The following is a 267935-nucleotide window of genomic DNA, read 5'->3' on the forward strand; positions in this document are numbered from 1 at the left end:
TCAACCATGCTCCATTAGTAACTATGGTTGCCTTTTGAGTGTCTTCCAGAAAAGGCTTTCCCTGCCGAGAGAGAAAATTGATCATGTCTGCCCAGCCCTGAAAGCTGACATTGTAGGCTGTCACAAAACCATCCTGTGCAGCAGGCAGCGAAGGAGAAAGCGAGAAGGAGAAACACAGGACCCAGGCCTGTGGTCCCTTTCTGCGTGTACCCTCTGGGGCCAGGAAGTTGTGGTGTGGTTCCTGCCTGCTGCTTTTGAATGAAGGTCTTTGCTTCCTCACTGGCTTGATGCAACAAGCAGAAGCCACTTTGAAAATGGCTCGCCCCAACGGGGCCCAGATATTTACATAGTGGCCTTTTGTTCTCTGAACCGAGTGTGTGCCTCTGCAAATATTTTAGGCCTGCCTGCATGCTTGCAGGCCCCTAAGTGCCATTCACCAGCTTTTAAGTTTGTTTTGCAGGCAGCGAGCCACCGAGAGGGAGGCCTGACTCAGAGCACAGGGGCCTGGCCGTCTGCTGCCGCCGCCACCTCCTACCACTGCAGACTTGGCGAGGAAGGAAGCAGTGGGTTTTACAGCTGGTGTTTTTGGTTTAGAAAAAAAAAGGAGCGAGAGAGAGAAGAATTTTTTTAAAAATACCTTGCACATGTAAAATGACACTAAATGTAAGTCTACATGCAGTATTTTGGGACGAGAGAAATTGTGTGTGTGCATGATTCATCATTCCTCTTCACGGCAGCAAAGGAGGTTTGCACTGGCAACTGGTATTTGGGGAGTTGCTCCAAATGTTCTGAAAAGAGAGGGAGAAGGCCCAGCTTCCTCGCCCCTCCTCAGAAGGAGGGTCGCGTCTGGACTAGATTAGGGAACCGTGGTGTTGCTTCCTCTCCTCCGACTGTGAAGATTCCCATTTTTCTATCACAAACTGGGTCAACTGCTTCATGGATGCAGGGGGACCAGGGTGTGGGGAGGGGAGAAGGCCATGCTTTCCTGAGTCTGACTTGAGTCTAGAAATATGTGTTGACAGAGCTAGATGGGAGGGCCCTGCCTGAGGCTGTCTCCCAGCAGGTGCGTTGGGCTCCCTGGAGGCGGGGCGAGCATCGCCAAGGTTGGGCGGCCAGCAGCCAGGAACACGCAGTCTTTCTAGGATTTGTCCTTTGCAAGTTACCAAAACATGGTGTGCTTCTTCGAGGCTGACACATACCTTGGCAGGGGTGATGGGGCTTCTGCCCAGAGCTGGGAGTCCTCAGGGTCAGGCTGACCTCCAGGCTGCAGCTTGGCCTGGAGGAAGGGCCCCACAGTGGGTGTGGTGGCCTCTCAGGGTGGAGGCATTCCACAAGCAGCCGGCTGACCCCGGGACCTAATGCACAGTTAGGGCACATGGGGAGAGATTGGCAGATGCTGGCCGGTCTGCCCGAGGCACCCCGCATTCCTTCCCTTACACTCATTGTGAGATGGGAGGACTGCCTCGCACCCTCCGTCACAGGCATACTGCAAGTTCACTGTCAAGATCAGACAGCCCTCAGTACAAAAGTGGAGTATTGTACTCTGAAATTCAAAATTTCACTTTTCCAAAGCTGTGTTAGACTCAAGTTTGGTAAAATAGAGCACTGAGTCCAAAAATTAAAACAAGGAATTCTACTGTTCTGTTTCTTACCTCGGGAAGCAGTTTCAAATTTGCCTGGGGGCTGGCCCCGTGGCTGCAAGGTTAGGTTCACACGCTCAACTTGGGCAGCCCAGGGTTTCGCTGGTTCGGATCCTGGGCGTGGACATGGCACCGCTCATCAGGCCTTGCTGAGGCGGCGTCCCACATAGCACAACCAGAAGCACTCACAACTAGAATATACAAATATATACTGGGGGTCCTGGGGAGAAGAAGGAAAAATAAAAAATAAATAAAATCTTAAAAAAAAAGAACAGCCACCTGTTAAAAAGAAAAAAACACCGAGTCAGCCCCGTGGTGCAGCAGTTAAATGCACACGTTCCACTTCAGCAGCCCAGGGTTGGCTGGTTTGGATCCCGGGTGTGGACCTACATACTGCTTGGCACACCATGCTGTGGCAGGCGTCCCACATATAAAGTAGAGGAAGATGGGCACGGATGTTAGCTCAGGGCCAGTCTTCCTCAGCAAAAAGAGGAGGATTGGCAGCAGATGTTAGCTCAGGGCTAATCTTCCTCATAAAAAAAAAAAACCACGAATGTTTGCCTGATAATAATTTACTAAGCTTCAGCTATGCATTTGTTGTGTGGGTTTTTCTGTATGTATGTTTTATTTGACAATAAGATAGTTAAGAAAAATAAAAGTCCTCTGCAGATGAATTAGCAATTGAGTAGCACCTAAAAGCTAACATTTGTCCCCAAATCTACTATTATTGACAAAAGCCCCCACAGGCCTGTGGTCACTGCCCTGCTTAGTGCAGCCCATATTCACCCAGCCCCACTAGTCTGTGGGCTCGGCAGAGACATGTATCACACAGAATCATCCACGTGACCACACACACACACACTCCGCCCAGTCCCTTGCAATTAGGTGTGGCTATGTGCCTAGTTCTGGCCAGGGAGCCCTGTGTGTGGAAGTGACCTGGGGAGACTTGTGAGAGTCAGTGTGTGACCCTCCTGCATTCTCCCCAGAGCTGCACCCCTCCCCCAGGGCAATCACGGAGGCCACCCACGGAGGTGGTGAGCCACCGGATGCAAGCAGCTTGGGTGACTGAGTCACTACAGGGAAGACAGCTGACATGGGGAGTGGCCTGAGTCAGGGAGTGAATGAGTAAGTAAAAAATAACTCTTGGTATTAAGCCAGTAGGATTTGGGGTTGGTTTGTTACCACAAAAGACTGTCCTGACTGATACAAAGATGGCAGCCGTTTCTATAAGAAATATCAACCTGATGAGGCAGAAACCCAGCTTCAGCCTAGTGATGGGAAGGCCAGAAGGTGACAAGAAGATGACCCCCTGTCCCCCAGGCCCAGAGTGGCTTCAGAATCTTCTCAAGCCTTAGTACTAACTGGGGAAGAGGCAAACCTCTGTGGAGCGGACATTCTTGAACCAAGCGGGGGCAGTGGAAGGAGCAGCGCACAGGGAGGCAGAAGACCCCGCTCCAGCCCGCCCCACTGTCCTCCCCACCAACTGTTTACCGTGTGGCCTTGGGCAAGCTGCTTCAACCCTCTGGACTTCGGACTGTACCTCCTTAGGTGAACCAGGCATGACATGACCAGGCTCCGCCTGCCTGGGGCGGCAGGCTTGACAGACGACCTTTACAGCTCCTGGCTGCCCTAAGGGGAACCTGATGGGATGGCAGCTGGAGAGAGGAACCTCTGCTATCAACACTCATGCTTTCATTCAGAAATGTCCCGGGGGGCACCGGGCGTGCTGAGATCTATCAAACCTGGAGGGTTGTACGTATGGGATGTCCGAAAGCCAAGAGCCTGCACGGCCCCCTTGGTGCCAGAATGTTGCTCACATACATGCTCAGGGGCGTGTCCCTGAAGATGCTTACTGCAATGTTGTTAGTGATGGCAGAAATCTAGAAAGGCTGAAGAAAGTCTGAAAGTCCTAAATATCCCTAAGGAGTAGACTGGTTAAGTTCCAATAAATCCATCCTATGAACTGCTATGTAGCATTCAAAAGTCAGGCAGCTCTCTTTGCACTGATCCTGGAAACTTCCAAGGCATTAAATGAAGAGAGCAAGGTGCAGATAGTATGGACAGCACATAACCATTTGTATACATAGAATTGTAAACACACACACATACAGGCATTTGTGTGTGTATTCTCCATAGCTGGAAAGCAACACAAGAAATCAGTAATGGTGGTTGCCTCTGGACTGGGATCCGGTGAGACAGGGAATTAATTTTCGCTGTAAACTCTTTTGTACTATGTTTCATCACACATGGCTGTATTCTTTTTTCCTTTCAAGTTTTTTATCAAAGAAGAAAGGAAATGCTGGCTTTGGATTCCCTATCCTAGATTTCAAGCAGAACTTCTCTACGTCATAACTGTGATCTCGGGCAAGCCTCAGTTTCCTCATCTGTAAAATGGGATAATAATCATGCCTACCTCGCTGGATTGTTGTGAGGATTAAATGAGATAATGTGTAAGAGTTTAGCACGGGGCCTGGCACCCATTAAGCATTCTTGGCATCCATTCATGGCACCCATTAAGCTATTTTTGATAACACCCAACACTCACTGTCCATTTGACCACAGGGCCCAGCTCTCTGACAGAATCATTAAGACCATTCCTTGAAGAGCGAGCGTTGGTATTGGTTTTAATATTTTATCACCTGGCAGTATCTTGTGGAAAACACTCCTTTGTAGCCTCTTCCTGTGCCCTGCCCAGCCTGCTATTAACAGTCCCCAAAGCCTTCTTAAAATGTGTGCTTCTCTGTACGGTTTCCCAAAACTCCCGCTCAATAGACAGGGTTGATGTATAGCTGGGTGAACAGCCTTTTCTCCTTGAGCTTTTACGGAGGATGTGAGGGAAAGGGCTCTTCTTACCAAATGAGGGAGAAAAGACTCTCAAAGCCATTATGTGTCTGACACCAATTCAATTACCCCATCCGTGCCCTTTTCAGCCAAGCACTTCCTCAACTTCATTAGTGCTGCTGCCAGCAGATGTCCGACTCTTCACGGAGAGTGTGGTACCCAGGAAAGGACAAACCTCTGCTGCAGCAGGGCACTGCGGCTCTCCTGGGTCCCCAACGAGGGGGACCTGGGGGCCTCCCAGCTGAGTGGAGGGTCCAGGGGAGGTTGTGGGGCCCGCTGCAAGCCTATCCCAGCCTGATTCCTCTCACCCAGAGTTTCAAGTGATTTTAAAAAAAAAAGCAACAAAACTTGGTGATCGCAGGTTGGTGAGGGCATCCACATGCGGGAGGGTGGGACACCCCACTTCCACAGGGACAGAAGCTGCCACGCTTGGGACCCTTCTAGACCAGCCCCTATGTTCCTCTTCATCCAGCTCTTCCTCTGTCTCCTTTATCATATCATTTATACTAAACTAGCAAACAAATAAAATGGGGATAGAGAAAGAAAGGAGGGCCAGAGAGTAAGGAGAGAGTTGAAGGAGAGGAATCTTCCTTGAGTAACTAGAGAATGAAACAAAAGCGGAACATACAAGAACAGACCAAGAAAATTCTATTCAGCCGGGTATTGTCTCTAGTAAAACACTGCCTGTGACATTTGATAAATATTCTCTAGAGTAGAAAACAAAGAGATGAGGAAATGGAGGCCTGGAGAGGTCAAGAGACGTGTCAAAGTTCAGGGACGAACCCAGTTTTCTCATCTCGTCTAGATGATCGCTCCTTCTACCTCCAAGAAGAAGTGAAAAAATGTACCTCTGTTTCTATTCTACCACCGTGATCAATTTAGCATCTTTCACCAGAACAGAAGCAGCCTGTTGAGAACCGCTCCTTGTTGCACAAAACTGAAACTGAATGAATAATTTTTGTATCATATTAAAAACTGAAGCTTATACTAAAAAACCCAACACCTTGAGAACATGGGTTGTAGAACCTACTTTGGCTCATTCTTTCTACAGAAAATAGCCCCAGAGGCTATCCTGCTGCCCTGACAGAGCCAGCCACACCTCCCATTAACGCTGGCTTACTTGTCTGTCAGACCAAAGGCTCTGAGAGGCTTGAGGGAAGGCGACTGTGCCTTATGCATCTGTGCAGCATCCCTAATGACCCGACTGCTGAGAGTGGTAAGCAGACACCAGGAAGACTGAGTTCTTTAAACGCCGTGATCCTGGAACCAAGGGAAGGACCTTGGGAGCCCCGGGTGGTCCGAGGGATAGAGCTACTTGCCTTGGAAGACACCATTGGGCTTGGACCACAAGCATCTTGGCATCATTCACAACAGACTGGAGACCAGAGACCCATCCTTTCCCAGCCACCTGTGAGTTCCTGGATTCCCGTGGAACCACAGAGGAAGGGGAGGACATGCACCTCCTGAAATATGACTGAGATGGAACTCCTGGCCACCACGGCAAGGGGGGTTTGGGGTCCTATTTAATCAGGGGGGTGAAGTAATTGTGATGTTTTTGTATCAAAAGTGGAACTAAAAGTCACCTCAACTACATTTGTATCCCTGGTGCCTAGCCCAGAACTTCACACATAGAAGATGCTCAGTAAGTGTAGAACGAATGAATGACCGATCCTGAGGCCTTGCGGGATCTTCAGTCATCCAAGGAAAATGCAATTACTTTTCATAAGTTCTCTTCTTTTCTTTTCTTTTTTAAGATGGTGTCTTTATTTTTCATTTTATTTTATTTATTTATTTATTGAGGAAGATTAGCCCTGAGCTAACTGCTGCCAATCGTCCTCTTTTTGCTGAGGAAGACTGGCCCTGAGCTAACATCCGTGCCCATCTTCCTCCACTTTATATGCGGGACGCCTACCACAGCATGGCGTGCCAAGCGGTGCCATGTCCGCACCCAGGATCCGAACCGGGGAACCCCAGGCTGTCGAAGCAGAACGTGCAAACCTAACCACTGCGTCACCAGGCCGGCCCCAGCTCTCTTATTTTCAAAGGCGGAAAGTGGGCTCTAACCATTTAGAAGATTGCTCATCCCCGTTAGCAGGCAGAAACTCTCCCTTGTATCACATATCACTCCCCTGCCGAATTCCTCCAGTGGCTTCCCATCTCACTCTGAATAAAATAAAAAATTCTTACCACAACCTTCACAGCCCTACAAGATCTGGCCCCATCTGTCTGATCTCATCGCCTAACACTCTCCCCTTCCTTTACTCCCTTAAGCCACACTGGCCTCCTTATTGCTCCTCAAACACGGTTCTGCCTCAGCACCTTTGCACTTGCTGTTCCCTCCACCTGAAATGCTCTGCCCTGAGTCTCTGCAGGGCTTCATCCTTGCTTCCTTCAGGTCTCTGCTGAGATGTCACCCCTTTAGGAAAGCCTTCCCAAATCACTTAGTCTAATATTGCCTCCCTTCTCAGTCTCCCCATCCCACACTCTGTGGTTCCACTACTTTATTTCTTCTCATAGCCCTTAGATGACATATACATGATACGATTATTTGTTTATAGTCTGTTTCCCCATTACAGCAATAAGAGAATAGGTCTGATCTTATTCTCTCCTGTGAATAGATGCCTAGAACAGTACCTGGCGCACTGTAGGAACTCAAGAAATATTTGTTGAGTAAATGACTGAATTTAACTAGCAAATTTGACTGCCTAGGCCACCACACCCGCTAGGTATTCTCTTGAAGTGAGATTTGATTGGCAGGAATTTCAGAAACAGAAATAGAACGTTGGAACTGGAGGAGATCTTGGGATCACAGACTCCCACCCTTACAGGGCCCTGCGGGGCCGAGCTGGGGCACCTGACACCTGCGAGGCCTGGGGCTTTCCACTGACTGTAAGGAAGCCGCCCGGATGAGGGGAGACTCCCAGGCCAGTGGCTCTGCCGTGTCTTCTCCAGCATCACTGGGCTTGGAGCAAGAGGGAAATTCCGTGCATGGTAAGAGCTGTTCTGAGAAAAGACAACTGGGAAACCCTGGGGTAAGCAGATCCCCCTGCCTCTCTGCCTCTCAGGCCGCAGGTAAGCTTCTGTGCGTTGTGATTCTCCAAGGTGGGGTGACTGTGGAGCGCAGTGCTCAAACTATTTTTTAACTCTTGTTCTGGAGAACACTTTTGTGGGATTTGTGTTCCCTGGGACGCATCTTGGAAAACATGCTTTTTTTCCTGGCTAAAGTGCCTTCTGAATAGGTGTGTGGGAAGCTGCAGGAAAGTCGGTTGCTTTGGTTCCCTAAAGAACCCAGAGATGGTGCTTTTCCCTTCCACAAAGCCAGGCTTGCCAGCTCCTTCCATCTCTCGCAAGGGTACGAAGCACATTCCTTTCTACATTCTGCCGCGGCCGCTGGCCCCTGGACCTGAACCAGCTCGCTTCAGCATCCGCAAGTCCTACCAACACAGCACAACTCGCCAGGCTCATCCTTCCTCCTCCAGGTGTCACCTTCACCTACCTACCTCCTATCTACCTCCTGAGGCCCTGCTGGGACGGCTTCCTCCCTCCTGGAGCCCAAGGCTGCCTGCAGGGGAGAGGAACCCTGGGAACAGTGCCCTTTTCCTGCCCTCGGGCAGCCCTCCCCGCCCATTTCAATAGCTGGCATGCGCCTAAAGGAGACAAGCAGGTTCCAGATTAGTGTGTGAGTGAACCAACTTTGTAAAATAAGAACACGCTGTTGACACGTTCACGGACATCTGCATAAAGAAAGAGAAAGCTGGGAGGGTGATGGTGGTTCTCTCTGGGCGGTGGGATTTGGGTGGTTTTTCCTTTTACGCTTAGCTGTATTTTTAAAATTTTCCACGTGTTTAAAAAAAAAAAAAGAACTCGCGTAAGTATCACAGAATCTGCAGCTGTCATTCGGTTCCTCACTAGCTGTGTGACCTCAGAGTACTCGACCTCTCGGGTTCCTCATCTCAGAGATGCCCCACCTTGTTCCTTCTCAGAGGTTCTCCGGGAACCATGTCTGTTCTGCAGCCGGATTGCAAGCAGCTAGAGAGCAAGCGAGCATCTTCTGCGGGCCGCGGTCCTCTGCGTCTTCCCCGTGCCCACGCGGTGCCTTGCACGCTGCGGCGTTATTTTTTATTACTGCAGGTGCTAAATAAATTCTCGGTGACTGAGGCCGGAGCCAAACGCATTTATCCTTGTCATCGCTCCAATTCTGCGCGGCTGGGATGGAGCCCAAGGCGCTGGAGACACAATAAATCTGCTCTCGGGGCCCCACCCATTTCTCCACCAAGCAGATGTGGTCGCCGGGAGCCAAGGCTTGGGGGGCCCGGCCCGGGCTGAGAGCAGGAGCGAGCGGGAGGCCCGGGAGCCGGGAGTCCCTGGGAAGGGCGGGCCGGCCTCACAGACCTCCCCTCCCAGGAAGCGTGTGAGTCGGCTTTTGGCAGTGATTTCCCCAAAGGAAGGGGCCAGGCCCTGACCAGGTGCATAGGCAGCGGGTAAAAGCCACGCCCGAGCTCAGTCCTGCCGGCCCCATAGCCTCTGCCCCGGCGGCGAGCCTGGGCCTCCCTTTCCTCGGCCACTAAAAGGGACAAAGCACCTATATTTTGGATTATCATGAGAATAAAATGAGATTATGCATGTATAATCTGACACGTAGACAGTGCTCATAATGACCAATGGTACCTCTTAAGATGGTTTGTGGGGTCCAAAGCCAGTCCCTAACTGAGTAACTGGCCCCCAGGTGGCTTAAAGTTCAGGGCTGGCTTAATGCCTAGGACCCTTTCCCGGTGCTAACCAAGCTGCCCTGGGTGGAACTCATTGAAAGCAAGCCACAGCTTTGACGTGGGTGGGCCCTTTCCTCTGTACGGTACAGCCCTGAGCGGATTTATGAAGCCAGAGCAGCTCGTTGTGCATCCTCTGTGCGCCAGCCGTCTGCTGGGTGCTTCCATCCCGTCTACAGAGAGGACCTCCGTCCGGGTGCAGACGAACGAGGGTGTGGCCAACGCCGTGCCGCGCGATAAAAGGTGGAACCAGAGTCCAAATGCTGCCAAGTCACTGCACCAGAAGAGAATAAGATCTCCAAAGTCTGCTCGCCCCTATTTTGTTTTACAGACTCTGGAATTTTCCACTCCATTTGTTTACCGCCATTTGTAGTGAAGGCTTCCTAATGCAACTTGGGAAAGAATGTGCCCAATGGTACTATATACAAACTGGCTTCTCCCACCTATTAGCCACAGTGAGAGCCACACCATTAAATAGTTCTGAGACGTTCCTCTCAGGACATTCGTGGCGCGGGGAGGAAGCCTTACTGCCTCCTCGCAGCTGTGTGCCCCTCGGTTAGGAGTTGTGATGGACACCCAGAGCTGGGTGCTGACTGACACGGAAGTGTTTCTCCCAGATCCTGTGCGTGACTTAGACCCTCTCAAGTGTTCCCTAAAAAGTCCTTGTCAGAAGGGGAGGGGCAAAGCCTGTGGATTCACCAGGTGCTGAACAAATGTTTCCTGAAATGAGGGTGCTCGGTGGCGGCCGTTGGAGAAATACAGCTGGAAGGATGGATGCTCAGTGAGTTAGATGCGCTGGCGTTTCACATTTGACCTTTGGCGTCCACGTGAGATTAAGGGACAGAAGACTTTTTCAAAGTCATTTTCTATTTACATAACTAGTTTAAGGGCTGTGGTGGAAGTGGGGAATCCAAAGGCCACTCAGACTACTTCCTATTATTTTGATTTATGCGGGTGGTTTATAGCTTGTTTGTACAATCAATATTTTATAAACTCCTTTTAATATCCCTAATTAAATTCATGGATTATAGAAGCTATCTATACACATTGTTTGAAAAAATTAATGTAACCCTCTAATTCTAACACGGGATGTTTTAGCCTGTGACATGGGGCCACATACCTCTTGAGGGGCTGTGCTGTCAGCTGTAGGATGGTGAGCAACATCTCAGGCCTCTACCTGCTAGATGCCGGCAGCACCTCACCCCCAATCGTGACGAGCAAAAATGTCTCCAGATATTGCCAAGTGTCCCTTCAAGGGCAAAATCATGCCCCATCGAGAACCACTCCTCTAACATTAAGGCTAAAAAGATGATCATGTATAATAAAGTAAGATGTATTTCAAAATGTAACGGCTCGAGCATGGCCTCCCTGGAGGACTCAGGGAAGCCGCCGGCTGCCTGCGCCCACCAACAAGGAAGGGGTTTGGATTTAAGAGAAGATCAGAAGCTGTTTATGCAAGAAGAACAGAAAAACGAAAGGCAGAGGTACAGATGGACCTTGGAATAAAAACTAGTGTTAGGCTAAGTAATAACAGAGAACATTTACCCATGTATATGAGAAAGAATAAAGTAACCGTAATTAAAACAGAGATAGTATACCAAGACGAGCTACAGACTCAAAGTCATCAGTGAGCTGGGATTCATTTATAAGGACAGCATGAGGGTGGTTCCCTACTTTATGACTCAGGGTATCGCTTTAATGATAGAGTCTCTAGGGCTTAAAAAGAACTGGGGGCTGTGTCTTGCGAGAGGATGGATTGAAAGACGCCCAGTGGTGAGGAAGACCTCTAGCGAAGGAATCAGAACAATGCTGAAAAAGAACAGGCCAACTGAAAAATAATTTGAAAATGTAATTCTCACAACCTAGACTTCTTATCATTGTGCTACAAAAAAAAAAACAAAACATATATATATGTATGTATATAGATGGCAATATTATCACAATATTTTTTAAAACAACAGTAATGAAATTCAGTGAAATCCTTGTATTTCATGACTCTGCTAATTTATACCTGGTTCAAGGTATGTTCAAAGAAATCTCAAATCTCTGTTAATATTTTCAGTTGGTTTCACTGCACAGTGACTGCCCTATGGCACTGAAACCCTTTTGAGGAAAATTTGTAGTTAGAAATGCTTAATGCATAGAGCCGGCAACCTACACAGCGTGAGTAAATTACACAATAATTTTCAGATGAGATCTTTCTTCCATTTAAGCTTCTCTCCTTGGAAAGGTCTTCTAAATCACTGGGTTTTCCAAGTAACTTTTTAGAACTGATTTTCAGAATTATGATGTTCTAAGTATTGCTGCTTTACATTTGCAGTGAGTTTAGTCTGGGAGAACATTCGAAAGTCACCTGGGACATGCAACGATTCTTCATTGTATGGGACTCTTGCAAACATTGCAGGACATCTTGCTTCCCCCCCATCGCTGATGCCAATGGGGGTGTCAACCAAAAATCACACCCACTAATTTCCAAAATGCCCCCTCTGGGGCACCTCAGCTCCTCTTGATGACCCCATGATCACGTGAGCACATCCCAGATGTGGGCACTGCCACCCAAGACCACACTGACACGCGTCAACTTTGGACGGACACAGATTCACTTGTCCCTGCCACCAGCTGGTGTTTGGGGCTCAATATAGGTATTTCTATTATCTCCACTACCTCTAACACTCTATACAATTTTGATTAATCATAACTCACTTCATGAATGAATGATATTAACAAGGTAAATAGGTAACACTTGTTGAGAGTTCCCTGCATGCCAGACCCTGGGTGTTAGGTCTATTATTTCATTCAAACTTCACAATAACTCTATGAGATAGATACTCTTATTAGCCACATTTTTTTAAAAGACATTTTATTTATTTATTTATTTTGGTGAGGAAGATTGGCCCTGAGCTAACATCTATTGCCAAGCTTCCCCATCTGTGCCAATCTTCCTTTATTTTGCATGTGGGACACTTCCACAGCATGGCTTGATGAGCGGTGTGTAGGTCCACACCCAGGATCCGAAGCGGAGCGTGTGAACTTCATCACAATGCCACCAGGCCAGCCTGTGTTAGCCACATTTTATAGAGGAGAAATGGGTAACTTGTCCAAAGTGACCCAACTAGTGAGTGGCAGACTCAGAATTTGAACCCTGGCCTTAATCTATTTGCCATACTATTTCCCCAGAACTGACTTCTCTGCATTCAATTTAAGTAAAAGAAGCAAACGGCAGTAAAGCATACTTTTATAAAAACGTGTATGTTTTTCACACGCAACGCTCATCCGGACTCTGTTAACATTCAGCATAGCCCCTCCATCGCCTGTTCTCTTGTCCTGTGCATTTGCGGGACTTGGGGTGGAGGAATCTTGCCTTCAAGGCCTGCAAGCTACGCCATTATGAAAGAAATATGGAGCTGAACCCAGCACACCTGGAATGGCAAACAGGTTTCATCTCAGGTGTCAGCTGAGTGTTGGGTCAGGGCTGCTGAAGGTGAAGACGGACTTTTGAGGCTAGTTGGAGGTCAGTGTCCACCTCAGCAGACATGTCTGCCCTGGCTCGGGAGAGGGCAAGTCGTGGCTTCCACGTTAATGCAGTTACTATCCCTAGGCAGGAAATTTACACTTTAGAAAAGTTTTTAAAAATAGGAATAAAAACAAAAAGGAATTTTGGGTGGAATTCTAAATTAACCAGAAAACCCCAGTTCCTCAGAATATCCTTCTCATGTAGTTATGGTAGCATTAAGGTAGGGAGGACCTTCAAGATTATTTACACTTAATCACTGGAAAAATGTTTTCAAAAATAGGAATAGAAACAAGAAGGAATTTCTGGTGGTGAATTCTAAGTTCCCCCAGAAAACTCAGTTCCTCCGAATATTCCATTTGTGGACTCGTAGAAACTCAAGGCTAAGAAGGGCGTTTGAGATTACTTAGGCCTGTGGTTCTGAAATTTGGCTTACAGGAGCATCAGCGGGGGAACTTTGGAAACATTCCGATGGCTGGCTTCTCATTTCATTGGCCCGGGGGTGGGCCCATGAATTAGCATTTTCTTAAAATTCCCCTACTGGTTCGAATGCCCAGCCTGGACTGAGAACTCAGATTTGGTCAAAAGCTCTCATGTTACAGACAAGCAAATGAAGGCTTAGAGAAGATTGGTGGTCTTCCTGGGGCCACACCATGGGCCGCGCAGAGCAATTCTGCCCTGTGCACTTGGCCTCTGGCCTGGGTGTAGGGTGAACCCCTGGGGACCTTGATGTCATGGAGCTGGCGTCCTGGAGCCCTACTCAGTCTCCTAATCTAAGTCCCATTGGGCATTTCCTTACAGCTGACTCTCAAACTGAGCAAGACCATGCCCCTCAAGATGGCCATTTTGTTGCTACCATCACCCCCTGCTCCTGGCATTTCCAAAGAGGATCCAAACTTCCCCCGCTGGGCTGCTGTTGCATATCCAGTTTTTCATGCCTCTTGCCATAGGTGTTGCATTGTATGACTTGCTTGTCCTCGATGTCCCTTCATAGCACTGGAAACAATAGTAGGAGTATAAATAGTATATTCTTATATACGGTTATATACTGTAGTAGTATATAAACCATAGAGTATAAAAATTTACTTTTAAAGTAACTTTAAAAAGGTGGAGGAAGAGAATGAGAAGCTCACTAACCCTTGTGGAATGCCTCCTGTGCACCAAGCACCTTACCTATTCATTTATCCTCTCAACAACATTGCAAGAGAAATATTATTATCCCATTTTACAGATGAGGAAAGGTGGATCTGACATGTTAGGTAACTTGCCCAAGGTCACACAGCTAGTGAATGGCATATAGTCAGGATTCAAGCCAGTTCTTACCATTGCCCTCTGCAGCCCCCTCCATTATTATTATAATATTATTATTAAAGGTCTGTCCCAGTCCCTTAAAAGACAGGGTGTGTCGCCCCACAGATTGATCATTAGTTACCAGGAGAAAATGGTAGCTGCAGTGGAGACCACACATTGACCAGGTGATCAAAATGAACAGAAGCAGGTGGACATCCCCCAGCGTCTCCTGTGTGGTCCTCTGGCCAGGACTAGCCATGAGGAAACATCCCAGGAAACCCAAATTGAGGAGCATTGTATGAAATAACTGGCTCCTGTTCTTCAAATGTTTCAATGTCACAAAAGACAAAGAAAGCCTGAGGAGCTGTTCCTGAGGAAAGGAAACCAGAGACAGGACATCTAAACGTCACGTGTTGTGCTGGATTCGACTCTGCACCAAGTAGGGAAGTGCTCAGAGGCGCTATTGGCCCACTGACAAACTTGGAATATGGAGTGTAGACTAGAAAAGACTACTGTAACAGGGTTACATTTCCTGAATTCGGTACCAGTGCTGCTGCGATGTCAGAGAAAATCCTGTACTTAGGAAGTCAGTCCACCCTGAGGCGTTAGGAGATGGAGCACGGCGTCTGAAGCTACTCACAAACAGTTCAGAAAAAGGAAATGTTGCTGTAATATTCCTTACAGCCGCCAGCAGAGAGCTAAGCCCATGGCAGAAAGTGACTTAAAAATCTTTGTTTTTACTTGATTGAACAATCCCATAGGACCGGCCCGGGGACGCAGCAGTTAAGTGTGTATGTTCTGCTTCTCAGCGGCCCGGGGTTCACCGGTTTGGATCCCGGGTGCAGACATGGCACCACTTGTCAAGCCATGCTGTGGTAAGCGTCCCACATATAAAGTAGAGGAAGATGGGCACAGATGTTAGCTCAGGGCCAGTCTTCCTCAGCAAAAAGAGGAGGATTGGCAGTAGTTAGCTCAGGGCTGATCTTCCTCAAAAAACAAAAACAAAAACAAAAAATCCCCGAATCCCACAGTTTCCTGACATCAAGGAAAATACTTTTCCAAGTGGCTTTCTTGGCTTCTCACACTTCTGCTTGATTTCAGAGAAGGCAGAAATAAATTCTGACCCTTCACCAACCCACTCTCACTCTACCCCCAGCTCCTCTGAGAAAGGGGGAAACCCTACTGCAAATTGTCTTACTTCATCATCATTCACAAATTCCTTCATATTTCCTGGAAACTTATTGGGGATTTTATTACTCTTACCGTGTTCCTAGGGTGAAAAAACACACTCAGCAGGATGAGGCTGAGTACATTGTCTGCTCTTCTTCTGACCTGCTGCTCCTATGAAAATCTTAAGCCAGATTCTCGCTCTACCAGGTGGAAGGGACTGAGCGGGGCCTCTTGCTTGAAAGAGAAAGTTGTCTTTAATTTGAGACATACTGAGCCAGCCTCTGCTTGGTGTGGCATGCAGAGAGCTCTTATCCCAGACATTGGAGGGAATAAACACACTCGATATTGCCGAACTAAACGTTTTGGAACTGCCTCCAGTGTCCTTCGTTGCTAGGCCCCACTTTCATTAAGACAGAATCGCATCTTAGTTGGCAGGATGTACCGGTGAGTCAAGGTCTCAGCTGCAAACAACATAACCTGCCCTGGACGGTTTAAGCAGAAAACACGTTCCTCAGGGCTACTTGGGAGCCCACAGAATCCCTCGGAAGGCCGGAGCCCAGGCGGAGACCATCCAGGCGGGAGCCAGGCCTTCAGCGGGCCAAGTTAGTGACCTGTCTATCTTGGGGAGGCTGGACTTACAATGTTGAAAAGCCCCTAAATATAGGAAGAGAGTTCAAAAGATGCTTGGTGGCTGCAAGCATCATGACCAATGTCCAATAACATGGCACCCATGTGGGAACAGCCAAGCCAGGGAACACTCCGGGTTTCTAGGTTTTCTTTGCATTCATTAGTCCACTGTGTTTGTGTCTTCAGTCACTGTCTTCTCTCTCCCGATCTGCTGTTGTTCTGGCCGTCTAAGGCTTACTCTGAATATGAAAAAAAGGCTGTAAACTCCTCAAATCTTAGCTCTAAAGTGAAACTTTGAGGAAGAGACTGAAGTAGTAACTATTCCAAGCACCTTGAAACCTGTTGTTTACAGATGAGGAAAAGGGGCCCCAAAATGTGGCATTTGGCCACAGCTAGTGTTGTCTATGCCACTGGCTAGGAGCCGGACTTTCCAGAATGTGCTTTGCACCGTATTAACAGTTGATGGCCAGAGAGAGGAAGGGAGGGAGGGAAGGAGGCAATGAGTGAGAGAGAGACTCCGCACTGGATAAAGTCCCCCGGTTTCCTTCCTTCAGGACCTCTCCGAGACTAACCTGCTGCAAGGGAGATGGAGGCAGCATTTCCGTGACTCACTGGACCGCAGAGCCCACTCGGGCTGTACGGGGTCTTTGCTGGGCCGTGGGGTTCACAGAATCCCCTTGGGGAAATGCCGCATCACCCCATGCTGCCTCTTACCCAGGTTAGCGCTCCGCAGACGGAACACTTCACTTCTTCAAATTCAAAACTCAGAGACTTTCATGCAAATACAAGAGATTTTTAAATGTCACTGGTTTCAGACCAATTTTGAGGGCTACTTTCAAAAGGGAAGGAAGGAACAGCACGCTGCAGACGTTCAGTCCCTTTCAAGCTCTCTTGAGTGTCTGGGAAGTCGCTTTTCCTCTGCCACCATTTGACTTCGGAAATGCAGCTCGAGATCTTTAAACAATGGGACCCCTGGCCTTACTGCAAGCTTCACACTTGAATGATTGTAACTAACACAGGATAAAATAATGGTATCCAGGGAGGGAAGAAAGATTTGTTTCCTACAAAGTCAATTTAATACACATGAAATTTCAAATGTGCTTATTTTGCACAAACTGAAACTAACCTTGTCACGAGTTGGTTTTTGTTTTGTTATTTTTTTGTTTTGTTTTTTGGTTCACTGTCAAGTTCAACCTGACAGATTATCCTCAAATTAATTTAACACATCTACATGTACAAAACTTACAAAAACTTTGGCTCCCACAAGAGCTGGGCCTCAAGCCCCTCACCAGAACAGCTGCACAGGGCTGACACTTCCAACGGCGGCATACCATTTGGCTTAGTAATCCTTGGCGCACTTTATATTGAGATAATTCCACACCCTGTTAAAATGCCCACCAATCCTACTTTTTAAAGGTGTTTGTTTGGTTCTATTCCAAGGGCCATTAAGATGCTGAAAAAACCCCGTCTCTGAGGTGTGGCCACAGCAGCAGCCCCACGGATCCCTGCTTTGACCCGGTCAAAGCGCCCAGTGGCGAGGGTCAGCAGGCGCCAGCCTGGTTCCTCTGTCTGCCGGAGATCCCCTCGTTTGGAATGGGTTCTGAGTAACTCAAGAGATCATTTCATTCGTTTTATCAGTATATTCACTTCCTTTAAAGCGCAGTTTTAAAAAAGTGATGAATTATTTTCAACAAGATCATAAAACCTATTTAATCCCGTCATGAAAACCTAAAGGCAAATTGGCAACGTGGATGGCCTTATGGCCAAACTTGCTGGACGTATTTTTAAACAATTTACGTATAGGCCTTAATGTGTCTAAACCTCCAGAAACCTAAGAGGGATCTGTTTCCAAGCTCTTTAGACCGAGCCAGGCACTCCACCCGCTCAGTTGTTTTTCTTGGTATCCTCATCGCATGTGAAAACATTTAATCCAGGTCCTAACCCTCAACTATCCCATGAGTATGTGAATTACAGATTCTTGCACATCTGAAGTACTTTCTTGTGGCTTTTTTTGGTTTTGCTTTGTTTTGTTTATCCTACACAACTTCCTTCCTTCCTTCCTCCCCTGTGCTCCCCAGGGCATTCAGAGATAGGCTGACCACTAATCATGTCCTTCTGCAGCAGCCGCCGGGACAGGACACCCAGATCCAGGCTCCTCCCTCTGTCCTGGCCAACGGGGGATGTGAGCAATAATGGCATCTTAAACAACACTGCTGTTCACGGCATGGAGATCTGGGAAAACATCCTCGAATTCACATAGCAAACTTAGCTGCCGCTTAAGTGGCACACAGCGGCTCTGCATGGGAGCAGTTACCGTCCCCCAGAGGCCACACCCTTTGCAGGTTTAGCCTCTGCAGCCGGCCTTCCATTAGGTTGTCCTCGGCGGGACAGTCACTCTGAGAGCTCGCTCACGCACTCGCACCTCTCAGAGCATCCCACTCGGGGCAAATTCTTAGGAGATTTAAGCAATTCGCATGTTTCCCCTCCCCGAGTGTTCTTTCCAAGGGCCATTTGGATTCCAAGGGCCAGTGAGAACCTTAATAACTGACATTCTTTCCATTTCTTGCCTTCCTGTGGAGTGGAGATTTTGAAAACTCCATTGACTAATTTGTCAAGTTCTGATCTAAATTCAGGGCCTTGGACCAGAATGAACACCTGCTAGGCAAAAACGAAGCCTAAAAAAAAAAAAGCCCAAACTTGATCAATCCTAAGTGTGACAAGCTCCTCTGGATTTAAATGCCTGCGGCCAACAGGCCATTCATTTGTTCACGCCCAGAGCTTCCACTTAATTTTCTTCACAGGAATGGCTGGCTATAAACAGAAGAGCAAGCTCTTATGGGGCACTTCATATCAAAGCACTTTTCCAGTGGTACTGAGGATGTCAACCACTCCAGGCTGGGGGCCCTCCATTCATCTGCCTGAGTTAAATTAAGGCCCACAAAAGACAAGGACTTTTCCAACAGCCGCTGAGTGAGGGGTGGAGCCAGGACAGGGTCCTGTGCTGATCAAAGCTTTGAGAGACAGAGAAAGACTCGGATGACCCTCCCACAGAAACATCGAAGGGTGTTCTGGAGAGATGCTTGAGTTCAACGCCACCTCTACAACTAGCTCTGGGTCCTCGCTCCTGTAACTTTAGCTCTGCAGTCTCTGTTTTCTCATCTATAAAGGGAAGATGATAACTCCCACTTGAATTACATGAGAACGCTGGGAAAGTGCTTAAGGTGCAGCTCCTGGTACTGATGGGGTGCTCAGGCAATGGAGACCGTGACAGCTTTCTGTGGTGTCATCATCGTTCTTGTTGCTTCCTCTGTGACTCCTTGAATTCATGCAGGGCCTGATGACCCCTGCTGGCTTAGCTCACAGAAAGTTAAGGGACTTTAACAGTTCAATAAACACTTGTTTAAGACGCCTTCTTGTTCTCTGAGAGGCAGTAAACCAAGGCAGGAACATGCACTCCTTTTCCAAAAGGGATCTGAAATAAAGGCCCTTTGACACAGATGAGACAGGCAACACTTTCCTTCGTGAGGAACATTACGGCGACAGTCGAGGAGGCCAGGCCGATTTTCTCAAGGCCCACGGGAGGACCCCTCGAGGGAGAAACCCAGAGTCCGAGTCCCTGGTGGCTAAATTCTAGGCGGGAAAGCCTTTGTCTTCATTCTCTTAGAAAACACTAATTAAGTGAAAGCTTTGGAAAAATATACCCAGATTTTTGTCATTTAGGCTGTAGCTTAATCCTGTACGAAATTCCCCTGGTTTCTGATTCATGTTTTTCCAAGTGCAAAGGAACCCTTCTAAGAACGTCACCTCGATTTCTGGAAGTGGGGCCTGGTATCTGCGTCCCAATTAGCCCCCCAAGGGATGACTCACAGGCACCCCAAAGGCGGAGAACCACCAGCCTGAGGGCTGCTGGAAATGCGGGGGGAGGGGTGCAGGCGAGGGAGGGGGACACCTCCGAGACTCGGAATTCTCTCTCGGTCTAAATGGAAATAGTCTACACCAATCTTGTCACAAATCCAAGCTATCTGGGACAACAGTTTCCTCACTTCTCCTCCATAAATCAGTGTGGCTGTTTTTGGCCAGCTCTGCTCCTTGCAGGGTGGGCAGCCGCGAGTCAAGCGAGGGGTTTATCTCCTCTTCTCCTGACCTTGTCCTGCCTTTTGCAGATGCAGTTCCTTCCCTGTCTGCCTCGCAGCTAATTGTTTTAACAGACAAGCTCTGAGCCTGAAGAAAACGGGGTACATTCTTGAAAGTAATAACTGTACCGAAGTTTAGTGGGAGGAGCCCCTCCTGTGGTCCCAGCTTCTGCATAAAATCAGCTAGCGGAGTGAACTACCATTTGGTTCAGTTTGCCACCTAGCAAATCTTGCCTTCTAAGAGTTTAAGATGCTCTTTAGTAAACTTAATTTTATCCTGTCATTTCAGGGAACTTGGGAACAGCAAAGGTTTTTGTGATCTGGGCCATATTCACAGGTTTTCCAGTCTCACTGATTCAACGACGGGGGTGGAGGTGGGAGTGCCATAAATCCAAACCTCTTTAAACTCTTAAAACACGGGAATTTCAGCACATAAATCTTTCCCCTCACATATTTGTTCCAAAGACCCACAAATGCAACAAAACAAAGAAAACTTTCATTGAGAATGTTCAAGGAAGCCTTTCTTATTGTTTTTTTAAACCTCGGAGAGGATTTTTGTTGCTCACACCACAAATCTTAGCTTCTTTTCAATGGTAAGAACAGAGAAAATGTTTAAGGCATAAAAGAGTGCTACGTATATGAAATGGAAAAAAGATAATTTTCAGCCCACTCTTTTCTGAGATTGGTAGAATTAACCAAAACTAAATAAACAAACATGAGATTGTCACACCATTTAAAAATAACAGTAGCTTAAAGTCAGAAGGTCGTTTTCCTGGCACCACCTCCACCTGTGTGTTTGAGAAAAGGCAAATAGCAAACACTGATACTCCCAAAATTCACAGTATGAACAGCAATCTGCTTTAGGGGCCCTCAGGACGTGAAAACTGACTGAAAAATCACAAGAGATTTATTTATAGCAGTTATTAAAATGACTGTTGTTCATTAGGAACAATTAAACACTTCCGCAGCGGGACAAATTTCAGGCCAAGCTTCAGCACTAAAGAGGCCACCAAACATCAGATGCGTAGTTACAGCCGACTGTGCTGTCGGAGGGGCTTAACCCGGCTGGAGGGTATTTGCTGTGTGCTCTAGAGAGAAAGGGAAAATTTAAGAGAAGCCTTCACAGTGGAAAAGCGGGAATGAAATATTCAGGCAAACAAACAGGAAGAAAAGGCATCCAGCATCAAGTACCCACAGTCCACCTGGAGCCCTTGAACGCTTTCTTGTCTGGGCTGTAGAAGGAGGTTCAGAAGATAAACGTTACTTCCTACTCACCCAGAGGATCCAGCAACCTCCTTCTTAAAGAGGGTTCCTGTCCTGGAATCTAACCTCCTCACCTGCAGCCAGTTACTTGTTCAATATATAGTGGCCACATGCCCGCCTCTCTCCTCCTCGCCTTCAAATCTCTGGCTAAAGTTATCCTTGCCTGAAAGCGCCAAGTGCAGGGGTAAGCTTTTTTTCCTCTTCTCTCTCTAGCAGCTATCAACTAAAATAGTAAAATTCCACAAACTTCCAAATTTTGGAACCAACTGGGTTTAGACTGAAAACAAATCGACCCTTGAAAGAACTACATACAGGTGGTCTCCAAGTTGCATCCAAAAATTTGTTTCTATGTCAGTTGCATGGAACTTGAAATGCAGATATTTCCTCTCCAGAAGTAAAGCCACATCTGGCCACATCCTTGGCCAGGCTACAAATCACTCTGATCCTTTAGGTGGCTGGCTTGTAGCACTAGCCATACTAGCTTGAGCTCAGGGAGCTGGGAACCATGCAAGTCACAGGAGAAAACATCTCTGAAAGCAATTTTGAAATAAGCAGTTTGCTCTGCTTCTTTCTCCACTTCCAGCATCCAGCTCCCATCTACACAGCCCTAAAGAGTGAGCTTGCCCTAATCACACTTCTTTAGGTTTCCTCAGAGGTGGCCCGTTTCCTCCAATGCATACCTTAGGCCAAACTTACATATCTTCCCTTCACTTAAATCACAAAGAGCTGCTAATCTTCACTAGGTGTCCGTTTGAGTGGCTGGACTTCTTTTAAAAGTTCAGACAACTGAGTAAATAACTGATGGTGCTTTAACCTTCCCAGAGGAATTGGCATTTTGGCTAAGGGATGTTATCACCCACCTGAACTGAAGATTTGTTTGGGGGAGGAGGGGTGGTCAGCACACTGCCGACCGACCAACATCCCTCAGAGGTGGTTTCCAGTCCTTGTACCCATTTCACTTCCTATTTGGTGAAAGCTCCAGTTTTCAGAAGAGAGAGGCAAGGGCACGCAGGCGTGGGCCCAGGGGAGCAGTTCATACTTTGGAGCCTGCGTGTCCTGTTACTATCCTACAGCAGGGGAGGGGGAGCTCTGGGGGGATCAGGACCAGCAGCACAGCTGGAAAACAGGCAAACCAACCCTCAGGCCCCAGAGAGAGGGATTCGGTAGGTCCAAAGTACAGCTCGGGTAACCGCGCTTTGAAACACCCCATGTGATTCTGACTTCGTATTGAGAAATACATCGAGGGGCAAATCATTTGACTATATTTTAAATTTAGGTAATTAGACTCTAGTTACATCATTTCTTATAGAATACTTAACATATTCAATTACACCTAAACCACCAAGTAAAAACAAAACAAGCGAGCAAAATGGCCTCCCTAATTGGTCATCAAGGTCCTTCAAATTGTATCTCATCATCATAGTTCTGGTTCCAAAAACTGCGTTCCTCTTCAATAGTTCTTAAATTTAGTGTCAGAAGCTTTCAAATGTAGATCTAAGAAAGAAAACACACCCACACACATTTGGAGGTAGATTGAAGGTTTCAAATCATGGGGTCAAATGTATATTATCACTTAGTTTTGACATTTGAGCCTCAGTTAAGGCCCAAATTTCTTACTCTTCAAACACTAAGTTGGCATGAAATATGAAAATCTGTGTAAGACCAGTTAATCGAAGTATTTCCCACTCAGGAAATCCTTAGATTTCGTTTCCTACAGTCAGATAGGCCTGGCAATTTTCTTGTGCATATTTTATGATCTGCCTAAAAAAAGGTACTGACTCCTGCACAATATCCAGGTGCTCATTAAACAAAAAGATCAAATTAATATTGTGGCATGGCTTAACTTCAGAACTTCCGGAACCAATTGCTTAAAATGTCAACTTTTGATATTAATGCATTTGCATTCAAATATTTATAATCATTCTTTTTTTTTATGCATAGAGTTCTTATTCTTGAGAATTGGGGCCCTCTTTTTCAAACCCCTATTCAAGGAGGACAAAGAAGCTCACAGGAGTTTTCTTTTTACTAATCTTTAAGGACAAAAGCATTCACCAGGCAAACGCGCAACTCGACGTTACCGGCAGGCAGAAGGTACTGTTCTTGGAGCGTCCCTTGGGTTAGAAATCTAGACAGCATTATCCTTGGGACTGGTTCCCGCACTTCCCAAACGCAAACCTTTCAAGTGGTCCACAGGAGCATAGTTACAATACTCTCTAATTCTTCTTTTTCAAAGAAAATTATTTGTGGAGTCCTTTCCAGTCTTTCCTTTTTCCTCTAGAGGGTGGAAGGAACTGATATGAGAGAGACAAGAACTCTGTTCTGTCAAAGGGAAGCAAGAAATCATTTGGACTCCCCCTACCTAGTTATTTTACATCTGCACATAACACAAATTGAGATACTTACAATAGGTACGAGACTTATTTTAGTCACTGCCACAGTGCAGATGATTTAAACAAATGTACCTATAGTTTAATAGCGTCTTTCTCCCTAACTTCAGATGTTTGTTATTTAAACAATGCAGAACAAGATGCATTAGGGTGTTTTTTTTTTTAAAGATTGGCGCCTGGGCTAACAACTGTTGCCAATCTTTTTTTTTCTTCCTGCTTTTATCTCCCCACCCCCACCCCTGCCGTACACAGTTGTATATCCTAGTTGCAGGTCCTTCTAGTTGTGGCATGTGGGACACCACCTCAACGTGGCCTGACGAGCGGTGCCATGTCCGCACCCAGGATCCGAACCCTGGGCTGCCGCAGCGGAGCTCATGAACTTAACCACTTGGCCACAGAGCCAGCCCCTAGGGTGCTTTTAAAATGTTAAGTTTAATGTGAAAATCACTGGAATTTATATAATAGCTGCCTTCTTTACATCCCCCTAACTGAAGTTTATTTCTATTCTATGGCTAAGGTTACTTGCAAGATAGCAATCAAAGTCAGTAATTTGGCCTCACACTTGCAAATAAATATGCCCTCCCAGGTCCTTCCTGCTACCTCCTCCTCTTACCTCGAGTTTCTAGTTCACTTTGGCTGGATATCCTCTTTGATGGTTCTAAAACTAGTACACTTAATAAACTCACTCAACTGTACAGGGGCCAGAGTTCGTGGGTGGGGAAAAACAACAAAGAGCGCTGAGACAGTCATTCTATCGACAAGGACAACTTATGCAGGGCCCGTATTTCCTTCCTCTAGCATAGGGAGATCGCTGTCACAGTGTTCTTCTGGCAACTAGGAAGAGACCAGATGAAAAGCCCTCAGGAAGCAACCTGAGGAAGTCCTGGGGGACCCTGGCCATGAAGGGAGCAATGAGGTTCAAGCGTAAAGTTCAAGAAGAAGGAAACACAGAAATACTCAGTTGACTCCCTAGCCCCCATCCTCAAAGGCTAGTATAAAAGCAAGAAAGGATCAGTTCAATAAATTTTCATCCTTCTTTAGTTGTTTTGTTAAAACTAATACGCCTAAGAGTCTGAAGATGAGCTAAAATGTCCTTGAAAAGAGCATGTTACATACAGGCCTGCCAAGCATTCCTGACACTGCAAAGCCACTTTACGTCTTCCAGGAACAAGAAGGTCTGCTCAAGGAAAAAATCTCCAAGGTTGCCGTAATTTGCTCTTATTTCCAGGTTGTTTTTTCCTTATGTATTTAAAATCATACCAGAAATAAAGAGGTTTTCTGGTCACAAAATAGAACACTGAACTAAAGTTGGCCTAACAACTAGCATAAAGTTGTCAATCTATCCTGCATTAGCAAAACTGAAAATACAAATAAAGTTAAGGAAATGAAACTAAAGAGAAAAACTATTAAGAGGAAAAACAAAGACAAAATTCAAATTGAGTCTGAGAAATCTGGCTTTATTTTCTGAATCAAAAAGAAGAATATCCATGTTAAATTTCAAATGCTTAACTTTCCATTGATCTCTTAAAATACTTTCCACGTATTGTTAACAGTGCTCAGAACTGTGTAAAAGTTAACATCCAATACCAAGCTTCAGAGAAAAAAGTTTAACTATCAGATTGATTTCTAAGAAATCCTTCTCAAAGATCAAGGGATTGGCAGTTTTAATTTAAAAAGAAAAGATTTTTAATCATTATTGGAAATTCAAACGACAATGGTTTTCAAGAGCTAAAAATGAGATCTCTTTTAAAACAGAAAAAATTGTAATTTCTGAGGGTCTCACACCTGACAACTCCAGTTAAACATAATACTTCCCCCACTCCCAAAATTACTAAATGCATTATTTCACCTTGGAACAGGAAAATTATAAAATGAAAATTTTAAATTATACTATATATATATTAATACACCATTTAAACTGTTATGTTTGCAAGCAGAATTATGAAATTGAAACCAAATTCTACATTCAAGGGACAAATGATAAAATGCTTTCTTTATTTTAAGAGTCCATCCCGTTCTTGGTTGTTTTCTAGCCCCATATTTTAAAATCATAACCGAAGGCCAAGAGTCAATCCATTTACCTGAAATGAACGGCTAGTAGGTCCTGGTCCTACATTTGTGTCCTTTAACAAGTCCAGTACTCAAAAGGCAGAGGGAATTTACAAGAACATGATTTAGGAACACTTCAGAATACCACAGGGACTCTGACGTCCACATCCCTAACATCTAGTAGACGGCATTTGTAGGCTATTCATGTGTACTGAAGCATGTCCAGCATGCAGGCCAACTTGTTTTATTTGTTCAAATTGAGGTAAAACAGACAAAAAAATAGTTAATATTAACAGAAGCTGCATAATTTAAACTAACCTTTTTTTGTTGCTTATTTCATATAGACTGATTTTTAAGTTTTCTCACAAAAGAGACTCTAATGCCAATAATTTCTCCAATTTCAGTCAACCCCCCCCAAAACCTTTATCTTTCAAAGCCATTATTAAGTAAAGAATGTTTCGAAATGAAGGAAAACATTTTTCTTCAGAATCTGAATTCTGCACTTAGCGTGATACAATTTCTTGCTACTATACTTTTCAAATTTAGAAAGAATTCAAGTCTGAGTACTATCTGATATTTTTTCAGTCACCAAGTAATACCAACAGGATTCATCAATATGATTTTCTGATACAGGCAGGCAAGTCTGCTAACATTTACAAATACTAACAACCCTTCTTTCAAAGGTAAAATGGCTGAGATCTTAGTAGTTACGATTAGTTTTTCAGTACAATACAAACTTAAATCTTGATTTTTTTTTTGCCATCATTTTAAATAGTCAAATTTTATTCCACTTCCAGGTTGCAAGCTGAAACAAACAAAACTAATGACAATTACCCAACTGGCAACAAATCCCATATTTCAATATTATTTTTAACCCAACAATTATAACCTACTGCCAGTAACTACTTATATGTATCTACTTGTTAGTAAGCTCTGGTCAGTCACATAGAAGAATAATTTGCGAGAATGGTACCTTGGTACTGGGCTACCTTAATGCTTCTGGTATAAACAGAAGCACTTAGAAAATATCAGCTCTTAAGCACTTTTTTATCTGTAATTTGAATTTCCAAAAGCATGTTTAAATGTTACTTTTCCATTGATAGATTCTAGGGAGTCCAGTCTCAGCCAACAAGGTTCATTTTAAAAAACCACTAAATCCCTAAACTACATGGTCCTGGAATACTACAGTTGGTGTTTATATCAGATGGAAACAATTACAGGCAGACCAAAAGGAGAAGAAAACCTGCCAAATCAAAGTACTGTACGTAAAGCTCATCTTACATACCCCAGAGCAGAAAAGCTCAAAAATCAAAAAACCAGAATCAAAAGACCCCCTCCCCACTCAAAAACCCACCCAAAACACTTTAGTTCTGCGCCTAACGTGTCCCTAAAATGTTATCACTCGAAGCTTTGCGGTACTTAAAGCTGTAGAGTCACTAGAAGGCCCAGGCTAGAGAGGCAATGCCAGGAGGGGTTCAGCAGCGCCCACCCATCCCTTACCACCCCCACCCCAACAGAATGCAAAAGCTCCCGCACAGGTCCTTTTTCTTATGCTAATAAAGGCATACCACCTAGTGTGCTAAAGACGAAAACTAGCAGCATTAGAGCAGTAAAGGGAAACAGGAAGCCGACAGGTGCGGTCTAAATGCCTACTTAGAAGAAACAAAGCAGCAGACAGGACCCTTTGCCCTCTCCCTGTGTTTGTAGGGAAGTGGTTGAACTAAACAGTCAGATTTACCCACATTAACAAAATTTAACAAAGCTTCCCCAAGACACCAGAATAAAACCTGACCTTTCCAGTCAAAGGGCACAGAGAGGCCTCTTCCATGTCCTGGAGTCGAATGAGTTCAAAGATTGGCAATAAAGGAAAAAGAAAGCATTAGGGGTGTGATGGAGCAAGCTTTGCAGTTTATCGAACAGTCACACCAAGTTTCTCCAGCACACGGACACCCTTTTCTTGGTATTCCTGTCGGGTCATCCAGAAGTTGTCTTTGTCTTTCATGATGTCTGCTAGGACTGCACCACCCAGGAATACCATGTGCTTTCTGCGGGGTGGGTCTTCGATGCGGATCTTAAATTTCTAGGGAAAGAGGAGATGATAAAATGTCACACATACATAGTGCTTTCTGCTTTAGGAAAATGACTTTTCCATATATTCTCGTGTTGAATTCTCAGAAGAGTCCTGTGATGTAAGCAGGACAGCAGGGTGTGGTATCTGAGGTACAGACACTCTGTAATTTGCCCAAAGCTAACAGCTAGGAGATCACACAGCCATCCCAGTGTGCTCAGAACAGTCCTGATTTACACCTGTTGCCCAATCATTAACAGCACCTCTTGTCACTCTCAAGTGTTCTGATCCGAACGAGAAATTCCAGGATCACCCTACTGAGTACCAGAGTCCTGATGCAGCAGGCTTCCCCATCAGCTGGTGGATGACCACAGGGGCAAATCACCCAGCGAGCTGTGAGACCAAGAGTTTGGATATGAGGACTTGGATGCTTTCTTCAAGGTCTAACGCTGTTATGATTCTAGTCCTATGCAATAGGGTAAGACTGAAGTTCTTTTCTTACAAGCAAAGCTCACTGATTATTGTCTCAAATTCAAATGAAATGTTCTCAAAATAAACAAAGCCAAATACGGTCAAAATAAATCATGGGGATGTTGGAAAAAATGAACACAGTAACCAAAATTAAAGACAAGTGGGAAAAGTTTTATACTCTGTAGCCAGTATTAGTTGTCTAGCAAAGACACACCTCAATCTGTTTGGTCAGCCAACCCCTGGAAGAGAAACCTTAAAATGATGTAGCAGTTTTATTTACAGTCACAAATCCTGCAAAATGACTCAAAGTAACTATGTCATTCTAAATTGTCTTTATGTCACATAAACGAATGGTAGACTGACAATACACCAGAAAGAACAGCTAACTTATTAATCAATTCTGAGACTAACCTACTGTTTTAACTGTTCTAATTACTTTCTAGCTCTTAGGCAGGGGTCAGCAAACTTCTGTAAAGGGCCAGATAGTAATCCTTGAGGCTTTGTGGGTCTCTCTGGCAGCTACCTAAGGAAGGCAGCCATAGACGATATGTGAAAATAGGTAACACTATGTAAAAGAATGAGCCTGGCCATGTTCCAATAAAGCTTTATTTATAAAACCAGCTGGTCTCGCACCGGGCTGTAGTCTGGCCACCCCTGCTCTAGGGGAAACATGGCAAGCCCCTGAAGACACTGCTGCCCCTGCAGCTTTCTCAACTGTCTGCTGATTCTCTCGCGCTCTCCCTTCCTGACCCTGGAGGTCTGGGAACAGGGATTTTCTTCTTCTTCATTGCTGCTTCTCTCTCCCTCCTCCACACAACTCCATGGCCCCTCCAAAACTCATTTCATCAGACTATTCCATCTGCCTCCTTGCCTAAGTCATCTATAGACCCCCAGGTTATTTCTTCTCATATCTGCTTTTATTGCATGAGTGTGCGTGCTCACTCCATCATTTCCTGACATTATCCTGACTTTGTCCTTCTCTCCCTCTCACACTCCAAACACCAACTCCAGTGATCAACTCTCTACTTTGCACCTGCCCTCCAGGAACTAAAGACTATCGGAGAGAAACTCGACATCCTGCTTTCAATATATCACTTACCTCCATCAAGCCCCTTAGTGGTGCTGGCAATCCCATTACATTTCTCTTCTCTCTCTTCCACTGTCCAAGAGAACCATTTCACACCTCCTCTTCTATCTTAAACCTCCACCACCCCACCCCTCCCTCCTGTCAGAGCTTCCTAATTGGTCTTTCTACATCTGCTTTTCTTCCTCCCTCCCTCAACAGCCTATTCACCACACTAGACTTAATGACTCTTTAAAAACAAGTCAGATCCTATCATTTCTCTGCACAAAATCCTCCCAAGACTTTCCATCTCTCTAGGAGTAAGCCAAACTCTACCGTGGCTGAACAAGACCCTCGTCCCGACTCCTTTCTGACCTCACCTCCAACCCTCTCCCTTGCTTACTCTGCTCCAGCCACACCCGTACAATCCCACCAACTTGGGGCTTTGGCACTTGCTGTTTCTGCCTGGAAGATTCTCCCCCAGATAGTCATGTAGCTCACCTGCTCATTCCCTCACTCCACTCAGGTCTCTGCTCAAAAGTTCTCTCATCTGAGATGCCTTGCCCGATCACGCTGCATGAAGGAGCACACCATCTCCCCAACCACTTCCCTTCCTAGCCCCTAACTCACTTCACTTCTCTTCATAGTGCTTATTAATACTGATTTATTATTCATAGACTAAAAGCAGGGATTCGTTTTTGTTCACCACTGTTTTGTTTGTCCCAGCACCCAGATCAGTGTTTGGCACCCAGAAGGAGTTCAAGAACTATTTGCTGAATAAATAAATGATCACCTGAGACTGATTTTAAATTAGAGATATAACCCAATAAAATCAGACAAATGAGTGAAGTACTTAGACAACATGGCTCCTTTTGAGTCTTTTAATTTGTTTAATGTATGTGAGTCCATTCTCAATTTAATTTCAACAATCTGAGTCACATATGAAAGATGTAACATTAAGTCTCCAATACATACACTCCTCTGTAATATGTAATCTCATTATCTAAAACAGTCGATCAAAGTCGAGACAAAGCTCAGAGATTAACTCAGAATTACTCAACTCTTCGTTGAGTGCATAGTATATATAGCAAACTTTACACAGTCCAGAGTTTGTAGAAAGAAAAAAACCAATGCCAAATAACCATCAACTATTACATACTAGTTTAAAAATTTCCTTCTACTCTACACATCAACTACCAATTGAAGTCTGTTTCAAAAACTCTGATAGCTGATGGGGATGTTAAAGAAGTGAAGAAATGATATTTTACAATCTGTTTGGGGAGGTAAGAAACATGCAAGCAAGAGCCAGAAAATAACCTAGAAGCAGAAATATAAGATAGTCCAAGAGTAGCACTGAAGGCTGATTTCATATCCAAAAAGTAAGTTTAAAAAACCCCACAAAAACTCAAGTGGGGCCTTTGTCTCTCTGTAGTGTACCAGGTTCTTCCCACGCACTTAGAGGCACCTGGATCTCAGGCTGTTCCTTACAGGGGAACCAGAACATTTGGCCCTGCACCTCGTCACCTCCCTCCACTGCGTACCGAGGCGACCAGGCAGTCTTCCGAGTATTCTGGGACAGAGCTTACCTTGAACCATTTACTTCTTTTCTCTCCAAGGCTGCACTTGACTGCATTAGGAATGTGTTTAGGAAGACTTCTTGCTCCCTCTAGTGGTTGTCAAGATTCACAAGCTACTTTACAAGGTTTTAAAAGTATGTTAACAGATTATTAATACTTACAGAAAGTTTTTCCACATCTCCCTTTAAAACCCGTTCTAAGTAAAGCTGTTTAAGTTCTCGTTCCAACCGTGATGGGAGTCCAGGGTACATAGTAGACCCTCCGGATAGTACAATATGCTTATAGAATTCAGATCTAGAAAGACACAATAGGTATTCATTTGGTGTTTCAGATTAGGAAAACAATATATCTCAGAGTTCCTGCTACTTAAGTCAGCCTCAGAGGGTTGCTGGGAGAATGAAATCCAACATGTAAGTCACAGGGCTGAATGTTTGCTACCACTACTGTTATTAGGTAACAAATCCTCTTTACATATAAAATATTTATTATAATCTTGATGAAAATACTTCTAAAGTACATGACACACTTTCTTGCAAATGTAACTGTCTTAATAATGACCACAGTTGCCATCGGTCAACTTCCAGTATTTGGCCCGTGTTGTCACAGTGCTCCCCTGGAGGCACTGAGATGTGGGTGTTAATTAACCACGTTCTACTGTGATTCCCGTTCTTGCTTTTCAATTCCTCCATTTGCCTCGTGCAGCTCTCCCTTTTGTTCCTCTGCCTTGAGGCTGTCCCGTGTTATTTTTTGTTAGACTGATGTGTTTGCTTCGTATAGCAGTCCTCTCTTTCTTCCTTAAATATGCTGTTGGTTATGACACCAGATAATCACATCTGAAATAACTGCACATGTAGTAAAAGTACTATAATCTGAGTAAGGGTCTGAGGAACTCTTCTCACAGTAAAGTTCAGGAACTGAGTCACATCCATTTTGACCTCATTCAAACTGGCTTCCAGGCTTTTACTTACTCCCAGGTTCTCAATGGCTCAGGCTACTTTAATTCTAGCCTCTGGAAGAGCAATGCTTTGTATTTAATTGCAGAAGTGTGCACGTGAGTGTAGCACAGGCCAAGCAGCTGAGTTATAGCTACATGAGATATGTACCCACGAGCATTTACATGTAGGTCTCAACATGCGGAACACATAAAACAAAACTGGAGTTGTGCTACCTTCCTAAGCTAGCTCCGTGGAGAGGGTCCCGACCCTGACTCCAGTGCTTGAGGAATGCCAAAACGTTAATCCCTACCAGGAGGCATGCTCTTTTAAATACGACTTTGCTATTAATGATCATTAAATCAAGGGACAAAAGCATCTACCTAACCCAACTCTGAAAAGTCACCATAATTACAAAGTCTAGATTAGATTTTTGATCTTCTTCCACTAGACCTGCAGCTTGTTATGAGTCATTGCTATTTTTAGTAATTTCCATTTATTCTCCTGCTCCCAGCCATCCCACCAGAAGGAGTTAGGTGGTTATTTAATTCAGAGTTAAACAAACGCTTGTTTTACAAAATGCTTCTGAGTGAATTCCTCAATTACCTGGGTGTAAAGGGAGGGTTTCTAACTATGACTCAAATTCTAGATGCAATAAAAGAAAGATTATAAACGTTTTTATATGATTAAATAAAAACAAATTTTTGTATAGCCAAAAACACCATAAGCAAGAGATAAAGGGCTAAGTAGGAGAAAATATCTGCAAGAGATATCAGAGTTAATATTAAAAAAACCTTTAAAAATTGAGGGGAAAAAATACAAAAATTCTACAGAAGAACAGACAAAAGCCGTGAACAGATAATTCACCAGAAAAAGACATAAAAGTGACCATAAACAGAGAAAAATATGTTCAATTTCACTCTTAAGAGAAATGCATATTGAGATATCATTTCTCACTCATTAGACTGGCATAAAAGTAAAAAAGCTGACAAACTGTGAACAAGCTGTGGGGACACAGGTGCCCTCATATATGACTAGCGGGAATGAGAAATGGTACAACATCCATAGAGGGGAATTGAGCAATAATAAAACTACATGCATTTACCCTTTGACCCAACAATTCCCCCTCTAGAAATTTTTTCAGAATATACATGTCCAATAATGCAAAAATACAGTCTGCACAAGGTTATTAATTGCAATATTATTTATCAGCACAAATATTGGAATCTACCTAAATAACCAAGATTCACTGAATAAACTATGATATGTACACACAGTGGAATACTATGCAACTGGAAAGAAGAATGAGGACAATCCCCAGAAAATGGTATAGGACTGTTTAGGATATATTAAGTGAAAAAAAACCAAAGTGCAAAAGAGTATTTACAGTATGTTACCTTTTGAATAAAAGGAAGTAAGAAACACAGAAAGGATAAATCTCAAACTAATGAGATAATGAGACTATTTACCTACAAGAGGGAGGAGGACTCGGGTGGAAGACAAGGGGTGGGGAGAGTAATACTTCTAAGAATACTTTCGTGTACAGTTTTGACTATACTGTTAATGTTCTACCTATTCAAAAAACAAAATTAAAGATGAGCTGGAAATATCATGTGCCACAAAATAGAAAGTGCTCAAAAAAAGATGGGGGCATGTCAAAGGACACAGGAGCCTGCTAGAAAGGGCTCTCACTGGCCAAATCAGGAACAATTTCAGCATCAAAATAAATAAAGACAGTAATAAATTATAATCCACTGAATTTGGAATCATGAGTCTGATAATAAACAAACAGATAAAAAAAGGGAGATGGAAAAGCACCTCCTTATGCTAGAATGCCAACTAATAAATATAGAAGGAATGATGGAATTAGAAGATCACTTTTTGACAACCATCACAATGAAAATGGATTTAGGCAAGAATCACCAATAGATGCTAAAAGGGGTAGGGGGCAGATATGATGAAGAACAGGAGATTTACACAGTCCCAAAGTACTTTCTTACAAATTACTTATAAACTAAGAAATAAAAATAGAAAAACAAACAGTGGAGAAAACAGGAAATGTCATTAATAGCTTAACACTAACATCACCAATAAGGAGCAAACATCACCTCTGATGTGATACCCTGAGAAGAACACATCACTTATATAGTAGTATAGCCCAAAATTCACAACCTGAACCTAATCACAAGAAAACATTCAAACCCAAATTGAGAAAAATTCTCTAAAATAATTGGCCTGCACTCTGCAAAGACGTCAATGTCATGAAAGACTGAAGAACTGTAACAGATAAAGGTGACCAGGAAACATGACAACTAAATACAATGTGTGATCCTAGATTTGATCCTTTACCAGAGAAAAGAAAAACTGGATAAAGGACATTCCTGGGACAATGGATGAGACTGAAATATGGTAGATAAAAACTACAGCAATAACCTCAACTCGCTAACAGTACTGTGGCTATATAAGAGAATACCTTCATTAGGAAATACAGACTGAGTATTAAGGAGTAAAGAGCATTTATCCATTCAACCTACTCTCAAATGGCTCAAGAAAAGGAGAGAGGATGACAAAACAAGCATGCAGAACGTTAAAATCAGTAAAATGGGAAACTGGATAAAGAGTATACGTGAGTATATGTATACAGGAGTATAGATATTCTTGCAACTTTCAAGTTTTAAATTATTTGAAAATAAAAAGTTTGAAATGGCTTCTGAGACACAATGATACGTTGTCCAACATCCAGTGCCACCCTATCAAAAAATTATTTTGCCTTATCTATTTAAAGACATAAGTGAGAAAACAGACAACTTGGTCATTCTAACTGTTTATAGTCCATCTATTTCTGATAAATAACTTTGAAACCACCATTTCTAACGTACCTGGTATCAATGTCAGCTGCCTGGATTGTGTTAAAAAGCAATTCAGCAACACCCACTCCCTCGACATTGATCAAGTGAGGCTGAAATAAAGCTTCCGGTGCTTCAAATCTCTCCCCACCGACTTTGATAATGCGGCCATCTGGGAGCTAGAAACCAAAAATAACCAGGTATTAGTCAGCAAAAGATTAACAACCTTCCCAGTGTTCTCTAGAACACTAGATAGTACTTTTAAACACATCTGTTCTATAACCAAAATCATTATCAGCAACACATTTCTCCTAAAATACATTTTTGAAAAAAGAAAAACAAGGTAAAATAAAATACATTTAGATAATTGATTTTATTATTAGGCTTTTTTTTTAAAATGGTATGCCATCCCCCAAACATCAGAAATTTCTTGCAGAAACCACCAGTGCATGAGTGCGCGATGGGCCACTGGTGTGCGCAACAAACGTAAACAGGCAGCACTGATCGACCACTGCATTTGGATGATTAATGGTATCAATGCTGCTCCTCTTATCATTTTAATACATTTGTGACTTTATGGATATTTTTACCATGTAGCACAGACAATCAATGAAAAAGTCTAAATAATTTCTTTCACCAAACAATTACTCTGTGAAACTTTGTTATTTTGCCATCAAAATACTTTATATCTTGTGAAACTTCCGTCAAATCATTTAATCTGAAAACTGTTTTACGATCAAGAATGTTTAAGGAACATCGATCTAGAGTACTTCATCAGGCAATTCTGCTTAGCCTCTACTAGCTCCTATTAAATTCTAAATGATAACAGATGAATAGAATTTTAACTTGAGCAAATACAATTGAAACAACGGGTCAGATGTCGTTATGACATGACCTTGCAGGGAACACTCTTAAGTCACATCATGTTCATACTTAATTAAATGAGAAACGATAGATAAAAACTCCCTCTCTTAACCGACCTCACCATTCACTGGACCGACTGGACTAAGAAACGAGCGCGTTTGCGGACGCTGCATCTGACGCTTTCCATCCGAGATACCACAGTTAGTTTGACATTAACATTTCTAACAGTGTATTTATTTGTAATAATAGAATTACAATAATTATACCAAGACTCCAAAATTGACTTTCCAACATAACAAGGGGCCACAAAGCAAGTTTAAAACATTTACTCCGTGTGTGTGCCGTGATTGCTTAGATATACCTGCAAAGCAATCACATTTTTCAAAAATGCCAGAATTATCGTTTTATAAATTCTATCAAATTTCTAAAAAAAAAAGACACTGATCCAAACATTTACCCTTAAAATATAAAACCATTAGGTGAGTTAAAAAACCACATGAAATCACCTAAATATCCAGATAAACCTCCCAGGGCAGACCATTACCAGCAAAGCCTCTTCCCCTCGCACTGCCAGCCTGGCGGATGGCGCGGCTTCTCTCAGTGCTCTGGCTCCTGCCCAGCATGGGCCACCCAGCCTAGGAACCACCTACCTCTAGAACTGTTGAGACGGTATGGTTCTCATTTCTTTGCACCAAATCTTAACCTGTCCTTTATTTCTCCGTCCTTATCCCTCTTCACTTACTCATCAGTTTACTGTTTCTTATTTGTTGTATATATTTTTGTAACATACTCAAACTCTTTGAGAAAGGAGGGAAGAAATAAATAAAATGTGCCTTACATTTCTAGTTCCCTCATCCTTTGCTTCAAGCCACTTTCTTCCAAATGAGTCAGGTAGATGAAAAATTATAAATCTAGAGGAACTGTCAAGAAGGCTTCAGGAAAGAATCTCCAGGGCAAAGCTGGAGATCATTAAGTTGCAACATATTGGCTTACTGACTATTTGGGTCAGTATCTTTTAAAACTAAAACAATATAATTTATAAAATTTTTTTAAATGACTATTTTGTACATACTTGTGATATGTAGAGCTTACACGAATCAAATGGTTTAAGAATACTTGCTTTTATTGCCCATTACTCAATTTCATTTTAGCAATAACTAGATTGAAGATGAGATATGGAAGTACTTTATACTCAGATGAATATAATAGACTTACGATAGCAATACATTAAAAATTCAGATAGGATCAACTCCCCTGGTGTAAGCTATAACTAGATTCTAAGTCTCGTTAGTTACAATTTCAAGTTAACATTTGTTCTGAACATCCCATTAAAAAAATACTACGCCAGGAAAAGACTGCCACCTACTGAATTATTAAAGCAATATTCTAGGCTGACCACCTCCCAAAGCACGGTTCTTAGAACACTGGTCCCATGAAATGCTGAAGAGTCCTGTAGTCTAATACGGCCGAGAAACACACGTGCTACATTCTCACAGTCAGGCACATGTTAGCGTATCAAAGGCTCTGAGACGGCCTGTAGTAAAGTAAATCCAACTCTCCCCCAAACTTATTTGACAATGCAACCCCCATTTTAATTTTTGTGAAATACCTATTAACATCTCAGGGAAATGCCATTCTGTAAAACACATGCTGAAATATGCTATTTCAGATACCAGAATCTCAAAGTAACATTTCACATCTGATTATATCCTAAGGTAGAAAAACAATTTATGTGCTTTATTTTACATTATATGGTGTCCTAAAATAATTAAGTCATAGAATCTTAATGTAGAAAGACATTAAAGGTCACACATATACATATTTCAACAACCCAAAACAAAAATACTGGATTCCAAGAAAACCTCCTTAAACACACACCAACAATCATGGTTGTCCATTTTAAAACCACATATATATTACATACGGGAAATACTTACTGTGTAAGATTCAACTAATACTGTGGTTTCTAAGGCCAGTTTCTGCTCTTGCTCAATATTATACCCCACATAACACAATTTTTCTTTAATCATGCGAACCGTTTCAAAATCAGCAGAATGGTTGAAGGCATATCCTCGCAACAGAAGCAGCTGGTACCAAAAAATAGCAGTAAATTCACAATTAATCTGAATGAGTTCGACTCTGCAAAAGCTCTTATTTTTCACTAAATATGTCATATCAATAACAAATGCAATAGACTGGATCCTTAGCTCTTACTGAATACTTCAGAAAGGGAAATACTACTCGCCACAGAAGGATTTCTATTTCAGTTTCACAGAGTAACAGAATTAACAGTTCATGAACAATAAATCGGGAAAATGAGGTAGAGAGCTAATTTTTAAAAAGAGTACTGTTTGAGTGCTAATGTTTACACAGTTTTGATAAACAATCAAAAGTCTGTTAATAAATAATATTTTAGTACTAGACTGCTACAATCTGCACTTTCCTCAATCAATGCCATATTCATGAAATACCCCTGGGTCTTAGAAAGTTTTATCCCTAGCTTCCAGCATCATGTCTGACACACACTATATGGACAACAGCACTTGTTAAACAAATGAATGACACGAGAATTCAACTTGCTGACAGGAAAAAAAACTAAAACCATAATATGCATCATAAACACAATCGGACTTCTCACATAAAAACGTTAAAAAATAAATCCCCTAATTTTTGTGTGTATGTTCAAAAGAAAACCCTGGGAAACTCCTTTGGTAGTTAACCTCAGACAGAATTGTAGCCTAGAATGAGAATATTAAAATTCTCATTGACTTAATCTCACTGTTACCCTAAATGAGACTAGAGGAACCCCATGTCAAGAGGACTTAATGCAACCCACTTTGTCACAGAGATGTCCCCTAGGACAGTGTCCCAACAGCAGCGCCAATCATTTTGGACCTTATAATTCTTTGCTGTGGGCGCTGCCCTGTTCATTATAGGATGGTTAGTAGCATTCCTGCAGTTTTAACAACCAAAAAATGTCTCCAGACATTGCAAAAGGTCCCTAGGGGGCAGCATCGTCCCTGGTTGAGAGCCACTGACCTGGAGAGGATACACTAACTAGAGAATTCTAGTACAGACAATACTCTAAACCATTTTTTTGACATTAAAAAAATACACGTCTCCAAATAGTAGCTTTATAGACTTTCCCCAGCAATGTTTTTAAAGAAAATTCTAACTAACTATATTCAGAAGTATACTTTAAAACAGTAAAAATTGGATATATTCCATGAAAACTACTAAATATTAAAGTCTGGCACATCTGGGCTCTGTATTTAATCAAATATCAATAATTTGGTATCACTGTATTTGGTGGCAAAGGACACGAAATGGTGACCCAACCAAGACGATGGCTTTGACGTATACCTGTTCAAAGAAAGGCTATATGGCAGGAAAGGCTACTTAAGCTGTTCAAGGACGTTTTCGGGTCTCTTCCATCTTACCTCTCTACCCATTCCTCAGGAATAGCAAATACAATTATGTAATGAAATAATGTATCTTCATTAGTATTCCAGAGATCACGTGTGTAAATCTTATATGGATTTTTACATGAATAATCGAGTAACTGGGCCATTTCTCTAGTGGTGCAGAAGATTTGCTAGAATCCTGCGATGATACGTTCAGTTTTGTGTTAAGCTGGTAAACACAAACTACAAAATCTAATTTCTGTGAGCTGCTCTTGCTTACCTTGATAAGGTATCTAGTAATATCCCTCCCAGCAATATCTAGTCTCCTGGTAAGGTGAGGGAGAGAAAAGCCTTCATACACCGGGCAAATGTGAGTTACACCGTCTCCGGAATCCACCACTACTCCAGTCAACAAACCTGTGGACAGAATCATGAGGTTTTAAATAAAAAGCCAAATCAGAAAACTCAAAGCCAGCAAATTTCAAATACTACAGAAGCCAAACTAGAAACCTCACCAATCAGAATTGGTCTAGAAGCCAGCATTTATTATTTGCTTATTTTGACGTTTGTTTCTGATATACAGACACTAAAATCAGTGTTTTCTCACATCTCTTGTGAGACTCTTAGTCTAATCACGTGCCAACCCAGGAGATGGGAGAAACAGACCCCGAGACCTAGGCCTGAAAAGCACAACATGTTCTTAAAGCTCGTACAATTCTTTATTTCTCTTTCCAACTTAATCTTGTGACCCCTGAATTCCCTTGAAGCGAAATTTTCTAAAGCATCATGGATAACTTCTATGAAAACCATTGCAAAAGGTAAATAGTACACAAGCTGATAATGAATTTGCTGAAATAATCTAGTTTTTTAATATTATTTTTGCCATATATTTTCAAAACTGTTTTGTGTTGGAAAAATTCCTGTTGATACTAGATAGCTAGAAATCTGAGAACAATTAGTCTTGGCTAGCCAAAGGATCACCTCAATTATTCACTAGAAACCAGAAAGACAATGTCAATTAAACCTTATAATAAACAAACAGCAAAGAAGCCACCTTGTTTCCCAGACGTGCTATTTAAAGCTATAAATGGCTGTGGACATTAGTTTTCCACCTTTTGCACCAGGGTTAATCCAGGGGTGGGGGGGAATAGGGGATGACATTCGGGGGGACAGGACATAACCTTTTTCCAACTCATGTTTTCTAATAGAATGTTTTTAACCAATGTGTATTTTTACAAGGTGATTTTTACTAATCCATGTGTAGAATCAGATGGATCCCCATATTAAAGTTTGTTTCCTAAGTACTACATCATACACGCTGCTTAAGTACTAAGGCTTGAGACTTGGTGCTAGTGTCACCTCTTTCACAAACCTCTGACATGCCGAATCAAAACGGTCTGGTTCCGTATCATTTCCCATTAGACTCCAAGTTCCTTGAGGGCATCTTTACATTTCAACTGCCTAACAGACCCCGTGCACATATCTGACAGCCCGATAAGTTCTCAATCAGACCACCAGACTATAAAGAGCTCTCCCAGGGCCGGCTGGATGGTGCAGCGGTTAAGTGCGCACGTTCCGCTCCGGTGGCCCGGGGTTCGCTGGTTCGGATCCTGGGTGCGGACATGGCACCGCTTGGTAAGCCATGCTGTGGTAGGCGTCCCACATATAAAGTAGAGGAAGATGGGCACAGATGTTAGCTCAGGGCCAGTCTTCCTCAGCAAAAAGAGGAGGATTGGCAGTAGTTAGCTCAGGCTAATCTTCCTCAAAAAGAAAAAAAAGAAGAGCACTCCCCACATGGCCAATATTTTATTCTCAATAGACAGGGAGGCAGCTGGCAATGGCAGTATCAAGAAAATATAGTAGTCCCCTCCATTAAACACACCCCCAAAACTAGGGTGCACTCCCAAATCTCTACTCTCCTTTGTTTTTACTCTGTTATGTATTTGACAAGTAGAATTTTAAACTAACCTTTCTGGATCTCTGTGTACTTTTTTTTTAGCTCTGTCAAATGCCATGTTCATTCTCCACAGCTATTAAAATAGCCTAAAAGAGGGAACTTCCTACTTTAAAAAAAATTGAGAAGTCTCTTTTTTACCTTAAATCCTTCATTGTTTAATAAAGGAAATAAAAACATATATTTTATTTGAAACATTTTAGAAGTGGTGAAAATATTTGAATAAATATATAAATACTATGCTTTTCTGGGACTTAAAACTTAAGGAAAAATCAAATTCCTGTGACATAAAATGTACTGAATAAACGTTTGCTGAACTGACTCTTCTGCAAGTTAAGCTTCACCTACCTTGAGCATACAGCGTCAGAACTGCCTGGATGGCTACATACACACCAGAGAACTGGTACGTTTCAAACATGACCTGGAAATGCAAAAGGAAAGAAAAATATACGGGTGTTTACAAGGTATATAATACATATTTATATGCTTTCTTGATGGTTACAGAGTGGATTAGTTGCCCAAAATAGAAGCAAAGGGACCTAAAAGAGTCCTCCATTCTCTTCAGCTCCTCTTGCCTCTATTACAGTCCTGCTGTCACAGACCTCCAATCTGGGGGACCGAGTTTTGCATAACTACTGAGTCCCTACGCATTTCATAAGTGCTATAAAGCAAAGATTTCTGCGCGTTTTAGTTAATGGCTAATTAGAGCGAAAGACAGCTTTCTGCATTTGAACGAGCCTTTCTATTAAGACAAAGTACAGAAATTGCTTCACTGCTGACCCTCCCATGCCTCTCCCTCAACCTGGGCCACGACTGTGGCTCTACCTCCAGAAGTTAAACAAAAAGAAAAAAGTAGTAGTAAAATGGTAGGGCAGGAAGACAAAAATAAACGCAGTTAAATCCTGATTGTTCGCAGATACAGCAACTGCCTAGCCGCTGGGCCCGCCTCCCGACTTGAGCCCAGGAGGTCGCCCCACTCCTGGCTGAACCACACTGGAGGGAGGCGTCCTTTCCTTGTGCCCTGCCTGGTCACAATCATGCTCATTCTTGGCAGTCCAGGGTGGCTGGGAACATCCTGCAGGATTTCTCCTGTCATCTATAGTGAAGACTCCTTGACCAGCAGGGCTGACTACCACTCTGAATACCTAGATACCCAGAAATTTACAACTGACCACAATGAAAATTGCACAGAATTCAAATTTTAAAACTCTGAAACAAATACTCATTAATTAAGCAACTAGATATTCTGACTAGCATTGTATTCCATCATCTTTATTCCCCCTCCACAGGGATGAAAATGGAAGAGTGATGCTATATTTGCATTTGTCAACTTGAAGGTCTGTTAGAATGGTTTTCATTTATAAGACCATTAAAAAGTATTTGTAGTGCTAAAACCACCTTCTGGATGAGATTAAAGAAGGGCATTATCAGTCATAGCCAAACTTGCACTCAGAAGAGTATTAAAATAACATGAGACGTCACTGCGCAGTGAGAACAACTCTTGTCATTTTTGCAGATTGAAAAAAAATACCTGTCCTAGTTTTAATACTCAGTGGACGAGGCATCCAGGTATAATGTCATTTCCCTAGCTTTTTAGCTGAAAGAAAACATGTTTTTCAGTCTCACATGTTTCTCTCCTAAAGGTTTCCATGAGTAGGAACCTTTTGGTTTAACACAAAAAATCTCTCTACACTCTGATTTTGTAATGCGTTGCTAAAAATAAATAGCAATTACAAATGACTACTAATTAACCACAAAGTATTAGTGGTTGTAAATAATTTATAAAGTATAAAATGCAATTAAAATATGAACTAATACAGGGGCCGGCCCGGTGGCACAGTGGTTAAGTTCGCGCACTCCGCTTCAGCAGCCTGGGGTTCACAGGTTCGGATCCCAGGCATGGACCCAGACACCGCTAAGCCACACTGCAGCAGCATCCCATATACAAAATAGAGGAAGACTGGCACAGGTGTTAGCTCAGGGACAATCTTCCTCAAGCAAAAAGAGGAAGATTGGCAACAGATGTTACTTAGGGCCAATCTTTCTCACCAAAAAAAAAAAAAAGAACTAATACAATAAAGCCCATCTTTCACAGTTTTAGGGGTGGCTGGGAGGAAAAGAATGTATTAAAATGAGAACCATAAAGAATGATATGGCTTCTGTAACTAAAACCATGATCTCAAATTTTTAAAACACAATACAAAAATTGAGGTTTTTTTTTTTTTTTTTAAAGATTTTATTTTTTTTCCTTTTTCTCCCCAAAGCCCCCTGGTACATAGTTGCATATTCTTCGTTGTGGGTCCTTCTAGTTGTGTCATGTGGGACGCTGCCTCAGCGTGGTTTGATGAGCAGTGCCATGTCTGAACCCAGGATTCCAACCAATGAAACACTGGGCCGCCTGCAGCGGAGCGCGCGAACTTAACCACTCGGCCACGGGGCCAGCCCCCAAAAATTGAGTTTTAATCCAGACTTTTAAAATATTGTCTAACGATCTCTTCTAACCCTTCCAAAATTTCCACAACATCTAAACACGGTCACAGAGTAAAACAAAATATTTACATTAAGTAGTAACTGGAAAGCTGATACAGACAAAAAGTAATTAAAAGTTTCTATCTCATATATAAGATAATGAAAGACAACCTTGAAAAAGTACTCATCTAAACCATTAAGAATGGAGATTTCTTGCTCTCTGTAACTGCTTACCTCATTAGCCCTTTCAGTCTCCTTTCACTAGCTCCTCCTATCTCCCTGGTCCTTAGCCTTCTCACCACTATTTACTCTCACTTCTTTGGTGAACCATAGTATCTATATTCTGATGACTCCCAATTTTATATCTGCAGCCCCAAACTTTTCTCCTGAACTTGATCTTAGGTGTACATAACTATCTACTTGACATTTCTGTTTGGATGTCTAATGAGGACCTCAAACTTGACTGAACTGCTCATGCAGTCCCCCCAAATCTCGTTCTACTTATCTCGGTCTTTCCTCACCTCAGTAACCCCATCCTCCAGTTGCTCAGGTCAAAACCTTTGGAGTCATCCCTGATGCCCCCTCTATTATCCACATCTAATGCATCAAAAAATTCTTTGGCCCTACCTTCAAAATAGATCCAGAGTTGGCCACTTCTCATTACTTCCACTGCTATTACCCCAATCCTAATCTTTTACTTAGACAATTGAAAAAAATCTCCAAACTGGTCTCTCTTCCACCCTTGCCTCCTTATGGTCTAGCACAGCAGCTACAGAAACCTAAACCTGACTATGTCCCATCCCCATAAGAGCCCTTCATTTCCCTCAGAGTAAGAGTCTAATTCCCTCTAAGAGACGACAAGGCCCGAGATGACCTGGCCCATTACTCTTCCGACCTCATCACCTGTTGCTCTCCCACACTGGCTTCCTTGCTGACTCTCTAATATGCCAGGCTTCTTATGTTAGGACCTTCACACTGGCTACTCCCTTTGCCTGGAATGCTCTTCCCCCATATATCCCAGCTTACTCCCTTACTCTGTCTTTGTTTAAACATGGCCTTCTCACAGAGACCTTCTGCTACACCCTATGTACAAATGCAAGCTCCTCCACGCCCCATTCCCCCTTAACCTGCTTTTTCCTTTTTTCCTTTATCATCTATCATCTTCCAACAAACTATTCAACTAACTCACTTTTTCTCTTTTCTGGCCTGGTTTCCTCTGCTAGAATGTAAGCTCCACGGCAGCAGGATTTTGTTCTGTTTACTGATACATTGTACTTAGAAATAATAACTAGCATATAGTTAGGTGTTCAATAAATAGGATCTGGGGGAAAACAACAATTACTTTTATGCCTTTTATCCTTAACAACAACAGTAAAAGAAAGAATATTTGCTTCAACATCACATCCCAGAACACATGTATACACATTCTATCGGAAAACTTACCTCTACAATCTTCTCTCTGTTTTTGGTTGGGTTCATAGGAGGTTCTGTGAGTAAGATTTTACAATTTCTGGTATCTATGTTAAGTTTTTCTGGTCCAAATGTATAGTCCCACAGGTGTTTCATGTCATCCCAATTTCGTACTATGCCATTTTCCATAGGGTAGTTAACTTCTAACATTGAGCGTAATTCACTTGCCTCATCACCAACCATAAGATCCTAGAAAATCATAATATCAAAGCTTTAGACCAGTCACATTTTTGCATAAAATACCTTCAGAAAATCAAACTCCTATATTTCGGGAAACTTGGGAGTAATTAATCTTAATCTTTCTGGCACTTTCAGATAAAGTTCTTCATTCCACAAGTTAAAAAAGTCTTTTCTTTCAAGAACAATGCCGTTCAAAATTTAATCATGGATAATAAATTTTTATGTACAACATGGTTTAAATCAATAAATTGACCTTACCTTTAATACATATGTTTCCAAAAGAAGAGCATTAGCACAAATAAACCCCACATTTTCATATTTTGGAGGGTTTTGTATGAGATTTCATCTGTTTCTTTTGCTCAAATGTTCAAAAAATAAGGCCTGTGATATGTGAAATAGCACATCAGGGGAAAAAAAAAACGTGTAGAAAAATGCTCAATGCATGCAGCACATCTTTGTCCTAAACATCAAAATGATAAGTGTAAGTTCTATAAAGCATAATGAAAGCAGCAAAAATTGATTCTTTATTACACTATGATAACGCATATATGCACCACATAATTTGTAAATTTTACAAACTTCTACCTACGTATGCCTGAATTAGAATTAAAAATTAAGTTTCTACTTATGCTTCACCAAGGTGAATGAGCATTTGTAGAGATACAAAAAATTAAAACACAGGGAAACAACTCTTTAAAATTATCTCATGAGCAACATTTTCAACCTTGAAGTGTAATACTAGAAAACCACACTATCACACATGAAGCAAAATACTCACAAGTCTTGTCTCCAATGACAGCATACTTAAGATGACCCACATTTGAAAAGTCAAGTTTTATATGTATAATAAGGCTACCGATGTCCAAGAACTTAAACTTATTTTAGAAATCAGCTAGTTAAGATATTAAATAATCTTGATTTCTACTTGAACTGATGAATTAAAAAAAAAACAACTAGGATCAGAAATAGCTACTATTTGCTACAATACCTTAAATTTAAAACATAGGGAAATGAAAAGAAACAGCAAAATTAACATAAGACGTCTTAAAATAGAGGTTTAAATATATGTAAGTTTAAAACGTTTAAAAATAATTTTAAAAAGATCAGAGGTAAAACCAGGGCGAAGACTCTACTAAAAAAACAAAAGCAAAAAAAAAAACAAAAAAACAAAAAAACAGATTTCTGGAAAATCCACTGAAAGCAACAATAAAAAGGGAAAACAAAGTTAAAGCAGATGATAGAAATGTTCACTGAAAGTTTTCTGTTGCAACGAATTTCTTATATAATTTACCATAACTTCATACTCAAATTTCTCAAATATTAACTGTTTAAATCATCTGATAGAAAAATGCAAAACAAAGTCTATGTCGGTGAACTCTAATAACATGCATATGTTGAATTATTTAGGGAGAGGTACAATGATACTTTGAAACACATCAAAAAACAAGATAGATGGATGGATAGATGGATATGTGATACAAATATTAATGTCAGAATCTAGGTGATGGGTATATGGGTTTCACTGTAAAATTCCTTCAACTTTGTTGTATATTCTAAACACTTCTTAATATAATGTTAGGGGGGAAATCTATACTGGTAAGGACATATATTACTTTTGGCCATTAACAAATATAATATAACACACAATTGTTACTTATTTTCCTCTAGAATATATTTTCTTTGTGTTGTACAATGTAACAGATTAGATAATTAGATGGTTTATACAATCAATATGCATTCACAACTATATTTCAACTAATTTAGAATAAGTCTGATCTGATTTCATCAGAATATTTACTTTTTATTCCACGCAAGAATAGGGGCTTACATATGTATGACCCAATGCCAACTAAAAATAAAAGCTCACAAATCTACTTCTAGGACATACACGCTACAAAGGATCAACTGAAAGAAACATCTGGCATTGAGTATCTTACCATCCCTCTGAACAAAGAGGACATTTAAAATGGAAGAAAACGAGCATTAACTTATTAGATTAGTGCAAAATCTCTTGAGTAGCTCAAGTTACCTAAATTTACCCATATCTAAAATTTTAATTAAAAATTCCTAAAACCATATCTTCCCCAGAACATTTCACCTTCCCAAAACCAAAAACGCTGAGAGCTTTCCTAACTAGCCCTCGTACCTCAGAACCAAGTTATAAGCGATGAGATCAGGCCTTAGATTTTTACCAGCCGCCTCATCACCGGACCTCAAGCCTAAGCCATCATCTATTATCTGAAAAAATGAAAAATTACAGTAACTGTCTGAGACGCTGTTTCAAAGGCGTTTATATTTTATGAAAAGCAGGCAGTGTAGACTATATTTGCTAAGAATCATTTTGAACAATGTCACCTCGAATTGGAAAATAGAACAAACACACTTTAAAACCAAAATGAAATCCCTAGAAGGAAATTCCATAAAAAACATTTGTTAAATTAAGCCTACACTGTTCTCTACAAGAACACTTCTCTTAATCTCCTCAGGATTTTAAGACAAAGGCACAATCTTTTATTACGATAAATATAGGAATTTCCACTTTTAAATCTTTCTGTTTATTCAAAACTCCACAAAGTTACTGTTATTAGTTAAGGTATGTATCACTAGAAATGCCTGATATTCATCTTTGTCAAAGCTGCTCACAAATAAATATTAAAAACAGACTTGAAAATACCTATTATAGAAGCACTCAGATTATTGCAGAAAAATATAATAAAAGACTCAGCGGTGTGGGATGTACCCCGTAAGCTTCTAGTTCAAAAGAAAAAGGTACCACACAATAGTCCTTATTCTGGGGGAAAATCTATTATTTATGGGAAAGTCTTACAAGACTTTCAGCTTTTTCTTATTTGTCCTCAGATAATGTTGTAAAAGCTGCTCATGAATAAGGATGTTATAGGAAACAAGTCCTTCTCTTTTCCTCCCCTTTTACTATCTATAGTTCATCACATATTAAAATTTTACTCAGTTCATTAAAAACACATATGATACCATACTGGATGCAAATATACATACAGCTATGATAGGAAATGTTCAGTTTAACATTGGTCAATACAACGGATTTATCCAAAAATAACACCTTCACCCCAATTTCCCGGATCACACACATCCTAAATAAAGCCACTTGGTTTCTAATATTATACACACCACACTCCATTTTAATCACAACATTCATCTACAAGAAACACAAGGAAAACAATTCAAAACTATGTTAGTAATTAGTTCTGGTTTGGTCCATTCTATACAATCAGAAAAGTATAGGACTTAATTAGTTGCTACCAAATTGAAGCAATGAAAAAGGTTAAAAATCAAAGTATTTAAAATTAAAATATGGAATCACCCCCCTCCCCAATACTAAAGGGACACAAAACAACAACTACTGTCCCACCAAGCAAAAGTGGAAAACACACAGAGAGCATGTGTGTAACCTCACTTACCATCTTTTTGTTATTCTACTTCAACAGGTCAAGAAAGGTGAAGAGAGAGAAGGTAGAAGTAAGAGTCAGAAAAGGCCTAAATAAAATCCTCACTGAAATTTTTAAACATACAAGCAATAGAGACAAATTAGGTCGAGGTCAGAGGCAGTACTACTATATTTTACGGAGTTAATAATTAGGGCCAAATTAACACGGACAGTTATTACTCCTGAATGAAAATTAAGTCATTAAACAATTTAAATTTCCAGTTTTTTTAGTCTACCATCACATTTTAGCTAAGAAGACACAAAAAAGTATAAGTCAATCCACTAGGCATAGGAATTCCAAAAAGTTAAATTTCTTTAATTCATTACTGAATTTAAGAACCTTAATTAAGGAAAATAAATGATAACAGAAAAGGTCTAGCTGAATAGGTAGAGGGTAAGTTTCGGGTTGTTTTTCTAAGCTTTCGTAGTCAAGTTAAATTTGACACAGGTCTCTTTTACTGTTTTCTACTAGAAAAGCAACTTAACTTGAAAGACTTAAAAGACTGAGCAGATTGAACAGAACTGAGCCAACAGAACACAGAATGACAAACCATACAGGCAAATGCTATTGGGCAATCCTTAAGCAAATCATCTTATTAGAATATCGACTAGTTTCATTTCTATCACTTGGCCTTAAAAAGCAAGAAAGTGGAAGTGAAAAGATATGTAATTATTTGTGCCTATGCTGGTGAACAAAAATGGCTGTATGTGATGTATCTTAATACCTCAAAAATGTTATCGATAAAGTATATAAAAACGCCATTCTTCTTTAAAAGTGCGATACTGAATAAAAAGTTTGACTTTCAACTTAAAATTTTAAAAGTTTATCCTTATCACTACTATTAGCTAAATTTTAAGTCAAAGTTCATTTAAGATTGAATTCAATCAGAATGAAAGGAGTTCACAAAAAGAGAGTAAAGAATCTCACAAATTTCCACAAAGAAAAGACCCTAAAAAGAAACACTCTCATATTGAGTGTCCCATTTGACTGTTTATAACATAACGGAGGCCAGAATAATTCGCTATTTTAAGTCTTTAAAAAATTATCACAGACCCTAAGTTTTAGTTCATATTTTCATTCACTGTGTAACTCAATGTTCTAGTCCCAGGAGCAGAGAGCTACCAAGTAGCAAATCTCTACCACCTATTACCACCTTCCTAAAATATCTCAAACAAATGTCCCAAAGGGGTACACTCCAACTCATTTATTCCAAATGACTCATAATCTAACAGTTCACTGAAATCCTGCCAAAGACTGTCCAGATAAGACCAACAATGCTAGCTTGTTCACAAATAATTCAGTTAAAGAGCCCCTACATTCTACTGCATTTTGTAAAACCTGATCCCCAGGCCACCTGAAGAATGTAAGTCAACTGGTGACCACAGTCCTTTTGATTCTATTTCTTTTTTCTTCTAAAATATCATAATGCCCACTTGATTTCCAATCCCTTTAATATGGGAGAAAAACCTATCTTTCTTCATGCTGAGTCTCTCATGTTAAGCACAGTGAGTAGGCACTGACAACCTTCCCTCTGCTCTCCTTGCGGCAAGATATTAAATAATGCAAGGCCAAATAACGACTTGCAGCTTTTGTCCTGCACAGTATGGAAATCAGTTATTACATTAGTGAAAGGAAGAAACAATAAGATTTACATCCTGTGTTTTCCTGGCTAGCTATATAAAAAAGTAGGGGGATCAGGCCACGAGAACATGGAAAGCAGAAGTCTAAGGTCCCAAAGAGACACTAACATTTAATGACAAATATATGGAATTGAAAAACATAAAAATACCAGGCTGATTTCTTTTAAAAACTATATTATGTAATAGGACTTTAAGTCACTAATACAGTATTCACATCAATATAAAAATCTTAAGTATTTTACTCCATTCAGAGAGTAATAGCATGAAGCGATACTTAAAGTCAGATGAAGTTAACTTCAGTTTTTGTGCCTTTCTTCAGGTGTTGATACAAATTAAAAATATAAGCAATTCTGCCCTCCCCCTTTGCTTTGCATGGCATCATTTTTAAAACTACTTCATTTAGAGAAGACCTCACAGATTTTGATCCTCATTTATCAATAAATAAAATATTACCTTGATTTCAATGTTTCCCACTTTGGTGGTTGATCTGATAATAGGTCTTCCAACCAAAGCTGGGAAGATGTGTTCTGGAAAGTTAGAGCCTGCATATCCACACTTCACAAACTGGAAGAGAATAGTAAAAGTGGGTTAGTGTCAAGGTATTTACTATATCCATTTAAAAACAGTACCTGAAAAATACCACTTTGCCCTTATAAATATTTTAAACTTTTGGTGCTCTCAAATTACCCAAAGCAGTCACCCAATCTATCATATCTCCTTCTATTTCCTTTATGGAATTGACTACTACTGGAGTTCATGTTTATTTACGGGTTAACTGCTTATTTAGTGCCTAAGTCCCCCCACCCAGAGAAAGCCTCCAGAGGGCAGGGAGCTAAAGCTGAGCAGCTCATGCTGGAGCCAATGCCTCCAAGAGGTCTTGGCACACAGCAGTCACACAAGAAGTATTTAGGAATGGACAAATTCACTCAACAAATGCTAAGTATTTTTAAAAGAGAAATGTGAGAAAATGAACAAAACTAAAGCTTCAATTCTAAAGCAGGCTTTCACTCATCCCTGGCAATTCACTTAAGCAATCTCATTTCCAAAATGGGAAAAAACAAATGGTTTGTGGACTAACATTATGTTAAAATAAACATTTATTAGGCTTTTTTGGCTATTTACATTTTTATATTTAGATAAATGTATTTAGTAAAACCAGGTAACATAATTTCCTATTCAGATAGGGCACCTCTCCAACAAGGGCATGTCACTAATTCCAACAACACTTGCATTTTATGCATAAGAAACTAATGTACTAGGAGATTGAACAACCACAGTAAAACTGAAAATAGAACCAAGGGTTTTTTAATTCTTATACCAATAATACAGACTGTTTAGTCTTATTTTGAAGAGCAGACATTCCAAGGAAAAGGCAATTAAAAACGTCAGGGTGGGAGGAGGAAGCTATGTAAGAAAGGAAATGTAATCATGGTCTCTGCCCTCCCCCTTAACAAGTCTTTATTCAATGCGAGCCACACTGTGCAAGGATTTTTGTGTCTACTGATGAGTCTCAAGTGCCTAGACAGTGTCTGACACGAAGTAAGTGCATATTAAATAACTGATCAATAAATATCAAAAGTTTTGCTGTTGACTTGAGAGCATGATACTACGACTATTTTGATATAAAGAATGTTTAATATTGAGAAAAAGTCTATTGTTCCATGGCTCCAGGCACCCTACATTCTCTTAGAAGAATTAAGGAGAACAACAGTATCTTGACTGTGATGCATGACAGTAATAACACAAAGATGGACAGACTCTATTAAACTAACCCTTGACAGATGCTACTACGTACAAGGAACTGTTTTGTTTGATGATGGTAAAACTTAGCACCAATCTTAAACTCACTGACTTTTAACTAACCCTCCAAAATATAAAATTTTTATATTTCAAAGATATCTACAACAACTTTGTTGGAAATGACATTGATGAACCACATTTAATTATAAATAGCCTAGAACATTCTGCTATCCAGAATTTCGTCTTATAAATAGAGCTTTTAAAATGTTAGTCATGACTTAAGCAGATTAAAGCTACTTTTACAAAAAAATCTGTCTGAAATTAGGCAGTTTCATATTCCCAGTACCAAATGAACTCCTATCCTCTCAGTTCGTGTTTATATTTTAGAACTTACATAAAACATACTATTCAGGTATGTTTTCTTCCAAACCCACAAAACCCAGTCTTGGTCAGTTTATCATTGGGCCACCAAGGCTAGGCCATTTTTCAGGTATAGCTACCCATTTCTAAAACTATAATACAATTTTTATTGGATTACCTTTCAAGGCAGACGTCAGTGTGACACAATGGCATATGCAGTAGATAACCTGCTTGTTCATACCTACCTCTCCATCTCAATGGTGGTTTATAAGAACTACAATATACTTCCCACCCTAAGAGTGTGAAAATAAACAGAATTTCAGAAGCACTAGTCCTTTTTTTCACAATGTCTTCTGAATTTATCAACGTGAGCCCAGAGTTGGAGAAACAATTACCACAGAGGAAAAGAAAAACACCTAGTATTTTCTAATAGATTCAAACTAAAAAAAACCAAAACTACTCACACGCTTCTCTTCTAAATCATAAACTCTCTTTTGTCCTTAAGTCAAAATCCAGCTCACTTGATAGGAACTGAAATGATACGGAAGAGTAGAGAATCTAATTTTTATCCCAACCATACCCATATTTCTACATAGATAGAATTTGTCATGATCACCAGCCTAATATCAGCATTAGTCATACTTCACACATATATTCCAAATACAGAAAGTAAATACTATGTGGATATTAAATTCTTATGTTTATCTCAAAGTAGTGAACACATATGGACACTGGGGGGGGGGGGGGTCAAAAGTGTCCATTCACCAGGCTGAAAATGCTCATTTATGTGAGTATAAATGTTCTTAAAGAAAATTATAGAAAGAATCACTGAAAAAGTCTACAATACTGTTGTTTGAAAAAAGAAAAGATAAGGATCTACAAGTTTGGAAGGGCCATTTTCAGTAGATTAAACAGAAACTAATGACTTAGTGAGAAATCATAACAGAAGTTGAAGGTGGGAGGCCGAGCCTGGGATGGACACGCCTCCCTCTCATTCTGAGCCACACACACTAGGAAACATGCAACAAGGCAAATCCGGAAATAATCACATCACTCAATGTTTTCTGATTATAACTGTTCAGATGGGTGGTTCGAATCTTAAAATTGTTAGTCTATTTGAAGGGATAAAACACTTGCCAAGTGCCTGAAGTAGGAAGACAAAAATTGAGATGCCCTCCGAGACTACAAGACAGTTTTAAACCTACTATTCCTGTGCTTTACAAAAAAAGGAAATTTGGCTTTTAATTCAAATTAAAGATATCAATCACTTACTAATGAAATTATTTATTCTGCTCATGTAGCAGCTTACTGGAAGCAGATGCTGCCACAGTAATCCACTGCTGGCATGCCTACAGGGTATTAGATATATGGTCAAAGTGGCAGGAAACCCAGTATTTCACATTCTTTCAACTGTGAAAGCATTAACAGCTATAATAACAAGGACATAATTAAAATAATCTATTTCTCAGTAATATAAAACTAAAAGATAACCTGGCATTTCCTTTCTTGCAAAAAAAAAGTATTTTTAAAAATCTAAACCATGATGTGATGAAATACTTTAAAAAAAAATTCTTTTCTAAACTACTCATGTGGTATCATTTTAATCCTTGAAATCCTCCCCCACTGCCATCCTTTGAAGAGTGGTGACTTAGTTCTCTCCCTGTATGCAACGAGGCTGCGTTTAAGAAATAGATTTGACCATATATAGTTTCCTCTTTACAGCACTGTGGTGTAAACTGGCTCTCACTTCCTACTGAGTCATCGAATGGTGAGAACATGAACAGCCTAACGTGCTCTCAGGGAAAAATGAAGAAAACGTCCATCTACATTTGCTCTAAAAGGACCTTTCTCCCCTCAGAAAATAAAAGATTTATAAAGCCTCATTTAGGCTTATTTAATTTGTATGTTTCATTTACTAATTTTATCTGATGGTATCGATATATTAATTTAATCGCATGGTGATTATTCTGATCTTACACCACCAAAATAATTATTCTATTTATTCCAAAGCATCTTACAGGGTAAAACCAAACTTGTTTTTGGTTTATTTCTATTTCAAACACTCCTAAATTCAACATATAAATTAGCATAAGCCTAACAAAGCAGGCCATAATCCACTACAGGTGTGAATTATAAATGAAAATATAATTATCCTAGCACTATAAGCTACTTTGCATCACTAGACCCTAAAAACTGTACCAGTCACACAGGAGGCACGTGTCTTCATTGTTGCTGAACTCACTCCCTGCTGATGAAATCACCCAAGTTTGGTCTAAGAGTATACAACACCAGGGTCCTGGGTCCAACTCTTGAAAGGCACCTCAACTTCTGCGATCTCCAGATTTTCACCTACTTGGCTCTACTTTAGGCAGTAGGTTCGAACGGTTCTGAGGATGAAGCACATAGCAACTTCTCAAACCGCAAGCAAATTTTAAAACATTGAAGAGGCAAATTGCTTTAGGGTAACAACTACTCCCACAAGTTCTTAGAAATTAAATTTGAACACCTTCTTTAATATTTAATTGTAGAGGAAACGCTCGCTATACCTTTGAGTACCTAAATAAAATCAAGATGACCACGAAGCGTAAGCAGTAAGAAATAGGATATAGACTCTAAGCAGTTCCTAATCCTCTAAATTTTCAGAAATATCACAGCCTCCCTGATTACGTATTGTAGCAGAGCTCTTTCTTCATTTGAAGTCAATCGTGTTTATAGAAAATCTGGGTAAAATAAATTGAAAAATAACTAGAAATATAACACCAAATAAATAAATTTTTGTTTGAATTACCTAAACTTTTTCTGTTTATTTCATAGTAACTGATGTTTTGTCTTAAGGAACAAGATTCTTAAATTATGGATTAGACATAAGACTAATCAATAATAAACTATCAGCTCTCTAACATAGCTAAACTAATGAAATAGTACCATAAAAATGAGCTCGTGGTTGGGGCCAGTCCAGTGGCATAGTGGGAACTCTAGTTCCGCTTCAGTGGCCCAGGTTTGCAGGTTCGGATCCCAGGCACGGACCTAGCACCACTGGTCAAGCAATGCTATGGCGGCATCCCACATAAAATAGAGGAAGATCAGTCTGGATGTTAGCTCAGTGACCATCTTCCTCAAGCAAAAAGAGGAAGATTGGCAACAGATGTTAGCTCAGGGTCAATCTTCCTCACCAAAAAAAAAGGGAGCTCATAGTTAACATTCCTATTCTAACTGATTATCAAAAAGCTCACATATTTTACAAGTACAGGGTTCACGACCCTTTAAAAAGGAAGAATCCTATAAAACCTAACCGGTTCAGATTTCTAAAGGGAATATCTAACAAACAACAAATACTCGCAAAACAGAAGATTTTAAATTGATTTTTTTTTTTAAAGATTTTTATTTTTTTCCTTTTTCTCCCCAAAGCCCCCCGGCACATAGTTGTACATTCTCCGCTGTGGGTCCATCCAGTTGTGGCATGTGGGACGCTGCCCCAGCGCGGCCCAATGAGCAGTGCCATGTCCGCGCCCAGGACCCGAACCAACGAAACACTGGGCCGCCTGCAGCGGAGCGCGCGAACCCAACCACTCGGCCACGGGGCCAGCCCCTAAATTGAATTTTTAAAGCTTTAAATTTATTTAGAGGTCAATTTGAGACTAATATTTTTTTAAAAGCACCTTTAACTGAGTTTTAACTGCAAAAGTAATACATGTTTATAGTTTCTTTAGTTTAAAGACAGTTTAACAATACATGTTTTGTTAAAAAACAAAACAAAAAACAGTTTTCCAATAATTCAGAAGAGTCACCAAGTCCTTCCTATCTTCCCTCACTTCCTATCCCTGGTCTCACAGGTAACCACAATGAACATTTCTTACCTGTTCCTCCAAAACTTTCACATACAGATACAAGTGCGTGGGACATATAAATATCTTTAATAAAGAACACACACATAAATGGGATCATTCTAAAACTTTTTTTTAACTTAATAAATCTTAAGACATGTTTCAATAGCAGTGGATCTGCCTCTTTTTTCCCCCCCAAAGTATTCTATTTTGTAGGGATGTCCCATTATGCGATAACACTCTTTTCTTCTTACTCTCATCCATTTTTAACTCAGATCAGATAAAGCTAGTATAATTATTGATTGTAAAAGTCTGTAACAAATTCAATCAAGGGAAGTACTATGGTAGTGAATATTAGCTCTTTTTTTCCCCTCAACAATCCAGTTTCCAAAGTGTTTTAAAGTTCAAGTAAAATATATTTTAACTCCTATGTCACATTCACGGAAGGAAGAGGAAAATAGTCACAAAATATGCAACTCCAGAATGGTTGGACATCACTGTAACATAGGGGAAATGCTCATTACAGGACTCATCCAAAATAAGTAACATTTCTGTCTTCTAACTTGCTGACTTTGCTGCCCAAAATAGATTTTTTTAAAAAGGAGTGGGCGTTTGAAATAACTTTCAAATCATTTCCAAAAGAGTGTTTTACTCAGATTTTTACAATTATTTGCATTTTAGAACCTTAAAAACTAACATTATCTGTACCTAAGGGAGAAAAAGGAAGGGCGAGGGAACCAAAACTGATTACCTTCCCCCAAAGTCAGCGGAATTAACCCTTGGGCCTTGAGGGGTCCTGGATCTCCCAAGATCATTCAACGGAACATGTTGGTCTCTGCAGGGCTGCACCTGGGCCAAATTCCCAGCGTGCAGAAGAAAAATTAAATGATGTGCTGCCGATCTGGCCTCCCCTTCCCTCAAAAAAGGGAAAACCTCAAACACTGAGAAAAGGCCGAGGCTCGTTGCATGACAGCACTTCCCTTTTTTTTCTCTAAACCCGTTTCCTGCCTCCCGTTCGCTATCTTCAGCGATACAGGAAGAGGAAGGCCTCTAGGTCTTTCTCCTTTCTACACCCCGGAGACCCCGGGGAACGGAGCCCTTCTCCGAAGACACACACCCAGCCTGTTACCCCTGCAGCCCTTTAGCCTAATTGGCCCCCTGGAGCGCGGAGCCGGCCCTGCCGGGCGCAGGTGAGATGCCCATCCGCCGCCGGCCTCGCCCGCCGCCCTGACCCGGAAGGCAGCGGAGGGGCAGGCTCCGAGAGACCGGGGCCGGCCCTGGCCCGCTGGCTGCCCACGCCCAGGGAGGCGGGAAGCGCTGCCCCGCGCCCCTTCGTCCCGCCGGTCCGAGGCCAAGGGGTGCAGCCTCGGGCGCCGAGGGCCCGCGCGGCCCCCGCACATCCCTGCCCGGGCCCGCGGCCGCCGCGGCCTCCCCGCTGGGCGCTTACCCCAGTGCCGTTGTCGCACACCACCACCTTCCTGCCCTGGCTGTCCATCGTCCGCCGGGAAGAGAGCCGCCGCTGCCGCCCAACAACCTACAGCCACCGCCGCCCGGCCCTTTCCTCTTCCTCCTCCTCCCTCCTCGCGGCCCCTCCTTCGTCCCAACTTTCTTCCCGCAACCGGAAGTCGCCGCCTGGCCCCGCCCGCCATTTAACTGAAAGCCTGTGCGGAAGAAGTGGGGACGGGCGGGAGGAGGCCGAGACTGGCAGCGGTGAGCTCCAATAAGAAACGGAGGAGCGCCGGGACCCCGCCCACATCCCCGGTTCCGGTTGCCGCCCCGCGGTCGCCCGAGCCGCCACCCGGGTTTACCTTTTCGGCTCCTAGTTTCCCGGTTGTCGCTGGGCGTTGATGGCAGCCGACCTGGACGGTTCTCCTCCTCCCCGAGGCGTCTCTGGAGTTGAGGGCGCCGCTCACTCGGCTGCAGAAGGCGCAGGCAGGTGAAGGACGCTGGGTCTGTCGCGAGATGGCAGTGGAATGTGGCGGAGAAACCAGCCGGGAGGGGAAGCAAACCTGGAGGTATTTGAATGGAGGTCCCACCATTCAACATGGCTTGGTGTGCCTTTGCTTCTAGGCCTTTTCAGTGGACAGAGCTGGAATGGATACACCCCCACACACATATTTGAAATCATGTTTATGCCGATACCTCCAATTCCAGCCCAACCGTTCTTTGCCCAAATTGCCCTTAGTCCAGTGAATGAGAGTGGGTGCCTACATTTCCAGCCTCATGGCTCACCACTTCCCTCTTCCAGCAGCACCATGTTGCTTCATACTTCTTAAGTATATGTACCTCTTTGAACCCAGAGCCTGAGCTTTGAAATCAGACAACCCCAGTTTCAAATCTGGCCCTGCTACTCAAGAGTCTCGTGATTCGGGCATACCCTTGTCTGTGCATGGGGATAATAACCTCTACTTCCGTGGGTGATTGTGAGGATAAAGTTCTGTGCCTAAGGTAAGCATCCATTCAGTGGTAGCTATTTATTATTCCATACTTTTAAATGTGCGGTTCCATCTATAACGCCCCTGCTTTATCCTTTTTAATCCATTGGGAGACTTCTACTCATCCTCTAAGACCCAGTTGTCAGAGCTATGAAGACTTTGCTGATAACCCTCAAGATGCTCTTTACTCTTTCTTTGCTATTACTTTACCATGTACTTATTATACTCAACAAATATTTATCGGATGAGTTACATTAAAATTCATCTAGAAAAAAATGCCATCATTTTTGAGAAGTGAGAACTAGAATTGTGCCTTCCACATGGCTGTACATGTACAATGACTAGAATAAAACTTGGATCATGAACCCCCCATTTCAGTGTTATAATACTAGGCTGCTTCTCAGTTTTCACTTTGTTTTTGTATTAAACCAGTGGTTTTCAAATCTTTATAAAGGCATAGAATGCCATATTCAAATTTAATCTTATTTGGAGCCCCAACAGATAAAATAGATGAAAGTAAAGCTGCCATCACGGTAGTTGGAAGTTTGAGAAGTTAGGATGGGAAGGAGGCTCGGGACTGCTTCACTAGTGGTTGGGGTACTTCAGAAGCCTGCTGGACAGTGCATTAGTTCGTAAATTCCATATCTTACTTTTGTGGCCCCAGTGCCTAGCTCTGTGCAGTTTTCCCGGAAGGACATTTAACTGGTCACAGCAATTGAACTCAAGCATTTCCATGTCCTTTTACTTTTCCTCTTTGTGAAATTAAATGGATTACTAATTTTTACTTTTTTAAGAAATAGCGTTTGTTATTTTCTTTTCTTATTTTTATTTTTTTAATTTTTTTTAAAGACTGGCATCTGAGCTAACAACTGTTGCCAATCTTTTTTTTTCTTCTGCTTTTTCTCCCCAACCCCCCCCCCAGTACATAGTTGTGTATTTTTATTTGTGGGTCCTTCTAGCTGTGGCATGTGAGATGCCGCCTCAACATGGCCTGGTGAGCGGTGCCATGTCCACGCCCAGGATCCGAACTGGTGAAACCCTGGGCCACCGAAGCAGGAGTGTGCGAACTTAACCACTAGGCCACAGGGCCAGCCCACATTTGTTATTTTCTTCTGATTATAAAAACCATACATGCAGATGACAGAAAATATCAATGAACATCTATTCACTGTACTAATGAAAATGCAGCAAATCCCTTGGATTATGCAAATTCACGTATAATACCATTGATGACTGGTTCCTGCCTTTACACCACGTGAATCCTGGTCATTTCACTTTCCTCAAAATATTTAGACCCCCCCCCCATTTTAGACAATTGAATTTTTCTCGGGGGGGGTTTTCATTTCCAGCCTTTGGTTGAGATTTTTTGTCTATTACTCCACAAAAAGTCTTGCCAGGTAGATATTCCCCATTTTATGCATAAGAAATGGGGGCTTTAAAAAAAAAATTAAGTCTAGCAAGGTCGTGGGGTATAAGATCTACATAGAGAAATCAATATATTTATATATGCCATCAGTGAACAATCTCAAAATGAAATTAGGAAAACAATTCCCTTCACAAGAACATCAGAAAAATCTGAATAAATTTAGTGAAAGTAATATAAGACCTATACACTAAAAACTATAAAACATTGCTGAGAGAAATCAAAGAAGATGTAGGTAAATAAGCATACCATGTTCATGGATTTAACACTTATTGTTAAGATGATATAGTTCCTTCCAAATTTACCTATACATTCAGTGTAATCTCTATCAAAATTCCAGCAGCCTTTCTTTTTAGAAAGTGACAAGTTTGATCCTAAAATTCATATGGAAATGCAAAGGAACCAGAATAGCCAAAACAATTTTGAAAAAGAAAAGCAAAGGTGGTGGGCTTCTACTACCTGGTTTCAGAACTTACTGTAAAGCTACAGTAATGAAGACAGTGTGGTATTGGTATAAAGATAGACATGTAGATCAATGGAATGGAAAAGATAACCTAAAAATACACCCTTACATTTATGGTCAATTGATTTTCAACAAATAGGCTAAAACAATTCAATGGGAAAAGGGTAATCTTTTTAACAAACAGTGCTGGGACAATTAGATATCCATGTATGTGGGGAAAAAGAAGAACTTTGACCCTTACTTCACACCATACACAAAGATTAATTCAAATGGATCATAGGCCTAAATGTAAAAGAGCTAAAACTATAAATTCTGGAAGAAAACAGAAAAATCTTTTTTTTTTTTTTTCCCAAGGAAGATTAGCCCTGAGCTAACTACTGCCAGTCCTCCTCTTTTTGCTGAGGAAGCCTGTCCCTGAGCTAACATCGTGCCCATCTTCCTCTACTTTATATGTGGGACACCTACCACAGCATGGCGTGCCAAGCAGTGCCATGTCCACACCCGGGATCTGAACCGGCAAACCCTGGGCCGCCAAGAAGCGGAATGTGTGAACTTAACCGCAGCGCCACCAGGCCGGCCCCAGAAAAATCTTTTGATGTTAAGCAAAGCATGCTTAGTTATGACACAAATCATTTAATCATGATCCATTAAAAAAATTGATAAATTGGACTTAGTAGAAATTTAAAACTTAATTTATGTATTAAGAAAACAAAAAGATAAGCCACAGACTTGAAGAAAATATTTGCAAATCGTGTATCCAACAAAGGACTTGTACCCAGAATAAATTAAGAACACATAATAATAATGAGACAAATTACCTAATTTAAAAGTAGGCAAAATATCTGAATAGACATTTTACCAAAGAAGATTTATGAATGGCTAATAAGCACATGAAAAGATGCTCAACATCACTAATCACTAGGGAAATGCAAATTAAAACCATAATGAGACACTTCATACTCATTAGAATGGCTATAATCAAAAAAGACAGGAAATAACACATTTTGGTGAAGATGTGGAGAAACTGGAACTCATACATTGCTGGTGGGAATGTACAATGAGGCAGCCACTTTGGGAAATAGTTTGGCAGTTTTTCAAAAAGTAAAACATAAAGCTACCATACCCACCAATACCACTCCTAGGTACATACCCAAGAGAAATGTATTTTGCCAAATACTGTTCCATTGTATGGATATACCACATAGTTTACTCCTTCACAAATTGACGGACATTTGGATTGTTTTCACTTTTTGCCTATTATGAGTAATGCTGCTATGAACTTTCATATACAAGCCTGTGGATATATGTTTTCATTTCTCTTGGGTATGTACCTAGGAGTGGTTTGAGTCTTCTCTTCAGAGGCCTCATTTTCTAGTTTCCAACACTTGGGAAACTGAATGAGTGATCAGAAAATGGACACATGAGTGTAGGCTGTGAGCAGAGAGAACTGAGGAACTATCCCATGCAGAGAGAGCCTAGAGATTGCTCCCTGCTTCCCTTGTACCAGTAGGGCTCAGACCCGACCCGCGTCATTATTCACTCAACAAATATGTTTGGAACCCACCATATGCCATGTCCCATCCTGGGGCCTCCATGAAGCTTACATTCTACTGGGAGAGATGAACGCTAAGCAAGTGAACTTAAAAACATGATAAATTTAGCTAACAAGAAGTGTTATAAGGAAATTAATGGATAATGACTTGGGATGGGGGATACCCCTCTGAGGAGACAGCATGTAACCAGAGCATTCGTGTCCATTAGGATTAGACATTGCTGTGACAGAACCTAGAATAAAAATGGCTTTAAAAATTCGTGTTTATTTCTCTGCTACATGAATGAGCGTTCTAGAGCTGAATAACGCTCCACAGCAACAGGGATCTAGCCTCCTGTGTCTTGTTGCTCCCCCATGGAAGGAGGAATTTTTTAAAAATACTGTTTGCTTCCCCTAATGAGCTCATTCACGGTATCTGATGGTTTGTGCTACGGCTATCATTTCCACATGCCAGGAAGGAGGGAGTGGGGTAGGGGTATGGAGATGTGAAGAAGGGGAAGCGTCTTCCTTTTAAGGACTCTTCTTGAGAGTTGCATATACTATTTCCAGTTCCGCCTCACTGGCCAGAACTTGCCTAGCCATATCTAGCTATCAGAGAAGCTGGAAAATGCAGTCTGGATGGCCACATTCCAAGCCAAAAATTGGAAGTTCTATTTCCAGGGAAGAAAAGAGAAGAGATATTGGGGAATACCTAGCAATCTTTGCCTTAAATTATGAGAGGGTCCCACCTATGTGAATAACCTGGGAGAAGATCTTTACAGGTGAAGGGAACTGAAGGTACAAAGACCGTATGGCAGAAAGAAAGAGAGGAAGGAAGGAGGGAGGAAAGGAAGGAAAGAAGGAAAATGAGCTTGGTGTGTTGACTGAAGGAACAGAAGGCCGATGTGACTGGAGCATAGTGAATAAAGGGACGAATCATACATGTAGGGCTTCCAGGACCACAGTAAAAAGATTAGATTTTATTCCAGTCACAGTGGCACACCTTTGGAAGGTTTTGAGCAGTTGTAGAGGGTTTTGTTTTAAAACTAGACTTGGAGACATGGTAAGGACATCAGTTAAGCATGACAGTTTTTCTCCACTCTCTCCCTAATTCCAATAAAATGACACAAAATCTTTTGTTTGTTTGTCTATTAACCATAAAACCAACAAGCTAAAGAGATGTGGAAAAGAGATAAAAGAATGATATCAACAAATATTTGTACACTAGAGAGCAGGTGGAGGAATGAGTTACTAAGCAAAGCTTAGAAAGCTAAAAACTTAATGCCTGAGGTTGACATGGGAAAAATGAAATAAACCTATTCATGAGGCAGAAACCTGAAAAGGAATTGATTGAAAATATGTTAGAAATCAGTTGCACTCCTAAATACCCTCCTTCAGCCCTTGTAGCCAGATGAAACTCTGGCCTGCCGGCCCCCTTCTGTCATGGAATGGAGTGGCTTTACTTTAGCATGAGTTAAAGGCAAAGAGTCTCTGTTCTCAGGGACTGGCACAGCTGAGGAAAACAGGGAGATTAATGGGAAGTCTATATCCAAAAGGGTGAGACACCCAGCCTCTTTCCTACGGGGTAGCCAATAAGCTGGTAACGACTTTTCCACCTCCATCTACTCACTGCTCCCCCTTCCCCCACTCTCTTTCCTCTCTTGGGGAAAACAAACAAAACCTATCTAGAGACAAGACTTACAGATACTGACAGCTGGGGTTCCCCTAACAAAAATAGTCAAATCTTTGCTAGAGCACACTGCAATAACAACCACTAGTCAACAACACTCAACACACACAGCTTCCAATCAGGTTTTTAGTGTTCACTCTTAAATATCATTGGACAGCCTAGGATCATCAGATACTCGAGGAAAATCTCTAACGCGTGAGACAAAGATCAAAACAGTGACAATGATAGAAACAGAAGAAAACTTTTTAAAAAGAGTCATTAATATCTTCATATCCTCAGAGGGATAAGAAAATTTTAAATATGATAGAAGAAAAAATTCAATAGAAAGGTATCAAGTTTTGTTTCCATTGAAATAAAGAGTGAGTAAAGGTTAATTAAAGGAGTTTCTTTGATAATCAAAGTGAGGAAATCAAATCCCAGGAAACAGCGCAACAGAGTATTCTGAGAAACTGCTTCGACATCTACGGATCTGAGTGTAGTTTATATACTTTTTAACAACGCAGTGTATGTGCAGGAAAGAGCTTACACGTCTAATAGTCATCTGCTTCAAGGGTAACAAGAACTTTTTGGTCATACATCAAACAAGGCTTGGAGTGAAGGTGTTATCTATGTGTGGAGGGAGGCAAGGACCAGGGTCATCACTTTTTTCCTTAATCTCTAAGAAATGCATCTGGGAAATGTGAGCGTAACATACCCATTATCTCTTTCTGTTGCTGATTCATCCTGTTGGCGTCATTTAGACACAGGCTATGAGGGCCACGTGGCTGCTTCACAGAACAGCATGGATTTTTATTGTACTGACTGTAAGTTTATGCAGTTCACTTGCTAGATCTGCCTTTTGGACCAGAGAGAGGGTCCCAGTTTCGTTCACAGTTAGAATACAAAGTTCAAGAAGTTTTCCAGAAAGTAGAGTGAAAAAACAACAAAATGGAAAAAGAGAGAAAAGACTTAAAAATTAGAGGATCAGGTCAGGAAGTTCAATATCAGAATAATAGAATTTCCAGAAAGAAAGGACAGAATATGGAGGGAAAAAATTATTTGAGAAATAATACAAGATTATTTCCGAGAATTGAGAAACAGTTTTCTAGACATGCTCCATTTCTCAGAAAGTTACTGAAGAATGTACTCCTGGAAAATGAGAGACTTATTCAATAAATATGAAATCATGGGAACTAGGAGACCAGGGATTCAAGAAAGAGAGAGGTAAGAATTGCATGAATGATGGTGGGACAAAAATCCCAAGGATCAGCTATGCATCAGTCTAGGGTCCAAAGCAGGGCAGAGTACTGTAGGAAGGAAATCAATCTCTTTTTCTCCCTCGCTCTGTCACACGTATACACACACATGCATGCACACCCACACATAAGCACAATAGATTTTCTGATGTATTTTAAGACGGAAAGATATATATTTCTAGTGGAAAATTCGGTGGTGAATTAGTAATAGCTTCTTATAGGAAAAATGAAGCAATGATTAATTCCAGGAAAAATTTAAAATTGTAATGCAAATACTACAAAGCTACGGTAATCAAAACAGCATTGTACTGGTACAAAAACAGGTGCACAGATCAATGGAACAGAACTGAAAGCCCAAAAATAAAACCACATATCTATGGACAGCTAATCTTCGACAAAGGAGCTGAGGGCCTACAATGGAGAAAAGAAAGTCTCTTCAACAAATGGTGCTGGGAAAACTGGACAGCCACATGTAAAAGAATGAAAATTGACCATTCTTTTTCACCATTCACAAAAATAAACTCAAAATGGACCAAAGACCGAAAGATTAGACCTGAAAGAATAAGTCTCCTAGAAGAGAATATAGGCAGTACACTCTTTGACATCAGTATCAATAGGATCTTTTTGGACACGAGAAAGAGTAAACAAACGGGACTTCATCAGACTAAAGACCTTCTTCAAGGCAAAGGAAAACAGGATTGAAACAAAAAAACAACTCACTAGGGGGCTGGCCCCGTGGCCGAGTGGTTAAGTTCACGCGCTCCGCTGCAGGCGGCCCAGTGTTTCGTCGGTTCGAATCCTGGGCGCGGACATGGCACTGCTCGTCAGACCACGCTGAGGTGGCGTCCCACATGCCACAGCTAGAGGAACCCACAACGAAGAATACACAACTATGTACCGGGGGGCTTTGGGGAGAAAAAGGAAAAAATAAAATCTTTAAAAAAAAAAAACAAAAAAAAAAAAACTCACTAGTTGGGAAAAAATATTTACAAGTCATATATCTGACAAAGGGTTAATCTCCATAATATATAGAGAATTCACACAGCTCAACAACAAAAAATCAAACAACCTGATCAAAAAATGGGCAGGGGACATGACAGACATTTCTCCAAAGAAGATATACGGATGGCCAATAGACACATGAAAAGATGCTCATCATCACTAATCATTAGGGAAATGCAAATCCAAACTACTCTAAGATATAACCTTACACCTGTTAGAATGGCAAAAATAAACAAAAGAAAAGTGACAAATGTTGGAGAGGTTGTGGAGAAAAAGGAACCCTCATACCCTGTTGGTGGGAATGCAAACTGGTGCAGCCACTATGGAAACAGTATGGAGATTTCTCAAAAAATTAAAAATAGAAATACCTTATGACCCAGCCATCTCACTACTGGGTATCTATCCAAAGAACTTGAAATCAGCAATTCCAAAAGTCCCATGCACCCCTATGTTCATCGCAGCATTATTTACAATAGCCAAGACGTGGAAGCAACCTAAGTGCCCATCAAGTGATGACTGGGTAAAGAAGATATGGTATATATATATATATGTATATATATATATATGCAATGGAATACTACTCAGTCATAAAAACAGATAAAATAGTCCCATTCACAGCAACATGGATGGACCTTGAGTATATTATGTTAAGTGAAATAAGCCAGATGGAGAAAGACAATCTCTGTATGACTCCACTCATAGGTGGAAGTTAAACATATGGACAAAGAGAACTGATTGGTGGTTACCAGGGGAAAGGAGGGGTGAGGGGAGGGCACAAAGGGTGAAGTGGTGCACCTACAACAGGACTAACAATAAGGTACAACTGAATTTTCACAAGGTTGTAAACTATCATAATCTTAATAAAAAGTTAAAAAAATTGTAATGCAAAGGAAATGTCATTATATATACTACATGGCTCAGTATGAATGTAAATATTAAATAACGATCTATTCAAATATCCTGATATGTTGATGTTAGGAGGATGAGGGGGAGGAAAGTATATGTGGGTGGGGAAGGAGTTGTAAGAGAGTTAAATGATCTTTCATAGTAGATGGTTAATAGTAGATGTCTAAACCGAAAAAGATCAATAAATAGCTGAAAAAACATGTTCAGAAATATGGAGTTAAATATCAGAAGAAACTACAGAAAGAGCTGAAGGTAGTTGCCTTGGGGAAGCAGAAATTGAGAGTAAAGAGGGTGGGACAGGGGTCAGATGTTCATTATTATAAGCTTTGTTAAACCATTTGACTTTTTAACCTGTGTGTGTGTGCGTGTGTGTGTGTGTGTGTGTTTAGAGTGCAGCTGGAACACTCAGGTTAAATCAGCAATGGCTGATGTTTTGCTCTTTCTTTTTATCAAGGCTTCATCACCCTATGCAATATCAATCGCAAAGCCATAGTATATCCTGCTTAAATTAAATTTTAATCCAGGATTTGGGAGCTCCCTTAGGCTTCTAGACAAAATATAGAAGACATCCTAGCATAACCTCATCAGCAGCACTGTCACAAACTTTTGCAACTTTATTATATATCTTGTTATCTAAACTCAGCCACTGACTGTTGATTCTTTTTATTTTACTTTGTGGTTTTTAAAATTTTATTAAGGTCGTATTGCTTTATGACGTTATATAAATTTCAAGTGTACGTCACTATATTTCAACTTCTATATAGACTACGTCATGTTCATCACCAAAAGTCTAGCTTCCGTTCATCACCATACATATAGGCCCCTTTATCCCTTTGTCCTCTTCCTGCCTGCTTCCCCCCGGTAACCACCAGTCTGTTCTCTGTATTTATGTGTTTGTTTGTTTATTTGCCACATATGAGTGAAGGTATACAGTAATTGTCTTTCTCTGTCTGACTTATTTCATTCAGCAACATATTCTTAAGTTCCATCCATGTTGTCACATATGGTACTATTTTGTCTTTTTTATGGCTGAGTAGTATTCCATTGTATATATATACCACATCTTTATCCATTTATCCATTGATGGACACATAGGTTGCTTCCAAGACTTGGCTATTGTGAATAATGCTGCAGTGAGCATCGGGGTGAGTATATCTTCTAGAATTAGTGTTTTCATGTTCTTTGGATAAATACCCAGAAGTGGAATAGCTAGATTATATGGTATTTCTATTTTTAATTTTTTGAGAAACCTCCATACCGTTTTCCATAGTGATTGCACCAATTTACATTCACACCAGCAGTGTATGAGGGTTCCCTGTCCCCCACATCCTCTCCAACACTTGTTCTTTATTGTGTTTTTAATAATAGCCATTCTGATGGGTGTGAGGTGATATCTCACTGTAGTTTTGATTTGCATTTCCCTAATGATTAGTGACGTTGAACCTTGTTTCGTGTGCCTCTTGGCTATCTGTATATCTTCTTTAGAAAAATGTTCATATCCTCTGCCCATTTTTTCATCGAGTGTTCTGTTTTTTTGTTGTTGAGTTGTATGAGTTCTTTATATATTTTGGACATTAACCGCTTGTTGGATATATGATTTGCAAATATTTTCTCCCAATGGATAAGTCGTCTTTTCATTTTGTTAGTGATTTCCTCTGGAATGCAGAAGCTCTTTAGTCTGATGAAGTCCCATTTGTGTACTTTTTCTTTTGTTTCCCTTGCCTGAGTAGACATGGTATTGGAAAAGATGCTGCTAGGACCAATGTTAAAGAGTGTACTGCCTATAGTTTCTTCTAGGAGTTTTATGGTTTCACATCTTACCTTCAAGTCTTTAATCCATTTTGAGTTAGTTTTTGTGCATGGTGAAAGATAGTGGTCTACTTTCATTCTTTTGCATGTGGCTGTCCAGTTTTCCCAACACCATGTATTGAAGAGACTTTCCTTTCTCCATTGTATGTTATTAGCTCCTTTGTCAAAGATTAGCTGTCCACAAAGGCATGGTTTTATTTCTGGGCTTTCAATTCTGTTTCATTGATCTGTGTGTCTGGTTTTGTACCAGTACCATGCTGTTTTGGTTACTATAGCTTTGTAGTATGTTTTGAAGTCAGAGATTGTGATGCCTCCAGGCATCTTTGTTCTTTTTTCTCAGGATTGCTTAGCTATTCGGGGTCTTTTGCTGCCCCATATGAATTTTAGGATTCTTTGTTCTTTTCCATGAAGAATGTCTTTGGGATTCCAATTGGGATTACATTGAATCTGTAGATTGCTTTAGGTAGTATGGACATTTTAACTATGTTTATTCTTCCAATCCATGTGCATGAAATATCTTTCCATTTCTTTATGTCATCATCAATTTCTTTCAGTAATGTCTTATAGTTTTCATTGTATGGGTCTTTCACCTCCTTGACTAAATTTATTCCTAGACATTTTATTCTTTTTGATGCAATTGTAAATAGGATTGTATTCTTGAGTTCTTGTTCTGTTAGTTCGTTATTAGAGTATAGAAATGCAACTGATCTTCATAAGTTGATTTTGTACCCTGCAACGTTGCTATAGTTGTTGATTATTTCTAATAGTTTTCTAATGGATCCTTTAGGATTTTCTATATATAGAATCATGTCATCTGCAAACAGCAAGAGTTTCACTTCTTCTTTGCCAATTTGGATACATTTATTTCTTTTTCTTGCCTAATTGCTCTGGCTAAAACCTCTAGTACTATGTTGAATAAGAGCAGCAAGAGTGGGCATCTTTGTCTTGCTCCTGTTATCAGAGAGATGGCTTTCAGTTTTTCCCCGTTGAGTACAATGTTGGCTGTGGATTTGTCATATATGGCCTTTATTATATTGAGGTACTTTCCTTTTATACCCATTTTATCAGAGATTTTATTATAAATGGATGTTGGATCTTGTCAAATGCCTTCTCTGTGTCTTTTGAGATGACCATGTGGTTTTTATTCCTCATTTTGTTAATGTGGTGTATCACATTGATTAATTTGTAGACATTGACCCATTCCTGCGTCCCTGGTATAAACCCCACTTGATCATGGTGTATGATCCTTTTAACGTATTGTTGTATTTGGTTTGCCAATATTTTGTTGAGGATTTTTGCATCTATGTTCATCAGTGATATTGGCCTGTAATTTTCCTTCTTTGTTTTATCCTTGTCTGGCTTTGGGATCAGGGTGATGTTGACCTTGTAAAATGTGTTAGGAAGTGTTCTGTCTTCTTCAATTTTTTGGACTAGTTTGAGAAGGATAGGTACTAAATCTTCTTTGAATGTTTGGTAGAATTCTCCAGAGAAGTCATCGGGTCCTGGACTTTTATTTTTTGGGAGGCTTTTGATTACTGTTTCAATCTCTTTACGTGTGATTGGTCTATTCAGATTCTCTGTTTCTTCTTGATTCAGTTTTGGGAGGTTGTATGAGTCTAAGAATTTATCCATTTATTCTAAATTGTCCAATTTGTTGGCATATAGTTTTTCATAGTATTCTCTTATAATCCTTTGTATTTCTGTGACATCCATTGTAATTTCTTCTCTTTCATTTCTAATTTTATTAATTCGAAGCTTCTCTGTTTTTTTCTTAGTGAGTCTGGCTAAGGGTTTGTCAATTTTGTTTATCTTCTCAAGGAACCAGCTCTTAGTTTTGTTGATCCTTTCTACTGTTTTGTTGTTGTTGTTGTTTCAATTTCATTTATTTCTGCTCTAATTTTTATAGTTTCCCTCCTTCTGCTGACTTTGGGCTTTGTTTGTTCTTCTTTTTCTAATTCTGTTAGGTGTAGTTTAAGATTGCTTATTTGAGATTTTTCTTGTTTGTTAAGGTAGGCCTGTATTGCTATAAATTTCCCTCTTAGGACTGCTTTTGCTGCATCCCATATGAGTTGGTATGGTGTATTTTCATTTTCATTTGTCTCCAGATATTTTTTTATTTCTCTTTTAATTTCTTCAATGATCCATTAGTTGTTCAGCAGCATGTTGTTTAGTCTCCACATATTTGTGACCTTCCCAGCTTTTTTCTTTTAGTTGATTTCTAGTTTCATAGCGTTATGGTCAGAAAAGATGCACTTGAGAAGAATGTGTATTCTGCTCTTTTTGGATGGAGTATTCCATATATATATATCTATTAAGTCCATCTGGTATAGGTTTTCATTTAATTCCACTATTTCATTACTGATTTTCTGTCTGGATGATCTATCCATTGATGTAAGTGGGTGTTAAGGTCTGCTACTACTACTGTGTTGCTATTAATATCTCCCTTTAGGTCTGTTAATAATTGCTTTATGTACTTTGGTGCTCCTGTGTTAGGTGCATATATATTTATGTGTTATGTCCTCTAGGTGGAGTATCCCTTTATCATTATATACTGCCCCTCTTTGTCTCTCATTGCCTTTTTTATCTTGAAGTCTACTTTGTCTGATCTAAGTATGGCAACACCTGCTTTCTTTTGTTTGCCATTAGCCTGGAGTATTCTCTTCCATCCCTTCACTCTGAGCCTGTGTTGGTGTTAAGAGCTAAGATATATTTCCTGGAGGCAGCTTATTGTTGGGTCTTATTTTTTAATCCATCCAGCCACTCTGTATCTTCTGATTGGAGAATTCAATCCATTTACATTTAGAGTGGTTATTTACATATGAGAGCTTAGTGCTGCTATTTTATTACTTGTTTTCCAGTTGTTCTGTATTTCCCTTGTTTCTCATCTAGTGTATTTCAGACTGCCAGTTCAGTTTGGTGGTTCTCCATGATGGTTTTCTCAGTTTTCTATTTATTTATCATTTGTTTCTCTGTTCAAATTTTTTTTAGTGATTACTGAGGTTTGTATAAAAGATCTCATAGATGAGATAGTCCATTTTCTGATAGCCTCTTATCTCTTTAGTCTAAGCAGTTTCCATCCCTCTCCTCTTCCCCAACTAAGTTATTGTTGTCACTATTTATTGTTTTGTTTTATGAGTTTGTGGTTAAAATTAAGTAATTTTATTTATTTTTGATGCTTTCCTTCCCTTTATCTTTATTGTTATAATTAAGTGTTTGCTAATCTGTTCTGATAGAGAGCTGCAGTTTTCTCATTTTGTCTGCTTATTTATCTCCTTGCTCAAGGCTTTGTAAACTTTTTTTTTTTTTTGAGGAAGATTAGCCCTGAGCTAACATCTGCCACCAATCCTCCTCTTTTCGCTGAGGAAGACTGGCCCTGAGCTAACATCTGTGCCCATCTTTCTCTACTTTATGTGTGGGACGCCTACCACAGCATGGTTTGCCAAGCAGTGCTCTGTCCACACCTAGGATCTGAACTGGAAAACCCTAGGCCGCTGAAGCAGTACGTGTGCACTTAACTGCTGCACCACTGGGCCAGACCTCCTTTCTTTCTTTTGTTTTTTGTTTTTTTTTTCATGCATGAGGGGCTTCTTGAACGTTTCTTGTAGGGAGGAGATCTTGTCATGATGAACTCTCTCAGCTTTTGCTTATCTGGGAATGATTTTATTTCTCCTTCATATCTGAAGGATATTTTAGCTGGATTGAGTATTCTTGGCAGAAAGATTTTGTCTTTCAAAAGTTTGAGGGGCCAGCCCCATGGCCGAGTGTTTAAGTTCACTCACTCTGCTTCGGCAGCCCAGGGTTTCGCCAGTCCGGATCCTGGATGCAGACATGGCACCACTTGTCAGGCCACATTGAGGCAGCATCCCACATAGCACAACTAGAGGGACCCACAACTAAAATATGCAACTATGTACTGGGGGGTATTTGGGGAGAAAAAGCAGGAAAAAAAAAGTTTGAATATATCATTCTACTCTCTCCTAGCCTGTAGTGTTTCTTCTGAGAAATCTGCTGAAATCCTAATAGGCATTCTTTTGTAGGTTATTTTCTTCTGTCTTGCTGACCTTAATATTATTTGTCATTGATTTTTGCGAGTTTTACTGTTGTATGCCCTGGAGAAGGTCTTTTTACATCAATGTGATTAGGAGTTCTGTTAGCTTCTTTTACTTGTAATTCCAGCTCCTTCCCCAGGATTGGGAAGTTCTCAGCTATTATTTCTTTGAACAAGCTCTCTGCTCCTTTCTCCCTCTGGAACATCTATAATCCTTATGTTCCAATTCCTAATTGAGTCAGATACTTCTTGGAGAATTTATTAATTTCTTTTCAGTTTTAGTTCTCTCTCTTCCATCTGAAGCATTTCTATATTTCTATCCTCTAAATTGCTAATTTTGCCGTCTATACTATCAACTCTGTTATTCAGGGATTTCAGATTTTTCTTTATCTCATTCATTGTGTTTTTCATCTCCAACATTTCTGATTGGTTTTTCTTTACAGTTTCAATCTCTTTTGTGAAGAATTCCCCCTGTTCATTAATTTTATTGCTGATTTCACTGAACTGTGTTTCTGAGTTTTCTTGTAGCTCATTGAGTTTTTTTTATGATAGCTGTTTTGAATTCTCTGTCATTTAGAGCATAAATTTCTGTGCCTTCAGGATTGATCTGGGTGCTTGTCATTTTCCTTCTGGTCTGGAGTATTAATATACCTCTTCATACCATTTGATGGAGTGAATTTGTGCCTCCCATAGTGGTAGTATCCAGTTGCAGATTTCACCTGCTGCCACTGGGGTAGGGGGAGGGGGCTGGAGCTGTGTATTCTGAGCCCCCCTGTAGTCTCTGGAAGCTGTGCCAGTGCTTTGGAAGCTATGCTGACAAGGCCCATCTGCATTTGCCCACTTGCCACCGCTGCTTTACAAGCATATGCACAGTCACTCTGGCGGGGGTATTCTGCTCAGTCCATCAGAAAAAGCTGGTGTGCCAGGCAAGGGGAAGGGGGCGCTTTCTTTCATGTGCGTGATCCTGCATGCTCCAGCTCTGCACTCACTCTCTGCCCACCTTGGTGCAGACACCCCCATGACTGCTTAGCTGCCTCAGTGTGGGGTGTTCCCACAGGCTGGGCGGTAACTCTGAGAGCACAAGCATTCCTGCGGAAGGCTGCCTTCTCTTCCTTCTCCTTTCATGGCTGTGCACCAGCTGCTGCAAGGTCTCACCCTTGGGTCACTGCTGCACAGGAGGGAGAGGAAATCCCCTTACCTCCTTCCACTGCCTCCTGGGGGGGTTGAGCACCCCCACCTTCAGATGTATGGCTGTGTGGATCTCTCAGATGTCTATTGTTTTGTGTGGATGTCCTCTGTTGGTTTATGAATGTCCTTTTTGTTGTATCTTAAGGGGGAGAGATTAAGGGAAGAGCTCACTCTGCCACGATGCTGACGTTACTCTAGTCTCCTCTTTTGTGTTTTGTTTTGTGACTCTGCTCTGATTTTTTTGTTTTGTGCTTACCATGAGGTTTGTATAAAAGATCTTATAAGTGAGATAGCTCTTTTTCTGCTGATAGCATCTTATCTTATTAGGCTACACAGGTTCCATCCTTCTCCTCTTGTCTTTCTATGCTTTTGTTGTCACAAATTATCCTTTTTTGTATTGTGAGCTTGTTATCAAATTGAAGTGGTTACAGTTATTTTTTATTCTTTCTTTCTGTTTAAGCTTTGTGTTACCATTAAGTGTTTACTAATGTATTCTAATATAGAGTTGCAATTTTCTGATTCTGTCTGTCTTGTTATCGCCTTGCTCAAAGCTTTGTATACCTTTGCTTTTTTGTTGAAGGAGAGCACCCTTCAACATTTCTTGTAAGGAAGGTCTAGTGGCAATGAACTCCCTCAGCTTTTGTTTGTCTGGGAAAGCCTTTATTTCTCCTTCATATCTGAAGGATAACTTTGCTAGATAAAGTATTCTTAGTTGATACTATTTGTCTTTCAATATTTTGAATATATCATTCCATTCTCTCTTAGCCTGTTGAGATTCTGCTGAGAAATCCACTGATAGCCTGATGGGGGTTTCTTTGTAAGTTGTTTTCTCTCTGATTGCCCTTAATATTCTTTCTTTGTCATTGAGTTTTGACAGTTTTAGTATAACGTGTCTTGGACAAGGTCTTTTTGCGTTGAGAGAATTAGGAGTTGTATTAGTTTCATATACTTGTATATCCAGTTCCTTCCCCAGGTTTGGGAAGTTTTCAGCTAGTATTTCTTTAAATAAGCTCTCTGCTCCTTTCTCCCTCGCTTCTCCTTCTTGGACACCCATTATCTTTATGTTGCTTTTCCTAAATGATTCAGATATTTCTTGTAGAATTTCTTCATTTTTAAAAAATCTTATTTCTCTCTCCTCTTCCATCTGAATCATTTCTAGATGTCGATCTTCAAGTTTGCTAATTCTCTTTTCCATATAGTCTGGTCTATTTCCAATGCTTTCTACTTTATTTTTCATCTCATTAATTATGTTCTTCATCTCCAGAATTTCTGTTTGTTTTTTTTTTTCTTTTTTAGAGTTTCAATGTCTTTGGTAAAATATTCCTTCTGTGTATTCATTTTATTCCTGAGCTCATTGAACTGTCTTTCTGAATTTTCTTGTAACTCACTGAGTTTCTTTTCTTTTTTTCCCCCTGAGGAGGACCCCCCCCCCCACCGGGCTAACATCTGTGCCAATCTTTCATTTTGTATGTGAGTCGCCACCACAGCATGGCTGCTGATGAGTGGTGTAGGTCCACACCCAGGTACTGAACCTGGGCTGCTGAAGCAGAGTGCACCAAACTTAATTACTAGGTCATGGGATCAGACCCTCACTGAGTTTCTTCATGACAGGCATTTTGAATTCTCTGTCAGCTAAATCACAATCTTCTGTGACTTCAAGTTTGGTTTCTGGAGAGTTGTCATTTTCTTTCTGCTCTACTGTGTTAGTGTCATTCTTCATGGTGCTGGAGGAGTTGATCTTTTGCCAGGACATTTGTGGTAGTAAACATCTTTCATATTTGGGTAAGGCTTTGGTTACTTTGATTCTGAGCTTCTTCTGGTTGTATTTGAGAGCTGCACTTTCTGCCCTCCACTGCCTCTGCCAGAAGCATTGTTAGTGCCCTCCTTGTGCTGCAGTGTGTCTCTCAGGTTGCTGGTGCCTTGCTGCTTACAATGTTGCTGCAGTCATGAGTGTCACCACTGGGGTCACCAGGCTGCAAACACTCTGCTGCTTCTGGGTTTGCTTGGACTCATGTTCCCCCACTGGGTCTCCACAGACTCAGGTGCTGCTGCCATGTGTACCACCAGCACTGCTGCTCCTGGGTTATCTGGGGGTGCTGGCAACACCACTGCTGGGGGCACTGGGTTCACAAGTGTTGCTGCCACTGCCAGGGGCCTGGCATCTTGTATGCAACCCCCTTTGCTGGTAGGGCTGGTGTCGGGAATGCCACCATTAGGGGCTGGGTCATGGGTACTGCTGTGTTTCCTGAAGCATCAGGTTGCAGGTGCCTCCCATCACTGCTGGGGGAGGGGCAGAGGCTAAGCCATGAATGCCTCTGCTCCTGCATCCTCTTGTCTCTAACACTAGTGAAATTTTTTTTTTTTAAGATTTTATTTTTTCTTTTTCTCCCCAAAGCCCCCTGGTACATAGTTGTGAATTTTTCCTTGTTGGTCCTTCTAGTTGTGGCATGTGGGATGCCGCCTCATCGTGGCTTGATGAGCGGTGCCGTGTCCATGCCCAGGATTTGAACCAGTGAAACCCTGGGCCACTGAAGCAGAGCGTGCAAACTTGACTACTCGGCCACGGGGCCAACCCCTAGCACAACTTTTTGAAGCCTTAGGTCAGGGTACCACCACCACTGCCTAGGGTATCCACTATTTGGATCACCGCCACTGAGGGAGGGGGATGGGGCTTATCCCCTAATTTCACTGCCTCCCAGAGTTTCAATCTACCCACTTTCAGATGTATAGATGTCTGGATCTCTCGGGTGCTCTGGTGTGCTGTGCAGGGAGTCCTTTGTTGGTTGATGGATGTCTTGCTGCTTGTAACTTAGAGGGGAGAGACAAAGGGAACAAGTCACTCCACCATGATACTGACATCAACAACATACCGTTGATTTTTATAGGTTTCCATTTACAAGTTTAATTTTCTGTCTTTGAGGCTTGCTAATCAACAGGTAATAATAACTGTTTTATTTTATTTTTTATTGTAAGTTTCATAATAGATCTGCACTATAATAAAATGTATATCACATATATAACATATATAAAAGTAAACATATATCCAACATAATATATATGATAAAGCTTAGATCTATAGGGCCTATTATATAATGATATATCATTTTAGTGAAGATTATTAGAGGTTTCTTGGTGATAGATCTTGCCGATATCCTGTATTATTGAAAGAAACAACGCAAAGTCTATTAATCCAGATAGTTTTTTAAAAAGCACAGAGCTTAAAATTAAAATATACACTCACAATGATACTATATTTTCTATATGTCTTTACTTAGGTATGTAAATATATGTAAAAAGGATAAACTGATACCGTTTTGGGAGAATACAAGATTTGAAGGGGATCAAAAAGGACTTACTTCAACTAAAATATTCCTTTTTTTTAATAGGAGGAATGTTTTGATATATTTCCCATGATGTTAAAAATTAATGTTTAAAAAGTGCATAGAATTCAAAATAAATTTTGTTGAGGTATAATGCACATGAAGAAGAGTGCACAAATGATACTTTTATAGCTCAAGACATCATCACTAAGTGAATACAGCTATGTAACCACACCCAGGTCAAGAATTAGACTATTACAAGCACCCCAGAGGATCCCCACACCTCCTCTCAGTCGCTGCCCGACCTCTCCACTCAAGAGGAAAATATTACCCAGCTTCTAACAACATGGATTAATTTTGCCTATTTTTGACTTTATAGAAATGGAATCATTACAGTATATATTCTGTTGTTTCATTTCTTTTACTCAACATGTTTGCAAGAGTCATTCATTCATGTTGTTGCCTGAGGCTGTCATTGCTCTCAGAATTTGACTATTAATAGATGACTTTTTAATAAGGGTCCAGCTCCCCTAAATAGTTTTTTTAACCAAGTAGGTTTGAGTTTCTCTTTTCACATGATTTAGGTGGAAAAAGTGTGCCTGACACGAAAATATAAGCTTCTGACTTCCAAGTGATCTGTCATCACTGAAAGAAAAGTAAATGATCAGAACAGAAAAAGTTTCAATTTAAGAATCATTCAGATTACCTAGATAAAATAAACATTTCATTAAATTCAGGATTTATATATCTGTAACCTAAATAAGATACTCTGTCATCTCAACTTTGTGATCAAAACCTGATATTAATAATTTGCTATTGAAGAGAAGAAACACAAGGCTTGCGGGGGCAGTGGCAAATTTAAACCTCTAAAGAAAGATTAAAAAGGGATATGTTCATGGCCAAATCTCCCAACGGCAGCGGGTGGAACAGCATGAGCTTTTGTCACAAGCTGTTTCAGGCCTGGAAGCTTAACAAACAAGTCTAAAATAAAAGTATGTGAGTTTAAGAAAATAGAGGTGGAACCTAAGATTAGGCACAGGCCCTGCCTCTTCCATTGGCCTGGAGGCCTAAGGTCTGTTTCTCCTGCCTTCCCGGGATTACTTCTTATCTGCGTTGTGGTCTTTATGAGTCCAGCTGAGATCTTTACCTGTAACTCCTAGATGAAGCCATGAACCCTCTTCCAACTCTGACTCATCTGCTGGTTATGGCTGTTCAGATAAGTTACAGATAGCAAGAGGAGTGAGCGGGGACTTAACTCTCTTTCTGCCACTGCTAAAACAACACAGCCATCTAGTCCACTGGTTTCCAATCTTTTCAGCACGAGGATCCCATTGAGGACACGTTGATGCGAATTACGGCTGTTGCTCTGAACTGTTGCGAGGCAGAGCACATACTCTACGTGCTCAGCACGTGAGTGACTGTCTAAGGTGTGCTCCAGCAGCCGTCATGGCACACCCTGAGATAATCAGTATCACTATTATGAAATAACAGTATCACTGTTCTTTTGCAGAATATGGAAGATAGCCCTCTGATGCCCATGACTACCTTCAGATTTGTTATAACCCCCTTATTTTAAAGGTAAGTAGCCTGAGGTGCAGAGAAGTTAGACGATGGAATAATGAATATAGTTATATCATGGAATAACAAATCTAGCAGAAAGAGCACTGAACCATGAATTACAAGACCTGGGTTCTAGTCTTCACTTTAGGAAGACTTAGTTTTGTGATCCTGGCCAGACTTTAAAAAATTTTCTCATTTTATACTATTCTGTTTGGTTTTTGCCCCTAATAAATGCATTACTCTTTTAACTTTAAAAAGGTGTTATTATTTTACAAATCACAGTTACGACCTTGAACTTCGTGTTCCCTTTTGTTTTTCCCCTGGGGATGTTCTAACTAGGGTGAGCGTTAAGATGATCAGATATTCTCACCTCAAATACTTGTTCCTCCCTTTTTCCCCTTCCCTTGTTTCCTTTTTCTCCTTAATTATCAGAAGAAGATTCACCACTTTCACCCCCATGACCTGCGTTAACATTTCTAGAAATGTGCTCATTTCTTTATATTTGTTCAGGTAAACATGGATTATTGATACATTATACTTGAGTTGAATTCCCACTGTATATTATAAAAGCAATGTGTTGGCGCCTAAAAGAATGTTGTCATTGACCATAGACTGGTCATCTCCAATGGTGGAGAAACCTGAGTACATTAAGGTGGCCTAACTCATGTTGGAGGCCAGACATATAATTTTGGTAACATGATACCCTCACTGACCACACACTGCAGAGGACTTGGATTTCATTTTGAATATCTGGATGAGATTTTATCTTGGAATGTGAAGTCATCACAGAGAAGCAGAGTCCTGTTCCAACCTGTTTGGGCATTCTTAAGAATAAATGATTGCTCTTTACTGCTTGGTTTATAGGAAGGGAACACTTTCCATTGTTAATTTGGTCTGACGATCATATTGATGTAGAAAAAGGCTTTGTTAAGCATTACAGATATTTTAAGATGTTTTGTTTTTCCTTTTTCTCCAAAGCTCCCCAGTACATAGTTGTGTATTTTTAGTTGTGGGTTCTAGTTGTGGCATGTGGGACGCTGCCTCCGCCTGGCCAGATGAGCGATGCCATGTCCGTGCCCAGGTTCGAACCAGCAAAACCCTGGGCTGCCGAGGTGGAGTGCGCGAACTTAACTACCCGGCCACGGGACCGGCCCCAGCATTACAGATATTTTAATAAATTTTGAGGACCTCAAGGAAAAGAGTTTACTAGAGACTTGCTAGTGTCAACTTTGTACAGCTTGAAAGTGTCATCTATTACTCATTTAGCAAGCATGGAATGAGATCACAAAGCATGTTACAGCACGACACTATTCCTGCAAATGAATACTAGTCCATTTACTGGAGATTAAGATGAGTCAATGGTCTAAATAAACACTAAAGAAAATAATAAAGTCTCATTCTTAGTAGGGACAGGAGCTACTATTCATTGAGCAACTCTGTTCTACCACACTATACTAAGCCCTTTCAATGTATTATCTAATTTAACTACCATCTGACAATAATCCTATGGGGTGAGTGCTATTATCACTGTTTTACAGGTAAGAGAACTGAGACTAAGAGAGGTTAAAGTCACCTACCTAAAGTCCCACAGCTGGTAGGAACGTCAGACTTCAAACCAAGTCTGTGTGATTCGAAGTCTGAGTTTTTTCTATGATAAAATACTCTTTTTTTATTCTGTGTTTCTTTTTGGTTTTAATTAATAGTTAATTACATAAATAACACACGAATTCATTCTTATTTTAAAATACAGAGCATTGCAGATGTACTTCATGTCCCTTTTTATGCTCATAATTCTTCCAAGTTCCCTCTCACCTTCCCCAGAAGTAATATTACTTTACATTTTGGTGGATCCTTAAAGATCATTTCAGCAATATCCATTAGAGGGGCCAGCCCTGTGGCCGAGCGGTTAAGTTCGCGCACTCTGCTCCGGAGACCTAGGGTTTCACCAGTTTGGATCCTGGATGCAGACATGGCACCGCTCATCTAAGCCATGCTGAGGCGGCATCCCACATAGCACAAGCAGAAGGACCCACAACTAGAATATACAACTATAGACTGGGGGCCTCTGGGGAAAAGAATAAAAAAAAAAGATTGACAACAGTTGTTAGCTCAGGTGCCAATCTTAAAAAGAAAAAAATATCCATTAGATACACAAGAAAAGATATTCCACATCATTAGTCATTATGGAAATGCAAATTAAAACCACAATTAGATATGGATACACACCAATTAGAATATTAGAATGATTAAATAAAAAATAGTGACAGCACCAAATGCTGGGAAGGATGCAGAAACTGGATCTCTCATACACTGATGGTCAGAACATAAAATGATGCACTCGGTCTGGAAAATGGTCTGCCAATTTCCTATAAAACTAAATATACACTTACCATACAATCCAACAGTCATACACTTGAGCATTTACTCCAGGGCAATGAAAATATACATTCACGCAGAAACCTACACTGAAATGTTCACAGCAGTTTTATTTTGGGCTAAAAACTAGAAACAACCCAAAAGTCCTTCAGTGAGTGAATGGCTGAACAAAGTGTGGTATATCCATACAGTAGAACACTACACAGCAACAAAAAGAAACAAACTTTCCATATACTCAACAACAACTTGAATGGATCTCAAGAGAATTATGCTGAGTGAAAAAAAATTTTTAAAGGGTTATATACTGTTTAATTTCATTTATATAACATTCTAGAAATGTCAAAATTATAGAGGTAGAGAATGGATCAGAGGTTGCCAGGTGTCAGGGATGGGGTAGGGGAGCAGGATGGGTATGATTCTAGCATGAGAGTTTGTGATGATCAATCAGTTCCATATCTGGATTGTGGTGGTGGTTACATAAATCTGCATATGTGATGAAACTGCATAGAAGTACACACACACACACACAAATGAGTACACATAAATCTGGTGAGGAGGCCAGCCCAGTGACCAAGTGGTTAAGTCTGCACACTCTGCTTCAGCAGCCAAGAGTTCATCTGTTTTGGTCCTGGGCACAGACCTACACACTGCTCGTCAGGCCATGCTGTGGTGGCATCCCACATAGAACTAGAATGACTTACAACTAGGATATACAACTACGAACTGGGGCTTTGGAGAGAAAAAAAAAAAAGAGGTTGATTGGCAACAGATGTTAGCTCAGAGCCACTCTTCCTACCAAAAAACATTTTTAAAAAAAACACCGAAAACCGGTGAGATCTAGGGGGCCAGCCTGGTGGTGTGCTGGTTAAGTTTGGCATGCTCCGCTTCAGTGGCCCAGGCTCATGGGTTCACATCCTGGGCATGGACCTACATCACTCATCAAGCCATGCTGTGGCAGCCATCCAGAGATAAAATAGAGGAAGACTGGCGCAGATGTTAGCTGAGGGCGAACGTTCCTCACCAAAAAAACCCCCAAACTGGTGCTATCTGAATAAGGTTGCAGACTGCATCAGTCACTTTCCTGGTTCTGATATTGAACTCTACTTACATATTATCACTGGTGGAAACTGGATCGAGGATCCATAGGACCTCTTTATACTATTCTTTTTGCAACTTCCTGTTTATCCACAATTATTTAATACTTCAAAAGTCAAGTACAAAAAATATCCATTACCTACATACATGTTCCTGTGTAAAATTTCTAGTGTTGATTTTTGTACATATGTGTCTTTTCCATAAATAGTATCATCCTGAAGGTGTCATTCTGTAAGCTTGATTGCTCACTCAACATTCTGTTTTTGAAATTCATCCAAATTAATACACAGAGACCTAGTTCTTGTAACTACTGCATAGGATTCTATTATATGAATATGTCACATTATATTTATCCCCTCCTCAATTTATGAACATTTAAATTTTTGTCCTATTTTTGTGTATTGCAAAGTTTGCTGTGATGAATATCTTTGTACCTGACTTGTGCACGTTGCAAGAGTTTTTCTAGCATGGTATTTCCCATACTTAGAGATAATAAAAATACTAGCTGTCAATATTTGTTGAGCACTGGCTATAATATTATTATAATCAGTGAGGAAACTGAGAAGTTAACTAACTTGCCAGAAGTCACACAGCCAGTAAGAGGCAGAGCCAGAGTTCAAACCTATCTGTCCAGCTCCGACACTGTATTCTCACCCTCTGCAGTGGCTGCTGCCGCCTGCAGCGTTCAGTTAAAACCTTCTGGTCTTTTTCCCCGCGTGTTTATCCAGCTGTCCTCAATCTGTGCTTCGAGAGTTAATCTTGCAACCTAAAACGGTGTTTTTAAACTTATTCTGGTTAATTAAATCTTCTTGAATCGGGACCGTAATTCCAGCATGTTGAGATTAAGATTTATTTTAAGTACAAGAACTTTTAGAGCATTCCCTGTTAAGTGTTTCTGCCCAAAATGTTGAACCTGAATCTAATTGGGCTTCCAGAGGTAACCTCCACTTAGAGGAAATACAAAAGATAGAGGAAATAGTTAAATGACACCGCAGGGAAGCAAACTGACACATCCATAATGTAGACTAGTCTATAGGACAATTAACAGTTTTTGCAACAAATCAATGTCATGAGAAAAGTGTGTGAGTGCATGTGTGGGGGGGAATTCTCTAAATTTCTCTACGAGAAACTTAAGAGATACAACAACGAATTATAATGTGTAAACCTTATTTGTACCCAAATTTGAATAAATCAACTAAAAAAAGGACATTTTTGAGATGATTGGGGAAATAGGATTATGGGGACTAAATGGTATACCAAGGATACCAAGGGATTATTGCTAATTTTGTTAAGTGCTAAAAAGGCATTGTGATTATGCAAAAAAAGTACATTTAAAAAATATTTTAAAATATTACATATATAAATAAATATGTATATTTCAAAATAGATTTTTTAAAAGAGATTCTTAACAAAGTGTCTGCAAGTGAAATGATATGATGTGTGGAATTTGCTTTAGAATACTCTGGGGAAAAAAAGTGATAGATTCAGCAAATGGGGTAAAATCTTGATAACTGAATCTGGGAGATAAGTATATAGAAGTTCATTGTACTTTTCTATCTAATTTTTAATATGTTTAACAAATTTTATAATAAACTTTAAAGTGTTTTTATTATAAAAGTAAGGCAAACCATGATGGGGAAAGGTAGAAGTTTAGAAAAGAGAAAAAATAGAGCTGATAACTCACTACCCAGAGACGACAACTGACAAAATTTAGGTGCGTTTTCTTCTAGTATTTTTCTATGTATCCTTTGATTTGATTTTCATAATTAAGATTAAAATCTCTATATAATATTGTGTTCCACTTTTCCACTTTATATATATCAGCATTTTTTAATATTATTGTGAATCTTCTTAAGCATGATATTTACCATTGGCATAATAGTTCCTCGAGTAGCTATACTCAGCCTGCATTTGATGCCTCTCTGTGCTCCTGGATCATTCTATTAAGAAGTCTAATAAGGCATTTATTCTATATTATCTACTTGGTACATAGTAGATACTTAATAAATATTTATGCAAATTAAATGAAAAAATTGATAGTTTTTTGGATTGTTCAATTAGCTGTGCGCAATGGCCCATGTTACTTTATTTTGCCAATCAAAATATCATGAAAGACCATGTTGGATTCCTTCTTTGAATTGGCGTTTCTCTGGTCTTTCAGTCTATTAATCCAATCAAAAATTAAATTGACTTTTCTTAATACTCTTCTACTGGTTCTTATTGCCCACCACCTCCTCTCAGAAGAACTCACCAAGCATTCATGTAGAAATCTATCCTAAAATTGTACTGGGGATCAACACCAAACTTGCTTGTCTGGCAGCAAACTGGTCTTCCGTGAATCTTCCTCAAGAGTGCCACAACATTTTAACTAATGTGAAACATTAATCTTTCCCATAACTGAGTATACATATGGTTACGGGATGCCTGTCTGCCGTGACCTGGAGCCAGGTAGGGGCTAGGCACAAAGCAGCATCTAATTTGCTTTGAGGTAAAGGATTTATAATGTGACAAAAAGCAGACACCAAAGAAAGATTGCTTGTATCCCAGAACAATAATAAATTAGCTATGGGAGAATAAAATTGTCAAAGCAAAATCAAAGAACAATTCAAAGAATTAATTATTAGCATGCTTTTTTTTTTCTTTTTTGAGGAAGACCAGCCCTGAGCTAACATCTGCCGCCAATCCTCCTCTTTCTGCTGAGGAAGACTGGCCCTGAGCTAACATCCATGCCCATCCTCCTCTACCTTATATGTGGGATGCCGGACACAGCTGTGCCATGTCCGAACCTGGGATCTGAACCAGCGAACCCCAGGCCGCTGAAGCAGAACGTGCGCACTTAACCGCTGCGTCACCGGGCCAGCCCCTTAGCATGCTATTTTATTTGTGTACAAGGAGGATAAACAGACAGGTTGATTCTAAGAAAAACAAGAACAGGATTTATTTAAGGAAAATGAGAAAAAGTCAAGAAAAAAATACGGTTTAGGACAAATGAGCTTTGTTTTCCTTTTCTTAGGTCAGTGCTGATTAGAGGCAACTAGCAACAACCTGAGTTGTTTATGGATTCTCTAGAAAACCTTGAGAGGTTAGCTGTGGAATATTCGTGATGGGCTGGCTCAGTGTGATGTCTGCCTATGTCCCTTGTTAGCACCTTCTGTTCATCTTAGTTAGGCCTGGTCTGCCCATCAAAATTTCTCCAGGGCTTACAGGTCAGAAGTATAAACGGTTCTCTTCAAATAGGACATAGCACTGAAGAGTGACCAAGTTAAAATTTTATAAGAGGCTTTTCTCTAACAAGTAATTGGCTTAATAAAATTAAATTAAGCTGGCTTAATCAGAATATGGAATTAGTTGACTGTTACAATGGAAAAGTGTAAGGGGTAAACTTCAACATGGTGTGATCAGAGACTCAAATAACGGCATCAGCACTCAATTTCTCTTTCTCCATCTCTTGGTTATGTCCACCGGGTTCGCTTTGTCTCAGGCAGGCTTTTACCTTGAGGTGATAAGATGATGTCAGAAGTTCTCCATCCTATATCATTCTGGGTTCAAAAGTAGAAAAGAAGTCTTTTCTCATGACTCATTATAATTAGGCAAATTTGGTCAAATGACATCCCCTGAACCAATCACTGTGACCAGGGGAACGGTATTCCAATACTTGGCTGGTCCTGGTCACACTCTCAACCCCTGATGGAAGGAAGATACCCACTTGCTGCTCGAGGACTGAGAACAGGAAGCATCTGTAACAGGAAACCAGAATGCAGCTACCAAAAGAAGTGGAAACGGATGCTTATTGGACAACCAAACAGCCCCAGGAGGCAACCCTAGTGCAACAGTTACATGTATCAGTTAGGACTTGTTCTAACACAAACAACAAAAAAACCTAACTCTAATTGTCTTTAAAAAAAATAAGAAAGGAATTTATTGGCTCCTATTCAAAAACTTACACAGGATTTGTTTTAATTAGGTATAGTAAGACACATAGACACGGAAATGATTGTCAAGAAGGAAGTTTATGCTCTCAGATCCCTAGAAACAGGGGGCACGGCATGCCATGCAGGGCCACATGGGGAAGGACCGAGGCTGGTCAGGAGGCAGGAAGGGGCAAGAGGGGAGAGGATGGCCCAGAGGCTTTATTAAAGTTTTCATAGGAAGGAGTGGGCGAGGCAGGGTAAGGATGCTGAGTAAGTTTAGGATCGGATAGTTTGATTAATTTCAGTAGGCTCTGGTCTATGGGGGTGGTCTCTAGTTGCCTGGTACTTGGTCCTGGTGTGATTTAGGGCAGGGGGGACTGTTGGCTTGGTGGGTGAGAGTTTGATAAAGGAGATGATTTGGGATGTGGGCTCTGGATTGGTTAGTTGTATATCAAAGGCATGCTCTGGGTGTGCGTGTTCCAGGAGGAGCAGAGGGAAGTCATTTGCTATCTCTAGTAATTAGCTAGCCCTGGGAGAAGCAGTCTCTCCAGGATCAAAGCCCCAAATGCCAGAGCATCAAGAATACAGAAAATAAGAAGGTATAGTCAACACAGCTCCCATAACTGAAAAGCCCAGGGAAATAAATTTTCCAGCATAGCTAGATATGACCCATATGAGGTTATCTCAGCATTGAGCTCAGGCTCCACCTGGTGGCTCCTGGCAGTTCCAGACTCCATCGTTCCCTCCTCCACCTCCCAGCCCGTGATGCCTAAAGGACAGCAGCAGCTCTCTTCTACATCCTTTCTGCTTCAAGTCCTGAAGAAAAGAAGGAGCTTCTTTCCTCCAAAAGCCAAACAAAGATCCTGGTCCTCATTCTTATTGGCCAGGTTTGGACCAATCACTGTGGCCAAGCGGATGGGAATCGCTTGTTGACTTAGGAAGAACCCCTAGTGCTCTAACCACATAGATAGAGAAAGAGGAGAGGTGGCTCTCCACGGGCACTCTGGCGTGCTGTTTTCCCAGAAGAATGGGAATGGATGCTGGGAAACCTAAGCAGCAGCCGTCCACTACACAATGAATGTCAGATATGTTTATCTCGGGGTAGCTAGTACCTTGTCATTATTGCTGACTTGTTTTATATAACTTTTGTTAACTTCTATATAATTTCATCCAGTGACATTTGCTATCAAGAATTGTAGTATTTAAAAATGTCTCAAATACTCAAAAGTTGAGAACCACTCTCCTATAGTTAAAGTTGATTAATTGGTAGAGTTGATCTCCCAACTACCCCTCACCATCCTGCCCACATACATCTTTTAATACTGTCTACATATGTCTAGTCTTTTGGTATTTCATTTGTTCTTCAAGATTTCTCAAATCACTGTCAGCAGTTCTGTGATCATGTCTGCAAAATCCTTTATTGCATTACAATGCAGTTTCTCTTGACATTTGAATTCTGCTATCATAGGCTTCAATTTAATCTTTAAGGTATTTATTTTACCAACAACCATCCATTCATTGCAAATAATGTAGCAGCTACAAGACTTGAGGGGCATACAGATGGATCCCCATCTCCAGCTCCCAGGGAATGTTCTGATGGGTTTAACCCAATCAGGGTAATTCCATCACCCTTATAACAGTCATTGGTTGAGGTAACCTAAACACAAGCCAGTTGCATGGGACTGGCTAACCACTGGAATTGGGTCAGGAATGGCCCAGTGAGAGAAAAAAATTTTGTTTGATGATTTAAAAAATCCTATTTCTTTCTTCCTCTGGTTGGTGTTTTGTCTCTACTTTCATTGAATTTACAGTGTAGTTTAGAGATGAGATAAAAGATATGAAAGGTTAAGTAATTGCCCCTGACATGCCCTCTGAAGGGTTCTCGCCCGCCCCTGGGGCTGCCTGCCCTGCTCCCATGTCAGTTTAGATGGTGCTCATGGAGGAAACCTCCAGTAACTATGGGAGACTAATTTTTTCTCAATTCCAATACCAATATATTTGAGCAATGCATTGATACGTCTGTCTTCAGGAGCTCATACAGCAGTATGTGTGTGTGTAGCTATATAGCTATATCTTTGTTAGTCATTTTAGTATTGTGGATCTAAGAAAAATCATAATAATTTATTTTCATTAGCAATGTTGGAGGTTTTGACTCTATAGATAGAACTTTAGGAAATAATTAAGAATGCGTGCAAAGATTTAGCAGCTAAAGATGCTCTTTAAATTGTTTTCAGAAACATTTTATAAATGATTTCTAACAACGTTGCAAAAAGCATCTTTAGTAGTTAAATCTTTTTGTACATAATTATTTCCTTAAGATGTAAATTCCCAGAAGCAGAATTGCATTATATGCACATCTTTAAGGCCTTTGCTCCGGACTACAAGCGCCTGAGCCTTCTAATTCATTTTCTTGCCTCTGGTTTCTCTCTCCCTCCTTTCTGTCTTGTGTTGGTAAACTTCTCTCTGTAAAACACCGTGCTCATCATTTTGCTTTCTTGCTGGGGCCCGGTTCCTTAACTTGCCATGTGAGGACTTTCACAGTCTGACTCTGCCCCAGATTTCTAGTCTTTTCTGCTACCATTCCCCTGTATAAAAAATCTTCCATTTTAATTAAATTCATCTACTCCCTGCCCCCCGTTATGCCTGTAATTTCCTGTCTTTGCACTTGTGTTCATGCTGTTCCCACCTCCTGTAAGAAAGCAGGTGGGAACTGTGTAATAAAGGAAATGTCAGAATCAGGAATGAGTAATTCAGTTTGTCACAACCCTCCATAAACCTTTCTCCCACCTACTTTTCTCCATTCCACCCAAACTGTTGAGTTGTCCTGGCTTTGGTGCTAAAAATACCCAAGTGTATGTGCTGAGCCCTCCCCCATCCCTTCCCGTTCAGCCCTCCGCCTCCTCAGAGCTGAGGGCTGTTCCACCTGCCGCCTGGTGTTCCCACCTCTCTTCCTCTCTCAGGTCAATGGCTGGGCTCAGCCTCCTTGTCGAAGCAGCCCTCACTTGTTCACTTCCATCTCCACCAGACTCATTGCTCCTCTGCCCTCCCTCTGTAGCTCTCCATCTCTGGGTTCTGCCTTTTGCTGGGTGTTTCTAATCGCCCCTGTTTCTGCTTTTACCATTCTCTCTCTTTTTTTGGTCTGCTTTTCTTCTTTCATTATGTTTCCCATCTCTTAGGTGGAGCCCTCTGAGTTCCTGCGTGAAGAGACAGGCCTTCACTGTGCCGAGAGCATGCTTTCTGTCATTTTCAATAATTGTCTTCTCAGAGCCCATCAAAGCAGACCATGCTTTTCCATCCTTCTAGGCTCTTTTCGTTATTGCTTTCCTTCCTTCTCGCTCCTTCCTTATGGATTCTACAGCTGTCTCTGATGCTTGAATGCCCTGGCCTCAGAATAACAAAGACTCAAACCTCAGTGACAGAGTTCTCATCCAACAAGGTGAACTGAGCGGATGACATAAATTAACTATGTGCAAAAGTTTTAAAGAGAGAAAAAACATTACTTGCTTCATAAGATATTTTCAGTCTCAGCTTTGGTTTCTAGAACACATTATCAAAGAAAGCATACAGAAATTCTTGAGTGTTATTAGACCCAGGGCTAACTGATTTAAATAAGCTTAAAAGAAAAAGGCTTACATAAAGCACAGCCAAATTGTTCACAACTCTGGAATTGCAGCAATTGCTAATGGTAAAGGGAGATTTAGAAATAAAAAGACATAATTTGGCTTTAGAATTTAGGTCCAATTAAAGGAGACAAATACGTAATTCTCAGACAGCATAGACAAATGGGTTTTAAAAATGATTTCCTTGGGGGTCAGACCTGTGGCACAGTGGTTAAGTGCTCATGTTCCACTTCAGCAGCCCGGGGTTCACTGATTCAGATCCCGGGTGCGGACATGGCACCACTTGTCAAGCCATGCTGTGGTAGGCGTCCCACATATAAAGTAGAGGAAGATGGGCATGGGTGTTAGCTCAGAGCCAGTCTTCCTCAGCAAAAAGAGGAGGATTGGCAGTAGTTAGCTCAGGGCTAATCTTCCTCAAATAATAATAATAGTAATAATAATTTCCTTAACTTTACTTGACTGTCTGAGGTTCTTATTCCCATTAAGAAACCAATTTGAAGGTAAAACAAGTGAGAAACATTAGTCTTTTTTATACATGATAGGTTTTTCAAAGGATGGATTCAAATGATGGAAATCTACTATGTTCCTTTAACTAGAATCATTTTTCATATTATATCAATTTGTAATAATTTAAATTTATATATGTATATCTAATAAAACAATTCTCTTTTTATTGGTTTCTATGCTCTTTGTTCACGGAGTTCTACCTGAATTGAAAAAGACTTTGAAATCAATACAGTATAAGACTTAAAAAGACATAAAAACATGATTTGGTGAGAAAAAGAAAAAGGGAGGAGAGAAAATGATCAAGGAGAAAAATACCATAATTAATATTTTCAACATTCTCATTGTTCAAATATCTTACAGGATTAAATAATTTTTCAGATCTTCTCATAGTCTTGTAGATAAGGCTACCTGCAAGCACTATTATCTTGGTTATTTTGAATTATAATTTCATCAATATCCTTTTAGAAATTTGTAACTCAATTCTTTTTTTAAAACAGCTTTTTTAAGATATATAATTTGCATACTGTACAATTCACCCTTGCAAAATGTACACTTCAATGGCTTTTCAGTATATTCACAGAGTTGTGCAACCTTCATCACAATTAATTTTAGAATATAATTCCTTAAAGAAATTCTATATCCCCTAGCTATCACCCCCAATTCCCCCATTCCCCCAGGTCTAGGCGACTACTAATATACTTTTTGTCTCTATAGATTTGCTTCTTCTGGACATTTCGTATAAACAGAATCATACATTATATGGCCCTTTGTGAATGGCTTCTTTCGCTTAGCATATTTTCAGGGTTCATCCATGTTGTAGCATGTATCAGTACTTCATTTCTTTTTATTGCTGAATAATATTCCACTGTATGGGTATATCACATTTTGCTTATCCATTCATCAGTTAATGAAAATTTGAGCCATTTTGACTTTTTGACTATTACGAATAATGTTGCTATGAGCATTCATGTACAAGTTTTTGTACGTATGTATAAGTTGTGCAAATGTATTTTTATTCTCATTTTTATTAGGTAAATACCTAGGAGTAGAATTGCTGGATCCATAGTGACTCCAGTAGAACCTTTTAAAGAACAGTTTAAAGACTGTTTTCCAAAGCAGCTGTACCCTTTTACTTTCCCACAAGTCCAGTTGCTCCACATCCTTGCTAACATTTGTTGTTATCTGTCTTCTTGATTACAGCCATCCTGTGATGTTGAGCATCTTTTCATGTGTTTATCAGCCATTTGTGTATTTTCTCTAGAGAACCATCTATTCAGATCCCTTGCTCGTTTTTAACTGGGTGATGTGTTTCATTAAGTTGCAACAGTTCTTTATATATTCTAGATACAAGTCCCTTTCTCAATTTTATCTTTTGTTGCTTGTGCTTTAGATGTCACATTTAAGAAACTATTGCCTCATACAAGGTCATGAAGAGTTAAGCCCACGTTTTCTTCTGAGAGTTTTATAGTTTTAGCTCTTACACTTAGATCTTTGATCCATTTGAGTTAATTTTTTTATATGATTTGTGGTAAGGAATGAACTTTATTCTTTTGTGTGTGGATATCCAATAGTCCCAGCATCATTTGCTGAAAAGATTATTCTTTCTCCATTGAATTATGTTAGCACCTGTGTGGAAAATCAATTGACCATAAATGTGAGGCTTTATTTCTGGACTCTCAATTATATTCCGTTGATCTACATTTCTATCTTATTCCAGTACCACACTGTCTTGATTATTGTGGCTTTGTAGTAAGTCTTGAAGTTGGAAAGTGTGGGTCCTCCTCCAAAACTGCTTTGCTTTTTCAAGACTGTTTTAGCTAGTCTGGGTCCCTTGAACTTGCATATGAATTTCAGGATCAGTTTGTCAATTTCTGCAAAGAATCAAGCTAGGATTTCAATAGCGATTGTGTTAAGTCTGTAGATCAATTTGAAGAAGATTGACCTCTTAAGAATATTAAGCCTTCTGATCCATGGCTATGGGATGCCTTTCCATTTATTAAGTGTTCTTTAACTTCTTTTAACAATGTTTTGTAGTTTCCAGAGCATAGCTTTTGCACTTTGCATAGATTCTGTATTTGTGAATTCTCCTATTCACTAACATTTATTTGTGACTCCAAAATCAATACCCGTAGGACTTTTGCAGTCATTTATCGACATGCACAGAGTGGCATAAAGTTTGAATTGCTTGATGCACACCTTCCCAGCTGAAGTCAAACAAGCCTATGTTCTGCCTTCCTTTTTCAGCTCTTATACTGTAAACAAGTGTCTTTTTCATGGTCTATTTAGTGCCACATTTTCCACATTTTTTGTGCTTTTTGCTTCTGATTTCACTGTTTAAAATGGCCCCCAAGCATAGTGCTGAAGTGCTGTTTGGTGTTCCTGAGCACAGAAAGCTGTATGTGACTTTTTGGAAAACTACATGTGTTAGATAAGCTTCATTCAGGCACGAGTTATAGTGCTATTGGTTCTGAGTTCAATGCTAATGAATCAACAATATTTATTAAATCAGGTGTCTTTACACAGAAACACACATAGGCAAGGTCATGTATTGACCAGCTGATGAAAATGCTGTAACCAGAGACTCACAGAAACTTAACCCTGGATTTCCTCTAGGAGCAATGGTTCAGTATATGCTAATTCAGTGTTCATGGTGACTTATGGAACAAAACTGCTGTGAATAACAAGAATTGACTGTATTTTATTTTTTGATGCTATTGTAGATGAAATTGTTTTCTTGATTTCATTTTGGTTTTCTCATTGTTAAAGTATAGAAATATATTTGATTTTTGTATGTTGATCTTGTATCATACAACCTTGCTGAACTTGTTTACTGCTCCTAATAATTTTTTAGTGGATTTCTTAGGATTTTCTATAGACAAGAGTATATTATCTACAAATAGAGATGGTTTTACTTCTTCCTTTCCAACTTAGATGCATTTTATTTTATTTTATTGTCTAATTGCCCTGACTACAACCTCCAGTACAATGCTGAATAGAAGTGGTGAGAGAAGACATCATTGTCTTGTTCCTGATCTTAGGGGAAAGCATTCAGTTTTTCACCATTAAGTGTGATGTTAGTTGTGGAATTTTTGTAGATATCCTTTATCAAGTTCAGGAATTTCCATTCTATTCCTAGTTTTTGAGTGTTTTTATAATGAATGTGTTCAATTTTGTGAAATGCTACTTCTTGCATCTATTAAGATGATCATGTGGTTTTTGTTCCTTATTCTATTGATATGGTGTATTATATTAATTGATTTTTGGATGTTAATTCAATCTTGCATTCCTGGGATAAACCTCCTTTAGTCCTGGTGTATAATCCTTTCTATATATTGCTGAATTTGATTTGCTAGTATTTTGTTGAGGATTTTTGCAGATATGTTCATAAGAGATATTGATCTGTAGCTTTCTTTCTTGTGATGTCTTTGGTTTCCATATCAAGGTAATATTGGCCTCACAGGATGAATTGGGAAGTGTTTCCTTCTCTTCCACTTTTTGGAAGAGTTTTTAAGAATTTGTGCTAATTCTTTAAATGTTTGGTAGAATTCACTCATGAAGCCATCAGGGCTTGGGATTTTCTTTGTGGGTAGTTTTTTGGCTACTAATTTAATCTCTTTACTATTTATAAGTCTATTGCCTTTTTTATTTCTTCTGGAGTCAGTTTCGGTCATTCGTGTCTTTTCTAGGAATTTGTTGATTTCATCTATTTAATTTATCAGCATTCAGTTCATAGTATTCCCTTATAATCCTTTTTATTTCTGTAAGAATAGTGGTGTCTTTTTTCATCTCTAATTTTAGTAATTTAAGTCTTCTCTCTCTTTTTAAAAAAATATTTTATTGAGGTAAGATTGGCTTACATACAACATTGTGTAAATTTCAGGTGCACAGTATTAACATTTCAGCTTCTATATAGACTGTACCATGTTCACCATCAACAGTTTAGTTTTTAACCAATAAGTCTTCTCTCTGTTTTCTTGGTCAATCCAGCTAAAACTTTGTTAATTTTGTTAATATTTTGCAAAAAAAGCAACTTTTGGTTTTGTTGATTTTTTCTATTGTTTTTCTAATTTCTATTTCACTAATTTCCATTTTAATCTTTATTATTTCCTTCTTTCTTTTTGCTTTTGGTTTAGTTTGCTCTCCTTTTTCCAGTGTCTTAAGATAATGGTTTAGGTTATTGATTTGAGACCTTTCTTCTTTTTTATTTTTATTTATTTATTTATTTTTTGAGGAAGATTAGCATTGAGCTAACTACTGCCAATCCTCTTTTTGCTGAGGAAGACTGGCCCTGAGCTAACATCCATGCCCATCTTCCTCTACTTTATACGTGGGACGCCTACCACTGCATGGCATCCCAAGCGGTCATGTCCACACCCAGGATCCGAACTGGCAAACCCCAGGCTGCCAAAGCAGAATGTGCACACTTAACCGCTGCACCACTGGGCCGGCCCCTCTTCTTTTTTAATATAGAGTATTTAGAGGCATAAATTTCCCTCTAATCACTACTTCAACTGAATCACACACATTTTGGTATGTTGTATCTTCATTTTCATTTATCTCAAAGTATTTTCTAATTTCCTTTGTGATTTCTTCTTTGACGTATTGGTTATTTAGGAATATGTAGTTTAATTTCTGCATATTTGTGAGCTTCCCAAATTTCTTTCTGTTGTTGATTTCCAGCTTCATTCCCTTGCGCCTAGAGAATTTATTTTGTATTATTTATATCCTTTTAAATGTACTGAGATGTGTTTTATGGTCCAGCATATGGTCTATTGTGGAGAATTCTCCATATGAACTTGAGAAGAATTATATTCTGCTGTTTTAGGTAGGGTCTTAGATCTAGTTGGTTTTTAGTGTTTTCAAGTTTTCTATTTCCTTGTTGGTCTTCTGCTTCATTGTTCTTTTCATTATTGAAAGTGGGGCTTTGAAGTAGCCAATCATTATTTTTGAGCTATTTCTCCTTTCATTTCTGTCAGTTTTGCTTCATGTATTTTGAGGTTCTGTCATTGCGTGCACATAAGTTTATAATAATTGTCATAAATTCCTGGTGAATTATCCCTCTTATCATTATAAAATATTTCTGTTTATCTCTAGTAACCTTTTTTGTTTTAAAGTCTATTTTATCTGATATTAGTATACACTCCAGCTTCTCATTTGTATCTTTAAATCTAAAGTTGTATTAGCATATAGTTTCAAAAAAAAAACATCTGGTCTGACAATGTCTGACTTTTGATTAAATTATTTAATTCATTCACTCCTAATGTTATAATTGACATATTTGGATTTACATCTGCCATTTTACCTTTTTTTGTTTTTCTTGCCAAAGCCCCAGTACAGAGTTGTATATCCTAGCTGTAAGTCATTCTGGTTCTTCTATGTGGGATACTGCCACAGCACAGCTTGATGAGCTGTGTGTAGGTCTGAGCCCAGGATCCGAACTGGCAAACCCCAGGCTGTCAAAGCAGAGTGTGTGAACTTAACCACTCAGCCATGGAGCTGGCCCCCATTTTACCTTTTGTTTTCTAAATATCTTATGTCTTTTTGCTCCTCTAATGCTCTTTTACTGATTTCTTTTGCATTAGTGAATATTTTCTAGTGTAATATTTTAATTCTTTTAATTATTTTTAAATATTTTTTTGAGTTATTTTCTTAATGATTGCTCTAGGGCTCACCATACACATCTTACCTTACCAGAATTGACTTCAGGCTTATACTAACGCAATTCCAGTGAGATAAAGAAACATTACTCCTATATATTTCCATTCTCTCCTCTCATTTTTGTATTATCATTGTTATATATATTATGTCTATATAAGATACAAACTCAGAATGTTACCAAGCAAGGGCTCACCACTCAATGCACATAGAGAGCCAATTATTACAGCATCAGCCTTTGGGGAAAGAAAAGTAGCTTTATTTCTGAGATTGATCTGCAAGGAGACAGGAAGCATATACTCTCAGATCTGTCTCCCTGATCCAGAGCTTGGGGAAAAATTTATGGGATGAAGGACAGAGTGGTCTAAAGTGTGGAGAGAGATGATTGGAGGAAAGGAGAAGTGACGTAACTGATTATCTGTGCAAGAGTAGTCAAGCTTCATGGCTCTTCATAGAATGCATGTTCACAAAATGGTGGTGTTAGCATGATCCAAGGGTGGAATTCTCAGCCCTTTGATGTCAAAAAGGTCACTTATTGGGCATTTGAACAGGCCCAGTTGATGGGTTGGTGGTCTCAACTGACCTGAACTGGACAAGGGGTCCAAGTTCCTGAAAAACCACTCTCAATTACTCTGTTGATAAGATGGGGTCAGTTGATCTGGTCCTAGAGGGCACATGGTTACAAGAATACATTGTCATAACTATTACTTTATATAATTTTATGTCTAGTAAGGAAGCCAAGTGAAGAAAGGAGAGCAAGTACATATTTTATAGAATTTGTTATATTAACCTTCTTATTTACCATTCCTGATCTCTTCACTAGTTCCTGTGGATGAGAATTACCGTCTGGTGTACTTTCCTTACTCCATAAAGGTTTGCTCCCACTATCTCCTTTGTGCCACTATCATCAAATATAATACATTTCTACATGTTATAGGCTGAACAATACAATTATAGACACATTATTTTATAGAATGGCTTTAAAATAATTTAAGAGGAGAAGTATACTCTCCTTAACTATTTTTTAAAAAGTATACTTTTTAAAAAAGTTACATAATTAGATAATTACCTTTACTCATTTTTTCATGTGGATTTCAATTACTCCCTGGAGTCACTTGCTTTCAGCCTAGGGAACTTCCTTTAGTATGTCTTGTAAGGTAAGTCCACTAACAATGAATTCTGTCAGGTTTGTTTATGAGAGAATGGCTTTATTTTGCCTTCATTTTTGAAAGACAGTTTTGCTGGATCTTAGATTCTTGATTGACACTTCCAGAACTTTGAATATGTCATTCTACTGCCTTTGACCTCCATTGTTTCAGATGCGAAGTCAGTTGTTAGTCTTATTTTGCTTCCTTTGTTCATGACTAGTTGTTTTTCTTTTGCTGCTTTCAAGATTTTCTCTTTTTCTTTGTTTTTCAGCATTTTTACTATGAGGTGTCTATATGTGGATCTCTTTGAGTTTATCATACTTAGAGTTTATTGAGTTTTCTGAACATGTGGATTACTGTTTTTCATCAAATTTGGGAAGTTTTCAATCATTATTTCTTTGAATATTTATTCTGGTCCTTTCTGTCTCCTCTTTTTCTGCTACTCCCATTACACATATGTCAGTGTGCTTACTGATGTCTCACATTTTTCTGTGGCTCTTTTCACTTGCCTTCATTTTTCTCTCTCTGTCGTTTGGATTATAAAATCTCTATTAATCTATTTTCAAGTTTGTTGATTCTTTCTTATGCCAGTTGAAATAAAATCAGTTCCTTTGGAGAGAACTTTGAACTCTCTGCTCTTATAGGTTGCTTCCTCCCAGGCGATATCTCTGAGCCATTGCTCTGGAGCTGGGGATGGAAATGACGTTTAACTGCTTTACAAACAGGATGCTGGATAGGGATGGTAGCCTCTGGTATTCTTGTCTTGCTACTTCTGATATGTAACCTCCATCCTACAAGTGAGCTGGGGCAAGGGCAACTGGGACCCCAGTATTCTCAGTCAGCTGTGCCAGGGGTAGAGCCTCCAACAAATGAGTAAGAGACGAGTAGAGGAAGGGACTCTTCAATTTCTTGGCTACATTCATCAAGAATTTAGCCTCAGCAACTCAGAGATGGAGATGAGAGATGCTGGTGGCGCTTCCTTTTGAGATACTTTATCCTTTGACTAGGCACTAAGGAGAAAGAAAGCCCTGCCTTCTTGGGCAAATCTGCCTGGAGTGGAGCTTTGATCAAGCTGAGCTGGAGAAGAGAGAGAGGGAGCAGGTTGTGGCTTAAGTGCCTTAGACTCTTGCTGTTCATACTGAAATTGAGTAGATTTCCTTGAATAACTATTTCTTCATTTGCTGTATAAACTTAGGACAATTTTCAGAGCCTTTAAGTGGGTGTTTTTAGTAATTTTCACCAGTGATGATTATTTCACTGGGGACTGGATTCGTGGAGCACCTCATGCTGCCATTCTGGAAGTAGAATCCCTTAAATTTTAGTTTTTACAAATAATCTTAGGATAATTAAAGTAACTGAAGTTATTTGGAGAAATAGTTCTTATTTGTAAATGAATAACTCTCTATTACCTGCTCAATTCTTCAACAAAAAATTCTATTGGCTAGATTAACAAGCATACCAACTAAACAATGTATTCTTTTAAAAGCCATGGTTCACTACATTTATATTCACAAACCCCACACACAAACACATATTTCTCCTTTTTTAAGTGGACTTAAACAGATATTTAAACGTAAAGGCAGTGATGATTATAAAATACAATTAAACTCTAAGTTAAGGCTTTATATTTGTTTTAAAACCCATATTCATAGGTAGTTGTGTCCAAATAAAACCTTCGTCTACCAGATTTAGTTCATCTGCCCAGGATCTATGTTATTTATCCTGTACCAACAATTCTTTTGTATTGGATTATATGAAATAGTAGCAACAACAATCATTTTGCTTTAAAGCATTATTAGTTCTTTTCTTAGGTTTTGGTCTTTATTTTGATGATTTAGCTTTTAGTAACACAAGCATGTGCAAAAGAAGGGACAGAGCATTTCTTTGTAAACTTAGAAAACCTCAGACTGTACTAATTCTTATCTTCTTGAAAGTTGGCCAGCAATAATAATTCAGGACATCCTAAATATGGGAAAACACCAAAACATACTTGACCCCTCCCCCTATTCAAAACATACAACATGTTAAAGTAGGGATGGCAGGATTTATTGATGGACAGAATGTGGGATGTGAGAGAAGACAGAAGGATGACTCAATGGCTTTGGGCCTGAGCAACTGGAGGGATGCAGTTGCCATTAAATGAAGCATGCAATTCTGCAGGGAGAGCAAGTTTTGGAGTGTGGGAGTTTCTCAGCCATATATTAGTAATTCAAATGTTCAGGCTAGTGTCTTAATCACAACTTCACACTCACACCTGATTGGAGCCTTCTCCCCTTCTCTCAGCTCTGGCCCACTTTAGGCTGGGAGGACAACAGTGGGGGAGAGGGCATGGTCAGCTTCTGGATCTCTTTCCCACTGTGGTTCTCCTCCTCTTCCCCAGATCTCACAGGTTGTCTCCAGCTCCTCTTCTGGGATAGGAAGGGACAGAAAGATCTCACTGACAGGCACCTGATGAAGGTGACCTCTGGGGGAGGCGGATCCCCAGGGCTAGCCCTTCCTATCATGGGGTCCTTCCTTCAGTCCCTCAAAGATTCCTGAGCCGGGCCTTTTGATGACAGCTCCCTGGACCCTTGAAATGCCCCTCCTCTGACTACCATTTTTGGCCACTCTCTTTCATCTTTCAGACCATTTCTCTGTAGGGTTCTCATGGCCTCTTCAGGACTCAAATTTGGTCTATAAGAAGCACCTATGCTTTGCCCTGGCCCCAGAGAGAGTGTAGTCCACATCCAGCACAGCCCTCTGTGCTCTGCCACCACCTGCTGCCTTGGCCCAGAGGATTTTTTTCAGAACTAGATTTGGCACTCACCTCTGTTCCACACAAACTCCAAGGAGCCCAGGTCAAAATGTCCTAGGTGTTCTCTTGAAGTACCCTCTGTTGTTTGGCTAATAGGAGAGGACACACACACCAGAAAGCAAAACAAAACAAAAACCTGACAATACCAAGTGTTAGCAAAAACGGTGGAATAATTGGAATTATCATATACTGCTGGTGGGAGGGACTCTTTAGAAAACCTTAGACAGTTTCTACGTAAAGTGACCTGGCAATTCCATGTTTAGTTATATATCCGCCACATACCTACAATCAACAGAAGACATACAGAGGGAGGGTCATAGCAGTATACAAGTCATAAACTGAAAACAACCCAAAAGCCCATCAGCAAAAGAATGGATAAACAGTGGTTGTATATTTTAAAGATGGAATTAAAAAAAAGCAATGAACTACTGTTACATGCAATACCGGTAAATTTCACAAACAGACATAAGTCGAAGAAGCAAAATACAAAAGAGTAGATACTGTTTGATTCCATTCACATGATGTTCAAGAACAGACAAAACTAATGCCATTAGAATTCAGGATGGTGCAGTAAGTAGTGACTAGGGGGTGGTCAAGAGGAAGATTTCTGGGTTGCTGGAATATTCTATTTCTTAATCTGAATGATGGTGAAGTTTTATAATGTAATATGTTTATACATTCCCAAAATTTCACCTAGCCGTACAGTTAAGATTTGTGTATTTTATAACATTTCACTAAGAAATAAAAATATTTATGGAGAAATTTGTGTTCTCCCAACTATTCATGCATCATATTTTCATCATTTGATAACACGAGCCCGGGATTATTTATAAAGGGTGCTTTAGTTCTGAGGACATTCTGAGGCAAAAACCCGTGGCAGAGACATTTCGCAAAGTGAAAGTGTTATGTCTGAGTGGAAACAGCCCTCTCTCTTGGCTGCCTATGGCTGCCATTTTCACTGCCCGCTCCGGGTTCCACTAAGCCCGAAGCTGGGCTTCCACGGCTTCTACCAAAATGTGCCAGCAGGGGTCAGCCCTGCGCAAAACCCACAGCTTGAGCCTTCCGTGCGTCGGAGCTTTCTTCCCAGTTCAGTCAAGTCGTCCCAGCCTTTCAGTTCTCTCACTTCACATCTCCAGCTACACACTCCTCTAGTCTGTCCCCACCACCCACTCACATGATCATAACGTGGACCAGAAACTTCCCTGCCCTCCTCACTCGTTCAAACACACTCTCCTATCCTTCTGCTTTCTCAAGCAACCCTCCGGCAACACTCTATTCACTGTGGCAAGCCCTTCAGTCCCGAGACCTGCTGTTTTCTCTCCATCCTGCAGTGCCCTCCTCTCTTCACTGACCCCTCATCCAGTCCTGACATCATCGGTCATCAGCGTAATCACTTTTGCAAACACCTTCAATTCTTCCACTATGCCAAACTCAGCTTTTAACTCATTAATGATTTCTCATTGCACTTGAGGTAGGATACAAAACTCAGCAGAGGGCACCCGAGGCCCTGCATGCCCCAGCCCTGAGCTGGGACCTCTCTCACCCTGACTCACTGACCGCACCCTCTGCCTTCAAGACACAATTTAAAATCATACCTGTATTCGTGTACTTGCTTGTTGACTGTTTGTCTTTGACTTGAGACTGTGCACCCGACAAAGGCAGTGGCCATATCTGCTTTGCTCATCTTTTATACAAATGGTGCCAAGTACTTGTTGGGTCCACAGCAGATGCTCAATAAGGATTTGTTGAATGAGAATATCAATCTAGACATTGGCCCCACAAAGACAGGGGACAGATGAGGGGCCCTCGGTTGCTTCAGAAAAAATTGCACTTTATGTTTGTATATTTGTCCTTTCAAAGCACTTTGACATCTATTATCATCATAAATGCATTAGGTAGGTTACAGAAGACAGACAACTGTTATAATTCCTATTTGATAGATGAGGAAAATAAGGCACAAAGAAAGTGGACTAAAATAGACTAAAGACTAAAGCCAAAATCTCTAACCTACCCATCTGCACATCATTTGTTTTTTCCTTTTTCTTTTTTTTGTGAGGAAGCTTGGCCTTGAGCTAACATCTGTTACCAATCTTTCCTCTTTTTTTTTTCTCCCCAAAGCCCCTGCACATAGTTGTATATGCTAGTTGTGAGTCATTCTAGCTCTTCTGTATGGGATGCCGCCACAGCATGGCTTAATGAGCAGTACATAGGTCTGTGCCCAGGATCTGAACCCGCAAACCTTGGGGTGCCGAAGTGGAGCATGAGAACTTAACCACTCGGCCACAGGGCCAGCCCGCAATCTGTGCATCTTAGCTAGTATATGTAAATATTTTGTCTCTTGATCAAACTTGCAGTGGAGAGGATAGCTTAATAGCTAAATGCTCAGACTCTAGGGACAGGCTGTTAAGTGTCCAAAACCAGATCCAATATACTTAATTTGCTGTGTGATCTTAGGCAAGTTAGTTGACATCCCCGAGCTTCACTTTTTCTATCTCTAAAGTGCAAATAACAATACCTATCTGGGAAGGTTGTAGTGAGGCTCTGAAGATATATATATATCTTTATATGTATAAGATACACACACACAGTGCTGAGCATGGTACACAAAAATCACTCCATCGAAGTTAGTTATTATTTGTGGAAGTCTTTTGAGAATAATGATTATGTTTCATACTCCTTGGTAACTCTAGCAATTAGCACAATGTCTTTCACAGTGATTCTAACACAACTGTTTGACGTTGCCTTCTGGCAACATTGGGGTTTCTATTTTCTTGAATTTATCCTTATCTATGAATACTGTTGCCTTTGAGGAGTGAAAAAAAAAAGTGTAATATGTACCCTTGGTCTGACCATTCCCATGTGCATACCCTTTAAGACCTGATAATTAGGAGCAGACTTCTAGACGCCTGTTCTCTATTAGTTCTCTCATTTTAGAGTCCATTTTCCTGTCCTTCTGTGGAAGAGTGTAATTGATATAACCTGCGTCCTCAAACCCCCTTCATTCTGGAATGGGTTACGTCCGACAGCCATGGCAGTTACTGTGAATTGGCCTAATAAGGCATTGAGCTAATGGGGTAACCTCCACACCCATCGAGTAGGGTAGAAAATTATAGAGTAGGATGCAAAGTAGAATACTGTGTATTCCGAAGAGGTTTATTAGAATGGAAAAATCACATGCCACTTGAAAAATCCTTTTATGCAGGATAAAATGATAATTTAAAATAAACCTACAAGAGAGAAGTAAAGGTCATGACATTTTATTTCATTTGCTTGGTCCTCTTAAAACACATTATGCTATAATATTTTTGTCTCCTGTAGTTATTAACATAAATATATAGGAATAACGGCCCATAATGAAACTTGTGAAACATATGTGTGCCAATTTAAATGGAGGTTTCCTTGGAAAACGATCACAAATGACTAATGGGTTGCAATCTGTTAAAACAGACTAAAATGCTTTGTTTAACTAGGTTTGATGACACCTCTTGCTCTATCTCTGTCATCACTCATTAACATTTATTACATGGCTACTTGAGGTTACAAATCCACAGTAAAAATTTATTAAAAGTACAGCAAGAGCATTCTTCCCTATTCTGTTTCTTTCACAGAATTCAGTGAACTATTAACAGCGTGGAACAGAACAGTCTCCATCTTAATATTCACGGATCTAGAGTAATGAGGTCCCACTTTCTAGTGTTAGTTGAAAAACTACAAATTAATTCACTTCAATAGGTTCTGTTGAACCCACAGTCCATTTTTCAGAAATGTTTGATTCTTTCCTTTTGTTTACGAGTTTTCAAAATAATGAATTGGTTCTCTAGCATTCTCCTAAGATGACCAATGAGATTTTTTTAAAGCATAATTTTAAACTTACTGTTTACACACCTTAATGTGTTGTGTTTTAACTCATTACAGCTATTATTCTTACTGAGACTTAAACTGCCCTTCTTTGGCCAGCGGAAGCATCTTGACCTTTGCTCCTGAGTCATTTTCATATGATCCTATTAATCACGGACAACTTCTTTGCTTTCTGATAGGATAAGATGGTCCAGGGCTCCTTGCGTGTATCTCCTGCTTCAGACTTGGAATTAGCCATTTCTTCAAGAAGCGTGGCTCTTCTTAGTAGAAAACTGTATTCAGAAACTACAATCCAGTTGCTAAAGGTGTTCATTGTTACTGAGTTAGTCGTTATTTGTAGGCTTTTTCAGAAAGCTACTTTTAATCAAAATTCTAATTGCTCCATTTGATGCATGTTCTATCTCATTCTATCACCTCACTTTAGAATGTCTTGTTTTAGCCAAGTTCCTTGTGACTCCTTTTATGGACTTCAACATCTTCCTACCTGGTTTGTTAGAAAGTACGCTTTCCTCCTCTGAATAAAATATCTTAATTGTTGGAGACCAATAGATTTTGAACACACGATTTCTTCAGAGAGGCAGTACAGCATAATTCTTAAGGGGGAAGGCTTTGGAATCAGATTGCCTGGATTTTAATCCATAACGTGGGAAATTAACTTGATGCAATGGTGTTTTCCATGCATCCTACCAGGCAAGCTATCTGAGACGAGGTCATGGTGCACAAAGGCTCACAGATCACATGAAGATACTCAAATCACACAGTTTGTTGAATCACCTTAAAACATACAGCTAGAAGCAAGGAAGTAAGAGCTGGGGTGAACTGAGACGTTTAGGAATGGGTGGAGGACCATGCTACGTGAATCCTGTGTTATGCAATGTTCAGAAGGATGTTCTTTCTCTTTCTGCCACATCAGTCTCCCCTGCTGATGGTGTGATGACAAGAACCAAAGCAGAGATTGACAAGGGTGCTTAGCAGGCAGGTGCCTGAGGCAAACACACTCTCACTCTTTGGGAGAGAAGCAGGGACAAGCACTATTGGCCAAAAGCGGTAGCCTGCCAATTAGCCTGCTAAGCAGCTGTGCATTTTATCCGCATCTCTTGGATTGAGCACATGTGGAACCAGAGTGGGACTGTAATGGGTGTCACCAATGGGTGCCTGATTTTGGAGATGATATTAAGATATGAAAAAGATATTGTGGTTATGTTTAGAAAAAATTTTTCAGAGTTATGGGTTTGAGATAAAGCAGGAGCGCTTGACAGTATTATTTTAGCATTTGGCGTCAGTAGAGCAGTGGCCTTATGTTTCTGCTTCTTGTTTCTAAATCCACACCAGCAATTCAGAAGGTGCTGTACAGGGTGTGATCTTCAGAAGTGGGCTCCTCAGGATTTTCCCAGTGCCCTATGGGGCTGAGATGGGTTAGGGGGAGATAGGGAGCAGGAGGTAGTGGTATAGGGTTGTGGGAGACACCACCGTGCTCACCAGCAGAATGATTTAACTGTTTCATGGACAAATAAGCTTTGAAAAGTTGGGATTGAACCAGCTTAAACTGGATTCTTAGTTGTAGGACAAGTTTATGGCCCTGAACGCAAGCTTATTAAAGATATAACTATGATTATCAATAAGGTCTATCCAATTTAAAAACAAAGCATCGTTTTAAATAAACATTGTTTCTTCTGAAAATCACAATGTATCTAAGCAAGATATTTCAGGTTAATGAGATTATTAGTAGGAAATTTAAAATGTGCAATCTCTGGGCTGGTCCATTGGCACAGCAGTTAAATGCGCACGTTCCGCTTCAGCATCCGGGGTTCGCCAGTTCAGATCCCGGGTGCAGACTTGGCACCACTTGGCAAGTCATGCTGTGGCAGGCGTCCCACATATAAGGTGGAGGAAGATGGGCACGGATGTTAGCTCAGGGCCAGTCTTCCTCAGCAAACAGAGGAGGATTGGCAGCAGATGTTAGCTCAGGGCTGATCTCCCTCAAAAAAAAAAAGTGCAACCTCTGATAATGTATATCATGTGCAAACTTGGGAATAAGAAAAACTCAAAACTTTTAACCAGTATTTATAAGACAATTAACAACATATAATTAAAAACATTTAAAAATATCCATAAAACTACCATTCTAACACAATTATTTTGTAATTTTGTATGTTGCTTTTTACATAGATAATTCTTAAAGAATTATAATATTTTTCTATTTTATGTTCAGCTTTTTCAGGTTCGCAAGTCTTCCTAATTATCATTTTACTACCTATATTTTATTCTGTTGATGTAGCATAATTTACTAAGCTATTGTAATGTTGGGTACTTAGGTTATTTTCACTTTTTAAAATATATCATAGTCACTGCTATAAGGAAAAGCTGTATTAATGTTTGTTTTTGCTTTGCTTAAATATATTTTCTTTGGGATAAATTTTTAGAAGTGAAATTACAAGAAAATAGTATGAGCTTCCATTTTTGCTTTAATGGTCTGTTTCCAAAAGGGTTGTATTGTGCATATATCTGATACGATATATAATTCAGGTAACAATTCCTAGTCTATTTCAAAATGCCTATCTCAACTCTTTTAAAAACACTGTTCATATTTATATATCTGAAAATCAACCTTTGAAAAGCAGAATATAAAGGTATCAATGAACAGGAATTCTTCTCATTTGCCTAAGTGTTAAAAAGTAACTTTAGGATGTAATTAAGTGATGTATTGATTAATTGTGAACTTTCTTCTTTCTTTGAACCTTTTGCTATAAAAATTGTTAAAAGTCACTGACAGAGGCAGCATGCAGGCAGCATGAAAGGGAGAGAACAATTTACAAAATGGATATTATCCCAATTTGGTAAAAAGGATCTCTTTAGAAATAAAAACATTAATTTGGGGGAGAAGTTAAATCAGTTACCGAATAGTTCATTTTAACAGCCTGCAGAGCTAGCTTCATGTTGTAAAAATCTTAGAATTCCTTTTTTCCAGAGAACCAGGTTTTGTTTTTTGAGGTTGCTAAAATCTAAGGTAATCTTTATTACAGTGTATTGTTATAATTGTTATCTTTTTTTATTGAGTTCATAATAGTTTACATCATTGTGAAATGTCAGTTGTACATTATTTCTTGTCTGTCACCACATAGGTGCTCCCCTTCACCACCCACTGCACCCACCCCCCACCCTCTTCCCCTGGTACCCACTGAACTGTTTTCTTTGTCCATGTGTTTGTTCATATTCCACATATGAGTGAAATCATATGGTGTTTGTCTTTCTCAGACTGGCTTATTTTGCTTAGCGTAATACCCTCCAGGTCCATCCATGTTGTCACAAATGGTACTATTTTGTCTTTTTTTCCAGCTGAGTAGTATTCCATTGTATATATATACCACATCTTCTTTATCCAATCATCAGTCGATGGGCACTTGGATTTTTTCCATGTCTTAGCTGTTGTGAATAGAGCTGCAATGAACATAGGGGTACATGTGTTACTTGGGATTGTTGATTTCAAGTTGTTTGGGTAGATACCCAGTAGTGGGATGGCTGGGTCATATGGTATTTCTATTTTTCGTTTTTTGAGGAATCTCCATACTGTTTTCCATAGTGGCTGCATCAGTTTGCATTCCCACCAGCAGTGTATGAGGGCTCCCTTTTCTTCACAACCTCTCCAACATTTTTTGTTTTTTGTCTTGGTAATTATAGCCATTCTGATTGGTGTAAGGTGATATCTAATTGTAGTTTTAATTTGCATTTCCCTAATAATTAGTGATGCTGAGCATCTTTTCATGTGTCTGTTGGCCATCTGTATATCTTCCTTGGAAAAATGTCTGTTCATATCCTTTGTCCACTTTTTGATGAGGTTGTTTGGGTTTTTTGTTGTTGAGTTGTATGAGTTCTTTATATACTTTGGAGATCAACCCCTTGTCTGATAAATGATTTGCACATATTTTCTTTCAGTTGATGAGTCTTTCCATTTTGTTCATGGTTTCCTTTGCTTTGCAGAAGCTTTTTAATCTGATGTAGCCCCATTTGTTAACTTTTTCTTTTGTTTCCCTTACCTGAGTAAACAAAGTATTCAAAAAGATGTGGCTAAGACCAATGTCAAAGAGTGTGCTGCCTATATTTTCTTCTAGGAGTTTTATGGTTTTAGTTCTTACATTCAATTCTTTAATCCATTTAGAGGTAATTTTTGTGTATGGTGCAAGATAATGGTCTACTTTCATTCTTTTGCATGTGGCTGTCCAGTTTTCCCACCATCATTTATTGAAGAGGCTTTCCTTTCTCCATTGTATGTTCTTGGCTCCTTTGGCAAAGATTAACTGTCCATAGATGTGTGGTTTTATTTCTGGGCTTTCAATTCTGATCCATTGATCTTTTTGTCTGTTTTTGTGCCAGTACCATGCTATTTTGATTACTATAGTTTTGTAGTATGTTTTGACGTCAAGGACTGTGATGCCTCCAGCTTTGTTCTTTTTTCTCAGGATTGCTTTGGCTATTTGGGGTCTTTTGTTGATCCCTATAAATTTTTGGATCCTTTATTCTGTTTGTATGAAGAATGTCATTGGGATTTTGATTGGGATTGCATTGAATGTGTATATTGCTTTAGGTAGTATGGACATTTTAACTATGTTTATTCTTCTGACTCATGAACCCAGAATATCTTTCCCTTTCTTGATGTCTTGCTCAATTTCTTTCAATAATATCATAGTTTTCAGTGTACAGGTCTTCCAGCTCTTTGGTTAAGTTTATTTCTAGGTATTTTATTCTTTTTCTAGCAATTGTAAGTGGGATAGTATTCTTGATTTATTTTTCTGCTAGGAGAACTAGTTTTTGTATCCTAATTGATTTAATTCATCCCTTCACCTTTTGGGGTTATGTAAATAAGATTCATTATATATAAGAAATGTTTTATACTACTTTTTAATTGAGGTATAATTATCACATAATAAAAGGCACAGATATGACGTGTATACTTTGATTAATTTTGAAAAACACATAAACCACATCTCAAAACCCCAGAAAGCAACTCGTGCCCCCTTCTAGTCAATCCTCTCCTTTCCCCCACACTCCCCAGAAGCAGTCAGTGTTCTGATTCCTTTCACCATGGATGAACTTTGTCTGTTCTGGAACTTTATCTAAGTGGAGTCATGCAGTAGGCACTTGCAATTGCCTCTTTAGCTCAGCATCTTTTTGAAATTTATTCATATTGTTGCATGTTATCAGTAGTTCATTCCTTTTCATGGCTGAGTAGTATTTTGCTTTATAAATATCCCATACTTTATTTATTCATTCATTCTCCTCTTATTTACTTACTATTTTTTTTTATTGCAGTAAGACTGGTTTATAACGTTATATAAATTTCAGGTGTACATCTATCTATTCTCTTCTCTTTTTTGGTAAAGAAGATTCACCCTGAGCTAACATCCATTGCCAACCCTCCTCTTCTTTTGCTTTTTTTGCTTGAGGAAGATCAGCCCTGAGCTAACATCTGCGCCAGTCTTCTTGTACTTTGTGTGTGGGTTAACTCCACAGCATGGCTGATGAGTGGAGTAGGTCCATGCCCAGGATCTGAACCTACAAACCCAGGCCGTTGAAGTGGATTGCATGGAACTTTAACTACTTGGCCACAGGCTGGCCCCTATCCATTCTCTTCTTAATGGACATATAGGTTGCTTCCAGTGTTCAACTATGATGAATAAAGTGGCTATTAACATTCACGGACAACTCATTTTCTGCATGTACAACATACTTCAAAAAAGTTAAAAAACCCAACAGACTATAATGCACCACCAATACATATCCACCAAAACAGCTAAAATAAAAAAGATAGAAAATATTAAGTGTTGATGAAGATATACAGTAACAAGAATGCTCATATGTATAATTCCTTTGGAAAACCGGCAGTATCTACTAACACTAACAAATATGTGTACATATGCGTATTGGTAATTTTATGTATATTACTCAGCAATTCACTTTCTAGGTATACATACCCAATAGAACATATACATATGGTTTAAAAATATTCATAGCAGCATTATCCATAATAACCAAAAGTTAGAAACTGCCCAAATACCTATTAATGGTAGAATGGATAAATAAACTGTGGTGTATGCACACAGGGAATGCTATATATCAATGAGAAGGAACAAACTACAGCTGTATGAACCAACATAGATGAACTTCACAAACTTAAAGGTGAGAACCCAGATATCAAAACATATGATTCTATCTATATAAAGTTCAAAAATAAGCAAAACTAATCTATGATGTCAGAAGAGAGGACAAGATTAATCTTAGGACTGTAATCTTGTGACTGGTATGATGTGATGTCTGTCTTGTGATTTCTGAGCATTACACAGGATGATGATCTGTGCTGTGTGCTTTTCTGTACGTATATTAAACTTCAATATAAAGTGAAAATCTACTTTACTAATGCCCTCAGATCTGAGATCCTATCTGATTGAAACATTACCCACATGCAGTCTTGTCTCTTTGGGTCACTTTTTCTTCTTTCCTTTCAGGGTTATCAGAAAAATCATAGTACTATCAAAAAGGGGAGATCTTTGTTGCTCCTTGCAGCACTGTGAACATAATATATACATGTGTTCTAGAACAGTCTGGTGACACAGCATTAAGCTACATCATCAGTGTAGATAGCTGACTAGTTTGGGAACATAGAATAAAATGCAGCGTTGCAGTGGCATATGGCTTTTACCACAGTTGGATAAATCATTAACCCGGGCCCTCCGTGGTACGGGGTATTTGACTAACCTTGTAAACCAACTCAGGGAGCAAAAGTAAAGAGGCTGTGCTTGCCTTCCTCTCTGGAGGAACAACGGAAGAGAAATAATTTGGTGAGGAGTTCCGAGCGCCACGTGTCTCAGTCCAGCTGTTGGTTCTCTCCCTAAACATGTCTCCCTTCTCATCGCTAAGGCAAAACACATCCGCAAGAAAGGGTTTTAATTGGCTTTAAGGAAAAGCCCAAACAAAATAACACTTTTTCCCCTCAATTAACCTATGGGAAACTTTCAGGGGAGTTGAATGGGCCGTTGGTTTATCTACCATCAAATGTTGAAAAATGAGCTAAGTAAAGTTTAAACCTTGTATCCTTTCCAAATGGAACCTCGCCCTCGCACGGCCGACAGCATTTCTGCGTCCAGGTCTGCGTTTGCGGGCAGCTGCGAGGAATAAAATGGCTCATTTAGCGACGTGAGCTTACTCGGCCAGAAGGGGGCGAGCGGAAACAGTTCCCGAGGATTTCGATTAAGTCAGATAGTTTATGTTATGTAAATCAGATATGTCCCATTTGTGGCTTCCAGATTCCACTACTACCTGAAGCGAGCTGGGGTGAAGCAGCCTCCAAAAGTTTGGGCAGCTCTCCGCCGCTTAACAAAGTAAGCGCCAACTCTATTCTTCAAGTTTAGCTCAAGGTGACTGCTTCAGTTATGAGTGATGGTATGTTCTGATCCTTGCTGGGAAAGTCTGAAATCAGATATAGTATATTTAGGAGTCTGGGTAGTGGGAGCAACGACAATATTTGTTTAGAGACCTCACTTCCTCCATGCCCCTCCGTTGTTAAAAAGTCCTTTGCTCTTGCGGGGGAGCGCCCGATGAGAACAAAGCAAAGAGAGCCAGCGTTGGTAAAGAAATACCAAACGCCAAAAATGGCTTTGTCTGGTATTTAAAGTTAAGCAGCTATTTTCAGCTGTTGTCAATGCTCATCCCTAGGCCTTGTCGTTACCTAGAAAGGAACTAGAATAGTTTCAGGACTACCACATTTTTTTTGTTTTTAAAGATTGGCCCTGAGCTAACATCTGTTGCCAATCTTTTTTTCTTCTTCTTCTCCCCAAAACCCCTAGTACATAGTGGTATGTTCTAGTTGTAGGTCCTTCTGGTGCTACTATGTGGGACGCTGCCTCAGCATGACCTGATGAGTGGTACTAGGTCTGTGCCCAGGGTCTGAACCAGTGAAACCCTCTGCCGCCAAAGTAGAGCAGGCAAACTTAACCATTTGGCCACTGGGCCAGCGCTCCCCCCCCCCCCCCCCCCCGCCTTTTTTTTTTCTTCTAGGACTACCACATCTTTTGAATACCACCAGAAAAAAGTTGCAGATTAAAAATCCTCATCTGATTTCATTTTATCAAACGGTTAATATTTTTCTACTTCCTGCTAATGGTAGCCTAGCTGCTGGAGTAATTTTTAGTGGTATATATTTTTCTTTTTCATCAACTATATAGCAAAAGAAGACAAAAGTGGTTTCAACCTCATCTTTCCCATGTAGGCAATTCTCTCCCGGCCCACCCCAGGGTGTCCATGTGTGTCCCGTGTAGTGTCTGATATGGTGCTTTGCAAACAAATCTAAATATAAACAATAAAACATTAGAAATAAATATGAGGGAATATTTGTATAACCTTGGGGATGGAGAGGTCTTCTTAAGCAAGACAGGAAACCCAGAGAAATTAAAGAAAAAAATAGACATGTTCGACTATGTAAAAATTAATATTTTTTGCAAAGCAAAAGATACCAGAAAGTGAAAAGAAAAAGTGAGGAAAAATGTTTGTGATAAAAATGACAGAAAATGGTAAATATCCTAATAAACAAAGGCTCCTACAAATTAATAAACAAAAGACAACACAAGAGAAAAATGAGCCAGTGATGTGAACAGGCAGTTCACAGAAGAAAGAATAGGAGAAGGTGCTCGGTATCACTGGGAGTCAGGAAAAGGCAATGAATTCAAGGATATAAATACATGCATGCAGTGGTATAAAAACACACAATTTATGAGCGGTTGGCTTGGGGCCCAGGGACCTAGGGGAGGGTAATAGGCCTGGGATTGGAAGTCAAAAGGGGCTTCAACTTTAACTGCAACTCTTTGTTTCTTTTATTAAGATATATTAAGATTTGAGGGGAATGTGACAAAATGGTAACAGTTATCAAACTTGAGTTGTGTCTTTTGGTGAATGTAAACTTGCCTTTCTGTTGGATATATGCCTAGGAGTAGAATTGCTAGGTCATGGGATATGCATATGTTCTAGTAATGCTCTGTTTCTTAATCTAGGTGTTGGTTACGGAGGTATACTCAGGTTATGGAAATCGACTGAGATATATACTTATGATACGTGCATTTCAATAAAAAGTTCAACAACAACAAAATAAAAGCTACAATGCAATACCACTACACATTCATCAGAATGGCTAAAAATGAAACAGCAGAAAATACCAAGTTTTGGTGAGGATGTACAGCAACTGGGTTGCTCATATATTACTAGTGGAAATTGACCTTGATGCAATCCCTTTGGCAAACTGGCATCATCTACTAACACTGAAAAGATGGGTACCATCCCAGGATCTGACAGTTCTTTTGTTTTTTTTTTTTTTCAGGAAGATTACCCCTGAGCTAACTGCTGCCAATCCTCCTCTTTTTGCTGAGGAAGACTGGCCCTGAGCTAACATCTGTGCCCATCTTCCTCTACTTTATATGTGGGACACCTACCACAGCATGGCGTGCCAAGCAGTGCCATGTCCGCACCCGGGATCCGAGCCTGCGAAACCCGGGCCACCAAAGCAGAACGTTGGTGCTTAACTGCTGCGCCACCGGGCTGGCCCCAATCTGACAGTTCTATTCCTAGGTAGACATACCTGGCAGAAATGTGTTTATATGACACCAAAAGACATGTATGTATAAGACTTATGTGACACCGTTTTTTTCAATATCTTTTTTAACAACTTTATTGAGATGTCTTTGGCATATAAATTGTATAAATTTAATGGGTACAACTTGATGATGTGAAATATTGTGAGACCATTTTAAAACCATCAGATTGGGGGGGAAAGAATAAATTATGGTACATCAAAGAGATGAATTTTATGCAAATTAAATCTATATATGTATTGACTTGGTGGGACATCTCTGAGAAGTTAAGTGAAGAAAGCAAGTTGTGTATATACTGACTTCATTTTTATAAGGATAGAAAACAAAGACAAAACCCCTTTTATGTGCATGTACGTATGTAAGAACAAGAAGAAAAGACTGCAAATAAAAAGATCCAAATTTTAATATGAGAGGCGAGATTAAATGAAGAATGAGGAGAGAGATGATTAGCTTTTTTTGTGTGTTTCTAGGTAGTTATTTTTGATTGAGATATAATTCACCTATGATAAATGCACCACTGTAAAGTATATAATTTGGTAATTTTTAGTGTATTCATGAAGTTGTGCAAGCATTGCGACTACCTAATTCCAGAACATTTTAATCACCTGTTCTCCCCCACACTCCCCGCCCCAAACCACCCTGTAGCCATAAGCAATCATTCTCTATACTTCCTGCCTCCCAGCCCCTGGCAGCCACTAATCTACTTTCTGTGTCTACGGTTTGTCTATTCTGCACATTTCATATAAATGGAATCATGTAATAGGTATGTGATTTTTTGTGTCTGACCTCTTTCACTTAGCATAATGTTTCTGAGACTCAACAATGTTGTAGCATGCATCAATAGTTCATTCCCTTTTAAGCCTGAACCATATTCCATTGCATGGATACAGCATATTTTATTTATCCATTCACCAGGTGCTTATCATTTGCATTGTTTCCACGTTTTGGCTATTGTAAATAGTGCTTCTATGAACATTAGTGAACAAGTTTTTATGTGGACATATGTTTTTATTTCTCTTAGGCATATATCTAGGAGTGGAATCACTGTGTCATGCCGCAACTCTATGTTTAAACTTTTGAGGAACTGCCAGACTACTTTTTAAAGCTGCTGTACCATTTTGCTTTCCCACTGGCAGTGTATGAGGGTTCCAATTTCTCCACATCTTCACAACACTTATTATTGTCTGTCTTTTTTATTATAGCCATAGTGTACTAGAGGGTATGAAGAATATCACGTTTGTTTTTATTTGAATGTCCCTGATGGCTAACGATGTTGAACATCTTTTCATGGACTTATTGGCCCTGTGTATATCTTCTTTATTTTTATTTTTTTTGGTGAAGAAGATTGGCCCTGAACGAACATCCATTGCTGGTCTTCCTCTTTTTGCTTGAGGAAGATTGTCTCTGAGCTAACGTTTGTGCCAATCTTCCTTTATTTTGTATGTGGGATGCCGCCATAGCATGGCTTGATGAACAGTGTAAAAGTCCATGCTTGGGGTCTGAACCCATAAACTCCCAGGCCACCAAAGCAAAGTGCATGCACTTAACCTCTACACCACTGGGCTGGCCCTATATCTTCTTTAGATAAATGTCTATTCAAATCCTTTGCCCATTTTTTATTTAGGTTGTCTTTTTATTGTTGAGTTGTAAGTGTTCTTTATATGTTCTGTATGGAAATCCCTTGTGAGATATATGATTTGCAAATATTTTATCTCATTTTGTGGGTTTTCTTTTCACTTTGTTGATAGTGTCCCTGGAAACATAAAAGATTTTAATTTTGATGAAGTCCAATTTATTTTATTTATGTTGATTCCTTGCACTTTTGGTGTCGTCTTTAAGAAATCATTGCCTAACCCAAGGTCACAAAAATATACACCTACGTTGTTTTATGAGTTTTATAGTTTTACCCCTTAAATTTAGGTCTTTGATCCATTTTGAGTTAATTTCTGTATATGGTGTGAAGTAGGGCTTCACCTTCATTCTTTTTCTGGTGGATATCTAGCTTTCCTAGCTTCATTTGTTGAAAAGTCTATTCTTTCCCCCATTGAGTTGTCTTGGCACCCTTGTTGAAAATTAATTGACCATAAATGTACGGATTTTTTCCTGGACTCTCAGTTCTATTCCATTGATCTATATGTTTATCCTTATGCCAGCACCATGCGTCTTGACTACTATCTAGGTAGTTTTAAAAAACCGAATTTTTAAAATAGATTTGATTGAGTTTTAAGCTTTATTAATCCCTGTATTAGTTTTCCATTACTGCTGTAAAAAGTTATCACAAACTTAGTGGCTTAACACAAAACGAACTTATTATCTTACATGTCTGTAGGTTATAAGTCTGACACAAATTTTTGTTTCAGCTTTATTGAGGTATAATTGACAAATAAAATTGTAAGACATTTGAAGTGTACATCGTGGTGATTTGGTATACATACACATTGTGAAAAGGTTCCTCCCATCTGGTTAATTAACACATCCATCACCTCATATACTTATCTTTTTTTTAAGTGAGAACATTTAAGTTCTACTCTCTCAGCAAATTTTAATTATATAATACAGCGTCATCAACTACAGTCATCATGTTATACGTTACATCCTTGGACCTTATTCATCTCATAGCTGAAAGTTTGTACCCTTTTACAAACCTCTCCCCATTCCCTCCACCCCTCAGAAAACAAATATTTTTTAATAGTTTACATTGATGTTGGTTAAATGAGTTGCTTTAAGGTCACACAGCAAATAAGTGACAGGGCTCGGGAGAGGTGTTTTCATTCCCTGTGTGGTGATTCACTTCCTTCATTTTCCGTTCAAGAAATATTTATTGAGCAGTTAGATGATGTGGCATACAACGTTATGCTGCTTCATAAAGGCATTTTAGACTTAATCAGCCTGTTGGGTTTTGAGTTCAAGATCTCCAAAATTTTAAATTTTTAAATAATTTTAAAATAAAATTTAAGGATGGCCGATTATTTATGAAGAGCTGACAGTACAAAGCTTATTAATCAAGTGAAGTTAAAGTAATTCAAAGACAAGGACTGGGAGGCTAAGGCAGGAAACGCTAGTGAGGCGGATAGGAAAGGAACCAGGGAGGTGGGATGCAGGCACTGTTAGATCCGGTCCTTGCGGCGATGCTCACAAAGTGGACGTGTGGGCTTTTACAAAAAACAGATGCTTTCACAGTTACTCTTAATGTTTTGATACTGGGAAACAGCTTGAGAAAAAGAGAAATGTATCCGTGCAACAGCAGCGAGGGAAAATCAACATGTGGCCAAAACAAGGAAAGAACAACAACTTGTAGAAGGGCATGTATTACAAGGTTAGTTCATTCGTTTATTCAATCATTCAGCCAGCATAAACTCCACGCATTGTGCTGGGGGTCAAGAACACGGCTCTGAAGGAAACATGGGATCCCTAATGCAAGGCACCTCCTGATTGGGTACTGCCACTCAGAGAGAGGGTGGGCTGAGAAGGCTGCTGGCCTCCAAGCCTGCCTCCTACCCCTCCGCGGCCCCACCAGCAGAAACAAACCTGCCGTGTTCAGTTCTCTGAGCATCTCCACCCCCCACCTTCTACCCACAGGGCCTGGCTTCTCCCATCCTCCCCTCATCTTTCCCCTCCCCCAACTACCAGGATGGTCCTCGAACCATAGTAATCCTGAACAGTCCATTTCCCAGGCTGAGTTTTTCAAATAAGCATATAGGGGTGAGGCAGGTGTGGTACACAGAGTTGGAAGAAGCAAGGAGAGCATGTGACAGGGCACGGTGGGAAGGAGGAGCAAGAACACTCCAGTTTTTGTCCTCTTAAAAGGGCAGTGTAGTGAAGTGGTTAAAATCCTGGTGTCTGAAGGTCCAGATTACCCAAGTTCAAGCCCTGGCTTTTCCGCTTGCCACCTTGACACATCCTTTAACCTCTCTGCACCTGTTTCTGCATCCGTGACGTTGGAGGAAGAGTTATTTCATAAGAATTCTGTTTCATAAGGTTGTACTCATAATATGGATAAAGCACCAAGAGCAGCGCCTTGCACATAATAAATGCTCTGTGTTACCTGTGAGCCTGGTTTGGAGAACCCTGTGCCGCTGTGACATCAAGAGAGGCCTGCTTGGTTTTCTCAGTTCTCTCCGCAACTCTATTCCTGATGGTCCATCCGTAGCTCTTAGACAAAACTCAACAGACCCAGTGTCCTAAGACTAACAACAACTCTAGAGAAGATAGTCTAAATTCACATCAAGCGGAAAGAGGAAGTTTGCATCAAAGGTACAAATCTGCAAAGGTTTCCATGGCCCCTTGTAGCTCACCTCTGAGGTTCTTACCACGGTCATTGTATTCCTCTTTTCTCAACTTCCTGCTTCTAGACTTGGCCCAGGGACCTCTCTCTGCCTAACAAAGCCCATTTCAGTGCCGTTCCAACAAGACACATCCCTTGGCAACCCTCCTAGAATGTGCAAGCAGCTCATTTTAAAATAGAACCCTTTTTTCCTTTGGTCCTTCTACAGCTAGTTTACAGTGCTCAGTGGAAAAACAGGCGGCATAGTCCTTCCTTCTCATTTTCTTCCCTTTTCTCTGCCCCTCCTGTTTCTCGTGGGTCTCTTTTCTTCCCCTTTTATTCTCTTTGTTCTTTGTTTCCTGGAATCCCTCCCAATAGCTCAGAATGGAACTGGTATTGTTCGGAACCAGGTAGATGCAGGTCTAGGAAATAGTAGTTGCTTTTCTGAACTTGGTGCTTAACTGAAAAAAGGAAAGAGGAGAGGTTGTTGGGTGAAGAACCAGAGCTGTAGAGAGAAGCAACAGAGTCCAGAGAAGAGACATTCCTGAGCTGACTAGCTCTTTACTGGAGCAGTCACTCTCTAGCTTCCCAGAAGGAGCCAGACTTCATTTCTCTTAGACTCGGAATAAAATGCATGATGCTGGACCCAAGCATGCCTCTGTCTTCAATCCAGTGTCTTTTATCTCTGGGTTTCGGGTTGTAGATGACACCAACTATTTTTATTATTTATTGCAAAGTGCCTGTCTGATCTTGGATCCACATATGATTTATTTTGTTTGTCGTTACTTCCTGAGTCATGAAGGGAGGGGTTCCTGTGCTCAGGAAGCCCAAGAATGGATGAGATTTTCTTGACCGCTTATCAACCTCTCTCTGAAAATGAATCTTTTTAGCATTACGCACAAGGACTGGATACAGGGTGTGAGTTTGCTCTTAACCCACAGATACTCTCATTTATCTCTGTTGTGGTTAGACTATGAACAGTATTTCAAGGGAAAGGAAATATTTTTAGTTTTTTTTTTTTTTTGAGGAAGATTAGCCCTGAGCTAACTGCTGCCAATCCTCCTCTTTTTGCTGAGGAAGGCTGGCCCTGAGCTAACATCCGTGCCTATCTTCCTCGACTTTATACCTGGGAAGCCTACCAGAGCATGGCATGCCAAGCAGTGTGATGTTCACACCCAGGATCTGAACCAGCAAGCCCTGGGCCGCCGAAGCAGAATGTGTGCACCTGCGCCACCGGGCCGGCCCCAATATTTTTAGTTTTTAACCATGGTTTATTTTGTGTAGGTAGATGTGAATAGCACCTTTTAAGAAAAGGGTTAGCTGTGTGATTAAGACAAAAAATCAAGTTGTCATTCAACTTCTTTATTTTCTATCAGTCTCAATTTGATTGATTGGTTTAAGTTAGTTATGAAAACTGAACTGATTTTTTACCAATTCAGATGGCAGTGTTGAGACTTGGCCTCTTTGTCCTGTAGAGAAGGAAAAATAATTTTGTCTACGCTTCTGAGTTCTTGGCTGAGAGCTCTGTAGTAAAAGACAGATTTGTAAGAGAAAAACAGAAGTTGATTAACATGTATACCTCATGTATACACGGGAGAGGCCCAGGGGAAATGAGTAACTCCCCAAAGCAGATTGGAATTCCGGATTAAATACCATCTTTGGAGGGGTAGTGGAGAGAATGTAGGTCTCTGAGGGGAGAGTAAATGATTTTTAGGAAAGATGAATGGGCCCTTGGAAGAATTGATGGGAGGTATGATGGTCTGTGACAAAGTTTGTCTGGGTGTGGCGTCAACTTCTAGTCTCCTCTCTTGTGATAAGATTTGATCTTTCCTGGTTGATGAGACTCCCTGATAAGAGGATTTCTGACAATCCAGTTCCTAGTGGAGGATCTGTCACTGGGCAGATAAGGGGAGTTCTGAGAAAGCCTCTCTCTACATTTGCTGCTTTTTAAGCAGCTAAAACTCAAAATAATCGATATGCCAAAGCAGGATATTTTGGGGTGGCATAGTCTGCCACCCTACAATCCTCTGTGTCATCTATGACCCGGGGTTTATTGGGTTGCTCACTTAAAACAATCCGAGGGAGTTATTAGATTCCTTTCATAGTCACTCCAGTTTTAAGTAGACCGAGGAGAACAGGAATTGTCAGTTTCACAGCGTGAAGGAGAAACTCTGAAGTTAGAAGGACGATTCCCATGAATAGCTTTTCTATCTGCCTCTTTACACTTTGGTAAATTTAAGCAATCAGAAGAGAATGTCCACCAGCTTGACATTATACCTACTCTCTTGGTTTTTTCTTTCCATAACAGTGCTTCCTTCTGGGTTCTTTCTCTTCTCCCAGACCTCTTATGCTTGGGGTGCCCTAGGGCTCTTTCCTTGTCCCTGGTCACTATCTGCATTCATTCCCCAGTTATCTCATTCAGTCTTGTGACTTTACGTTCCATTCAAGAATGCAGGCATGTTTGAGAGTGAAGCAACAAGATGCCTCCAACTCTCAAATGGTTCCCTTAAACAAACAAAATAAAAGCATATACAAATAGAAATATATAGAGCAAATATGGCAAAATGTGAATTACTGAATGGAGGTAGAAGGTATATGTACTACATATGTGTACATTTCTGTATGTTTGTATGTGTACATGTTAAAAGAATGGAAATAAGTAAATAAACGTCATCTATATACTGACAACTCCCAAATTATGTTTCCAACCCAGACCTCTCTCCTGAACGCCAGACTCACACATCCAACTGCCCACTGACTTCCCCATTTGGATGTCAAAGTAATATACCCGAAACTGAGTTCCTCATCTGCCTCCTCCTGCAAGCCTGCTCCATCAGCAGCTTCCCCACCTCAGTTGTTGACAAGTCCATTTCTTCGTAGTTGTTCAGGCCAGAAAACTTGAAGGCACTTTGACTCTTCTCTTTCTTTCCAGCCCACATCCAATCCTCCAGGAAACCCTGTGGGTTCTGTCCGCAGAACATATCTAGAGTGTGATCACTTTTCACCACGGCCACTCTACACCCTGGTCTGGTTTGAACCACTCCCAGCCCTTCCTCTGATCATTTCAGTAGGCTCCCAATGGGTCTGCTTGTTTCCACCTTGTCCCTCTCAGTCTACTCACAACAGAGAAGCCAACGAAACCCTTTTAAAATGAAGTCAAATTGTGTTCTTTCTCTGCTCAAAAGCAGTCTTCCCCAGAGCAAACAAGGCAAGAGTGGAAGCTGAACTCCTTCAACAGCCCCAGGCCCTACGTGCTCTCCTTCCACGTCCCTCCTGGCCCTCTAGATTCCAGCCACTCTGGCCTCCTTGCTGTTCCTGGAATAAGCCAAGATGCTCCTGCCTGTTTGGGAATCCACCCTGCCTATTACCTCTTCCTGGAAGGCTTCTTGCCCAAACATTTGCACCTTTTTCAAGTCTTTGCTTACAGTTACTTCTCAACAAAGCCTACCCTTATGGTTGCAACTCGCCGCCCCACACATGCTACATCCATCTAACCCTGCTCTTCTTTCCCTATAGCGCACACCGCCTTCTAACACACGACCTAATTTACTTACAGATTGTATTGATCAGCTGAATATCAGCTCAGTGAGGATAGGGATATTTTGCTTACTATTATATACCCTGTGCCTAGAACAGTGCCTGGCCCAATATGGGGCCTGGCATGCAGTAAATGTTTGTGGAATGAATGAATTGAATGGTCACACTTTGGTTGTATTTCTTGAGTAAAGAACCTAGAATATGAACTTTAGTAGGCCGTAAATTAAACTTAAATCAAAACTCTTTTAAATCCAGAACCCTGAGCTACACTTCCCTTTCATTCCAGTTTGTTCCTTATTTGCTTACTACCATGGTACTTAGATGTCTGTGAATGGACTCTTCTGTGAATGATTTCATTGTTCTTTTTACTCTGTATGTTGCAATTCTTGGAACTTGTATCAATTCAGCTATTTCAGTGATTTCACTTAGTACTTCCTTAAAGCGAAATGACAGTACTAAATATGTGAGAATCTGTGTGAATTAAAGTCAGAATAAGAATAATCTCCATGGGGCTGGCCCGGTGGAGCAGTGGTTAAGTGTGAATGTTCCACTTCAGTGGCCCGGGATTCGCCAGTTCTGATCCTGGGCACGGATATGGCACCCCTTGTCAGGCCATGCTGTGGTAGGCGTCCCACATATAAAGTAGAGGAAGGTGGGCATGGATGTTAGCTCAGGGCCAGTCTTCCTCAGCAAAAGAAAAAGAGGATTGGCAGCAGATGTTAGCTCAGGGCTAATCTTCCTAAAAAAAGAAAAAAGAAGAAGAAAAATCTCCATTTGAACTGGCAGAATTGAAATGTGTCCCATGGGACATGAACCCTTATATCCATTCTCCCTAAAACTCACCCCCACATTCTTTATATTCAATGACAAGCCAGGTTCTTCCTAAATGTTATCAGTCCCTTGGAACAGACTGGAAAATTTCTTTTTGATAACATAATAGATTTCTCCCAACCTTTCTTGGCTGATTCCTCAAATAGCAGAAGCAGAGTTATCATTATACTCCCAGGAAGAGTTATTTATGTAATGCCGCACCATTCTTTTCTATAGTAATTCTGTACTAAAAATAGCCTATTCTAGAAGGTAGCTCCATTTTTTTTCTAGCATAACCATATTCATAGACATGTTAAATACCTTTCTTAGTTTCTCAAACTAAATCTCATAGTTTTAAATGGATGAAAACCCACTGGTTACCAAGTAAAATAAGTTGATCTTATCCTTTCTACTCCCTCTCTTCCATTTCTATTAGGACATGAAAATTGGTGAATTCTGAGAAAAAAGACAGCTAATATAAGACACTAAATGGAAATGAATTGTACCAAAGTAAGTTGAACAGAGGTTTAAAAAGAGGTCTGATCCCTGAAAGAGAGAAGGATAAAGCTAATGTGACAAAATCTTAACAGTTGGTGTAGCTCGGCAAAAGGTATCTGGGAGTTCTTTGCACAATTCTTACAGCTTTTCTCCAAGTTTGAAATTATTTCAAAATAAAGAGTTAAAAAAAGTTTGACCTTTTTGGGCTAAGTATTAGTAAACAAGGCATCAACATAGATTAAGCATCTAATAGTCGTTGGGGTACATAAAGATGAGCAGAATAACATGTGGATCTTGTCCACATCTTGTTTACAATCTAGAAGGGGAAAGAGATGTAAATAAATGTCTCAGGGATAATCAAGCAGGGCTTCTCCGTCTCAGCTTCAAGGAGGCACCAGTGAATAGATAGCGTTCATAAAGTCAGTTAAAGATCACAGTCCCCTCCCCCATGCAGAAGTTACACAGCAAATGAAAAATAACCTGCTTTACAATGCTTAGATTCCTTAGTTAGATCCAGCCCATAGACATGGGAGAGGGCCCCACCCCTGAGAGAAGAGAGCTGGAATTCGACCTTCTTAATCCCATCCTGGGGTCCTCCAAGGGAAAGCTTTTGAGAGCTTTCAAATGTGTTTCTTCAGAGAGAACAAACAGAAAACAAAAAACCAAATGGGACACTTAAGCCCTCACATATCGTTACATATAAGTGGTCTAAACGCACCAGTTGAAACACAGGACTGAGAAGAGGATAAAATACATGACCCGACTCTATACTGTCTACGAGGAACTCACTTCAAATATAACCATTTAGATGGGTTAAAATGTGCTTCTTCCAGCTGAGAGACGCAGAGCTCAGGCCTGAGAAATTTCAGACATACCCTGGAAGGTGGTTTGATGCCCATGTTGCAAAATCCAGCGAGAGAGAGGGGGCTCTGCTTCGGTGATGAGCTAGGAGACGCCGTGCGTTGGAATTGCCCTGCACTCCCTGTATTCTGTTCAGTACGACTGACTACCTAGACTAGAAAGAGGCCGGAGGGGGTCCCAGAGGCCAAAGGGCTGAGGATGGAGGTGTTAACGGAGTCCTAAGGGACTAGTGACCCTCAAGTGGGTCCTTTTGCCCAGGGCTGCTCTTGCCAATAGAACGAGACTGGGTTCAGAACAGCAGAGCAGAAACGTGGTTCACTGGTCAATGAATGGAGGAGGCAGAGCTCCTGCTCTAAAACACCTTCTCCCTGAAGGGTAAGTAAGCAGGGTTCTTATGGGACGTGAAGGGGGAGGGGTCTCCACATCATCGCTGGGGTGCGGGGGCATTTGGGCATGCGCAGATCTTCCCTTCTTGTACACGGCACCTTCTGCACGTTTCCTTTTGTGCACGGCACTCCATCACCATCTTGGACCTTTCTGGTTTGGACAGATTCTGCCATTTGGGCACCTGGCATTGTTCTGTCTTGGTTCCTATAAGCAAGCGCAAATTAAAAACAAAGCATTAGACATGGAAAATGTTTTAGGGACTTTCCTGGGTGACAGGGGCACTCGTGACTCTTCGGAGGAGGAGCACATCCTTCTGGGCAGGGAAATGGCGAGGAAGGGGCCCATTCACATCCCCACAGACCTCAACCCCAGCGGTAGCAGGGAAGGAAGCGAGCAAGGAGAGGGCAGAAAGATGTAAGTTCTCCATCCTACTCTATCTAAGATCTAAGATATACCGCAGGTCAGGCTCTGAGTTTTGATTATTATGGGAAATTGGACATTCTGATTTCTGAATTGAGACTGTATTTGCTAGTTAAATTGACTGTAGGAAAAGCCAGCATAAGACTATCTGTTTTGTAAGACTGAACAGAGACATCCTAGGCCAACTGGAATTTTCACCTAGTGCCGGGAAAGAGCAACTGAACTGAATTAAAAAATGACAGCATTTTTATGGATATTGATACTATCAAGGAATTATGTTAATTTTTTAAAGAATGACAGTAGTATCCTTATTATGTTTTTTAAAAGATTTCTTATCATTTAGAGAGACAACCTGAGGTATTTATAGATGAAATGATATGAAGTCTGGTATTTGCTTCTGAATAAAACTGTTGAGGGGAGGAAATGGGTCAGGCATAGATGAACAATTTTGGCCAATTCAACAATTTGGTTGTTGAAGCTGGCTTATGGGGACGCGAGGATTATTATACTATACTCTCTATTTTTACATATGTTGAAAATTTACATTAGGAGTTAAAGAAAAAGGACAGTGGAAAAAAGAAAGTCGGATTTTGATCACAATCTATATGTGATGCTTGCTCAACCTACTGGTTCAACAGGTAAATTAAATACGTGGTCTTAAGGGCTATAAGATAGCAACAAAGGATGATATCATCTCAAAACAGAACACCTAATGCAGGAGACTCAAGGATGCTTTACACAAAAGGGCTATTTGTGGGGTTTTTTTAGATTTTTAAAAAATTTTTCCTTCATCTCTCCAAAGCCCCCTAGTACATAGTTGTATATTTTAGTTCTGGGTCCTTCTAGTTGTGGGATGTGGGACACCGCCTCAGCATGGCCTGATGAGCGGTTCTAGGTCTGTGCCCAGGATCTGAACCAGTGAAACCCTGGGCCACCAAAGCAGAGCGTGTGAACTTAACCACTCAGCCACTGGGCCGGCCCCATAAAAGGGCTATTTGTTTTGGATCTAGAAAGTAAACTAGGAGTTGCTAGGCCAAAAGTGGGGGATGACATTGCAGATGGAAGCAGTCTTCGTGTCTAAGACAGGATTGTGAAGGGACATGGTGTGTTCAGGGAATGGTGGCAAGCCCGGTACGGCCAGAGTGAAGGGCATGTGGGTGCAGGATGAGGAATGACTGGCCTGGAAAGGATGGGGCAGAATTTGACAAGCCTTGTAGCTTGCATTGTATGGGAGAGCTTGCACTGCATCTTGTAGCAGATAGAAAGAGCCTGCAGAAACTTTCAAACGAGAGAGTTTCATGATTCAATTGGATTATGTGTTAGAAAGAGAGCTCTAATGACAGAGAGAATGAAGAATGTCCTACTGAGCAGTTGAGGCTGGTGACAGGGAGCCAACAGGGAGGTCATTGCTGCCATGCACACAGGAAAAGGGATAATGGAGCCAAATGGAGTCTTATCAGAGCCCGTGGCATTATTTTGCCCTATCTTCTAAATAATTACCCTTTCTCCCTGACTTTCACAAACATCCCAATCATGCCTCACATCCGCTAAACTCTCAGGCCACTTAACAACAACAAGAGCAGAACAGAGAAAATCCAGAAGCTTAAAGGAGAAAACGGGGAGGAAGAAGACCGGGTACACTGTGCGTTGGACTCCTCTCTGGTTTTCCGCCAGGGCACTTGCTAATGGACTACTAGGGACTAGGCACACAGCAGGTAATTAATAACTACTCTTTCGGGCAGCCAGCTACCATGATGTCTTCTGATGTAAGGCAAGGAGTTACCAATATCACCTATGACAAATTCTAGCCAAGATATTTGATTGGACCTTTTAAGCATTTCAATCTAATTTACAGTTTGTAGGAAATACAGGGGATAGAGGATCAAGCTAATACACACAAGCAATCGGAAAAACCAGGAGGTGGGACAGCTGGCTGAGTCTCTTCGCTAAGTCAGTGTCGTGCAGCAACAGTCTGGGCTAGATTAAAAGAGATTTAAGGAACAGAAGAACCAGATGTAAAGGAAATCCTGGACTGAATCTTCCCGAACAAACCAAATGGTAAAGCAGTTTGGGATCTGGGTATTAAGCGAGATAAAATTTACTAAAATGGGAAGATAGAGAACACTGACTTAAAAAAAAAAAAAGCCAGTTACAAGTAGTGTGTACAATATAATCTAATTTTAGTCAAAAATTAGAAAGAAAAGATTTAGAAGAATATGCATCAGTGTGATAATCTCAGATTTTTATTTTTGCTTATCTGCATTTCAATTTTTCACTGCATACATAACACATCTGTAGTATAAGAGATCATCTTTAAAATGTTAGAAAATACTTTTTGACTTCAATAGGTTGGACTCAGCACCATTTCATCTCCCTATGATTTCTCACAGTTTATTCACTATAAAAAATAATACTGCCACACAAAAAGACAATGTCTAATTAGTTTAATTGTGAGAGGAATTCTGCTTCATATATAATATTCCTGAGTTAGTTGTTCATTGAAATTAATGAATGTTGCACCAAATGATGTTTAATAGTGTGTAGTCAGCTTATGCACAGCAATTCCGTTTGTGCATTACTCTATATTCTAGTAGCTTTATTCCTTGTTATGTATTTTGTGACTATTCAAAAAATGCTTATTGATGATTCTGTGCAGGAAAAGTTAAGTTAGAAGATTTTATCTTTCTTTTCCATCAGCACTACAGTTTGGAGACAAAGTCTTGTGTTTCTGTCCTCCTTTTCATTTTATTCTGTGGTTGAAGCAGATGACCCAGTTACTGTTTCCTGATTTTAAAGTAATTATATACGGGCATTGGTGCTATAGCTATTTCTACTTCTCATGGCTCTGTGGGGCAGAAACAGCAGTGAACTTGGAGCTAGCACACTTGAATTCCACTCCCGGTTCAGTTAACTAGCTTAGTTTTTCACATATTTGAGATGAAAATGAGGAGTAGATGACATCTAGGGTTCCTCCTAGGTCCAAAATTCCATAATCCTAAAATACTGCTTTTTTAATATTTTTTCCAAAATGCAGCTCTCCAAGTCAAAACAAACAACAAAAACCCATATATATTTATTGTAAGCCTTTAGCCAGGAGCACTTTGTATGAGTGGCATCCCATAATTTGCACATGATTCATAAAGAGGTTGAAACCAGAAATTATTGTTATTTTTTATATTTCCAGAACAAATAAAAGCAAGAGGTTGCCTCTAGTTCTACTGATGATCTAGTAGATTCCAAAACAACTACAGGCTCAAGCTGACTCTGATTAAGTTGGCAATATAAGATGCCCTGTTATCCATCACAAAGAAGTACAGTTTCGTAATTTGGGTTAGATAATGTTAACAAATGTAAGATATCTTTGTTTTATTTTCGTGGGCTTTGGAGTCAGACTAACTTGGGTTCAAATGACAGTTTGGACACTTTCTGCTTCATTTTCCAAAAATTCTATTGAGTTTTTCATTTTTACTTTTTTATTGTTTTTATTAGATTTTGTTTTTCCTTTTTCTCCCCAAAGTCCCCCGGGACATAGTTGTATATTTTTAGTTGTGGGTCCTTCTAGTTGTGGCTTGTGGGACACCACCTCAGCGTGGCTTGATGAGCAGTGTCATGTCTGCGCCCAGGATCTGAACTGGTGAAACCCTGGGCCGCTGAAGTGGAGCGTGCAAACTCAACCACACAGCCATGGGGCCGGCCCCTTACTTTTTTATTTTTAATGTCCAGGACCATTCTCTGAATGCTGTTTTCTTTTTTTTTCTTAAAGATTTTTTTTAAATTTCTTTTTTTTTTTTCCCAAGGAAGATTAGCCCTGAGCTAACATCTGCCAATCCTCCTCTTTTTGCTGAGGAAGCCTGGCCCTGAGCTAACATCCATGCCCATCTTCCTCTACTTTATACGTGGGACGCCTACCACAGCGTGGCTTGCCAAGCGGTGCCATGTCAGCACCCGGGATCTGAACCAGCAAACCCCAGGGTGTGGAAGTGGAATGTGGGCACTTAACCACTGTACCACCAGGCCAGCCCAAAATTTCCTTTTTTTTTGAGGAAGATCAGCCCTGAGCTGAACATCTGCTGCCAATCCTCCTCTTTTTTTTTTCCTGGGGAAGACTGGCCTTGAGCTAACATCCGTGCCCATCTTCCTCTACTTTATATGTGGGACACTGCCACAGCATGGCTTGACAAGCAGTGTGAAGGTGCACACCCGGGATCCCAACTGGCAAACCCCAGGCTGCTGAAGCAGAATGTGCGAATTTAACCCCTGTGCCACCAGGCTGGCCCTTGAATGCTGTTTTCTTTATTTTTCAGTAGCATCCTCTTCTTGTTTCATAGCTACTGATTGCCTTCTCCTTGCATTATCCCTGTTTCCTACAAGTTCCTTTCTTCTATTTGCTTGTCCTGGTCCACATCTTTGATATTAGAAGCTGCTTTCTGATATCTGTTAATCCTCAGGTGTCTGCTCTTATTTGATTGGGCTGTTGTCTTTCCGTTGTTGAGTTGTAAGCCTTTTAAAATCATTCTGGATGCTAGACTCTTATGAGATATATGATTTGCAAATATTTTTTCCTGTTCCATAGGTTGCCTTTTCACTTTCCTGATAGTGTTCTTTAACACACAAAAGTTTTAAATTCTAACAAAGTCCAATTTATCTATTTTTTCTTTTGTGGCTTATGTTTTTGGTGTCATAGCTAAGAAACCAGGCTGCCTCACTGCAACTCTGAGAGCCTGGGAATGAAGCAATAAAATCTTTTGATATTTTTCCTTCTGAGGAAATTGTTTGACATATGCATGCTTTTTTAAGAACTCATCCCTTGGGTATGGCAAGGAATGCTTATACAGCAGTACTGGCTTCATGCTTACACTCTTGAGCAGGTGGTGTAATATCTCGTAGCCTCAGTTTCCTCATGAATAAAGAAAAGGATAAAAATCTCATAGTGCTCAATAAACAGTAGTTCTTCTATTTTTTAAATAATAAAATTAAAATAAGAGGCAAAATAAGCACTTAAAAATGGTACTACTGAGGTAAAAGGTGATACTGAAAAGCTGTGCTGGGCATAACGTGTATGGCAGGAAAGTTGCAAGAATGATGTTGCATAACAGTGCTTTGCAAGCTTTAATGTTCCTCTGAATCACCTGGGGATTGTATGAGGATGCAGATTTGAATTCAGTAGGTCTGGAGTGGGCCTGAAAGGGTGCATTTCTAACAAGCTCCAGGTGATGCCAACGCTGCTGGTCCAGGGACCACACTTTGAAGACCAAAGTAGAAAACATGTCTGCCATGGTGTCTGCTAAAACTGACCGTCCTCCTCCATAGTCTTCCATTCAGGATTTCCTGAGAAGTGGAGAGAGAAGGGTGCTGATTGGACCCGTGCCAGGCCTCTGACCCAAGGAGAGCTCATCCACAGACTGGGCTTCAAAATACAACATGGCGGAGCTTAAGGGGGCCATGGTCCTTAGCTGGGCCACCCAGACTAGGAATTTGCACCAAAACACAGGCCAGGCCCCAAAGGCAGTACCTGTGGCTCCCAAGGGCCAGATAGACTCTACAGTTCCATCCCGCGTGGATCTGAAACATCCCTTCCCCTGTCCTTCACAGAGGCTGGATACATTCCCTCCCTCATTCATTCATGCAACAAATATGTCCTGAGCTCCTCCCCTACCCCAGGCATGGTTCTCCAGAGATACAGCAGAGAGCAAAAGTATCTTTCCAGAGATACAGCAGAGAGCAAAAGAAGGCCCCTCTTCTCAGGGAGTTTGCACTTTAGTGGAAGACTTCTTGCACCCAAATAGAGGAGCTAAATGTAAAAGGGATCCCACTGGAGGGCCTCCAGGGTCACTCTGTCCTATTCTGTTAAACACTTGGAATATGTAACTAAGTTAAGGGAGCTTGTTATGGAAGAGACTGAGTAAGCCAGAAGTATAAACACATTTCAGAAGGGGTCAGACAAAATAATGTGTGATGGACTCACAAGTGTCACGCATGTATGGATTACATATGCGTTCAGGTTACGAAGAAAGTGGGAGGTGTATGGAGGTACTCTTTAGTTTTTCAGAATTGTGCTTTAGAGGGCATTTGTCTTTAAACAACCTTATCTGAAAATAGTTTGGGATAGGCTATTGGCCTCCACTTTTTTTTTTAATTTTTTAATTTAATTTTGTTTTTTTCCTTCTTCTCGCCAAAGCCTCCCAGCACACAGCTGTGTATTTTAGTTGTGGGTCCTTCTAGTTGTGGCGTGTGGGACACTGCCTCAGCATGGCCCCATGAGCAGCACTGTGTCTGCACCCAGGATCCCAACTGGTGAAACCTGGGGCCACCAAAGCAGAGTGCAGGAACCCAACCTCTCGGCCATGGGGCGGGCCGGGCCTCCACTTTTATGCTGACTATTTTTTAAGGACTATAGTGGGATACAAAAGAAAACAATCACTTACGTTGAATGTGTGAACTTGTAAGAAAGACTATGAGTCTTTTTTTATAGCATTTACTGGCAAAATGACAAAACCATGAGTATATAAAACATACTGCGTTCTTACCTGTGTTTTATAAAGTAATAATGCATAAAATGGAGCAACTAGCAACATTTGGAATTGTGATGTCCCGAGCCTGTCCCCATTTACAGCAGTTAAGAAGATAGGTTTTAGAGTCAAACATACTTGGGTTCTGACTCAGCTTTCCCTCTTGGGAGCTGTGTTGCCTCGGGAAAGTTACTTAACGTCTCTGAGCCTCAGTTTCCGCATCTGTAAAATGAGAATAATAATACCACTCTCATGGGATTATTATAGGGGCTAAATAAAACAATCTATGTATAATTCAATATCTACTGACTTTTATGAATCGCTGTACTTGTAAAAAGAGACCCATCCCTTCCCCCCGTAGCGACCCCACATCATTATTGGGAACAACAAAGGGGTGCGTCAATAGTGCCCATCATGACACCCCCTTCATCTTCTTCTCCAGAGATGGACCGCTTTGTCCACTGCTGTTGTCTTTAGCCTCCTGGTGGCATCTCCTGGTCCCCACAAGCTGTGGTCTCTGGGTGCTCCCAACATTTCCAGTTCTCAGAGCCCGAGAATGATGCTGGGCAAACAGAAGTGGGAGAAAGGGGCCTCCTCTTGGATTTTTTTTTTTTTTTTGAGGAAGATTAGCCCTGAACTAACATCTGCTGCCAATCCTTCTCTTTTTTGCTGAGGAAGGCTGGCCCTGAGCTAACATCCGTGCCCATCTTCCTCTACTTTATACGTGGGACGCCTACCACAACATTGCTTGCCAAGCGGTGCCATGTCCGCACCCGGGATCCGAACCTGCGAAACCCGGCCGCCAAAGCGGAACGTGCGATCTTAACTGCTGTGCCACCAGGCTGGCCCCAGTCTTTGGATGTTGATTGCACTTCATCCCACATATGGCCACTCTCTTCTCCAACTTTTAATTTAATCAAGTAGCATAGAGTATAATTCCGTACACCATATCCTCTACTAGAGACACTCAATATTTTCTGTGACCAACAGAGCAAATCAATTCCACAGACATAGCGTCAAATATTTAATAGGGTTTTGTGCCGTGAAAAGAAATGGGGTGCTCCTTCCACCTTGCTTTCCTTCCTTTTTAAGGTTGAACAATCTTCCATTGTATGTTTGTACCACATTTTGTTTATGCATTTTGTCCATCTGTTGGACTGAGCTGAAAGGTACATTTCTTACTCACGGAGCGCTTTTCAGTTATCTGAAAGTACTTTGAAACTAACTTTTGCCTGAGAGAATTTTTAAGTAAAAATTACTTAAAAATTTAAGTAAATTCCCAAGATAATATAGAGTTATTATACTTAAGAGAGAGAAACAATATTAATTCTCAACTCTTAATGATCTGAGTGATTTTTGAGGCTAATGAACTGAATCCAAGGTTGGGACTCTGAGAAAAAAGATTAGAGAGGGCCATTTTCTTCTTTTGAATCATCCAAATGAACTCAGTGAGTTCCTATGGGATTGGCTGACCTCAGCAGCTGGATTTCAGGGATGACTGAAATGGTTGGCTTGGCCAAAGTGCAGTCCAGCAGAACATCTGGAGACGCATTGGACCAAATTCCAAGGAACGATAGACGTATCCGTGGACATCACAGTGATGTCACGCCCTTTCCTCCAGAGAGGAGGCCTTTCTGTGAAGAAGGTATTATGGTTGCCTACTTTACGTACATGCAGTATTTTTATATTGCTGAATGTTCCAATTTGATTTTTTTTATTATGGTAAAATGCACATAGCATAAAAGTTACCATTTTTATCATTTTAAGTGTACAGTTGAGTGGCATTAAGTACACTCACGTGTGTACTCACATTGTTGTGCAAACCGTCACCACTATCCATCTCCAGATCTTTTTATTGTCCCAAACAGTAACTCTGTACCCATTAAACAAAAACTCCCAATCTCCCTCTCTCTCCAGCCCCCTGGTGATCACCATTCTACTTGATGTATCTATGATTGTGGTGATTCCAGGTACCTCATATACCTGAAGTGGAATTGTACAATATTTGTCATTTTGTGACTGGCTTATTTCACTCAGCATAACTTCCTCAAGTTCCTCCATGTTGTAGCATGTGTCAAAATTTCCTTCCTTTTTAAGGTTGAACAATCTTCCATTGTATGTTTGTACCACATTTTGTTTATGCATTTTGTCCATCTGTTGATGGGCATTCAAGTTGACCCCACCTTTTAGCTATTGTGACTAATGCAGCCAGGAACATTGATGTAGACTGAGCTGAAAGGTACATTTCTTACTCACGGAGCGCTTTTCAGTTATCTGAAAGTACTTTGAAACTAACTTTTGCCTGAGAGAATTTTTAAGTAAAAATTACTTAAAAATTTAAGTAAATTCCCAAGATAATATAGAGTTATTATACTTAAGAAAAGAATGAGGGACTGGCCCCGTGGCCGAGTGGTTAAGTTTGCGCACTCCACTGCAGGCGGCCCAGTGTTTCGGTGGTTCGAATCCTGGGCGCGGACATGGCACTGCTCATCAAACCACGCTGAGGCAGCGTCCCACATGCCACAACTAGAAGGACCCACAACGAAGAATATACAACTATGTACCGGGGGGCTTTGAGGAGAAAAAGGAAAAAAAATAAAATCTTTAAAAATAAAATAAAATAAGAAAGAAAAGAATGAAAGAAAATGTGTTATAAATCTAAAACAAACATGAGAAATTATTGGAAATGTTAGAAAAATATCAAGAAATGGCAATCTAGGGGACAGTGTGGTGGCACAGTGGTTAAGTTCACATGTTCCACTTCGGTGGCCCAGGTTTCGCCAGTTCGGATCCTGGTGCGGACATTGTACCGCTTGGCACGCCATGCTGTGGTAGGCATCCCACATATAAAGTAGAGGACGATGGGCACGGATGTTAGCTCAGGGCCAGTCTTCCTCAGCAAAAAGAGGAGGATTGGCAGCAGATGTTAGTTCAGGGCTAATCTTCCTCAAAAAAAAAAGAAATAGCAGTCTATATATCATAACAGGTAGAAGAATGCAAACCTGTTGTTTGACCTATGACCTGTACAGTTCAAAGGTAGGTATCTGCTCATGGCTGCCTGTCTGATTTAAAATTCCATTTGCTTTCAAAATTCAGCCAGAGGATGGGCATGGGGGGACATTTTGATCAAATTATAGTGAAAGAATCTTGTATTTTCTTTTCTATATGAATTCCAATTCTCAGCTGCAATGTTTGACTTTCAGATATAAACTGAATTGACTTTGAAAATATATTTAGAACAAACACACTAAACCAGTGGTTCTCAACTGGAGAACTATCTGAGACATTGGCAAGGTCTGAAGACAGTTTTGATTGTCACAACATGGTACTGGCATGAACTAGGTAGAGGCCAGGATGCTGCTAAGCATCCTACAATGCACAGGATAGCCCCACAAGGAAGAATGATGTGGCCCAAAATGTCAAATGTCTAATGTTGAAAAACCCAGCACTAAACAAAGTATATTGAACAATTACAATCTACCAGAACAGACTTGATATTTGAAAACAGTTCATCAGGGGCTGGCCTGATGGCGCAGCAGTTAAGTTTGCACGTTCCACTTCGGTGGCCCAGGGTTCAGATCCTGGGTGCGTACATGGCACTGCTGGGCACGCCATGCTGTGGCAGGCGTCCCACCTATAAAGTAGAGGGAGATGGGCACGGATGTTAGCTCAGGGCCAGTCTTCCTCAGCAAAAAGAGGAGAATTGGCAGCAGATGTTAGCTCAGGGCTAATCTTCCTCAAAAAAAAAAAAAAAAGAAACCAAAAACAGAACAGTTGATCACAATGAAGTTATATTCCCAGTTCTCATAAACAGTGCTGATTATGGGGCTCCCATATTTCCTTTTCTTTTTCTCTGTCTCCCCTTTTACCCTTCCTTTGTCTTTTCCTTTCTTCCTTTCTTCCTTCCTACTTTTTTGTAGTGACATGAAAGAAATTTATCCAACATCTTCTCTACTCATTTTGGAGTTTTAGTGTTATTGTAAAATGGTGAGAACTATGTTCTGGGGGAGGGGACTCAGATTGGAAGTCAGGCAGCCTGGAACCAGTCCTACTATCCAGAAGTAGAAAATACTATGTGGCCGCAGGCATAGTTTTCCTGACCATCCATTTCCTTCTCTCACAAATGGGCAGGGCCATTTTTCCTCGTGGGCTCTGCTCCAGCTGTCCTGGGAGTTCACTGCTGGTGTCACTTCTGATTGGCTCATGCCTCATTTGGACTGGTTGGCGTCCAAGCCAAATATTTTTAATATCACCACAGAAAGTGGATATAATAACTAAACTGCCTACCCCAAAGTGTTTGAAAGGATCTTGTACAGTAACTGAAAACACTTTCAAAGAATAACAACCATGTAAATGTCAGATCCTGAGGAGTGAAAGGATATAAAAATACCGGGGATGACAACCCAAAGTTCGAAATGTACATGGCCCCTTCTGGGGTTTCAGGGTGAGCTTATTTTTAATTTGTTTTGCTTTTTAACCTAAGTCTTTGTTTCTGCTACCATTTAATTTGGAGCAAACAAAGGCCATTATGGCTTTGAATTTCATCTCACAGTCGTTCAAATCCTTTTTTTGTCACAAGAGAGCAAATTAGGACAGAAAAGAGAAAAATCTTCTAAATAATTGGGTCATCATAGCATAGATGCATGTGAGCTCTTCTGGGACAAGATTTAATCACTACATACATTGTGTATGTTGATTGTGTTATAAATAATAATCCTGTGTGCCTCATTAAACCCCAGATGCATGTCCTTGCGTGCAGCTCACTCCTTTCTTGCCAACCTGACTAGATGCATTATCTCTGGAGTTGTCCTGGGAAATAGGTGACCTGGCTCAGAGTCATGCAGGTGTGAGACGTCTCAAGAGCAGTGGAGTTTTATGCTCATCGATTTTGACAGCCTATGCTCCAGATTGACTATCAGGGCTTCTCTCCTCTTTCTTCTTTCTTATTTATTTTTTCTTAACTGGTGGATCAATTAATAAAAATTGCCAGATAGGGAAAGTAGCTTGCCTTCCTGAGACTCTGGACAATCTGTCTTATCCTTAGCTACGGCTTCAGATGGAGTTTTACAAAATGCCAGCCTGTCCTAATTTCTTCCACCAAAACCATTTAAAATAAGTTTACTTACAATGAACCAACTTCCTTTGATGCAGCAATGAAAAATAAACCATAGAAGTTGAACGAATTTTCTTTTAATGATAAAGGATGTAATGAGGAATTCCCACCTTTCTCTAGCGGGTCACTTATTTATCATGAAATTGGACAGTGTGAGGTTTGCCTTCCTGAGACAGCCTTGTACGGCAGTGCTACTTAAGGTGGCATCCACTCACTGGTGCCAGCTGGCAAACTGTTTGTTACTTGTCCATGACGAGATAAGTTCAGAAATAGAGAGTAAGCATCTAAGAAGTTTTATAGCAATCTACGCGTGTGATTATTTTTGTGGTACTTTATTTTCATTTCATTTGGCAAAAGTGTCAGTTCATGTTGGATTGAAAATGAAAAACTCTGGTCCTTCACCACGGACAGTTTGAAAAGTGCTATTGTAGGGAATTCTCTCAGCAGTATACGATCTTCTCCAAGGATGACTGACCTCATAAATTTTCTTAGGCAACAGAATAATACTGTTCTATCCTTCTTAGCTGCTCTGCTTCCAAGTGTGAAGACACATGACATCTGATGTTTTCAGCTGCAGATTTCAGCACCATGACAGAGAATCAGTTTCTGTTCCTCCTGCCCTTCTAGTCTCCTTAATCCCTTCCAAATAGGGCTCAATTTCCTTCCAGATCTTAGTCAATATTGAAAGGGCGCCGTTTGTAAGGTGCCTGTGACAGTGTGGCCAGGCCACTATGTTTAGAAGAGTGCTAAGGATTATCTCCTCTCTCTGGTGCCTTCATGTTCCTCTCTCCCAGAGCAGGAGGAGTTGGTGTGTTACTAACATTCTTGTGTCAGACACGAATTAGGTTAGCTGAGATGTGAGGTAACCCGCAACAGGCCATGAGGTGACCTTCTTTCTTCCTAGGTGGCCCTAGACTGTGAAGGAAGCAGCGCTGACTAGGCACCCTCCGGGCCTTTGTTTTTCCTGGCTCCAGTGCCCCCCCCCCCCCCCCCCCACAAGCGCAGCCGGGAGCCTCTCAAGGCTCCAGGCTCCTCTGGCAGGCAGCACAGCATCTGATTAAACCCGATAGGTTTAGAGTCCCTTTTATACACCCATATCTGCTTTTTGGAGGAGTATGTGTGTATTAGGGGAGGAGAGTGGTGGCTAGACAAATAATTTTTTTATTAAAAGCTTTCAACCCCAGAACTAACAAATCCTAATTTTATCTTTTTTCCAGATTTTTTTGTTTGTATTTAAAGAACTAACATATCTTCTCCAGTCTCAATCCTCTTTCCTCCCTTCCCAGATGCATTTACTATCACGAAGTTGGCAGGTACACTTCCTGGCTCTGTTTTTATACTCTCACTATTTTAGTTATTTATCTTAACAAATACTCATGTAACACTGTATCAGTCAGTTATTGCTGCATTACAAATCACCCCAAAACTTACTGGCTCAAAGTGACAACAATAATTGTATTATTATCTCTCACGGTCCTGTGGGTTGATGAGGCTGATGGGCGGTTCTCTCACAAGGCTTCAGTCAGATGGAGACTGGAGCTGGAGTCGTCTTGAAGGCTTCCTCACTCACAGATCTGGTGGCTGATGCTGGCTGTTGGCTAAGATCTCATCTAGGGCCATCAGCTGGGACACCTACATGTGGCCTCTTCACATGGCCTGGGCTTCTTAACATGGTGGCTGGATTCCAGGAGAGAATGTTCCAAGAGGACCAGGTAGAAGCTGGATCGTCTTTTATGACCTACCTTTGGAAGTCACATGGTGTTATTTCTGCTGTAATGGTCCCACCCGGCTTCAAGAAGAGAGGACATAGACAACCTTCCCACACCTCTTGATGGGAGGAATATAAATGTCACATTGTAGGAAGATCATGTAGCATGGGAAATCTTATTGTGGCCATCTCGGAAAATATAACCTGTCACAAATTCTTATTAGGTGCCAGGTACTATTCTAAGTATTTTATAAATAGTACATGTCCATAATCAATTTTGTGTGTTTTAAATCTTCTTATAAATGGTAGCTTATGGTATGTATCATTTTCTAACACTTCTCACTCAGCTTTATAATTTTGACGGTAGCTGATACATGAAGGTTAATTAATTTCTTTTAATTGCCACTTCATATTGCATTTCAGGAATATGTCACAATTTGTCCATTTTCCATGTCCATATATTTTCATTTTTTAACTGAAATCATGCAGTAAATATTACTCTGTGACATCCTTTAAAAAACTATAGTAAGTAGTCAGCACTTTCCCATGCCACCAAATATTCTCCCAACACAAAATGTTTGGTGGCTACGTTGTATTCATTCAGCCTCTGAATGGAACATAATCTTTGACTAAACCCTTAGAGATGAGCCTTTAGGTTTTTGGTTGTTTTTTTTGCTTTTATAAAGAAAACCATCACAACTGTCTGTATATATAAGTATGTGTATATGTTTTTTATTATTTCCTTAGGAAAATTTCTTACAAAAGGAACAAGCAAATGAAAGAATATAAACAATTTTAAAGCTTTTAATATATATTGCCAATCTTGGATCCACTTTTATTTAGTTTTACATTTTGATCAATACCAGAAATACCTGGGTATCCCGACCCAACTTAAGAAGCAAAACAATGCCAGTAGTTCAAGCCCCCTGTTTGCCTTTCCCATTTCATCTCCCTCCCACTTTCCAGAGGGCCCCACTATCCCAAATTTGGTATTTATTATTCCCATGTATTTTTATATTTATATTAAAAAGTCAAACTACGTATACATAGATGGTTTCCGTGTATTTATATAAATGAAATCATACTATGTGTATCCTTCTACAACTTTGCTCAACATTATTTCTGTGAGATTTATCTGTATTGACACATGTAACCCTAGTCCATTCGTTTTCACTGGTGTATGGTATTCCATTGGATGGACATACCCTTCAATTTATTTACCCAATAGCTGTTTGCCACAATCAGTACTGTCAGATTTGCCAATCTGATGGATGTGAAGTAGCATCTCATTGGGATATTTCATTTTAAAAAGCTTCTGAGAACTGGTCTTATATCCAGTGAGGAGTGCCCAGGCTGGTGACAGTTATGCAAACATATCACATGAAGAAATAACTAAAGAAAATGAGGCTACTTGGTTAGAAAAACAGGAGGACCAAAAAGAGTTATGATGACAGTCCTCAAATATAGGAAAATCTGTCATATGGAAGGGGATTTGATTTATTATTTGTCACTCCAGAGAACAGACTTACTTAGTGACTCCATTTCCCAGACAGGAGGTGGATGACCAGCTTTCAGGAATGCAGTGGAGCAGTGGGAAACTGGGGGGTTCAAGGATGGGCTTTGAGAGTCCAGTGATGCCCCCAGAGATGTTGGCAAGCTGCTGGTGAAAGTGCATATGTGCATTTCTTTGGGAAGAGAATTCTTAGTTTTTTGTCTCAAAAAGGTATGACCCAGATATGACAGGCTGGGCTAGACCCTCCCCAGGGGCCATCTAATCAGCTTTGGGTTTTTGTTTTACTCGTGAGAGATGCTGAGTGCTTATTGATGGGGATAATACAGGGGTTGGGAAGTGGGGTAGGGGACAGGTTGTGGAAGGAGATAAGGAACTGATCAGTTGAGGAGGGTGGTTTGAGAGAGAGTACAGAGATGTCTAATGGGAACTTTGTCTTGTTTGGCTTAGTCTCCCCATGAAAATATCCATGAAATCTAGACTACTCAACAATGCTTTGGGAGTAATTTTTTGGGTATATGTGTAAGGAAATAAATCATTTCCCTGGTCTCAGTGGGGCAAAGGGCCAGAGCAAGGACTACCCAATAGGTATTTCAGGTTACACATGCATAAACAAAAGAAGAAAGTTTTCACTTGGTATGGGAGGTTGCACTATTTGGCCTCCAAGGATCCTTTTAAATCCAAAACCCCAACAAGATACCAAGAAGATGGTGCTGATTCACCCAGAAATAATTGCATTTTGAAAGAAGACCTGCAGAAAGTACGTGATACAAAACCCCAAGGAACACCTCATTACTCCTGGAATTTCAAGCACAGGCTAGGATAGGTAGATGACTAATGTTAGGGAACTTCTTGGTTCCCCTTAAATTGTACCACTATGGAAAAGACCCTAGAATCATAGAATGTGGGGGCTAAACTTCTTCATTAAAAAGATTAAAAATGGAAACACAGAATTTCCCTCTCCATGAGTATACGCTCAAATTAGGAACTGACTTCTAATAAACAGGGTATGGAAAAAAGAAAGTAACAGTTTTATAATGGAGAAATCTGGGAGACACCACCTTAACCAATGATCAAGAATAACATCATCAGTAATAGGTCACGTTGATGAAAAGGGCACATCGCCTCTGTGAATCTTTTCCCAAAAGTTCATAACCCCAGCCTAATCATGAGAAAACATCAGATAAACCCCAAATGGAGAGAAACTCTATAAAATACTTCACCAGTACTCTTCAAAATTGTCAAGTTCATAAAAAACAGGAAGAGACTAAGAAGCTGTCATAGATTGGAAGCAACATGACGGGTAAGTGTAATGTGGTACCCTGAATTAGATCCTGGAATAAAAAATAGATCTTAGTGAAAGAACTGGTAAAATCCAAATAAAATCTGTAGTTTAGTATTGCACCGATGTTAATTTTAGTTTTGATAAATATGCCATAATTATGTGCAATGTTAACAGGAGAGGAAGCTCAGTGAAAGGTACATGGGAACTCTCTGTACTACCGTTGGAACTTTTCTATATACTTAAAATTATTTCAAGATAAAAGTTGAAAAATACAATTTCAATGGAAAAAGGAATGAAGCGTAGAGAGGTTAATTGATTGCTCAGGACCACACAACAGGTAAGTGTTTTATCTGAAGTTAGAACCCAGGTCTCTAGACCCAAACCCAAAGTTATTTCTCCTAAAAGGAGTCTCCAGCAGGCCACCATGACCCTGGGATCCATCATTCTCCTGTTCATCTTGGCAGACATATTTATGAATTAAACTTTGTCTGGACTTGCTGGGTAGGAACTAAATAAGATTCTTCCTACTGTAGTCTTTGCTGCATCACTGCAAACTGACTCTCCCATTCTCAGAAGCAACCATTTCAAACTTTCTCCACTCTTCAGTCTTCCACCCCTGTCACCTTCCTCTTCACTCCCTCAGATGGCCAAATTTACTTCACAGCAAGAAGAAAGGGCATCAGAGAACTTCCTCAACTTCCTATAACCCAACCTACAAACCTACCTGCTTCCACACCCAGCTGCCTTTCTCCATCCCCCACCGTTTCACCCGAAGTGGTGTTCCTCATGCAGTCTCAGATGGTGCGCTTCACTTGGCCTGGGTTTTCCTACTGCTGCCGCCTCGGGGACCCCATCAATGAACCTCTCTCCTGTCTCTCCAACTTTTCCTTCTCTACTGACATCTTTAGACATATTTCCTCATCTTCAATCTTTAAAACAAAATTTCCTTAATACTACATCCACTTTAGACATTTACCTTGCCCTTCACAGCCGAACTTCCTGAAAAACTCCTCCAACTCATCTCTTCCCTCACCTCCCACTTTACTATTCTATTCCTATTAGATTTCCCTGAGTATTTAACACTATGAACCACACCATTCCTTTTTTGTTAATTGATATATAATTCACCCATTTAAAGTGTACAGTTCAGTGGTTTTCTGTATATTCACAGATATGTGCAGCGATCACCATAGTCAATTTTAGAACATTTTCATCACCTCACAAAGAAACCCAATATCTTTTAGCTGTCACTCCTCTCTCTCCCTGTTCTCCCGCACACCCACCCCTCAGCAGCTATTAATCTACTTTCTGTCTGTGTAGGTTTGCCTATGCTGGACTTTCATATGAATGGAATCGTATACTATGTGGACTTCGATGACTAGCTTCCTTCACTTAACATATTGTTTTCAAGGGTCATCCAAGTTACAGCATGTATCAGTACTTCATTCCTTTTTATGGATAAATAGTATCCCATTGTATAGATATACCACATTTTGTTTATCCTCTCATTAGTTGATAGGCATTTGGGTTGTGTCCACCTTTTAGCTATTATGAATAATGCTGCTATAAACATTTGTGTGCTAGTTTTTGTGTAGACATATGTTTTCATTTCTTTTGGGTATATACCTAGTGGAATAGCTGGGTCATATAGTAACTCTATGTTTAATCATTTGAAGAATTGCCACACTGTTTTCCAAAGCAGCTGCACCATTTTACATTCTCACCAGCACTGTATGAGGGTTCTGGTTTCTCCATATCCTTGTCAACACTTGTTAGTATCTGACTTTTTGATGCAGCCATCCTAGTGGGTGTCAAGTGGTTTCTCATTGTGACACACCATTCTTCTTGAATATGAAAGATTCCCTTGCTTTCCAAGAAGCTATACTCTTAGGATCGAAATATAATTTTCAAAAAAGTTTAAAAACATGACTCTTTCCCAAACTAAAATGAAAATGTGTCAAAATTTAATTAATTCATTAATTAATGAGGAAACCAGTAAGATGGTAATGCTGGCTCAAAGACTATTTTGAGAAACCAGAGTTTATGTAATCCTTAAAAAAAGAAGAATCTTAGAATAAGATTGCTGGGTTGGAGACAAAATTGGTTAATGTCCTAACAAACCATAACCTTTGAGGTTACCAGGTGGTGTGCTAGAGCCAGCTCATACCAGCTGATTATTAAATATTCAGGAAGTTTGTAAGCTAGCCCCTCTGCCTTCAGCCAGTTTACCAGCACACCACTGATATTAACATGTTATTAAGTAGTTTTACAGAGTCTCAATTCTTAATTAATAATAAAAGACAAAGCCAAACAATGGTACATTCTCCTTGAAAATGAAATCATCCTTGAGTGGGCCTGTTAAACATGGGCTTCACCATGACATTGAAAGGACGTAGTCACCCTCTTCACCTCATTTCCAAGTTTTGGATAATTTTTCTTAATTTTCCTTCAACCTCTCTAGCTCTTCCTTTTCAGTCTTCTTTGTGGGCTTCTTTTCCTCTCCCCTCCCTTAAATACTGGTGATCTTCAAGGTTTTATCTTCAGGGTCTGTCTTATGCTCGCTCTCTTCACTCCTCTCAGTCTTGCCCCTTCACTGCCTAGTTAACTAGTACTTGTCCTTTAACCTGCCTCGTTCAGATAAGCCCTCCCTGACTCCCCGGGCAAGATCAGCTTCCCCTCTTTCAGAGGACTTATCCCAATTCTAATAAACAATTCATTGTGTAGTTAGTTGTTTAATGTCTGTCTCTTCCACTAGACCATAAACTCCATGACAGCAGGGAACATAGCTGTCTTTTTCACTTCCATAATCCTAAGAGCCTAAATAATTATTTGTTGAATAAATGAATGAGTGAGTGCACGAATGGAGAAATAACAGATGGTTAGATGGTGACCTCATCATTTCCTTCCATGGCCTCAATTTTCATCAATGTATTGGTGACTGGAAAAATGTATATTGCCAGTTCTCTTTCTCTTTTGAAACTGAATAATAAAATGATAGTCAGGGAAATTCTTTTGCTATTTTACAAACACAAGTACTAAAACATCAAAATTCGGTGTAAATATTTTGAAAATGCCAAATGTCAAGAAAAGGGGCACACAATTCAGCTATTGCTTGATCTAGGAAATAGCATTTCACTGCCCAAAAAGTGTTGAGAGACAGTTCTCCATGGCGCTCTCATGTTTTTCATGTCTTGTGAGCAGAGGCACCAACAAGAAAGTTTTGTGCTTTTTTTTCAAGGAGAGTACAGCCTGGGAAGATGGAGATAGTGTCTCCCTCCAGAGCAGAAGGTAGGTCTGTTTGCTGTGCAGTATAATAAAGATAATGTCTCCCTCTGGGGCAAAGGTTGGGCAACGGGCTTGCTTGCAGCCCATCATACAAAATTGGAGATTCCTAAGTTTAGTGTTCCTCTCCTGGAATGCAACCCATCACATGTGCAGGCATCACCTGGCTCTTGTGTCATCTGTAGGAACTGGAGTCAGGGAATTGCAAGACAGTGATGGTTCTCTGGCTATTGCTATTGCTGTGAGTAATACATCGTCCTTTGTCCCTAACGCAGGGGGTTTGTCTTTGGTCAGCAACCACAAAACTGTAGCAGACTAACTTAGCTTGCAAGTAGGATAAAAATCTCAAATTCTTCACAGTACTTGACACAAAGCAGCTATTTATAAACATTCATATTAATCATTTGGTGATGAGGAAGCAAATGTTTTAAGCATTTTGCATCCTAATATAATTGATTTTCACATATATGTAGGTGCTTTACAATGTTTTAATGTTTTAGTTGTGACTTAGAAAATTGATTGGGAGTTTGGGGTTGATGTGTAACTGATTATACTTTTTTCCCTTTAAATAATACAAAATAGGCTCTCACTTTGAGTTTTCACACAGAGTTTCTACTTTTCAGATCTTTTCTGACACTGAGCGGAAGAGGCCTGTGCATTTGTCCGTACTTACTGGTATGTGGTTTTGGAAGTACCTTAGCTCATTCTCTCAGTTGTAAACATAGCATAAGCAACAACTACCTCAAAGGCAAGAGCCATGCATGGTATTCTTTTGCATCCCTCTCCTTCTTTTTATAAGGCTTGGTAACAAGCCTTACCAAACTTTGGACCAAGTTTCTGTCCAAACATTACCACTATTCCAATATGGTAGATTGTACTTTCCAAAGATTACTGCAGTCATGTCTCCTACCCCGTGCCATTGCTCCTGTGCAATGTGACCTTGTCACTCCCTCATCAAGAGGTGGAGTTTATTTCTTCATTCCCCTGAATCTGGGAAGGACCTGTGACTGCTCTCATCAACAGAATATGGCAGAAGTAACACTGGGGAAGTTCCAGGCATAATCCTTTACTGGCCCAGCAGCTTCTGCTCCTGCCTCTTGGAACATTTGCTCTTGGGCTGCTCTCTCTCATAACTCAGGCTTTATGCTGTGAGAAGCCCAGGCCACATAGAGAAGCCACATGTAGGTGCTCTGGGTGACAGCCTCAGCTGTGCTCCTGACTAACATTCAGCATCAACTGCCAGCCAGGTATGTGAGCCATGTGGGATGTCTCACCTAGGGGAGTCTTCCGCTAACTACAGTCCCTGTTGACTTACAACTGCAATTACATGAGAGACACCAAGCAAGAGCTGCTGAGCTGGACCCAGTGAACCCACAAAACCACAGGAAATAATAATACATTGTCGTTTGGGGGATAGAGAACCAGAACAAAGAAGCCCCTGCATAAAGGATTTCACTTGACCACATAGTTCTAAACCCATCCTCAACTACTTGGAATCCTTCAGAGCAAGTTTTACTCAAGAACAAGCATGGCAGCTGGTACCTAGTAGACATTATTGAAGTATTTTAATAAATTAATGAATGATTGTATATAAAACAAAAATCACCATAAAGCAGAAGTCTTAATCCCAGATTAAAAAAAAAGTTGATTTGCTCACTTACAAATCAAACACTTGGAAATAACTCTTCTTTCTTAATTTAAATTGACCTGGCCTCTTGGTCATGGCCAGATCTCTAGATGAGAATCAGGACAACCTGTTTGATGACAAGTTTGAGCTCAGGTAGGAGGAGAGTCTAGAACTGGTTTTGCTACTGTTGGGCAACAATTTGAATCTGATGTTGTTGTGGTAGTCTAGCATGGAGGCTCACTTGTCACCCTTTTTAAAGCTTTGAGAATGTTAGATCATGATTCTGGGGATGCAGTCTTCCGATCTCAGAGCATAAAATGTTTTTCATCTCAGAAAAAGAGATCTCTCTGAAGCATAGCAGTGGACAGCAATCTCCTCCCCACCCCCACTGTGTGCCTCTTTCCTCTCACTCCTTGTGCTCTAGCCTTGCTGATCTTGCAACAAGTCCTCAGATATACCATGTTACTTCCTGCCGTGGGACCTTTGCACAAGCTATCTCATCCTCCCACCCCCACCTCTCCATTTCTTAATCTAGCCAAACTCATCCTTTTGTGTCAGTTCAAATACAAGTTCCTCAAAGATGCTTTTTCTGACCTCTGCAGACTAGGTGAGGTGCCCCAGTTATATGCTCCCACAGCACCCTATATTCATCCATCACAGTGTATTTTGCAATTCTAATCACATATCCTTAATTGTGTAATTACTTTCTTTCTCCTAAGATGCATGTTTTCACATGTTTATGAGACCATCTCCATAGCTTACTCTACACATGAGCATGACTACTGTTCTACAGCTGTCATCAGCATAACTTTACTGTTCCAGCAAGCTCTTGACAAGGAAGATAAAAGTTGCAAACAAATGACTTTATTGCTGATTCCAGGACCTTCTTGAAAGACCTACCAACTCTTCAAAATAAAGCACCAAATCACAATTTATACCCCAAGACTCTCTGAGCCCCTCGTCTCAATTGCTGTGCTACTGGTTCTAAACTATCATGATCATTATCTGATGCTAAGACTTCCCTCTCCCCCTATTGAAAGACCCACCTTCAACCAGACTTTCAAAGTTTAATAAATAGCCCAGTTTTGCTCTTACCCTCCTTTGAGATGCTACAAAGATTTGCAAGATAACTTGTAAGTAATAAACTGAGTTTTGTCATATCCACACATTGTTTTGTGATATTTTAGGGGAGTAAATTTTGATGCTAATATCTAATCAATGTGTATATTTAATGTGGTAGCTCTTTTTCTTCTTCTTTTTTTTTCCTGAAAAGCTGTTATTAAATCCATGATGTAAATCAGTGATGACTTAGATTTGAGGAAATAGAGTAGTTGATTGATAAATCTCTTGTGAGAATTTACATTCTCCATAAGGGCCTAGACATGGTCAGTTTTGTTCATTGGTTTATCTCCATGTCCAGGCAGATTAGGTACTTAATACATAATTATTAAATGAATGAGTGGATCAATGAGTAGATGACAGACCAAGATGGATTTCATGGAGTACAAGGGCAACTCTTACTGATGAGACTTCCTAGCTGAGACTTGTGGTAAAGTGAATTCCACTTTCTCGCCCTTCCACTTTTTTTTTTTTTTTGATTGGCTCTGAGCTAACATCTGTTGCCAAACTTCCTCTTTTTTTTTTTTTCTCTCCCCAAAGCCCCATTACAAAGTTGTGAATCCTAGTTGTAGGTCATTCTAGTTCTTCTATGTGGGATGCCCCCACAGCATGGCTTGACGACTGGTGCTAGGTCTGTACCCAGGATCCCAACAGGTGAACCCCAGGCCACTGAAACAGAGCACATGAACTTAGCCACTTGGCCACAGAAACAGCTCCTCACCCTTCCGCTTTAACCCAATTCCAGAGACTATCATGCAACCATACAGGATTTTACATGGAGCTCTGATGATGACCTCAGATTGTCATATAGCTGCTTATCTGCTAGTTCATGATTTTGATTTGCCTGGCCTAGTTGTGTAATATCGCCATTAGGTGAAATAGGAGTCCACAAGGGTTGCCATTGTTTGAGAAGTGAGTGAAAATGAGTTCCTTGCAGCACATAATGTGTCAGTGTGGCTTGGCTGGTTGAGGTATGAAGGGTCACAGAGTATGCCACCCCAAAATATGCCACTTTGACACAAGGATTATTTAGAGCTGATCAGATGTAAGAAAAACTCTCCGCTCTCCCCTTATTTGCCTGAAAGCAGGACATAAATTTGTAAAGATGGACCCCTCTCTCCTCTCTACCTGGAAGGACAAATATTAATCATCAGAGACAACTCTAGCCCTTTATCAGCCCAGAGATGGCAGCAGAGGAATCTGTATAACAAACTTTACTAACTAGCCCTGATCTTCCGTTAGTTCCCCCATATATATATATACCTTCCCACAATTTGCCACCGCTAGAAACTCAAAGTCCTTTGCCTTTGTCTTGTCACATCTCTAAAGACTTACTAGTCTTCTTTTAAAACGCTATATAAGCCGAAGTTCTAACCACCTCTTTGAGTTACTCATCTCTGAGTGCTCCCATGGGTATGCGTGATGCATGTGTTCATAAACTTGTTTTTCTCTTGTTAATCTGTCTTTTATCAGTTTAATTTATAGGGCACAAGCAAATGAACGTATGACTGGTAGAGGAAAAGATTTTTTTCCTCCCGTACAAGAGCATCAGCTGAAACTTGAGTGATGTTGTGAAGAAGGTTATGGTGCTACGCCCACAAGTGGTGCCATGGCAGCAGCACTAGGACATGCTCCATAAGAAGAGTCATCACTGAGATTTGTCAATCAATGGTGTGGTTGATATAGGCTCATCACTGTTATATACATACTAGAATATAAGTGACCAGATGACTGTGATTTGCTTTTCTAAAGGGCTTATCTGGAAACTTCACTCACTCAACATTTACTCAGCACTTAAAACATGTTAGGTACTGTGTAAAGTGCTTTAAGATATATGAATATTTTCTAAAAGCCACTTTAAAAGCCTTTGTCCTGGGGCTGGCCCTGTGGCCAAGGGGTTAAGTTCGTGTGCTCCGCTTTGGAGGCCCAGGGTTTCACTGGTCTGGATCCTGGGTGCAGACAAGGCACTGCTTCATCAGGCCATGCTGAGGTGGCATCCCACACAGCACAACCAGAGGGACCTGCAACTAGAATATACAACTATGTACTGGGGGGCTTTGGGGAGAAGAAGACGAAGGAAAAAAAAAATGGAAGGAGATTGGCAACAGATGTTAACTCAGGTGCTAATCTTAAAAAATATATATATATACTTGTCAATATTACAAACAAATCAAACCCTACATATTCATAGAAGATCTGCTATGGGCTATGCCCTAGAGACACAAAGAAGTATAAAGTCCTCAAGAAGCATACACGGAAGGGTAACTAACAATACTTATGCCAATTGAGTGGTGAGGGTCTCCTAGTGTGGTGGTGGAATTTCAAACGAGAGAGGAATCACTTCCCACTAGGTGGTCAGAAGAGACTTCATGGAGAGAAAAGGGACTTTAAACTGCATCTTTAGAATGGGCAAGACTTGGAGGAACAAAAAAGGAGGCATGGCTCCAGGCTAGATGCCGGGGAGGGAGACAGGGGCAGAGGGAGTTGACATTGCCCCTCCCCCAGGAAGATTAGCCCTGAGCTAACATCTGCCAATCCTCCTCGTTTTTCTGAGGAAGACTGGCCCTGAGCTAACCTCCATGCCCATCTTCCTCTAATTTATATGTGGGATGCCTACCACAGCATGGCTTGCCACGCGGTTCCAGGTCTACACCCGGGATCTGAAGTGGTGAACCCCGGGCCGCCAAGAAGCAGAACATGCGAACTTAACTGCTGCGCCACTGGGCCAGCCCCGGGAGTTGACATTTTTGAGGCCTCCTCCAGGCAGGCACTTTCACAAACATCGTCTTCCTTTAATCATCTCAAAAAAGGTGGAGTACAATGATGGCATGAGGTCTCTGCTCCCAAGGGTATAAGTATTATACTTAAAACAACTAGAAAACAATAGAAGATGTTAGGGAAGAAAATACTGGACTGAACATATCCAAGGGTGGTTCAGTTCTTGGTGGATTTCCAGGAGAGATTAGGCTTCAGTAACTAAATCCAAAAGCCCTCCAGATGGAGATGAGGTCGGCAGGTGAGAGCTGAGGAAGGCCAGGCTGTTGGGGGTACACCGTGAAACAGGTCCAGAATGGCTAGCTGAGTCCTTTGTCACCCAGAGCCCAGGCTATCTAGAATGGTTCTGAGACCTACTTAGGGAATTTTCAGGCTGATTTTATTCAACATACCTCCGACCCCCCACCCCTTGCCAATTGCTAAACATCACGTGGCCTTGGCAGCACCCTGACCTCATAGGAATATTTCAAATTGGGAACAACTCCCTGGGAGGTAGAAGTCAGGGAACTAGGCATTCAGACAGAAGTTCTTTTCAGAGGATCAAAGGCCTGGAGTCTGGAATGTATGGCAGGCGTAGTACATGGCAGCCAGTCCCTTCCTTTGCCCTTTTTCCTGCAGACCACGCCTGGATGGACAGGCATTTCTTATCTGTTAGGCTTCAATGCACCGTTCCTCTTTCTGGGAAGATGGACTGAGCTTTATTTGTGGCTGAGGAAAAGCAAAAACTTTTAAGTAATATGAGAGCTGACGAATAAGGGAATTCTTTCCTGAAGACCCAATCAATGAATATGTTGGATATTTATTAAGTGTAAAGCGCTGTGCTAAGATTGCTGGTAGGAAAGGGATATAGAGTTTGATAAGGTGTGGTCCCTAAAGGGCTCACAGTCTCACTGGAAAATAAAACATGTACATAAAAAATTATAACTAATTGTATGTAGTGCTGTCCAATAGACCTTTTTGTGATGAGGGAAATGTTCCATAATGTGCGTTGTCTAATAGTAGCCACTAGCCATATGTGGCTGTTGAGCACTTGAAATGTGGATAGTGCAACTGAGGAACGGAACTGAATTTTTAACTTAATTTAAATTAAATAGTCATATGTGGATCGTGGCTTCTGAATTGGACAGCTTTGTATGAGGCATTAAATGAGCACTAAAAAAACAGATGAGGTAAGTAAGAGGACAAAGATCATCCACTTCAGGTTGATGTGGACAAGGAAGGCTGTGGTTAGCATTGGGTCCTTAGGAATATGTAGGATTCTGAGAGGAGAATACATAGAAGATGGTACTAGCTTCTGGGAATTTTCGGAGCACTGTTGGGGGTACCAGAGAGCAAATATTGAACAGAGTACAGTGCTCTTCTGGTTTTCATTTCTTCTATTGTGTTAAAAACATGGTCGGCTTGGTAAGGCAATTATCTCTCTTTAATACTCTCTGACACTTCTTTCCCAGGGGCCTGACCGAATAATCTTAAGGGCAATGGGAAGAGCACTAGAATGGGAGTCAGGAAACATGGGTTCTACTCCTGCTGTGTCATTAACTCACCCACAGGGCTTAGCTTTCTTGTTTAAAAAGAATCAAGGGTTCTTTAGTAAATGTTCTCCAGGTTTACTGCACCAGTGTTCTCTGATTCCCATCCCATTTCGGTGCAACAGGAGGTGCAGCCCAATGCCGCTGAGCTGAAAGTCTTGGAGAAGGGGACTGGATGGAGGGTGTAGGAGGCAAGAGTCTACATCTTCTCCACCTTCCTGTTTCGGAGGGAGAAAGCAGAGGTGAAGGAGTGGTGAGCTCACCTCGAAAGGACCTCTCACCCCTAAGGCAATAGGGGATCTTCTGTATGTTGGAAGAGGCGGGGAGAGCTAGAGCAGGAGCGGAAAACACCTTACAGTGAAGTGGGGATGAGGTGAGTGTGTGTTGAGAGCATATGCTTGGGGTCAGGTTGGGTATGGAGCAGGTAGTGCTGACCGGGAAGTTTGAGTTCTGGAAACATTTTTGAACTTTACAATTTCCCCTAAGATTTTTCACCACTGCTGCCTCCTATCTGTAGATTGAATGTGGCACTCTGGAGACATTGAAATAAAGGGGTGTTTCTCACACAATCGCTGGACATCTTAAATCCAGAGTTCTGTCCTCACAAGACCCTCTCCTTGGCCAAACTCTGGTCAGGCTCCTTGGAGCCCTATTCTCAACGAGGTCTCAACTGTCGCCTCTAAAACTACAGACTCTCAGCACAAATGATTTGGTCTACCCCCAACCCCATACACTGAGATTTGAACTACCATGGGGACAGTTTCTAACAGCTCAAGGCCACATTCTTAGGATGACCCCAGCCCCCCTTAAGATGCTTCCATGAGAAAGCTCAACTCTGCCTGGAGAGTTTACTGTTTGTTCCAGCCAAAACCTGGTGATAGGCAGACAGGCTCCAGGACCCCTTCTCAGAGCAGTGACTCTAGAAAGCTTGCAGTTAGAAATCCTTTCCTGCTTCCAGTCTCTTTGAAATGCAAACATTCAAGGAGAGAACTCTCACTCCCAGCCCAGTGGGCCCCTTGCGCTAACTTGCACCACTGCCTCTTGTCATAAAGATGCAGAAAGTTGGTCTTCCAGATAGTGCCAGTTAACAAACCCAGATGACCGAGTCACGTGGACCAACCTCCTCAACATCCCTCAATGCCTTTCCCTTAGCTCATCCCAGCTTTTAAAAAAGTCTATCTTTTGTTTCAGCGACATTGAGTTCAGTTCCCACTGGGCCCTCTTCCCTATTGCAACAGTTGTTACTGAATGAAGTCTATGCTTAGAGATTCAACTAGTGTATAGCTTTGTCTTTGACAGGCTTCTATTTTTTGTGCCGATTCAGAAGGACAGAAGGACAATTTCTGGTAGTCCTAGTACTTCCATGCCAAGGCGGCTTTAACCCTGATCTCGAACTGCATGGCATTGTCCATCTTGCTCCTTCTCTACCCGACTCCAAGCCCCTGGTCCCCTGTTCTCTGACTTGGTTGGGGCCTTGGTTCCCACGCTGGCAGGTAAATTGGATATCTCTGGGTCACTTTTAGGTCCTCCCTTCCCTCGTACCTTCACATTCTATCTCCTCCTCTCTGGACTCTCCCCTCTTTCCATTCATGACGCAGCCGCCCGAGGTCAGGGCACATCGTGTCTTGCCTAAATGAATGTAACTACCTTTTAGCTCATCTCCCTTCCTCCAGTCTCCATAGAACCCCAAAGTGCTCCTTTTAAAACACTGAGCAGAACACCTTGCTTTCATTCTCAGAACTTTTCTTGACTCTCTCCTGCTACTGAATAAAGTTGGAACTCCTTCGTAGGCACCGGGGGCTCCCCAAGATCTCACCTGAACCTAAACATCTCCCAGCTCATGCCCTATGGAACCTGTATTCACTGTTCCTCAAACACACGTGCATCTTCACACTTCTAGGGTTATGCTCACGTTCCTTTGTAGGTCATTGTAGGATAAATGGCTCCCTCTCCCCCATTTCTGCCAAAGATCAAACGTTTATTCTTTTTCAAGGCCTAATTCAAATAGCAACTCCTTCATGAAAGCATTCTCAACAATTTGAGTTGGAATTGTTTCCCTCCTCTGTACTTCCATCTCACATCATTTTTTAATGTCAGGTTCATAATTGAGGTATAATTTATATACGGTTAAATTCACTCATTTTAGGAGAACAGTCCTGAGTTTTGACAAGCATATACAGTTGAGTAACTGACCACCACCACAATGAAGATATAGAGTATCTCCATCAAACCAAAAAAGTTCCCTTGTGTCTCTTTGTAGACAACTGCCTCCTCCCATGCCTAGCTCTTGGCAATCACTGATCTCATTACTGTCCCTCTACACCTCATGCCATTTTAACTTATTTTGCATTTTCCTCTATAGGCCTTGTTTGTGTACACGTCTTTCTCTCACTGGGTTGTAACTTCCTTGCAGACAGAAAGTTGTAATTATTCACCTTTGTATTCCTCATGGTTCCAAGAACAAGTTCCAAACACATTTATTAAGTGCCAGGTCATAAATATTTGATTTTAAAAAAGGGAATAAAAGCAAAAGGAAAGAAGGAAGGAAGGGAAAAAGAAAGGAAGAAAGAAAAGAATAAGCCGAAAAGCAAACGGACAAACAGCCCCAGGAGAGTTTTGATTCAACAATAGGGCAGCCAACAGGGCTCATGTTGGTTTAATGAATTATTCTGAGTTATTAATTAATCTGAACTATAAAAGCAGTTACTTTTTTTCAAGATTTTATTCTTCCTTTTTCTCCCCAAAGCCCCCAGGTACATAGTTGTGTATTTTTAGTTATGGGTCCTTCTAGTTGTGATATGTGGGATGCCACCTCAGCATGGCTTGATGCGTGGTGCCATGTCCACATCCAGGATTCGAACCGGCAAAACCCAGGACCGCCGATGCGGAGCACGCAAACTTAGCCACTCAGCCACGGGGCTGGTCCCTAAAAGTAGTTACTCTTAAACACCTAAACATAAAATACATTAAAGTTTGAATCAGCAAAACTGACACTTTAAGTTTGAGGAGGAAGTCTTAATGTCAATGACACATAAGTCGTAGGTTGGGGAAGGAAACAACAATCCACCCCTCCCAAGCTAGGCTGCCCCTGATCGCCTTGCATATTACAACCCCATCACTAAGATATGAGGCGCTCTGTGCTTGGTATATAGCAGGTACATTGAAAACTGTCAGAGAAGTTAAGGGAAGGAGAAAGGTAACTAGCACCTACCAAGTGCCCGCAAAGTCATAGAATTATATGCTTCATAGCCCATTTTACTTAATTCTTAAACTGCTCTCTCACTTAAGTTAAAAGTTATTAGGAGGTAATTCTTTGTTGGGAAAGGAAACAGCTAATTAAAGGAAGTTTAGGAGTATACCTCCAAGGGGAGGGACAGGTTAAAAATTGTCTTTTCGGCTCAGGATGAGTTCTTCGGAGATTTTGAGTTTTTCCTCTGGGAAATCACAATAACCAGGAAGGGACAGAGTCCAGGTAATAAACACTTTTTGATGTCTAGCCTTGATCCATTCAGGGTACTTCACCACAGTGTGGTGACCATGCTCATTTCAGAAGCCAACCAGACGTGAAGGAACTCTAGGGTACTGTGTGCTGAAGTTCCACATGGTGGAATTTGGGGGTTAAATGGTGTAGTTAGTAAATGGGTAGAACTGAGAACAGCTTTCTTCCCATATTTTTGGTGTCATGAGGATTTAAAGTGATTTTGCAATCACTCTTAGGAGATAATTTTCTTGGTTCTTAGAACAAGTTGGAAGATAAACTTTGGACAATGTATTATACTATGCCCTTTGTAATTAAATAACCCAAGATAATGTGTTAAAGTTTAGTGGAGATTTACATTCCCGAGCTGATTAAAGAGAGCTGTTAAGACCATAAGGTTTTAAAAAACATTCTGTTAATATTACTTTTCCCAGAGTTTCTAGGCATTATATAGTGATGAATTGCGTGTTTCTATCGCTTATTACTTTCCAATCCTGCAGAACAGCTCAGCATTAAATATCAACTAAAAATAAGTACAATTCAATTTGAAGGCTGGGACCAGGACAGGAAGACCTCGAAGTTTTGGCTGACCCTGGGCTGTGAAAGTGGATACACTGAAAGTTGTGGGGTCGCAATGAAAGTTCTGTTTCAGGAAGATAAATCTGGCTGTGTGTGCAAAAGGCCTGGGGCAGAGAGGAAAAAGAGGCAGTCAGCCTACTGCAATACCAGGCTGCGGTGATAAGAGCAGGGCTGGAAAGAGAATGGTAAAAAAACAGAAAAGAAAATGGTAGTGCCTGCGGCCAACACTGGACGATGACTGGACCTAGTGGGGTTGGGTGAGTGAGGAAGAGAACTGAAAGAATGGCTTCGTATTTTCCAGAAACTCCGAAGTTTTCAGCAGAGGCCCCTCGACTCCCCTTCCGTCCTCAGAGCGGACATGCTGGGGCCAGCCGGGAAGCTCAAGCCTCAAGCTGAAAACCCCACGGGCGGCAGGACCAGCCAGGAGTGGCCTCCAACCCCGCCTCCTTCCAGGCCTCGGCACTCAGCGACTCCTCCCGGACCGACGCGTCTCTCCCCAACCCTCGGAGTCCCCTGATCGCCCCGCACCCCCACCCTCCCTCGGCGGCTGGCACCGCCCTCTGCCCCTCCCTTCCCTCCTCCCCCGTGGGGCGCTGACTCGCCCGGCTGCCACGTCTCACTGATGACATCACCAGGGCCGCTCGGCCTTAGCCAATCCGCTAGGGGGAGTCCGACCGAGGTCCTAGCCAGCGAGTCAGCGGGGAGGGGAACTGGGAGGGGCGGAGGGGGTGGCGAGAGAGTGGGGAATGGGGCGGGCGACAACCCCTCAAGTACGCATGCGCCAGAGGCGCGGGGCTCGACGGGAAGTGGAGTCCCGGCCGCCGCGCCACACCGTCGGTCTCAGCGGCCACAGCCGCACTCGCAACTCTCTTTCCCGGCATGCCGCGCGGTGCGGCCGCCCTCGGGGCTATGTAAAGACCCCCTCGGTCCAAGGCTTTCCTATTTCCTGGTTCGCCGGCGGCCATTTTGGGTGGAAGCGATAGCTGAGTGGCGGCGGCTGCTGATTGTGTTCTAAGGGGACCGAGTGGGGGAAGACGTTTGCTCTCCCCGAACAGCCTATCTCATTCCTCTCCTTCGGTTACCCGTGGTGCGGAGAGTCAGGGCGGCGGCTGCAGCAGCAAGGGCGGCGGTGGCGGCGGCGGCGGCAGCTGCAGTGACATGTCCAGCATGAATCCCGAATAGTGAGTGCAGGAGAGCGCCGGTCGGCTGGGTCGGTGGGCCAGCTTGGGAAAGCTTAAAGGGGGCGAGGAGGGCTGGGGCGGGAGGAGCGGCCTCGGCCGCGGTGAGGGGAGGGTGATGGGGCAGGAGAGGCTGCGGCCGGGAGTGGGGCCCCATTGTCTGACGGAGGAGGGGCGGCCGGGGGAGGGGTCGGGCTGGAGGGGCGAGCTGCTCGGGCCTGGACCGGGCCAGGTTGGAGGGCCTGACTGCGGGGCCGGGGCGGAGGACCAGTCTGCTGAGGGGGTTGGGGCGTTTGGGAGTCGGCGGTGGGGTGGTGGGAAGGGGCCGCTTCTGGAGGCAGTGACTTTTGAAGGAGGACTTGTTTTTAAGGGGAGGGGCGGGAGTGGGAGAGCACTCCTAGAGGGCACTGTCAGTCCCTGCTCCCGCACTCTGCGGAGCTGTCAGAATCGGCTGGGTGGAAACCAGCTTTACTTGTAAATCCTGAGCCTGTTGGCTCCCTCTCCTTGCATCCTCCCCGCCAGGTTGCAGGTAATATGGATGCTTTTCAGGACTGCGTGGGATTGAGGGGAATGAGTAGATGGTGAGAAGCGATTTAAAATGTTTAGTTCTCATTTTGAGTTATTTCCTGGAGTTCTTTAAGAACTTGCCAGGCCCAGTGCCTTGCTAAAAACCTGGGCATTTGTGAGAATTTTCTTTTAGAGGACACGAAAGTCATTTTGTCTTGTGTAGGTCAAGAAAAAAGAAAACCTAAAACTAAGACGTAGGAACACCTTTCTGACAGTGTTACCAAATTAAGGGAAGACACTGCTGTCAGGTTGAAAGAGAAACGAATGGACCCCATGATAGATCTGTAGGTTTTGCATTACCTACTTGAGTGCTTACAGATAGGGAATGAGGTTCCATGACTTGTCATGAAAAGTTAATGCATTTCTTTTTCTTGCTTACTCAAGAAGTCACCCCAGCAGATGTGACACACCTGGCACCTTTCCTGGGAACTGGGGTTCACTTTCCCTGGGAAGACTTTGTTGGGCTCTCCTTAATGGCCCTTTAAAAAAATCCTCCTACAATTTGCGTATATAAATTAATGAATAATTAGAGGAGATTTAATTGTTATTCCTCTTCAGTGTCAGAAGATTTTGGGGGAGACGTGGAATTTTTTAAAGCATAAAATCAGTATTTGTCCTAAAAGTTGAGTTTATTTGCTGCTTTGGTCACTTACTGCTAAGCGTTTCCCCTAAGAGGTCCGTCCACCCATCGGTTTAGCTGACTGTCATGTGTGTGTCACATGGCTCTTGCAAAATGCATTCTGACTTCAAGTTTTGTAATACTGTGGTTTGAAGCTGAAATATCCCCTTTTGTACTAAACAGAAGCCATAGTATTTTATTAAAATTTTATATACTTTAAGAAGTTGTGGGTAGTGGTGTAATAGAGCCATATTTGCTATGTTGGCAATTTTTTATTTCTTTATAAAGAGCTCCAAGGACAAGGTTTTGCATAATTGAGCAGAGTTGAACTTGAGGTCCCTAATTTAGTAGTTTTCCTGGCAACAATAAAGTACATGGATTTGCTACTTTATAGAGGTTTGTAAACCTCTTCTGTTCAGGGAATTTCTTAGATTTGCTACATGTATTTAGTACTGTAAATAAATCTTGAAGATTAATTGAACAGAACTATGACAAATTATTTAGCTTCTGAATTTGTTTCTCCTTTTGTAAAATAGGATAGTAGGAGTCATTGTTCCTCTCAGGGTAGTTGTGAGGTTCAAGTGTTTGTAAAAGAATTTGGAAAACTATAAGAGCACTTTAATTTTGTACGTCATCTTCATGTAAGACATTCTAGTAGTGCCAGGATTTAGGAATATGATCCTTACCCTCAAGGAGTTTATAATGGAATATAGAAAATAGATTGTATATAAATCAAATACCTCTAGATATAGCAAGTTCTAGATGTGCAGCATGGATTGGAGGAGCAAGATTTCAAAGGAAGGTGAGGCTTGTGGTTGGTTAGTTGGGTCCAGGAAGACTTTATAGAAAAGAGACCTGTAAGAGAATTACTAGCAGTGGATTTGAAGAAGCAGAAGGGAGTGAGGAGGATTTTTCAAGGGGGAAGAAGGAAGAATGGTTTAATAAATGGCAAGGATAGTAATTCTCAAGTAAATACAGTGCCAAACCATTCTTTCTTTTGAGGACTCTAGATTAATAACCTCAACAGAATCAAAGCTAGAAGTCATTTTTTAATTTTTTCTGGCATGGAGTATGCCAGTACCTGGCTACTGTGTTTATGTTCTAGACTGTGTCTAGTAAAATAATCTGGGAATTTTGGAAAAGCGTTAGTGAAAATTACTTATGAGAGGAGGTGATGGATATTATATTCGGGAAGGTCACAAGGGCAACTAGCAGGCAGATTTTTAGCGATCTGACTTCAGCAGTTTCTTCTTTTTGTCTTTAATGAAGCTTGTTACCATAAAAAAAGTAATTAGAGAAAGATTGGAAAATAGAGAAAAGAAGGAAAGAAAGACTTAGAGATTTATCACTCAAATATAAGGCCATTTAACACCTTGTTCTAAAAATCTTATGTTTTTTCCTTAAATTAAAACTTTAAATGGGTGAGTGCCTTTCATGATTCCATGATGTCTTAATAGCTCATTTATAGCCACTTATTATATGCCAGGTACAATATTACACATTATAATACATGTGTGTTATAGCAGACACATTATATGCTAATGTGAAAGAATAGTATACTAGGTAATATTTACGAATGCACCCCAAATGTTCCTTGTTTTGGTTTATCATTTACGAATTTATCTTATTCCTGTTAGACACTAAAAATCTGCTTTATCAGTGCTGCTGAATTTGGTAATGAAAATGGGCTCTTGACAAAAGAAAGTATGATTCTCTCAGAAGGAATAGGATTTTAGATTTATATTGATTGACATAAGATTACCTGTTAGTAGCTTTATTACTGAATGCTTTTACTTTATGGTCTTTAAGTTGTGAGCTTTTGGGAGTGAGGAGAATAAGAAATATGCCAGTCACTGTTTTAATTTTAAGGTGTCCCTTTGATTACTTTGCATGTTATTTGGCTGATTTGTGGGAAATGACAACCTTGGGTTATCTTTATGGTAGAAATTAAGGATAATGACTGACTCGTTGGAATTTCAAGTACAAACAAAAGCACAAGGCAACTAGAGGTGGAATCCAAACAGTGGAAAAAGTAGATGGAAAGGATCAGAGCTTTCTTTTTCTGGAGATCTGAAAAAAGATATTGATTTTCTGAGATAGGTGGTGAAGCAGGCAGTGATTATTTCAGCACGCTGGTTAAGAAATACCTAACGTTATTCTCATACCAGAAACATTTTTCCTAATCCATTACCTTCTGGTGGGTTTTTTTGGTGTCAAGAAAATCTGTTTGGCTGTTTCATCTATAAGGAATGTGTTAAGAATAAAGTGTGTGTCCCTGTCCTGAATATCCCAGTAAACTACACTAGTAAGAGCTATAGTAATCTGCTTAGATCAACTGTAGTTCTTTAAGGCAGAAAAATTATGTGGTAATTACCATGTTTTTTAACCTTTTTTTTTTTTATCATGGCTCCAGAATGATATTTGAGATCATGGTTCAAGATTTAATCAGCCTTTCAAACTTCACTTTTCTGTCGTTGTAGACTCAAGGAACATTTGACTTTTTTTTTTCCCCCAGCACTGTGCTTTGAATAAATCTGTCTTTTATCTTGGGGTTTGAAAGTAAAAGCAAGATAAATCAGTTCTGTTGTCTGACAGAGTGTAGTTTCATTAATAAGTGTATCATTACTGGCTTTCATATAATTTTTAGAATTTTTTTATTAGAAAAGAAAGAAATCAACTAAAAGTAAGTTTTCTTTTTGTTGGTTGTGTTGTTGACTTTTTGATGGTGTTGGTAGTGGTTTGAAAAGTTCAGAAAAGTTTAAAGAAGTGAAGTAACCAATTCTCACTATCCAGAATATGATTTCTTTATGTCTGTAGAGAATCAACAGATGTAATTCTTTGGGTAATGTACGTTTCCGTTAGCTATATAGAATCTCCACAAAGTGCATCTTAAGAGGTTAGCATGAATGTATGATCTTGTGGGATCATTTAAAGATAACTCAAATTTTGCATTTAAAAATTTCTGTTCCTGGGGCCGGCCCTGTGGCCAAGTGGTTAAGTTCGCATGCTCTGCTGCAGCAGCCCAGGGCTTCGCTGGTTCGGATCCTGGGTGTGGATGTGGCACCACTCATCAGGCCATGGTGAGGCGGCATTCCACGTGCCACAACTAGAAGGACCCACAGCTAAAATATACCACTATGTACTGGGGGGATTTGGGGAGAAAAAGCAGGAAAAAAAAAAAAAAGATTGGCAATAGTTGTTAGCTCAGATGCCAGTCTTTAAAAAAAAAATTTTCTTTTCCTTTTCATCATAATTAAGTTAAAATGAGGGATGTTGACAGTTTCTTACATATTCCAGCAAATAAATCTTTAAAAATTTTTTTTTAATGTCTTAAAGATGGAAGAGCTTCAGAATCAAGTGTTCTCTTTGCCAAATCTTTAGTTGGCTTTTAAAGAGAATTTTGCTTTTTGTGTAATTTTATTTCTTGGATATTTCAGTCTTCCTTGTTCTGGAAGCAGTCTTAGTAATTTACCTATGTGCTAATATCTTGTTATATTCACATCCTATTAGCAGTCCTTTGGCTGTGTATGTGTGTTTTCTCTCCTTGGCAACTTTGACTGTACATATATGGTGGTTTTCCTACTTGCAGTTGTAATAGTTGTTTTGTTTTTGATAGGTAAGAGTAGCTTCCTTTTGCTAATGTTATCTACTGTTGTCTCTCTCTTGATATATGAAAATGTTTAGTGTTAAATAAAATGCTTTTTAAGGTTTTGAGATTTTTTTTAAAGATTGGTACCTGAGCTAACATCTGCTGCCAATCTTCTTTTTTTTGGGTTCTTCTTCTCCCCAAAGCCCTCCAGTTACATAGTTGTATATTCCAGTTGCAGGTCTTTCTGGTTGTGCTATGTGGGATGCCACCTCAGTATGGTCTGATGGGCAGTGCCATGTCCGCACCCAGGATCCGAACCTGCGAAATCTAGGGCCACTGAAGTGGAGTGCGTGAACTTAACCACCCAGCCATGGAGCTGGCCCCAGTTTTGAGATTTTCAAAGATTTGCTAAAAAATACTTTAAGTTGACGAGAAACCAAAAATGGGCGTAGGATGCCAGTGCATGAGATATTTTAGATATGTAGCTTATCAGCTTTTTACCACTCTTTGCCTGAACTACATTTTGGAGTTTTAGTAAGAGATTTAGGCAAAATGTTAAAAAAAAATTTTTTTTTTTTTAAATCTTAGGGGAGTGGTCAGCCTGCCCCACTGTTTTCCTGTAGAAGCTGGGGCTGAGATCGCTTCTTTCATGTCTGGAATAGAATTTAGGGAAGAAGACTTAGGTCTTGGCTTTTCTTTGGGACCATCCTGTCAGTGTTTCAGATTATTATTATTTGGGAAAAAAAAATAGTCCTGAGGCCTTAAGAAGCCAGAGAACAGTTGTTTATTGGATGTTGACTGACTTAAACATGTGAAGACATAGGGTGCAAAGGAGAAGTAGGAAATGCAGTTTTCTGTGGTACTTTTGTGACTGGTCAGAATACATTGCTTTATTAAATTCCAGGTTGTGATAGATTCCAGTTAACTCTGTTCCATGTTTGTAGATTCCTAATTCTGACAGGCAGTTTTACATATGCATGCCTTTGCTCATAAGGGGAACCCCTCTTTGGAAACAATTTTTTTCTTTTAGTGAGGAAGGTTTGCTCTGAGCTGATATCTCTTGCCAGTCTTCCTCTTTTTTTGCTTGAGGAAGATTAGCCCTGAGCTAACATCTGTGGCAGCCTTCCTTATTTTGCATGTGGGTCACTGCCACAGCATGGATCGACTAGCTTTGTAGGTCCGTACCCAGGATGCGAACCCATGAACCTGGGCTGCTAAAGTGGAGTGTGCCAGACATAACCACTACACCACAGGGCCAGCCCCTGGAAACACCATTCTTTAATAATAATAGCTCCTATTTAAGGAATGCTTAACTGTATGTGCCAGCCATTTGGGTATGGTCTTTGCACAGCGTATTTTATGCAGTCGGTACCTCAAACTTTACAAATAAAATTGAGTGAATTGTATAATTGAAGTTTTCCAAGAACAATGATGAATTTAACTTGTCTGAATGTATTTCCTTTAAATGACAATAGTACTTAAGTAGAATTATTTTTTTGTCCTTTCCACTCTGCCTATAGACATTTTCCAGTAACTTGAGTTAGGATCGTTATTCTTAACCCATTTATGGTCGTGTACTCCTAGGGACATTTCATGAACCCTCTGTACCTACCTTCTCCCCATGTGCATACATACTCATAACATGTTGCGTGAAGTTGCAAGCTGTTCACACTCCTTGAGACTATTCATGAACCTCAAGTTAAGGATGCCTGATTTAGGAGATTGAGAAAACAGAAAAGAGAGTGTTCACTACCACTCTTTTGAAATGTGGAAACCTGGGAGTGACAGTTTAATTTTAAATCTGGTATCCTGAACTAATTAATTTTAAAATATGAGATTTGTTTCAGCATGGCTTTATTTTGGTGACCTCATCAGTGCTTTTCTTTTCTTCTTTCTTTTTTTTAAATGCTTACCTGTTTCTCATTAAGTTACTAGTATATGAAGTGTTTCCAAGAGTCTTGAAACAGAGGCACACTAAGTTCATAGAATGTTAGCATTCGCATTAAGAACAATAGGTCATCTCTCTAGTATCTTTATTACCTTAAAATCCATACAGATGTAGTTAGGATAAGTGCCTAGCCAAGTGTAATATGTATTCTTACTTAAGCGGATTAGATGGAACTTAGAAAAATAGTTGAATAGCTAGATTTATAAAAGGACATTTAAGCAACTTTGTGAAACATGCACTATGGATATTTTTTTTTTTTTTGAGGAAGATTAGCCCTGAGCTAACATCTGTTGCCAATCCTCCTCTTTTTGCTGAGGAAGACTGGCCCTGAGCTAACATCCGTGCCCATCTTCCTCCACTTTATATGTGGGACGCCTACCACAGCATGGCTTGCCGAGTACTGCCGTGTCCACACCCAGGATCCGAACTGGCAAACCCTGTGCCGCCGAAGCGGACCACGAGAACTTAACTGCTGCTCCACTGGGCTGGTCCCATACTATGGATAATTATTCAGTGCTTTATTTGTAGATTGGTGGCTAGCACATGTCCTCATGAAGAACAGTTGGGTTCATCACTTACTAAAGCTGATGATGTCTGAATGCCAAAATTTACCATGCTCTTTTGAGCTGAGCCAACTTATTCTCTACTAACACAAATGATCTAAGTTAATTTAAGCAGTGAATCACCCTTTTCTTTATATTTGCTTGGGTCCCGTGTGCTAGTTCATAGACAGTTTGATTTATTCCGATAGGTTTTATATGTAGGATTTAGCATATTTACTGAAATTTTTATCATCTGAGTATATAAAATATATCGTTGAGAGAACGTGATGTGATAAAAAGAACATAGCATTTGGAGTTGTTTTTGTTTTGTTTTTTGAGGAAGATTAGCCCTGAGCTAACTACTGCCAGTCCTCCTCTTTTTGCTGAGGAAGCCTGGCCCTGAGCTAACATCCGTGTCCATCTTCCTCTACTTTACATGTGGGACGCTTGCCACAGCATGGCGTGCCAAGCGGTGCCATGTCCGCACCAGTGAACCCCGGGCCACCGAGAAGCGAAACGTGCGAACTTCACCACTGCGCCACTGGGCCAGCCCCAGCATTTGGAGTTGTAAACCCTAGGTTTAAGTTCAGGCTACCACTTACCTCATACAAGTCATTTATGCCTTTTGAGCTTGTTTGTTTGTCTATAAAATGGGGTTAGTACCACCTCAGTTCTGAGTCTCAAGAGTAAACTATGGTGCTATGCAGACATTGACATATTTATTCTAGTAAGGGATGTTAGAATATGTGTGAATGGCAGGAGTTAAAGTTTTTTCTACATGTTAATCATCATACATTTATCTCTGTCCTTGTCTACTTTAACAGTTTTTTTCAATACAGACTTTTAATCTTCTAGGTGAATATATACGTATACATACGTACATCTATGTGTATGTAGGTTCTCTCTTTCTCTGTCTCTCTGTCTCTCTGTCTCTCTGTCTCTGTCTCTGTCTCTCTGTCTCCTGGCTTCACCTTGGAAGAAAGCTTGGTAAATAAACAGCCAGCCCTTTCTTTCTCTCTCTCATCAGTTAAAGTATGCTAGGAATTGAGGGGGTTTTTTGTTTTTGTTTTTTAATTATGCAACATGGACTCTGCTCTCAGGTGCTTACCAGTTAGTTATGAAGATGACTTGTGGTCAAACAAGCATAATCAATATAACAGTATTAGCACAAATTGTATCTTGTGATACTTTTAAAGAATAGGATGGAAGAATAGACGGTTCAAAAGATTTGGAGAAAGGGCCTCGGATTTCTGTTATTAACAGAAAGTTTTAGTTATGTTTGATTTAGATGGAGAGGAACAGAGCACCAGGGAGGACTCTCCAGAACGCTTGATGCTAATCTTGGAATGTGGTCAATAGCTAACAATTTGAGTTGTCACCAGCAGCCAGAAATTTTATGTCTGTGCATTATTTCCCTTCCTCCTGTGAAGAAATAGTGTCCTAGTTTTACAGTTGAGGAAACAGAGGCAGAGAAGAGTTAAATGGCTTGCCCAAGGGCATTCAGAGTAAACTGCGGAGTTGGAATTTTAACTCAAGGGCCTGTAATTTCACAGTCCAAGTATGCTATTTCCAGTTTACTGTGTGTGGTTAACTTCTAGGAATTTAAAATTTAAGCCAGTTAATTAGACAACTAACATTTTTGTGGTTACTTTTAAAATTCATGATTGGAGAGGTCTTTTTTAAAATTTCAAAAACGGTTTGTGAGGTACATAGATATTATGACAGGGCCTTTGACTTTCTCCTTCACATCTTGTGTTGGGTTGATATTTAAAGCTGCCTTAGGCTTGAGGTTAATTATTGTATCCATTCTCAGTTTTTCTGTCCTCGTGACTGTTGTTGAATATTTTATACTTGGGACCTTAGAAGTCGTGGATGTCTTTCAGTGAGTAAAGAAGTGAAGCAGAGAACTGCCTTTCTCTTGCTGGAGAGGACCCACTTGCTGCAGACCATGTTACTATTTTGTGTTGCTAGGTTTTGGGAGTTGTGACTGGTGTGATCCATAGTACTTACAACTATTAGTTGGTAATTTTTAAACTTTTGCTTTAGATTGTACTGGTAAAGTCCTGTGATACTTCGTCACCTGTATCTGAACAGAAGCTTTGAATAAATAGCTTCAAAGTTTTTGTTTATAGCTCTTGAAATTTTTCATCAAGTTGTCACGTGGTTTGGAGTGAGAAAAGAAAAATAATAATACTTGCCATTTATTGTGTTCCTATAATGTGCGAGACACTGCTAGAGATTTTAGAGGCATTATTTCTAATCCTGACAACAAGCCTAATTGGGTGGTAGAAAGTGCTAATTAACCTTTTTACAGATGAGGAAATTGAGGCTCATAGTGGTGAGTACCTTGCCTCAATTATAGCTAGTATGCAACGGAGCCTGAATTCAAATACAAATCTTTCCAGCTCTAAAACACATGCAGGCTTTGAAAGTTAAGAAGATAGAGGACTTTTACACCTCCTTTTGGTGCATTTTTCAGCAAATATTTGTCATTAAATAGGTTATAAGACCATCTACTCTGTTGTCCTCTTTTATGACTTGCCACTTCTTTTAGCACTACCGAAGTTTCCTTCATTTTCAGAATTCCAGCTTTGAGTTTTTGGAACACTCTTCTAAACAGAGCTAAAATGGAACCTGGAAAATTAATCCATTGTCTCTAAATATCAAAGACAAACATGTAGTTTTAGGGGTCACTTATGGGGACAGTTATTAAAAAATTGCTTGGTTGTTTCCTTAAATTTGGAGGAAAACTGTTGCCCTTTAGGATTCTTGGTAATTGATTATTTTGCCTGTTTATTTTGCCTAACAGGCTGCTTTTTTCCATAGCTGAAGGTTCGTGGTTTTTTTCTTTTAAATTTGATCACAAAAGTAATATATGCTCTATAAAATTCAAACAGTATAGAAGCATATGAAGTAACTAAGTTCTTACCTCTTTCCTCCAGCATGATGGTCAGTTTTGAATTGTGTTCTTTGGAACCTACTTAAAGTGAGTGAAGAAGAAAAGTTGATGTCAAACACAATTAATTGCAGCCCAAGTTTTTATTAATCATTCCTTACCCCAAAGACTAATAGAATAGTGTCTAGTTTAATAGTGAATTAAAGTTTATTTGGCCACTATATCATAATATCATAATCCTGATTTTGTTTTGAATTTGATGTGTGAGCTTAGTTTTAGGCTTTTTCTAAGTATGACATTTATAAAAAGGTAAAATAACATGATTCCCATCATGCAGGTAAATTCATTCTAGAAGAAAGAGAACAAAGTTAGTTTCCACTGACCTTTTTAAAATAGCAGGCCTTTTCTAAGATATACTTATATTGTAGCTGACATTATGAAGTTTGTGTTTGGGGGTACCACCTTTTAGATAAAAGCAGCTATACGTTATAGTCCTCCACTGTTTTACTTTTATCTTTCTTCATTGGTATATGTTTCCAAAGCGTGGGATGTTGAAAGGTGTGTTAATGTCAGTCAACTGGCTCGTGTAAAATACTCACTGACATGTGAACTATGTCTGATAATCCAAATTTTATTTCATAAAAGAAGAAAAATGTTTGTTTTCATTTAATACGGAAAGTTGACTTCATACACTTGTGGCTGTATTGGGAATGTGCCAATGCTATCTGCTTACACCCTTGACCTACTCTACCTACTTAGAAATCATTTGTGTTATGGTAGGCAGGTGTGCTGAAGGAACTTTTAAGCATGTTAAGTCATTGAATAAACCCTCTGATTAACAAATCCCCTCAAATAACATTTTTTTCTGGTTATAAAAGTAATTCAAATAGCTTTTTTTTCCTGGTTATAAAAGTAATTCAAGCTTACTGCAGACTGTTAAAAAAAGCATAAAGGAAAAATAATCAGTTAACTGTAATGCTACAATCTAGGAGTGTCCGTTTTTTTCCGTATCATTTATCTGTGTGCAAAAATTTTTAAAATGAAAATGAATTTTACTAAACAAAATGTCCTGTAATCTTTTCACGTAACAGTCTCTTTTGAGATTTTAGAATTCCCATTAGCATTTTAGATTCAGAAACAAGCAGATTCATCCTCTACTTCATATTTTATGTATACAGTTTGGTAACTTCATGAAAAGGAAAACGTTCTCCATAAATGGAATTCTGAACTAAAATCTGTTTTAGAAACTTTTTTAAAGAATGTTTCATGCTTTCATAAAAGTGACTGTTTTGAAGGTATAGGAAATGTTAGTGCTTGCGTGCAGAAATGGCATAGGTCTCAAGATATGTTCAGATCATAAATAATGGAAATAGAGAATCTCCAGTATTGCTAAAGTAAACCAAGAGTTGACTCACAGGAGGAACTGATAGCAAAAAATAAGTTTTTACTTATTATTATCTTTGACACCTTACCATCCAGTTGTTAAAAGCCTGTTAATTCCCCTGAGTCTGCCCTTCCATCCAGCCTTGATCTGTCGGTCTTACCTTAACTGTTTAACTTGAGAAAACACAGACTATGTCTCTCTTATGTTTAAAAAATATGAGAAGCCAGCTTGTGCTCATTTCACTAATGTCTTCGTAGTTTGTTTTTTTAAAACCTTTTTGAAATAAATTTAGATTTACAGAAGAGTTGTGAAAATACAACTCTTGTAAAATGTAAAAATGCAGAGAAGTCCTGTATACCCTTCACCTAACTTAAGATGTTAAGCTAATGTTAAGCTTACATCCCGTGCTACATTTATCAAAATTAGCATCTGTCAGGTTTCTCCCATTTTAAAGTTAGTATTTTTCCCCTTCCATACTCTAAGAAACCAGTCATTAAGAGCCCACACTCAAGGGAAGGGAATTAAGCTCCATCTCCTAGGGGGAGGAGTATTCAAAGAATTTGTAGGCGTATGTTAAGACCACCACAGTAATAAATAAATATTTTGGGGTACATACTTGGGGGGCATGCAGATATTCTGTTTCTCAAAGTTTCACTCACTAGTTTTAGTATTCATTGGTGGATCTTGCCAGTGGCAGTTATTACTGTGGTGATCTCTACCACTGATTTTCTCTTTCTCTCATTCCTTCTATGTGTATTATTTGGAATCCTATAAGGAAGATTGTCTCTTCTCTGCTATTTATTTATTTAATGATTTATACCAGTACTACGGACTCATGGATATTTATTTTATTCTTTGGGTTATAATCCAGTACATGGTTGTTTATTTTGTGGCTCAAATTGTTCTGCTTTGGCTATCGAGAGAAATTTCAGGTTGGCCCCCTGGTATATAGTTGTGTATTTTTAGTTGTGGGTCCTTCTAGTTGTGGCATTTGGGATGCCACCTCAGCATGGCTTGATGAGTAGCGCCCAGGATCCAAACTGGCGAAACCTTGGGCTGCCGAAGCAGAGCCTGTGAACTCAACCACTCAGCCACAGGGCCGGTCCCTCCTATGTCCTTTTAACATGCCATGTTCCCATCCATTTTTTTCCATTTTGCCCAAAATATTAATCGAGGATGGCCATAGATATTTTTTGTATATATCTCACAATGAAAGAGGCCTGATTAAAAATACAAAATTAAAATGTCCTCTAATCTTTTAGCGTATGCTTTTTAAAAGGCACAATGCTAGATTTTGGATATACAGATGAATAAGTCAGTTTATCTTCTCATTCACAGATAAGTCAAAAATAAGAGTGCAGGGGCTGGCCCCATGGCCTAATGGTTAAATTTGGCATGCTACACTTTGGCCACCCAGGTTTGGTTTTCAGTCACTGACCTATACTACTCATCAGCAGTCATGTTGTGGTGGTGACCCACATACAAAATAGTGGAAGACTGGCACAGATGTTAGCTCAGGGCGAATCTTCCTCAACACTGAAAAAAAAAAAAAAGAGTGCTGAAAAACAGATTCCAACTACTTAGGGGGAGAAAGTATGAAGTGTCATAGTAAATTACGCATGAAAAAGACTTCAGTAAGTTCTGATTTGGAAATAGTGGATAGGATTTACTAGATAGTCTTAATTTAGGAGAATGACGATTACAATTATAACTCTATAGAGTTCTCAGCTAGCATAATGCAATTTTTTCACTTAAGTCAAAATTATATTGTATACTGAAAACTTAATCCAAATTCTTGAGGGAAAAAGAAAAAATTCATTTAAAGTTTTACCATTTGCTAAATTATTCTTGACTCTTTGTACCAAAATTCTGACCTTGTGCTTTCTAATTTTAGATTTGCATATTTTCTGTCAACACTCTTACTGTGTTCTGTTTTATAAATTACAGTTACAGAAATATCTTTAAGCAGTCTCAAATCTCTGAATTCTCTTGAACATTCAGTATATTAATAGTTTAGAAATAAGCTACTATGGTAGTGATAATTTAAAATGTTCCAATGCAAGTAGCATACTGTTGATCACACTCTCCAGCTGTGTGTATTCAATAAGGGGAAGAAGTTTGTGAGTTAGATTTTGTTTGCTGTTCTCCATGTCTCTTGTCATGTTAGTAAAGCTAATGGTTTGGGAGAGAACAAAGTAGTCTTCTTTAGCAATGATTATCTCATTGCAGAGAAGAGTGCTCAGTTCTTCATATTGTTTATAATGGCTGTGAACTTTAAACTGTCAGAAACACATAAATAGTTTTGAAATAATTCTGTAAAATTTAAAAAGAATGTGATAATTGAAAAAGGTGATTTTTTAAAAATTGACTTAATTTCTTGAAACCATAATGTAATTTGTAACACAGTTAGGAAGAATTCATGTTTATTCAAGCCTTATGGTTACTCTGAAATAGAGAAATTGATCTTTAAGGTAATGAATGCTACGTTAGGCAACATCTGTGACCCACTGCTGTTCTTTGTTGTGACAGGTCAGTACAGCTGATTCAAGGGATGTTTATTGAGTGTTTACTGGATGCCTCGCACTGTGTTCAGCGAGATTGGTAAATTCAGGGCATCTACTGTGTCAAAATTCCTGTTAAAGGGGGCTGGCCCCGTGGCCTAGTGGTTAAGTTCGCGCTCTCCGCTGCAGGCGGCCCAGTGCTTTGTTGGTTCGAATCCTGGGCGCGGACATGGCACTGCTCATCAAACCACGCTGAGGCAGCATCCCACATGCCACAACTAGAAGGACCCACAACGAAGAATATACAACTATGTACCGGGGGGCTTTGGGGAGAAAAATGAAAAAATAAAATCTTTAAAAAAATTTAAAAAAAAAATTTCTGTTAAAAACTAAGTAACTATGGTAGTATCAATGATGTGATGATTCTTGCTGACTGAAATGTAAATTTTAACATGTACTCATTGCTAATGTCAGTGTGCAGCATTCTTAAGAATTTATTTGATCTAATTAAGGAGGAAGCTATCAGTAGTACTAGAGTCAGTCGGCAGCTTCACTGCCTAATGAAAGTTGTTTGATATTAAGTATCATTTATAAAGGGTAAATTTTTGCAATGATTATCCCCCTCCTCATTTTTTTTCTTTATGATCTCAGACTGGAAGGGATGTTATTTAAAGATTTTATTTCTTTTCCTTTTTCTCCCCAAAGCCCCCTGGTACATAGTTGTATATTCTTTGTTGTGGGTCCTTTTAGTTGTGGCATGTGGGACTCTGCCTCAGCGTGGTTTGATGAGCAGTGCCATGTCCGCGCCCAGGATTTGAACCAACGAAACACTGGGCCGCCTGCAGTGGAGCGCGCGCAAACTTAACCACTAGGCCACGGGGCCAGCCCCTGGAAGGGATGTTATTTAGTTTAATCCTCTTCTTGAGGACTTGTTTAAAAGCTTCTTTTTTTCTTATGTGACCTTTATTTTGCTGCTGACTAGGGCACTTTGGATTTCTTTTTATTCTTTCCTTTGGCCATAATTAGGGACAATAAGCATATTTATGGTAACTTGGTAAAATTAAAAAGATATGTTTTAAGTAATACATATGACTATGTAAACCTAGGTAACAATGAATATTCACACAGATTATCACTTCTGAAAGTTTTATATCTTACATGTAAATATGATAATTGTAATCTAAATTTAAATCGTGGATATTTGGGTTTCGCCTTAAGTAGGTAGCATTTTTAAAAAGCTAAATCGCAAAGAAAAGAATTGAAAATCTTATTTACTGAAAAAATATTTGTAAATTCTGGATTTTTTTGTCCTTTTGAAATTGCTTAAAAGAACATAAAGAAGTGATCGGAGTTGGGAAGGATCTATGATTCCTTTGGAGACCATAGGTAGACAGTCTCTCCTCTTCAGGTCCATGAGGGAGTCACTGGGGATCGTTTTTGAGTTAGACTCGGCAATGGTAAAATGTACATAAACAGAGCCTAGCTGTCAATGTTCTCTGAAATAGGCTTTACTGCAAGCTTAGAATGTTGGTAAAGTTGTGGATTTGCATAAACAGCCTTTGATTTTACCATATCTCCACCTTAAAATATTTATAATACAGGCTTTCAGAAGTTAAATGATCTTTTTTTTCTTTAAGGGGAGAATTTCAGGTGGATGCTAGGAAAGGATCATAAAAGCTCCTTTGTTTGAGGATTGCTGTGGAATAATGATTTCATCTTAGAATTTGAAGGAGAGATTTATGTTTTATCGGCAAGAGGCAAGAACAATGGAAAGTTAACTCCCTGTATTCTAAAACTGCAGAGGAGTGGGATTTATCTAGCATAAGTTTCTTGAGACTCTCAAAGAATGCACGTCACTTATGTTTCCTTGCATTCTTTCCTTGGAAGTAGGAGTTGGCCGATCTCAGAGATTAAGGGTGGCATTGCCTATCTTACTTTTACATAAGTCTGTCATGTTCAGTGATTCATCAAAAAAACTTCTGCTGGTTGCAGTTTTGGCTGCTGTTAAGCCATTCATGGGCTTTAGTCTTCCTCAGTGTGCCGTTGGTCTTGGCTGTGTTTTTGTTGTAGAACTTACAATGCAATATGCTTTTTATTAATGTGATTTTTTTTTTCTTTTTGCAGTGATTATTTATTCAAGTTACTTCTGATTGGCGACTCTGGGGTTGGAAAGTCTTGCCTCCTTCTTAGGTTTGCAGTAAGTTGAAATTGAAATGCCTTTAAAGAAATTTATGCATGTATGTTTTCTAGATTGACAAAAGATTAAACAATTTTGTTCAGAATAAATTAATCCTTCCAGAATTTATATATTTAAAGCCTCCAAGTGTACATCCTCACAGATGTCTTGAACTCTTAAATAGAAGAAATGCTGTTACTCTTGAAAGAAATTCAGCAAAGTGTGGTTCTAAAGTCAGAGTGTCTAATACTCTTGGTAGAGGTCAAACAATGTTTCATTCCAACGTAGGTAGTGAGCTAAGGGGAAAATACTTGGCCCTTGTTGAAAGTGACTTGATGGAAAGTGAATCTTCAAGTGAAACTAGTGGAATAAAAAGAGAAAGCAGGGTCTGGTACAAAGGTTTTTTGGCAATAGCATAGTGTTCTATATGCTGCAATTTACAAACAGGGAAATAACTTTCAACCTAATGAATAGAATCCACAGTCTGCTTCCTGGTCTTTATCAACTATCTTCAAATTTAGCATGTTTTCCTTCTCACTGTCTAGATCATTGGTCCTCAGATCATGGGCCAAAGACCCCTGGGGATCATCAAGACCCTCTCAGGGGGTCCATGAGATTAAAGCTATTATCCTAATGCTACTAAACTATTAGTATTGACCAAGTAAATACTTACTTAGTAATAGTACTAAGACAAAAGACATTTGCCTTTTTCCACTATGTTGACATTTGCTCTGATGACACTAAAGCAGAGTTGGGTAAAATTGCTGGCACCCAGCACACACACATCAAGGCAGTGCTAAGCCCCAGCTATACTCATAGTCATGGTGTTTACCTCTGTGCACTCACAGAGCACAGGGAAAAAGCCACTTTCACTTGAGTGTTTTTGATGAAACAGTAAAAATGATTAATTTTTAAAAATCTTGTTCCTTGAGGTTCTTTTTAGAATATTCTTTGTGAAGAAATGAGGAGTGTGCATAAGCACCTTTACTACATACTAGAGTGTGTTGGTTGTCTTGAGGAAAAGAAAAATACTTGTGTAGTTTGAGTTGCGAGCTGAACTAGCTGCTTTTTTCATTGAACACCATTTTTTTTACTTGAAAGAACAACTGACAGACAAACTATTATGTAGACTTGGGTATTGGGCAAACATTTTCTCAAATGAACCGAAACTGTCACTTCAAGGAGAATATCTGACAGCATTTGCGAACTATAATAAAATTCAAGCTTTTAAGGGAGAATTTTAATTCACCATTGTGAGCTTAGCAGCATCTCCAATACTTGAGAAGCAAAAAGGGCATTCCCACCCTCCTGTCTCTGTTCCTGCTGAAAGCAGGAAGTAAATCTCCCCTGTGAAAGGTGTTCTCCCTGCATCTTTATCCCCAGAGTCAGGGACTCAGGGCTGAAAAGTCTATATGAACAAACTTTGCTCAATACTACCTCAAGCCAAAGCTCCGCTTGAGATCCTCGCTAATTACATACCTCAAATCTAAGTGTCTGTGTCCTGTCATTCCTCACAAATTTGTTGTTTCTCTGTGTAAAAGATATAAACATTGCTGCTTTGTTCACTCTCCAAGCGTCATCGCTCCATGATCTCCAATATGTGTGTATGAAACTGGATTTTTCTCCTGTTATTCTGGTCTTGTGTCAGTTTTATTATTAGTCCGGCCATGAGAACACAAGAAGGGTAGCAGGGGTAATTTCCCTGTCCCTGACAGGAGTATGCAGAAAGATACACTAATAATTTGAACAAAAGGAATAGCAAATGCAGTGGCTCAGAGGCATGCAAGTAAGGGTAATTTAGGGATTTATAAGAATTCAGTATTTCTAACAAAGCACTTGGCATGTAGAAGTGCTAAATGAATGTTTATTGCATTCATTTTGTTCTCTATCCACTTTCTGTAATACCTGCTACTTATTAGACACTCAATTAAAAATAAATAAAATTTTTAAAAAATGAGTACCTAGTAATGGTGAGGACCAGTTTGTAAATTGCATTCAGTGCTTTAAAAATAGATATCCTTTTACCCAGTGATTCTCTATGTGCATAAATGTGAATATATGAAGAGGGTAAGTCAACATAGCTACCTCTAGCCACTTGGAATTCTCTCTGATCACATTTTACAGTTTTTTTTAAGAGACCTTTTTTGTTTTAATTCTCCATGTTCACATCAGATTCAGCATTATCAAGACTTGCACACACTGGCTTCATTTAACCCTCTTTTCCCCTTCTCTTCTTTGGGAGTGCTGTAATGCAGATCCCAAACGTGTCATTTTCCCCCTCTATACTATAATGTGCATTTCTAAAGCTGGACATTTTCTTAGAAAATAACACCATTATCAACTTACAAAATAAATAAATTTCCCTGATCTTCTCAGACGTGCGTTGGCTGATTTGGATCAGGATTCAAACAGGATTACAGTTAATTTGAATCAGGATTCAGACATGGTCCACACATTCCATTTGGTTGTTTTGCTGCTTACTTTGTTAATCTACAATTTTTCCAACCTCCCACTTTTTTATTTATGAATTTTTCATGTCATTTGCTTTTTGCAGAAACTGAGGCAGTTGTCCTGTAGATTGTCCAACATTTTAGATTTGTCACTTTGCTTCCTTGTAGTGTCTTTTAACTTGTTCCTTTATCCCTCATTTTTCTGTAATTGGAAGTAAGCCCCAGAGCTGTGCTGTCCTTATGGTAGCTGCTAGCCCCATGTAGCTGTTTAAATTTAAGTTAATTAAAGTTGAATAAAATTAAAACTTCAGTTCCTCGTTCTCACTAGCTCCATGGGGCCAGTGGCTACTGTATTGACTAGCACAGTTTACAGAACCTTTCCATCATCAAAGAAATCTGTTTGACAGTGCTGTCTTACTGGATTTCAGTTTGATTAGATTTAGGTCCATCTTTGTTGGCAGCATACATCCTAGGTGGTACTTTGTGCTTGCTAAGAGTGTTCAGTGATTTGGGTAGCCTGATCTCTCTGTTCACATCTTTTCACAAACATTTTCACTTAAAGGAAAAAAAAAAGTTTTGTCTCCATTCTGAGTAAAATGTCATAACAGCTACTAGAGAAAAACAGGTGTAATTTTAAAAGTTTAACATTGGGTTAAACATTGTTCACACAAAAACTTGTATACAAATGTTCATAGCAGCATTATTCATAATAGCCAAAAAGTAGAAACAACCCAGCTGTCCATCAACTGAAGAATGGATATTATTCAGTCATCAAAAGGAATGAACTACTGATACCTGCTATAACATGAGTGAACCTTGAAAACTTTATGCTGAGAAAGAAACCAAGCACAAAAGGCCACATATTATGTGACTCCATTCATATGAAATGTCCGGAATAGGCAAATCCATAGAGACAGAAAGTAGATTAGCAGTTTCCAGGGTCTAAGGGGAGAGGAGGAAGTGGAGAGTTGACTGCCAGCTGGGTACAGGGTGTCCTTTTGGGGTGACAAAAATGTTCTGGGATTAAATATGGTGATGGTTGCACAACCTTGTGAATATACTAAAAACCACTGAATTGTGTACTTTAAAAGGGTGAATTTTATGTGAATTATATCTCAATTTTAAAAAGTCAACTGGAAAATAAAATTGACTTCTAAAAAAATCCAGGAGAGTGACATTATCATTGCTTTGTGGTGAATAAATTAGATGTGGGGGCGGAGCAGAGGATCAAAAGTTTCACTGATTAGCAATTAGAAAAATCATTCATAATTATTGAAAATATAAAACCTTTTGCTGTGTGATGTATGTAAAGAATTTGTCAAGAGATGTTTGGAAAAATTAAAAAATAGCTATTGGAAAAATCTTAAGAAGAAACTGCGGTTAAATGGTGCTTTGTAATCAGAACATAAACTGAGTACTGGAGCAGGGTGGAATGCCTCTTAACGTGTTATGCCTTAGAAACTTTGTTTATCAACTTTGTAGATAAAAGCATAATATTTACTCTATTGAATATTAATTTTAATCATTAACTATTTTCTTCCTCAGGATGATACATATACAGAAAGCTACATCAGCACAATTGGTGTGGATTTCAAAATAAGAACTATAGAGTTAGATGGGAAAACAATCAAGCTTCAGATAGTAAGTAATTTTGGACTAGACATTTTTTTGGAAATTATTTTGATAAATTTAGAATATATTGTTACTTTCAAGTATGTTAACAAGATTAAACTATCTTAAGAATCATCCATCTTTGATAGAGTGGTAGAAAAATGATTTGTCTAAAATTACCTTCCTCATTGAATTTTCTGTTCATAAAGCAGAGAAATACATGTTTTAAGTCAAACTTGGTCCCAGCTTTTTTTCTTGTGCTTTTATTGGGGCGGGGTGGGGGTTGGTGGTGGTCTAAGTTGAAGTTTACCTTTTCTTATAGGAAAAGTATATTTAGCATTTTTTGTATGTCTTTTATTGTGCTGAATACTGTGGAACATTAAAAGCAACCCAGCAGAGGTTCTTGATACGTGGTTTAGTTGAAGAGTTTTTATTTAGTTTGTTGTATGTATTAAATAGTATGTACCAATTCTGTAGTAACATAGAATTTTATTGGAAAGGAGTTTAGCTTTTCTAACATGTTTTTTACAGCTCAGAAAATGGATGCCAAGAGATTTAATGACTTGCCTACAGTTACTAGCAGAACCGAGTGACCCACAGCTCTCTGTCTTCAATATTTTGTGTCCCTGTGCCATTCTAGTTCCCTTTCCATCCTTACATCCCCAACCCCAAATTAAAAACAGGCTATTGTAGTAGTTCAGAAGTATCACTCTAATATGGGCCTGGGTACTACCAGTGTGGACATATCTATCGTCTTTAAAAAAATCAATCTCTGGGTATCTTTTAGAGTCAGCTTTCAGTATGAGGTAACAGAAAATCAGTGACCTTTTCATGTAACAGATAACACACTAAACTGGGATGTAATTCTGGATTTCAAGTCAGAAAACTTGGATTTGTTGTCTTCCTTCTGGTATTTATTAGTTACAGAGTTGTCAGTTTAACTTACTTCAGCCTTTTTCCTGAGACTCAGTTTCTTCTCTCTAAAATGAGTATGATGATACATGATTTACTAACTCATAAAGTAATTGTGAGAACCAAATCTTGCAGTTCTATGTGTATACGATAATGTATGTGGAAGCCCTTTGTAAACTTTTGGGCAGTATACAAATGTTACTGATGATATGACATACCCAGATGAATGGATGTTTGATAGGTTACTTTTTTTAGTTTCTCCCTTTCGTATTTATGTTACTGATGAGGAAAAGAAAAGGTACATTACAAACAAATTGTGGATTTTGATACAAGTGAATACACTTGACACTCCAAATTAGGACTTGCAAGGATATAGTTACCAGAAATAGCTTGAAATAATTTCAGCCAGTGAACACATTACCTTCTATATTGATTTTTCCCATTACATGTAGAGTGCCAACTTTCTGCTTGGCACCATAAAGAATATTTCAGAAAGATACACCCAAGCCTCTAATCTAACTAGTGAAGTGAAATGATCATTTGTCTCCATACAATTTGGGTGTATATTTGTGAAACATTCATATATTGATACTTTGCTACGTCTGAAAGGGATCTTAGAGGTCACTCACTCAGTCTTCATTCCATCTTCAGTAGGAATTTCCTTTTCGTATGTAGTGCCTTTTTTTGAACATTTTTGGGAAGTTCATCACTTTTCAAAGCAGCTAGTTTCATTTATAAATAACCTCTGATTGTTAATTCTTTATATTGAGCTGAAGCCAGTTTCCTTTAACTTCTGTCTGTCATTCCTCTGCCTTTTGGAGCTGCCCGAATGAGATTAATTCCTTTTCTATTGGCAGCTTGCCCTTTATAGAGTGATCATATCACAACCTTCTGCCTCTTAAGTCAGTCATAACTTTCTGGAAGCGTGTTTTCAGAATCTTTTACAATTTGGGTTACTCTTTCAATTTTTAAGTGCCTTTTATTAAAATGTGATTCCTAAAATCAAATATGAGGTATAGTCCAGCCAGTGAGGACTACATGAGAGAGGTAAATCCTCTCTTGATTTGGACTATGACGTTCTTTTCTTTCCCTGTTGGACTTCTTTTCTCATCATTAATCCATTCAAGGACAAAGAAAGCCTGAGTTTACTGCATTTGCTGTCTCAGTGGCCATATTACCTACTAGTTTGGATCTTGAGGTTTTTGGTTTGTTTTTAAAAGAAAAAAAGTCTTATTGTATACTTTGTGACTAGTGTTTTTAAATCTAAATGCAAGGTTTTACTTTGATAACTTCATTACATTTCATCTTGCTTGGCTTGAGTTATCTTTCCAAGTTTTCTGCGTCTTTCAAAATGATCATGCTGATCTATATTTTAATTGTTCTTTCAGCTTTTCCTCTTCATTGTGCCATCTGGATCTTTGTATCAGAGTTAGTGATTACAAAACATTGATCAGGGCAGGGTGGGTGTGGAGTCCAGTCCCATGCCATGGAAGCACTCTTTCTGTGATTGTTGATGAAGTATTTATGGAAATGCTTATATTACATGAGGAGCTCAGATAGATTTGAGGTTACAGAGATGAATGAAACATAGCCCCACAGGAGATCCCATTTCAGCGGGAGAGACAAACAGGAAAATCAGTTATCCTGTGATTATGAGGGGTAATGAGGGTTATAAACAAAGGGCAATCAATTACAGAGAAAGGTACTGATAGGATGTAGAATCAGGAGAGTTTTCAGAGCGGCAAGGAGATGTCAGAAATTTTACTCTTTGGAGGTAATTGCTTAGTCGGCAATTAATTAGTACTAATTCAGTTAATTAATACTAATTCAGAAACAGTTTCTTCCTTGTGCTATCTTTGTGAAGGAGGTAGGTGGAGAAGGGACTATTTTATTGAGCAGCTTCTATAATCAGCGCTGTGCTAGGCATTTTACAAACATTAGTTCATTTAAACAGTTTAGTAATTTTATAAGGTGAGTGATATCTAGGATTTATAGGTGAGTAAACTTTTGGATGACTCTCCCTAGTGTTAAGTAATCGGGAACCTAGATTTGATGTTTTGAAGTCAGGTCACCTTGACTCCAAAGCCATGTTTCTCCAAGGATATCCTGAAAGCCTTTGAGGCGCCTTACTGGTACGTCAGATCTAAATAGTCTTGTAAGCTCTCAGGCTAGTACTTTGGACAAAAAAGGTAATGAAGCTGTGTTGCCTTGTTTTTATTTGTTTTAGATTAACGATTATTAACATTTTACTTTATTTGCTTCATTACTTTTTTTTCCTGGAGTATGTAAATTGCAGACATTATGATATTTTACTTCAAAAATACTTCAATATGCATCTGTTTTACAGTGTAAATGATCACATCTAAGAAAACAGACCCTAATGCCTTAATATTATCTAATAACTGGTCTATATTCAGATTTCCCCAAAATTGCAACTTGTTTTTAACAGTTATGTGTTGACTGGGTCTTAGAAAAGGAAGTGATTTCATTGAGAGAAACTGAACCTTTTTTTTTTTTTTTTTTTGCCCATTTAAGACATTAGTGGGGAGCAATGTTAAGTTCACAGGTATACTCCAAAACTTTACAATTGGCTCCCGCTAAGAGCTGTTGCACCTTAATCTCTACTTGTTGTAGGCTTCAAATCCATTTCTTTTTTTCTTTTGTGGTAACCATTAAATAACCATTCTGTTACTTCCCAATCAATCAAGATGTTACCTTTTACCAGTATCTTTTAAAGTGAGGTCGGTAGCTATTCTAATTATACAAATTTTTTTTTAAGAAGAAGCCATTGTCTAGGAGCAATTTAAACAAAATTCTCATTTCCTTTGTTAAAACCAAGGCTTTTAAAATCTAACAATTGAGTTTTCCTCTTGATATTTTTAATTAGTTTTTAAAACCCAGAAGTTTAATGTAACAATGTAAGCATTTGTTTTTGGTGTTTGAGCCTAAATAGTTGAAGGTAGGTTGCTTTTAAAATGAGTTTTATAAAAGTATTTGGAATCATCTTTACATTGTTTTCCCTAGGATTAAAATACCACCTTCCTGAGATGGCTGAAGTGCCGTCTTGACTGGTAGTTACCTGAATTAGGTTCTTTCAGTGCTTTCCAGGATGGTAAAGTGAGCCAGCAAGTGGTTTTGTCTTACGTGTGAGAGTGTACTGTGTTAAAGGGACGTTCAGCCGGTAGCTTTCCTAATCAAGTCAGCCCATCTCGGCTTCATACTGCATGCCTCACACGGTGCTAAGAGCTGTAGGGAATATGAAAAGTATGACATAGTTCCTGATATCAGAGAGCCTATAAGATTGGTGTCATTACCATGCAGTTTAGTAGTGTGAGTGCTGAGGGCTAATGTTTCCATATCAAATCCTGACAGTCTCCATAACTATGTAAACTAAACTATTCTCCCTACTCCTGCCTCCCCCCCACTCTATGTTAATGGAGTTGTTTGGGTTTCTTGATTGTTTTATAATAGTGGGACACAGCAGGCCAAGAAAGATTTCGAACAATCACCTCCAGTTATTACAGAGGAGCCCATGGCATCATAGTTGTGTATGATGTGACAGATCAGGTAAGTTCCAGGAGGAAATTGTGTTATAGTAACAAAGTAGGAAGTTACTATTTGATAAATATCACATTCTTTTACTTTGCATATAAGCCATCAGTATTATTTATATGGCAGAAAACTTTGTCCACCCCCAGATAAGTGAATTACATTAAAAAAATTTGTTTCAAAGCAATAATTTTTTTTTTTTTTGGTGAGGAATATTGGCCCTGAGCTAACATCTGTTGCCAATCTTCCTCTTTTTGCTTGACGAAGATTGTCGCTGAGCTAACATCTGTGCCAGTCTTCCTCTATTTTTGTATGTGGGATGCTGCCACAGCATGGCTTTAGCAGCAGTGTGTAGGTCCATGCCCAGACCACTGAAGTGGAGCATGTGAACCCAAACAGTGAGCCACTAGGCCAGCCCTGCAATAATCTTTTTAAAACAAGAACATTGTTATTTTTCTCCTCTCCCGTCATTTGAAGGTTTAATGAACTGGTCAACCAAAATTTCTTACTATTTTCCTTTAATAAATAGAAAATTTAGTAATTGGTTTTACACTTGCTTTCAAGGGACTCTGATATATTTATTGTCAACTAAATAACTGATTATTTTGGCAAGAGTTCATAGGGAACTGTGGGGTAGTTTGGTTTATACTGTGTTCTTGGTGTTACGTATTAACAGGACTTTGCCTAGTAATTAGACCTGACAGAATTGCCAAAAGCGAGATTAGGGGTCTCTGCCTGTAGAGGATGTGGTTCAGAAATAAGATAAGCTCAAGGAAGATTTTAAGACGACAGTGAATATCTGAAGATTAGCTGTTGAGAGAAGGTGTAGGGGGATATAGAGATAGTGTGAAGAATGTGGTCCAAGGGTCATAACTGTTCTTTTGATCAGCAACTTACAAAATTTCAGGGTCCTTTTTTTTTTTTCCCCATCAGAGAAAAGAATAGGGAGCCGACCCCATAGCCGAGTGGTTAAGTCTTTGAGCTCCGCTTCAGCAGCCCAGGGTTTTGCTGGTTCGGATCCTGGGCGCAGACCTGGCACTGCTTATCAGACCATGCTGAGGTGGCGTCCCACATAGCACAACCAGAGGCACTCACAACTAGAATATACAACTGTGTACTGGGGGGCTTTGGGGAGAAGAAGAAGAAGAAAAGATTGGCAACAAATGTTAGCTCAGGTGCCAATCTTTAAAAAAAAAAGAAATTTTGAAATTTACAATTTATTTTTCTTAGAGCAAATGTTAAATTTCACCTCAACTGTGAAATCATAGCTAATTAGGAAATAACTAGAATCATAGACTTCAGATTCAGTGCGATTTAGAAGTACTGGGTGACTGATATCAACAGGAGAAAAAAATGCTAATTTCAAAAATCTCAAGTCATTGCCATGAAATATTTAAAAATGAAAATTTTCCTCCCTGAAATATGACTGTGGAAAAGAAAACAAGCATCTTGGGACCCATTCATTTAATCTCTTTTGATATCTCTAGTAGTTAACACTGAGTAGGCCATCTTATTCATAAACCAAAATTGTATCAAATTTCAAAACCCAGGTTTTATAGTGCATTTAAATTGCATATTTCCATACAATTGGATTTGCCTGAGCCATAGTTTAATACTGAGCTCTTTCCCTCTCAGATAAGGTATTTGCATCCTCAAGCCTTCAAATTCTGATTTCTTGTTCATTTATGTAGTCATTTTAATGTATCAGTGCACTTCTTTCACAGCACTATAGTTATTATTTTGTAGTTAGTTGTCTCACTAGCTCTTCGTAGGTCAAGAAAGACACTTCTGTTTATCACTTGCTTCATTAGAGCGTGTGTCCAGAATTGTATTAGCGTTCTTAAAAATGTCCGTTTTCTTAGGAGTCCTTCAATAATGTTAAACAGTGGCTGCAGGAAATAGATCGTTATGCCAGTGAAAACGTCAACAAGTTGTTGGTAGGGAACAAATGTGATCTGACCACAAAGAAGGTGGTAGACTACACGACAGCAAAGGTATGTTTAAAGTTTGATGCTCAAACTGAATTGAAGGTGTTGACCTGCATTATGTATGGCTATGGAGTATCTAAAATATGTGCACCTAGAATATGGGTATTTAAAATACGTGCACTAGAACACTCTGACAGTGACAATTCACGTAGTCTCTGTTTAGACTCGGTAAACTTAGTCCTTCCTCACCCCCCATTTCAGGTGATAGAAATGTACTAAGTGAAAAAGATTTTTCAGTGTTAATTGTGCCTTATTATTCTCTTAGGAATTTGCTGATTCCCTTGGAATTCCATTTTTGGAAACCAGTGCTAAGAACGCAACGAATGTAGAACAGTCTTTCATGACCATGGCAGCTGAGATTAAAAAGCGAATGGGTCCTGGAGCAACAGCTGGCGGTGCAGAGAAGTCCAACGTTAAAATTCAGAGCACTCCGGTCAAGCAGTCAGGTGGAGGTTGCTGCTAAGATTTGCCTCCGTCCTTTTCTCACAGCAATGAATTTGCAATCTGAACCCAAGTGAAAACAAAATTGCCTGAATTGTACTGTATGTAGCTGCACTACAACAGATTCTTACCGTCTCCACAAAGGTCAGAGATTGTAAATGGTCAATACTGACTTTTTTTTTATTCCCTTGACTCAAGACAGCTAACTTCATTTTCAGAACTGTTTTAAACCTTTGTGTGCTGGTTTATAAAATAATGTGTGTAATCTTTGTTGCTTTCCTGATACCAGACTGTTTCCCGTGGTTGGTTAGAATATATTTTGTTTTGATGTTTATATTGGCATGTTTAGACGTCAGGTTTAGTCTTCTGAAGATGAAGTTCAGCCATTTTGTATCAAACAGCACAACCAGTGTCTGTCACTTTCCATGCATAAAGTTTAGTGAGATGTTATATGTAAGATCTGATTTGCTAGTTCTTCCTTGTAGAGTTATAAACGGAAAGATTACACTATCTGATTAATAGTTTCTTCATACTCTGCATATAATTTGTGGCTGCAGAATATTGTAATTTGTTGCACACTATGTAACAAAACAACTGAAGATATGTTTAATAAATATTGTACTTATTGGAAGTAATATCAAACTGTATGGTGATAAGTTTTAATTCTTATGGTTAAAGGGAAATAGAACCTTGCATTATACTCAAAATGGCCATTTGTGTGTGCAAGCAGGGCATTGCAGACCTAGCTTAGAGCAGCATCCAATATGCTTTCCAGATAATATACCCAATCAATGACCTAGAGAGCCTTCTGTGCTGTGTAGGGATTTAACCAGGCTTAACGGTTCAGGGAGATTTAACTGTATGGAAAACAAGTTTAGAATGTTACCCTATCTAGCCTGTTATCTCTGATCCTTCCCTGAAAACCATTTGAAATGGCTTCATTGATCAACATTTTGTTAATTCATCTGTGGTAGAGGTGGGAAAGCAGCACACCTTTCCTAATTGGCAACGATCAGACTAATGCGTGTGCTGTATAATACTGTTTCCTCCGTGCTCGAGTCAGATGCCAACTGTTTTATCCTCCACAACTGTATAACTTAGAGTGGAGGAGAGTTAAAGCATTCAAGTAGAAAGCAGGAAATTTATTACTTGATTGCCCTAATTTTAGAAATTATATCCCTAAAAATTAACTGAAAACACAAAGGCTGGGTGGGAATGATAAATGAGAGAAATATATTTATTTCAGTGGAATTTTGCACATGGGAAAAATTTTGTTAAATAGGACCTTAACGATCCTAAGGTTTGTTTTATTGTGGGAAACAAAAATCTTCTGCTAACACTGGCATTTTAAGGTGATAGAAATCAAAGATTGTTTCCTTGGGGTTGAAGTAGCAGCCAAAACATTCTTTACTTAGAGGCTTGGGATGTGGTTCTTGGCAACACATTTTATGGTGGGGTCTTTAATTCAATGATAAAATCTAAACTAAAAACAAGCCAAAAATTACAGGTTTTTTTATTTTCACTAAACAGGCAATTGAAATACATGGTACAAAAATAAGTGGTAAGATTATTGTAAAATGAAATGGACAGAATAAATATTCAATTTAATTTTCCATCTATGAGAATTTCACAATAAAATCATAGTTTACTTTGTATTATAGATGTGCTTGTTGGATCTATTCATCCTCACATAAGGCAACTGAAAAATTCCTCAAGTTACCAATAGTTATTTGGGTGAAGATCTTTTTTTTAATGCTTCAAAAGGCTTGCATTCTGCCTTACCAATACAGTATAAAGGGGGAAGGAATTCAGAAACTGTTTTTTGAATTAGATAAGTGACACAAATGTTAGACAGTGTGATGCTGTGCACTTCAGTTCTATACAGCAAGCTCAAACCATCAGCTCATTATTCTTGGTGAGTTAGAAAAAACCATTACATAAATTTAAGATGTAAGCATATTTACACACTTATTTAGTTTTGAAAATTCTAGTGTTCTTTCCCCCATGGCAGTCAAGACTGGGGCTTACCACAGGCTGTTGCAGCGTGCTTCGTTATTTGCTTTTATGAATATGCCAATAAATGCAGTTTTGTAAATAACATTCCCACTTCTACTCCCATTTTCAAAAACAAACATTTCCAGCTACTATGGCCTTTAATAATTTGACCACTTAAAGGGAATTACTGCTTATTGGCATTTTGAATGTAAGTGGCTGCCATGAATTAGCTTACATAAGTGAAGAGTGTTCTGAACCCGGAGCAGTCACAGTCTCTGGGAAATCCTTGCAGAATGATAGCTGTTCTGGTCTGAGCAGTAACTTCCTGTTTTTGACTGAAATATCCCTTAGCACACATGTTGCCACTGTAGCGTATTTTACAGCAACCCTTCTTTATGTTCCCATTTAAGCTTCAGAACAGCCCAGTATTGACATTGTCTCCTATTTGCAGATGAGCTTAGCCATGGAGCTGCAACAAGAAGCCAGGTCTCGAAACTGCCTGTCTGGCTCTTAGTACTGTGCCTTCCCTGTGGACTTAAGTTCTAATTTAAAGGAACTACTAGGAAATTTTACTACAGGTACACTTGGTTTGGTATTTCATAACCACTGTCATGTCACTGCAGGCCACTGTTGTCTTTAAGGCTAACGTGTACCACAGCACACTGGCCAGCCAGGCTACTTGAATCTAACCCAGCCATGTTTCCTGATAGAAATGCTGCTGGCAGCGTCTTCCTAGGCCCAAACAGTTTCAGCTTGAGTTCTAAAGGAGGTCTTAGACTTCTTAAAGCACAGCTGAAGATCTAATTAACAGTTGTGTTGATACTCTTCAGTGGCATTCACGGCTAGGTCCAGAGTAAGCACCCTTCAGTCACATCTTATTTCAAAGGAAATGAACAAAAATATCTTAGATCATTTCTGGGTAAAGTAGTACTTTCTTGGGAAACAGGGCACTCTGAAATAAAATATTCTATGAAAATTCCTGTCAGTTGAAGCTGATTATAATTAGGTTGAACGGGAAAACAATGGCATATTCAGCATTCAGTTGCTATAATATTGGCCAGTTTGTTTCTATAGGGTTGTCATCTTCAATCTTTTGGCTAACTAAGAGACCTATCCAATACTAGTAAATAAATGGGTTTAACTCCTGAGGGCTATCCTGTAACATACTCAAGTGGCAAGGCATGTCCCAATTTACGGCCACATTAAAGAGAAAGTGAAATACATCAATTTAAGAATAGGGCCATCAGACATATCTGCCTTTTTAACTAATTCTAGGCTTTTAAGACTGTTTAACAAATATAATTATTTGCTAGGGAGGTGTTTTGTGTTGTCTTTTTAAATCTGTGCATGGAACCAAGATTAATATGGAGATGGCAGAATCATAATACAGTTTAATTCTGATCCTGCCCTTGAGCAGTATGGTAAATCGTGCCATAGTAGCAGCAGGTGCTTGAAATTCTGCATTTTATTTAGCTACAACTGAACTTTATATAGTTTTCCTTCATAGTTAATCTTTAAACATTAGAATTTAACAGCTTATTTTCCAATCACTGTCAAGTCTGAAGAAATTTTAAAGCAGAAAAGTCATGTTTGATACTTAATTTAATATGGAGGTGGATGAGACAGTGTTAAGATTATGTGGCTCAGCCCCCAAAACCAAAGTCCTAAACGTCTTTTAAAGGAGGTAATTTAGTATTAAAAGTTTTTGTTCTGAAGGGATATCAGAAGTCTGCTTATGAGAATAATTGTTCCAAAGTCACCCTCTTTGGCTTAAGATGACTTATTAATTTCTTTATAAGCCTAAAAAAAATCTTCCTTTCTTAAGCAGCCTCCTCAAATGAGAATTTGGAAGGAGTGTGAAAAAAGATCTGTCAGGGCGTATCTCACACATATTTAAGTGTGAAGAACTCTTCCCTTACGTCTTAGCCTATTGTAATACTAAAAATAGATGGGAAAAAAATGTGCTTTCCTCCTTCCATAAACATGGCCCAGTAGAACTTTTTTTAAGTGCTTTTTTGTTTTTGCAGAATCTGTGGTTACTAGCAAGAGCTGAGCATTTTGCTTTGAAAAGATATAAAATCAGTGCTTCAAGTGGTTGATCCATAGATTCTTTTTTTCCATCAAGGTACTTAGATGTCAACTCCTAAGCTACACAGAATTCCCTTTTTTCCTTTATTATTGACAGCCTTAGTTTCTTTAGGTAATCAGGCTGTGTGCTCCTATCCATGCCCTTCCCTGACCTTGGATACTCTTCCAAGGAAGAAGAGGAACGGAGGGCTGGAGGGCTGCATCCTCCTAGACGTACCCTTAAGGTGGATGATTAGTCTGTAGCCCTGCCGGAGCTCAGGGGCAGTTCCTAAGTCCCTCACACATTTTCCTTTAAGATATTAGTTAGGCAGGCAGATGCAGCCAACCCTGAAGATGACAAAAGGTGTCCTAACAGCCCAAAATAATTTGTAGAGGTTCACTTTGTTTAGAACCTTCTTCGGAGAGTTAAAGTCTCTTCTAAAACCTTCAAAGAGGGATTTATAAACATAAGCTTCATTTTCTGAAAAGACCCAAGTTCCCAGCCAAGCATTCACTTTTTTCAGTCTCTTGGGTCATCTTGTATGCCTGAGAATACCAAGTATCTGGTACCACCTTTCTCATACCAGCCTTCTTTAAATGATCTCAGCAGATGGACTAGTTTAGGAGCTCTGTCTGCCCTTTTTAACTAGAATGGGGTGGGGGGAGGAAAGACCTTTAAGTCCTGTTAGCATTATTTTATCAAAAACTGCAAAGCCACATGCTCTTTGTAGAGAAGCACCAAAGGAAAATGGTAGTTTGGAAGGATTCATTTTAAATAAAAATAATAACGCAGTGGCCCTTACTTCAGGGAAGAGAAAGGCATTTTAAAGCTAGTACATTCGTGAAGTTTCCCCCTTGATTTCAGTGTTAAATGGCTCTTACAAGGACTTCCTGAAAGTTTCCCACCAGCCAGATTCGGGCTGACAGATTACATCTCTGCCTGAGAAGATGCCTGAAAGAGAAAGAGAAGCATCTGTTATAGGCAGAATGCCGCAGAGGAAGAAATGACAACCTCCGTTCGTTTTAGAACTAAAATTTTACTTTCTAATATTGCTCAAATTCCTTCCATGAAAACACAGGGACTCCCTGCTCTTGACATCCTTGGATTTTATCCTTTACTTTCTTTTATCTACAGTGAATTCTTGCCTAGAAAATCTGTGTCAAGCACCATATTTTGGTTATAGGAGAGGAATTTCAGAGAAGTATGGTCCAGCTGTGGAATCATAAAGAACATTGGGCAGTGGCAACCCCACAGTGGGCACGAACCCTCTCTGCTCTCTTAGCCCAGCTCGCTCTCATTCCCTGGTTGGCCTTCCCAGAGATCAAAAGAGAGTTGTACTATTAAGTCTCTAAGGCCTGTTACCCCAATCTATCCCCCAGCCCTTTTGGGAAGGGAGTGGGATGAGAAATTGCAGAGGCCCTCTGTGGGAAAGGGAGGCGCAGGGAGTTATCTGTAACTCTGGGTCTCTGCAGGCACTTGGTGCTGTCAGGAGTTGCTTGCAGTTGGAGTACCAAATTAGTTGGGTGAGAAGAGCCAGCAGAACAGGGGGCAACATGACAGCACTATACAGGAGAACCGTACACATGCAAAAATAAAAAGGTAGGTTTTGCCACTCTTTTCCTTGAGTGGCTGGAGTGGTGGTAAAGGGACTGTCATAAATGGGAGCCTGGGGCACCCTAGTCTAGAGCAGGGGTGAAACTGAGTAATGGAAAGTACCCAGGTGAGCCTTCATCATCATAGAAAGACCCCCAGCCTTCTTCCTGGCAATGGTAGCAACTCCCTTTTCAGTATCAGGGGCTTCTCCCAGCATCTCATTTCTTTAGCTCAACAAGCTTCTAAGAAACAGCCAACTGTTAGAGCAGGAGCTCAATACCCTAATCCAGCACTGGGGTCTACAGACAGATTTTCTTCTCTTGGGTTCCTCTCCTTACCAGGCTAATCCCCTTCACGTCGGCGCTCCTGTGTGTCACTGGCATGTTGTCAGGGATGAGGTTGCAGCCAGCCAACATGTCCAGAGAGGCTAAGATAGTGTCATACAGGTGATCTGCGTGGCTCTCTAGCTCACTGGGCTGCTTCGAGATCCTCCTGAGGACATCCTTTAACACTGACAAATGAGGTTCAAAGCAATTAGGCCAAAAAAATCATCCAAGTTTATTTTCAAAAGAACATACAAGGGTGTAGCATTTTACATAAAATAGGACCATGGTAATAGTCTAAGAATGTCCACTCTTTTTAAACAGTCACTCTCCAGGGGACTGCTGTTGTACTGGAGGGATCTATGTTGTTAACTTCTGATTAAAGCTGAGAGAAGAATTTCAGTGGCTCCACTTTGAAATTGCAGTCATGTACTGCTTAATGACAAGAATAGCATCGTTAGGTGATTTCATCATTATGCGAACATCAGAGAGCGTACTCACAAACCTAGAAGGTGTAGCCTACTACAAACCTAGAAGATGTAGCCTACTACACACCTAGGCTATATGGTACTAATCTTATAGGATCACTGTCGTATATGCAGTTTGTCATTGACCCAAACATCATTATGTGGCGCATGACTGTACATAATTTACAAAAGGAGACACAAACATGGTTCTCTGGGGACTGGTAGGTATTATCTGACTTTTAGAGAGAAGGCACAGGGCACATGGAGATCCTGTGGGGCAGAAGGCTTAAATGAAACAAAACAACATGCCAAGATTCGGACGCTGGGTCCTGCTACCAGGTCCTATCAGCTGCTTTTGGCTGGGGGAGTGTCAGCATGTAAATGGGTGTCTGGTATTGTATTTGGGAATGCTTGTGAACCCTTTTTTGTGGGTCCTAAATGAACAAACTCAAAAGCAAGTTATCTGAAAGCAGGCTAAGACAAGATGGTTAGTGAGGCCAAGGGTTCATTTGAGGAAGGGATGGGCTAGGTTCAGAATGCACAGTTGTGTTTTTCTCTTAAAAACGATTTCCTTTGTTGAACTCAAAGGCTGCTTTAGCTTCCTGTGCCTTTATCAGCTGTGCTAACACTCTCCCTAGTTTCCTGCCACAGCTGCAATGTCTGCCAGCAGCGGAAAGGAAAGGGGAAGCTGCCTATCTGCAGAGGATGCTGACGGATGGGCAGAAGGAGAAGGAACACAGGCTGCCTGTGTTGAGATCAGCCCCTGGGGAAGCCGCATCACTGCAGCAGCATCAGGGCAAAGTGCCATCCTGACCACTCACGAGAGCTGGCCAGGCTGGCAGAGGAATGCAGCAAGGGTGTGTGGTACAGCTCGCCTGTAAGGGTGACCGGGCTGGGTTCTCCCCTCCACCATCACCAGACCTTTGCTCATCCTCCTGTGTGTGGTCAGTGGAATTCAGGGAACCTTTATTTCACTGAACTTTTATTTTACAATGTTAGACTATTTGGTTGGGGCCATGTGAGAGGAAAGCTGGGAAGGGGAATGAAATAGCCTTTCCCAGTGAGACTCATCTTTTACTTGAACACATGCATACAGGGGCCTGGTTCAGCTTAATGTCAATAGGTTCCAGTCATTTGATCAGTATAAGGAGTCTGGGTGTGAGACAGGATCGTCAACTTGTAACTGGGTCAAAATGTAGTGAAAATCTGCCAGATTTCTGTGGGGAGGCCTTTGGCAGGAGGCTGACATAGAGACATTTTAGAGGGGGAATTAATTTGGCTTCCCATCCCTAAGGTGATATTCGTGGCTGAGGAAGAAAGCAGGCTCTGAGGAAGCTGGACAGGAGTGTTTGTGCTTGGGCTCTAGTGAGCCTGGCAGGGTGCTCTGGAGAAAGGAGAACAGCCATGCACCTAACTGGAGAGACCCTGTGAATGTCAAGGAAATGTGATTTTCACAATAGCAATTATTCCAAGCAAGGATGGGGAGCGGCAGAGTGTCAATCTGAAAGAGCCTGGATACATATCTGAAAACCACAGAAAACCCAAAAGCCTCTTCTTTTGGCAGTAAAATACTTTTAGACTCCTTTTAAGAGAAGGGCAAAGTCGGATATTCTTATTACAGATTAAGCACTGAGAAGTATTACTTCATTGATTTTTAAATGACAGTCAAAGAACCTGTAGCTTTTACAAGGCCCACTGTTAATGTGGCCTCCGGAAGAGCTTCCATTATTGAGCTCTTTCCCTTCCTGCTCAGGCCCCTGCACCTCCAGATACTGAGGGCAGCCTGGGAGCCGGCATTGGGGGCCTCAAGCCAGGGCGCCACTCCTTGTGTGGCCCCAGGCAAATTCACAACTCTGTGAGGTGAGAGTAATAATAGTATCCATCTCACAGAGCTGTGATTAAATGGAAAAATAATTGATATGTCAACTGCTTCAGCTCAGCGCCTGGCACACGGTGTTCAGTAAAATGCTGGTGTAATTAAAGAAGCTTGGCATATTGAATTTCTGCCTCAATAAAAACCAAAAAACCCTAGTGCAAGAGAACACCAGAAGAGTCAAAGTCCTCCCCAAGGCAGGGGCTCGGGCGGATGGCTCCCATAACTCACACTGGATAATCACCGCCCTGCTGCAAGCCCTTCAGGGCTCCCTATCCCCGAGGGCAGTTGTCAACCCCGTGATTCTTCTTCCAAGGGGGCATCTGGCAACATCTGGAGCTATTCTGGGTTGTCACAACTGGAGAGGAGGTGCTGCTGGCATCTAATGGGTAGAGGCCAGGGATGCTACTGACCATCAAGCAATGCACAGGACAAGTCCTCACAACAAAGAATCCTGCAGGCCAAAATGTCAGTTGTCCTGAGCTTGAGAAGCTGTTGTATGCCACCTCCATAACAAGTACCCGCCCCCCACTTTTGGTCAGGCAAGTGCAACCTCATTGCCTCTCAAGCCTGTGGGTTCTGCCTAGCTTTGCTTATGCTGTTTGCTTCCAGTGTAAACCCCACTTCACTCCAAAACTGAGGCATAATACGACAGGCTCTTTTAGCACTTGGTTCTTCAGTCTTAAAGGAAAAATGAGGGGCTGATTTGGGGGGCCCATCAGTTTACTGCTTCAACCTAACCTCTAGCTCATCCTCCTCATTATATCCGCCCCCAGCAAGGACAACACCAATTGTAAATCCTTGTACCCTGCGTGCTTAGACATACTCTTGAAGTCTATGATTTTTACATTTTCTAAATTGGGAACCCACCCTGCAAAAGGGGCTTGAGCCCAGTTTGAGCACCACTGTCCACCTGTGCTCGCTCTATCAGTTCATTTCATCCTTCAGGCTATTCCCACAGAACAGACCAACTGCTCTCCCACCCTGAAACAAATCCTTCTCCAAAGCAGAGAACTACAGAGGGGTTCAACCTGTGCTGGGAAAGGGGGGAGTCTCTGAGGGCTCCCCACTGTGAACACCCTAGCGGAAAACCAAAGACGTCTGGATTAAAACCAGCATTCCCACCCAGGAGCCCATCAGGAAAAAATAAAAGCAGAAGCAAAAATGTTGTTCTTGCAGGCTTGACGCCTAACTTCCACTCGGCTTACCTTTAGGACTGCCATGGCCTCACCGTGTGGCTGCCAGGGCAGTGAGGATGTGAGGGGCTGGCAGACAGTCAGGAAATCTAAGACAATGGGTGCATATGGGAGGGGCTCCTGACCAGTGACACGCGGGTCACTGGACCTGCTGCCAAGAGGGATTAAGCGCTGGCTAAATCAAAACCCCAAGCATCTTACCTGGAGTATTATCCAGCAGGCACTGGAGAAGAATCTCTCCTTTCTGTAAGACACTCTCCGTCAGGAACTGGTGTTCATCTATATCTTTCTTAAATTGCTTAAAGCATATCAGGAAAAAAAAAGAAGAAAGCTTTGTTACTATCGTTTTGTAAAAGTTACTCAAAATGATCCCTTGCAGGGAGCCTGATTGCCCTCCAATGTGGAAGATAAACCCACTCAGTCTTCAGAATTCCCCAAGTAAACAGTGCAATAGTTTAACTTCACCTTCTTTGAATCAAAGGTACATACAGAGTCAATCCTTTTTTACAATTTAACAAAAGTTTTCTTTTCCCTGGCAGAGCCTGGCTCATGAACAGCCTAAAGTCAGGGTTTCCTTCCTGTGCCACATCTCACTGGCTTCTCTTAGAACTCACAGGCCTATGGGATTCTCAAAACACAGTCTTCTCTTCTAATGGACGTGTAAGAACCACAAAAGAGATGCTGTGAACTTGATCACAGGGAGCCGCCGCCTCCACCGAGTCCTGCCTCCATGTCCTCCTCTATGTGGACAGGCCTCGAGAAGCCTCTGTGAGTCTCCTAAGCAGCTGATTTGTTTTCCCCTCATCACTACCAAGCTGACTATTTTTGATGTTCCTTTAGCTGCTAAGAAATGTAAAGTCAAATCCATGCCCACCTTCAGTACAGTGTGCAGAACTTGGCCGTTCACATTCTGAAGTTAGGATTTTACTGTTGGATTTACTATGTTCCTGTCTTCACTTTTCCTTTGCCTATTATTTTATTCTTTAGCACTCCGTAGTTTATATGCTGCCACAAACTCACTGTGTTATTAAGACAAACTGTGAGTATATGAGACAGAGTCACGGTTAAAATATGTGAACACACACACTTGCTTATATTAGGTATCTAAGCAGGGGTCAAGGTAGCTCATACATATGCATGAGCCATGCACCATTCTGGGTGGGGAATGGGTTGGCAGTATAGTCCTACTCTGTGACACAGTTGTGTGGGTGACAGCAGAGGGCTAGGCTTCACTGACCCACAGGGGTAACTCCCAGCTTAGATCTCGGCTCTACCCACAAAGCAAGATAGTTGCTTCTGGCTAGCCTGGAAGTTGAGGCAAAGGACAGAATGACAGACAAATGGAGGGAATGGAGTTGTTCTACTTGATACCCGCTCCGATGGCGGCGGGGCTGAGGCACCCTGGAAAGGCCACCCAGGTAAGTCTAAGGATGGCAGTTCCAGCGCCTGCAGTGGTACTGCCCCTGGGCCTCCTGGGGGTGGGCCCTGCACTGCTATGTGCATGCACTCGGGGGCTACACACAAAGACCTCACACTCAGCCTTCCTCTCCTGCCTCAAGTGCACTCCAGGCAAGGAACTCATGGCAATCCTGCTCCACCCAGCAGGAAACAGCATTCCCACTAGGGTATGGCAGCTGGCACACCCCGGCCAGGCCCCTCCCCTAAATTTTAGTTGGCTTCACATTGAAAAACAAAGTCCCTCTGCTGCAGTCAGGCCAGGGTGTTTGGCCCTGGCCCAGGCACGTGTAAATCACCCTCTTCTTCTGAAGGCACATGGTCAGGTTATAGATGGTGGTAGAAATTCAAAGAACTGTCCTAGGAAACCCTTTCTCGAGTAGCACTGGGCTCAGATCACAAATATCACCTCTGCTCCTTCACAAGAGGTTAGAAAGGCTTGGCCAACCAGACATGCTAGAAGTCGGCAGGCAGTTCAGTCAAGTTAATGTTATACTTTGGGCAACTGTACATCATCCAATTCAGAACACTTCGCAGAATGAAGGGGGATCTACTGATAATTATGCCGGAATAGCAGGCACAAACCGTTACCCTAAATACATCTGATCTTAAGTCAAGTTACCCAGAAGCCGAAATTAAAGAGATTTTTAAAATAACAAAACCTGAATGAAAAAGAGGCAAAAAACCCCAAAACCAAAACATACCAAGAAGCTAATCAAGTTGTATTTTTGTTTAAATATCATCACAATGCCCTGTGTATTGTCTGGAGTCAGTATGATTTCCACTCAAATCCTTGAATACCAGTCTGTGCTGTCTGATAGGACCTTCGGTGACAATGGGAATGTTCAGTAGCTGCACTGTTCAGTATGGCGGCCACTAGATAAATGTGATGATCCAACACTTGGAACTTTCAGTCCAGTGTGGCCAGTGCAGCTGAGAAGTCGGAATGGATAACTTTACTTAAACAGCCCTGTGTGATAGTGACTCCGTAACAGTGCAGAGCGATGCTTATCAATCCCTGAGACATTTGGAAAATTACACTGCAAATCACACTTAAGTATTTTTGATTGAGCATAAATATATTTTCTCCAAACTCTATTTGGCCTGGGAAATAACATACATTTTACAGTTTTTCAGCATTAAGAATTTGAAAAGGGAGCTCTGATTAGATTTCAGGTGAAACCGTCAATTGAGCCACAACATACCAAGCATCTGTGATTTAAGAATTTACTTGGTAATCAAGTAATTTAGCCACCACTCTGGTGAGTGGGCAGCCAGAAGCCAGGACCACACATTACCCGGTAAAGCTGCAGAGAAGACCTGAGACCTGTGAGATTGGACTTGGCTGGAGTCAAGTGGTTGGTAACGTCTGCTACGTTATACAGCCAGCGGATCAGCTCTTCTAGCTGACAGCAAAATGTCTGTGTAGACAAGTAGAAGAACACACGGGGTTACTGACCGAACTGCTGTTTACATTTTCAAGACTGCAACTATCCAGGGGGTTCCTGGAAACAGCCTGTGCACCCTTCTAAGCTCCCCTCACTGGAAGCCTTAGTCTCCTCTCTCCTGCCCTGACTGGCCCCACCCTATGACTCCAGACTTCCACCAAGGCAAGAGGAAGAGCCCCACCTTGGCTCTGTATCCCCTCAGCCTGATGGGACACCAAAAACGACAGGCTGAGAAAGGCCAGCCCTGCATGTGGGACTAGAGCAGCTAAGGTAAGGGCAGGGATGGGAACAGCCCAGAAGAGGTACACAGAAACCAGTTCTCACATCAGCACCATTGCTAACTACCGAATTGTCATGGGGAAAATGGGAACAGAAAATCAGTGACTATAATCGTGCCTAACCTGAACCTGCAGCCAAACAACCAAATTCAAACTGCTTGTCCCTCTTCTCTCCCACACTGCCCAGGGAGCCAGGGCCCTAGGCTCCTGCCAGCCGCACACCCAGGGGAGTCTGAGCCAAACACTTTCCCTCATGGTATCTCAATCTTTTATCATAAAAGAGGGCACAGGCTAACATCCATCCTACCCGCTTCACAGGGCAAATAAAATAATCCACGGGGCAGGTGAAAGCCCCCTTCCAGTGCTAGGAAATGTCTGGGGTGTGGGCTCATGGGGCACGGCCCTCTGGCCCACAGCCCTGCCGCGGTGTGGTTTCAGTGTCCATGTGCTCAGCCAGGAGGCAGCCTGTGTGGCTCTCCAAGTGTGTGGGGAGCCACACTCCTGATGCTGCGCCAGGGGCTGTGCAAAGCCCTTGACGCAAATGATTCCATTTATCCACACATCCCAAGGAGGGAAGGCTCTCCATTTTCAGGGACTGAGCCAAAATTCAGAGACAGCAGTGCCATGATTCAAATGCAGATCTGCCTGACACTGACGACACTAGGCTGCAGAGTATTCATTCTATCTCTGGATACTCAGAGGTGGCCCACAAGAGAAGGTTCGGTGGCCACGGCACATCTAACGCCCCTGACTCTGCAGTTACCCCACGTCATCAGAAGGAAGCTCTGAGAAGCCCTGCAGTCAAGCAAGCACTCATTTTGTTTAGCCCAGTGTTTCCTGAAGGCATCTGAGCACAAGCCCTTTTTGTGCAGAGAACCTCTCAGGCCTCAAGGTCAGGAGCCTTGCAGAGCAGCCTGGGGCAGGGGTCTAGAGCTCAGGTTCCAGCCCTTGCTAATTGTGAGTGTGCAGTAACCTCACCTCTCGCTGCCTTCTTCTCCAACTGTGAAATGAGAACAATAGCTAACCGGGTAGAGCTGTGAGGACTGAACAGCATAAGGTGCAGTACAGTGCCTGCCAGATGAAAAGTGCTCAGTGTTACTACGTTTTATGATGATGTTAATGGACTGGGGGAAGAGGAGACAAGACGCCTCTACACGAAGCCTCTTAAACATTGAGTTTACCTTCACACACTGCATGAGTGATTCTTTTCCCTGCTCTCCTCCTCTCCGGGGAGGCTGCCCGTCAGCATCTGGATCTGAGAATGCCCGCCGGTCCAACATAGCTGGCAAGCAGGAACATGTTCTCAGCGGTCCAGAGGAGACCCCCAGGGCCTGGCCACTCCCCAGACCGCCTGTCACTGCAGAGTCCCTTGCATGGACGAAGGAGCGCAGCAAACAGTGGTTCTGGCCCTCAGGGCCCCTGGACCCTCTGCGGGCAGGCCTGGAGGGAAGCTGGCTTTGGCTGGAGTCCGATGGGAGGGAAGCTGGCCCATCACTGTCTGACACGTCCAGGGAGCTCTGCCCTTTGGGAGCCCCGGTGGGCAGGGTCACCACAGTAGGAATGGAACCTAGATAAGAAACCAAGCTAGAAACCTGCGTCAGCCGAGTGGGCAGGGCAAGGTACTCGTCGTCACTTTCCACCTCCTCCTCTGATTTCCATCCAGAGTCCATGCAGGCACGGTGCCGGATACTCTGGCTGGTCCCTTTCTCTCTTTCTGGCCCGGGTGAAGGCCACCCTCTGTCCCATGTCTTCAGCTGGGGAAGGCCCACCTCAAGGTGCTTGCCCACAGGCAGCCAGTCCCTCACGCCCCTCAGGGCTGGCTCTTTGCTCTCCCAAGGAGCATCTGTACTGCCTGGGGCTCTGGGGGTAGATGCAAGCAGTCTACGAGACGCCAGCCCCATGCCACCCTGCTTCTGGGGTATTCCAGAGGGCCACCGCTTAAGGTCCGGCTCTCTGGGCCCTGAGAATGGCAGGGCAGTGGCCTCTGCTGGTGGGCAACTGTGGGAGATATTAGTGGGTGACTTCAGCGTGCTTGCTGGGGAAACAGAGAAGCTATCCAGGTCCACACCTGAGTCCTGCAGGACAGGGTCAGCCAGCACATGGCTGTCAAGGTGCTTCAGGAGCTGAGGCCTGGGCCGCAGTGGGTAAGTATAGTCCAGGAGGTCTTCATACTCTTTATTCGGGTTCCAGAGGGGAGAGTGGCGGTCGGGGGAAGGGGGCAGGGAATCCGGCAGCACGCAGGCCCAGTACTCAGCCTGGAAGGAGAGGCGCCTCCTGCCCAGCCCAGGAGCATCACCCCCAGAGAACACAGGCTGTGGCGACCACTGGAGCCGAGGCCCTGGCCGCCCCACAGAGGGGGCTGACTGGGGGACGACCAGCTCCAGGGAGGAGACCTTGGCAAGGGAGCAACTTCGAGGTTCCGCCTTCTCTTGGTGACCCTGGAGACTGCTGCCGGGGGACGAGGCGGAGCCGCTGCAGCTGGAAAACTGCGGAGCAGCAGCACCTGGGCTCACCCCAGACCTCCACCTTGACGGGAAAGGGAAACCTGAGATGTGAGGCTGTTGGCTGAGGTCCAGCACCCGGGGTGACTCAACTGGGGACAGGTCCTCTTCGGTGTCAGCATCATGTCCTGAGCAAAGGGCTGTGGCTCTGGGAACGGTAAGGGTCTGAGGTAGCTCCTCTGAGGCAGAAAGCCTGGTCTCCTCCATCTGCAATGATAAGAGGGAAGAAAGAACACTCAGGGGAAAATAGGCAAACTGAATGTCTTTCTTAGATGACAACTCGGAGTTTTCTTTGGGGGGCCCAGGTGATGTTCGGGAAAGGTCCTGAAATCAAGAGTCAGCTCCTGATGCAAGAATCAGACAGAGTGCGCTGCTAGTGGCCGGCACCAAGGTCACCCTGCTCTGGGAAGCAGACTGTCTTCCCCAACTGATCCCCCACTCGGTCCTGTCAAAGGTTCCTCCTCCACAGACACCCAGTTGCCAGTGAGCAGAGCTCAGACAGCTCTGTCATGTGAAGATGGAACCCACTGCCTCGCCTTTGACAAGTGTGTCCTGGGCAGACGAAACCTCAATCATTCTGTCACCGACAGGAGACACATCCAAACCCAGCAGGCAGGTGACCCACCAGGCTCCACCAGGCTCAGCTCAGATGCCAGTGTTAACTGCACACTGGCAAAATGAGTCGTTCATCTCAGCCTCTTCACTCTGAATCTTTACTCTGCTCCAGGAAGAACTTTCCCCAAGGGAGGCAGGACGGCACCGTGGTTAAGGGCATGGGCTTTGGAACCAGACAGACCTGACGCCAAGCACCTTCCAGATATGTGACTTTGAGCCTGACTTCCCTTACCTGTAAAACAGGAATAGTCAGAGGACCACTTCCTCAGGACCTGAGGATTATGTGAGCTCATGTGGGAAAAGCACAGGGCGAGAGCTTTATGTGCACACCAGACGCAGACTCATGAAGCGGCCCACTTCTGTGTTTGCTGATTTGCTTCCTGCCTCACTCAATCTCTGACTCATGGGTGCCTTGAGCCTCCCTAGGCCCCCGGCTTTCAGGCAGGTGGGCCCAGCTTCTGTTTCCTCCCAGACCATCTTGCTCAGAGCCTCCTCACAGGATGGGGCTCCAGAGGGGCAGCACGCAGCTGCCAAGCCCACAATGATACTGAAGAGATCAAGCCATTCCCACAAAAGGCCTTGGCAAGCAGAACATAATAGGACGTCAGAGCTGGGAAGGACAGGTCATTCAGTCACCTTCCCAATTATGCTGAGGGCCTGAAAGATTTGGTGATTTGTCTGAGGTCACAGAGCCAGGCAGGGCTCTCTGCTCCATGTGACTCCCACCAGGCAAGGCCGCCCTGCAGTCAGGGAGGCCCAAGAAACTCTCCCTGCCCAGGGACAGTACTGCCTACTACATGGGCTCCACAGCTCTGCTAGGTTCCCTGGGTCCCCAGGAGATACAGTCTCAGAGGCCTCAGGAGCAGAAAGCCCTGGACCCTCCTTCCCCAAGTCTCCTTAGGGCCCCGGAGCCTTCAGATCACTGAGTCAGAAACAGGATGTGGCTCGCCCTGTCAGAGCTCCTCTGGCTGGCCCATTGGGCAGTAGGTCTTGGCCACACCATCCCCAGTCCTCAAAAGGTCACCAGTCACACTCTTGAGGAATAGGAGCTGCTGTGGACAGAGGACCCTGCTGGCCCCAAGGCCCTGCTCTCCAGGTGAACCTATAAAACAGATCATCACACCCAAGCTCGCCCAATTCCCCACCTTGTGCAGGGGCTGGGAAAGCATGTAAGATGGTGAGAAAATGCCGGGACATGCTCCAAAAGGACAGCACTAGGTAAACCCACAGTCCCATTTACCTCAGTACCTACCTGGCTTCCCACGGAGTGCGAAAGGTCTCCAGTCCCCATGCTGGTAGGAGGAAGCAGGCAACCGAACACAGGCTTGGAGCCACCAGGCTCCCAGCTGGCGTCACTGGCCTGCGGCTGGTAGGCTCCAGAGGGACCAGGGCTGGCCCCACCGCAGCAGGCAGTGACAGGGAGCCCCTCTGCCCGCCACACAGGGGAGGCGGGCCCTCCCTCAGCTTCCAGGCGTGGCAGCTGCTCCCCGCTCACGGGCCCTGGGGTGCCCACCTCCTGCTCCCTGCAGCTCCACCTCCTGTAGGATGGGGCCTTTGTGTCCTCAGATGTTTCTACCTCTGCCTTTTCTTCTCCCAGGGCCATTGAGATGTCCGTAGGTCCCCTGAAGACGCCCCCTGAAACCTGCAGCTCCCTACAAAATGGGAAAGAGAAAGAAAAAGATAAGTTTTCTGCATCTGTGTCCAGGAGACCTTGCTTTTTAATGATTAAGACAAACACTTTTTTAGCCAAAGGAAAAAAAGAACAAACGTGGCTTCTTCCTCAGAGAAGAAAAGAGGTCCAGCTTTTCCTTGGCTCTAGACCTTCCACAAGGAGATGCAGGAACCATCATCCTGTCCTCTGCTTTTACGGGGCCAGTACCAGGCCCAGCAGCGGGTGCCCAGCAGGGACAATGCAGGTCCAATCCGAGACAAGGCTTGGTCCTGCCTAAAATCACCTTTTCGTCCCTGTCCCTTCGGCCCATCCCCAATGAGTAAGGGGCCTGGCTTGGGCCCTCCGGTTCTGTTGTCACAATGCCCTGGTCAGCAGGCACTCTGGCCTGGCTCTGACCACTCTGCTCTAGAAAACAGAAAGTCAGGGCAGGCTCAGGCCTTGGCCGAGCCCAGGATGCTCCCTTGGTGCCCAGCAGAGGAGGCAGGAGGACCCTCTCAAAGCCAGAAACCACACTTCAGGCTGTGGAGCAGATGGGGACTTCTCATTCCAAGTGTGAGAGAGAGAGGGGGGGAGGGGGACGGGCAGGGGGAGAGGGAGAGAGAGGGACAGAGACAGGGAGAGGGAGAGAGCGCGTGCAAGCGAGAGACAGCAAGTACGCTAACATGCTAACAAGCAAGCGAGCAGCACACCAGGCAGCCGCTGCCAGGCAAGGGAGAACCAGGGTGAGTGCTCAGGGAGGGAGGAAGGAACGATTTGGAAGCTGGAGCTGAAAATAGGGCTGTTCCAGTAAGAGCTTTAGTGACAACACAGGGAGACCCCTCAGCCTACATGTGCAGGCAAGGGCTGCTGCCGGGAGCACGGCTGGGCTGGGCTGGGGCTGGAAAGCCAGAAAGCTGGCAGGAGGAGAACCCCAGGAGGGTTTGGAAGGCGGGTAAGGAGCAAGTGCCCAGGGTTTCGGTGGCCGCCTGGAGTGCACTGGGCCAACCTCAGAGGGAAAAGCTGGGCAGAAATAGCCTGTTTCCTCAGAGCCTGGGAGCAGGAGTGATGGCAAGAGGAGGAGCTGGCGCCAGCAGGGAAGCCTGACAAGGTGGAGGCGGCCATGGACGCGGGCTCATCTGCTCAGCTTGCACACTGGGCAACAGGGCTGGGTGGGAACAGCATGTCACCTGAGACTGCCCTTACCCGAACACGAGCGGGCCCTGCCCGGCTGCCTGGGCACTCGAGGCCCCAGACCCATTCAGAGGCGACCCCAGAGAAGAACATACACCTCACATGTACTCTCATTTACTTCTCACAACCACCACCAGGGGCAGGAACTAAGCTGAAAAACAATTTCTTTGGACAGATAATATGTGGTTCAAACTTAAAATGCACTGTGGACTAAGTCTGCCTCTGCCCCCGTCCCCATCCCTCACTAAGTGAGGTGGTGTGTGCAGGGCATGACGACAGTGCCTGCAGAGTGTGCAGCGAGTGTCAGCTAGTGCCGTCAGTGTCACGGGGAGGGAGTATGTGCATGACAGAGTCACTGTGACAAGTCATCTTGCGAGGAATAATGGACTCCAACAGGGGGAGAAAAAGCAGCCAATTCTTCCGTATAACCAAGGAAAATACTTACTACTAGATATTCCCACAAAAACAGCCAGTCTCATTAATTTTGCGCGTCCCCTCATCTCCCAGTGCAGATGCAGACAAACGCAAAGACCTAGTTAACCCTTCCCTCTCTCTACACAAAAGTAGCAAACGCTACAGGACACTGCTCAGAACCTCACTCTCCTGTCTTTTTTTCTTCTTTTTTTAAACAAAATATCTTGGAGATTTTTCCTTAGCAATACACAGAGAGCTTCCTCGTCCTTTTTCTCACTGCCCAGTACTGCAGCCCACTGTAAGGATGTACTCTAACTTACCTCACCAGTCCCTCCCCGGTGGAGACTGGAGTCACTTCCCGTCTTTTGCTGTGACGAACAATGCTGCAGTGAGTAACACGCACACATCACCTGCACGCACGCCAGCACACCCACGGCATAAACAGCCAGAAGCAGAACTGCTGAGGCACAGGGTACAGTGGCCCTCTGTGCATGGCAGCGATTTACACTCCCACCAGCAGCATGCGAGTGCCAGCCTCTTACCCTCATTTCACAGAGGGGGACACCAAGGCTCAGAGAGATTCAGATCCAAGACCGTGTGACTCCAGAACCCAAGCCCTTCATGAACCAGCTCGGGAATGAGTTACAAAACAGACAGGCACTCAAAGTAGACGAGGGAAGAGCTGGCTGGAGGGACTGAGGGATGGGTGACCAAGTCCTGCTGAGCCAGAGACTTCCATGGAGCCACATCCTCACCTTGTGGCTATCTAAGAAACTGCACATGAAGATGCTTGCAGGCAAACTGTTTTCAATAATGGGAGTAAGCTGAGCCCATGAGATGGAACAATTAGGGTGAAGGCTGAACCTAGCCCACAGCCCCCCCTTTCTCTTTCTTGCTCCATTCCTAGCAACTCTCAAATGGCCAGAGTCGGGCTGTGAGGGGTGGCTACTCCTTTTATTCCCCTACCTCCCCTCCACTAAAGGGTGTGGTCCTGTGACACGGGCCTGGAATAAGATGATGCTGGGGCAAGAGAGGGGTGCAAACAAATGAGCGCAGTCTTTGTTTTGATAACATATGTTTGATTTGTCTTGTCTGGATCTCATTATTCAAACAAGAAGGTATCCATTTATCGGGGGGGGGGGGTGAGCTAGAATTATAAGCTGTTCAGGAGACACCTAGATAACTTACAAATATACATACAAACCTGAGCTAGGTTAACAGTGTCACCAGAGCCCTGCAGCAACCAGGTAAGAAGGTCTGAAATGCAATGATTTTCAAGGAAATGTTACTTCTGAAAAGACAGATTACAGGTGGTTATTTTCTGAGTCTGGATAAGCAGTCCCTTCAGAATTTTACTTATTAATCTGCCTGACAAATCATGCTTTTTTCTCCCGTGCTACACAAGTTTATTATGAGAACCATGAAAGAAAAAACAAGGAAAAAACAAAAAGAGGCCCTCAAAAGTTCATTCCAAATTGTATATAAGACGCTACAGAACACAAAGAAAGGGAGAAATCAACTGGGATAGAGATAACCAGGGAAAATTCCTTGAAGTAATAACTGTCAAAGGCAAACCATTTTAAAACATCAATTATGTTGAAGAAAACATCAGCCCAGCAAACGCACGAGTTCTGGATTTCTAGAGCTCAGTCCTGTCCGCGTTTGCCAGGTGGGCAGCTGTCCCCTGCATACAGGTCCAGCCCTCACCTCCCTAGAGTCTGGATTTTGCACATCATTCCTCCGAAGTCTCTGGGGGTGAAGGTGGAGTGGGGGATTCTGCTTGGACCCTTCCAGTGAGATAGCTTACTCCTTTCCAAAGCAACCAACGGACTGCTCAGACTGATGAAAACGATTCGCTGTGCTAGACCAACACTGTCTCCCAGGTCAGTAGCTGTAAACAATCTACTACTCTCTGTGGGGCCTCGCTGCTCTCAGATCACACACTGTACAGGGTTCCTGGAGGCTAGCAGTTCCATGGCAGGCAGAGGCCTCAGCTGGCCTTCTCCCTAACAGGGAGGCACCAGGAGGTTGGGCTGAGTGAGGAGAGGCCTCACAGCACAATGAACAATGAAATGAACAATGAATTCAACCTTCCATCTGAGGAAGGTCTGTATACCCAGATCTGCCCTGTCCTTGGCCAAACCGAGACACAAGCCACGTAAGCTGCAGGATGTTCTAGGGATGACCTGGACTTGGCTATTAAAATTCTCCATTAGTTTCCAGGGCCTGCAGAGGCCGGATGACCTACCAGATATAATTAGGAGTGATGCAGGCTTGGCTTACTCTTGCCCTACAGTAAAAATATGCTCACACATCACATACGTGGTAACACTAACTCCATAAGCCTGGACATCTGACCCTTCCTGGTATCTGCCTCACCATCCTCATGCGGTCCTGTCACAGCTGCCAGGGTTTCCTCCCACTTGCTCCTGTCCAGGATCAGAAAGGGGGACTGGCGACTGGGGGGAGGAGTGGTGTTCCTGTCTTAACCAAATCATTCAAATAGATGAAATAGATGAATGGTCAACAAAGGAGGAATCCTTCTCTGATCAAAAAGGACTTTCTCCAGGATTCTCTAAATCACAAGCTCCCTTTGAAACAATCTGATTCAGGGGCTGGCCCCGTGGCCGTGTGGTTAAGTTTGCACGTTCCGCTTCAGCAGCCCAGGGTTTCGCTGGTTCGGATCCTGGGCATGGACATGACACCGCTCATCAGACCACGATGAGGCGGTGTCCCACATAGCACAACCAGAGGCACTCACAACTAGAATATACAACTATATACTGGGGGGCTTTGGGGAGAAGTATAAAAAAAAAGAAGACTGGCAATAGTTGTTAGCTCAGGTGCCAATCTTTAAAAAAAAAGGAAACAATCTGATATCAATTTTGCCCAGGAAGCTCTGTTCCTGAGCACACAGAGAGCCACCTGTACCAGCCACAGAGCAAGCCCTATGAGATCAGGGGCCAAAGCCCTGAGACGACTCCTTGTTTCCACGGGAGGCCCCAGGTGTAAGTGTAAATGCCGTGCACACACACTGGCAGAATCAAGCCTGAGAACCAGACAAAGAAGCTCTCAGTGCTGCTCTTTCTCTAAGAACACGAAGCTGCCCACAAGGAAAGGGGACCGGGTCGGGCAGGACCCAGAACTGTCTGGGTGCTGGAAGGCTTCTCGGGGAACTAGAATGACAGGAGAAAGGAGCTTAAAGGCAGAAGCCAATCCAGGCATAGGAGGCAGCATGAAAGGGGGTAAAGACATACGGGGGGGGGGGGGGGGGGGGGGGGGGGGCGGGCTGGCAACAAACGGGTCAGTCACAAGAGGCCCAGGCCTGCCACAGAGTAGGGAGGGTGCCAGGAGCGCTGTGGCTGGAGGTTTGAGACTGGGAGGCCAATGGCCAAGAGCCCCACTGTTCCACCTGCTCCTTCCGCAGCTGTGGACGCCCTGAAGCCCCTTAGTCCTCTGCATCAACCTTGTCTTTGCTGGGGGGCAGATCACCCTCAGTGCAGTGTCCCCTCCTATGCAGGTAACAGCAAAGCAAAGTGAAAAGGAAGAACAGGTTCAAAGCTGTGGAGGGGTGTCTCTGATGGTGTGGCAATATGCCAATGCCAGCCTCAGGATCCTCGGGCACCTGCAGCTTCCAGCCTTTTCCCCCTAGGCTGCTTCCCTACCTTTTCCTGAGAGTCAAAGAATGAGTCCTCCAGGGCCCTCAGAGAACCACTGGATCCCTCTGGATCAGTGTGGAGGGAAGGCTGTCACTGGGCTGCTCTTCCCCTGCTTTCTCACTTGCTCACTCACCAGTTGGCTGGCTGACTGGGACCACCAGACAGCCTCACAGCAAAGCCTATCTTCCAACTTGTCATGAGAGGTCTTTAGATGGCCTTTAAAGAGATGCAAATGCCACAGCTACAAGGAGCTTGTCTGAGCTTCCAGCCACCCCTCCCCTCAATCCCAAGCCCTCTGGCCTCAGTAGTCCCTAGATTGTCCCCATCCAACAAAGCTCAATGTATGAGGATGCAGAGGACTGAACATGTTAATCAACTGTACCCTCTGTTCCCAGCAAAGAGCAAGGCAGAAAAACAGCTTCCCTGCAGCAAAAATCGGTCCTACCCACCAAGGAAGCTGGCCCTGGACCACGTGGTCGCAGTTCCACAGGCCATTGCTTTTACTGTACTGAAAGTTTCTTGTGAGCCCATCAGGCCACATGTAAGAAGACGGATAAGAATCTTACTGGTTTTCTCAAGAGATGCTATTAAGAATGTCACTCACCTTATCAAAGCATCCTCTTTGGAGAACCCATGGGAGAATTCTCTGGTCCCAGTAATAGAAACAGCTGTTTGAGCAGCCAGTTTGTTTTTACATTATAGGTACTGGCAAAACTGATAAAAACTTTCCTTTTTGCTTTGGCTACTAGGAAGCCCAGGGCCAAATCTGCAGTCCTGCACAATTAAAACGTATAGGACAGAGGAACACTCACCTTCTATACTCATCTTACCCTCGACTTCCTCTTACTTTTCTTTTACCTTTTCTGCCTTGATTACTTTTATATAAAATCTTGTTACACTAAAAGTTATCTTGGAAAGATTGCTCAAATCACTTTTTGGAATAAAAGAGAACTGTTAAAAACAGAATAAAATAATAAATAGGAAAAAAGCTCCTAAATTCAAGACTTCACTCCAATACCCAAAGAAAACAAAACCTGTTTACTGGTACTTATAAAAAGCAAATGCAGATGCTTATGTCTGTACCTTTCTACTCAAAGTGTCGCCCATGGACCAGCAGTGTCCACACCTCACAGCTTGTTGGGAATACATTCTCAGGCCCCACCAAGAGCCTTGGAATCAGAACCTGCATTTCATTAAGATCTCCAGGCAACTGGTAAGCACAATAATGTTTCAGAACACCAGGTGAGTACGCCTGTTTTAGCGCCCTGAAAAGCAACAACTTTCATGGCTTTACAACCATTCATCGAGCGCCTCTCTTATGCCAGGCACACAAAGAAGGAAATTTACGGTCCTCGAACTTAACGGCTTTCCAACAGGACACCAGAAAAAAAACCCACACCTTGTGGCAGGTTTTTAATGGCTAATTATAGAATGTCACAGCTGGAAGAGAGTCCCCAGAAAGAATAGTATTCCTCAAAAAGGATTCAAGACTCATTGTGGCTATTCTACAAGCAGAACCAGAGACCAGAATTCTCCTATGATAGTTTCAAATGAGAGGAGGACTGGTATTTCTTTTGGAGACTCCAAATAATTTAAGAGAAACTGATGTGCCAAGGGGACCTACAGCTGTAAGGAAATATACAACTTAGCCTGTTTCCTGCACCAGAAAGTGGTCCAGAAAAACCTGGAAGTGAGGCAACCTCCCCTAGGGGTTGTATCTGCCACCTCCAGGGCTGGCAAATCTGTCTAGAGCCAACAGGAAGGCTTCTTCCACTTTTCACAATGTTTGTGAACAACTTTAAAGACAGGAGACAGTTTCTTCATGAGAAGAGACTTAAGTTATAAGGAGAGACAGCGGCGCAAGCCCACCTCCACAAGCTCCGCCTCTCTGGCTGGACCACCCCTCCCACGGACTTTCTCTCAGCCACATCAGGCCGAGTCTGTCTTCCTCCTCTGCTTTTGTATGACCATTCTGAGTAAGAGACCACATTAAGAGTGTATCAAATACTACTGTAATACTTGGCCAAATTGTTATTTGGCACCTCATCAATCTCTAGTGGATGGTAGGACTACATGCATAAACTATTAATCTTCTATGGAATTCTTTTACTGGGGGGTGGGGAGAATCTGGAAAGGTTTAAGCAATTTTTTAAAATCAAGGAGCAGATAAAGACCAAAGGCAGATAGACCCTGACGGGTGAAGCACTACACAGATATACTCAGTATTAGTGAATCTGTTCAAGTCCCTGTTTATTTTTATCCTAACAACTCCTACAGCAACTGCACATTTTCTTTGTGCCAGGAACTATGATCAGCACTTTATGACAAGATTTTATTTAATATTGAGAACCCATGGAGTAAATACTATTCTAACTCCCATTTTACAGATAAGGAAACTGAGACAGAGTTAAATAACCTGTCCAGGGTTAGTAACACGACAGAGCTAAAGTCTGATTTGACTTCAGAGAGCCAGAGCTCAACTGTCTCCCTACCCTGGAGGAATAACTGGCCCAACAAGTTAAAGGAATTAAAGCGTGTTTTTTTCCTTTTGTCAAGTTTTGGCTACACTGCTGATTTTTTGTTTTCTTTTGGCTTCTTTCAATCACAGAGTGCCTTCTATGTTCCAAGCATTGTGCTAGGGGCTGGAGACACCACGATACAGTGTGCTGTGTAAAAATAGAGGCAAGAGAAGGTAGCCCAAGGCGGGAGTGATTATTAGTGATTATTACTGGAGTGGGAGGAGAGTTATAAAAAGCTTCCAGAAGTGGTGAGTTCTTTGCTCTTTTCTGTGCTGAGTGGAACTGACTGACCAGGTGATGGGGGAACAAGGATGAGAAATGGTGACCTCTACTTCTTTTAACCAAGCCCTTGACCCTTGACGCAACACAGTTTGTAATGCATTTTAACAACGCTCTTCATACTCTGGATCTAGGAACCGTTAGGGTCTTCATGAACGCTACCCATCTTCGTGCCCGCCTCCCTCCACCCCGCAATGAATTCCCAGTGAGGTCTAATTTACTCTGGCACTGGCAGGTTTCCGCTCATTTTTATTACAAACAATACCCCAAACCCAACCGGATAATTATACAGGGGCTGAAGGAGGTTTTGGACACGCGCCCCTGGGCTGCCGAGAACTGTTCTAGTGATGACGGCTGGAAAGGGTGGCCCTTCTGGGCAAAAAAGTGAGACATCTTGCTTTTTCCCCTCGGCAGCTGGGGACTGCTGCATTCAAGGCGACAAGAAGGCATCCTTCGTCTCCATCTTTCCAGTGGGAATGACCCTGAGCTGGTGAGACAGGGTCTCCGCAGTGGGCCGGATCGGGAGCAGCGCGAGCCCCTTACTCCGGGGCATCGGGGCCTCGGCGAGGGCGCAGGGTAAACAGGGCACGCCCGGGCCCGGGCCGAGAGGGAAGCGAGCCCCCGCGGCCACGGCCGAGCAGCTGCTCGCACGGGAGGACGAGGACACGCGCGCCCCCACCTCCGCCCGGCCTCGCCGCGCTCAGGCCCTTCCAACCGCGGCCTCCCACCCCGCCCCGGCTCCGCGGTCGCGGTCGCGACCCGCACCCGCCGTTCCGCCTGCAAAATGGAGGCGAAGGCACGAGGCGCCCCCGCCCCCAGGCAGCTTTTGTGCCCCTCCCGCGGGGGACGCGAGGCGCGGCGGCCCGGCAGGGCCTCGCAGACCCAGAGAGACCGCGCGGCAGAGGGGGCCGGGCCGCCGGGGACCCGGGCTGTCCGGCCGCGGCCCCCAGCGCCGCGGCCCCTCGGACACCGCGGCTGCGCGCCGGCCACTACCTACCGCAGCTCGAGCGCTTCGGACGCCCCAGCCGGGCCTGCAGCGGTGCGCGCGGGCCCAACAGCCCCATACGGCGGCCCCAACGCGGGGGTCCCAGATGCAGACCACGGCCCTCCCACCCGAGCCTGGAACGCCTGGGGCGGGGCCGAGCGCCGGCCACGCCCTTGGGGCCCGCCCTCCTCCCGGGGAGGCGCCCTCGGGGCGGGGCGCCCAATCCCAGCGCTCAGTCCGGAGGCTCGGCCAATGCGCGGCCCGCTCCTGCAAGAAGAGCCCACCCCTTGCGCCTCCGGGCCTATGAGGCCGGATCTTCCTCAAGCGCCTGCCTTCCCTTGCCTCCCGCGCTCGCGGCTCGGGATCGCGTGTTCGCGGCGAGCGGGGTCACGCAGGGGCGCGTCGTCCCGGGCGGCGCGGAGGGGTGGGTGCCGGCGGTCGGCGCGCGCTCTTTCCGTCCTGCAGGCCGCCCCTTGAGTCCTGAGTTCATTCATTCCCTTTGCGCGGGGCGCACGGCTGGGTCCAGGCGCGCCGCTGCGGGGAGGCGGTCCCACGCTCTTTTCCTGTGCGTCTGTTTACATTCGCATCTAAACAACCGGGCGGCGTGTAACCCAGGCCCGAACAGGTGCCGTCGGGCAGAAGCCCCCGAGGAGGGCGAGGTCCCTAGGCCAGGAGGTTTGGGATGGCTTCAGGAGGGAAGTGGGACCTAGGCAGGCCCGAAACGGATGGGAGGGGTGTGAATAAATGAGCCGGGAGCTGCTTAGCGGGTTTCTGATTTTTTTTTTTTTTTTTTTTTTAGCCTGGTCTGATGGGAAATTGGTGTCGGAGGCCAAGGGGAAGTGAGAGCCAGCCTGTGGGAGGCTAAGATGCACGTCCCCCTTTCACCACAACCCCTCCCCTCCGCCCCTGCCAGCAGTGAGGCCTAGGAGCCTAGTGACACAGCTCTTCAGCTCTTACTGCTCAGGGGAATCCTGGGGCCTAGAGGAACTACCACCGGGCGGGGCTGGGGAGGGGGTCACATTGAAACCCCGCGTTCCTCCTTTCTGACGCTTTTCCCAGCAGCAGTTTCAGCGATCTGGCTGCTGTTGAATGCCTCGCCAGGTCATAAAACAGCTGTAGGGAGGGTACACGTTCTTTCAGTTTAGGAGATAAAGACTTGGGTTTTCCTGAACCTGTCATGAGAGCTCGAGGTTTTGTCTAACGCGGGAGTCACAAAGTTTTTACAGCAAGAGCAGAAACTACCCCACAGATGGTGTGGTTTGGGCAGCACACTGATTGTGTTGTGTTTTGTTTTTTTGCTGAGGAAGAGTCCCCTGAGCTGAGCTGACATGGGTGCCTGTCTTCCTCTGTTATTTTATATGTGGGTCACTGCCACAGCATGGCTGACAAGTCTAGGTCCACACCCGGGATCAGAACAGGACTGCTGAAGCAGAATGCCATGGCTGGCCCCACGCTCTTGTTTTTTAATAAGAATTTAAATCCCACAAGCACCACTTGCATATTAAACCAGCCAGCCTCTTCACACATTTGTTACCTGCCTGACATCTGACGGCATTCATGTTTGTGACCCTGGGTCTTCTCTGAATACACAGAAGACCTCTGGGGGAGTCACCTTGTCCCATGGGCTGAGACTTGGTCTTTCCCAGCCAAGACACCCTGCTGGACAGAGGACGGGGTCAAGTCCAAACAGGCAGCCAGGTCAAGGTTGAACCAGGGCACCAAATCCAAGTGAAGGGAATTGGAACTTGAAAAAAAAATCCAAGCCAAATGAATAAGGACTCAAAAAGTCAAGGAAGTTGTGGGTGGTGGGATTTAAGAGAAGCAGACCATGAGGAGAAGAGTAATTCCGAAGTCAGCAAAAAAACTACCGTTCACCCACTGTGCGTCAGGTCCCAGGTCAAAGGGATTTGACCTTCATCGAGCCCAGCCTGATCTCCTCAGCCAGATGTGCACTCTCCCTTCCTTGAACTCTGCCATACTCTGTGTGTCCCTTTGGCGGGGCCTTTACCATTTTCTACCTCCTCGTATGTTTTCCTCATCTCTAAGAGGGGAGAGGATGGGTGACTTCTGAGGTTCCTTTCAGCTCTGACTGTAATTCTGTGATTTTCTGTTGTGAGCATCTTTTGTTTTTGCTTGACAAGTAATCTTTCCTTTGAAGGATCGCCTGAGATCCCCTGGGTCAGATGGTTCTTTTAGGGGCATCACACTTCCCTGGCCTCCCAAGTCAGGTGGGGCCCAGGCCTGACCACCTATAGTCTCCCACCTCTTGTCCTCAAAGATGCGACCCAGGGGCCGGCCGGATGGCGCAGCAGTTAGGTTCACACATTCTGCTTCGGCGGCCTGGGGTTCGCTGGTTCGGATCCCGGGTGTGGACATGGCACTGCTTGGCAAGCTATGCTGTGGCAGGCGTCCCACATATAAAGAGGAGGAAGATGGGCACGGATGTTAGCTCAGGGCCAGTCTTCCTCAGCGAAAAGAGGAAGATTGGCGGCAGATGTTAGCTCAGGGCTAATCTTCCTCAAAAAAAAAAGATGCGACCCAACCTGAGATGGTCTGAGCCCTTGTCTGGGACTGTAGAGAATGAGGCTGGGAGAGAAAGATTGTTTCTTTTTTCTGGTGTCTCTAAGCTTGAGTGAAGTAAGCCTGCAGCTGTGTATGGTTATATTCTTTTTACCAGAAAAGCTGGAAAACCAGGTCTGGAAATGGTAGGAACCCAGGAAGGTCAGGCAGCAAGACACTCAGTCAAAGCTTTCCTGCTCCAGCACTCTGGAGGGTACATGCCTGCACTTTTAGTGCCACCGTGAACTATTTTTCAACTCTTCTGTGATATTAGGTATTCACTCAAGATTCAAGTTTTGGGCAGGATCATTGACTTGTCCTACTCTAGGTTATATGCCTGTGTTCTAGCTGCCAAACAGCCAGGAGAGTTCTGGTTTCTACTGCGGCTTTTACTGGACCCATTGGCTTCTAGTATGTGAGAGGTGCCCAGCCTCCTTCCAAGACAGAGTAGGAACTCCTTCCGAATTAGAAGGATGTTCAGATGCTGGGTAGCCAAAAGGCACTCCACTAGAGTCCATCCCTTAGGCTGCCCAATGCAATCATCTCTCCTACAACAATAACAAAAATGCTCTCATTCCCTCCCCAAAGGAGGACAGCTCAAAGTCTCATCAGTTATCGTCTGTGGCCCCAGGTCCAAATCTGTAGGTGATGGTCCATTCTTCTTTTAAGTTTCATCATCATCCTATCTCAACGTTGTGATGTGTAGACTAAATTTTAAAGTTAACCATCACTGACATACTTTAAATACAATAATGAAGAGAAAGGAGATGAAAGAAAAGGACTAAAAACTCTACATTTATACATGATATCGCAAGAAAGGAAATACCAGTAGAGGCTACAATCTTCATTTTTGCAACTGGTAATGAAGCTTTATTGGCGTTTATGATTGCCCGTCTCCACTACCCATTTCAGGTTCCCCTTAGGTTCAAGCTGTCCAGGATTCTTTACATGGTGGGGTTCCAAACTTTCTTTCTGGAGGAGTCTGCCTTGGTAGGGGTGCCTGTATGTAGCGCAGTACCCTCAAATAACTTGTATCCCTGGCCACGGGAGTGATGAGATGCCCTAGGAGACCTCCTGGGTTCCAGTCATACTCCTCTTGCCTCTACCCCGTTGAAAGTCGGGACCAGTCAATCCACCAACATTATAACCTCCAGTGGCAAGAGAAGACCATAACAATCTCAGTTTCCAGTCAATTGGAACCACTGTTGTAGGCTCTGGTGAAAGTTCTACACCTAAACATCTAAATCAGCTGATTTGAGGAAAAGGGAAGCATAAATTTTGGAGGAGAATCTTTAGGCATAATTTGAGAGGTGCCACACCTACTTCCACCAGCTGGTTCACTGACATCTGCGTTCTGCTGTGGAGGAAACTATATTGGTCCTTGGCTCAGAACATGCACTTCAGCCTGCAGGACAATACCACAACCTCTCAGAGTGCTGTCTCCAAGCTGGCACTTGAACTAATGTTTTTAAAAAATTACATTTTTGGAAGATAAACAAACACAGACAAAGAGAACAGTTCAGTGGTTACCAGGGGAAGGGGGCTGAGGGATGGGCACAGGGGGTCAAGGGGAGCACTTATATGGTGACAGACAAGTAATAATGTACGACTGAAATTTCACAATGTTGTAAACTATTATGAACTCAATTAAAAAAAATTACATTTCTTAGGGGCCGGCCCCATGGCTAAGTAGTTAAAGCTCCACCACTTCTCTTTGGCAGCCCAGGGTTCATGGGTTCACATCCCTGGTGTGGATGTACTCCACTCATCAGCCTTGCTGTGGAGGCGTCCTACGTACAAAGTAGGGGAAGATTGGCACAGATGTTAGCTCAGGGCAGATCTTCCTCATACACGAAAGAATTACATTTTTTTATGTTGTCAAAGTAATGTGTGCACATATTCTTTGTAAAAAAATCATGCAGAACTAGAAGACTCATAAGGCAAAGGAGTCCACTGCCCATTCAACCCTCTTAGTCTTCTTTATCTGAGGCTTTCACTTTCAAATTTTTAGCTTTCTCTTCTGTTTTTTTTTTTTTTCACATTTTTAAATAGTACAAACGGTCCCTGACTTAGGATGGTTTGATTTATGATTTTCTGACTTTACGATGGTGTGAAAGTGATACGCATTTAGTAGAAACCATACTTCGATTTTTCAATTTTGATCTTTTCCTGGACGAGCAATATGCGGTAGGATACTCCCTTGAGATGCTGGGCAGTGGCATCCAGCCACAGCTCCCAGAAAGCCACGCGATCCCAAGAGTAAGAACTGGTACACCTACAGCCATTCTGTACCCACGCATCCATTGTATTCTTCACTTTCAGTACAGTATTAGTAAATTACATGAGATATTCAGCACTTTACTATAAAGTAGGCTCTGCCTTAGATGATTTTGCCCAACTGCAGGTTAATGTAAGTGTTCTGAGCACGTTTAAGGTAGGTGAGGCTAAGCTATGATGTTCGGTAGGTTAAATACATTCTCAATTTGTGATATTTTCAATTTACAATGGGTTTATAGGGACGTAAACCCATAATAAGTTGAGGAAGATCTGTACTTGTACTGTTACTTATTGATTTATGCATTTTAGATCTGATCTGTTGACTTTTTATTATGTTACATGACGATTTAGCCCATTTTACCCCCTTTCCCATTGTCTCTCATCCAGCTTATATTTGCTATATCACAATTTTCCTTATTTAAGTCACTGGACAGCATTTATATTATTATGATTTTATAAATATTGCTTACTGATGAATTCTATACTGTGATTATATTTCCTTTCTCTTACAATTTTTTGGTTTTTCCTGGAGCTAATGATTTTTTCACCTGCACAGATTTCATTGTTTCTGTTCTTAGTTTTTCCATTAAATGTGTCATGTTTCTATCAATAGTTTGTTTTAAAATACTCACACTCATCATATGTTCTACCATTTACATTTCCCCCCAGAGATGTTCTTCCTAAGAAACCTTCCTTCCGTCCTTCCAGCCTCTTGCTCCAACCTTACCTGTCACTCTTCAGCCTCCTGCACGGTCATCTCCCCTCAGTAGAAACACTTGTTATTTCTGGTTCAGGAAGATCCAAGACTTTTTGAAATAAACTGAAAACAGCAACCACCATCCCTATAAAGCAACTATAAGAACAAAATAATAATCAAACCTTTTTAGCTAATGAATATACAGCCAAAAAGCAGAGGAAAACTCAACGTGAATTAAATATCATTTAGCAAGCAACGGCAGCTGTAAAGAATATAGAAAAATCAGATATTTAAAAGCTCAAAAAAGAAATGGACACGAAAGAGAAAGCTGTGAAATGAAGACTGACTGAATTCAGGAAAGAAAAAGAAGAAAAAATAATCCTGAGATAGGAGAACTAAATTTTATGGTATCTAAGGGAAAACAGGATAGATTAAGAATTCATAAGGGACCTTGGGAAAAACTTTTTAAATGGTTAGGAGAACCAAAAGTAAATTTGGAAAAGAAGGAAAAATATCAGAGAAAAAGTGAGAGACGTAGAAGATAGACAAAGAAGAACTAACATGTATATCATCAGAGTCCCCAGAGAAGAAAAACATAACAAGAAAACAAAGCTATAATACAGGGAAATTTTCTGGAAATAAAATAAGACATGAATTTTTGAAAGGGATCAAAAGTACGTTGGAAAAGTAGATTCAATATCATTAGGCTCTGGGAAATGCAAATCAAAATCACAATGAGATATCGCTTCACATCCGCTAGGATGGCTATAGTCAAAAAGATAGGTGATAACAAGTGTTGGTGAGATATGGAAATATTGGAACCCTCATATATTGCTAGTAGGAAAGTAAAATGGGGCAGTCATTTTGGAAAACAGTCTGGCAGTTCCTCAGAAGGTCAAACATAGATTTACTATATGACCCAGCAATTCCACTACCCAAGAGAAATTAACACATATGTTCACACAAACGCTTGTACATGAATGTTCATAGCAGCTTTATTCACAACAGCCAAAAAGTGGAAACAACACAAATGTCTATCAACTGATGAATGGATAAATAAAATATGGTATATCCATAAAATAGAATTTTATCTGGGAATAAAAAGGAATGAAGTACCGATACCTGCTACAACATGGATGAACCTTGAAAATATAATGTTAAGTGAAAGAAGCCATTCACGAAAGACCGTATATTATATGATTCTATTTATACGACATGTTTAAAATAGAGAAACCTATAGAGACAGAAAGTGGATTAATAGTTGCCTAGGGCTGAGGAAGTTGTGGGGAATGGGGAGTGACCACTAATGGGTAACAGGTTTCTTTTTGGGATGGTGAAATGTTCTAAAATTGATTGTGGTGATGGTTGCACAACTCTGTGAATAAACTAAAAACCATGGAAATGTACACTGTAAATGGGTGAACTGTATAGTAGGTGAATTATATCTCAGCAGAGTTTTTTTTTTATTGGATACAGGAATCAGCTTGAAAGAGTTTCTCATTGGTCAAATCAGGGACAATTTGCACATCAAAAAGAACAATGTTAATTGATTGTAATATAATAATTTTAAAAAATGAGTTCAACATAATTCTCAAACAAACATATAAAACATAAGACAAGTTCATCTTTACAGAATGGTAAATGTAGAAGGAATGATAGATTAGACAGTCACCATTTGCAACCCCAAATGTAATAATTAACCAAGTCAAGAATTACTAATGGATGCTAAAACCCCTGGGAGAAACATTGTTGGGGAAAAGGATAGCCACACAGACTCCACGTATCACCCTACAGATTGCTGACTAATTACAAGAGGGAAATGATGTATTTATAAAGGAGAAATCGAGCAGCTACCCCCATAACCAAGTGGTCAAACACCACTAGCCTCCTAAGAAGTATTTTTTTCCAAGACTATTTAATCTAACTTCCTGCTTACAGGAAATACGGTGGATACTGGGACAAGTTAAACAACACTGTAAGGAAATACGCATCTCCAGAATACGGATCATTCTCCAAAACAATTGGCCTGGGCTCTCAAAAATGTCAACAGTGTGAGAAAACAGAAACAGATGGTATTGCGAAGAGCTGTTCTAGATTAAAAGAGACTAATAAATAAAACAATCAAAAACAATACAGGAACCTCAACTGGATGCTGGAGCAGGAAAAAAAAGAACTATAAAAGAGATTATGGGGATAGTAGAGGAAAGTTGAGTTTGAGCTCATGTTAGATGATATTACAGCACTATTGTTAAATAGTGTGGTAACACTGTGGTTTTGTAGGAAAACGTCCTTATTCTTAGGAGATGCATGCTGAAGTAGAGGAAATATCTTGAGGTCTAGAACTTATTTTTGGTTGTTTAACCAAAAAAAAGTATATATACACAAATATAGACAGATAGATAGATATACTACGACCAGATGTATCTATATCTATATAAAGAGGAGGGAGAGCAAATGTGGTAAAATGCTAACAATCAATAAACCTGTGCTTGGCAGCCTCTAAGATGGCACTCAGTGAATTCTTCTCTTCCCTCCTGGAATTCACACCCTTTCCCTTGAGTATGAGCTAGAGTTAGTGACTTAGCTTGTGGGAGAGATGATGAAATGTCACTTCTGTGATTGGGTCACAAAAAGACCGTGGCTTCCATCTTTGACGTTCTCTCTCCCTCACTGGGTCAGGTGGAAGCTGGCTGCTGTGAACCGCCCCGTGGAGAAGAGGCCCATGTGATGAGGAACTGAGGGAGGCCTCAGGCCAACAGCCAGTGAGGAACTGAATCCTGCCAACAACCACCTGAGCAAGCTTGGAAGCAGATCTTTCCCAAGCCCAGCCTCCATGTGACACTGCAACCCCCTTGACACCGTGATTGCAGCCTTGTGAGAGACCCTGAGCCAGAGGCACCCTGCTGAGTGATGCCGGGGGTCCTGACCCACAGAACTGTGGCCTGGTAACTGTTTGTTCCTAAGCTGATATGTTTTGGAGTAATTTGTTTCACAGCAATAGACAACTAATTCACTACGTGGTGGGTGAATCCCCTGTACTCTTTCCATGTTTCCATAGACGAACAGTTTTTCTCACCACAGGCACAGTTTGGCCTGCCCACTGCCATGGCCACCACACACTAAATGCTGCCACTGCCCACATCTGGTGCTGCTGCCGCAGATTATTTCTCTACTGACTCCGAGTGTCTGATTTCTCATGTGCCCAAGATCCAGCTCCCAAGGTCTGGGGACAGAAAGCACCTGAGTCTCTCAGCATCCACAGTGGGAATTGTGGCCCTGCCATCTGCCAGGACTCACGCAATGGAGGACTTCCCTCAAATGGGGACAAAAGAAAGGACGAAAGGAGGGCTGAGAGAGGGAAGAGAAAAGAAGAGAAACAAAGAGAAGAGAAAACATCTCCCATACTTTCTTCTACACCTCTACTCCAGCTGCCTGGAAAGCTCACCTGCTGTGGGAGGGAACAGCATCAACAGAGCGTCCCTGATGACTAAAATTCTTGGATACCCGTTATGGCCACTCAACTACTATCTATCTCCATCTCAACTTTTACTCTCCTGTATCAGCCCCCAGAGAGATGATCTCATTGTTTGGCTGGTCACTATATAACAGAGGGTGTTCTTGTTGGTCAGCGCTCCCCTTCAAGGTGACTTCAGAAGGGCTAGTTGGGCCGCTAGCTTGGGTGCCCCTGGACCGGGTCCCCTCTAGTCCATTCATTGGCCTCTGAGGGGGTACCAGACAGAACAACTTCTGCAAAGAAGCCCCTGAACTGGGGACTTTGGCAGGCACTGTGAGGCTTCCGGAAGGGGGCAGTGTCGAGGAAGGAAGTTTGCTTGGCCCATACACTCCCATCTCCTTGCCAGAAATAAGACCTGTACAGAGGAAGCCAACCTGGGGTAACAACAATGAGGTTGATTTTGGACGCGAAGTGAAAGCAGGATGTCCAGGTGGTGCCGTTTTGTGGTCAGTTGGAGACATGGAGCTGAAGTTCAGAAGTCAGGGCAGGAGAAGAAGATGGGATAGTTGGTCATATGGATGTGACAGCTAAAGCTACAGGCAGGACGAGAGTTCCATAGGCGTAGAAGAGTTTGTAAAGCTGGGAAAGCCAAGGGTGATTGCTTCAGTAATATCTATTTTTCCAACCATTTTCACCAGAACTTCAGAAATTTGCATCTAGCTTAAACAGCTGGAGTGAATGGGTTTTGCAAGCTGTATAATGTCCATGTTGTGTCAGCATCTCGTGCCGCCCACAGACTTCATGTCTAACATTCACTTTTTATGGCATTGCCTGATCATCAAGCTTCTCAAGGTAGCATAATTTTCTGAGATACTAATGTGGGATTTCTGTCCATATTTCCTCCTGTTGAGCAGGTAGCAGGCCTTGTGTTTGCTTTCCCCAGGGGAGGTTTGTGGCGAGCCAAAAGAAGTTGCCTGCAAAACACTTCCTTCCCGGCTTTGTTTTCAGAAGTCTAGCCCCCTGAGGTGATTCAGTGTACCACAGGGAGAGGAGACCAGCTGCAGGCACTGGCGGATTTTCCCCAGGCTAAAAGATGTCCCCAGGCTGGGGGAGGGGTCCAGGGTCCTGCAACAGCCGAGACCAGTGACCTGCTCCCTGACAACACTCCAGGGAGGTGGCCAGATCTCAGAGAGGAATAGTGAAGGGTTCCCAGCTTCACCAAATATCCATGTGTCCCCAGAGTGGCATGTAAGCTAGTGGGCTATTAGAACCAGGGGGGATCAGGTAAACTGAGACAATGGGGGATTGGCAGTGACCAAGGATGACCCATAAATGCAGGGTCTTCCAAGGAGCTCTCAAAAATGATCTGAGGCAGAATTTCCTGTTGGCTTGGAGTTGAAATTAACTTGATTTAGTTTATTCCATAATGGAATTTTTAAAAAAGTTGTAGGGGATGAATATATCACATCAATAATACTGCCCTGACATCTTTGTGCATTCAGCTTTTTCTATATATACAGGATTCTTTTTTGAAGGTAGATTCACAGGAGTAGAATTACTAATTGAAAGAGAATAGACATTTTTAAGGCTCTTGATATGTATGGCCTGAATGTCCTCTGGGTGGGTTGTGCCTTTTCAGATTTGGATTTTAAAACTAGGACCTCTCTTCAGTGGGCTAGGGTTGTGGAGAGACCGGAAACCTGTTAGCAGTCTGTTGAAGTATTTCATGTGAGACATGAGGGAGGGCCAGAGTGAGATTACGGCAGTGGGGAAAGTGGAAGGGACAAATGCATGTCATTTAGGAGGTGATATCAGTCAACCTTCTTGCACATGGGAGTTAAAAACCAAAATTCAGCTGAACAAATTTAAAGATCTATTGGCTTTATTTAATGATTCATGAATGGGCCAGCATCCCACCTTGGCAGATAGAGCTCCAAAGAGCTGTAGAAGAGACAAGGTTTTAAAGGCAGAAAGAGCATGAGAAAAGGAAGTCATTCCAAAAGAGTGGATTGTTTCAGGCAAGGTCACCTTCCCAAGGGGGACAGAAGGGGTCTATCCTACAGATTAGCTCACTAGTCCTGAGCAGGCACTTCCGGATTGACAGGATAAAGGCTGCATTCCTGGGAGAAGCTGAAACTGCATTTAGGTTAGGTATCGAGTCTTGGTTTGCTGATGTGGGGCTTAGCATAAGTGACTCCATTTTGGGCCTATTGTCTCTTTTTTTTTTTTAAAGATTTCATTTTTTTCCTTTTTCTCCCCAAAGCCCCCCAGTACATAGTTGTATATTCTTCGTTGTGGGTCCTTCTAGTTGTTAGCATGTGAGATGCTGCCTCAGCGTGGTTTGATGAGCAGTGCCATGTCCGCGCCCAGGATTCTAACCAACGAAGCACTGGGCTGCCTGCAGCGGAGCGCGTGAACTTAACCACTCGGCCATGGGGCCAGCCCCCTATTGTCTCTTTTTAACATAGGTGAAGGAGAGAGAGTAATCAAGAACACCTTACTAATTTCCGGCTTCAAAATCTGAGTAGATGAAAATCCTATCAGCCAGAAGCAGTGTGGTTTGGTGGAAAGAGCCTGTGTTGTGGATCTCTTTGACCTGGTGAAAATCCCAACTCCCCTGCTAATTAGCTGTGTGGCCTTGGGCAAGTTATTGAAACTGTCTGAGCCAGTTTGCCCAGATTTCCCCATTTGTGAAATGGCTAGTCTCCCGGGTTATAGTATGGATTAAATGTGAAAATGTTTTTAAAGCACCTGGCCAATGTGGCTTTGAAGACATTGAAGAAAACCAATAATATCGATAGAATAAGATGTAAGATGTGGAGAAGAAAGAGTATATTTGGTTTGACATAAATTGTGTTGAAGATGTCTGCATGAGGTCCCATGCAGTAAACTTTATGTTGGTGTACTTTTCTTTTTTAGGAGCCTAAAGGTATAAGAAACACTAGGAAAGACAGGGTGGTGATCCTGCTGCCCTTGGGGGTATAGACCTTGGAGAGCAGTGGTGCAGTTCTTAAGTGTGACCACAAGGTGGAGCCCATTTTGTTGCAAAGAACTGCTTAGACTGACCGGGGGTGGGAGCACAGTATTCATCCGGGCAGCATCCAGGGAGCATCTTCTCTGTGCTGGGCTCTGCCTTCCAGAAGCTCCCTGACTTGTATGGCTGGGGCTGCAGCTTGGTGGGAGGGCAGTCACAAAACTGGGTTCGCTAGGAGCTAGAAATACTTTTCTCTTTCTGAAAGTGCACTTAGAAAAGAAAACAGAACTCAAGAGATGTCCTGGGGTATTTTACTAAAGCTCTTCTCCACCACGCCCCCCCATTTTTAAAAACAATGAGGACATTGACACAATTGAAAAAGGCAAATCTGACCAAAGGCACAGATCTTCCCTGTAGAGTGTTGGGGGACAACAAACCTCTCCTATCGAGAGAAAATAAGATGCCTTACTAATAGGAATTACACTGTTATCGGCATTATTAATCTAACTGTATGTTGAAATAGCTGCATTTGGAAGTTATAATATGAACAGCAAGCTTAGTTTTAAATCCCATCATCCCTTTTGGGGGGGTTAGTAATTCTTCCCTTTCACCTGCATTAAACTCTGAAAGCTCCATTATTTTTCTGGTCACTTTAAGGAAAAAAAGGTCATCACTTTCAATTATAAACACAGTCTCAATTTAGCCATTAAGGTGTCAGTCCTAAGTAATCAGAACTCCAAAAATGATTTTAAATCTTCTCCTTGCTCCGCACAAGGGCATGCGAGGAGGTATTGGGGTGTGGGGGTGTGGGGAAGGAGGAGTCTGTCTCCTGCTCCCAGCTCCAGTCCTGCCCCCTTCACCCCAGCTCTCTGACTCTGCTTTGGACCCCTCGGGATTACAGGAAGCAGGAGTAGGAGGGGGCCAGGTACATTTTTACTTGACTGGTACCATAGGAGGATGGCTTCATGCTGTCCGCCTTGAGGTGTTTAAAGCTGATTTTCCCATGGGCTCTCTTTCTCTCTCTCTCTTGTTGATTGAAGTGTAATTGATGTACAATATCTTATTAGCTTTTTTTTTTAAAGATTGGCGCCTGAGCTAACAGCTGTTGCCAATCTTTTTCTTCCTCTGCTTTTTCTCCCCCAATCCCCCCAGTACATAGTTGTATATATTTTTTTTAGTTGTGGGTCCTCCTAGTTGTGGCATGTGGGTCGCTGCCTCAACGTGGCCTGATGAGCGGTGCCACGTCTGTGCCCCGGATCCGAACCGGTGAAACCCTGGGCCGCCGAAGGCAGAGCCATGAACTTAACCACTCGGCCACGGTGCTGGCCCCATCTTATTAGTTTCAGGTGTGCATCATAGTGATTTGATATTTATACATGGGGTTCTCTTTTAAGAACCCTAACACCACTGATCAGGTTTCACCTGAGTTCTCTTGACCCAGGAATCCAGCAGTTTCTTTGCTCCGTCCACAGTCCCTAAGAGTCTGCTTCAACGTCCTCCTGTGGCTGAGGTTCTGTTGCTCCTCTGGATGGCCCAACTGGTGGTTGTCTAAGACAAATCACCGGCTCCATGGCTCTCTCTCTCTCCCTCTCAGCTACCATCAGGTCCATGAGACACACTCTCACTCTCCATGCCCTGAGAAACTGGGCGGGCAAGCCTATCCCAGTACAGCAGCAACCCTTCTTCATGCTCCTCCCAAGGCAGCTCACCAGCCCACTTCTTGCCTCTAGATTTCCTGAGTGCTGGCAAGACACTCATCCACAATGCCTCCTTAGCTGTAGGGGACACACAGCCAGCTTTCCTGGTTCTCTAGCTTGCAAATGGCAGATCGTGGGACTTTTCGACCTCCATAATCCTATGAGCCAATTCATATAATAATTCTCCTATTTTTTATATATATATATACATATATATCCTATTGGTTCTGTTTCTCTGGAGAACCCTGACTAATACCAAGCCTGTCCTTATTTCCACAACTGGATATGATGTAATGGCCAACACAATAGGTATGGTTCCCGCCCTCATGGAGCTTACACTGTAGTTGGGAAGACAATTAAATACACAAATAAAAATAATTATACATTATGCTAAGTGCCAGGAAAGAAACAAATGAGGCACCGAGAGAAGAGAAACATCGATGACCTACTTTAGATTGTGTGCTCAGGGAAAGCTCCTCTGAGAGGGTGACATTTAAGCTGAGGCTGGAGAGATGAGGAGGAGCCAACAAGTGCGGAGGGAATGCAGGAATTCCAGGCCCCTGATGAGCACAGGCTTGAGAATAGGGAAGTGCCAGGTGTGTACCCAACCTACACAGGATCAGTGTGGCTGGAGGGAGGCGGGCAAAGGGGACAGCCACCTGGATGAGGCAGGAGAGGCAGGCAGGGCTTCCCAGACCAGGGTCTGGATTCTATTCTGGGTGCAGAGAGTTGCCACTGAAGGATTTTAAGCAGGGGTGAGACTTAACCTGATTTACATCTTAAGATCACTCCAGAAAGAGGGGCATTAATTTGGAAGGCGCTGCAGTTGTCCAGGTAAGAGATGGCAGACACCCAGACAGGTGCTAGCTATGGGACAGAGAGAGCGAGCGAATCTGAGATATATTTTAGAGCTAGCATCAGCATGATTGATTTACTGATGGATAGGATGGGGATGGGTGGGAAGTGAAAGAAGGAGAAGAATGTAGAGCACCTTTTCAGTTGCCAGCCTGAATACTGAGTCGTGATGATGAGGGTAGGGAGCAGGGGTGGGAATCAGGAGGTCAGTGTCCAGCAGAGGCCACTCAGCGTCTCTGGATCCTAATCAAAAATTCCAACGAAAGAGTCTGATTGGCTCCCTTTGAGTCAAGTGTCCATCTGGTCCATTAGCTGAGATGGGGGCAGGCATACAAGAATGAGTGTAACAGGGCCTGCCTAAATTTGCTAACAGTCTAAAAGAAAGGTGAAAATAAGCATACGAGTAGAATACAAATCCATTTGGGCTGGGACCAGCCCCGTGGTCGAGTGGTTAAGATTGTGCGCTCGGCTTCGGGCGGCCCAGGGTTTCACTGGTTCAGATCCTGGGCGCGGACATGGCACCGCTCATCAGGCCATGCTGAGGCGGCATCCCACATGCCACAGCCAGAGGCACTCACAACTAGAATATACAACTATGTACTGGGGGGGCTTTGGGGAGAAGAAGAAGAAGAAAAAAAGGAAGATTGGCAACAGATGTTAGCTCAGGTGCCAATCTTTAAAAAAAAAAAAAAAACCCAAAGCCACTTGGGGTGTCATCCCAGCCCACCAGCCATTCATTCCTCTTTCTCTAGAACCTGTCCCACCTGCCCTGGGGGAGGTACCAGCTGCAGCTGATGGCAGAAAGAGACCCTGCTATGAGAAAGCGCACAAACAAACAAAAAGAGAACAACAACAACAAAATGGACAAAGAGATGGAGTGTGTCAGTAGAGGTGTCTCTAGTTTTGTGTCCAAAGAATTACAATCTCCAGATGACTTTTGTGATGTTACACCTACTTTGATTTCTCACTGATTCCAAGTCACCTCATTATTTATAGAGTTAATCTACACTTTTTTTCACATGCTAGAATAGCTTTTTAAAATGGTTTTCAAGTTACTTTATGTGTCTATTTTTATTTTCTGCCTGCTCTAAAAGCCCTCTGCATCCATGGAAACTTCTCCATGAATCATTGTTTACAAACCAGACACGGCTTCTGCATATTTTGGGACACTGACGTCTACTAATTCACGGGTGTAAATGGTTTCTCATCTCTATGTCTAACTAGAGATAAAGAAATACATGGATAATGTAGACATAAAATTTACCCATTTCCTCCTTCCATCATAAAAGATTATTCACTGCTTTTCAGCTGACTGACCTTGGACAAATTACATAACCTTCAATTTCTCATGTGAAATGGCAATTATAATAGTGCCAATGTCACTGGGTTGTTCTGAGGATTAAATGAGATAATCTGTGTAAGCCACTTAGCACAGTGCCTGGCACTTGAAGACTGAGCACTCAATCACAGTTAGCAGCTAGTCACGTAAAAGGAGTGAAGGGAATCTCTAAATGCTACCACACAGTGATCTCCAGCGTGTGTTGCCAAGTGAGAGAAGCAAGGTAGAGAAAAGTGTACAGGGTCTGCAACCACATTAAATATACAAAAACATATACACATACTTATATGTTAGATACATATATACTTATATTAAAAGAACAATAATGGAAGAATAACCAATTAAATAAAAATGGTTACCTATACAGGACAGAGGGAATGAGGTCATGGGGAGGAGGTAGCCAGGAGTAGAAGCCAGACTTCTCTGAACATAACTTCATTTGTAGATTTGCTTTGGAGCCATGTAAATAATTTACATAATCATAAAATAACATTCAAAAATGTTAAAGCCATCCCTCAAAAATAAAATAAAACGGACAAACCAGTTTTGGGGATAACAACCCAGAGAAGGAGCTCTTCTTAGTGACTGTGAAACACAGTAATTTAGGTGCACATCCCTGGTTGGTTATATCTTGAGGACAAAAGAGAACCACTAAAATAAAGATTTTAAACTGTGTAAAGTAGTTGCATTTTTGCTAACAGAACTGTTATTCTGAGATCGTTGTGGTATGATAAAGCCGTACAATCTGTGCTATGGTAATTCCGTCATTCCCAGAATAAATGAGAACCAGAATTCTCAGTGTGGGAGGAAGGGTATGTGGATATAAGACAGAAGAGGTCAAGCAGAATCCCCCTGATTTTGAGTGGGAGCTATCAGTGTGAGTTTAGAATGTATTTCCTGGCTCTGTCCCTGTAGCAACGAGCACTCCTGGCCTCCAGATTGTGAGCTCTTGTGTTAAAATTTGCCCACAGGATACTAATTTATGAGGTGACTGAGTAATGGCACAGAGAGGCTACCGCCATCAAAAGAATAATATATTACTTATGTTTCCCAAGAGAAGAAGGCATGCCTTACCATGCAGGGCCACATGGAGAAGCACTCGGTTTAGGCAGGAAGCAGAAGAAGAGAGGAGAAGCTGTGGTGTAGAGGCTTTATTGTGTTTTCTGTGGGAAAGGCAAGGCAAAGTAAACCATTTAGAACTGGATAATCTGAATAATATCAGTGGGCTCTGGGCTCCAGGCTCTGGTTGTCTGGTACCTGGCCCTGGGCTGATTCAGGAGAATGGAAATATTGGCTTGATGTATGAGAGTTAGATAAAGGAGGTTGGGGGTATGGACTTGCATATGAAAGGTATGTTTGCAGGTGAGTTGTCTATTCTTTTAGGCATCAGCCAGCCCTGGGAGGGGCAGTCTCCTCCCAGTCGTCAAGGCTCCTCAAGATCCCAAAACATCATAAAATTAAAACATAACTAGTATATCTCAAAATACCATTTCCCACTAAAAGGAACCAGTAGTCCTTGGAGAAATTGTTGGCTCCAGGAAATATATGAAATGAGCCTGGAAGATCTTCTCATATCAGAGAGTACGGAAGCTTTCAAAGATGACTTGGGTCCTAGAGAAGGACTCAGGAGCCAACTTGGGGAGCCTCCCACTGTCCAAAAGTGGGAAGACTTCAGCATCAAGAAGGATAAAAACTGCAATGGATTCAAACACATCAAATATATTTAAAGATGAGTTAACAACGTTACTAAAAAGAAATATATTGTTCCCTGTTGGAGGATGCTAGGAAGTCAACTCAGTATTCTGAAAACTGGTAAATAAAGAAAAAGAACCAGGGGCTGGCCCCGTGGCTGAGTGGTTAAGTTCCCACGCTCCGCTTCAGTGGCCCAGGATTTCACGGGTTCGGATCCTGGGTGCGGACCTGGCACTGCTCATCAGGCCAAGCTGAGGAGGCGTCCCACATAGCACAACCAGAGGCACTCACAATTAGAATATACAACTATGTACTGGGGGGCTTTGGAGAGAAGAAGAAGAAGAAGCAAAAAAGGAAGATTGGCAACAGATGTTAGCTCAGGTGCCAATCTTTAAAAAAAAGAAAAAGAAGAGAATCAAGCTTTTGTCCTGCTTTTCTGTATGAACTGTGTGACTGGGTAACCAAGTAGTAAATGAAGGGCGTTTCTCTTTAAGTGCTGTCTAAGGAACGATGGGATTAGACTATCACCATTTGACAACCTTCATGTGTTGAAGGATCTAGGTGCTGAGCGTCAACACCTATCATCACGACAAAAAAAGGGACAATCAGACATGAAGAGCCTCCTGCTAGTAGAAGACGCTATTCCCCGGGAAGTAGGCTTGTAAAAACATTGAACGTGAATCTGAATGAGACTCTACTTCCAACAATCAACTTTTAAGAAATTCAAAGGAGAGGAGAGAGAAACACGTTAAATAAATTAATTTTCATGAAAAAATTTTACAAGGGGCTGGGGTGTGAGGGGTGGGGAAACATATGTGAAGCTGGTACCTGAGGGGCACTGTAGATGTTAAACCAATTTGCTGTTTTTCCTGTTTAACTTGAGAGGTGACTCAGGAGTCTCAAGGATTTGCGAGCTTATTTTCCAGAGGATTCGTGAGCTTGTTTCTCAGAAGGAGGAGAACACCTTCTGGGAGGTTGCCATCACCAGATGGCCGGCCCTCAGCAGCCGTTGCCTTCCGGAAGTCAGATTGTCCAGGAGTTTATGGGGAGTGACCCCTTTGTTTCCCGGAAGCTCCTCTTGCCAAGCCCCTTAGCTCTATAAAAAAACCCTGCTTTCTGTTCCTGGGGAGGCAGCTTTGAGGGAACCGAGGCTCCCACTTCCTCGTTTTGGCCGATTGGAATAATCTTTCTCCATCTCCAAGCACTGATGTCTCAGGGTTTGGCTTACTGTGCATTGGGCACACGAATTTGAGATTAAGAGGCTCAGTGTCATATGGACTAAGAGACATATCAATCAATTGCAATGTGGACCTGATAGAGATCCTAATTCAAGTAAACTCCTTAAAAGTTATAACTTTATGAAGCAACTGGAAATTTGAACTCTAACTAGGTTATATTAAAGAATTATTGTTAATTTTTTAGATATGATAATGGAATTTTTTAAACAGTCCTTTACCTTTAGTGATATATACTGTCCTTTAGTGATATATACTGAAATATTTATGGATAAAATTATATGATGTCTTGGATTTGCTTCAAAATAATGTGGGGCACCAGCGGGGGGGTGGGGACACAACACAGGTGGGTATAGATTGTATAAGTTTACATTTATAGGACAAACCTGCATTTGAGATTGAGAGAGCATTGAGAGAGGGTGCCGTCCTCTCTGTGCCAGGAAGGAGAGGACGTCTGAAGAAATCTCTGGAAACTCTCTCAATGAAAAAGGCAATGACCTGAATCTGCATAACAACTTTATTTTTGTTGACTGTGCTGACCTCATTTTAACAGTAGGATGTTAAAGCTATTTTTCAAGAGCAGTGAGCCAGCCAGGAGCATGTGCAGAAGAGAAAATTTTGATCAGCTAGTTGAAACTCATCCTGCCAGGGCTCCTGCATCCCAGCCTGCCCTCGTTGATCCCTTAAACCTTACACTATTCCTTAGATCCCGGAGACAGTTGAGAGCCTCTCCTTCTGTCTCCTTACCAACCTATTGCACAATAAACTGCATCTTTCAAAGACGGGTGTATCATGGTATCTGCTTCTGTGTGCATTGGGTAACGAGCCCTTGCTCAGCAACAAGGTGAAATGGGATTGGCCAGTGGGTGATAAATACATAATGGTATGTATACTTTTGTGTGTATTTTAAATTTTCCGTAATAAAAAGGTTAAAAAAATATAGAAAGAACACAGGTAACAACAATGAAAAGTTAGCAATTATTCTCTCTGTTCTCAGCCCTACTCCTCCAGCATAGCCCGTAGCCCATTAATGTAGAAAGAACCAAAGACTAGTGGTCTATTTGGCTAGTCGAGATTCAGTTTTCAAATTCTTCCCTAATAGAACTTTCCAAGTGAATTTACAAAAACACCCTATTCATTCTTTTTTTTTAAAGATTTTATTTTTCCTTTTTCTCCCCAAAGCCCCCTGGCACATAGTTGTATATTTTAGTTGTGGGTCCTTCTGGTTGTGCTATGTGGGACACCGCCTCAGCATGGCCTGATGAGCGGTGCCATGTCCGCGTCCTGGACTCGAACCAGCGAAACCCTGGGCTGTCGAAGCAGAGAGCGCAAACTTAACCACTCAGCCATGGGGCTGGCCCCCTATTAATTCTTATAGAAATGAGATATCTAGATTTAATTAATCGTTCGGACAACCAAAAACGAGCTCTTTAAGTTAAATGCTACTTATTCTGATTAAACTTTTTCTAAAACGTCCTATCATTTCCTGTCATTGAGTTACTAACCACTTTTTTTTTTATATAATTTTATGACTCAGAGTTGTTACGAAACCTCGGAGCTGGCTGGCTCTGAGCTGGCTGCAGTCTAGCCTAGGGGGCCATTTAATGATCTGGGGTTATTAGTGCTAATTCTGAAGCTCTGAGGCTTGTGTTCTTTTTTGTGTGGTGATCTTTCCAGCTCCTCCTTGCCGCAGTCGGCCTGTCTGCTCCCCTTCACCGGGTAATTGTCATCTGCTCTCTGCTATCCTTTTTACACTCTTTATCACAGCCTAACAGAGTGCCCTGTACACAGTAAGCACTCAATAACCATTTATTAAATTGGATTAAGCCTGGGAAGAATGGAAGGTTGCCAAAAGAAATCAAATAACTAAGCTTATTAAATCATTAACCTTAATTTTAGAGACATTGCTTCAGCTGCTGAGTGTAGTTTGGGAACTCATACCTGAGTTCCAGATGGTTGAGGTTGCCAAGAGTCTGGCTGCTGAATTAAGTGGGGAGTATGGCTCTATTACATACAAAAATGTATGTTTGCAGGCACGCATAATCGCTGCTAATTTGTACCTCAGTAAGAATAAAAGTAGCAAACTGGTAAAGGAGTTCTATTTCTACTTCTAATATGAAGAATAGCCCCTGATTAAGTACAACCCCTGCCTTAATGATAGATACCGGTGTAGGAGAGTACTGTCTGTGAAATTCCAAAGTGCTTGTTGAAATTGAAACACATTTTTTTTAAAAGAAGTGAAATATTTTGACTAAAACAAAGTGGTAGGTAAATTGTGTGGAAGAAAAAAACAACCCATAATCTTCATTTAATTGGTCTTTCCTCTTAAAACATTTGATCTGTAACTGTGAGGTACATCTTAAGTGTACCTTTACTAGCCACTTAGTTATTTCTCGCTAAACACAGTTTTGCTCAGGCACAAAACCTTAGAGTCATCCTAGAGTCCTCTTAGTCTCATCTTAGATCTGATCCATCTGTAAATCCTGCCGGCTCTACCTTCAAAGTCCATCCAGAATCCAGCCATCTCAACACCTCCACTGCTACACCCAGATCCGGTCACCCTCTCCCTCCCTGAGCTTTGTGTAGCGTCTCATCTGTCTCCTGCTTTCATCACTGTCTGTTCGCCATCTAGTAGCAGGAGCGATTATTTACGACACTCTTATCATATCTCTTCCCTGTTCAGTACCCTCTGAGTGGCTCCCATGACACACCAGTCCGCATCCCGGTGTACTTGTCTGCACAACCTGGCCCCTGCCTGCCTCTCAGAACTCATTTCCTCCACTCCCCCCCATCACCCACTCTCTTCCAAATACGTAGGCTTTCTTGCTGTTCTTTAAACACACTGTAGGGGAGAAAGGCAATTCCTCTACCCTCTAGGTCCTTCTTGCTGGTTTAGGAATTAAACTGACGTGAGACAGAATGAGAGGAGAAAATCAAACAAAGCCTTATAACATGTGTACATGGGAGAAACCCAGAAAAACTGAGCAGCTTGCCCGAGTGGCCAAAGCTGCTACCTTAAATACCATTTTTAGCTAAAGACAAAGGAGGATGTTGGGGGTAGTGGTTTGGGCTTCAAGTGGGAGGAAGACAATATATATGGAGAGGGAAATGTAAATGGGCCAACTACAGACAATGTGACCCAAGAGATAGATTTTACAGTACATTGCAGTTATCTTATGGTATTGGCTCCTTCCTGAAAGAGGCCCTTCTATTTTAATTCTTTTAGGCAGTTAGGGGGAAGGTCAAAGTTTCTTTTAGAGTATTTTGTTCTTAAAAATAAACAAGCCAGGGGCTGGTCAGGTGGTGCAGGGGCTAAGTGTGCATGTTCCGCTTTGGTGGCCCAGGGTTCCCAGGTTCAGATTCCGAGTGCAGACATGGCACCGCTTGGCACACCATGCTGTGGTAGGTGTCCGACATATAAAATAGAGAAAGATGGGCATGGTTGTTAACTCAGGGCCAGTCTTCCTCAGCAAAACAGGAGGATTGGCAGCAGATGTTAGCTCAGGGCTAATCTTCCACAAAATAAATAAATAAATAAATAAATAAACAAACAAATCAACAAGCCAAAGAGACAGATTTTGTGGTGGCCAATTCTGATCCCCAACAATGCAATAAATATTCATTGAATGAATGAAATACAATAGCTGCTGAATGAATAAATGAATGAATGAATGAGTTCTACAATCATGAAAATCAATAATAATTAGTACAAGCTGTAATGCTAGCCCAGCCCAGGGACATGCTCTTTTTACCCAACTGGTCTAAACTGGTGGTTCTCAGACTTGACCTGGCATCAGAATCCTCTGGAGGGCTTGTAAAACTCAGACAGCTGGGCCCCATCCCTGGAATTTCTGACTCAGTAGTTCTGGAGTGGGCCTAAAAATTTGCATTTCTAGTAAGTTCCTAGGTGGCACTGAGATGCTGGTTCAAGCATATACTTTGACCTAAATATTCTAGCCTGGAAGGCCAATTGACCATTCTGAGAAGAAATTTGGCAGATTTTGTCCTGATGTTCCTACCTGCTCTTTGAATGAAAAAGATTAATTGAAGAAGTGTATGGGGGAACAAGCTCTGGACCTCACGTTTTGACACTTAGCCACAGGGTGGCCCCCTGGCTCTAGTAATAATCCCATTGGCCCCCAATTAAAACAGCTATTGTCATTTAGAGAAGTTCCAAAGTATTTCTCTTAAAAAAAAAGTGAATTTATCTATAGGACCAGTAGTTTGCTGTTCACAAAAGGCTGTGCCTCATGGGGCATGCTGGTGGCTTCCTTAGCAATGTGATTCTGTGCTCCGTTGGAAGTCACTGCTGTCACTCAGATGGAAATGACCCAGGGGAAAGTAGACTTGTAAGTGTGGGAGGACATTATGTCAGAAGATGAAAGGCGATTTTGTTGTAGCCAACAAGGAAGGAAGCATACCCAAACAAACGACCACCTCTCTGTAGCCCGTGGCCCCCTGCACACAATAGACACTGCGCTTGTCAGCCACTCACACCCCTTCACATACCCCCAACCACTCGTTACTGTGGTGAAGAGAGGGGGGCCTGTCCTTCAGCTGCCAGCTGCCCTTCACCTCGCTCCCAGCCAGACAACGGAGCCCGGGACCGGCAGGAGCGGGAGAAAAGGAGGGAGGATTGAAGGCCTGTGCCACCTGAAGGTGTTGGTACCTGAGGAGTAGCTGGGCTGGCAGCTGAGGGGCCGAAGTGGCGAGTGCTGGGACGGGGGTGGGGGCGGTGGAGGGATGGTGGGGATGGGGGTGGGAGGCGACGTGAGTGGACTCAGTATAGGCTTCTCCCTCTTCTCCCCTGCGCGCTTGTTTCCTTGATCCCCTTCTTTGTGGACTGAAACCCAATCTCATACATTATGGGAATCTGGAAAACGCATCTGTCAACTTACAAAAACAGAAACCAGTTTAAGAGGCAAAGCGTTTATTTGGGATCAGAATTGCAATTTGGGGAGCAAAGATTCAGGTAGAAACCTAAATAGTGTCCCGTTAATAGGAGAAAGGCTTAGGGTTTTTATGGAAAAAGGGAGGACGAGGTGAGTTGTGTGAAGGAAGAGTTCATTGGTGCTGGATGAGGTAAGGCTAGGTTTGACCTTCATAGATTGGCTTGAGATTCGGTCATCAGGCAAAAGGCTAGACTTATATTTCATTGACTGGTTAGCTAGTTGGTCATCAGCAAAGTCTAGTTGCATCAGTCCTTACAAACAGGATATTCTTGTCCTTACTGACCTATTGGAATGTTGGCAGTTTGGTCCAATTTGGGAGATAAATAAGACGTGCAGGTCTGAAATGGCTTCTCCAGTTCTATTTTAATATATAGTTCCGCTCACGTCATCTTTCACACACCCAAGTGAGAATGTGCAAAAGTTAAATATAGCCTTCCATATTACAAGGGGGTTTCCATTCCCAGAAAGGTAAGCAAGACCGTAAAAATTCCTAATGACACTTTGCCCATTAGACATAGTCATCAATACAGTTTCAGCCATTTAAATCTGTTCTTTACCTGTGAAGAGGCAGTCCATCTCTCTTCCCAGTAAGAGTCTCACTGAGGCTACAGATTGACTGCTTTGGGTACTACTGGTAATCTTTAATCTGCGTTTCAGTTTTATTAAGTTTATGAGACCTATGTTTCTTATAATAAATGTCATTACTCTCATTTCTCTGTTTTCTACTCATTTGAGAGAAAAAAAAAGAACTAGGGCAGGCCCGGCCCAGTGGTTCTCATGTTCCACTTCAGCGGCCCGAGGTTCACCAGTTCAGATCCCGAGTGCAGGATTGGTACCGCTTGGCAAGCCATGCTGTGGTAGCCATCCCACATATAAACTAGAGGAAGATGGGCATGGATGTTAGCTCAGGGCCAGTCTTCCTCAGCTGAAAGGGGAGGATTGGCGGCAGATATTACCTCACGGCTAATCTTCCTAAAAAAAAAAAAATTGAAAAGAACTAGGGCAAGTACAAGTTCAAATAGCTGTAAAAGAAATATTGCTGAAGAGATGGTGACACCACAGAAACAGATCCACTGGCTGGTGGTCAGCAGCACCGTGAGAGGGTTTGAAGTACTTGTTCACTCTTGAAAGTCTGCATTTGGCATATGGCAGGCATTTAGGGGAATCCGGACCTCTAGAATAGGGGGGTGTATCCTGTAAATGGGAGCTGTGGCAGACCCTGCCCACTGGCCCCTCCAGGCCCGTTCTAACTTCCTCAGGTGTACCATCCTGAACTGTAACGGCTGAAAGACTAGAAACCATTTCCCGGACTTCCCTGAAGCTCTGCCGAGAAGAGGCACCTGTGTAAGCTCAGGAAGGGAGCTTGGGAAGGTGGAAGCGAGGAATACAGGGTCTAGCTACACTGGGAGGTCAGGCTGCAGTAACTCTGGATGGGTTCCACTGTGTGGTTCCTAGTGTCCCAGTTGTGGGGTGGTGGGCAGCGGCAGCGATGGAACTTCTGTGACAACAGTTCTTCTAGAACTCTTAGCTGCATTGTTCCTAGCTACTAGCAACCCACCTGTTTCCTTATCCTTTGTAGAAATTCTGTACGCTCCTTACTAATACCCTGTAATCAACGCTTTTCTGCTTTTCATAACTAGAGTGGATTCTGTTATCTGCAACTTGGAATCCTTACCAATAGGTTACTTCATCCAAATCAAAGCTATTCAGCCTGGGCTTGAGGAGATGCGTTGTGACATTGTTCTCTCCAAATCCCCTGAAGTCCTGACAAGTCTCTGGTTACCCTTTCTTCTACTTACTGATCACAGTTGCAATCTCTTCCTCCGTATGCTCCGATGTTTGTTGCTGGAGGGGTTCCCTTACTCCCTACCTGACTGCTGATTTTTGTCCTCTGTTTCCTCCTCTGGTCCCCTGAAGGTGTTCATTTTGACATCCAGCCTGACACTCTTCCTTGACACTTTTGTGGCGCCTCCGGCACTGTCACTTGGATGTTTTTTGACAGCTATTACCATGAGAACACAAACTTCATGGGGAGGTAAACACATTGACCCACACGACTCAAAATGAAAAAACAAAGCCTAAGTGCTCATTGATCCAGAGCTCACAGGCCTGCCAGGAGCGCTCTCCTTGGCTGAGGGCGTGTGATAATGCTCCATCTACCGGCTAACGGGTACTGTAAAAAAAAGATCTATGTTAACTCTATTCTTCAAAGCTGTAACTCCTCATGTGAGTGGCACTGTCAGCCTTGTATAGAACAGTACTAGAGTAGTATACTTTGATTGTACAAAGAGGCAGATGGCAAGAAAGTTGAATACAAGGACTAAAAACCGCCTAGAGATGCTTCAAGTCAATAGTACTAACTAGTCAGTGAGAGAAGGCGCTTGTGCTAAGAAAGGTCATAAAGTGGCTAGCTGCAATTCTAACACCAAATTCTAGTGTGTGGGGGAACACCCCCCCAACACCACCGAGCAATTCTCTGACACCAGCTGGGTGTCCTACAATTCAACTCAATTCTGACACTTTCTACCCAGAGATAGCATCAGATTCCAGAGGGTAAGGAACTTCAGATGCCAGTTGGAAGCCCAGGTCGTTATCTGTGCTTCTGACCCACTGGCTATAGATCGGAGGTTCCCATGATCCCTTCCTTGGAGTCAATTAACTTGTTAGAGTGACTCACAGAACTCAGGAAACCCGTTTACTTACTAGATCACTGCTCTGTTATAAAAGGATATAACTCAGGAACAGCCAGATGGAAGGGATGCATAGGACAAGGTATACGCTAAGGGTGCAGGGCTTCCATGCTCTCTCCAGGCAAGCCGCTCTCTCAGCACCTCCGCGTGTTCACCAACCTGGAAGTGCTCTGAACCCTGTCCTTTGGGGTTTTATGGAGGCTTCATTTCATAAGTATGATTGATTAAACCCATGACCATTGACAATCAATTCAACCCCCAGCCCCTTCCCCCGCCTTGGAAATCAGGGAGTGGGACTGAAAGTTCCAACCCTCCAATCGCATGGTTGGTTCTCCCGACGGCCAGACCCCGTCCTTAGGTGCTGTCCAAAAGTCATCTCATTAACGTAAACCCAGCTGTGATGGAAAGGCGTTGGTTGATCAATAAGACACCCATTTCACCTTTATGGCTCTGAAGCGATTTCAGGAACTAAGGACAAGAGACCAAATATTGCAATAAAAGATGCTCTCATTGCTCTCAGTGCTCAAGAAATTCCAAGGGTTTTGGGAGCTGTGAGCCAGGAACTGTGGACAAATGCCAAATATATGTGAGAAATATATTTTGCCATCTGAATGACCAAATACACATTTCTTATCAATCACAATATTGCGCTAGTCCAATGGTTTACATGCTTGGCTACACGTTAGAATCACTGGGACTTTTTAAAAAATGTAAATAACCAGGCCCAACCTAGACCCATCAAATCAGAATCTCTGTGGGTGGGACCCAGACACTTCTTTTTTAAGCTCACGTGGTGCTAATGGGAACCACTGGGTAGGGTTTTCTACTTTGCCCCCTTTATCCTTGTGAGTGTGGCTTTTTCTCCTCTCTTCACAGGCATCTGAGGATTTAAGATGAAGTAACCACATAGGTTTTTTAGTAAGTACCATTTGTGGCTGGAGACCAGCCTCCCAATCAAAGACTATCCTACACAGATCAGGCCTTTTTGGGGTGAGTAGGAGCTAGACAAGGGCATGAAAAGTGGCAGGCGGGGATCATCGGGGGCCGTCTTGGAGTCGCTCTCAGATATGTGCCTTAGTTTGTCTTCTAGGTGATAAAACTTCCAACCAGCCAGCCAAAAGACCTCAGACCACTGTCCTAGGATTGGGATGGCTGAGCCCTCTTTCCTGGGCTGAACACTGTAGCACAGTTTACATGGCTTTCCAGTTTCCGCCAAATGACACCAGTGGCAAATGGGTCAGGAGAGTGAGGAAACATTTTCCTTAGAGCAGGAGTTGGCAAACTGTCTCCATAAAGGACCATTTAGGCTTTCTGGGACAAGAGGCAAAATCGAGGCTCTCATGTAGGTGCTTATATAACAGAAGAGAAAACTCCTGCTCTGCCCCACCCAACCCCACTCACCTGGAATGAGCCATCCCCAGTGGTGGACGTGCTTGATGCCCGGTTTCCATCACCTGGAGATGTTCTTAGGACAAAGAGCCACTGGTTTGATGGGGAGGGGCTTGATGGACAGTGGGAGTGTTGATTGCCACAGTCATTTTCACTCTGCCAGTGTCACATAGACCCTGGAGCACAAATCTGGTTGTTTCAACTTGGGCCACTGGCCAGAGGGGAGGCAATTCACTGAGTTGGGATTCCACTGTTTCGTCCATGGCAGTTGCCAACAGTGAAGTCACCAGCATGAGATAGTGAGCAGTGTGGGCCCTGGGCGGGGGCAAGATGTGGCCACCAGCTAGGGAGGCTGGTGCTGGGCACGGAGGGGAGCACAGGGGCCAGGGCTGCATGTGACTTTTGTGGGCCCTCGGAACTTTGGCCTTCATGGGCCCTTCCTCCTTAAAAACATATTAAAGGTTATATTTTACAACTATGTTGGTATAAAGACACATATAATCCAGGCTGAATTATATTCTTTTCTTCTGATTTTAAAATAAGTTAAAATACTTTTGTGGGGCCCTGAAAGTACTATGGGCCCTAGGCTCTGTGCGTACTGTGCCTAATGGCTAAGTCGGCCCTGATGTGGGTGGAGAGGGTGAACCAAGCTTGGTCTCCGTGGCTCACAGTACTAGTCTGTTGGAGTGGTGCCCAAGGGCTACACAAAAACAAGCAGTGGGCTGGATTTGACTGTAGCCATGGTTGGCTGACCTCTGCTCTAGGTGACCAGATGTAATTACCTGAGAGAACTTCCAGTGGGCCATAGGATAAGAAGAAAAGACACGGTCACCTAAAGTGACTGGTAACCCCTACAGAGAGTTAGATCTCCCACCAGGTCCTGCCTCCGCATGGTCCTATTCTTTTTTCCCTAATTAAGTATTACTCACTTATGGAAAAGTACATAAAACATACGTGTACAACTAAATGAATTACCTCAAAGCAAACACTATCCAGATCAAGAAACAGGACTTTGCCAGCACTTCCAGAGGCTCCTCTTGTCTCCCTCCCAATCACTGCCCACTCTCTCCACCTGAAGGAGGGTACTAAAGTGACTTCTAACCCTGTAGATCAGTTTCGTTGGCATCAATGGAATAATACCCCATATCACATTGCACTTTGTGTCTGGTCTCTTTCTGTCCTGATCATTGTTGCTCTTGTGTTTCTGGAGGGACTACCACTCACAAGGTCCTTTTGTCATGAGACTCGTTGTCCTAGAGTGGCTTGGCTGGAGCTGAGGAGGGCCCGTGAGCAGCCAGCCGGCCTGCCCAGGATGCTGTGGGGACTAGAGATAAAAGGTACATTGATGCTACAAAGTGCCTAGCAACCAACCAGATGCCTTGTGACAGGCAGGCTAACAACCGGGAAAACCCCGCTGACTGCCATAGTTGATAAAGGAAGTTCCTCTTGACCTCAAGTCTAGACTCATTAGCCTCCACTTATTAAAAAGAAAAAAAAAATTTCTGACGGGGCAGACATGTATTCAACGTGCTTTATGCTTGAGTGTGAATCAAATCTTTTAACTGAAACTCACCTCCGGATCTCAGGGCTGCCACGTACAACTGTGAAGGCTGCGCACTGCACAACTCCAGGGGCATCATTTACATAGAATACAATGTGACCTTGCTGCCCATGGGACTGCACAGAGCAGTTGGCAGCATGTTAGCAGAATCAGCTGCCTGGATCCAGATCACGGTTTAACTTAGCTTGTGATCTAGATACATAGACCTTCATCAGTTATACATGTTTGGGGAAAAGGCTCTTCAAATTAGTTAAGTGTTTGGTTAACTCATTAGCCAGAAGTCCTTTCTTTTTTTTGGACCCAACGGGCTAAAAGGATTGAGTCTGTATTTGATGATTAAGATCTCACAGAATCTCCCGTGGGGGTGTGTGGGGAGGACGGAGGGCAGTGCGAAGGCGGGCAGTGATTACATTGTGAACATCAATTCGCTTTATCTGGGATGTATGTATAGAAGGAAACATCTCTATCTATACAGATGAAATGTCCAGAATGGGCAAATCCATGGAGACAGAAAGTAGATTCGTGGTTGCCAGATGTCCTGGGTTTCTTTTGGGGTGATGAAAATCTTCTGGAATTAGATTGTGGTGATAGTTGCACAACTCTGTAAATATACTAAACACCACTGAATTGTACACTTTTAAAGGGTAAATTTTGGTATATGGATGATATCTCAATAAAACTATAATTTTTTTAAAATAATGAAAAGACACTAAGTCTCCACTGACCTCAGGAAGCCCCTGAAACTATTTTTTCAAAGAATGAACACTTCTGAGCTTTATGTACGATTTTCCTTTTCCCCTAAAGGCAGAGCTTGGGGACAGTTGTGCCCTAGGCCCTGGGGCAAGTTCGCCTGCTACAAACCACCCTCAGAATCCCAAGGCTGTCATCTCAGTCTCATGTCTTGATCCAAATAATCTTAAATGTGCTAAAAATCTGGCCCAACACTTCTATATATTGCTCCTAAGACAAATAATTCAGTTTGAGACTCTGATGTGAGAAATTCTAAAATACTAAGATACTTGATTCCAACTCTCTGAAAAGATGGAAGCCCGGTGAGGACTCACGGCTGTCTTCCTGTGAGAGGCGGAGGTTTTCCTTCAGACCACTAACGTTGCCCTCTCCCCATGTACAATCTCCCTCCCCGAGAGCCCCAGGGGAAGGGCCTGCAGGTGGAGGGCCTGAGACCTTGAGGCAGACCAGAACCCCCATGCCCAAGCCTGCCTCTGCCTCCCTGAGCGTGGTGAGTAGGGTGGCGCTTAGGCCCGGAGAGAAGGCAGGGTGTTGTTGGGAGCGTCTGCGCCCTGGGCTGTGACTTGGCAGGCTACAGCTGAAGAGAGGAAAGCGTGAGTGGAGAACTTTTGTGGATGAGGGACATTCAAGTGCATCCTGACAATTGTTTACAAGGCCTGGCTCCTTTTAAGCAGTTGTCCAAATAGTTTTGGAACAAATGTTCAAAATGGGCTTGCTCCCGCACTACACAGGCACAGACGGCAGGGGGGCCCACGAGTTGAAAGAGAACTTCCTCTCAGTTGCCCCAAGGGAAAAAGGGATCATACATGAAGATGCCACGTGTGGGGCCCAGATGCAAAGCGACATGGAAGCTTTCCTGCCACCCTGCGTCTCATTTGAGCCAACACTGACAGAGCACCTCTGTGTGCCGAGCCTTTCTGAGCCCTTTATGTTAATTAACTCCTCTGCTCTTCACAATAGCCTATGCCCTTGGTATGATTATTATCCCCATTGTAAAGATGAGGAGACTGAGGCATGGAGATGTTATCATGCCCAGGGTCACACAGCAAGCAGGTGGCAGAGCTGGAACTGGAACCCAGACAGTGCACGCTCCCCCTTGGTACATGGTTGATGCTGTTCATGGACACACTTGGGGGCTCCTCTGAGCAGGCTCAGGCAACCTAACAGATCAGTGCCCTTTCTGCTCACGTGGGAAGAGGCAGCCTATGGAATTGCTCCTATTGATCTGGCTCCACTGAAAAGCTGGATCGCTGTGCACTAATCTCAACCTCCACACTCTCCGCAACAGACAATCAAGGCGGCCACAGTCCAAGGTGGGAGCCCAACCTCGCATTAGTAACAGGCCCCATCAATTCTTGATCTATGCAAACTCTCTCCTCATCCCTTTGGGCCTTGCCCAGAAATTAAAACCGACTTCTGTATGACATGAAGAGCCAGAAATGTCCAAGTCAGAATAGGGACCTGTTTCTTCAGAGGCTCCGGGGTCTGGAAACTCAGGCTTCCAGTGTGAACTTGTAGGATAATCCTATTATAAGAGGCTTCTAAATTCCCTAATTGTGCTGGAATGTGGTGTCACTGAAACTGAGATTATACGAAAGAATGGGCTGGGTGCGGTGGTGCCAATGGCAGAGGCATGGGCAACTGCCTTATGCACGGAATTCCTCAGTAATCCTACGACTGGGGCATTCTTCCAGCCCGGCTCTTGGCTTACAGGAGATGCTCAATTAGGGCCCGTTCACCTAGTTGTTCTAACAAGACTTAACTTTATGAGGTATGTGGCAAAACCACTCACTTTTTGCAAGAGCCCTGCCAGGGTTGAATAGGAGCCCAGAAGTGGCTGGATGCGACCCACACCACTGCCAGCTCTGCCCCAGCTCTGCCCACCTGAACAGCCCTACACTGCCTCAGGGGGGCCAGCTGGCTAAAAGCAGCAGGAAAAAAATTAACTCAGTTACCCGCAGGCCATCCCCCAGAAGAGCTCCATCAGTAAATGCCACTTCAAAACACAAGAAAGGAATAAAGGAACACACAGACCCTAGTAGAAACACTGGATTCATTTTTGAGGACTGCTATGTTTTAAGGCAAATGTCACGCGTACAAAACAGTCAGAGACGAACAGTACTCGAACAGTATCTATGACAACAGGTTAGAAGAGAACAGCGGGGAGACATCTTCAGACAATGAGAAAGCGGGATTTTCGCCAGCCGGGTCTGATTCCTCTCGTGGACTGAAAAATGAGAAAAGCAGCACCTTCTTCCTCCCAGGGGAAGGGGTGTGCTCATCATTGGGATTGTATACGGAAGGGCCCTGCTCCAGGCCATGCACTCTCCTCACTGCATTTCCAGGTCCAAGAAAGAGGCTGTGCAGTCACTGGGTCTCATTGTCCAGCTCTAATTTCCACATTTTGTGAAATTCATCTTTAGAAACAGGAACTCCAGGATGCCCAAGCCACACAACTTCCAGTTAGTTCACCTCTGGCCACATTCAAACTTGCTTGGATTGGAGCCAAACAACATACATACACACATAAATATGTATGCGTATACGTGTACATATAGAGCCATATATATGTGGAAGAAGGACAGATGAGATGCACTGAAACCTGAAAAACAGTGAATGTTCATTCGCAGTTTGGAATCAAATAAGGTGATTGTTTCCCCTTTGAAAACAGAAAGGTTATCAGCAACAAGCTGTGGCCGGAGGGTGAGTTTCCAGGGAGGCACCTCTCGACTCAGTCCCTCGTCATTCCTGGCTTCACAGGAGGTGGGAGTGGCTCAGCTGGTTTTGAGTTGGAGGGAGTTGGGCCTTCCCACCAGGCCGGGCCAGCTCTGTGCCCTTGGCTCTTCCCCACCCCTTCTGCTCAGGCACACGCCCCTCATTTTAATATGAGGGCGCTCAACTGTCTCTGTCCTGTCCGCCCATCCTCAGCACAAGGGGACACACATCGCAGTGGTGTGTTCCCTTCCTATAGGGCCCGGGTGACAGCAACACCACAGCAACAGGGAAAACAAGGGAATGAACGAGGCTGAAAGTGTGGGAGCTTTAATGGCCTGTTGTGGGGTGACAGACACACTACCTAGGTCTGGGAGTCACGGAAGTCAGGTACCGGGAAGCGTGGAAGGCGGGGTAGTGAACTCACGGACACTTGAAGGACATCCGGGAGAGGCAGCGCTGATGCTGTCACAGAACTACGGGGAGAACGAGTGGCGTGATAACACTGCTAATGCACACGGAGGAGGCCCTGCTCATCAAAGCTGTTCTGCCCAGGAGAACGAGGCCTCCAGGAGAAAGGTACCACTGGTACCGAATCAGAAGAGCAGAGGGGTGTCAGCACTCGCTATCCAAGAAGGGAGACGGTCGTTCTCATGGACCCACTCAGTTCGCCTCACCAAATCCCTCTGAGGTAGGTAAGAGGCAGGTGACACCAACCCATTTTACACACGGGGTAAAGTGAGGCCCCAGGACTCGCTGCAGGTCACACCGCGGAACAGCTGTCTTGTGCCTTTTCGGTCTTCCCTGTCCCTGGCAATGCTGGTCTTCTCTACAACACCCCCTCACCTAGATTCAAACCAAGTCCACGGAAATCAGCCCAAGCCAGGGGATCTGGGGATGGGGGCACCCCATTCCAATGAGTGGGTGGGTTTGTGTTTTATTTTTTAAATTTTTTGCTGCAACACAGCTTTGTAGGCAGGGTCTAGTTGAACTAAAATAATAGATTGATAAACCAACAAGGGTCCTGAACACGCCGACCACATCACACCCCCCAAGAGGAGAAGGCCTCTCTCTGGCCTGTTGCCAAATCAGAGTGGCTGGGGATAAAGCCACAGTGCTGTCAGAGGCCCGGGTCACGGAAGCAGAAAACTTCCCCAGGGCTGGGAGGAGAGTGGGGACAATGGTGTGTGTGCATCCTGTCATCCTGTCTTGATTAGGGTGCTTCCTTTCCCTCTGCAGGCTGCGTTCCCCCCTCCTGTCTTTTACCTCCGAATTTACATTATTTACTCAATGACACTGACCAGAGACCCTAGCAGTGCTAACACCACCTGGAATATTTCTAACCTGACAACGCGCAGCACATACATCCAGCCCACCACCGGCCATCGGTGACCCAGAAGCCAGCCACACCCAGCACACACTGAACACCTCAGTCCCAGCTCAGCGAAGTCCAGCCAAGGCTAAGAATTTGGGAACTTTTCCAACTACTTCGGCTCACAAGGCAATGTGACAGATGACTGCAAACCCCTAGGTCTGCCGGGGAAGCACCCAGCGCAGAGCTGACTGGGTGCGACGAGGCGTACACCAGCATCTTCCCAAACTTTAACCACCAGGTCCCGGTGAGACTGTTATTTCCAGAGCCTGGTAGCCCGAGGGCATGTTTCCAAACAGAGCCCGGGTGCACACACGGTGGCACCTGGACATGGATCAGGCCAAACATCAGTGTCCTGGTCCTCGGCAACCAGTTCCCGCTGGGAAGCCCAGTGCCTGTGTGAGAAGTAATCCTCAAACTGGTGACGGGGCCAAAGCATTGCTGGGAGGCTAAAAGTCAGAGAGGGCGTGCCAGTGTCCCGCGGCTGCACTAACAGGGCGGGGCACCACTGCGGGCAGGCCAGCCCGACGCCCGGCCCCATCACAGAACCGACTCCTTTGATTCCAGTTCTGGGGCGCTGGCTGCAGGGGCAGCGGGCTTCTGGTGGGTCACCAGAGGCGACGTCTCCTCCTCCGACTTGCAGTTGGGGATGGCTTCCACTTTCACCTCACTCAGTTCCTGCGCCCCTTTCTTCATGGCTTTCTGATTCAGGTGGTGGAGAATGCCCGCACCCAGGGCGTCCCCTTCCACATTCACCACGGTGGTGGTGCGGTCCCTGGGAGAAAAGAAAAAGGCAAGTAGAAATACCATATGATCCACCTATCCCACTACTGGGTATTTATCCAAAGAACGTAAAATCAACAATTCAAAGGATTTATGTGCCCCTATGTTCATCGCAGCGTTATTCACAATAGCCAAGACATGGAAGCAACCTAAGTGCCCATCAAGAGATGAATGGATAAAGAAGATGCGGCATATATACACAATGGAATACTACTCAGCCATAAAAAAGGACAAAATCGTACCATTTGTGACAACATGGATGGACCTTGAGGGTATTATGCTAAGTGAAATAAGCCAGACAGAGAAAGACAAACACCATATGATTTCACTCATATGTGGAAGATAAACAAACACAGGGATAAGGAGAATAGATTGGTGGTTACCAGAGAAGGGGGCCAGGGGAGGGAGAAAGGGGTAAAGGGGCAGATACGTATGGTGATGGATAAAAACTGGACTGTTAGTGGTGAGCACAATGCAGTCTATACAGAAACTGATATATAATAATGTATACCTGAAATTTACAAGATGTTATAAGCCAATATGATTTTAATAAAATAATTTTTTTTTAAAAAGGAAAAAGGCAGGCATTACAGCTGATGCTGCCTGCAGCAACCATGGGGGCGGCCCAGTCACAGCAGGCTGAACAGCCACTGGAGAAGCTGTGACCCTGAGGGGGCCCTGCTGATTCCTGGAGAGCATGCTACTGAGGGCATAAGGCCTCATTTTACTCTAAATTGATTTTCTTTAAATACGTTTATTCTTATGAAAGTAACAGACCTTCACTGTAGAAAACTTAGAAAAAAGGGAAATATGAAGAAGAAAACAAAAGTGCCCCCCCAATACTCCACCGCTCTGAGCGGTCAGTACCCATTTTTTGACCTGTTTCCCTGCAGTTACTTTCTATGTGTGTATCCTATGTGGGATAGGCCCGTCATATAAAAGTCGCAGATGACTGGGATAATAACAGATACAGTTTTGCGTCCAGCTTGTGCCCCACTCACTCTCACACTGTGGGAGCTTCCCCTCTTTTTCTCACTGTGACACTGCATCTCTACTGAATATTAATCTTCATGTGAATCCACGGCTGTTGGCAAACACCGTCTCACAACAAATAGCACTGTCCTTTCCAGAAGCTTGTCTTCCCATAGATTAGCCCAATAGCCACCCTCCGTCCCCGGGGCTCAGAGGAAGTATTGTGCCCATTTTGAAGAGAGGGGAAAATGTGCAGTTGCCTGAGGGCACGGAGAAGCTGAGGGCTGCGGCATCACAGGCCACAGGGTGGCGAGGGCTCGTGTGACCTCACATCTCCACCGGGCAGCCCGCTGGTGCCCTATTGCCCTATTCCTGCCTCAGCACCTCTCAGAGGCCTGCCTTCCCCATGCGGAGGAGGCTGCTGGCGGAGGAAGGAGACAGGGCCTCTGGTCCTGTCTAACTCACCAGCTCCGGGACTGAGTTCCCTCTGATGAGTTGTCTCGACAATGCTGGACATTTCACCTTCATTGCTCTGAGTTGCCATAAAGATTCTGAGAAACCCCTTCAAGTTTCTAGGGCTTAAAAAAAAGGTTGGGGCCAGCCTGGTTAGTGCAGTGGTTAAGCCCGTGGGCTCCACTTCAGCAGCCCAGGGCTCACGGGGTCGGATCCCAGGCGTGGCCCTACACACTGCTCATCACGCTATACTACGGTCGTGTCCCAAGTACAAAATGGAGGAAGATTGGCACAGATGTTAGCTCAGGACCAATCTTCCTTACCAAAAAAAAGAAAAAAAGGTTGGAAACCACCTTTTCCAATCACAGTGGGCAGAGCTATGAGCCCAGTGCCAGGCTCCAGTATTTAGGTCAACCCGTGCATGGCTCTGACTAGCCTGGCCAGGAGTGTCTTTCTTCACTAATATTTACTGAATGTTTTACCACATGCCCAGAACTCTTCTATGTGCTGTGCATGTGCTAACTCATTTAACCTCCACCACAACTCTGGTGTAGGTTCAATTATTCTTCCCATTTCACAGAGGAGCAGACCAAAGCCCAGAACAGCTCCTATCGCACAACTAGTAAATGGAAAATGTCTTGCGTGTGGGCTCCCTCACCAGGGAGGGAGCATGTTTTAAGTTTCTCTGCATGCCCCAGGCCCAGCAGAGTGCCAAGCTCCTAGGGAACTCAATACAGACTTTCTTTTATTCGGTGCCCTTAGGACTTGCTACTTACACAATCCAGTCCACAGCCAGGATCAGAGAGAGGTCATGAGTGGGCAGCCCAATGGCCTCCAGGATAATGGCGATAGTGAGAACTCCTCCAGCTGGCACGCCTGCTGCTCCAACACTAGATGCTGTGGCCGTCACTCTAGGGGATGGCAAAGCAGGGTGAGCAATTAACACAGAGCACGCAGTGGGCACAGAGAAATGCAGAACATGGCAACCACTGCATGAAACTGAAAACCACACAACCCTAGATTCTGCTAGCTGAGCCCTAGAGAAATGATTCACTCTCTTCAAGCAATGAATTCATGCTGTCCTCACTTTACAAATGAGACACCGGAGTTATGGCGAGATTGGTGTTCATGAGGTTTTTCAAAGGAAATCACGAGAAAAACCTCAAGTTTTGACCCAAACCTACAGGTGAAGGAAAGAATAATGAACCTACAGAATCGTGAAAATCTGTCCTGCTTTCAGCTCTATGTTGTTGAGCTGGGCAATGAACACCGCGGCCACACACTGGAAGATGGCTGCTCCATCCATGTTCACGGTGGCCCCGATGGGAAGAATGAACCTGCTGATCCTCTTGTCTACGCCATTGTTTTCTTCAATGCACTTCATCATAGAAGGAAGGGTTGCTGAGCTAGAAATGGAAAAACAGCCCACCATGAGAACAGGCCCTCCCAGCCAGGCTAACATAGTACTCAGCTCCGACCCAGGAACACAGCAATTAGCACCATCCTAGTTTTTGGCTTTCTCTCCTTGAAATAAGGGAAAAATCCAAAATGTTTCCAAGTTTCTGTTACAACAAGGGGTTCTGTCAACTCCCAAAGTATTCAGAATCTGATTGCCTAGATTTACCTGTTGTGTTATTTACCTGGATACACCTGTTCCAAATTTCTCCGGAACCACACATTGCCTTGTGGTGTAAAATGTTCTCAAGAGAACAAATAACTATTTACTTTTTATGTGCATCTCCTCTCTTGAATGGTTTTTTTTTCCCCAAAAAAGTAAAAGGCAAACTATGATTCTCTTTTTTTCCTTTGAGGCCAAGAAGCAGAAATGGCTCTGAGAGTTTGGAAAGAGTAACCGTGTCGATGTTCCGTGGAGAAGACCTGCTCTCTTCAGCTGCCTCTGCAGGCTCTGAGGAGGATGGCTGGCGCAGCTCAGAAGTAGGTTCATATCTGCCCAAGCCAGAGAAACTTACCTCCCTAATTCTTTTCACCACCACTACTCCATCATACAAACAGCCATTCAGGATGGGAGGAAACATGCAGTAGAGAGGCAAAAACTAAATGTGTGAATGAAACAATGTGCTGCCATCCTTTGAAAGTTTTCTTTAACATATTGGGAAAGCCCAACCTTTTTTCGAAGGGATTTCCAATAATGACAAGGTGTATCTTTTGTGCTAAATTAGATAATCCCACAATACTGTGGACTCCTAGAGAGCTGAGCACACATCCCTCATGATGGTGATGATGGTGTCTTGGTCTTATTTTCTAATTCATGCATCCATAGGGAGAATTGGGCAGGTGTCATTCTAGAAACTTCTCTGCGATGCATTTTGAGTTAAATGGTTGCCTTCTTTTACTCAGGCAAAGGTCTTACTCATTAGAGTGAGGGCCCATATCTGGGTGAAATAACAATTTGATTGACTTTCAGGGAGAAGGAGGGAGAAGGGAATGAGGCAATCCCTCATTCTGACAATCCCAGAAACCCACCTCCATAAGAGCATTGGGGCTGGTAATACAAAAAAATCAGTTGAGACCAGCTTAGAGAGTTTTCAAGGGATTAAAACACGTCAAGATGCTAGCTGTGCATCCACCTCTGGCCTTACCTGTTTCCACCTTAATATGGCTCAGAGCAGCCAAGGGCACCCAGAACCCACTCACCTGGAGCAAGTGGCAAATGCTGTTGCAAACGGTGCAAGGAGACCCAGGAGGAACCTGAAGGGGTTTTTTCGTGTAAAAACAAAATAAATAAGTGGTAGAACAATTCCTCCATGAATGAAATGGCCCAATATAGATGTGAAGATGTATTTCCCAAGGCTGGTCACCAGCACGACGATGTCCTTCATTTCCACTATCTTGCTTCCAACGAGGAACATGATGCCCACAGGTACATACCTAGAGCACGAGCAAGGGCATTTGTCAGTAAGAGAGGTGCGACGATGGGGCTGGGAGATGCAGGCCCTTCCAGATACAGAACACAGGGACTTTCAACTAGGCGGTCTTCATCTCTCCCTAGGATGACCCTGAGGAATAGAAAAGGATGGGCCCATTTGACAGGCCATGAAACTGAGTAAAATTAACATGATGAATCACCCTGGCTAACGGAGTCAGGACCGGAACCCAGACTTCTTGCCCCTCGGATATATTATGTTCTTAACACATGGATGCTACCAACCCCATAGGCTCCTCCCAAGTGGAAAGGCAAGGAGCTCTTAAGGATCAAAGCCTGAGACTGTGAGCCTGACCTTCCGCTTTGCTCAGGTCTGTTCCGAGAATTTAGAAACACAAGAGACTAACACCTATTTCGCAGAATCGCTGTGATATAAAATTGAACCAAAGCTGGGACTGCTGTGAAGTTTTAAGTTCTTTGTAGTTTGGAAAACACGATTCCGTGGGAAAAAGTCATTAACAATGACCCTCCGGGAACCCTCCTGGAGCGTGAGGGTTTTTTTAATGGCAGGAAGGGAAGGAATGAACCATGGGAGGTACAAGAACAAAAGTCTGTTGTTTTGAATTTCATATAAATTGAGGAAGAATTTTGCAACCGTTGACTTCATTTGTAAATTTTAATTATATAAATGATAATGTCACATAGTTCAAATTTCAAAGGGTACAAAAGGGTGAAGAGTGTGAAGTCTCCCGCCACCGCTTTGCCCCCAAGCACCCAGTTTCTCCCCTGGAGATAGCCAATGTCACTGGTTTATTGAGTTTTCTTTCCAGAGATATTCGAAGCAGTATTATTAATTTTAAATCCCACAGCAATGCATGAATACATTCTTCTTTCAAATACACAGAAACCTCATTTGTTTTAACTGTGGTAAAATATGCATAACATAAAATTTACCATTTTCACTATTTTTAAGTGTACAGTTTAGTGGCATTGAGTACATTCACATTATTGTGCAGCCATCCCCACTATCCATCTCCAGAACTTTTCATCCCCCCCACCCATTAAACAGTAAACCCTGTTCCCCGCTCCTCCTGTCCTGGTAACCTCTATTCTACTTTCTGTCTCCATGAATTTGCCTACTCTAGGCACCTCCTATAAGTGGAATCATACAATACTTGTCCTTTTGTGGCTGGTTTATTTCACTTAGCATAATGTCTTTAAGGTTCATCCATGTTGTAGCGTGTGTCAGAATTTCACTCCTTAAGGTTGAATAATATTCCATTGTATGTTTATACCACTTTTTGTTTATCCATTCACCTGTCAATGGACATTTGGGATGTTTCCGCCTTTACCTCATTCTTTTTAAATATTAGCCTCAGAACTGAAATACTATGGATTATTTTGCCATTGCCCTGCCGATGGACATTTACATTGTCCCCAGGTTTTCATCATTGCAAACAACACTGCAAACAGGTCTCTTTGTGCCCACATGCCTATGTTCTTGAGGTGGAGACACCGAGAAGTGGAACTGCTGAGTTATGGGGTGTGCATATTTCAAATTTCAGTAGATACTGACAAACTGTTCTCCAAAGTGGCTGTTCCAATTCACATTCCCGCCAGCTGTCTAGGAGAATAATCCTTTCCTGCACCACTGGTTCTCATCCATGGATGCTTTTGCCCCCAGGGACATTTGGCAATGTCTGCAGACACATTTGGTTGTCACAATTTTGGGGAGGGGGTGCTGCTGGCATCTAGGGGTGGAGGCAGGGATTATGCTAATAAACATCCTACGGTACACAAGACCGCTCAACAGAGAATGATCCAGCCCAAAACGTCAACAGTGTTGCTGGTGAGAAACCCTGTCCTCACCTTATCGATGCCTGATAAAACCAAACTTTTCATTTCCCTGATTTCTAACAAGTTGGGCAGCCCTTAAAATCTTTACCTGTCATTCAGATTTCCTCTTCTATGAAATGCCTGCTCACATACTTTGCCCATTTTCTAATTGTTTATTCAGTCTTTTTTCTTTTTCAATAATCAGAATGCTTTATATTAGTGCTTCTCAAACTCTCTTTGGTGAGAGACCAGTTTATTTCTATGCAGCCAGTCATGGACCAATATTCTTATGAAAGACAATAAAAATAAAATATTAGAAAAATGATCATGTGCTTGAATGTTGCAGCAATATGAAATTGCTATAAAAGTTTCTAAACACTATTCTCAACTTCCCTATAAATCTCACTGCAGACAGATAAACAGATTGTGAACTGGTACCTGTCCCTTGGATAGGAATGCTTCCAGGTCGTGTGTGTGTGTATATACACACGTACTATCTGTAAACAGATATCAATTTTTTTCAACAAGTGTCTTGTCTTTAATTTTGTTCAAGGTAGCTTTTACATGCAAACATTTTCTATTTTGATGTAGTCAAATTCAGCAGCTTTTTATGGCTTTTACTTCTCATATTTTGTTTAGGAAGACTCCTTACTCCTAGATTTTCTTCTACTACTTTTAGAGGACTCTCTTCTTTCGTCCTTCCTTCCCCTCTGGATAGTTTAATGCACGGAACAGAGGCACGCTTGTTCGAGTACAAAGGGTCTCTGGTTGCTTTTGCCCTACGGTGGCAGAGCTGTAGTCGCGATAGAGACCATGTGGCCTGCACTTTGCTGACCGTGTGCTTAATCCATCGAGAAGTTATTTCTGCAAATAGTGCAGGGTGGGCAGGGGCTTTGACATCAGAGGAGGTCATCAGAGGAGGAACGAAAGCAGAAAGAGCTACTACTGAAGACCCCACCCACACCTGGTTGAGATCCTTTCTCCATTTAAGGCATTTTAAACCTCAGACACACTTTCCAGGCCACAGATCTCCCGCTGCAGTTGGAGCCTCAGCAGGGCCTGCCTTACCGAATACCTGCTTATGTAACTAGTACATCCCATTGAAGGAAGGACTGCAGATTGGTTTCCAGACTGAAAACGAACGTCTTAACATAGGAACATCACTCTCTCGCAAAGGGTTTCTTTTAATCCAAACTTTGGGAGGATTTCAGACTAAAAAAATAAGCCAGGAAAAGAACTTGACATGTGAGGAAAACACTTTTCCCTTTCTGAAAATATTTTTCTCCCGAGAACAACAGTCATAAGAAGCACAATGTTTGCAAGGGTAGAGTGTCAGATTCTGGAATTTGGGGTTGAGCAAGATAAACACCACCAGTGGGGGCTCAGGATGTGCTTCCCACTCAATTCTAAACTTTCCCACCAAATTCCAGGCTTCTCTCCTAAAATCAGTCCCCAGCGCCATCTGAGAGAGAGAAGTTGTGGGATATTTAAGGCTTGACAATAAGGAAAATGCTTTGTGCATGAAAGGATAGTTTCTCAACAACGAATGGGCAGAAGCTAAAACCCACAGAAGTTTGGCTTCAGTAAAACAGCAGGATGAAGCTTATGAGGCATTGGAACTGGAATTGGTATGATTTCTGAGAAGTTACTTTGAGGGATATGGTCAAATTTTTACTTTTTAGCCAGAAACCAATCTAATGGGTTTTATTAAACAATAACCCCATTCATTGATATTACGTAATGAAACATTTTTGTAAAAAAAGACCATTCTGGTTAATATATGCATGAGGTGAAGATGGATTAGTCTTCCATGCTGTGAAATACTACAGTAAGCGGCCCCTTTGAAGCTTGAAGGTTTAAGATAAATGAGCCTTATTTTATTCAGCACAGAGCAAACATGGAACTCATTGCCCCACAAGATGATATGGGCATCCCATAAAATATGAGATGATGGCGGGAACTCATAAACAAACAACCAATGATAGAACCCTAAGGGGTCACTGTGGGTGCTGAGGAAGTCAGTGATTCTCTGAGGTCCTGGACAAGAGGAGAAATCATCTCCACTTCCATCACCTGCTGTACCAAGATGGCCCATGATGCCTCAACCACATGCAGAGCACTGAGCCAGGTGGCCCCACAGAGTTAATCTAGAAGAGCAGAGTCGGGTTCTTTTTTGGATGGCAGGAGAAATGAGAGGGAGAGTAGGCAGTGGGGCGACACTCACCACATGATCCATGACACCAGCACCATTGTTGCCTCGTTGAGGGCATTGAAGAAACGGATGAGCTCCTCTCCTTCAGAGCCGAGTTTCTTTAGGGCCACTCCTAATACCAGAGCGAAAAGGACCAATCCCAAAATGTTCATCCCTTCAATCTCAGTGCCAACGGGGATCTGTAGGATCAGCGGGGACAGTGGGTCTAAGTTTCAGCAGATGAGTGAAAATTAAACATGCATTTGCTTGGTCCGAAACGCTGACTGAAACGCTATGCCAGAATGAGAAAAGGTTCATGTTTTCTTTAACCTTCAGCAATTTCACAAACTGAGGAGTAGGAAACTCAAAGGGAGAAGGAGTCCGAGGAACTTCTCCTTCAACCAAAGAAAGGCTGGTAGAACTCAGAGCCCCTCAGCCCTGGGGAGTTGTATATGGGGCGGGGGAAGCACAAAGTACCTCCTTCTTCCCATGACAGCTCTGTGGCTGGAATGAATAATCCTTGAAGTCCCTGGTCCCTTCCACCTCTATCATGAAGCCTGGGACCTAGCCCAGTGTCTGGCAAATAATACATACTCAAAAAAATACGTGGAATGAATGACAGCTATAGTGAGTTAAGCCCATAAGACAAGTTCCACGTGTAGAGGTAGGTAAAGTCATCTGTTAATTATATTTCAGGATAGCAGAATGGGTGTTATAAAATATTTTTTGAAGAAAGGGGATGTTAGTTCCAATTCAATGAAATGGATTCACTAAAGATTCCAACGCTCCAGACACTGGCCTTTGGCCAAGCTGGTAAACAGCCAAAGGAGCAAACCTAACCTGTGTGCCTCAAATAGTTCATTCTAACCCCAAAGTTTCCAGCCCTGCTGAGAAAAAGATGCATTGTGGATGCTCCTTCAGTGAAGAAACATTATCTGCTTTCTAAGTGTTTGTCACAAGTGATCTTACAAAGAGCTTTACCTTTTCACGGGTTACGTTTCCAGAGCTCGTGTTGTGGGTCACCTCTATATAATCGGTTGCATACTGTGAGCAAGAGAAAGAAAAATCCACTGTCAGTTCACGGGTGAAGACCGAACCAGAGGAACGGAGAGCACTGCAGGCCTCCGGCTACTCCTCATCATCCATTCCAAGGGTTCCGGGCACTCCTCACGTGGTTGGCCTGACAAGGCCTAGGAGAACTGCAGAAAAGCTACTTAAGACCACGACAGCATGCACTCCAAGAGGCCTCTGGGTTATTTAGGGACCCAAGAAAACAAGGAACATTTCCTCCGTCCCTCAGATAACGGTTTGGAGGAGAAGGTCTGCACAATTACACGCTCATAGTTTGATGCGATCTGGAGAACGCCTGTATTAATTCCATAAAGACAAAGTCCACTTTTCAATGTGTCATTTTATTTTCATTCATTTATTTGTGCTCCACCTTGTTCCAGAACTTATTTGAGCCTGACTGCTTTTCACCATCTGTTTCTAATCTGCCTGAGCCGCCGCTCTACAAAGCACAGGATGTGAGGCAAGGCGGCGTCTTCTGGCTGAGACTTCTGGGAGATTCACTTGGCAGAAGTGAACCGTCTCTGCAAACTTTGGTCCGACGGTTGACTTCACATACTCCTGCACGAGGCACACAGGTGACTCCCTGTGGCAGGATGCTCTATCGAGTGGAATCTGTTATAAAACCCCCTTCCTGACCTCTTTTAAGGACATCTGGCTTCTGAACTATCTGTGGGAGCCCCTTAGGGGGCACAGACCTGGAGGCTGCTTTCTGCCTGCCTTGGAGGAGCTCTGGGCTCTCCCGGCTTCGATTTACCAAGCTTTCAGATGGCTGAGCTGCTCAGATGTCCTGTAATCAGGGGTGGCAGGGGAAACAAACCCCATCCTACACTTTCTGTCACAGGCACTGAAAGCCCCACACACCTTTTACTTTTCTCCTACCTCATATTATATACACAAGGCACAGCTGGGCTGATATGCAGATTTTTTTTAAAAAGACTGTGAGGAGAAACAGGCAAGTCTTCACTTGAAAAAGGCAATCAGATTAGTCCATCTAATATAGACCTTTATATTCCTTCTCTGTGCAAAGCATGGCACAGGGACATGACTTGCAGCACTGCTAAAATGAGGGACAAACTAGAAACAGCCTGAATGCCCAGCACCAAGGGGCTGAGGGAGTAAACTGACGGTCTGCTCGCACAGTGGAACATAGCCAACGACACGTGTGGAAGGACATTTACCGGCCTGGGAAAACGTTCACAATATATTGTCTTAGAAAAGAGCAGGCTGGGGCCGGCCCCGTGGCTGAGTGGTTAAGTTTGCGCACTCCGCTTCGGCAGACCAGGGTTTCACCAGTTCGGATTCTGGGTGCGGACATGGCACCATTCATCAGGCCATGCTGGGGCGGCGTCCCACATGCCACAACCAGAAGGGCCCACAAAAAAAAATATACAACTATGTACCGGGGGACTTTGGGGAGAAAAAGGAAAAATAAAATCTTTAAAAAAAAAAAGAAAAGAGCAGGTGACAAAACAATGTGTGCAGTGTGTGTACATACTAACAATATGTGTAGTATAATTATTTTTAAAACGTGTGTGTGCATGCATAGAAAAAACATATCTGAAGGGTGTATACCAAAATGTTAATGGGTAGCTCTAGGTAGTGATTATGGGTGATTCTTATTTTCTTCCACTTTTTTGCACTTTTTCATTTTTTTACAATGAGGATATATTACCTTTATAATCAGAAAAAATATGTGTATTTTTTAAAAAGTTCTAAAATACTTAACAGATTCCTGAAATGTGATTTGAAGGTATTTCTCAGGTGATGTGAAAAGATGTTGGAACCAGTGGGATATTTTAGAAAAATTTGGGGATTTTTTTTGTTTAGTGTTGTTTTGTTTTGTTTGTTTTCACTCCAGGGGCCCATCTATAAAACTTCAGGCCAATGTTGCCAAGCTTTGTTAATGATACTGTCGCTCCTTCTTCCACCCTACCTAACTCTACAGCAGTCATTTACACATCTTCCTCCCCCGTCAGTTTCACATTTTTAGCAAAGCATCAGGCCTTACCGTACGAAAAGCTGCAACCACAAGATTTGAAGGAAACAGGTTTCTGTTGGAAAAGAAAGCATTTCATCAGTATTATTAAAATTCAGTGCTCGAAGTGCCCACTTTAAGACGCCCATCCTGACAGCCTAACACGGAGTTCCCTCTCTCTCCACTTCAGCAGTTACTGGGTCTTCTGCTTGATCCAAGCCCCGAACTATGCCTCGGCCACTGGGCCACAATAGATCCTTGGAATGCACCAATTTTTATCTTCCTCTCCCTCATGGTACTCGTGGATATTTAGGCTTAACTGGGTCCATCCAGACCAGAATAACTGCATCACTTCCCTTTCCCCAAGAGGGTAAGCCCCACTGCAGTGGTTTTCAGGGGGGAGTGGTGCTGCCCACAGTGAAATGCAAGGGAGTGTTCTTGTCGCAATAAGTGGGGGGCATTCCTGAAACTGGCGGAGTGTGTGTAGGGGGAAGCGCCAGGGCCCAGCCACTTGTTCTGCTGAGTGTAGCCTAGTCCAGTACAATAAAAGGTCTCAAGTTCCTCATGCTTTCAAATGTATTATATGACATGTCTGTAGATGCAAGCCTTATTTATAATTACCTGAGCCTAAACTAGCTCCAAAACAAGGTATTTTTTGCACAACTTGAACACACACTGAATTTTCTGGGAGTGCAACTCCTGTGTAAAATGTGGGATAATTATTTTTTGTTTTGTTCAGAGTGTTTCCAAATGTGCATCTTCCAAATTTTCTGAATTGTTCATCTTTCTGGAAAATCACATCACCAATGGCAAATTGCAGGATCTGGGTCCTCAGTTGCAAACACCAGCATCAAGTATCTGTCTGCATTTATAGCTTTTTATTTTATATTTTATTTATAGCTTTTTATAGCTATAAATTTATAGCTGCATTTATAGCTGTCTCATTAATGGTGACTCTAAATTCAGAATTAAGCACCTAACCACTTTCTTTTACATATTGAAACACATTATTTTTTATTATAAATTACTCTTCTCTTGTCTTTGATATTACAGTTAAGACAGATGTTTTGAGATTACGTGTGTAGGTAAATTCTACCTACATTTGAATTGAAATACCTGGATTTCATTTCAAGATGAAGGATATTATAAAATACTTGCTACAAAAGCAGGATAATAGAGCTGATCAAGTTAAGCTCTATTTTGAAGCTAAAATCTATTCATGTAAACAGTTTTTACTGAAGGCCTTCTTTGGGTCAGGCTCTGTGCAGGATGCCGGCCTTGATATATAAGAAAATCCCACTGACAGTCCATTTTGTTCTACTCACTTCCTATGAGAATAAATCTAGAGAGTAAAAGACTCTGGACCCTCCTTTACAATTTGTGCCAAACTTATCCGCGAATTCTTACTTTGTGGTTGAGTTGTTCACCTAGCACTAGCATCTCTAGGCAACTATTTGCAGTGCATTTGGTTTCAGAGGTAGGCAGTTCTGACTGCAACCCAGCTTGGCAAGCAGAGGCTAAGATGGACTGCCAGTAGTCACACCTTTGTGTAATACCCTCCCTTGAGTGTGGGTGGGGCCTATGACTTGCTTCTAACCAACAAAATACAGTAAGGGTCATGGGATGTCACTTTCATGATTTGGTTACATAAAACTGTGGCTTCCATCTTGCCAGAAAACGCTCTTTATTCCTGCTGAGCTTGCATGTTTGATGTTGGAAAGGCCCATGTGGCAAGAAACTGAGGGTGGCCAGTGGCCAACAGCCAACTAGGAAGTGAAGCTCCCAGTCTAAACTTCAAGGAACTGAATTCTGCCAACAACCATGTGACCTCAGGTGAATCCTTCCCTAGTTAAGCCTTTAGATGAGACCTCAGCCATGGCCAACACCTTGATTGCAGCTTTGTAAGAGACTGAAGCAGAAGACCCATGCCAGGATTCTTGACTCCACTGATACAGTGAGATAATTAATGTGTGTGATTTTAAGCTGCTAAATTGTTGGTAACTTGTTAGACAGCAATAGGTAACTAATACAACAGCCAACAGGGTTAATGAGATGCAGAAATGACTTCATTAGTACAATTAGGGTGCTTCCACAAGACAGCCAGCATCTAGAGACTGCAACACAGCATTTCCCAAACTTACTTGTCTATGACCAGAATTGCTTAGAACATACTTAGAGAATACCAGGAAGTACACATCTGCATTTAAGCAGACAAAACGTGATTGTGAGTTGAATTAACCACTGCAAAATGGTGATCAGAAATTCCATTCCTATCACAAACATATTTACTTAAATAAAAAAAAGGCAGAAACAGACTAGCAATTTGCATTGGCTATTCTTTAACATATAAATGAATAGCAACTTACATTTGCCTATTATTTTCACTATAAAGCACCTTTCTTACACATTTCAATCTTGGGGCGTAGGTTTGGTATCTCATTTCCATTTGCTATACTAGTTAGAAGCAGAAACAGGTCAGGAGACAGGTTTCCCTGTCCACCACATCACAACTGTCAGTAGTTCCCAGACTGAGCTGGCCACGGGGTTCTCCCCCTAAGACGGCAGGGAAGTTAAGGAAAGAGCTGGGTTAGAAGCCCTCCATCTTCCCCATAGGGAACAATTTCTCCTGCAAATACCCTGCATCCTTCAGGGATCAGCCATTTCCTCAAGGGGTGCGAGCACAGCCTTTCCCACAGCCTTGAAATGCAGTCTCTTCCAAAGAGCATACACTATTCGTTTAAGCCCTTCTATCTGGCCTGCCTGGTCTCTTTAGCATAAACAATAACCCAATACCTTCTCACCCAGAATGGACCCTGACCCTAACCCAGAACTTGTAAACCAAACAGCCACTGACACATCCACCTGTTTTCAGACAGTCTACAGTATCTAATCTACAAAACCCAACATGAACAGAGGGCTACAGACAACACTAGAGGCAAAACAGCCACGCCTGCCAAAAAAATCAAGTTCCTAAGAAGAACACGATGTATGCTGGCAGTTTCTTAAAGTTAAACATACACTTACCATATGACCCCGCAATTCCATTCCTAGATATTTACCCGAGAAATGAAAATACATGTTTGCAAAAAGGACCTATATGTAAAACAGCATTCTTCATAATAGCTCAAAACTCAAATGGCCATCAACAGATGAATGAACAAACAGATTCTGATAAATCCATACCATGGAATCCTATCTGGCAATAAAAAGGAACCAGCTACTGATAAACACAATGTGGATAATCTCAGCCACATCGTGCTGAGCAAAAGAAGCCAGACAAGTACACGCTGAATGATTCCATTGATGTGAAAGGCTAGAAAAAGCAAAACTAATCTATAGTGATAGAAAGCAGAATTTTCTCTCCAAAACTGCCTGGGGCCAGGGGTGGAGAGCGGGGACTGCCGAGAAGGGTCACGGACGACAGAAATGTTCAGAGTCTGGATTGTGGTGGTGGTTAAATGAGTTATCTATTTGTCAAAACTCATTGAGCTGTACACCTAAAATGGGTGCATTTTATTGTACGTAAATCATACCTTAAAATTGCTTAAAAAGTTAAAAAAGATGCAGTGATTTCATAACCCCTCCCAAAAAACCACATTCAAAGGGATGACTGAACTTTACTTCAGCTCTCAGATATTTATTCCTGGGAAGGAATCGTCTGGGGGCAGGGAGCTGAAGCTCGTGCATCCACAAAATCCTACTCCTTTCCCTTGGTCCCTCTGGTTGCCACAGACAGCCTAGGAGCAGGAGCAGTCCCCTCCTGTGCGCACCAACGGCCAAGGAGCGGAGGCTGTGGGAGTAAAGCAAAAGATTTCTCTGCACTCTTCCTCGATCCGATCGTACCTTTGGTGTCATATCAAGAAGGCACTGCCCTACCCAAGGTCCCCTAGGTTTTCTCCAGCCTTATGTTCTGGGAGTTTTAGTTTTGCACTTTACACTTAGGTCTATGATCCATTTTGAGTTAATTTTTGTGAAGGAGGAAATGTCTGTGTCTCGATTCATTTTTTTGCATGTGGACGTCCAGCTGTTCCAGCACCATTTGTTGAAAAGATTATCTTCGCTCCATTGTGTTGCTTTTGCTCCTTTGTCAAAGATCAGTTGACTGTATTTACATGAGTCTACTTCCGGGCTCTCTATTCTGTTCCATTGATCTATTTGCCTATTCTTTCGTCAATACTACAGTCTTGATTACTGTAGCTCTGTGGTAAGTCTCATAGTCGGGCAGGGTCAGTCCTCTGACTCTGCTCTCTCTGCCCTCTTCCTACCCCTCGCTCCTGTGGCTTTTAAACACAGATACCGCCATGAACTCTGGCTTTTTCTTGCTCCTAAGCTCTCCTGCATGCAGGATCAGCTGCTCGTCATGTTTTGCTCCCCAGAGCTCTGTCTTTGGGCACTTTTCCCAAATCCTCACATTCACACAGTAACTTTGTGGGCTTTCAAAGTGAGGAAAACTTGGGCTGGAAGGGATTTTAGCAGTGATCAAGTTCAACTCCCTCATTTTGCCCATGGTAACACCAAGGCCCAGAGACGTTGAGTTGATACATCTCCCACTCATGCTCCATCTAGGCCAACACTGTCCAATAGAACTTTCTATATTTGTGCTGTCCAATATGGTAGCCACATGACTACTGAGCACTTGAAATAGGCTAGTCCTACCGAGGATCTGAATTTTTAGTTTTATTTACATGTAAACTAGTTAAATTTCAATAGCCACTTGTGGCTAGTGTCTACTATACTGGACAGTGCAAATCTGGAGTTTTGAGATCCAGAGTCTGGAAATCAGAAGGACCAATGGTCTTCTCATGGTTACCTCTGCACAGCACCAATTTCACTGGGTGTTAGGGTGCTTCTAACCGCTGCGCTCTGTATCTTATTCAAATCCTCAAATATTTCTTTGCTCTGTTATTTGATCCTGAGAAATTTACTTGAATTACATAATACCAGATATACATTAGACCAAAGTTTCTCAAACATTAGTAGGCCATGAAATCAAGTTATTGGCTCTAACCAGCACTTTATAAAAGATGTCAAACATTAGACAGAACAGAAAATATCAGCATGTATCACATTTAAAATGCTGTTTTGTGGAACTTGTATTTCAGGTTGTGTATGTGGGGATGCCATAATCTAAAATGTATTTCTTATCGTGAGTCTAAGTCAAAGACATCTGCAAATGCCAGGACCATACTGCTAAATCCAGAGACCCACACGGAGAGAGAATGGACAAGGCTTTCCAGTGCTCTAGGAATCTTTGGGCACATTACTTAAAACAAACAGAAAAGCTGGTAGGAGCTGAGGCCGAGCTGCTGAAGGCAGAAGTTCTGTTAGTGGGGCTGTACAGACTCATGCAGTTCACACAATGGAAACTTCAAAAATGGTCCTTCTTTACACATCTGGTACTGCTTCTTCTGATCCTGTTGTCAAGGGTGGTATGCATTTTCCTGTTCTATATGAGAAGAATGTAAAACAATTTACTTTTGCTTATGTATATTTTTGTTCCAGAAGTATTTCCTTTTATTTAAGTTCAAAAATTCTTTACCAAATTGATGAAAATTTCAAAGACTCTTCAGAACAGGATATGGCACACCTGATAAATATTTATTATCCCGAGTGCTTATTGTTGTAGAGCAGTTGACAGGGATGTGCCCTTTCGGATATCGGCACTCCCTTCAAGGCTGGGAGCAGAGGAAGGGCAGAGGGGGTGGGCTCACGCTATGGTGACAGTAGGGGTTGGGGAGTAACCCGCCCTCTTTTTAAGGCCCACATCCAGTTTTAGATCCCTGCCGGAAAAGCTAATATTGGGCCCCCGTGGTAGGGGACCTTTTAGGAGCACTCATTCTCTGTATCAAGTAGCCCTCAGCTGTCCCTGAGAGCCTGCGACACAGAACATTAGCAAGACACTCAAATATAAATTCATTTAATCCTCTTAACAAGTGTAAGTAGCAGATACTATTATTAACCTCATTTTACAGATAAGGAAACTGAGGCACAGAGAGGCTTAATGACTTGTCCATTCAGCTGTAAGTGGTAGGGCTGGATTCACACCCAGGTAGTCACCTTCAGTGTCTGCTCTTAGTAACTACCATGCTGCCTCTCTGGGTTTATGCTCTTTTCAGTCTCTGAACTACTCAGGTATTCTCCTGGGTGGTAGAAGAAATAGCATCGTGTTAAAGACTTTTTTTTAATTGCAAGCTGACATTTTTTCCCTTTAGTGACTAGTTAGGCTGAGAAACTTCCATTAATTTGGGTCCTTGTCAGATCTGCTAAGAGTCTTCATCTTGCCTACAGAAGAGTAGTCCTAGGCATAGCTCAAACCACCTGCCATGGCCAATATTTAGAAGAAATGATTCACTATTCTCTCTGACTGCAATCTAGGCGCTGACATCAGATCTCCGTCTCCAATAGGTTTCCTGGCATGGATTAAAGAAATGTGTTCTTTGCAGCTTGAGAGGCATCACATTCATGCCAGTCCTTGGGGAGGAAAGTAAGCCCCTGCGTCTCCCTCAGTGAAGGGAAAGGCACTGTCCACTGTTGAGAAAATGAGCACAAGAAAAAACAATAAAGCCTAAAAAACTGGGCAACAAGCAAAATCTCAACTGTGTTTACCAGGCACATGGTAGCACCCTGCCACCCTCTGCAAAAGACAGTGGCCCAAGGCCATTCTTCTGGCTGCTGGTGTCCAGAGTCCTGGCTGAGGAGCTGACCCTACCTGCTTCCTTTGCAAATAAGCCTCTGGGTTTCCATTGAAAACTACAAATTTCAGCATCCAGAGGAATGTTAGAAGCCAGTTGCCTCAATCCTTTACATTTACAGCTGAAGAAAACTGAGGTCAACTTTGGAGACCATGAACATGTAAGGCAGGAAAAAAAGAAACCGGAATGGCAGCGAGGATATGTGCGGATTTCTGCCCCATTTCAGAATGGGAGGCTCTTCTGTGTTTAGTTTGAGCTTTTCTCCATTTTCCAAACTTCCCATAGTTTGATTCCATTAGTCCAAAACTTAGTCACCATTCACTTCTTTTTCTCCAGGCTCCATGTGGTTCCCAATATACCTAAAGAGACACTAGCTTCAAGTCATCCTGGGTTCCCCTAAACATTCCTTTTCTTCCCATTTACTCTCATTTATTTCAGATTATGAAAAGAGAGTCATTCCCATTAGCTCATGTGAACTGGAAAAACACAATCACTCTGTGGTATCGTTCCATTTATAATAAGAGCAAGCATATACTGGGCCAGTCCTGTTCTAAGAGCTTTACAGACAGCACTCATTTAACCCTCAAAACCATCCTGTGAGGTAGCTGTTCTCATGACCCCATTATAAAGATGAGGAGGCCAAGGCACAGAAAGCTACGGACACGCCCTAGGACCCACAATCAGTAAGCATTGTTGCAGACCCATAAGTTCCACAAGGATTGGGTTCCTGACAATCTGTGTCTGTCTCTTTGGTGCCCAAACCATTTCCTTTTGGATGAAAAATCACAGCTCAATCACTAGGGGCACACCCAGCTCTGAGAGTCCTGTACTGTTTCAGGTCCCCAGGCAGCGAGTCCAGGCTGCCCAGGGGGAGACTGTCTGTGACTTTCCTACCTGCCGGTTGACATCCGCCATCATTCCTCAGCAATAAAGGGCCTGCTCCTAGCGCCAGTGCCTCATACCCACTCCCCAGTCTACTATGTCATTTCTAATCCATCGTGTGTTGGGAAATCACATCACTTGGCAATGTCATTCTGAATTTTCTAAAAGGCATAATGAATATCTATTAGCTTCATTTCTTTCTGACTTGTAGTTTCATCTTGAAAAAATAAATTAGAAATGATGGCAAAGAAACCCCACGGGAGTTCTGGGGCACTCTGCCACCAGGAAAGATCACGGACTTTAGCAAAGCTTTGGTGGTAGCTACACTAAATCACCAGAGACTTCTCCCACCCCTTGCAGGTGTTTAAGTTCTGGGCAGTGACCAGGTGAGAGCCTGCTGGAGAACTGAGGTATTTACTGGCAGAATCTCATTTCATTCAAGTGCCCAGAGGCAGAAAGCATTGCACCCTGCCTTTGCGAAAGAACATGCCCAGAGTCATAAAAATGGCATCCACGGGGTTTCTTTGAAGGAAGCAACTTTAAAATTTTTATCCAGAGACTCTCCAGACCTAAGAAGCATTTCCACGAGCCTCAGGACTGTTTCCTCACACAAGCTGCTCCACGCGAAAGCCTGCAGCTGCACACGCCCGTGCTTTCCTTCACGGAAGGGGCTCAGCTCCTCTGCTGAGAGGAAGGAGCTGAGAGGAAGGAGCATCTGGCTGATGCAATCATACCCTCACCTGGTTCCTCCTTGGGCCTAGAGCAAACATTTCTGAGACCGTCAGACTAGCCCAGCAGCACAGTGTCATTACCATGGCATGTTGACTTGGGGACGAGGGGAGTGGGAGAAAGAGAGCCCTGAACTTTCTAATCCCCCTTTTGATAAACCACTCTGTGACCTTGAGCAAATGGCCTAGTCTCTCCATGTCTCAGTTTCCTCAGTCATAAAATAGGATCACACCCCCTGCCCTACCTTTATCCATGAGCTGCTGGATTAAATGAGGTTGGCCATTGGAAGCATGAAATGCTAGCTATTCCCAACAAGCCACGACAAAGGTTCTCTTAGTCCCTTCCTGTATCTGCAGCCCAAGTCACTGAAAAGGCTGCACCTACACTGACTGCTAAGCCACGAGGCTGGGTCACCACTCACTTCAGAAGCAGGACTGAAGAGGCTTGGATCCAAAACTAGAAAACCATGATCAGGAAATAAGATGTCTCTTCTGGGACTGGTGGTAATAAGGTACCCCCTCCCCTCAGCCCCTACCCCCTGTTGTTGGGCCATTGCCCCTCTCTTGGGGATAAAAGAATGCTACTGAGCCTCCTTATGGGGCACCACCAGCAGGTCAGAGCGGGGCATCCACACTCCCTTCTCTGGACCACTGACCCCTGCAAAAAGGAATCCTTTAACCCCATAATCAACTTCCTTCCCGGGGAGAGCTGACTGACACACTGAAGGTAATAAGTCTAAGGCACTCTCAACCTCAGCAGACTTTGTTTTCAGCACCCACCTAAAAGTGAGTCCCCAAACTTTAAGGACCTCTAAAGACTCTAAATATCTAGCTGCCAGATGCTAAACAAACTCTGTGATCTCATCCAAGTCCTAATAGGCCGCCTCCACCTGCCTTCTTGGTGAGAACATTTCGGTCCCCCTCATCAGAGATTTTTTTTCAATGTAGTTTTAGATGAACACTCTCTCTCTTAAGTGGCAGACAGTCATCACATTTTCCAGAGGGAGAAATGGAAATAGCAGGAAGTCAAGTCATTTTGCCCAGGATTTGCTGTTTTTCAACAGCCTCAGGAATGAGGAGCTTTGCCTCAGTGACTCAAGACAAAATCTACCTCCAAGGCCCCGAACCCAGAATTATCGGAAACCTAGAGGGAGAGCCAGCTGAGCCCCTCACTCGGCTGAACCTGGCCAGGTCAGAGAATGCCTCCAGGTTGCAGTTTTCCCATCTACGAACTCCGGGCTAATGGAGAAACCAAGAAAGGCCCGGACAGAGGCTTTAAATGATCCACAGAAACTACACTGCATTTCAAGGGATGCAATGCAATTTCTAAGAAGGCCAAAAAATAGGCAAAGCTAAGTGAAGATGCTTCTCTCCCCTCCCCTCCAGAACTCACACCTTCCCACAAATAAAGCCCCTTGAAACTCACAATCCTCTAAAGTGGTCCTGACTATGGGGTGAGCAGCAACCTGCCCCAAGCGTAGAAGAGAGGCATGTTTTTGGGCAATGGGCCCCACGCGGCTAACCCCAGTCTTGTTATCCTCACATCCACTGACAACTCTTCAAAAAATTGCCAGCTTCCTCCCAGTCAGAGGGCTGAAATAGAGGCGGCCATCGATTACAGACGAGGGCGACCCAACAGGCAAAATTTAACCGATGCTCCCAGAAGCTTTCCGGCACTGCGGGGAGAAAATGAGGCGAACCTATCAGGGGCGTGGAGTAACGTTTTTACCGGTGTAGGCGGCCAGAGAGTATAAGGAATAAAGCACAGGTGAGCCGGCTGCATCTTCCCTAACACACATTCCGACCTAACGGTAAGACTGGCTCTTGCTAAAAGATGCAGGCCTGCTCCTTGAGATTGTCAGGTGCGCCCTGGCTGATGTTTGCAAAGGTGTGGTCAGCATGCAGACTCCAGACGTTATTTCTATATTTAAAAAAATGTTAAAGGCCACCAGCAGCCAATTAAGAATTAACTCCTAGGAATATATGAGGGTATGTGTGTATGTATGAACTGGAGCGCATCAGAGAGCGGTGTCTCCCACTGCGCAAACGCCAAGGTGGGGGACCGTTACCTGGCCAAGTCGAGGAAAGAGTCCACTGTCTCTTTGGGGACCGGAGGAGGCCCCGACACCTCCAGGCCCAGGTCGCTGGACTGAAGGGTCTGCGCGCCAGACCCAGGCTTGATGATGAACGCCAAAGCGACGGCGAGCGCTGAGGCGCCCAGCGTGGTGAGGCCGAAGTAGGCGATGGCGATGCCGCCCAGGCGCCCGAGGGAGCTGGCGTCAAGAGAGGCGGCGCCCGACACCAGGCTGCAGACCACCAGCGGCAGGATGATCATGCGCAGCATGCGGAGCAGCATCTCGCCAGGGAAGGCCAGGTAGGTGACCTGCGTGCGGCTTAACTCGAGCCCGCGCAGCGCCGCGCCCAGGCCTGCGCCCGCCACCACCCCAGACACGGTGAGCAGCACCAGCGCCTGGCGCCGCAGGAAGCGGGCGCAGCGCCGCTCGCGTCCCGCAGCGGCCCCGGCCGCGGCAGGCCCCGCGGCAGGCCCCGCCTGAGCGCTGTCTAGGTAGCCGTTGGTCTCGCTGCTCTTCTCCATGGCGCTGGCCGCGGCTCCGAGCTGGAGGAGGCGGGGGACTTGGGCTCTGAGGAAAGACGGGGCTCTCAATGAATGGATCAGGCGGAGCTGGCGAGGCTCGCTAGCTGTGCCCCGCGGGTTCTGGGAGCCGGCCCGTGGGGGACTCCCGGCCTGGACACAGAAGCAGGTGCGGAGAGAGCCAGGAGAGACGCGGGAGAGCGGGCTGGAGCCCCGGCCTGAGCGGATCGTGCCGCGTCCAGCCGTCCCACGGCAGCCCCACGCTGCAGATGATGCAACGCGGGAGCGGCGAGCCGGGACGCAAAGGCGAGGAAGGAGGGAGTAGAGAGCGGCCTGAGCGTGACGCCTTCACACCCACCGCCCCGCCCCGCCCCCGCCCCTGCAGCCAATCAGCGCCCGGAAGCAGCCGCCACGCGCCCCTCCCCAACCCCCGCCCCGCCCCTCGCCCCGCCCCGCCCCCCCGCCCCGCCCCTAGCTGCCTGTGCGTGGACGGGGGTCGACTGGGCCGGCACGCTGTCCCAGGCCTTTGGGGCGCCTGCAGAGCCCGCCAATGCCGGCACCCACCCCTCCTCCTGGCCCGGGTGATGAGGGCCGGCTCCCGGCGACCGCAAGGAGGCGCGGCCTGAGCGACTGCCTGTGCTCGTTGGCACCTGCCGGGGCCGCTCGGGCCGGCCGGGGTCTGGGCCCTCGGAGTTAGAGGGCCCAGGAGAATGTGGAACGCGGCGCGTTCCTTGTCCTGGGGATTGGGGGAGGGGAAGGGTTCACGCGAGGCTGGGTGCCTTCGCCCCCGCGCGGCCGGAGGCGGCTCCAGAGCGCGCCAGCCTCTTACGAAGGGGCCTCGCGAGGTGAGGGGGGCCTAGGGCTGTCCTCCAGCTGCACCCTCTTTTTGCGTAAAATCCCGTCCTCCGGGAGTCCCATTGGGTTGCGTGGGCTAAAGGACACAGGGGTGCTGAGCGCAGGCCCTGGCCCTGAGACAAAGGATGGATGGATGGATGGATGAATGGATAGATGGATGATGGATGGATGGATGAGTTAGAAAAGCCTTATCACACGCTCATTAACGGCTCTGACAAAGCTTCACCCATAAGTGAAAGGGGGGCCCCCCGTGGCACCAAACTCATCGCCGGATCCGCCACTGCGGGCGCTAGTGCACTCGGAGGCGCGTGCTGGGGGCTGCCTGGCAGCTGCCTGCGGTATGTGGGCCGAAGACGCAAAACTTTTCCAAAAGAAGCACAGTTCTCTCGCCACCACTTACGGTTGTGTTTCCACCGTGTAACTTTAGCTGAAACACACAAGCAGCTGGAGTTTA

General features: G+C 42.3%; 4 protein-coding genes and 1 long non-coding RNA gene across 39 annotated transcripts; 2 read left to right on the forward strand and 3 right to left on the reverse strand.

Moving 5' to 3' along the window:
* Positions 1–25064: 25064 nt before the first annotated feature.
* On the reverse strand, positions 25065–57630 carry ACTR2 (actin related protein 2). 3 transcript variants are annotated; one of them, XM_070236317.1, is made up of 11 exons: positions 56755–57300; positions 54379–54566; positions 52644–52710; positions 50533–50643; positions 44769–44984; positions 41205–41277; positions 39183–39319; positions 37436–37585; positions 34668–34813; positions 31018–31150; positions 25065–27757 (listed from the first exon to the last, which is right to left on the reverse strand). In XM_070236317.1, exons 5-11 carry the CDS (start codon positions 44976–44978, stop codon positions 27587–27589), a joined length of 1020 nt encoding a protein of 339 aa, XP_070092418.1. In that variant the 5' UTR covers positions 44979–44984; positions 50533–50643; positions 52644–52710; positions 54379–54566; positions 56755–57300; the 3' UTR covers positions 25065–27586. The 3 variants fall into 3 exon arrangements, with proteins under 3 accessions (XP_070092418.1, XP_003363034.1, XP_001494439.2); XM_003362986.5 differs by lacking the exons at positions 52644–52710; positions 54379–54566; positions 56755–57300 and adding exons at positions 48413–48427; positions 57451–57590; XM_001494389.7 differs by lacking the exons at positions 52644–52710; positions 54379–54566; positions 56755–57300 and adding an exon at positions 57451–57630.
* A 34-nt stretch (positions 57631–57664) lies between these two features.
* On the forward strand, positions 57665–184511 carry RAB1A (RAB1A, member RAS oncogene family). Of its 6 annotated transcripts, XM_070236318.1 has the most exons (12): positions 57665–58018; positions 58304–58451; positions 78564–78631; positions 143350–143399; positions 144017–144068; positions 150569–150816; positions 154802–155681; positions 171849–171921; positions 175896–175991; positions 180345–180440; positions 182285–182416; positions 182676–184511. In XM_070236318.1, the coding sequence occupies exons 7-12, from the start codon at positions 155659–155661 to the stop codon at positions 182871–182873; spliced, it is 618 nt and encodes a 205-aa protein (XP_070092419.1). In that variant the 5' UTR covers positions 57665–58018; positions 58304–58451; positions 78564–78631; positions 143350–143399; positions 144017–144068; positions 150569–150816; positions 154802–155658; the 3' UTR covers positions 182874–184511. The 6 variants fall into 6 exon arrangements, with proteins under 6 accessions (XP_070092419.1, XP_070092421.1, XP_070092422.1 ...); XM_070236319.1 differs by lacking the exons at positions 58304–58451; positions 150569–150816 and having other exon boundaries at positions 57770–58018; XM_070236320.1 differs by lacking the exons at positions 143350–143399; positions 144017–144068; positions 150569–150816.
* Positions 184349–209511, reverse strand: CEP68 (centrosomal protein 68). Of its 28 annotated transcripts, XM_070236312.1 has the most exons (10): positions 209374–209508; positions 203124–203176; positions 202240–202287; positions 199916–200315; positions 197616–198255; positions 196729–197114; positions 195120–195242; positions 192568–192664; positions 188846–189018; positions 184349–187865 (listed from the first exon to the last, which is right to left on the reverse strand). In XM_070236312.1, exons 4-10 carry the CDS (start codon positions 200264–200266, stop codon positions 187842–187844), a joined length of 1794 nt encoding a protein of 597 aa, XP_070092413.1. In that variant the 5' UTR covers positions 200267–200315; positions 202240–202287; positions 203124–203176; positions 209374–209508; the 3' UTR covers positions 184349–187841. The 28 variants fall into 28 exon arrangements, with proteins under 28 accessions (XP_070092413.1, XP_070092412.1, XP_070092406.1 ...); XM_070236311.1 differs by lacking the exon at positions 202240–202287; XM_070236305.1 differs by lacking the exons at positions 202240–202287; positions 209374–209508 and adding an exon at positions 206662–206750 and having other exon boundaries at positions 196729–198255; positions 199916–199955; positions 200177–200315.
* LOC138917852 (uncharacterized) lies at positions 208663–221957 on the forward strand. The gene is made up of 2 exons (XR_011426421.1): positions 208663–208866; positions 217574–221957. It is a non-coding gene; the product is annotated as an uncharacterized lncRNA (long non-coding RNA).
* A 19561-nt stretch (positions 221958–241518) lies between these two features.
* Positions 241519–267335, reverse strand: SLC1A4 (solute carrier family 1 member 4). Its single transcript, XM_014730921.3, has 9 exons — positions 267191–267335; positions 266103–266675; positions 255765–255807; positions 253667–253729; positions 252719–252885; positions 248430–248663; positions 246986–247180; positions 246551–246685; positions 241519–244341 (listed from the first exon to the last, which is right to left on the reverse strand). Exons 2-9 carry the CDS (start codon positions 266627–266629, stop codon positions 244107–244109), a joined length of 1599 nt encoding a protein of 532 aa, XP_014586407.2. The 5' UTR covers positions 266630–266675; positions 267191–267335; the 3' UTR covers positions 241519–244106.
* Between the last annotated feature and the right edge of the window lie 600 nt (positions 267336–267935).

Source organism: Equus caballus, chromosome 15 (genome assembly GCF_041296265.1).
Source record: "Equus caballus isolate H_3958 breed thoroughbred chromosome 15, TB-T2T, whole genome shotgun sequence".
Lineage (NCBI taxonomy): Eukaryota > Metazoa > Chordata > Mammalia > Perissodactyla > Equidae > Equus > Equus caballus.

What these genes read in the sequence shown, in the direction of transcription:
- ACTR2 (XM_003362986.5), bottom strand. Translation starts at nt 57,498, where the DNA reads ATGGACAGCCAGGGCAGGAAGGTGGTGGTGTGCGACAACGGCACTGGG. An exon ending in TGTGCGACAACGGCACTGGG is followed by an intron (nt 50,644 to 57,450) that starts GTAAGCGCCCAG and finishes ATTCTCTTCCAG; the next exon opens with TTTGTGAAGTGTGGATATGC. An exon ending in ACAGAGAGAAGATTGTAGAG is followed by an intron (nt 41,278 to 44,768) that starts GTAAGTTTTCCG and finishes TTGCATTTCCAG; the next exon opens with GTCATGTTTGAAACGTACCA.
- CEP68 (XM_023618979.2), bottom strand. Translation starts at nt 200,266, where the DNA reads ATGGCCCTGGGAGAAGAAAAGGCAGAGGTAGAAACATCTGAGGACACA. An exon ending in CACTCATGCAGTGTGTGAAG is followed by an intron (nt 195,243 to 196,728) that starts GTAAACTCAATG and finishes TTGTCTACACAG; the next exon opens with ACATTTTGCTGTCAGCTAGA. An exon ending in CCTGCTGGATAATACTCCAG is followed by an intron (nt 189,019 to 192,567) that starts GTAAGATGCTTG and finishes CTCATTTGTCAG; the next exon opens with TGTTAAAGGATGTCCTCAGG.
- RAB1A (XM_070236318.1), top strand. Translation starts at nt 155,659, where the DNA reads ATGTCCAGCATGAATCCCGAATA. An exon ending in AAACAATCAAGCTTCAGATA is followed by an intron (nt 175,992 to 180,344) that starts GTAAGTAATTTT and finishes GTTTTATAATAG; the next exon opens with TGGGACACAGCAGGCCAAGA. An exon ending in TGTATGATGTGACAGATCAG is followed by an intron (nt 180,441 to 182,284) that starts GTAAGTTCCAGG and finishes CCGTTTTCTTAG; the next exon opens with GAGTCCTTCAATAATGTTAA.
- SLC1A4 (XM_014730921.3), bottom strand. Translation starts at nt 266,629, where the DNA reads ATGGAGAAGAGCAGCGAGACCAACGGCTACCTAGACAGCGCTCAGGCG. An exon ending in TGGTTGCAGCTTTTCGTACG is followed by an intron (nt 253,730 to 255,764) that starts GTAAGGCCTGAT and finishes TCTTGCTCACAG; the next exon opens with TATGCAACCGATTATATAGA. An exon ending in GCATTTGCCACTTGCTCCAG is followed by an intron (nt 247,181 to 248,429) that starts GTGAGTGGGTTC and finishes TTCCATTTCTAG; the next exon opens with CTCAGCAACCCTTCCTTCTA.